This window comes from Pinus tabuliformis, chromosome J (assembly GCF_031772625.1).
Source record: "Pinus tabuliformis cultivar Carrire ecotype Pingquan chromosome J, CPIR1, whole genome shotgun sequence".
Classification (NCBI taxonomy): Eukaryota; Viridiplantae; Streptophyta; class Pinopsida; order Pinales; family Pinaceae; genus Pinus; species Pinus tabuliformis.
In genome coordinates, this window is record NC_142295.1 from 1,109,064,696 (window position 1) to 1,109,353,053 (window position 288,358).

Below are 288,358 nucleotides of genomic sequence, written 5' to 3' on the forward strand. Positions count from 1 at the left end.
GACTCCTCTACCTACCATGTGGACCATGTACACATTTAACATCCAAGTTAATTTGATACACCTTAAAGAAATAGAATATGGGATTGTGTTGGATAGAAATGCATTAGAGAGCATAGACAACATCAATAGCCCAGGCATTCCAACCAAAAATTCAATTTTGAATTCATATACGATATTCTGAGGGGAAAGCAATACATGTATTAATGGATATCTCAGTAACTTAATGATCAATAGCCAATTAGTGGCATAAATGGATACAATTGGCAATATCATACTAGATTAAAATGACACATTTTACAACTTTAATGGTTATGGCCCCTAAAATCAAAAGATTACTTGGTAAAATTTTAACTTAACAATTGAATAATGCAAGGAACTAAGGACTGCAAAATCAATTGCAAGAGAAAAATGTTGTATAATTGGTTACATAAGAAGGCATAATATAAGAGTTCACATCTTTGACTCATGATATACCCATTTTCATCTTCTAGTCAAAGCTCATAAATCAAGGCTTCACAAGGCATAAATGTTTCTATGTTACATTCATTTGGCACAACCATTCTCAGGACTTCTTTTCTCAACTTGCATTTTTCATCCCTTTTGGTACTCGTTTGAGTTGGTAAGGGAAGCTTCCATGAAGGAGTATAAGAGTTTCAGGGTGGTTGACAATTATGTCAGATACACTACCTATAAAATATTACCAATCGACTTTAAAAGGGGATCACATAGAAGGCATAAGCATAAGAGATGAAATGGGTCTGTGAAATACAACCTTGATACCTTCTAGAGAGACAATTTTGTGTCTCATATTCTCTTAACATTGTCTCCATGAAAAACTACAAATCCCTCATTCATGAGGGTTCCAAGAGCATTGTGAATCTAAAAGAAACCCCAAGAAAAACCAATTAAGCATGTGAGCATACCAATGCATCCAACCAATATAGACAGTCATTTCAACCACAACATAAAAGAAATCAATTAAGTCAATCAGTACATGTATTCATGCTTGAATTTTCAAATACACAGAGAGCATCCTTACATCATGAAGATGAACTTCCACTGATCCTTGCTTGTGCATCTCCTCCAAAAGTTGGTAGTTCATCCATATATCATAGGTTAGACTTTTAATACAAACAAAAATCAATACACTGCTAGCTTATCTAGAGCAGTCAAGAATATGTCACCTCTGATGTTCAAGTAAATGGTCCTCTAGCCTGCATCTTTTCCATGATAATATTTCTGATTGTTGTAACTAGATTAGCCCACCTTATTCTTTCACTGGAAAAAAACCCATTGTAATGAGATCTACATCTGCTAATTCTAGTTTTCGTTGAAACCTAACTTAGAAGTGGCATAACAAATAACAATGGATTTGGAAGTTTATAAGATAACAATGGAATTTTTATGATCAAAACTCATACCATTTTCTTCACCCTCTTTTCCATTTTTTTGACCATCTGTAGTAAATGATATTGTAGCATTGAAAACTTTATCTCCCTTTGTAGTTTGCAATATAATAGCCATAAGTTATTTTCTTGAATTAAAAAATTTACAGTACGTTTATAAATTTCAAGGTCAAAGCACAAATTGTTAAAATACTTATTAGGCTTCATAATAGAGCACTTCATCAGAAGAAATAGAGTAAGAAAAAAAATCAAATATTGCGGGAATGAAATTATAAGTATTTCCTTAAGTAATTTTAAATGGCATTGAAAGCCAATATTTTTCCTTGATGAAAGTTAAATTAAAAAAATTTCAAATAACAAAAATTGCAAGTGGCATACAACAACAAACCTTTTCAAGAATGACATAAATGATTCCTACGTTGCACCAAGTTTTGATGATGGGGAGCTGGGTTGAAAACTTTTGGACACAGCTAGAAGTTACCCCAAGTTTCCAAGGGCAAAGCGGGCTCTCTCTCTCTCTCTCTCTCTCTCTCTCTCTCTCTCTCTCTCTCTCTCTCTCTCTCTCTCTCTCTCTCTCTATATTAGTAATTTTCAATTGGGTCGAGATGTTATGAAACCAACTCACAAAAAGATGGAAAAGAAATATAAAATCCTTAGAATTCATCCTTTTTGATGGGGAAACCTCCTTTACATTACAAAAATGAATAGTTATTGGATGATACAAATGACAAGACCTCATTTTTATATATAGGAGTCTAAGGGGTCATAATATAATCAGAGCTGATGTTAAACACACATGGACAACACAAAAGATATGAAGGATAAATCATGCAATGCAATTTTTATTAACAATTGATTTACATTTATAGTACAATATCTGACTCTTGGGTTTCAGATCCCAAGGTCTCTTGGACTCCTTTTGTCCACTCGACTTCCACACTAACCCACTTAGGATTAGGTGTCCAACATTCCCCCCCTTAATCCGAAGGGTTATGTATGAGTCCAAGAAGAGAGCTGTAATATAAAATGTGCAAAAAAATGCATGGCAGCACTAGGCCGAATGTGCTCTATGAAATGTTGGTAAAAAGGGCGGTGGTTTAAGGATGACCACCAACACTGGAACGCTTAGTGCAGTTCCCGGAACTCTTCCAAAACTGGCAAGAAACTGAAGTTTTCTGCTAGAGGAAGTGATCCTATTGTTTTAAAGAGGGAAACCTTCAACCATGAAAGGGAGGTCTCACCCCGCATAAAAGGTAAAACTTCAACCTGAAAAGGGAAGTCTCAACCTGTGATGGTTTAAGGATGACCAACAACTCTGGAATGCTTAATGCAATTCCTGAACTCTTCCAAAACTGGCAAGAAGCTGGTGTTTTCTGCTAGAGGAAGTGTTCTCAATCTGTGATGGTTTAAGGATGACCAACAACTCTGTAATTCCTGGAACTCTTCCAAAACTGGCAAGAAGCTGGAGTCTTCTGCTAGAGGAAGTGTCCCAGATTGCCAACTGAAGGCATGTTCAGGCATCTTTGTCTCTGGTTACAACTCTGAAACTGGTGTGGCAGGTTGTGGCTCAGGCTCGCTTGATGTGACTTTGAAGCTTGTAGATGACCATCATTTCCCCCCCTGTCAGGTACAAGGTGAGAAGATGGAGAAAACTCAACTGCAAGACTGTTCAATACTCTGGAACAAGTTCTGACATGTGTTTGGAATATCTTCTTGGCTGTTGATGCCCATTGCCAAGAAGCGATCCATCCAAGATGAATCTTTGTTCTTGCAGGACGTTTATTTCTGAAGCATCTGTGTGAAGAATGGCTGGTTTTATGACAGTGCTCACATGGATGAAGATCAAAATAGTGATCTTTCAGATGGCCAACTCGGTCACAGTGTTGGAATTTCACGATCTGTTGTTTTTGTTGTTGTTGTTGTTGCTGTGGAAGAGTGGCAGAATCTGGAACAGCTGAAGCTGAACTGTCATGAGGAGCAGGTGAACTGTCATGAATGAATCCAGCACTTTGAAACTAAATGGGCTTGGCATAGTCTGGAATATGAAAGGACAAGTCCTTGTCATATCCAAGACCAGTTCTGTGCTTGTTGTGGACAAGCTGTTCCCAAAGTCTGATGATGGGCTTGGGAAGTGCAGATTGAGTTTCTGCATCTGCATGTACAATTGTTGCTTTATTTGAATGAACTGTAACATTATTAACATGCTGCTGATGGGTGGTTGTCTCAACGTTCTGAACAAAAACAGGTTCAGAATGATGTCTATGTAGCTCTTCTTGCTGTAGCTGTGATTCAAGCTGCAAAAAATCAATCTTTTCCTGGGCATTATATAAGCATGTCTGAATTTCTGAGAGAGATCCCTTGCTGATTTTTAATGTGTCATCAACAGTGGATTGTATAAGAGTTTTCATGAACTCTAATACTTCAGTAATTGTAGCCATTTTTCTCAATAGAAATGCACCACTAGAAACTTGTTTTGGAGTGAAAATGTACCCTAAATAATCACAATGCTTGCAATAAATAGCAAACAATCACCCCAACAATTAAAGCAATCTTCTCATTAGAATCTGTTGAGAAAAACAAATTTGTTTGTTGCACATAAATTTATGCCCAAACTGCACAATAGGAACAAGTAAATTGAACAAGCATCAACTTTAAATTGAATTGGATCTTTCAAATACTCCTTCACTTTCAAATCAGCATCAGCAACAGGTTCCCAGAATCCAGGTTCTTTAAAACGGACTAGTAACATGCATCTCAGCTTTTTACCCAAATCAAAAAAACTCAATAGCTGGCAATTTCACAACTGTACCATTGTCTTTTAATGCTTCCACATGTAGTAATAGTCTCCAAATAAACTTATATTATCCAGTAGCAAATTCAAAGATTAAATGCAACGACCATTAAGTGATAGCTACTACATAATGGACTGTTCTTATTCAAAAACTTAACTTAAAAAAAGAACAGATTGGAAGATAGAACTCGACAATTAAATGTCAGCGAATACAAATTAGCTCATTCAACTTCTGAGATAGCATACAGTCCCTTTAATGCAGCTACATCAATAACAGAAGGTGGAAACACGCAAAGAGATAAATATAGCCCAGAGACAATGAAATAGTCTGCACTTCCAGATTGTAGCAGCTTGTTCAACCAGCAATTAATAGAGGGTGCAATCAGCTTAAGGCAACTCAAATAAGGATCGTGGCTCTTCCAACATTACCAGCAACAACTCGAAACTTTATGCAGTCAACAGTAAACCCCAAATCAAGCCTCTTTGTGATGACAGGCAGCCCCAATGTACAGTTAACTACAGCAACTTGGCCCAGATTTTATTAGTGGCTCATTCAGCTATAAAAGACAGTGACCACGGTTCTGGAATGGTGTAAATGCTTCCCTCTTCACACTCAGAAAAATAACTTGACCATTATAAGCTTCCAGAATAACAACGATTTAAGGATGCGCCAGATGAGTTTGATGAAACAACAATGACTCGTAGTAGTTTCACTTCATGAATAGATACGAGGGTCGATCAATAAATGAAAAACTTGCCTTCGGTATTAAGCTCCATCTCATACCCCAACTTCCTAAATTGTCTACAGATGTCTGAATTTACGTAGTAGTTGAAACTGAACTTGCAAACAGCCAAGAATGAGTTTTATGGAGTGGAATGAATCTCACTTTGTGGTGGATGGCAACGAATTGTATGTTGATGGGTGGAATTCGTACTGGTTAATGGACCAAGGCGTGGACGATTTCAACAGGCACAGTGTGAAGAAAATACTCAGGAGAGGTGCGGAAATGGGTCTCACCGTGGTTCGAACATGGGCCTTTAATGATGGAGGATACAATGCTCTTCAACAGTTACCTGGAATTTTCGAGTCACCATGGATGGTAGAATGGTAGGGACATATTCTTGTGATTGGTCCATCCCTGGGACTAGATTTCGTTCCACATTTTTCTGATACTTATGATACTTTCATTCCGAAAATTCTGAACAACGGATCCTCGAGAACCCACCTCGCAAGAAGTAGACAACTCAAACACTATCAGGGGACAGCCATGGCAGTGCCCACAACCTGCAAATCCTATCGGACAAGGTATCTCTGCCGCAAATCCTATCCCCTGCTGCGAATTCAGGCAGATGCTCCAAATGCCATGAATTAGGGCGCTAGGTCAAGTACTGCACTTCGGCCAATGGCACTGTGAACTTTGAAGTGCGATGCAGCTCAATCTCGGGATCCGAGTGCTCATATTTCTCACCGCAAAATGGGATCCAAAACACACGGTTCCGAAGGAGGAGACTTACTCAAACGCTCTCAGGGGCCTGCACTGCATTTTGAGATGGAGCAGGAAGCGAGATTTGCGAAGAGGTTACAGCCAGAGACGTTGTTTGTACAGGATCACTAAGCTTCCACCCAACGATTCTATGCACTAGGCCAATGCAACGGACATACCAGCATTATGATTATAACGATCGGTGCTTGCATTGTTTAACACAACGATGAACGTAGGAGGAGGCGGTTTGGATAATGTCGACCGAGAGCGAATTTTACAATGCTAATAACCAAGAGCAGAATCAAATAGTGGCAATGTATCAAAAACGTGGTATGGCATATCCCAAATGTGCACCAGCGTACAACGTTTGGGTGTTATAGTATTTGGAGCGTTACAGAGCCATGAGCAACCGGTGGACTGGGAGCTGAGCAGTGTAACAAAGGCATGGATTGGGCAACGGATTGGATGGTGGTAGTGCCAGACTGGGGAGTGCAGTGGATTTTGCAGTGTGGAGTTTGAATAACGTAACTGTAACCAGAGCTAAAAACGCATGTATTAAAACATGGCAGGCCTTTGAATTATCAATGCACCAGAATTTCAAGGGTCAGTACTGTAAAGGACAGAGGGCGCAAGTAACGCAGAAGAGAGAGAGCGCAGGTATGATTTCAAGGGTCAGACAGAGAGTCTTAAAATAGCCAGAGTCAGGTGCAGCATATAGAGTGCCAGAGGTCAGACAGGAGAAGCAGCAGATTTCTGGCAAACAATGAATTAATGGAGCGTTACAGTTAATGGGCAGAACTGGAAGGTCTGCACAAATGACAAATACATAGAGACCACAAAACAAGTGGCTCAAATTGGGGCAGGAACAGCAATCGCCTGCTCTGATACCATGTTAAACACACATGGACAACACAAAAGATATGAAGGATAAATCATGCAATGCAATTTTTATTAACAATTGATTTACATTTATAGTACAATATCTGACTCTTGGGTTTCAGATCCCAAGGTCTCTTGGACTCCTTTTGTCCATTCGACTTCCACACTAACCCACTTAGGATTAGGTGTCCAACAGCTGACATAACAATAATAATGTAAAGGAAAAATAATAATAATAGTGGGCTTCTATGGGGAACAATAATAACAATATGGGAACTACATAGGCACAACAATATAATAAGGGGGTTGTACTAATAACAATAAGGGGTTACACTAGTAGTATAGGGACATAACACGCCCCTCTCCTTCAAAAAGTGTTGTCCTTAACGCTTGAGTAGTTATTGATACTTCTGTATAAAATTCTTGTCCACCCATGTGGAATATTCAGTGGGTAAGTTCTTCCACTTGATGAGATACTCTGAAATTGATCGATTTCGTAGCTGTCGGGTTCTTGTTTCTATGACTGCTCCAAGTTCCAATATTATTTTTCATTCCTTGTCAAGTTCTGGCAATATTGTTTGAACTGGGATCTTCTGCAAGTTCTGGCAATATTGTTTGAACTGGGTTTAGGCCAGTTCACAATGACTGCCACCTTAGAGGGATCTATCTTCAATTCACCACCCCTACTATATGACGCAAATAATTCAAAGATGTTTTGCCAAATTCACATTTTGAGAGTTTAACATAATGTTTTTCTCTTTTCAAAACATCTAGTGTCTGCTCAACATGCTTGAAGTGTTCTTCCTACGTTTTGTTAAATATCAGAATGTCATCCAGATACACAATAACAAAATCACCAAGAAAAGGTTTGAGTACATCTTTCATTAATCTCATGAAGGTGGTAGGAGCATTAATTAAGTAAAAAGGCATAACTAGCCACTCATACAATCCCTGCTTTGTTTTGAAAGCAGTCTTCCATGCATCTTGTTCTGCAACTCTGACCTGATGGTATCCACTATGAAAGTCTAACTTGGAAAAATAAACAACTTCATTCAATTGATCTAAAAGATCATAGATGCGAGGAAGGGGATAACGATTTTTTATTGTTATCTTATTCAGTGCACGATAGTCAATGCACATTCTCCACGAGCCAACTTTCTTTCTCACCAAAATGATTGGTGACCCACATGGTGATGTGTTAGGTCTGATGAACCCTTTCTCGAGCAACTCCTGTATCTTCTTCTTGATTTCTACGTTCTCTAAAGAGGAAAACCTGTAAATTCCAATGTTAGGCAATGGAGCATCTTGCTGCAAAATAATATCATGCACTATTTCCTTTTTGGGTGGCAGACCTTTAGGTTCTTGAAACAAGATATCATACTATGAAACAACCTTTTCTAAATCAGCTTGTTGTTTAGCATTACAACCCTCAAATACATTGGTTTTATCAGGTTTCTTTTCCTTTACAATCATCAATAAGAATTGTTTGCATGAATTTATCATTCTTTTCATTTGTCCTGAGTTTATGAGAGTATAATTATTCTTGAGCTTCTGAGCTCTTACAAAGTATTCGATTCCCACTTTAACAAGTAGATACTTGTTCTCGGCTCTATAGAAAATAGCTTTTCTGTCATACAAGTAAGGACTTCCTAAAACAATTCCACATATATCCAAAGGAATTATGTCTAACTCAACCTCATCTACAAATGTTGACCCAAAAGAAAACTTGAGTTTGCATTGTCCAGTCACTTGTAGTTGTTCTTTATCATTTAACCATCCTAATGGGTATGGTTTCTTGTGAGATGTAGTCACTAATCCCAACTTCTTTACAATTGCTTTAGAAATTAAATTTACTTGTGAGCCACTATCAAACAAAGTATCAATCTTTTGATGTTTTAAAATAACTCGAATATGGAAAATCTCATGTCTTTTTCTCTCATTTTCTTCATCAATAGTAGATTTTATAGAATTACTAGTAGATACTTCAGAATTCTTACCTCTTATACCTATGGCTGCAATAGTTGTTTCATCTCCTGAGTCTAACCCCAGCTCTTTCTAAATAGTTGCAACAGTCTTCTTCTTCTTTCCCTCGAACTTCTTAGGTCTCAGATCCAGATGCAGAATCCAATAGTGCTCATTATCATGCCCATCCTTTTTACAGTGAGTGCATGAAGCCTTGCTTTTCTATGCAGTGTTAGCCTTCATTGCTTTCCATTTCTACTTTCTTTTCTTCTTATTCTTGCTTGCAATGGGTTGGGATGATCCCCCAACTTCTGGACTTCCATTCTTTCCTCTAGCTTCTAGATGAGTAGCTTGAACAGATACCTCATCTATACTAGTGGGATTAAACATGAGGTTAGTGTGCCTCATGTATCTATGTAGACCACCAATGTGCTTCAACAAAGTCTCATGTGAGTCTAATGAGATTCCTAGAATCAATGCTCTCTTTCTAAATTCTTGGGTGTATCACTGTACACTTTTCCCTTTCAATTGTCGAAGCGTTTGCCAGCTCATCATGGCTTGGTACATGTAGGCCAATGGATAGAACTGCTTTTTTATTGCAGAAACAAATTCACTCCAGACAGAGATAGTCTTACCATGTCTCTTCAGGTCAGCTTGGGTCTTGGCTTCCCACCAAACCAAGGCAGTGCCTCCAAGGCGTAGGCTTGCTAGCTAAATCTTGCTCTTGTCTAAATTGATATTCTGCACTATGCAATAAACATAAATTTGTCTAATCTAATTGTCCAACTTATCTACATTCAAATCTCCATCATATATAGGTAAATCAAATTTAACATCCAGTTTAATCAAAGATGCCTTCTTTTTATGTTCAGGGCCATTAGGAGGTGTGAGAAAGCTTTCTTCTTTCCCCTTGCCTTTTGAGTGGTCATGGAAGCGAGACTCATCTTCTCCTTTATCTTGTTTGGAGCCTAATGAATATTCATCTTTGTGTTTTCTAAAGTCCCTATACATTTCCTCTACCATGGACTTTATTGCTAGGAAACTATCTATGAATTGAGGGTTTGTCCCCATAGAACCTTCCTCTGACATTATCTTCCAAGGATAGACTCTCCCAATTTCAGGATTAGTTTCGACCAACTCTCCTTCTCCTAATTTGAGCTTTGATCTAGTTAGCATTCAACATAAAAATCAAACATAAGCTTGTCTAACCTTAACAACCTTGGGATTTGATACCACTTGATCTAAAAATCACTCGTGAGTGATCTTAGTTAATTAATTAATGAATGAAGGTATCACAGACTCATGTGCTAGAATGTGTCTATGTTATCTTAGGCAACGGATTGATCAGATTGCAAAATACATAGACACTGGAAAACAGTAAGGGAAACACAATAAGCAAATACAAGAACACAACAAATTAACAAGGATTTCACCCAATCCTCCTGGGTTATGTCTCTGGTCTAGCTTTCAGTGGTGGCCTTTTAAATTATTGTGTCTTTGAAGTAGAGTTCTTACAATTAGGAGCTCAGTTTGAGTCTCCTGAAATAGATGATGCTTAGTAGGGTGGTTCTTGGATTCCCCAAGCCACTAGAGTGCACAAAATCTTCCTTACTAAGTCTCGACCTCAACTGGTCTTGAATGTGATGAGTCCAATTTGGTACTCAGTTCCTGACAGATATCCTCTCAGGGATTGCTCGAACCTCCCAAGCCCTCTGTCTACTCGATGCTACCTTACTTTGCAAGTTAGCCTAGCTCTTTGTTTTCTGCTTCTTGCTTATTTTCTGTTCTGTCTCTCTGTTTCACTATCTCCTTCTTCCTTACACTGCTCGCTTTGCTCTCGCTTCGCACTCTCTATTTTTTGTCTGTTCATGGCTTAAACCAATTTGTCTCATGACTATTCACTTCCTCTTCCGCCCCTTCGGATAGCCTGCTGTTGTTCGCTTAAAGTTCCCTGCCTCTGTGCCATCACCACTGTGTAACATCTCGCAGGGATGTGGCCACTTGTCCTCTCACGAATTGTGCCATCTCTTCCTCAAATGGTTCGGTATTTTGGTTACACCGTGTAATGATTCATTCGCCAACTCAGCAGTCAAATCATACTTCAGACTTTTATACGCCACAACTTAATTCTCCCTCTAGATTCGGTCATTCATTGGGTGCAATATTTGGCATCAGATCTGGAGCTCCCAGATCCTACAGTGTTCACTCTTATCGTGTGGTTGACTTGCTTAACCATTAGCCCATGATGAGAGGTGGTTTTCTCTTTCATCTGCTAGACACATGTCGTGCAATGTGTGGAATCGCTTGTTCTCCTACCAAATCCACTTACCGCCCAACATGCCTCCGATATTCAGCCAGTTTTGGAGCGCAGGGCCCACCTTTTGCTTTAGTGCTTTCCCTTCGGTTTCCCAGCTTCCCATGCGATTGAGCGCTCGGGGCTTTTCCTTCTCGAGGGGTTTTTCCCATCAATGCGCCATCGCGCATCAGAAACGGCCTCCGTTTTCCGATCTGGACTTCCTAACTGCTAGTTTGCATCCTGCATGGTCTCCATGGGCCTTGGTCAACGTGCTTTGACTAAGGTCCTCGTCATTCCTTGCTGGCTACAAACTGCCACTGCCCAGAGGTCTTCCAAATAGCTCTTTGTTCACAAGTTTTTGAAGTCTATCTTGATTTGATACAATCATAGCACTTTGATCATTTCCATGGATCCAATTCAAATCATTATGGAGAGAAAAATGGAAGGTCCAAGCACTAAAACTCTTCCTCCAAATCCGAAGAGCAGGTAGGAAGCCAAACCATTTTACCTTTTCTAGTGTTCTTAGGACATGTTCTAGCATAGAAGCTCTGGAATAGGGCAGTATCATCCATACTTGCATCATCAAAACTGGGTTTGAGTTAGATACATTTGTTGGAAGTGCCATTTTTAACATGTATTAAAAATTTGGGAGAATTGAGGATGTGTGGAGGATCTTTGAAAAAATTGTTAGGAGTGTTGTCTCCTAGAATACAATGATTACACGATATGCTCATCATGGACTTGGCAAACATGCACTCCAATTGTTTGAACATATGGAACTAGTAGGTACGAAACCAACCCACATAGGTGTCCTCTCTGCATGCAGTGATGTAGGCTTAGTAGATGAGGGTTGTCACTATTTTGATAGCATGAGTCAAGACTATGGAATTACACCGAGAGTGGAACATTATACATGTGTGGTTGATCTTCTCAGGCAAGAAGGTTTCCTTAATGAAGCTAAGAGCTTCATCAACAAAATGCCACTTGAGCCTGACATTGTGGTATGAAAAACATTTCTTGGTGCTTCCACGGTCCACAGGAATAAGGAAATAGGAAAACATGGAGAAGACTATTGTTCTAAGTTAGAACCAAATGATTCTGCAACATATGTGTTGTCTAACATTTATGCTTCTGCTGGCAGGTGAAATGACATAGAAAAGGTGAGAAGCATGATGAAAGACAAGGTTGTAAAGAAAGAACCAGGATGCAGCTGGATTGAAATGAAGAGAAAGGTACATAAATTTGTTGCACAAGATGGATCACACCCGCAAATGGAGGAGATTCATGCTATGTTGGAGATCCTGATTTGGCAGATGAAGATGGCAGGGTATGTGCTTGACACAAACTCTATATGATGTGCAACATGAGCATAACATTATCGTTGGCATCACAGTGGAAATTTAACAATTACTTTGGGCTTATCTGCACACCATTTTGCTACCTATTTGAATTCTCAATAACCTGAACATGTGCAGGGACTGTCACACAACTTCCAAATTCATATCCAAAATAGTGCAGTGAGAAATTTTTGTGGGGGATGCTGACCAATTCCATCATTTTATGCATGGTCACGGCTCTTGTGGGGAGCACTGGTCATGTTAAATGAATGGAGAAACAAATTAATTTCCCCCCATTGATCTTGTTTTAAGATACATGGTTGGCATTGTGCAAGGTTGTCTATTCTTGAAGCAAACTTCCCTCTGGTTGATGGAATCCAGTGACACAAGAAGTAGAGTTCCTTTCAATCAAAATATCTGATCAATTTTTGGATGATATAATTCAATTCAGAATTGGGAAACCCCTTACAACATTGTTCCACCATGCATGGAACTTGAACATGGATCATAGTGGAACAATGGTCGTGCTTGAAATTTCTTATAGATTCTTACCATATTTGTGGCTAAAAAAGAGGTCCTTTTCATAAAGATTAGCTTACTCTATGTTGTGCTAATAGATTTATGATATAATGTTTAATATTGTTCATTTCTCGAAAGTCCAAGTAGAAAGGTTATGTTCAACCTTATCAAAATTGTTTAGTTCCCACTGCTGGGCACGTAAAAATGAGAAAAATGCTGCTCAAATCTGATTTCACATGAAAAGTACAAAGATCTTTATTTAGTTTATGATTTCAGTTTACTTCAAGAAAATAATGAAAACAAATTAGAAAGTAAGTTTTGAGATAGTTATAGGAGTGGGTGTTGGGCATGACCCAATTTCTCTAGTTTTGGTCAAAGACTCCACATTTTGATGAGCGTGGTGTGCAGAGTCTTTGAAGTTCTATTTACCACGCATGTGTCTAGGGGCTTCAATGTGGGTTGAATCCCCTCATTTTGTAATGGGTATCGGGGTTTTATTTCAGTGTTTTGTTGAGCATGGAAAATATTAGGGGTTAATGTTCACCCAGTGGGCTAATTTTCCATGATTTTCCACAAAAAAGATTCACCAATTTCCAATTTTTATAAAAGATGATTCGGCCAAATTTTAGAATATATAATTATTTTACCATAAAAATCGCCAACATTATACAGAGACTATATATAAAAGCATTATAAATTAGAATAATTTTAAAAATATATCAATAAACATTTTATAGTTTGCATATTAGGGATTAGTGAGATTCGCCAATGTTTTTAAACTTCAAGAAAATTTTCCATCCTTAAAATTTTCCTTCTTGTTGATTCCGTGGTATGTGGACCATGGTTTTTGTACCAATGAAATATTCATAAGGACATGTAATGCTTTGTCAAAGATCATCCATAGAATCACTAGATCATATAATAGAAAGAGCATAAGTGATCGAGTCTTTTGTTCTATGTTTTGGGTCTAAGGAAAGGCTCCACAGTTGAGTGCACAGGGGCCTTGGAAGAGTCTACAGCTGAGTGCATAGGCCACCTATAGCTGGGTGTGCAAGTCAAGAAGTTGTATGTATTGAAAGATGTATCTTAATAAAGAAGAAAAAAATTTGGCGAAGACTTGTGTATCTGTATTTTTTAATTGTGTTCTATTTGTTTGTGTGAAGTAATTACAAGTAATTGATATGTTTGTGCATAAAGTCTGTAGTTAGAATACATTATGCAGTAATGTTATGAATATTAGAAGGATAATTAAGATACATAAAAATGAAGTTAAGAGCCACTTCGCGTAGTCCCTCAATGTTGCAAAAACTTGGTTCTACAATCATCCATACCCTGCTCGAGTGAGACTTCGACCTTCTTGCAGGTCATTGCTAAAGGGTCGGTGTCTGAGGGTTTTTTTTGTGTGAAGTACAAGCCGAACCTGGATCAAGCCCAACCGAGCCAGCAAAGAGGATTTAGGGAGCTCTTGGTGTGACAAACTTATCAAATATATCTGGATGCAATGAATAATGTTCTAAAGAATAATAAAAATTGAAGGACTCAGGAGGAGGAGGAGCACTTGTACTTAAATTAGATTGAACTTGAAAGAAAAATGATTTAGATTCATTGTCATCAATATAATGGTCAAATATATGCATACCAATATGACACTCAGATTAACTAGGATCTTCCAAAGATTCAAGAACCTGATAAGTAAACACTTTAGATTTATCATCCAAATATGTAAGGATTAAAGAAAATTTAGGATCATTTTGAATTAAAAGAGCATCCCAATTCACAAATGGAGATATTAAACTGTGGGAGACATATTACGAAATGATATTGTACAAATCCAAGCCCTCAAAAGAAGAGAAGATATCACCTGATATACTTGGATATTTACCACCATATGTGTTAATGTAAAAATGGATATCATGGTGATGGTTATCCAAACCCTCAACTTGGATGTGGGGTTCAGGGTCATATGACAAGTTATCCAGTTTAAATTATTGGAGATTAGCCAAGAAGGCAATATTATCATCTTGAAAGAGGGAGGAAAGATAAAACATATCTTCAACACTTTTCTCATCTTCATGTGAAATACTACCACATTCTCGACTACCTCTTGAAACAATAGATTAAACATCATCAAAATTTGAAGTAGGTGAAAGAGGTGGATCATAAATCAAAGAATCATGAAACATAGATGGTAGAGGTTTTACAATATCCCTAGAGACAATCGGGTTTTCACTTGGATCAGATTCAATATTGGACTGATGTACTTTATTATGACATTGAAAAATTGAGGGATCAACTTTCACTTCAAGCTCCATGCAATTACTGAAACATTCCAAATTTTCATTAGTAAGATGTGAATCATAAGAATTGGATGGAGGTTGAAGGGAGAGATCGATAGTTTGACTTTCAGATCTCTCAACTTTAACATCATCACAAAGGGGCACCTGAATTGGTATTGGAAAATGAGGGGGACAAGGAACAAAAGGAATAATAGGTTCCTCCTCAAAAGATTGAGATATCCCATGGTTAGTAAAAATTGGGGAGAGAGAATCATCAGGGGGTTTAGATTCAAAAGATCTCAAAACAAGTAGAATCAAATTCTGAATTTTTTCCATAATAAAATCTAAATCAATAACTCCATAGGGAAATTCATAGCAAAGGTAAAGAAACCGATTAAGAAATTCCTCTGCAGATTCACCAAGTTCGAATCTAAGCAAAACAATTCTTAACATATGACACCATTTCTTAACTTAAACATCAAATATGAGGGTGAAAAACCTGACCATGAAATATTTACACTGTATTCCATTATAGAGACAAAAATGCATAAATTGAAAGAAGTGTTTGAGGCCAATTAGTTCACTCTCACCATCAAACTTGAATTGAGACAAGTGATGAATGATTTCCATAGAGATGTCAAAATCAATATCCTTAGAAAAATATACTGAGATTATGATTACGGAAAGATCCATTTAAGATAAGAGATTCCAAACAGACTCAATGGGAACAACTTGTCATTTGGCCTTCCTTCTTGCACCAAAATATTGATGGTGTTGGATATCGCCAACATATAGGGGGTCTCCCTGATGTGAAGTCCCAATTAGAACTCACACTGCTTGGAGTAGGAGCCCCAACCAGAGTATTAGCCTGACCACCATAACACAAAGGTTTGTCTTCGTTTCAGTAGATAACATAAGAGAATATATACATAAACCTTAAATAAGCAAGTAAGTTGACATTGTGAAGCACAAATTGCAAGATATAAAAGGAAACCTTCACCAGGGGAGACAAGAAATGAGTCTCTAAAAGGAAAGTAACAGTACTATCCTAAAATAGGCACAAAAGAGAATAGAAATATTCATTAGTGAAATCATTCACACGATGATATTAAATCGAATACTACACACATTCAACAAGATGAGTACGAAGCAACCGAAATAGTTCAATTTCTCTAGTACATATGAACCAACATATACCATAACATCCCAAGAATAGCCCTAAAATATATGTGATACATGCATGAAAATGTGTTGGCTCATAGAGCTCCAATTATAAGGTGAAAGATCCAAGTACATCAATTACAGTGGTGAACACTACTTCCAATAATAGAAAATTAAGTCACTCCTTGCTTCTCCAAAGAACAGTTTTCTCTACCATGCCAAGACTAATTCTCCAAATCTTAAGCCTCCAAAATCCTCTTGCTTGAGTTATGAGGTTGAATTTATAATCAGAGGAATGACCTTTCATATCCCCACGACCCTTGAATTACCCCATGACTCTTGGACTTCTAATGTGTGCTTTGGACTTCCAAACAACTCTTGAAATTTCAATGTCTTTTGGACTTCTCTATATGACTTTCAGACTTCACTTAAAGACAATTTGTCCATATATGAGTAAGTAACTTTCCACATTTCACATATGACTCTTGGACTTCCACACATTAAATTTTGTCTTTTACAATGATTGCAATATTACATCATGACTTCCACATCATCATATGATGAGCTTGACATGCCACTATCTTTGATGAATGGGACTAATAGTGACTGATGACATGGGATTTCTCTAGTTGTGACATGGCTACCACTATGTCCATTTTTTATGATCATCTTCTCATGGTGCTTTCACCCTCCAAAGGGTCTTCAAACTTTAGAGTCTTCATGGTGCTTTGATCATCAGTTTTTAGGTGTGTTATTGGTTATTCTTGTGCTTCCTTCATTTATCCTCTTTTCCAGATCTTCGTTGTTTGTTCTTGACATAAGGTTCCTGGAGTACATGTTTCTATAATCAGTCATAACAAGAAACCATTAGTCTGAAAATATCCTACTCTACCATGTTTTATATATATATTATTGTTTATGTCCTTTAGATGTGCTTAAAATGGTAACTAGAGCTTTAGGGTGCGAGGGTGCAATTAGAAAGGTTTAAGGATGGAGGAGGAGGAGCTTTAGAGCTTCGGGATGTGCTCATACGCCCTAAGGAAGAAAGAAATCAAGGCAGGGCACATGTCACAAGTTGAAGGACAAAGGGGAAGGATTCAGGCTTCCCAAGTACATTGTGCACCCAAGGGATAGGTCGTAGAGTGCACTCTCAGATACTGAAGGTTGAGGCTTCGTGCCTTCAAGGTGTGCTCATGCACCTAGGAGGCCTCAATAAGGACACAAGATGCACTCTTGAAGGTTGAATTTTTGAGATTCGTGCCTGCAAGGTGTGACAATGTGCTCAAGTTAGGTCAAGAGGGTGTAGGGCCATCAGGGAATGCTAGACGGATGAGATTCTAGTGCTCAGGATGTGCCAATGTGCTCAAGGAGGGCACACTTCTTTGAGTCGAAGGAGTGTGCTCAAGGAATACTTAGTCTCTTTTTTAGTATGCAGTTCATAATATGGAAGGGGCTTTGTGCTTTTGGAGTGCACCCAATTCTGTAGGAGGGTACTGGGTGCAGTTATGAACAACAAAGGATCACCCATCAAGGCTTTGGAGTGCGCTCGTGTGCTCTTGACCTCAATGGACTCACTTGAAACAAAAATTTGTCTAAGTCTGGATGATTGATCAAGGGGTGGCCAAGATGAGTTCTAGACATAAAACTACCTATGAAACATACTAATTCATCGAGAAATCTTAGAAAAACTTAACAAAAAATTAATATTCATGAAAACACCACTTTATACATGTTCCCCAACTATAAAAAATAAAGTGTATGCGACTACAACCTAAAAGTGTAGTTTTACAACAAGAAAGGTGTTGTGACCATGAAAAGCACGTAAATATGTTCTAATTGATGCGATGACAATTGAGAAGGCTCAATAATACTTTAGACATATGAAGCAATACAAAATGATACTTGACGACAAAGGTGACACACAGTACGACCATGAAGTAGGCTCTAAAATTAGATTGTAGTGAAATTTTGGAGGGTGTTGTAGCAGAGACAATAGGTACATTTGGATTCAAATCAATAACATGTTGTATTCGCCCATTTGGTGGGTGTTTTCATGTGTGCAACATCCCTAGAAGACTATATTTTATACTTTTAAAGACAGAGATGTGTACACCATAAGTTTGTAGAGAAATTCTTTCCATCCACGGAGCTTGAGTTATTCATGCCTTGAAATGTCACTTGTTAAACAAATTATCATATGTTTTCATCTCGTATTCTAGATGCCATTAGTTCATGTGCATGTGTTGGATAATGAATGTTAACTTGACTTGGCTTAAGAAAGTATGCCCTTCCACCTTATTGCAGTAGTTATATAACGGGGTATAATTATGACATGTATTTAATGTCTAGGTGTATTTCTTCCCTACTTAAAGAATGGGCCATAAAGATAAGAATCGTAGCATATTAGCCATTTTCCTTACACCAATAACAACATTTATTCTAGAAAATTCATGAAAAAAATCTCCAACTCTTCCTTGGCCAAAAAGTATTGGGATTTAGTCCTCAACATTTTTTTTGTTTAGTTGCTTCCTTTCTAAAGGACCACAATAAGATAAGATAAAAAATTGGTTAGACCTCTAATACCAGCTTTTAGTGCTTAAGAACCTAAAATAATATAATTATTGCAACTCCGGAAATAAATAAGATATAAATAAATTTAATACAACCATTACATATTAATATTTTAATAAATTAATAAACTAATATCATTGTTTAATTATTATTATTTTTCAAGAACTAGTAATATTTGGTTTTAATAAATTATTTTAAATAATTTTTTTCAAAAAATAGCTGTTTAATATAGCCATTACCTATTAATGTTTTTAATAAATTAATGAAATAATATCATTATTTAAATATTTTTATCAAAAACTAGCCATTTAATATAGTCGTTACTTAATAACATTTGCTTTTAATATATTAATAAATTAATATTACAATTTAAACATTATTGTTCAAATATAGCCGTTACTTGAAATTATGTCTCTACATTGCTCTCTATTTAAGCCGTTGCCATGGTCCAACTCTTCATTTGGTCCTGATGATGAACCACACTTGTTGGTTCGAAACACGTTAGCCAAAAAATTCTCTCATGTGATTTCTACCGAAAGACTCGGTTTAAATATAATTAAAGATTAAGTACTGGAGTTAAGGAAAGAATGAAGTCATTTTCACTCAAGGGTATATTACACATACAAATTTGTGTAAATCAATAGGATGTCTCTATTAAATACAAAAAATGAGTTGGTTTTATTAATAATATGATAAAAGAGACAAATATGAGAGGGGGGAAACTTATATTATAAGAATAATTATACAATTTCTAATTGAATTTTGTCACTAACTCATCAGATATTCATTATATTAAAGAATTATTTTTACAAATATAACATATGAAATCATTCAAGTATACGCATATAAAAAATACTTATTAAAGATAGTGTGACTAGGTACATGGAACTATTGTTATATAGGTACTAATTTTTTCTCTTTCTCATGTATACTTATGGTTCTGTTTGGTTATAATGGTGGCCTCCCTTTTGGCTCACTAGGTTACATAGTGTCCTGTTCTACACTTCCACTACCCAAATTGTATTTTTTTGGTAATGCATTCTCATTTCAAGGTGGTTATTAGAGTTATCTAAAGTCCTAGAGAATTTGGGGATGGTTTCCCTCATTTAGGAAACATTGAACCTATGCCTTGTTGTTGGTTAGTCTTAGTCAAATGGTTTCCATCTCTATCCTACATTTTTTTATTTTCCATGACTGTATCACCTTTTTTGTTAATTTGGTTGTAAGTAGATTTTACCTTGTTAATTGGTACATCTAAGAAAAAAAATATTGTAATTCTATACTTTCCATGGATTGTTCAATTTTTACAATTGTATGGTCTCTAAAAATTTTATTCTCTATTTTATTTTCGACATTGATACTTACCACACTTATGATCCTATTAAACAAACTTAGAAAGTCTAATCTCAAAATTGTTCAAAAAAACTTACTCTATATCATCATTTAATAGTTTTCTTATGATTTTGATGAGGTATTAAGCCATCAACTAGAATTCTATCATCATTATAGTTTGTCCCACTAATTGGTATGCTAAAAATGGATGAGTGTGAATGCAAGTATTCAGAAAATTACCATTAAAAATACCATTCAAACCTAACACTTAACACTGAAGTTAAAGGAAGTAATGAATATATCATAATCATTGATCTCCACCCTAAGACTTGAGTCAAAGAAATTCCATGTTATACAATGCAATCCCCATCTTAAAAGCAGGTTTCACAAAGAATCTTCAAAAAAAAAATCAATAAAGAACCGTGATTTGTCAATGACGACAATCTCCAAGTTATTATTATCATCGAAGTTGATATTTAAGAAATTACATATATCAATATAAAAATTGTATATAAATCCTTATCTAAACATACAAATTATCAATAAATGTCCAAGTAAGAATAACAATAAAACATAATGTCCTTGAGAAAATGAATAATATTTTCTACAAAAATACTTATAATATATGTTACTTCTTTCTTCTTCTTTTAAATATTACATGATTTTTATTATGAAAATGGCATTATATAATAAACATATATATATTATGATAGCATGCAACTACCTATAAGGATAGTAAATCTATTAGTAGAATGAGATGATGGAGAAATAAGTATAAATAGATAATAATTTTAGGAAATGAAGTTTCTAAATTCAATTTAGCAACATTCATTTGATATATGGATGAAAGGGAAAAGGAGGAACTTGCACATTTTTTATTAATAGTAATTAATGGTAGCCTTGTAACCATAACCAACGTGGAAGGAGGAGGATAAATTAAACTCATAGTCACAATATAACCTTGAAAAAATTTTATTGGGGAGAAATATCGACAACTTATAATTTTTCTAGAAGGAGATGATATCACCATTTGATACAGTTTCTATAATATGTTTGGTGTTCATAAATCAAGGAGACACATGAATTATGTTGTGGGCATGCACTACTAAGTTCATGGGAAGAATAATGAGGAATTTATAAATTAAAAAAAATGACAATGAATATTAGTCTTCATAACAATGACCAACTTAGGCTGATGAGATGAATAAAAACTGCATTGGATAAATACTTAAGGGGGTTGAGTGGAAGCATCACAAAATGGTAAAAAATTGATAAGAAGGGAAAATCTATTTTAGAAGATGATGGAAGATTTTGGAATAGTTATAATTATAAAAGTACTCCTTAAATGAACAATCAGGTGGCAAATGGCTTTTGAACTATAGAATTATTTCCATATAAAAACATAAACTATATAGTGTGGATGAATTAATGATCACTATGATATGAAGTAATATGCAAACAATGAGATTTAAAGTTCAAATCTTATAGTTCAAGTAGATATAAAATAATATGTAAACAATAAAATTTAAGGTTAAATCTTGTGTTTCAATGAAAAAAATAATAATTATGCTAATGTGACCAAGGCCGAAGCAATTCAACCATATAAATCAAACTTCATACAAAACAGTCTTAAAAAAAACCTTAATTTTTCCCGAATTATTTTAATTTTTCTTTTCTTTAATGCTTTATTTTTGTTCTCATAATACGAACAACGAATTTCATTTTCGAACCATCAGTATAAAAATAAATTGAATCTCCTTTGACTTACATAAGAGGTTGAATCACGGCATCAATATATCATATTGTTATTTTCTCTCGACCGTATATACAGCTACAACGAATAAAATCATAACTAGAGTCCTTGGATTCTGGATTCTCCCCATATAGTAGTGTCTCACCATACGTTTAGATATACGTTTAGATAAAGAGTTTCAAAATGGATTCTTAAACATCTCTTTCGAGGACTTATACTCCTTTATTCTCTTAAAGCCAGGTAAATAGATGTCTTGGAAATTTAGTTACTATTTTTATAATATACTTCAAATTTAATTTAAGAAATAATAATAATAATTTAATAAATAAATAGATGCATATTTTTATTTCATTTATATATAAATATATATATATATAAAAGTGTATTTAACTCTGAAAACAAGGAAAATTATTTTTTAAATTAATTCTTTTAATTAAAATAAAAATCCAAATTAATCTCTATATAATTTTTTGATTATATATATATATATATATATGTATGGATCAATTTATAGTTGGTAATTTTTTTTTTATTCTTTTGTTTCAAGCTGTAAAATTAATTAATCATAAATGCATGGTATTTTTATGTTTTCATTTAATTAAATTCAAAAAATCATAATATTATGGAGAACATGATAATGACTTATAAGTCATATTTTTTGTAACTTAGTTCTGATATATCATATGTAACAAACCAAAATCAAAACATACAAACTATTTACATATTTATGCTTTTGAATATCAATACGAAATTTTTAACTTATAAACATATAATTTTTAAAAACATGTGAACATAAGACTTACCTATAATGCCACAATATACATTATTAGTGATTTTGGAGTTATAACACTACTTGGATCTTATTAACCCCAACAAAGTTTTAGGTATGACTCTCCACTCAAATGTAAGATTAGGTGCACATATTCCTTCTACAACTCACCATCCCCAAGCCCTCTATCAACTACTATAGTTAGTGAATCATTTTTATCCCAGCATTCTTCTCTAGGAAGAATGAATGTATCTCGTATTTTCATCTATTAAATGGAAAGGGGATTTATAAGGAATCCACATGCACACAATCTATGTTTCACCAAGCCAATTTTTATTTTCTTTGTCTTAAATTTTCCTTAAATCAACTTTTTTCTTAATTTAACTCTTTCTTAACCATATTTTTTTTAATTTAACTCTGGCTTATTTTATTTCATTTTACATTTCATTAACATTACTTATTCTTATTATTTTTATAATTTAATTTTGTATATTTATTCATAACTTTATTTTATTATATATCATTTTATTTATTTACTATTATTTTTTCTTTATCATTTATTGTTTTATCTATTTATATATAATATTATTCTTATTTATTGATTCATTAATATAAATTACGTGAGATCAAATTATACTTTAAGTTGCATTTTGTTTCATTACACTTTAAACATTTGATTATGACTAATGTGACATTTACATTAAATTACTTATGTGTACATCAAGAATTCCCTAATGATGTAGTATTTAATTCCGTAATGATGTAGAATTTAATGGTGAGTATTTAACAAATAATTTCAATAATTCATCAATTATTTAGAATAGTTTCAAGATAAATAATAAAGAATATTTATGCAAAAATATCAAGTCAAGTTGCCTTTTTTCTTTTTTTGAATTCTACTTTTCCGTTTATCTTGTTTCAAGTATTCCTAAAATATGATGGTAACTTTTCATACACCTTATTATTTTATAGAAGTGATCTTAGAAAATTCATGGCATACATTCTTACATACTATTTGTTGAGTTAAATCCTCTTGTAACATGTGAAATTTGTTATCATTTTTTTAATTGCTAGTATGGGACCTATTTAAGGAGTGCCCAAAAATGCATTTATTCATTGTGAATCCAAAGCCTCGCCATAATAAAATTGAAGATATTTTATGTGTTTATTATGTTTTTATTTTTCTCTCCTTTTTTATTAACAATTCTAAGGATCAAATTTCTTCTATGAACTAATTTTCTATGCTTTGTTTTTTATAACTATTTAATCAAATTCTATAGGATAAAAGTGTTTTACTCTAAAAATTGTCATTTCTTTTTAGAAAGAGTATAAAAACAGTAATTTGTACATCTAAAAATTGTCATTTCTTTTTAGAAAGAGTATAAAAACAGTAATTTGCACATTGGAACTTTCGTAAAGGTAGCGGAATCGACGAAAAGAGGGAAATATAATTCTTATGCAAGGATCTGTGTATACATGAATATATCAGAACCTTTACCAGAATCCATTGAGCTTGAATATCAGGATGAGGTATGGCAGCAGCCTATAGACTACGAACATATACCGTTCAGATGCCGACGATGTCATGTATATGGACATCTTGCACAGGATTGCCCACAAATTAGACCCGTGGAAGCAGATAGACCAGTGGAAGCAGATAAGGACAATACGGGAGAAATAAGGGTAGACAAAGGAAAAGGTATGGGAGGGGAAGGAAATGATTTCCAGGAAGTACAGCGGAGGAGGAAGTCGAATCCTGGCCCATCAAAGCCTACATCTAAGGAAACAAATTCCAAACTTGAGAGTCAAAACAAGTTTAAAATTCTTCAAGAGAACGAAGAAGAATCTGAGGGAGGGAAAAAGGAACAGGAGATTACTGGAACAGCCCCAATGGAAATCATCAAGGATGGAAAAAGAAAGAGCAGGAGTCCCAGTAGAGAACCTGAAGAGGAGGCGGAGGTAAGATTAGGTACTATTGAAGAACAATCAATGATAGGTATGGAAAATACAAAAGAAGCGGGTTCGGAGGAAGAGAAAATATTGAAGAAATTACTCAATGAGTGGAAGAAACTGGACGAGAGATTCATCCCAGAAAAAGAGAAACAGTTATATAAGGAAACCTTTCAACGATATAAGGAGAAGAAGGTAGGATTAATAGAAAATAGGTCAGATCAAACAGGAAATCAGGAATCCCAAAACCTGGAAGGGGAAGGACATGGCAAGGGTGGAAGGAAAAAAGGGAGAAGAACATTAAATGAGTCAATTCAAGCAGTGGGTGAGACTCTAGTGAATTCAGGAAGGGTAATACCTCTGTCTGAGGTATTCTTACAAACACCTAAAAAGTTATAAATGATTGTGTTAAGTTGGAATATTAGGGGATTAAATAGTAAAGGGAAACAGAGATATTTGCAGGAAAGAGTGAAGAAAGATAAACCAAGCATTTTGGTAATTCAGGAAACGAAAATGGAGAGCCAGCAGCTGGCAGCAACTATAAACAATTTGAAAATCGGCTATGAGGTCATGGCCCTGGATGCAGTAGCAACAGCAGGGGGTTTGGCTATCTTGTGGAACCCGGAAGAGGTAATTTTTGATCATTGGTTTAGTTTGCCTAGAATCCTTTCAGGAGTATTTCGATTAGTGGGGATGGGGGAAAGAATCCTGTTCACAGGTGTATATGGACCCCATAGTTATAGGGAAAGGAAAGATTTCTTGAAAAATATCCACACCATGAGAAGTTTCATCCCGCATACACCATGGATAATTGGAGGGGATTTTAACATGATAAGGAATTTAGGAGAAAAGCGAGGGGGATTAAGGAGGGAGGATCAGAATATGGAAGAGTTCAACGACATGATTAGGGACTTGAGATTGGTTGACATCCATACAACGAATGGGGTTCATACCTGGAACAATCGAAGAGGAGGACAGAATCAAATTGCTTCGAGACTCGATAGATTCTTGCTGTCAGAGCAAATTTTGAACCGGGATGTGTTTATTGAAGCTAAAATCCTTCCCTGCCTTGGGTCTGATCACTGGCCCATAAGATTGGATATTGATATTAAGCAGGTGAAAGGGAGGAAGCCCTTCCGATTTGAATCTTTTTGGCTTAGAGATCCACAATTCATAAAGAAAGTAGAGGATTGGTGGAATCAGAGCAATTTCAGGGGTAACGGGAAGATGCATACTATACAATTGAAGCTCAAGGAACTTAAAAAGAGAATAAAAGAATGGAATAGGAAAGATTTTGGGAATATTTTTGAGGCAAAGCTGAAATTAGAAGGAGAGATGGAGGAACTCCAACAAAAAATAATCACTGAAGGTAGGGATGAAGAAAAGAGTAGGGAGGAAGGAAGAATTATAAGCCAGCTGGAAGAGAGAAGGAAACAGGAGGAGATTTTGTGGAGGCAAAAATCACGGATAAGATGGTTAAGGGAAGGGGAAAGGAATACAAAATTCTTCCATCAGGCTATGGTTCAACGCAGACAGAGGAACATAATTTTTTCAATTAAAAATGCTGATGGGGAAAGAGTACTCGAACAGAAGGATATAGAGAAGACTTTGGTTGATTATTTTAAAGGGATACTATCAGAAAACCAAAGGGATAGAGGAGAAGCTATTAATACTATTTGTAGGGAGATACCACGAATAGTAACTGAGGAACAAAATAAGTCATTAATGAGGGCAGTAACCTTGGAAGAATTAAGTGAAGTAGTGATGAGCATGAGTACGAATAAGGCTCCAGGTCCGGATGGGTATACAGTGGAATTCTTCCAGGCTAGTTGGCATTTTATGGGAAATGAGATACTGGAGGCGGTGGAAGAATCACGATTGCGACAGCGAATATGGCCTGGAATAAACTCGACTTTTCTGACCTTGATTCCTAAAAGCAATACCTCGGAGGAACCACAGGGCTTTAGACCCATAGCATTGTGTAATGTTATTTATAAGATAATATCCACTCTCATAGTGAAGAGGCTGAAACCTCTATTACCCAATTTAATAGCACCTGAACAGACTGGCTTTGTGGAAGGCCGACAAATATTGGATGGTATCGTGGTATCTCAGGAGGTGATACATTCATTGAAGTTGAGAAAACAGAAAGGGATGTTAATGAAATTGGATTTGTCTAAGGCTTACGATCGGCTGAATTGGGAATATCTCAGAGCGGTTTTGGGAGCTTTTGGTTTTGAGAGCAGATGGATAGCTTGGATTGTCAGTATGATATCCACCCCGAATTTTTCAATTTTGGTTAATGGTATTCCTACAGATACTTTTAATGCCACCAGGGGTATTCGGCAGGGGGATCCAATTTCCCCGTTTTTATTCATCTTGGCTATGGAAGGATTAAGTCGAAAACTTAAAAAAGAAGTCAGTGAAGGGAGAATCAAAGGAATAAGGTTATGGGGGAATAATCTGATTATCACGCATCAACAGTTTGTTGATGATTTAATGCTCTTTGGAGAAGCGTCGTTGAAGGAGGTGAGAAGTTTCAAGAAGGTATTAGAAGTCTTCAGGAGCGCATCAGGTATGGAGATTAATAACGACAAATCTTGTACATTTATATTTAATTCACCTGAGGCTGTCAAAGCTCATTTAACTAGAGTTCTAGGTTTCAGACAGGGGGAATTACCCACCAAGTATCTGGGTATTCAATTAGATATAAACCCTAACCGCATAAAGAATTGGCAGAGTTTATTGGAAAAGCTCAGAAAACGATTAGCAAATTGGTCGTTCAGACTACTGAATATAGCAAGCAAAATTGTTCTTTTGAAATCGGTTTTATTATCTATCCCAATATACTCCTTATCACTTATGGCTGCTCCAAAAGGGATTTTTTCCAAAATGAGAGAAATAATGGGCAAATTTCTATGGGGGGGTCCTAAGCAGCAGAAGAAATGGACTCTGGTCTCATGGAAGAATGTAATAAAAAGGAAAGAGGAAGGGGGCCTTGGAGTAAGAGATCCTGAAATTGTAAATAAGGTTTTAGGGGCGAAATTATGGTGGCGATGGGTACAGGGGGGTACAGATGTATGGAAAAACATATGGAATCAGAAATATGGAATGCCTGATACAACTGAAGGGCGTTTACGAATTGAGGAAATTCCAAGGGGATCACAAATGTGGGAGTTAGCAAGTAGCAATAGGGATATAGTAAGGAATCTTGCCTTTTGGGAAATCCGTGATGGCAGATCAGCACGGTTTTGGGAGGAAGGGTGGCAACAGTGGGATAATATGAATCGAATCCAAACTCTTCATATAGTCCAACAAAGAGCGCAAAGAGCAGGAATGCAGTATGTACGGGATTATTGGAAGAGCGAAACAGTGAATGACATATGGAGAGTCTGGAAATGACCAGAGGAATTGGATGAAACTATAAGTCAAGAGGTTGGCTAGGTGTATAACAGGGAATTAGAATCGAGAAAAATTAAAATTAGAGACGGGAAGGATATCCTTAGATGGGGCAAAGCGATGAAGGGTCTGTTTACAGTCAAAGAAGCATATTACTGGGCAACGAGGGAGGAAAGAGAGGAGGATCCAGTGGAATGGAAAAAGATTTGGGAAGGTAAGTGGTGGCCAAAAGTAACATATTTTGTTTGGTTGGTGTGTAGAGGAAGGATCCTGACATGGGATAATATTCAGAAGAGAGGTATGTATGGACCGTCAAGATGCTATCTTTGTAGTAAGGAAATAGAAACTCAGGAGCATTTACTGAACAAGTGTCTATTTACTCGAAGTTTGTGGGAAGAGATCAGGATACTATTTGGTAAAACAAACAGGGATCCAGATAACCTCAGGAACACTTTGCTTCAATGGGGAAAGGGGAATTTTCAAAGCAAAGTTGTAAGAAGGATATGGACTCTGGCAGTGGGATTTATAATTTGGGAAACTTGGAAAGAGCGAAATCGAAGAATCTTTCAAGATAAAAGAAGTCATGAATCGAGAATTTGGGAGGTAATATGTAGATCGATCAAAGAAACGGTGTTGTCTGAAGTTTGGGATGAACAGGATTGGAAGCTGAATCCGGAGGAACAGCGAATTGTTTCGAAACTGAATATGGATGTAACAATGATTTACCCTAATACAAAGAAGAGACCCATACGCGGAGTGCAGAGCCCCAATCATTTTAGTTTGCCCGGAGAGCGAAGGATTAAATTAAGTTTCGATGGGGCCTCGAAGGGCAACCCCGGACAAGCAGGTCTGGGAGGCATATTTAGAGATAGCAGCGGTATTACACGATGGATATATGCTGAATTCGGAGGAGAAATGACGAATAACGAAGCGGAATTGTGGGCAGTATACCAGGGACTCCGAATAGCGGTTAGAAACGGTTATATGAATCTTGAAATTGAAGGAGACTCCCGGATCACGATAGATATGTTGAGAAAACTAAGGGATGGCAAGCGCTGGGATCATGTTGCGAAGAGTTGGCGGACAGCAGGGATAATACAGGACCTTGAAGGACTGCTGAGGAGGATCGACTATACGATTATTAATCATGTATTGAGAAATGGCAACCGGGCAGCTGACTTATTGGCTAATTGGGGAAGTGGAGGAGCGGACAGGAGAGTGGACGGTAGTTGGATGTCGGTAAAAGATGATCCGAGGTGGATCGAGTTAAACAATATATTAACCCAGGATTTGAATGAAGCGAACGCACAAGCAGGGAATGCATAGTCACCTCCTGATCATGGTAAGGAGGGATAATCGTACAATAAATCATGATGGCTTAGAGTGTCTGCAGGCTCGCGCATATGAATTAAATGTTCAGGAGGGTAGGATTAATCAACCCAAGGGCCGATTGCTCATTCCAAGAAGGAAAGGGGACAAGGTACCGAGGACGGGAGATAGTTTTGTCAGAGTGATGGTGATCGCTCCCAATTATGATAACACAAATGGAATGCGGATTAATGACGACGACGGGACGCAAGGAAGCTTCAAGAAGCTAAGGTGGTCGAGCAACAATACATTAAGCTATGCATGCAGTAGAATAAACCGAAGTAGGAAATTATTCGTGAACCAGAGCAAGGTGAGGGGAAGTGATAGGATTTTGGAGCAGACGGGGGTAGAAGAAATGGCAGAGGGTCAAGACAGAGATGTTGGAAGATGGACGAGAAGTAAGGAGGCTAGTCGAGAGCTAAAAGGTAAGCGCCAAGTCGAGGAGACCATGAAAAAGATTTTGCTGAATATCTCAGAAGATTCAGAGGATGAGTTTGATATACGGGATTATATTTTGGAGGAGGAACCCTGGCGAGTACAGGCAGGTAAAGATGGTAAGGGGAAGGAGCATGAGACTGAGGAAGAGGACCGGGAAGCAGATGATGAGTATAAGGAAGCGGGCAAACAAACAACGGGTGGCCGACGAGGGAGGAGAATTGGAACGCGAGGGCAGAAGAAGGAATGTGTTAACCAGCGAGGCAGAGGGGGATCGAGCGGACGAGGAGGACGAGTGAGTAGGAATGAAAGATCAGAGTTTGAAGAAGGAACTGTGAGTGAGGCAAGGGGAAGGAAAAGAGGTAAAAGAGATATGAGGAAGAAATTGCAGGAGGCAAAAGAGGCTTACTATCAGGACACCAACTCGAATATTCGAAGAATCATTGAGCAATTGGAAGATGAAGCTATGCAGGAGATCTCAGAGCCAGAAATGGAAGATTGGGAGCAGTATTTGCCTGACCCGGGGCATACAAGAGGGAGAATGTCATTGTATAAACAATCTTTACATGTTTATTGGGGAATGAAGAGATTATTAGCCAAAGCAATGGAGCAGGTAGCCATGGAAATGGTTGAATTGGTTCAAGGTATCCCTGTCTTGAAAAAGGAGCTGAAAAATATCCAAGTTACTTTACTGATGCAAGAGAGGAAGATGGACGAGATTATGAAGCTATTCCAAGCAAGCGGTGTGGGAGTCAAGACAGAGAAAGAGGCCAACCCGGAGACAAGGAATCAGTAGAAGATGGAGCTGCTGCAAGGAGGTTTTTTACTTTCAGTTTTGTTTTGATATACTAGTTACTAATGACTCAGATGAAACTTAGTTTGAATGTAGTAAGATTAGATGGATATTTAGCATGGACAGAAAGACTGGTTGTATACTTTTTTTGGATGGCTGTTAAAAATTTCAGGTGGTCAAGAAACCCGGTTTCCCTTAAGGGCGGGTTGAGACCTGCTCATGTATGTACTGTTCTTTTTTTCCAGTAATAGAAATATAGTATCTCGCCTCAGCTTACAAAATATATATATATATATATATATATATATATATATATATATATATATATATATATATTGTAAATAATTTTATTACTAGAATGTTATGAATTAGTAGAATTTGGAAAGATTTGTGTACTTTAAGATAAATATAAATCCTTAAGATACACCATATTTTTAAATAGCTATGGTGGGATGCTATGTTAGAAGAGTAAAAATCTATACTAAAGAATGATGCATAAGAGACTCTATGGAAACTAGTATGCAAATGAGTGATTAATTCTAGACTCTTGTTCAAGATTAAACATAAATACATTGAGAGGATTCTTCTTTTGATAAATAAATGACTAATGTGAAAACATAGCACATTCCATAGCCCAGTATGAGGGTTATATGTTATTCGATTCATGCTAAATGTGGAGTTGACACATACTTTTTAGAAATAAAAATAAAAATAAAACATTCATTAAATAAAAGAAATGTCAGCTGTAATGAAAAACTTAAATGAATATACATATGTGGTTAGTTGTAATTAAAAGTATTATAAAATATTAAAGATTTCACTTCTAAAAATATTTCATTCTCACTAAAAATAATATATATATATATATATATATATGTTAAGAAAACAAAAATAAAAAATATATTTTCATTTTGAATGTGAAGAAAATATAAACTATTATACTTTTTACAAATATTTCAATATAAAACTTGAATAAATTATTTGAATATTTATATTAGATAATTTATTTCAATATTAATGTTATATATAGAAAAAAAAAATATATTAATTATAATAAAATATTCCAATTGGAGAAAAAAAAATTACTTCTTAAAACATATAAAAATATAAAATTAACCCTGATTTAAAATATATAATAATTAAAAAACATAAACATGATAAATTCGATTTTTCTCAACCCTGGTTAATTCCTTGTTTAAAATAAATGTATACACTTCTATCCAAATCATCATATATTGAACATCTATTTTGGTTGGGATGTGTAATATCTTTTCTAAATACGAGTAATATGGAGTTTGGGTCTTAATCTTGTGGGTAAATAACGAATCTTTACAAGCAGTTCTGAAAAGCAAGAAGTCGGGAATTTGCCATAAGGATATTTTTTCAATACGGAGACATGGAAGACATTGTGGACTCAGATGTGACTTGGCAGGGCGAGCTGGTAAGCCACCGGCCCAATCCTTGCCAAGACCTGGAACGGTCCATAGTATTGGGGTGCCAATTTGGTTCACCTGCTCCACTGCAATGTGCTTCTCTTTGCTTGAATTCTGAAATACACATGATCGCCGACTTGGTATTCTTTAAACCTCCTTTTCCGGTCGGCAAAATTCTTTTGCCTATCCTGGGCGGCTTTTAAATTTGACCGTACCTTTTTTACCATTTCTTCCATTTCCCCAAGCATTTCTGGCCCCAACATTAATTTGTCTTCTGGTCCATTCCAGCTTGAGGGTGTGCGACACTTCCGTCCATACAGCACTTCGAATGGGCTCATTTGCAATGACGCATGATAGCCATTATTGTATGCGAATTCGACCAAGAGCAGGTAATCTTCGCACCTGGTCAGCTGCTGCATAACATATGCCCTCAACATGTCTTCCACCACCTAGTTCACCCGTTCTAATTTCCTGTCTGTCTGAGGGTGATATGCCGTACTAAAATTCAGTTGAGTTCCCAGTTCTACAAACAATGTTCTCCAAAAGACCGATGTGAATCTTACATCACGGTCGAAGATTATTGTTTTTGGTAGCCCATGCAACTTAAATATGTTTTGCATAAAAATATGAGCAATCTCAACAACTCTATAAGTAGATTGCACAGGGATAAAATGTGTTGATTTACTTAATTTGTCCACCACCACCATGATGGAGTCGTTATTTTTCCTTGTCTTGGGCAAACCTGTTATGAAGTCCATAGAAATGGTTTCCCACTTCCATTCTGGAATGGGTAACGGTTGCAATAGTCCCGTAGGGTGCTGGTGTTCTGCCTTGATTTGTTGACATTCTAAACAACGTGCCAGGTATTTCGCCACATCTCTCTTCATGCCTAGCCAAAAGTATTCTTTTCGGAGGGCAGTGATCATTTTCTCATAGCCTGGGTGTCCAACATAGTGGTTGATATGAAATTCATCTAAAATCAGATTTTTGATGCTATTCTGTTCGGGCTCATATAGCCTCTTCCTATAGTACAACATTCCAGCATCATCTACCCCATAATCTAGCTGATTTTCCTTACTGGTAGGCTGTTGTACTTGCTGTTTTATCTGCTGGTATACAACATCTTGCTCAGTTGCCTTTTTAATCATCTCCTCGAAGGGGATTTTCCATTCACTATAGGTAATTTCATATAAGCACTGTAACTTTCGACTTAATGCGTCTGCCACCCGATTCTCCTTCCCTTTCAAATGTTTGATTTCAAAGTCAAAACCACTTAGGAAATCCATCCACTATGCTTGCTTGGCATTTAAAGTGGGCTGGCTAAAATAGTTGGTCAGACTGTGGTGGTTTGTCAGCAATAAAAATTTTCTTCCCATAAGGTAATGTCGCCACATCTTCAAAGCGTGTATGACGGCTGCCAATTCTAAGTCATAAGCGGAATAATTCTGCTCATGTTCTTTCAGTTTCCTTGACTCGTAAGCGATTACCTTACCTTCTTACATCAACACGCCTCCGACTCCTTCCTTGCTTGCATCAGTGCACACCACATCATCCTTATTGGGGTCAGCTATGCTCAGAATGGGTGTAGTGGTGAGCAGCTGCTTAAGTTGCTCAAAACTTGCTTGGCATTCTGGCGTCCACCTAAAAGCTCTTCACTTTTTCTGCAAGTAAGTAATAGGGTACGCTACTCTTGAGAATCCTTCTACAAATCACCTATAATAACCGGCTAGTCCCATGAAGGATCGGATGTCTGCCACATCCCTTGGTACAGGCCATTCCATTATGGTCTTTATCTTTTCAAGGTCCACTGCGATCCCTTCTTTTGTGATTATATGCCCCAAATACTGTATTTCCTCCTTAAATAAGTCACATTTTCTGAACTTAGCATACAACTAGTGTTCTCGGAGGGTTTGTAGCACCAACCTAAGGTGCTCCTTATGTTCCTCCATGGTGCGAGAATATATAAATATATTGTCAATAAATATTAGCACAAATCGATCCAAATATTGATGAAATATGTTGTTCATTAAACACATAAAGGTTGCAGGGGCATTAGTTAACCCAGGTAGCACTACAAACTCATAATGCCCATACCTTGTTCTAAAAGCAGTCTTAGCTATATCCTCGTCCTTGATCCTGATTTGGTGATAACCCAATGGCAGATCGATCTTGGAAAATACTGTTGCTCCCTTTACTTGATCAAAAAGTTCATCGATCTGGGGTAAAGGGTACTTATTCTTGACGGCCAATTTATTCAACTGACGGTAGTTTATACACATACAAAGAGTCCTGTCCCTTTTCCTCACAAATAGTACCGGAGCTCCCGAGGGAGACACGCTAGGGCGAATGTAATTTTTGTCCAGCAGTTCCTGCAATTGCATCTTTAACTCTATCAACTCAGGTGTACTCATTCGGTAAGGTGCTCGGGATACCGGGGCTACCCCTTGTACCAATTCGATAGTAAAATCTATATCTCTTTTAGGGGGCAATCCGGAAATCTCTTCTAGAAACACATTTGCAAATTCTTGTATCACAGGGATGTTGTTTAATGCAGCTGATTTATCTTTTGAGTTAGCATAGCCTACTTGAATGGCATACATCTGACACCCTTTCCTAATACATCTTGCCAACTGAGAGGCAGTTATCGGCCGAATCTGCACAGGTCGCTTAATTCCCTGCATTTCCTACTATTTTCCAAATTCATCCCTGTAATAGATGGTCTTGGTTTTACAGTTGACAAGGGACCAGTGTTTTTCTAGCCAATCCATACCAATTAGAATGTCATATGATCCAAGGGGAAGCACATTTAAATCTGCTAACACTGGCTGTCCCGCTATCTTTAAAGGGCAGTCATTGACTTTTGCAAGCACTCGTCTCTTGGCCCCTGTATCCAGCTGTACTAGCCAAGGATTCTTGAATTTAACAAGTTGCAGTTTACAGCGCTCTACAACGTTAGGACTAATATAAATTAATGTGGCTCCAGGGTCAATTAAAATAGTTACAATAAGGTGTGAGATTTTACCTTCAAATTCCACCATAGTCGGCTGGTACTCCGCCTAACGATCTTCCAGGGTGGCATTAATCCTTGGCAGACTATGTCCCACGTCACCAACCATCAATGCTTCATGGAACTGGGAAATCTGTTCGGTTCCCTTCCGTTGCGGGCAGTTTTTGACATAATGAGGTCCACCACACCCCCAACACTGCATGGGGGGCCTTGCTGTCCCTTCATGGTCAAATTTTCCAAATGGCTCGCTGATCCTAGACTCACCCATGGGCTTTGACCTAAAGGGGCCATTCTGTAGATTTTTACTGTTTTTCCCTTTTGCCAAGCCCTTATTACCTCCACCCCGACTCCCTTTACTATTTCCAGCCAATCTGTTATTCCTCTTATCAGTCCATCTTTTACCTGGAACTTCTCCCTTCTGTTTACTTTGTTGGTAACAAATTATGGCTTTGCGTATTACTTTGCCCATTGTTTTCGGATTGTCAAACTCAATTCTTTCCCTCATATACGAGGGCAGGACGTTGATAAACCGTTATACTTTAGCCTTTTCCTCCCTAATATAAGGTACATAACGAAGTAATGATGTAAATCGAGTAATGAATTCATCCATGGTCTGTTGTCCTAGACGCAAATCATGGAATTCCCTTTCCTTCTCATCGTAGAAATGTTCTATCAGATACCTTTCCTTGAAATATCTTTGAAATTTATCCCAGGTAATATTTTGTTCACTTACTCCTTTCACGATCTTGACTTCCTCCCACCACAGGGTGGCCTTCCCTTGTAACTGGAAAATGGCTAATCGTGCTTTCACGTTGTGATCGTATTCGTACAATTGGAAATATTTGTTCATATTAATTAACCATGCCTCAACTGCTTCCTCTTGTTCTCCATCAAAGTGTGGCAGTTTCATCTTGCGGAACTCCCCTTGCAACTCTGTCCATTGTCTTTTTGATGTCTACTGTTCGGAAGCATTATCAGATCGTTCCTCCCTTTCTTCATTCCTTACTTCTGACCCCTCTGGTTCTGTGTGGTGATTTTGTTCCTCTGACACTCTCTATTGCTCAGCACTAGGATTCAACGGTTGTTGATTCTATTTATCTGATAGGCTCTTTAGAATTATTTCCTGCTCCATGGTTAATCTGGCGTTATCCTCTCGTAACCAAGCCATTTCATTCTTTAGTTCCTGGACTGTCTCTAATATTGCAAGGTTTTTATTACGAGTCTCCTCCCCAAACTGTACACATAGTTCTGGGTTATCCCGAAGGCTTGTTGCAGGTCCCTGGCCTGCTACAGACCTATGCGGAGCGCTACCTCCCCTTCGCATGCTTACTATCTTCTGTCACTTTGTTGTTTCCTTTGCCTTAGCCTCAAAATGGAACCAAAAGAGAAGTTAACATATTAACTATTTTTTGTAAATATAAATAAAATTGTGACTGCAAAATTTATAATGGTTTTACTTCGTTTATTTACAATTAGTTTTGTTTAATTGTTTCGGTGTTTATCCCAAAGGCCACAGTTTTTTAAACCTGGCTCTGATACCACTTGTAACATCTCCACTTTAAAAAAAAAAAAATTACCGCAACTATAATACATCCACCTCTTGGGATTTACGCAGTTGAAATTTCAAAGAACACGCCAACATATTAATGATCGCCTTTAACACTAAGGTTTGATTACCACCTAGTGGTCCAAGTGGCACATATTTGTTTACCAGTATTTCTTTACACTGCTGCCATCACGTGGCAGGCCATACTTACTGTAACTTTTATTAACTCCTCTGCTCCGTCCGGTACGTGGCCTGAGCAGAGCTGTCCGGTCTCATCTATCTATTTGGAAACCCCGCCCTAATCAACGGTGCACTATTCTCTCCGCAATCCAACGGCGGCAGTCTCCTCGGGGTTTACCTCTTCCGTGGATTGCTATGAGCGTGACCTCATTTGGAGGAAAACCTCTGGCAGAACCTGCTCCAGTCCTGCTCATTCTTCAGCAGCTCTGTTCTGTTGGTGCACAGAGCTTGGTCACGACCGGTGTTCCGCCTCAAACCCAGTATTTGATAGCTAATACGTCCTATAGGTAATCTCTGAGCTATTGTTTAGTTGTTACGTATATTTTACCTATGATGAAGTCGTTTACTACAGCGCTAATCAAGATTTTCCTCTTACAGTTTCATATGTCTCGTAGAATGAGGGGAAACTTACCCTTGGTTAATTCAGGAGGAGAGGAGCTCCTACAGCATCGGCTTGACATCCTTTTCGAGTAAGATCCACCGTGGTGGAAGTGCTCCCTAGCTGGAATTTTAGTTCTGAACAGTGTAATGACTTTGGCTCTTGCCAGTCCACACCTTAAGTTATTGTTTATATTTCATGCAGATTAAACGTTCAGAGGGTTTGGAGGGTAGTCACCCTGATGACTAGAATCACCCTTAGAATACTTTTAATGGTCTTCTCTGTATACTCCGGGGTTCATGGCTTTTCACCCACAGTGGTGTCGCCATCCCTGATTTGGACAGTTCTTTTTTTTTTAATTTAAAAGTGTATGAAGGGAATTTATCGGCTATAACCCTATTGTATACTTCCTGTTACAATTCACCATCTGGTGCGACTACTCTAGTGGATGCTTGGTTAACTTTCCTTTATGCATTTGAACGTTTATGAATGTATATATATGTGTAGGTCTCCGGATTTACTTCTCCTAATAATTGCTCCTATGTCTGTGTTCTAGTTATATGGTTTGTGCACAGAGGGTTATGTTTATTTCTGAAGTGTGGCCTCGAGCCCTTTTTTTTTATCGTTGTTGGTATCCCTATTCTTCCGGTAATATCACGTAAGAATTTCTCATTAAACCCCCACTCAGGGTTCTTCCTCGACCGCATCGTCCTAGCCAGTTTATCCTTGTTCCTACTAGGTCTGAAGCCTCGTCAACAGGGTTGGGTTTATTTGATTTACTCTTTCCTTTATCCGCTGGTCTCATTGTGAAATTATTCACACTGCTAAATTTTTCTGGAGCCTATATAGAGGGCTTCATCCCTGGAAGTTCTAATTTGGCGAGAGAGAATCCTTTTGTAAGACTCGACCCCAGAATTCCATTAGGACTCTCCAGGATTCAAGTCTCGGATGACCTGTATGAGGCCGTTTTTCTCAAATCTCTGGGATTGTGACCCTACACTCGCACAGTTATTCTTTTTCAGTGTTAACAGTTCTAGTATGCAATTCTCAGCTCTTCCGTATTAGTTTTTGTTTGCCTATATTTTCTCAGAAGTAAGAATTGTATACTTTGGCCCTCAAGACCTACTATTGGTTATCAATACGGTTTTAATGGAGTCTGTGTATTTTGTTTACTTCCAAGAATGGTGCAGTGTAATGTATCACTGTTATCTCCTTCCTATATACTAGAACTGTTACATGAACTTCTCTTTACAATTCTTCCGCGTTCAGATTGTCTTTTCTATAGTATGGTGTAGCAATAAATATATATATACTATTCTTCTTGTATGTGATGGCACTATACGTTAACTTTCACCATTCTTTCAGGATTTTCGATAATCTGTTTAAAGGAAAGAATGAAATAGAACTGCATGTTTTCACATTATTTCCTGTATATGGTAATTCGGTGGCGTTAACTCTTTCAATTCTTTCTCTGAATTTCAGATGGTCAATACTGAGTTTTTTCCCACCTCTAGTAAGAATTATATTCATGTTGAAAGGTATTTAGGAACACAAAAACAAATAAATGAGTCGAATGTACTGTCGTCCAAACCACAGCAAGATAGTTCCTCTACAGGCAGATTTGGTTTCCACAATCAATATTTTCTGTGCTTAAGAAATATTGATTTCTAAAATAAAAATATGCATCTGGGTTCCTTCAAAAGTATAATAATTATAGTATTCTATAGAAGAACCTTCTGCAAGCACCATCACATCCACAGAGTCATAATATCAACAATTCACTGTCATAATATCACAATTCACAGTCATAATATCACAATTCAAGAGAGAGTATTTCATACCTGGTTGCTTTAATTAAGTATCTTCATAGAAAGAGATCACCTCTAGATGTAGCTAGTCACACCACCCGACCGTGAGATTGTCTTTCGAGACCAAATCTCCCCCCTAGCTCTCTTGCAGGAACACCGTCCTCAGTAAGAACGATTGCACTTAGTGCTTGGCTATCTGGCCTTTACAAGATTTAGTCGTTTTTCTATTTTTTCCTCCTCTGCCTGTCCCTACAGCACATATTTTTCCTCTACCTTCCTCCTTTTCTCTGGAAGCCCTTCCAGTTAGGGGAGGTAGTTAGGGTTGCAACCACAGCAACCGCTTTTGCCCAACTTCCTCCTCAAGAAGTTGCCAGCACATGAAGAAAAAATTTCCTACTCTTTTGTTTTTTTTTTTAAATAATAATAAAAGGATTATTAAATTTCAAATGACTAATATATTGTCATATTCAGTTTGTCTCTTATCGCAATAAATTTAAATATTTACATTTTCTCGGGGCATCACATCTCCCCCTCCTAAGATTGGACACGTTCCGATGTCTTTTGACCATAAAAAACCGCAGGTAAGCTTGTTTCATAAGCTCTTCATCCTCCCAGGTGGACTCATTAGGCCCAAAGTGCTGCCACTGCACTTTAACTTGGGTAATAGCTCCCTTCCGCAACTGTACTTCTCTCCGGTCGAGAATGTTCAGCGGCTCGACCAAGATTTCTCCTTCCGGTTCGACCTACAACATGCAACATTTTAAGTTAGTTTCTTTTAAAGAAAAACTTTCAGACTGGTTACTGGAATGATTCTTACCTGTACATCCTGCCATCTGATTACATGTTTAGGGTCATAGACGTATTTTTTCAATACGGAGACATGGAAGACATTGTGGACTCGGATGTGACTTGGCAGGGTGAGCTGGTAAGCCAATGGCCCAATCCTTGCCAAGACCTGGAACGGTCCACAATATCGGGGTGCCAATTTGGTGCACTTGCTCCACTGCAATGTGCTCCTCTTTGCTTGAATTCTGACATACACATGATCGCTGACTTGGTATTCTTTAAACCTCCTTTTCCGGTCGGCAAAATTCTTTTGCCTATCCTGGGCGGCTTTTAAATTTGACCGTACCTTTTTGACCATTTCTTCCATTTCCCCAAGCATTTCTGGCCCCAACATTAATTTGTCTTCTGGTCCACTCTAGCTTGAGGGTGTGCGACACTTCCGTCCATACAGCACTTCGAATGGGCTCATTTGCAGTGACGCATGATAGCCATTATTGTATGCAAATTCGACCAAGTGCAGGTAATCTTCCCACCTGGTCAGTTGTTGCATAACATATGCCCTCAACATGTCTTCCACCACCTGGTTCACCCATTCTGTTTGCCCGTCTGTCTGAGGGTGATATGCCGTACTAAAATTCAGTTGAGTTCCTAGTTCTGCAAACAATGTTTTCCAAAAGACCGATGTGAATTTTACATCACGGTCGGAGATTATTGTTTTTGGTAACCCATGCAACTTAAATATGTTTTGCATAAAAATATGAGCAATCTGCACAGCTCTATAAGTAGATTGCACAGGGATAAAATGTGTTGATTTACTTAATTTGTCCACCACCACCATGATGGAGTCGTTATTTTTCCTTGTCTTGGACAAACCTGTTATGATGTCCATAGAAATGGTTTCCCACTTCCATTCTGGAATGGGTAATGGTTGCATTAGTCCCGCAGGGTGCTGGTGTTCTGCCTTGATTTGCTGACATTCTAAACAACATGCCAGGTATTCCGCCACATCTCTCTTCATACCTGGCCAGAAATATTCTTTTCGGAGGGCAATGATCATTTTCTGATAACCTGGGTGTCCAACATAGTGGCTGATATGAAATTCATCTAAAATCATATTTTTGATGCTGTTCTGTTCGGGCACATATAGCCTCTTCCTATAGTACAACATTCCAGCATCATCTACCCCATAATCTAGCTAATTTTCCTTACTGGTAGGCTGTTGTACTTGCTATTTTATCTGTTAGTATACAGCATCTTGCTCGGCTTCCTTTTTAATCATCTCTTCGAAGGGGCTTTTCCATTCACTAAAGGTAATTTCATATAAGCACTGTAACTCTCGAATTAACGCGTCTGCCACTCGATTCTCCTTCCCTTTCAAATGTTTGATTTCAAAGTCAAAATCACTTAGGAAATCCATCCACCGTGCTTGCCTGGCATTTAAAGTGGGCTGGCTAAAATAGTTGGTCAAACTATGGTGGTCTGTCAGCAATAAAATTTTCTTCCCATAAGGTAATGTCGGCACATCTTCAAAGCATGTATGGCAGCTGCCAATTCTAATTCATAAGAGGAATAATTCTGCTCATGTTCTTTCAGTTTCCTTGACTCGTAAGCGATTACCTTAGGTTCTTGCATCAACACACCTCCGACGCCTTCCTTTCTTGCATCAGTGCACACCACATAATCCTTATTAGGGTCATCTATGCTTAGAATGGGTGCGGTGGTGAGTAGATGCTTAAGTTGCTCAAAACTTGCTTGGCATTCTGGGGTCCACCTAAAAGCTCTTCCCTTTTTCTGCGAGGAAGTAATAGGGTACACTACTCTTGAGAATCCTTCTACAAATCGCCTGTAATTACCGGCTAGTCCCATGAAGGATCAGATGTCTGCCACATCCCTTGGTACAGGCCATTCCATTATGGTCTTTATCTTTTCAGGGTCTACTGCGATCCCTTCTTTTGTGATTATACGCCCCAAATACTGTATTTCCTCCTTAAATAAGTCGCATTTGATGAACTTAGCATACAGCTGGTGTTCTTGAAGGGTTTGTAGCACCAACCTAAGGTGCTCCTTAGGTTCCTCCATGGTTCGAGAATATATAAGTATATCGTCAATAAAGATTAGCACAAATCGATCCAAATATTGATGAAATATGTTGTTCATTAAACACATAAAGGTTGCAGGGGCATTAGTTAACCCAAAGGGTAGCACCACAAACTCATAATGCCCATACCTTGTTCTGAAAGCAATCTTAGCTATATCCTCGTCCTTGATCCTGATTTGGTGATAACCCGATCATAGATCGATCTTGGAAAATAATGTTGCTCCCTTTACTTGATCAAAAAGTTCATCCATCCGGGTAAAGGGTACTTATTCTTGACGGTCAATTTATTCAACTGACGGTAATCTATACACATACGAAGAGTCCCGTCCTTTTTCCTTAAAAAGAGTACTAGAGCTCCCCAGGGAGACATGCTAGGGCGAATGTCATTTTTGTCCACCAGTTCCTGCAATTGCATCTTTAACTCTGTCAACTCAGGTGTACTAATTCGGTAAGGTGCTCCGGATCCGGGGCTGCCCCTGGTACCAATTCGATAGTAAACTCTATATCTCTTTTAGGGGGCAATCCAGGAATCTCTTCTAGAAACACATCCGCAAATTCTTGTATCACATGGATGTTGTTTAATGCAACTGATTTGTCTTTTGAGTTAGCATACCCTACTTGAATGGCATACATTTGACACCCTTTCCTAGTACATCTTGCCAACTGAGAGGCAGTTATCGGCCGAATCTGCACAGGTCGCTTAATTCCCTGCATTTCCTACTATTTTCCAAATTCATCCCTGTAATAGATGGTCTTGGTTTTACAGTTGACAAGGGACCAATGTTTTTCTAGCCAATCCATACCGATTAGAATGTCATATGATCTAGGGGGAAGCACATTTAAATCTGCTAACGCTGGTTGTCCCGCTATCTTTAAAGGGCAATCATTGACTTTTGCAAGCACTCGTCTCTTGGTCCCTATAGCCAGTTGTACTAGCCAAGGATTCTTGAATTTAACAGGTTGTAGTTTATAGCTTTCTACAATGTTAGGACTAATACAACTTAATGTGGCTCTAGGTTCAATTAAAACAGTTACAATAAGGTCTGAGATTTTACCTTCAAATTCCACCATAGTCCACTGGTACTCCGCCTGACGATCTTCCAAGGTGGCATTAATCCTTGGCAGACTACATCCCACATCACCGACCGTTGATGCTTCATGGACCTGGGAAATTTGTTCGGTTCCCTTCCGTTGCGGGTAGTTTTTGACATAATGAGGTCCACCACACCCCCAACACTACACGGGGGGCCTTGTTGTCCCTTCATGGTCAAATTTTCCAGATGGCTTGCTGATCCTGGACTCACCCGTGGGCTTTGACCTGAGGGGGCCTTTCTGTAGATTTTTACTATTTTGCCCTTTTACCAAGCCCTTACTACCTCCACCCCAACTCCCTTTACTATTTCCTGCCAATCTGTTGTTCCTCTTATCATTCCATCTTTTACCTGGAACTTCTCCCTTCTATTTACTTTATTGCTAACAAATTCTGCCTTTGCGTATTGCTTCATCCATTGTTTTCGAATTGTCAAACTTAATTCTTTCCCTCATATACGAGGGCGGGCGGCTGATAAACCGTTGTACTTTAGCCTTTTCCTCCCTAATATAAGGTACATAACGAAGTAATGATGTAAACTGAGTAATGAATTCATCCATGGTCTGCTATCCCAGACACAAATCATGGAATTCCCTTGCCTTCTCATCGTAGAAACATTCTGTCAGGTACCTTTCCTTGAAATATCTTTGAAATTTATCCCAGGTAATATTCTGTTCACTTACTCCTTTCACGATCTTGACTTCCTCCCACCACAAGGTGGCCTTCCCTTGTAACTGGAAAATGGCTAATCATGCTTTCAGGTTGTGATCGTATTCGTACAACTGGACGTATTTTTTGATATTAATTAGCCACGCCTCAGCTGCTTCCACTTGTTCTTCGTCAAAGTGTGGCGGTTTGATCTTGCGGAACTCACCTTGCAACTCTATTCGTTGTCTTTTTTATGTCTGATGTTTGAAAGCATTATCAGATCGTTCCTCCCGTTCTTCATTCCTTCCTTCTGACCCCTATGGTTATGTGTGGTGATTTTGTTCCTCTGACACTCTTTGCTGCTCAGCATTGGGATTCAACAGTTGCTGATTCTGTTTATCTGATAGGCTCTTTAGAATTCTTTCCTGCTCCATGGTTAATTTGGCGTTATCCTCTCGTAACCGAGCCATTTCATTCTTCAGTTCCTGGACCGTCTCTAATATTGCAAGGTTTGTATTATGAGTCTCCTCCCCAAGCTGTACCCATAGTTCTGGGTCATCCCCAGGGCTTGTTACAGGTCCCTGGCCTGCTACAAACCTATGCGGAGTGCTGTCTCCCCTTCACATGCTTACTATCTTCTGTCTCTTTATTGTTTCCTTTGCCTTAGCCTAAAATTGGAACCAAAAGAGAAGTTAACATATTAACTATTTTTTGTAAATATAAGTAAAATTGCGACTACAAAATTTATAATGGTTTTACTTCGTTTATTTCCAATCAGTTTTGTTTAATTTGTTTCGGTGTTTATCCCAGAGGCCACAGTTTTTGAAATTTCAAAGAACACGCCAGCATATTAATGATCGCCTTTAACACTAAGGTTTGATTACCACCTGGTGGTCCACGCGGCACATATTTGTTTACCAGTATTTGTTTACCCTACTGCCATCACGTGGCAGGTAATACTTACTGTAACTTTTATTAACTCCTCTGCTCCGTTCGGTACGTGGCCTGAGCAGAGCTGTCCGGTCTCATCTATCTGTTTGGAAACCCCGCCCTAATCAACGGTGCACTATTCTCTCCGCAATCCAACGACGGCAGTCTCCTCGGGGTTTACCTCTTCTGTGGATTGCTATGAGCGTGACTTCATTTGGAGGAAAACCTCTGGCGAAACCTGCTCCAGTCCCGCTCATTCTTCAGCAGCTCTGTTCTGTTGGTGCACAGCGCTTGGTCACTACCGGTGTTCCGCCTCAAACCCAGTATTTGACAGCTAATACATCCTATAGGTAATCTTTGAGCTATTGTTTTGTCGTTGCGTATATTTTACCTATGATGAAGTCGTTTACTGCAGCTCTAATCAGGCTTTTCCTCTTACGGTTTCATATGTCTCGCAGAATGAGGGGCAACTTACCCTTGGTTAATTCAGGAGGAGAGGAGCCCCTACAACATCGGTTTGACATCCTTTCCGGGTAAGATCCACCGTGGTGGAAGTGATCCCTAGCTGGAATTTCAGTTCTGAATAGTGTAATGAATCTGGCTCTTGCCGGTCCACACCTTAAGTTATTGTTTATATTGCATGCGCGTTAAACGTTTAGAGGGTTTGGAGGGTAGTCACCCTGATGACTAGAATCGCCCTCAGAATACTTTTAATGGTCTTCTTTGTATACTCCGGGATTTCAGGGCTTTTCACCCACAGTGGTGTCACCATCCCTGATCTGGACAGTTCTTTTTTTTAATTTAAAAGTGTATGAAGGGAATTTATCGGCTGTAAGTCTGTTGTATACTTCCGATTATAATTCACCATCTGGTGCAATTGCTTTAGTGGATTCTTGGTTAACTTTCCTTTATGCATTTGAACGTTTATGAATGTATATATATGTGTAGGTCTCCGGATTTACTTCTCCTAATAATTAATCCTATGTCTGTGTTCTGGTTATATGGTTTGTGCACAGAGGGTTATGTTTATTTCTGAAGTGTGGCCTCGAGCCCTTTTTTTTATCATTGTTGGTATCCCTATTCTTTCGGTAATATCACGTAAGAATTTCTCATTAAACCCCCACTCAAGGTTCTTCCTCGACCGCATTGTCCTAGCCAGTTTATCCTTGTTCCTACTGGGTCTGAAGCCTCGTCAACAGGGTTGGGTTTATTTGATTTACTCTTTCCTTTATCCGCTGGTCTCATTGTGAAATTATTCGCACTGCTAAATTTTTCTGGAGCCTATATAGAGGGTTTCATCCCTGGAAGTTCTAATTTGGCAAGAGAGGATCCTTTTGTAAGACTTGACCTCGGAATTCCATTAGGACCCTCCAGGATTCAAGTCCCAGATGACCTGTACGAGGTCGTTTTTCTCAAATCTGTGGGATTGTGACCCTACACTCGCACAATTATTCTCTTTCAGTGTTAACAATTCTGGTATGCGATTCTCAGCTCTTTCGTATTAGTCTTTGTTTGTCTGTATTTTCTCAGAAGTAAGAATTGTATACTTTGGCCCTCAAGACCTACTATTGGTTATCAATACAGTTTTAATGGAGTCTGTGTATTTCGTTTACTTCCAAGAATGGTGCAGTGTGATGTATCACTGTTATCTCCTTCCTATATACTAGAACTGTTGCATGAACTTCTCTCTACAATTCTTCCGCATTCAGATTGTCTTTTCTATAGTATGGTGCAGCAATAAATATATATATACTATTCTTCTTGTATGTGATGGCACTATACGTTAACTTTCACCATTCCTTCAGGATTTCTGATAATCTGTTTAAAGGAAAGAATGAAACAGAACTGTATGTTTTCACATTATTTCCTGTATATGGTAATTCGGTGGCGTTAACTCTTTCAATTTTTTCTCAGAATTTCAAATGGTCAATACCGAGTTTTTTCCCACCTCTAGTAAGAATTATATTCATGATGAAAGGTATTTAGGAACACAAAAACAAATAAATGAGTCGAATGTACTGTAGTCCAAACCACATCAAGATAGTTCCTCTACAGGCAGATTTGGTTTCCACAGTCATTATTTTCCGTGCTTAAGAAATATCGATTTCTAAAATAAAAATACGCATCTGGGTTCCTTCAAAAGTATAATAATTATAGTATTCTACTAGAAGAACCTTCTGCAAGCACCATCACATCCACAGAGTCATAATATCAACAATTCACAGTCATAATATCACAATTCACAATCATAATATCACAATTCAACAGAGAGTATTTCATACTTGGTCGCTTTAATTAAGTATCTTCACAGAAAGAGATCACCTCTAGATGTAGCTAGTCACACCACCCGACTGTGAGATTGTCTTTCGAGACCAAATCTCCCCCCTAGCTCTCTTGCAGGACCACCGTCCTCAGCAAGAACGATTGCACTTAGTGCTTGGCTATCTGGTCTTTACCAGACTTAGCTGTTTTTCTTTTTTTTCCTCCTCTGCCTGTCCCTACAGCGCAGATTTTTCCTCTACCTTCCTCCTTTTCTCTGGAAGCCCTTCCAGTTAGGGGAGGTAGTTAGGGTTGCAACCACAGCAACCGTTTTTGCCCAACTTCCTCCTCAAGAAGTTGCCAGCACATCAAGAAAACATTTCCTACTCATTTGTTTTTTTTTATAATAATAATAAAAAGATTATTAAATTTCAAACGACTAATATTGTCATATTCAGTTTATCTCTTATCACAGTAAAATTAAATATTTACATTTTCTCGGGGCATTAGACAAATTTTTTTAGTAAATCCAAATTACTACTCTCAAACTTCCAGATTTTAGATGCCCAAATTTTTTTGATTAACATGATTCAAACATTACTATTGCAATTTTTTTTACCAAAATTTTAACTACTTTTCATTGTCGAAGCAAATCCTCCTCCCTAAATGATGATATTAATTAAATATTAACCTAATATCCATTGCATTACGTTATACCTGCCCGCGACAAGTTAATAGATTTGACGTATGAGTGCTTTGAACATCATTAGAAAACAGCCACGCATATCGACAAATTGCATGTGTGAACAATTGCATGTGTATACGTGTGCGCCAATTTAGTGGGAAGTGAAATAAACAAGAGGTTATGATCCAAAAACAAAGAACAAAACATGACATAAAAAACAAAAAGTAACCCAAAAAGTGTGGTATAATTATTCTAGGATTTGGAGATTTTTTTTTGTAATGTGATGAAATCATTAAAAGTATGGTGTAAGTGTGGTATAATTATCCTAGGATTTGGTGATTTTTTTTGTAATGTGATGAAATCATTAAAAGTATGGTGTAATTATTCCAGGATTAGGAGATTTTTTTGGAAATGTGATGAAATCATTTATAGCAGTGATTAAGGTTTTCTTTAATGTGTGGAAATGAATATAATAGATAGAAAAATGAGACATTTAAATTGTGTAAAATTCACAATTGAGTCTCTATGAAATTTGAAATAAATTTTAAAAAGAAAACCATCCACGCAAGAAATCAACTCGTTTTGCCTTCAATCTAGCTCTTCTCGAGAAGGCCGCCAGCACACTCGAACACTATAGACGTTCGCCATCGTAATATCGGTGGTTGAAGCCTTCGCATCTTATGCCGACGTGGTGTGCTGGCTAACCAACTGATGACGTGGCAGTCATCTTCCGTCGATTTCAGTCTCTCATTAATATGTGTTGGCTTTTTATAACAGAACTTTCTATTTTATGTATAAATTTTATTTATTTATTTTTATAAGTTGGGTAGAATTACATTTTTATCATGTTTAATTTTTTGATTTAGAGCAAGGATAACATAAGATTTGAACTTAAAATTTTTGGTTTGGTGAGATTTCATTTTTATAGCGATTGTCAATTGAGTCACCCTAACCAAATTTATATGTATAAATTTGAAATAATATATATATATATTGAGTCACCCTAACCAAATTTATATGTATAAATTTGAAATAATATATATATATATATATATATATATATAAATAAGTTATTATGAGCAATTATATTTATCATGTCAATTTCAAATTCTTAATTTACTTATTTATTATTTAGATATCTTTTGTTTTAGATTTTTTGTTGGTATATTCTTGGTCAAATTTGTTAGAAATTTAAATGCATTTTAAATAACATTGTAATGCTTCTAGTAAATCGATAATGTTTTAAGTAAGGCAGTAAAATTTAACTGTTGACTAAGGTTATGTTTGGTAAAATTAAAATAACTATGTTGCTACTGCTGTTAATTAATTATGTTAATTAATTGTTGCTACTACTGTTTAATTAAGTATGTTGATTAATTGTTGTTAGTAGCTATTGAGGTAGTTGGAAAAAGAAAACCTAACTACCTTCATGAGACGGTTGAGACCCCATAGGAAAAGGGGAAAAAGATTATGCCAAGTCTGGTAGAGATCAGATGGCAGAAAGGAAAAAAAAGAGAGTTGCTCTTTGGAAACAGAAAATGCTATGTCTGGTAAAGATCAGATGGCATGTGTTTGGAAGGCGGAAGCTTCCTGAACCGCTACGTCTGGTAAGGACCAGATAGCGTGACTCTGGTATAGCCAGAGAGTTGCAGACAGTGAGGATCAGATAGTGAAAGAGGGGCCAAAAGAAAAGCTAAGTCTGGTAAGGACCAGATAGCAGGGCTCAGAGAGCTGTATCTAGACAGCGAATGCTAAGTCTGGTTGTGACCAGATAGCGTATAACTGGGAAACAAAGAATTTCCTAGAGCTGCTATGTCTGGTAATGACCAGATAGCTCAGGTCTAGCAACGCTAGAAGTCTTGCAGGCAACAGAAGACTTGCAGGAGCGCTTGGGGGTGGAAGGTCGAGCAGGACCCTCCTAAGGACGGGAGGAGGACAAGCATAATAAGGTGATTTGCTTTCTGTCAGGTAAGCATTGATTAACGAATTAACAGTTCTGGATTTTACCAGTTTAAAAGCACAGAATTCTGTGATTGTGAAAAGAAAAGAGAATAGAGTTATGACTGTAAGCATTTACATGAAAGAATTATGAACTGAACAAGCAATGAATGATGGCATTTAATATAAGCGTAGGGTAATCAAGATTAAGAGCGCTAGGTAATCATTATAAAATTGAGAAAGGAATCAAGCCTGTTCTTCTATTTATAAATGTGATAAACTATTGTAATTAGCAGCAACCGAGTAAGCACAGAACAATTATGCTCGTTTACTGCTTACATATACATATAATAACTGCAAACCATAACCAAGACTGGGTTATACCTGTACACGAGAGCTTCCAGGGTTTGTAAGCAGAGTCATTACAATGAAATTAGCCTTATGCATATAAGAGTCCAAGCTAAAAAAAGAAACTTTCAAGAAAACACCGAAGCTTCTTCCTTCAAGAAATGGCCGGAACAACCATTAAGAACAGGACATCAAACCTTAGATTAACCATAGTCAGAAGAAAAACCACTGCTCAGTAAACAAGAGTGAGACAACATGCTCAAGCTACACAGGAAGTCGTGACAAGCTTGCCACAAAATGAGGGATGATATCCCGCTTGAAATGGTATCGAGCTTTAGGAACAGGAAACAAAACATTTATCCCCTGAAATCATTAGTTATCTATTGGGTAACCGCGTAACAACTTTAAAAAAATAACCCAGATACCAAATCCTGTGCATAGACTGCGATGGAAGGAAACAACCTTTCGCATCGCACAGAGTGCGTTATAATAAGCAAACCAAATAGAGCAGGGTTATAATAGCACAAAATATATTAAACAATTCCTTGTGGCGTAATGAAAATAATACACAAAACAAATCCAAAGAGTGCATATGAGAAAGCAGTCCTGCAATTACAGTAATATATTGATGGCAGTTTGGGGAAAAACTCAAGGGTTTGACCCTCGGCCCCATATGGAAAAATACATTAAGAGCAAAGTCAATAACCGGTGCTAGTGCCCAGCACTTAAAATTTGTAACTGTTCTGGAAACAAAATTTATATTTTACACGCACCGGAATGGGTCGGAGACCCTATCAAAAGAATAAAACAAACGGCGACACCGTAACCAGAAAGAGAACCCCCCGTGGGCTCGCCCAGAGAAAGGGGCAGCTCCACCACCCATCTGAAATCACTGTGTTTTCTTCCCTAAAAACAATGAAGATAACCGCTTCTTACCCGGAGGGCGAAGTCCACATGGAAGATTTGGTTTGGTCGCCAACCCGGAAGCAGGTCACGACGCCATAAACATGCACCTGCGATAACAAAGAGTTCCACCGTAAGAGTAAGGAAAAAGACGGGGAAAAAACTAATAACGTTTTCCACAAACGAAAGTAAACTAATTATCAGAGCAATAAACATGTCGACTTACCTTGATAAGTGGTAAACGACAAATCCAGGGTAGCCAGGGTGGTCTGGGTAGATGCCGAAGGGTGGAAAACTCAGATCGCCGAGGTTCTGTGGAAGCCGAGGCTTCTCCAAAAGATCAGCCGAGAAAGTTCGAATGACAGAGGAAACCTTTCCCAAAACCCTTTCTCTATCATCGGACCAAACGTGAACCGTAGATCTGGTAGAGCTCCTCCTCGCCGTTGATTTACGGTATAGCAAACCCCGAGGAAGGTTTTGGCGGTAGGCACTAGTACTGCACAGAAGTGAGCTGAGCACACCAACTCGGCTTGCAGGAACAAAGACCACATGGTGGCCATCAGGGAAAATTTTAAGAACCCCCCCTAAATTTATAAATATAATAAATGGGCGAATCTCCATGGTATATAGGAAAAATGGAAGGCGATTTTATCAATAATATAATATGTATATATAATTTTTTGGCGAATCTCTCACCAGGTATGGCGAATATTTTAATCAATTATAAAATCTTGTAAGATCTTGGCAAGTCTTTCACTAAATAATAAAACTTTGTAAAGTCCTAGTGAATCTTAGCATAGGCTACATGCTGGTTTAATTCCCCCATTTAAATAGGCTACATTTCAGGTGAATACCATGGGTCAATACCATGTGCCATTTTGGTGAATACCATGGGTCAATACCATGTGCCATTTTTATTTTTATTAATTATAATATTAGGGTTAATAATGGTTTTTTGCATGGTATTAATAACAATCTAGTCCATGGTATTTGTCCCATAGTATTTTGGCCATAGGTTTCACCTAAATATAACCCATTTTTTGAGTGTTTGTAAATATAAGGTGACTTATGGAGTAAATATAAAAAAATGTTTTATTTGTTTACCATACCTCTCGTTTATTTATATTTTTATTAATTTACCATACCTCTTTTACAAATATGGTATTTGGCCCATAGGATTCACTTAAATAAAACCTCTTTCTTGAGCCTTCATAAATAGAACGAGGGTTATGGACTAAATATAAAAAGAGGTTTTATTTATTTACGATACATCTAGTTTATTTATATTTTTATTTATTTACCATACCTTTTGAGTAAGTATAAAAAGACGTTTTATTTATTTACCATACCTCCACTTTACTTATATTTTTATTTGTTTACACCCTTACATGTATATAAGGTGACTTATGGAGTAAATATAAAAAATGTTTTATTTATTTACCATACCTCTCATTTATTTATATTTTTATTAATTTACCATACCTCTTTTATAAATATGGTATTTGGTCCATAGGATTCACTTAAATAAAACCTATTCTTGAAAATGGGCGAATGGATTCACTTAAATAAAACCTATTCTTGAAAATGGGCGAATGGAAGGTTGTAAGTCCTAATTTCAAGGGCTAAATTTACCTTTTTTACCCTCTCCCTTAAAATAAGGTGGGCTATTTGAGGTGATTTGTAAAAATGTACTATGATACAAAATATTCGCCCACTAAAAATTTAAAACCCCTTAATTTCGCCAAAGGGCGAACATTCGCCCCTAAAATTATCCTTGGTGGCCATGTGAAGACCCCGGCCGGACAACAGCTCCAAGTGCCAGGTGGAAACCAAATAAATACAAACCAAGTCATATAATCCCTGAGTTGACAGCCGGGAATGTAATGGCATGAGAACCCAGCCGGCGCCAACGGTAAAGCATGGTTCATATATCTCATGCAATGTGTATACTTAATAACAATAAGGACCTCGAACTTCGAGAGCCAAACCATAGTTATTGCCAAGAACTTTACGGTCATGATATCAAAAAGAAAATAATCAAAGTTATTTCTTATGTATGTGTGAATGTAAAAAAAAATATTAACGAGAGATATCACAAGTGGTATCAGAGCCCAGGTTACAACACTGTGACCTCGGGATTAACTATAGCAGTAAGATGAAATATGAATAACTAAAAAAAATAATTAAGGTCTCTCAGACAGGGATGTCACATATCTGTTGAAATGTACTAATCTGCTAAATGCAGGTGACAGCAAAATCATGAGGAGATCAAACAGTGCTCCACACAGAAATGAGGCCAGACCAGAGACCATCACTCAACCTCAGGGGAATCATGAAATTTGGGTGCAACTGGGGGAAGAGACTCGTAACACCAATTTGACCATATTGGAGACAGTCCAGGAGCTGAAGAACGAGATGGCCCGTCTGCGTGAGGATAACGCCAGATTAACTTTGGAACAGGAAAAGATCCTGAAAAGTTTGTCGGATAAACAAAACCAGCGTCAACCGAATCCCAGCCCAGAGCGAACGCATGTATCAGAGGAACAAGGCTATCACACTGAACAGGAAGAGACAGAAGGAAGGGAAGAGGTTCGGGGAGAGCGATCTGATAATGCTTCCGAACATCGAACTTCCAAAAGGCAGCGGATAGAGCTACAGGGTGAGTTCTGGAAAATCAAGCCACCACATTTTGATGGGGAATCGGAGGAATCAGCAGAAGCCTGGTTAATTAATATGAACAAGTATTTCCAAGTTTACGAATATGATCACAACCTTAAGGCGCGGCTCGCTATTTTCCAGTTGCAAGGAAAAGCCACTCTATGGTGGGAGGAAGTCAAGATAGTGCGGGGAATGAGTGAGCAAGATGTAACTTGGGAAACTTTTCAAAGATACTTCAAGGAGAAATACTTGACTGAACGTTTCTACGATGAAAAAGCACGGGAATTTCATGATCTGCGGCTTGGGCAGCAGACCATGGATGAATTCATTACTAAATTTACATCTTTGCTTCGCTATGTACTGTATATTCGGGAGGAAAAGGCAAAAGTGCAGCGGTTCGTTAGCAGCCTACCCCAGGCAATGCGGGAAAGGATCGAATTTGATAATCCGAAGACCATGGACGAAGTGATACGGAAAGCTAGAATATGTTATCAGCAGAATAAACAAAAAGGAGAAAATTCTGGGAAGCGCTGGGTAGATAAAAAAGGCAGCAGAATGACTGTGGGAGTTAAGGGAGCTCGCAGCAATTTCAACAAGGGATTCTCCAAAGGGGCCAGCAATAGAAACCAGTCCAGAAATCAGCTCAGATTAAAGCCACCTAATGAATCTAAATACAGTGAGCAGCCGGGTAGAGCTGATAATGAGGGATCAGCTAGGCCACCAGTGCAGTGCTGGGGTTGTGGCGGGCCACACTATATTAAAAATTGCCCTCACTGAAAGGAAAGTGATCAGGTGTCCCAGGTTTATGAATCCTCCACAGTGGGAGACGTGGCTCGGTCCATACCCAGAATAAATGCTGCCCTCGAGGATCGTCAAGCTGATTACCAGCCAACGATGATAGAATTTGAAGGTAAGATTTTTGATCGAACTGTTTCCATTTTAGTAGACCCAGGAGCTACCTTAAGCTATGTTAGTCCCAAAGTTGTGGAAAATTGTAGTTTGCAATCCATTAAGTTTAAGAATCCATGGTTAGTACAGCTTGCAACCGGGGCAAAAAGACGAGTGCTGGCTAAGGTCAGCAACTGCCCATTAAGGATAGCCGGTCAGACAGTGATGACAGAATTGAATGTACTCCCTCTCGGTTCGTATGATGTGCTGATTGGGATGGATTGGCTGGAAAAGCGGTGGTCTATAATAAACTGCAAGACAAAAACAATTTCTTATCGAGACGAACTGAGAAATGAAAAGGAAATTCAGGGTATCCTGAAACCAGTGCAGATCCAGCCAATTACTGCCTCACAGCTAGCTAAAAGCATCAGGAAAAAATGTCAAATATATGCAGTACAAGTAGGTTATGCCAAATCTGAAGATAAAATTGCTGCTATGGGAAGCATACCAGTAGTGCGAGAATTTACAGATGTATTTCCCGAAGAAGTACCAGGGCTGCCGCCCAAAAGAGATTTAGATTTTACCATAGAATTGATACCCGGTGCAGCCCCAGTGTCCCGAGCACCATACCGGATGAGTGTGCCGGAATTAACAGAATTAAAAATGCAGCTGCAAGAGCTGTTAGACAAGAAGTATATCCGTCCCAGCGTATCCCCTTGGGGAGCCCCTGTACTGTTTGTTAGAAAAAAGGACGGAACCCTCCGTATGTGCATAGATTATAGACAGCTGAATAAATTGACAGTTAAAAATAAATATCCACTACCCCGCATCGATGAACTATTTGATCAAGTGAAAGGGGCGACAATCTTTTCAAAGATCGATTTGAGGTCTGGTTATCATCAAATCAGAATTAAGGAGGAGGACATAGCCAAAACAGCCTTTCGAACCCGTTATGGGCATTACGAGTTTGTGGTACTGCCTTTCGGGTTGACCAATGCACCTGCGACATTTATGTGCCTGATGAATAGTGTATTTCATCAGTACTTGGACAAATTCGTATTAATTTTTATTGATGATATACTTATATACTCTCAGAATATTAAAGAGCATGAGGAGCACCTCAGACTCGTGTTACAGACACTACGGGAACATCAGCTATATGGTAAATTTAGCAAATGCGATTTTTATAAAGAACAGATCCAGTATTTGGGGCATATCATCACCAAGGAAGGCATTGCTGTGGACCCTGAAAAGATCAAAACCATAATGGAATGACCAACACCAAAGGATGTGGCAGATATCAGGTCTTTCATGGGGTTGGCTGGATATTATAGACGGTTCGTGGAAGGTTTCTTGTTAAGTTATGGTATGTTCTATGCTTATAACAATTTACTTCTTTTTCTTATTATATTCCACCGATTAGCAATCACGTGTACATAAAGTAAAGTGCAGATAAAACATTAAACGATCGACAGAAAACAAGCCAAGACAAGAGACACAAGATGTGGCAGCTAGCTAGGGACAAACCCCACAATGTGTGGGGAAACCCTTTGATCAAATCTTCTTTTATCTTCAATAATTCAGCAGAGAGAAATAGTACAATAAATCTGATTCATATCAGTAGTAGAAAACCCTAGATCAGTAGCATCAGCATTAGCGGCTTCATTATCAAACTAGGGCAAACCATATCTCACAAACCGACAGTCGGATTGACTTCATTCCACCACCAAAAGTTTCGGCTTCCAGAGTAGGTTCAGATGAACCTACAACGCAATTCAGATGAGGAAATATTCTAGGCCACGCAAGTCAATATTTACTTCTGCAGTTGCAGCTTTAGTTTCAACAGTTTCCAGCTTCAAACTAGGGCAGTCGATATCTTGCAAACCGTTCGTCGGATTGAGTTCATTCCACCACCAAAAGTTGCGGCTTTCAAAGGAGGTTCAGATGAACCTACAGCGCAGTTCCAAAGAGGAGATCTTCTAGTCCACGCAAGTCAATCCTTACTTCTGCAGTTGCAGCTTCAGATTCAACAGCTTCCGGCTTCACATGTGTGAGAGAGAGAGACCCATTTCAGCGCAGTAGAGAAGAAACTCATATCTGCGCAGTAGAGAGAGAGATGTGATGAGATGAGTGAGTCCAAATGAGGAAAAGTCCTCTTATATTTATATACAACGTTGGTGGGTGAATAGATGCGACTGTTGGGCTTCTGAGCCTACATGAGTTGTAGGTCGGCTTGATAATAATTCCATAATCAAAATAAATTCATATCTCCATGAATACTTATCGGAATTGGATGATCTTTATATCAATCCTACACCTCTCGACGAGAGGAATCTAATAAAAATATTATTAGCCATGAATAAGATGACCCACATGAAGTTTTGCCCTGGTTGCCAATTTTAACACTCCCTCTCAACCATGGAGAACTTCATCTGCAATCTGTCTATCGGTCGTTACTATTCATCCATCAAATGCACTTCCTTGTACAGCCTGACCCTTGCCCTGCTCTGCTCTATTTTGCCTGTTCTGCTTTGTCTTGTTCTGCCCCGCACTGATCTGTACTGTTTTTTTCTGTTCTACTTTGCTCTTGCATTGTTCTGTTCTACTCTGCTTTTGTCTGAATTATGAAGAAGAAGAAATGATCAAGGATGTATCATACTGACTCAAAGTCAGTCTCAGAGTATGTACCACTGGTCCCAGACCAGTCTCAACCAACCCAAAGTCAGCGTCATAGTGAGTACAACTCCAATGGTCCCAGACCAATATCATCCTCCACTGACTCAAAGTCAATCTCAGAGTATGTACCACTGATCCCAGACCAGTCTCAACCGACCTGAAGTCAGCGTCATAGTATGGTACAACTCCTACCACTAGTCCCAGACCAGTATCATTGATCCCAGATCAATGGAGATCATCCTAGCGTAGGGAGTACAGTAGTTACAACGATGCATCCATCGGTACTACTATGGTTCCTAACTTCATTTCCCTGCTCATTGATCAGATGAGAGGTACTTCCCATGAGTCCCAGACTGCATGGGTAGGATGCCTCGACAGGAGAACTAATCAATCCTATCCTCACAGGAGAACACATCAATCCTGCTACAATTGCCATGGAGAACACATCAATCCAGGCCTCACAGGAGAACACATCAATCCTGCTACAATTGCCATGGAGAACACATCAATCCAGGCTGCCATGGAGGACACATCAATCCAGACCTCACAGGAGAACTAATCATCCTGCTACACAAGAGAGCGAATCATCCTGTTCCACAAGAGAGCGAATCATCTTGTCCCACAAGAGAGCGAATCATCTTGTTCCAGTGTGCACCACTAGGGGAGGGTGAGTCACCCTGTGGTCATATGTTGCTCCAGTAGGAACCGCAAGCCCTCAGAGCTGCCAGAGCTCAATGTATGCAATATGCAGGACCCTTGTACAAGGGTTTCTTGCCGACTCCAAGTCGTTTGGGAAAATCACAAATTAGATCTTTCCTCGGGGCTTTGACAAGGTGTATCAACCTGTACATCATCTTAATGTGATGGAGCTTCTTTGCTCATTGACTTACCATATCCCAGATGATGTCTATGTGCTGGAGCAATTAACGAATACGGGATTCCTCAATAATCGAATCCCACCTCTGGTTGTTACAGAGAATCACAGTGGTATCCAATGTAAATCCAAACAGCTCACTCAAGAGCTTTCGCAACCAGACTGCCTCACACGAGGTTATGCTAGCAACAATATATCCTGCTTCGGCGGTGCTCAAAGTCACCGACTTCTGCTTCCTGCTCATCCAGGATATCGAAGTATATCCCAAGGTGAAACAGTAACCGGAAGTGCTCTTATGATCCACCACACTGCCTGCCCAATCAACATCAGTATATCCAAGTAGTCTCACATCTCCAGCAGTGTATCTTAATCCATGAGAGATTGTGTCCTGAAAACATCTCAGAAGATTCCTGGCATCAATCTAGTGAGGCTCAACCAAATATGAGCTCACAATGCTAACTGCAAAACATATGTTCGGACGGAGGTTCACCAAGAACATCAATGTGAATGAGTTTTTGAAACTCAAAGGCATTTCCCAAGTCTGGTCCGACATCACTACCATATAACTTCTAAAAGTTAAGATCCTTGAGGTAGTCACAGGCTTGCAGTCCATCATACCGAATCTTTCCAATATATTTACCACATATTTTCCTTGAGATAGGACAATTTCCCTTGGCTTCTGCCACAGTTCAAGTCCTTGGTCCTTCATTTCAAATTCAGAAGCCATCTCCCTCTTACATTTGTGAATGAGAGGTTTTGCACCTATTAGAAAGTGGTCATCCACGTACAACACCGATATGAGAGGCTTGTCATCTTCAACCTTAAAGTAAAGGTTAGGATCAACTTCACTCCTAGTGAATCCCAACTTCATCAAGTAGCTATCAATCCTCTCATACCATGCTCGGGGTGCTTGCTTCAGCCCATAGAGAGCCTTCTTCAACCTGCATACATGATTTTTTCAATCATAAATCTCAAATCCTTCAGGTTGCTCCGCATAGACCTCTTCTTTGATAGAACCATGTAAGAACGCGATCTGACATCCATCTGATGTAGGTTCCATCCTTGTGAAGCCACAAGGGCTATGATCAAGCGGATGGTCGTATATCTGGCAATAGGTGCAAATATCATAGTCTATACCTCCCTTCTGGGATAAACCACGAGCAACAAAATGAACCTTATACTTTTCCATACTTCCATTTGCTGCATGCTTTATCTTGTAAATCCATTTTGAAGTAACAATTGTCTTGTCCAGGGTTTGGGAACTACTTCCCAGACATCATTCTCCATAATAGACCCATATTCTATGGTCATAGCATCCTTCCATAGGTAATGCTTGATGACATCTGAGAATGATGAAGGTTCATTTTGTATGATCTTGCTCATGATGGTCAGGTATCCCTGATACCTGTTAAGTTTCTTACTTTGATGGAAGGTTCCTCAGGGTGCAACATGTCTTTCAGCATCATCAAGTATTCCCCTGAGCCATGAAGGCCTCTTCCTAGAAGAGGAAGGCTCATGTGGATGAGGATCAATCGGATCCATGGGTTCTTCTACATCAGGCATTGATTCATCATCCTTTTCTTTCGGTTCCCTGGTGTCGGCTTCTTGAGAGCTACTCAAAGTCAGCAGATTGTCCACCTTGCTGAGGGCCATATCTTTGTCAAAGGTGACATCACGACTAATCACGACTTCCCTTTGACCGATGGTGAACATTTCTTCAGGAGTTTAGGAACCCAATGCTTGATGAGGGCATTGATTTTGTACATATACAACGGCGATTGTAGTTTCAGCCCATAGAAACTTCGGAAGTCTTTGATCATGTAGCATGGCCCGGATAGCTTCCATCATCGTGCGGTTCTTCCTTCTCACCACAACATTCTGCTCAGGAGTATGTGGTGTAGTAGTCTCCCTCTTAATGCCAACCTCAGGTATGCCCGAGTGAACCAATTGTAATATATTGGAGGTCTTGCTTTGGCTTGAGGGGAGTGGTCCCCTTTTGAGCTTTCCTTCGGCACATCCTGGACATACACCTTCTTTCTCTACTCAGAATTCGGGCATCCCTGTCACCATATGTCTTACATCGGGTAGAGCTTTGTAATGAAGGTGGGCAAACCTCCGATGCCAAAGTTCGGACTAAATAGTTGTGTCACAAGACATGACACCTAGCGGACTTCCATCGACCTGATATAATGAATCAACACTAAACCCAAGAGCAAAGGCATCTTTAACATTATTTTTCCATATACATACCTTGCCATCGCTGAAGGTTACCTTGTAGCCTTTGTCTTCCATTGCCGAGATGGACACTAGGTTCTTTTTGAGGTCAGGTGCATTTAATACATCTTGGAATTTCTAGCCTTCTTGAATGCTTGTCCTCTTCCTTGATTCCCAACTCTCCTCTTACCTTTGCTATTGAATTTGTCATTCCTTTGATTACCATCAGAGGGATTTCGAGTTGCACCACTACATACTGTACCATGCTTCTCCAATCATGATTATCATCATGCTGCCCATGTCCATGATTTTATCCATCATAATGCTGCTCAAACTAGTGTGCATCATCATCATGCTATCCTATATGTCCATGATCTCATGTTGCCCTTTATGTCCATGATCTCATTCATCATGATGCTCATGATCTCATACATAGTGACTTGCTTTATCGCAAATGTAACATCGTCATTTTCTTCTAGCCTTAGGTCCAGCCTTTCCTTTTGATTTAGTCCCAGAATTATTTCTTTTCTTTGCATGAGAAGAAAAAGGCAGCAGGAGGACCTTTAGGCATGGGCATTTCTTGCACTTCTTCCCTTGTTTCTTCTTGAATTCATCTAGCCATTAATTCCTCGAAACCAGGAATTACATTATAGTTCAAAAGAGTAGTCCTGAACACATACCATTCAAATGGCAATCCTCCAAGAGTTGTGAGTGCCATTTCTCTGTCAGTAATAGTTTCCACAATAGATAGGAGATCGTTCTTGATCTCGGTGATTCTTAAGAAGTATGCTTGCATACTTTCATCTTTACCCTGCTTGATTTCCCTCAGCTTATTTCTAAGAAACAAAACTTGATTTGCATCATTAACTTGAAATAAACTCACCAGTCTATCGCAGATTTCCTTGGAGGTCTCCAGTTCAGAGATGAAGGCCACCAAGTGCTTGTCAATAGAGTCCCGTATGATCTTCTATTGTTTTGACTTCTCCATTTTTCATTTGTTCCAGGCAGCAGTGGATGCATTTGATGGAGGCTCAACAATATTGCCTCTCACATGATCCAACACTCCTTGATTCTCAAGGGTTAGATCGATAGACATCTTCCATCCGTGATAGTCAGCTTTCTCACAGAGCTTGTCTTCAGCAGGAAAGAGTGTTGAGGACCCCATAGTTCTTTTAGGATAGCCTTGCCAATATTCTCTTTGATGATTGCTCTTGCTCTTGCTCGGGCTTTGTCTTCACCTCAGCTCTGATACCATGTTAAGTTATGGTATGTTCTATGCTTATAACAGTTTACTTCTTTTTCTTATTATATTCCACCGATTAGCAATCACATGTACATAAAGTAAAGTGCAGATAGAACATTAAACGATCGACAGAAAACAAGCCAAGACAAGAGACACAAGATGTGGCGGCTAGCCAGCGGCAAACCCCACAATGTGTGGGGAAACCCTTTGATCAAATATTCTTTTATCTTCAATAATTCAGCAGAGAGAAATAGTACAATAAATCTGATTCATATCAGCAGTAGCAAAACCTAGATCAGTAGCATCAGCATTAGCGGCTTCATTATCAAACTAGGGCAGACCATATCTCACAAACCGACAGTCGGATTGACTTCATTCCACCACCAAAAGTTTCGGCTTCCAGAGGAGGTTCAGATGAACCTACAGCGCAGTTCAGATGAGGAGATATTCTAGGCCACGCAAGTCAATCTTTACTTCTGCAGTTGCAGCTTCAGTTTCAGCAGTTTCCGACTTCAAACTAGGGCAGTCGATATCTTGCAAACCGTTCGTCGGATTGACTTCATTCCACCACCAAAAGTTGCGGCTTTCAAAGGAGGTTCAGATGAACCTACAACGCAGTTCCAAAGAGGAGATCTTCTAGGCCACGCAAGTCAATCTTTACTTTTGCAGTTGCAGCTTCAGATTCAACAGCTTCTGGCTTCACATGTGAGAGAGAGAGAGACCCATTTCAGCGCAGTAGAGAAGAGACTCATATCTGCGCAGTAGAGAGAGAGAGAGATGTGATGAGATGAGTGAGTCCAAATGAGGAAAAGTCCTCTTATATTTATATACAATGTTGGTGGGTGAATAGATGCAACTGTTGGGCTTCTGAGCCTACATGAGTTGTAGGGCGGCTTGATAATAATTCCATAATCAAAATAAATTCATATCTCCATGAATACTTATCGGAATTGGATGATCTTTATATCAATCCTACACCTCTCGACGAGAGGAAGCTAATAAAAATATTATTAGCCATGAATAAGATGACCCACATGAAGTTTTGCCCTGGTTTCCAATTTTAACATTTCTCCAGGGTTGCATACCCTATCACCTCCTTGCAGAAGAAAGGAAAAATATTTAAGTGGACAGCGGAATGTCAACGGAGCTTTGAACAGCTCAAATACCTGCTCACCACTGCACCTATGCTGAGTATTGCAGACCCGGAAAAAGATTACGTAGTCTGCACAGATGCAAGCAAAGAGGGTGTAGGCGGGGTGCTGATGCAGGAAGGGAAAGTGATCGCGTACGAATCCAGGAAATTGAAAGAACATGAGCAAAAGTATTCTGCCTATGATCTGGAACTAACTGCTGTAGTACATGCACTAAAAATGTGGCGCCATTATTTGGTGGGAAGAAATTTTTTATTGATGACAGATCACCATAGCTTAACTAGCTACTTTAGTCAACCAACTTTAAACGCTAGGCAAGCTAGGTGGGTGGACTTTTTGGGCGGTTTTGATTTTGAAATCAAACACCTAAAAGGAAAATAAAATCGGGTGGCAGATGCACTGAGCCGAAAGGTGCATTGTCTTTATGAAATTGGCATTAGTGAAGGACAGTCTACCCTTGGCAAAGAAATTAAAGAGGTTGCTGAACAAGATCAAATCTACCAACAAAAGAAGCAATTAGTGCAGAACTTAAATATCCACATAATGCAACAAGGTTATGAATTGAATGCAACATGCATTTTATGCTACCAGAAAAGAATATATGTACCCAATCAGGGCGATATTAAGGAAAAGATTCTGGATGAATATCATAAAAGTCCTTATGCGGGACATCCGGGTTATCAAAAGTTAATCACTTCGCTTCGGAAGGAATATCACTGGCTAGGCATGAAAAGAGATGTAATAGAATATCTGGCACGATGCTTAGAATGTCAACAGGTTAAGGCTGAACATCAACACCCTGCGGGTTTGCTACAGCCATTACCTATACCAGAATGGAAGTGGGAGATTATCACCATGGACTTTATTACAGGGTTACCAAAGTCCAAGAGGAATAATGACTCTATTATGGTTGTAGTGGACAAACTCAGTAAGTCAGCCCACTTCATACCAGTTCAATCTACGTATCGTGCAACACAAATTGCAAATGTTTTTATGCAGAACATATTTAAACTCCATGGGCTGCCAAAAACTATAATATCTGATCGCGATGTTAAATTCACATTAGCCTTTTAGAAGACCTTGTTTGAAGGTCTGGGGACTCAATTGAATTTTAGTACCGCTTATCATCCACAGATTGACGGACAGACTGAGCGGGTGAATCAAGTGGTGGAGGACATGCTGAGGTCATATGTGATGCAACAACCCACTCGATGGGAAGAGTATTTATACCTTGTAGAGTTTGCCTATAACAATGGATATCATGCATCCTTGCGGATGAGTCCATTTGAAGTACTTTACGGCCGAAAATGCCGCACGCCATCCAGTTGGGGTGGACCAGAAGACAGACTCATGCTGGGTCCTGAAATGTTAAAAGAGATGGAAGCAATGGTTAAGAGAGTGCGGGCTAATTTAAAAATAGCTCAGGACAGACAAAAAAGTTTTGCAGATCGGAAAAGGACCTTTAGAGAGTACCAAGTGGGTGAACATGTATATGTCAGAATTCGGGCAAGGAGAAGTACTCTACAATGGAATGGTTGTGCCAAATTGGCACCCCGCTTTTGTGGGCCCTTCCAGATTTTAGCACGAGTGGGGCCGGTAGCTTATCAGCTAGCCCTACCTAGCCACATCCAGGTCCATAATGTTTTCCACGTATCCGTTTTAAAGAAATATGTTTATGACCCTAGACACATAATAAGTTGGCAGGACATTCAGGTAAGAAGATGTTGTAAGTTAAACATAAACCAAAGATGGATTGTTAAGAAACTGCTAATCTGAATATTATGTGTTTCAGGTGGAACCGGAAGGAGAATTCCTGGTCGAGCTAGTGAACATACTAGATCGGAGAAGGGTCGAGCTGCGGAAAAGAGTCATCACCCAGGTTAAAGTGCAATGGCAGCACTTTGGGCCGGATGAGGCCACCTGGGAAGATGAGCAGAGCATGAAAGAAGCCTATCCCGAATTGTTTCTGGGTGAACAACAACATCGGGACGATGTTGAACTTCAGGAGGGGGAGATGTAATGCCCCTAGTAAATCGATAATGTTTTAAGTAAGGCAGTAAAATTTAACTGTTGACTAAGGTTATGTTTGGTAAAATTAAAATAACTATGTTGCTACTGCTGTTAATTAATTGTTGCTACTACTGTTTAATTAAGTATGTTGATTAATTGTTGTTAGTAGCTATTGAGGTAGTTGGAAAAAGAAAACCTAACTACCTTCATGAGACGGTTGAGACCCCATAGGAAAAGGGGAAAAAGATTATGCCAAGTCTGGTAGAGATCAGATGGCAGAAAGGAAAAAAAAGAGAGTTGCTCTTTGGAAACAGAAAATGCTATGTCTGGTAAAGATCAGATGGCATGTGTTTGGAAGGCGGAAGCTTCCTGAACCGCTACGTCTGGTAAGGACCAGATAGTGTGACTCTGGTATAGCCAGAGAGTTGCAGACAGTGAGGATCAGATAGTGAAAGAGGGGCCAAAAGAAAAGCTAAGTCTGGTAAGGACCAGATAGCAGGGCTCAGAGAGCTGTATCTAGACAACGAACGCTAAGTCTGGTTGTGACCAGATAGCGTATAACTGGGAAACAGAGAATTTCCTAGAGCTGCTATGTCTGGTAATGACCAGATAGCTCAGGTCTAGCAACGCTAGAAGTCTTGTAGGCAACAGAAGACTTGCAGGAGCGCTTGGGGGTGGAAGGTCGAGCAGGAGGAGGACAAGCATAATAAGGTGATTTTCTTTCTGTCAGGTAAGCATTGATTAACGAATTAACAGTTTTGGATTTTACCAGTTTAAAAGCACAGAATTCTGTGATTGTGAAAAGAAAAGAGAATAGAGTTATGACTGTAAGCATTTACATGAAAGAATTATGAATTGAACAAGCAATGAATGATGGCATTTAATATAAGCGTAGGGTAATCAAGATTAAGAGCGCTAGGTAATCATTATAAAATTGAGAAAGGAATCAAGCATGTTCTTCTATTTATAAATGTGATAAACTATTGTAATTAGCAGCAACCGAGTAAGCACAGAACAATTATGCTCGTTTACTGCTTACATATACATATAATAACTGCAAACCATAACCAAGACTGGGTTATACCTGTACACGAGAGCTTCCAGGGTTTGTAAGCAGAGTCATTACAATGAAATTAGCCTTATGCATATAAGAGTCCAAGCTAAAAAAAGAAACTTTCAAGAAAACACCGAAGCTTCTTCCTTCAAGAAATGGTCGGAACAACCATTAAGAACAGGACATCAAACCTTAGATTAACCATAGTCAGAAGAAAAACCACTGCTCAGTAAACAAGAGCGAGACAACATGCTCAAGCTACACAGGAAGTCGTGACAAGCTTGCCACAAAATGAGGGATGATATCCGGCTTGAAATGGTACCGAGCTTTAGGAACAGAAAACAAAACATTTATCCCCTGAAATCGTTAGTTATCTGTTGGGTAACCGCGTAACAACTTTAAAAAAATAACCCAGATACCAAATCCTGTGCATAGACTGCGATGGAAGGAAACAACCTTTCGCATCGCACAGAGTGCGTTATAATAAGCAAACCAAATAGAGCAGGGTTATAATAGCACAAAATATATTAAACAATTCCTTGTGGCGTAATGAAAATAATACACAAAACAAATCCAAAGAGTGCATATGAGAAAGCAGTCCTGCAATTACAGTAATATATTGATGGCAGTTTGGGGAAAAACTCAAGGGTTTGACCCTCGGCCCCATATGGAAAAATACATTAAGAGCAAAGTCAATAACCGGTGCTAGTGCCCAGCACTTAAAATTTGTAACTGTTCTGGAAACAAAATTTATATTTTACACGCACCGGAATGGGCCGGAGACCCTATCAAAAGAATAAAACAAACGACGACACCGTAACCAGAAAGAGAACCCCCCGTGGGCTCGCCCAGAGAAAGGGGCAGCTCCACCACCCATCTGAAATCACTGTGTTTTCTTCCCTAAAAACAATGAAGATAACCGCTTCTTACCCGGAGGGCGAAGTCCACATGGAAGATTTGGTTTGGTCGCCAACCTGGAAGCAGGTCACGACGCCATAAACATGCACCTGCGATAACAAAGAGTTCCATCGTAAGAGTAAGGAAAAACTCAGATCGCCGAGGTTCTGTGGAAGCCGAGGCTTCTCCAAAAGATCAGCCGAGAAAGTTCGAATGACAGAGGAAACCTTTCCCAAAACCCTTTCTCTATCATCGGACCAAACGTGAACCGTAGATCTGGTAGAGCTCCTCCTCGTCGTTGATTTACGGTATAGCAAACCCCGAGGAAGGTTTTGGCGGTAGGCACTAGTACTGCACAGAAGTGAGCTGAGCACACCAACTCGGCTCGCGGGAACAAAGACCACATGGTGGCCATGTGAAGACCCCGGCCGGACAACAGCTCCAAGTGCCAGGTGGAAACCAAATAAATACAAACCAAGTCATATAATCCCTGAGTTGACAGCCGGGAATGTAATGGCGTGAGAACCCAGCCGGCGCCAACGGTAAAGCATGGTTCATATATCTCATGCAATGTGTATACTTAATAACAATAAGGACCTCGAACTTCGAGAGCCAAACCATAGTTATTGCCAAGAACTTTACGGTCATGATATCAAAAAGAAAATAATCAAAGTTATTTCTTATGTATGTGTGAATGTAAAAAAAAAAATTTAACGAGAGATATCACAAACATAAACTTAAAAAAAAGGTTGAAAAATTATTTCACAAATATTTTTGAGAAAAAAGTTTAAAACCTAAAATCAGAAAATATGCATTTAATAAACAAAACGTTGCAAGTAAGAAAAAAATTTAAAACCTAAATTATAGTTGTTTTTGGTGGTTTCAAAGTGTTTTCTAAATTGTTTTCTGTGGTTTTCTAAGTTGTTTTGAAAGTTTTTTTTATGGTTTGTTGTGGTTTTCTACATTGGTTTTGTATTTTTCTAAGTTGTTTTGAAGAGTTTTTTCTATGGTTATTTTTTTTTTTACTGTCTAGGATGGTTTTGTAGTTTTCTACGTTGAAGAGTTTTTTTGTGGTTTTTATGGTTTTTATATGGTAAGTTTTGTTTTGTTTTTTTCAAATTAATTTGTTTTATTTTACAAAAAAAATTAAATAAAAAAGACAAAAAAGATAGAATACTTACCTTTGTTTCAGCTTTTGTGATGTGCTCTAGGTAGTTCACAAGATTGATTTGAGCGCTCCATGCTCCAATTCCTTGATCGAGCTCCAATACTCTCGGTTGAACTACTTAAACACTCTTGGTCTAAGGCTAAAATGTCATGTTGTTGCCAATGCATGTGCAGAGACTAAAGGGAAATTTAATAGGAGAAAATGGCTCCATCTAGCCCTAAAGTTCAATTGAGGGGTTGTTTTTAACCCTCAATTTACCTATTTTCTTTTAGCACTGGAGCTCTAGCAAGCCATTTTTTTCCCACATAAATGTGCCTTCTTTTGCAAAAAAAATTAACTGGACTCCATACTATCACTTATTAGATAATTAATTTTAATATCGATATTATGAAAAAAAAAAAAATATTAACCATAACAAAATATTGAAATACATCAAATAATTGAAAAAATTAATAAAAAAAATCAATGTACAAAATTAAATAATATTTATATGTATTTAAAAATATAATATTTATATATATTTAAAAATATATAAGGTGATAATTAAATATTTCAAACCTCATTCAATTCGATATTTCTTACTTACCTCTCATTCAATTCGATCTTTCTCAACTTACCTCTTTAATTTGTAGTTAAAATGAATCTACACGATAAATTGAACCTATACTGATATATCTTTTGGTTAAGATGTATAATATGTTTTTTAAATACTATTAATTCATAGTTAAAATGAATCTATACAATATATTGAACCTATATAATGATATATTTTGGTTAAGATGTATAATATGTTTTTTAAATACTAATAATACTCCATAAGTGTGGGTTTTAATCATGTATGTGGATAATCAATGTTTAGAAACAATTATGGAAAGCAATAAGTTAGGAATTTGTGCACTACCTTTTAGGTTCAAGGTTCAGACTTTTGGAATGTAAATGCATAATATCAAGTGTATAATAGAAAATTTGAGGAGTTTTCTTGTCCTGTATTACAAATTCTTTGTGATTCGTATCATTCCAAATTTGAAATTGTAGGCTATATTTAATTCTAGCGAATATAAACTTATCTTTCCAAGGCACTAATTAATTCACTGATCTGCCTTACTGAATGGCAGACTTTGACGTATAAGTGCGTGCATTGAACGTCATTGGAAAACTGCCACACATATCGGCAAAGTGCATGTGTAAACGTGTGCTCCAATTTCTTGGGAAGCAAAAAAAGCCAGTGTATAATCCAAAAGGAAAACAAAGAACAAATCATGACATAAAAAAGTCGTGGAGATGTCGAGAATTTTGTTTAGTAGTGACTTTTTATTATAGAAAATGAACTTTTAAAATTTGAAAAATTAGAAATTTAAATGGTGTAGAATGTATAATTTAACTTTGTGATTTTAAAAAGGGTTTATTAAATTTCAATTATATTAATTTTTTTTACTAAATTTTTCTCAAGTTATAATTATTCAAGAAAAATTACTTTTTTATTATGAAAATGCCAAAAATATTTTTAAAATCTGATTATTATTTTTTAAATATTTTTAGTAAGAATGTTTGAGTCTTATTTTTATGACAGGAAATAAATTTAACAACATCAAAAATTTCTAAACACAAAACAAAATCTTAAAACTTACGAATTACAAACTAGATTTCCAATTTTATTTTTTCAGAACCCTGTAAAAAAAATTATTATTTTTAAAATAAAATCAATACCTCTTTAGACTAATCTTTAAAAAAAAATAAAACATAATCCTATTAAAAAATCATTACGTAAAGATATAGCAGTAATGATTGTTTCCCTACGTAGTGCAGGACTAATATTGTGCCCGTCACAAAGTGAATAGCAGACAGTAGACGAATTTCCGTTGCCTCAAACCAGGTCCGGAAACCCGTCGTGTCAATATTGTCATCAGTTACACCCGTCGTGTCAATATTGTCATCAGTTATAGACATGGCAGCGCCTAACGAGCCATATATCAAGTATTAAATGCACCCGGAGATGCACGCGACATAACTCGTTAACACGCAAAATGCAAAACTCGTCACTAAATAAAAAAAAGGCATTTTGCGTGTTAACGAGCTATGTCACGTGCATCTCCGGGTGCATTTAATATTTGATATATGGCTCGTTAGGCGCTGCCTATAGACATAGTTATCAAGTTTGAATTTGAACTTGATTTAAGAGGAAATTTGGGAGCATATGTTTTATAATTATTAAAAAAAAGTTTTATTAGCTTTAAATAAATGTCTCTCTTTTTAATATGCAACTTAAAACATGTGTTAATACTAATTAGACAAAATTAATATTTTTATATTTAATATAATATAACTCCACTTAAACCCAAACAAAAACATAAACTTGTATATTTTTTTGAGATAAATTAATAACCTCTTCCTCTTCCTCAAATCTATTTATTTTTCCCACACCCTGATTCTTTCCCATTAACAAATAAGATTTTCTCAAATTAACAAATGCACAGGTCAATTTTTTTAATATAAAATATTTTGATTTTTTTTAATAAATAATAAACTATCTCGACCATGAATAAAAATAATAATTACACCGTAAGGCGTTCCCCTTTAAAAATAACTCTCCTCACGTGATTCGTGGATCTTGTTTCGACCGTTAGATGACATGTTAGACGATTAAAATGTTATTGGCTGTTCGATATCACCATTTCCGCCGAACTATTATTTATTCAATTACCAAACTATTATTTATTCAGTTAGTTTGTTAGCCTTTCGATTTAGGGCCGAGGGGGAGCGGAAAGTCGACATTCCTGAGGGCACTGAACAGGCTCTGGGAACCGCCCTTCAATTCCGTCTTCATCGAGAACGACGACATCACCAGCCTCAACGTGCTCGCCCTCCTGTGCCATGTGAGCATGCTCTTCCAGACGGCACCCCTCTTCGAAGGTCGGTAATCAGTTTGATGCACATTTCTTGTTCATATTAATGACTTGCTTCGACCTAATTTCTTTGATTCACTGGAAGCATTCCGGATAAATTGCTCCGCGGGGAGAAATTGCCAGACAAGAAACTGGTAGAGTATTTGGGCTGGGCGGATTTGGACTCCTCGTTGGCTGCTCGATTCTCCTCATGTTCGTTTCCTCTAAAGAATCTCGTTTCGATAAACATTTTGTCGCCCGTCTCTAGGGGTTTCACTCGAAGGGTTTCAATCCTCTGAAGCTTGCAATCTGCTAGTCACTACGATGTGGTTGCTTCAATTGTGCTGAAATTGAAATGCATGGCAGGAAAACCGCTGAGTTCGAAGGCATCCAAAGCTGCTGCAGCTTTTCCCCTATTGAAATCCCTCAATGGAGGAGGACCAACAGGGCTTCGATTCTCCTTGTGTTCGTTTCCTCTAAAGAACCCCATTCTGATAAACCCTTTGTTGCTTGTCTCTCTAGGTTTCACTTGAAGGGTTTCAATCCTCTGAAGCCTACAATTTGCCAGTCAGTACGAGGTGGCTGCTGCAATTGTTCCGAAATTGAACAGCATAGCAGGTAGACAGTTGAATTCGAAGGTAGCCAAAGCCATTGTGGCTTTTTCCCTATCGAAATCCCTCAATGGAGGAGGTCCGACAGGGCTTTGATTCTCCTCTTGTTGGTTTCCTCTAAAGAATCCTGTTCTGATAACCCTTTGTCTCCGTTCTGATAAACCCTTTGTCCCCTGTCTCTCAGGGTTTGACTCGAAGTGTTTCAATCCTCTGAAGCCTACAATCTGCCAGTCAGTATGACATCATGAGAGTTAAAATCATCAATGGCGATATTAGCCAAGTGAGATACTTCCACTCTCCCAGTTGTTGGCGGAATATGGAATCGCAGAGGATGAGAGGCACGCATCTTGGGCGTCAGGAGGTCGAGACGCCTCGGACAAAATACGGTGACTATGATACAAAAAGTCGAAGCCAAAAGGAAAGTCGGCGGTGACGATGAAGGGTTGATGTTGCCAAGCTCGGAATGGATGAAGAGACTATTAATTCTCTCAATAAGCGCGATATTACTAGATTGTTCCCCATTCAAAAAGCAGTGTTGGAACCAATAATGCAAGGTTGTGACATGATTGGTCGCGCCAGGATAGGAATTGGAAAAAACTCTTGCCTTTGGAATCCCAATCTTGGAAAAATCATTCAGCACAACCGTAAGAATGGGCATGGATCATATCCCTTGGCACTCATCTTGGCTCCAACACGAGAACTTGCACGCCAAGGAATTCCAAGAATCTGCTCCAAGCCTAGATACTCTTTGATGTTATGGGGGTGTACCTATAATGAGCCAAATCTAGAAGGGGTTTAGATGTTGCTGGAACACCTAGTCGCATTATTGATCTAATCAATCGTGGTGCATTAGTCTTTTCATAAGTACTGTTTATTGTTTTGGATGAGGCTGACCAGATGCCGAATGTGGGCTTTGATGAAGATGTTGAGGTGATTATGGAAAGATGGCCGAAAAGGCGTCAGAGTATGCTTTTTTTCTGCTACAATGCATGTCTGGGTGCAAAGGCTTTCAAGGAAATATTTAAATGATCCTGTTGTTATCGATGGTGTTGGTGAATCATCTCAGAAGTAAGCAGAAGAAATCTCACTTTCTTATATTGTTGCATCCACCTATGGGAAATGTTCGATTCTCAACCCATTGATAACTGAATATGCCAAAGGAGGAAAATGTATTTTTTTCACTCAAACAAAGTCAGATGCGGATAGTTTGCTGGTGGCACTGGGTCGGGTACTTACATGCGAACCTCTTCATGGTGATATCTCACAGAATCAGCAGGAGAGGACTCTTGCTGGCTTTCGTGAGGGGTGTTTTAATGTGCTGATTGCTACTGATGTCACTGCATCTGGTCTTGATATTCCTAATGTGGATCTCATTATTTAATATGAGTCCCAACGACTTCAGATATTTTTGTGCATAGATCAGGGCGAACAGGGCATCTGGTCTTGATATTCCTAATGTGGATCTCGTTATTCAATATGAGCTCCCAACGACTTCAGATATTTTTGTGCATAGATCAGGGCGAACAGGGCATGCTGGTAGGCCCGATAATGCTATCCTTATCCATACCGACCAACAGATTAGGCAAGTTAAGATGATTGAAAATGATATAGGTTCCAAGTTTAAAGAGCTGACTCAGATGAAAGAGGAAATAGACAATGGAGTTGGTGGTTTCGGTGATTCAGGAGGCAGTCGTTTTAGAAGTTATGGCGGTTCAGGAGGGAGTCGTTTTGGAAGTTCTCGCAGTTTAGGGGGGAGCCGTTTTGTAAGCTACGGTGGTTCAGGAGGGGGGCGATCTGGTGGTTCAAGCTATGGTGGATCAGGAGGAGATTATGGGGGTTCAAATTATGGCAGATCAGGAGGAAGTTACAGTAGTGGATTGGGAAGTAGCTATAGTGGTGGGTCAGGAGGTAGTCTGGTGGTTCTAGATCCCGCTGTTTTAGTGACTGTGGGGAGTCTTCTAGCTCTCAGAGAGGTTCCAGTATGGGGGTTCAAGTTATGGCAAATCAGGAGGCAGTTATGGTAGTGGATCCGGAATTAGCTATAGTGGTGGGTCAAGAGGTGGCTATGGTGGTTCTAGATCCCGCCGTTTAAGCGCCGTTTTAGTGACTATGGGGAGTCTTCCAGCTCTCAGAGAGGTTCCAGTAGCAGGTTTGGAGACTATGGGGCCGCTTTTAGTACTAGATGAGACAATAAAATATTTGAGGGAGTTTGGTAGCAGGGATGCAAGAATTTTGAACTTGGTGTTAATTAGAAACCCAGGTTCAAGTGGCAACAATTTATATGAAATTGCAGAGTAGTAGCCTGAGAGCCTCTATTCTTTGGGAGCGAGCTTTGTCGCAATCAGTGCGAACATATGAACGAAATCGCTGGAATATGAAATTTGTGTAGCCACCAAGAAAGAGACAGATTTTTGGTTCCATAGGAGATTCACTATGGTTTTCTTAGTGAGAAATAGTAGTTGTGTATGGAATGTGTCATTTGAAAAGAAAATGCACATTGTATTTACCAGCAAGTGCAAATGAATTGTATCCTCTACAGCGTATTTTTGTGAAAATCATAGATATCTTAACTGCTATGACTTTCGTGTAGAACATACGCAATATATCACTATTGTTGACCTAGAAATATTCAATACACCTAGTATTGTAGAATGTATTGGTGATGGATCGATCGCTCTAGGATTCCACCTCATTTTTCTTTGCAAATGTAAAAAAAATTGGGGTTCTTTTGATTAGATTGGACAATTTTATTTACATAGGATTGTGCGCAACTAAGGCCACAGATATATAAGCGAATAAGGGAAAACGCTTTCTGTCCATGTCTTCAAAGGCATTTCCTTTTTGTCCCTCTAAAGAAGTACCAAGTTCTTTATTTGAGCAGAGCCAAGGCCAAGGATATATAAGAAAATAAGGGAAAACGCTTTTCCCCGATGTCTTCCAAAGGCATTTCCTTTTTTTTTTTGTAACCTCTAAACGAGTACCAAGTTTTCTTCTACTCTGTCCTGAATGTTCACAACACCATGGACCATGTATTCAGTTTTCCTACTTTTATAACACAATTTATTAATTTCTTTTCACAATGTTTGGGAAGGAGATACCTTACCTAGTCCCCAAAATCGTGATTCTCAGTTTCCTATAGTGAAAATTGGTATGGTTATGCTCGACAAAAAAACAGAATATGATTGTCAAATTTCAGGTGGTTCAAGCTATTATTATATGCCTGGAAATGCATGACCCAACAATTTCTCAGGTGATTTTTCTATAATGGTTTGTTACTCGAAGGTTTTGGATATGGTGAGAGTTTCCTATAGTGAAAATTGGTATGGTTATGCTCAACAAAAAAACAGAATATGATTGTCAAATTTCAGGTGGTTCAAGCTATTATTATATGCCTAAAAATGCATGACCCAACAATTTCTCAGGTGATTTTTCTATAATGGTTTGTTACCTGAAGGTTTTGGATATGGTGAGGATTATCAAATTTCAGTTGGGTCACAAGGACCTTCAAAAGTTTCTCCACTGCTAAATGCTGCTAAATGACTTTTCATTTCAGTGATATGGTGAGGATTATCAAATTTCAGTTGGGTCACAAGGATTTTCAAAAGTTTCTCCACTGTTAAATGTTGCTAAATGAATTTTCATTTCAGAGATATGCCACTGGTAATGGACAATTTCAAGGATTTAATAGCTCACATGAAACTGTTGTTTATGATTTAAGACTGCTGAATAACATTTTGTTTACTAATTTTTATCTTCAATGATTTTTTATGTTATGATGTTTCTCCAATTTATGCCTTACGACGTTCCTTTGCAACATTTGGTGCAATTCTTTCCCATTAACAAATAAGATTTTCTCAAATTAACAAATGCACGGGCTAATTTTTTTAATATAAAATATTTTGATTTTTTTTAATAAATAATAAACTATCTCGACCATGAATAAAAATAATAATATATTCATATCGATAAAATTATTTTAAAATTTTATATAAAAATTAAATTAAAAAAATAAAAATATACATTCCATCAGCGCGCATAAATTAACTATACATGTAAAGGTATCTGAAAACTCAACAAACTTTAAAAAATGAAACATCTAAAAGCGCAATAACAATAAGGAAAGGACGCTGTCAAACTACTATGAAATCGTGATTTGTGCAACGTGGACGATTACGACGTATCTGGCGATGGGATTGCAACATGCTGTAAACTGTTTTCGCACCTGTTATCTAGTTGTCTTCATCATCGTTAATACCAATTTGGTTATCAATTTTGTTGCCATTTGAAATATTCAACCTATTGCCATTTGAAATTTAATTTTTTGTATAAATTTCTGAGCTTAAAATCTTCTGTTAAAACGAACATAATTTAGGATTAGATGTATTTATATTTCCAAATTTATTAAACTAGTATTTGCATCAAATGTTGCAAAGGAAATGTCGTAAGTCGGTGGTGCATTTGGAAGAAGAGCATAGATGAAAAAAGATGTGATATGTAAGTTATGTGATCTAACTATAGCTGAATTTGAGTGAAAAAAAATCCTAATGTTAAATGTAATACAATCACTACTCAAAATAGAGGCATGTGCAACTTCCTTCCCAAGTGCTCAATCCAATAGCTTATTTTCATTAACAATTGCATCTCACACCAAACCTTTGTCTTTCGTTGCCTCATATGGTAATGGTTCCAGATCAAATTTCTCTCTTTGTCTTTCATTGCCTCATATGGTAATGGTTCCAGAACATATTCCCTATGGATTTGTTTTGCAGATGAATGTAGATGCTTGGAAGGTGTGTCCCTATGGATTTGTTTTGCAGATGAACGTAGATGCTTGGAAGGTGTGTCGAGATAAATGCGTGCTTGTTCCATATTTGATGCTTGGAAGGTGTGTCGAGATAAATGCGTGCTTGTTCCATATTTTTTTGACAGACAATCCCTTGATTTTTTTTGGGCACACAAAGTGTTCGAAAATGGAGATTTTTATATATGAATTAAAAAAATATGAGATCCAAAATCCGATATCATTGTTGGGTAGTTCCAAATAGTTATTTTTAGATCTTCACCACCAATATGATCTAACAATTTGGGTAGTTCCAAATAGTTATTTTTAGATTTTCAGCACCAATATGATCCAACAATTTTGATATATGAATTAAAAAAACACGAGATCCAAAATCCGATATCATTGTTGGGTAGTTCCAAATAGTTATTTTTAGATCTTCACCGCAAATATGATCCAACAATGCAAATTATTTTAATCATGTAACACACAAATGGACGATGCATAATGAGACATGATAGCAAACACCACCAATATGATCCAACAATGCAAATTATTTTAATCATCTAACACACAAATCAACAATGCACAATGAGACATGATTCTCAAAGTGGGGAGAGTTGTGTAAATATTAAAAAGTTTCAATTAATATCTTTCTTTCTTAAGGTCTAATAGACCTCATTGGTCTCACCTTAATAATCATCATCATCGGTAAGTTTTGGATATATTTATATGGGTAAACTTATTTTAATAATCATCTTTTTTTTGTTGAAGCAAGACAAGGACCTTCTTTTTCATTAATAATTTACAAAATTTACATCAACCTGAAAATGGACCCGAGGCAAAAGCCTCTGCCCTAAAAAACTTAGTCTTTCAAAATAATTGATCGAAACAAGAAAAAACCAAATGCGGAATCAACACAGTGGACCAAACAACAGTTTAGATCAAGGGGCCCCCCAACCCTTGGAAAATGGAGCGAACCGAGTCGAAAGGAAACCTGCCCACCTTAACAACTCCCATCCAAAAAGGGCAAACATGCTTCCCGCCAACTTACCAACCTGTCTCAATAATCTTCACCTCTAATCCTTCGAACCCTATCCAACGACAGAGGACCACTTCACGATGGAAAGAAGCCCAACACCTAACTAACCTGGCCACCAAACCGCTCAAACCATCCCAACCATCGCTTCGCTTCATATGATCGGACGGTCTTGGAACATATCACACCCCCCAAAAATGTAGAACAATAGTGTGTGATGAGGGAGGTATTCCAACCGGCTCCACCGCCACTTGAAATCCTCTAAATGGGATCGCTGCCAAAATGGGAAAACCTGTTTCCGCCTTCGAGGCCTGCGATCGCCAGAAAACCACTCCCAGGCCAGAAAGTAGATTCCGGACAAAAAACTCCCGGTGTTACGACCGCTGAGAGAGCCAGACGATGTGCCCATTCTTTCAGAATGAAAGACAGAGGAAACAACCGCCAAAGAGCCAGCCAGGGATGACTCTGAACCAGCTGACATGCAAACACTTGAAGTGATGTGGAAGTTTGAGATGCAACTTTCTGCGGTTAGGGAAACTCTGATGCCCATCACTGAGAATAATCCTGATCGTGGTCAACTTAATTGCTAACCTAGGCTTATCTTCCATCACGAACCTTTTTGTCCAACCTTGAGCCGCCCTATGACCTTTGGTCATTACTAGTTGGTTTCTATCATTTTGCTTCTATACTCTTCTTTGTCTTCCTCCGCCTGGTTATGACAGAGTTTTTTCAGGTTGCTCTGCGCCATTGTGTTCCACCTCCATAAGATTGCACTGTCCTTGTAGCTGACACCTTGGTTGGCAAGAATGTCTGCCAATTTGTTGGCCTTTCTTCTCACATGTATAAATATGAGAGTACGAAGTTCCTGTAGATGTACTTGAATTCTCTGTAGAACCCGAGTTAACCTCCAGTGTTTTGTGACCTTTTCCGACCCTATTCCATTATTGATTCTCCTAGCTGCGTTGATGACTAACTCTGAATCCGCCTCTATTATGACATTTTGGCAATTGTTCTGTATCAAAAATTCTAAGCATTGTTCCAAAGCCATTAGTTCTGCCATGTTGTTAGTGGCTTTTCCTAAGTGTCCATGGAAGAGGGTGATTATGCTACCTGTTTCATCCCTTAGAGCTCCCCCGAAGCCAACCTCCCCTGGGTTGCCTTTGGAAGCTCCATCAATGTTGTACTTTCAAAAACCTTCAGGGGGAGGATGCCAAAATTCCTCCACCTCATCTCTCACGCTTGCTTTCTTGTCTAAACCTTGAGGAACAAGCCCCTGCATGTCTAACAGCTGTAGGATTCTTAACTCTTCTACTGAGGCAGGATTTTTGGGGAGATTCCTAACAGTGGTACCAACTGTCTCCTTAAGTTGTTTTACAATCAGCTTCACCAGGCTAAGAGAGGCAGTCTTTACCTCTTTGAATATTCTTTTGTTCCTTTCTTTCCACACATTCCATATAATGAAACCCCACAAGAGATCCCAGGCCGAATTGAGAACTTCATTATCAGAAAAATTATTCCTCCAATTGTTTAGAGTGTTACCAATACTTTCTTTGTCTCTATCATACTGTTTGAAGATGTTGGTAAAGAAATCCCATATCATGTCTGTGAAAATACAGCTGTTAAGAAGATGCTCAATGGTCTCCTCTTGGGTCTCACAGAGATAACATCTGGAGGGTCCCAGCATGCCCCTTCTTTTAAGGTTGTCCCAGGTTAAAATTTTCCTATGGTGAACTAACCACATGAAGAGTTTGATTTTCATCCAACCTTTGTGCCTCCAAAGCTTCTGCCAAGTTTTATTTGGAGCTTGTGGTTCTAGATCAAGGAGAAGACCTTTAGCTTCCTTGATATTAATGTTGGAAATAATACTGAGAGGGGGGGGGGGGGGTGAATCAGTATTATCAGATTAATATAACTTTTTCTCTTTCCATATTAAGATTCATATGTGATGCAACAAGTATATATCCATTAAACATATGATTCAGTTAGTTGATCTCTAATGGGTGCATCAGAACATTATTAACCATATGAGCAGTAAACCAGAGCAGTAAAATAGAACAGATCATCACACACAAGAAGCACACATGAACACCATGATGTAAGGTGGAAACCCAATGTGGGTGAAAACCACCTGCTGCAAGTCGTCTCAATCTTCTTTAATAAGAAATACCTTTTACAATAGTTCTGTACTGGTGCAGACTTATACCAGTACACAGGCTTCTACCTGCAGAAGGCTACAACCTTCTCTCGTTCTCCAGACTCTCCTGGAAGGGAGCTACAACCCCCTTTGCGCAGGCTGCTACCTGCTGAGATGCTCCAACCTTTACTTGTTTTCCAGCTGCTACTAGAAGGGAGCTACCACCCCCTTGGCTCTTGTACTAGCTGATGTACTAGTACGTAGGTGCGGACCTACCGAAGGCTACAACCTTCTCTTTCTTCCTCCAGGTACCACGTTTCATCAATTTTCAGATTGGATACACTGAAGCACAACATCATAATCTGAAAGGCCACGTTTCATCCAATTTTCATACTGGACCCATTAATATCATTGAAGCTCATAATCAATCAATACTAGCATCATCAATCTCTGAATTACCCAATACTGAATCAATGCTTTCACCAAAGCCAACCCGCATACAGATCTACAAATATTTCCTTATAACTTTGCAGCTGTTCCATACATCAGACATACCCAGATCATACCATTCATAAAACATACGTCAATAATTTAGATCTAGTCTATCAAACCAGATAATGATAAACATTCCAATCCTTAAGATCCTGATCCATCAAGTATCAAATAGATCTGCAATCAACCAACTTCCTTGTGCATAAGCTGCGTATAGATCTATAAATTCATTCTTTCAAACATTCAGATATTAGTTAACCTAGCTTATCAGATTTATAGATCAAGCATGCACCACATATCACAGATCAAAATCATATAGAGATACCACTATTCCAGCCTTAAGATTTTGACCCATAAATAGAACTTATCCTTCTCCTTGCGCTCAGGTTCCTTCTTCATTCAGATCTAGATCTGCACCATAACCCAATCACCATATTCTAGATCTAGCACTTTATCAGATATTCAATCATTCAGAAGATACTTTGCCAAATGATCTCCTTCCTCTTTTATGGCCTTAGTCCTTTCTCAATACCACGGTCCAAAACCATAGGATCAAAAAAACTGTTGGACTAATACCATGAACCAACCATGAAAGTGCGTGAGATCAACACTTTTGAATGCAATACCACGGACTAATACCATGAACCAACCATGAAAGTGTGTGAACTTTTCTCTCGCATGAAAGTGCGTAAACTTTTCTCTGCATAAAAGTGCGTGAACATTTCTCTACATGAAATAAACTCTTCTCTACATAAAAGTGCTTGAACTTTTCTCTACATGAAATAAACGTTTCCCTGCATAAAAGTGCGTGAACTTTTCTCTACATGGAATAAACTTTTCTCTGCATAAAAGTGCGTGAACTTTTCTCTACATGAAATAAACTTTTCTCTACATGAAAGTGCGTGAACTTTTCTCTACATGAAAGAAACTTTTCTCTGCATGAAAGTGCGTGAACTTTTCTCTACATGAAAGAAACTTTTCTCTGCATGAAAGTGCGTGAACTTGAAAATAACTTTGCTGCACTATAATTTATCATCTGAGTGATTTGCCATCAAGGACAACACTTGTCTCATAATGCCAACAATCTCCCCCTTTGGACTTGATGGCAAAGCTAACTTGTCACACGTAGAACTATCATCTGATTCCTTTGAGCTGTCCTGCACCCCAGGCATTCAGTCACATCTGATATCTCTTCTTGAAGATTCATCTAGTTATAACTAAGTGAGATGTTCTTCTATGAGTGGGTTGCCATCAAGTACAACACATGCATCATAATGCCAACAATCTCCCCCTTTGGACTTGATGGCAACAACACCAAATCACTCTCCCCCTTTGACATCAAGGGCAAAGGGCGAACCAAGATATTCTCTTTCCTAGATAAACATTTCGTTGTCCATACTCCCCCTGAGAACCTGTTGAAATCTCTGAATGAGCTCCCCCTTTGTATATGCCAAGGTGTACCAATCTGTCCATGCTACATGCTGAAAGCTTTGCTCTTACTGAATTGTACTGTTCATGCTCCCCCTGTCTATAAGCAAGGTCTGCAAAAAGGTGTTTTACAAGAAGAACATGACTCTATCATAAATGACCTTCCTATCACCAAGGACTCATACATACATCCATTTCCCAACCAAGTGGGGATATACTAGAATTGACTCATCCACCCAACCAAGTGGGGATACACCAAAAGTTTACACATGATAAAAGAAGAACATTACATCTTCATCCCAGGCATAGTGGAGAAACCAATATAGGCCGTTACATGACCTTGACACCATAAAAGAGATACATGACATAGAGACGAAATATCTAGAGCAAGACTTATGAAAGTCACCAGTAACTGATAGCAGCAGCATCTGTCAAACACTTTTCAGATCAGCAACCATGATCTCCTTCTGTTCTCCTTCTGCACCTGTTCTAACCAAAACAGCTTGTGTACACGAACCAAGAGCTTCTAAGGTAATGCCAACAATGCATTATTAGAAGTTAATCTGCTCCCCCTGAATCTGTGTCAGATGGTCTCTGTCAGACCCATATCAGACTCTTCTCACCCAGAGTCTGGCCCACTGATTTTATTCAAACCAACATATACGCGACTGTATCCACAGAAACTTGCATATATACGCGGATACTCCTTATGAAACTCGCGTACAGAAACCTGTAAATGTCCTATGACAGGATATGTCTGCAGATAGATATCAACTCATCATCATAAAATCACTCACATTATATCCTATGTGTAAAATGCCATAGCCATCTTATCAACAAGATTATCCATGTATCATCTCTTGGGAATATATCATAACTGTATTATATGATCTTTATGCATATGACGATAGCAGCATATGAGTGACTCATCAAGTAATGAAGATGTGTATTCCAGCTTTGTACTTCTCTTTATCCTTATGAAGATCACCATGTAAGCACCATTAGAGAATCAACCACAAATCTGATCTAAATATCAACTATGTAACCCCAAGAATCATCTGAACAATTCATAACCATATCATAGCAAGATGAATCATTTATCCATATAAGCATCATCACCAAGGACTATTAACCATAATGCCAACAATGCATTAAAAGCATATGCTCCCCCTAAACCTGTGCCATCTTGGTTACTGTCAGATCTGATCATGCATATCAGCAAGAAGTATCAAGACATCTTCATTATCAAGTTAGAAACAAAACACTTCTAACCATCAAGTCATTTCCACACATCATCAGCAAATTGTAACCATTATCAAACAGCGCAAATAATAAACCGAATCATAACTAATCCTTTTCCTGAACCTGTCCCTACTGCCTTTCCTCAAAAAATCATATACACGACTATGTCATAACCAACTTGCGTATATACGTGACTTCTCTTTAAGAAACTTGCGTATGAGATTTAGGACACTGAAGTTTTACACTTCCAGCTCCCTCTGATTCTGTTATGTTTGTATGTTGTGTTGTGCCACCTCTTTCTGACTGTACTTCTTTCTTCTTCCACATCTTCAAGTGTGATGATGATGTTTTCTCCTTTTGGTATGGTGCCCATACTTTGTTCCTGCATTCCTTAGCTATATGTCCAAGCTTGTTACATGTGTAACATCTTACATGTCTCATATTTCTTCTATAGCAATCAACAGCTCTGTGACCAAACATATTGCAAGCAAAGCAATATCCATTAAAATACCTTGAATGTGATGATCTTTCTGCATGATGGTCTTGAAACCTTCTTCTTCTACATCTGGCTGCAACATGTCCAAGATTATGACATACATAACATTCAACATTATTCATAGGAGGAGTAAAAGATTTTCTTTGAAGAATTTCTTTCCTTGGTTGATGATGAGATTGACCTTTCATCTCCTTATTGAGCATTTCAGATTTTGCAGTCGAGTCCCTTGTCTTACTTTGTGAACTAGATTCACCTTCAATAGATTCATGAAAACCAAGACCAGTTTTGATAGCAGGAGACCTTTGACTATTAAGAATATCATCCAAGACTTTAGTACTATCTTGAAATCGTAACAGTTTATCCTTTTCTTCTAATTTATCTTTTAGAATATTTACCTCAACTTGATGTTGCTCTTCCTTTTCAAGATACTGCTTCTTCACATTTTCTTCAACATTTCTTTCTTCTTCCAACTGACGTATTAGTTCAAGAACTTCATTTTCATGAGCTTGGAGTAGTTCTTTATTCTGCTTCTTTGATTCTTCAAGATCTTCTTTTAGCGAGCGGATCGTGGCTTCAAGACTTTCATAGTAACTGGATCTATCTCTGAGTTTCTTGATGGTTGTGCTTCTTTCATTGACTTCATCCTGCAACTTTTGATATTTGTCCTTGAATAACTTCCTTACCTTGTTTCCTTCCTCTAGTTGAGCTTTTAGTTTGGCAACTTCTTCTTTGAAGTCACATTCCCTTTTGTTCAATAGATCTTGTTGATCTCTGATTTTGTCCGAAAGCCTTTTAAATTCTGCCTCTATTTGATATCTTTCTTGTTCACCCATAAGAGCATATTCAGTTGTTTCACTATCACTTTCATCTTTTCCAAATGGATAGATAGCTAGAACATCAGAGGATAGCAAATTCATACCTGATAGTTCATCTTCATTCTGAAATGATTCTGAATCTGAAGAGCTTCTTACACCTAATCCCCAATCGATTCTCCCACTGTCATAGTTCTTCTAAGATGTCTTCTTCTGCTTATGTGCTTTCTTCTTAAGCTTCTTTCCCATTGTTCCACGGATCTCCTTTAAGCGATCAAGCCTCTACCAAAGGACCTGCTCTGATACCAATTGTTGGAAATAATACTGAGAGGGGGGGGAGGGGTGAATCAGTATTATCAGATCAATATAACTTTTTCTCTTTCCATATTAAGATTCATATGTGATGCAACAAGTATATATCCATTAAACATATGATTCAGTTAGTTGATCTCTAATGAGTGCATCAGAACATTATTAACCATATGAGCAGTAAACCAGAGCAGTAAAATAGAACAGATCATCACACACAAGAAGCACACATGAACACCATGATGTAAGGTGGAAACCCAATGTGGGTAAAAACCACCTCTGCAAGTCGTCCCAATCTTCTTTAATAAGAAATACCTTTTACAATAGTTCTGTACTGGTGCAGACTTATACCAGTACACATGCTTCTACCTGCAGAAGGTTACAACCTTCTCTCGTTCTCCAGACTCTCCTGGAAGGGAGCTACAACCCTCTTTGCGCAGGCTGCTACCTGCTGAGATGCTCCAACCTTTACTTGTTTTCCAGCTGCTACTAGAAGGGAGCTACCACTCCCTTGACTCTTGTACTAGCTGATGTACTAGTACGTAGGTGCGGACCTACCGAAGGCTACAACCTTCTCTTTCTTCCTCCAGGTACCACATTTCATCAATTTTCAGACTAGATACACTGAAGCACAACATCATAATCTGAAAGGCCACGTTTCATCCAATTTTCATACTGGACCCATTAATATCATTGAAGCTCATAATCAATCAATACTAGCATCATCAATCTCTGAATTACCCAATACTGAATCAATGCTTTCACCAAAGCCAACCCGCATACAGATCTACAAATATTTCCTTATAACTTTGCAGTTGTTCCATACATCAGACATACCCAGATCATACCATTCATAAAACATACGTCAATAATTCAGATCTAGTCTATCAAACCAGATAATGATAAACATTCCAATCCTTAAGATCCCGATCCATCAAGTATCAAATAGATCTGCAATCAACCAACTTCCTTGTGCATAAGCTGCATATAGATCTATAAATTCATTCTTTCAAATATTCAGATATTAGTTAACCCAACTTATCAGATTTATAGATCAAGCATGCACCACATATCACAGATCAAAATCATATAGAGATACCACTATTCCAGCCTTAAGATTTTGACCCATCAATAGAACTTATCCTTCTCCTTGCGCTCAGGTTCCTTCTTCATTCAGATCCAGATCTGCACCATAACCCAATCACCATATTCCAGATCTAGCACTTATCAGATATTCAAACATTCAGAAGATACTTTGCCAAATGATCTCCTTCCTCTTTTATAGCCTTAGTCCTTTCTCAATGCCACGGTCCAAAACCATAGGATCAAAAAAACTGTTGGACTAATACCATGAACAAACCATGAAAGTGCGTGAGATCAACACTTTTGAATGCAATACCACGGACCAAAACCATAGGATCAAAAACTGTCGGACTAATACCATGAACCAACCATGAAAGTGTGTGAACTTTTCTCTCGCATGAAAGTGCGTAAACTTTTCTCTACATGAAATAAACTTTTCTCTGCATAAAAGTGCATGAACTTTTCTCTACATGAAATAAACTTTTCTCTGCATAAAAGTGCGTGAACTTTTCTCTACATGGAATAAACTTTTCTCTACATAAAAGTGCGTGAACTTTTCTCTACATGGAATAAACTTTTCTCTGCATGAAAGTGCGTGAACTTTTCTCTACATGAAAGAAACTTTTCTCTGCATGAAAGTGCGTGTACTTTTCGCTATATGAAAGAAACTTTTCTCTGCATGAAAGTGCGTGAACTTGAAAATAACTTTGCTGCACTATAATTTATCATTTGAGTGATTTGCCATCAAGGACAACACTTGTCTCATAATGCCAACAATCTCCCCCTTTGGACTTGATGCCAAAGCTAACTTGTCACACGTAGAACTATCATCTGATTCCTTTGAGCTGTCCTGCACCCCAGGCATTCAGTCACATCTGATGTCTCTTCTTGAAGATTCATCTAGTTATAACTAAATGAGATGTTCTTCTATGAGTGGGTTGCCATTAAGTACAACACATGCATCATAATGCCAACAATTAAAGTTTCCCTCTTTGTTGTTACCCCATCTCAGTTGATCCTGCCCTTTCGTTACTAGAATTATTCTCTGATGCAACATTCTCTTAAGGGACTCAGCTTTACTGTTGAGGGTCCTATCCTCTCTACTCTCTATTTTTTTCCAAATTCTCCACTTTCCTGCTTTATGTGGATTCTCCCAAAAGTCTTTCACCTTAACTAATCCTTGATTGTCAGCTTCTTGCTTGAGGCCTAAAAATTCTTCCCTTAGTAGATTAGGTTCTTGTTGCCATTTGTCCTCCTAGAAAAGTGCCAGATCTCCCTCTCTGATTTTCCAGAAACTATTCTTTTGTACCACTTCTCTGTTCTCCCATGCCTTGTTCCATATGGGGGAGCCTTTCACTGTTCCTGTCATATGTATGATTTCAGAAGTTGGCCAGGCATTGGCATATTTTTCCTTCCAGATGCTTTCCCATTGAGCTTTAGGATCCTTAACCCACCTCCACCAAAGTTTTTCTCCTAGAGCCTTGCCGAGAATCTCTAGATTGTCCAAACCCAGGCCTCCTCGGTTCTTGGGTTTGCAGATCTTTTCCCATGAGACTAAAGCCCATTTTTTCCTTGTTTCCTCTTTTCCCAAAGAAAATCTTGTTGAATATTCTGAAATTGCTGTAAGACTCCTATTGGAGCTTGGAGGGCTGATAGCATAAAGATTGGGATAGCTTGGAGAACTACTTTAGTAAGAACCAGTCTACCAGCTAAATTTAGAGATCTGTTTGTCCATTTCCTGACCTTGTCTTGCATTTTAGTTGCTAAAGGATCCCATATACTCTTGTGTCGGGGTTTAGCTGTAAGAGGAACTCCCAAATACTTAGAGGGAAGGGATTCTCTTTGAAAGCCTAAAATTCTGGAGACATTTCTCTAGATGGCAATATGAGTGTTAAAGAAAAAGACTTTTGATTTGGTAAGGTTTACTTCCATACCTATAGCCTTCACGAAGTCATTCAAAATTTGTTTGTAAGCCAATGCTTCTTTAACTGTGGGAATTCCCTGTAACATGGTATCATCTACAAACTGTTGATGAGTCAGAACTTGCCCATTCTCCGAAAGTTGGAGTCCTTGAATTCTTCCTATTGCTCTTGCATGCTTGATGGATCGCCCCAGCCCTTCCATCATGAGGATGAAGAGAAAAGGAGATAGCGGATCTCCCTGTCTAAGACCCCTGGAAGGGAGAAAAAGTTCAGAAGGAGAGCCATTCACTAAAATTGAAAAGTTGGAAGAAGTCACCAGGGCCATGACCCATCTAACCCAATTATGATCAAAACCAAATGCTGTGAGCACTTTTTTGATGTATATCCAATTCACTTTGTCATATGCTTTGGCTATGTCCAGTTGCATGATCATGCCCGCTCTCTTGTTGCATGTTAACGAGTGAACCACCTCGTGAGCTTGAATTATGTTGTCCAGAATTTGTCTTCCTTCTACATACCCTGTTTGTTCCCCGGAGATGAGCATGGGTAGTAGGGGTTTAAGTCTGTCAGCCACAACTTTGGAAATTATCTTGTAGACAACATTGCATAAGGCAATGGGCCTATATTTCTCTAGTGTTTGAGCATTATCCTGTTTTGGAATAAGGGCAATAAAGGAGGTATTGAGAGCTTTCAAAATGGTCTTGTTCCGCCTGGAGTCTTCCACAATCTCCACAATATCCCTTTTAACGATATTCCAACAGGCTTTGAAGAAATCCACATTAAATCCATCCGGCCCTGGTGCCTTGCCATTTTGCATTTCCTTGAGGACCTCACTGATCTCCTTTTCAGTTACAGGTCTGTTGAGATTACCATTATCCTCTCTGGATACCAGTTTAGGTATGTGTTTAATTAAGTTCTTAATGAAAGGTTCTCTTTCTGAAAAGTTTTCCTTGGAAATGTCCTGAAAATGCTTTACTAACACTGCATCTATCTCCTCATGGGATTGATGATTTTGGCCATTTTCATCCGTGATCGAAGAGATTCTGTTGTGAGTTCTGTTCACAATGGTAGATCTGTGAAAAAATTTGGTATTATGTTCTCCTTTTTTCAGCCATAGAACACTAGATTTTTGTTTCAAAAAAATTTCTTCTTGTTTGCATAGCATTTCCCATTCTTGTTGATATTTCTCTGCTTGATCATTTTTGTCTTTATCAAAGCCATTCCTGATCAAAGCTTGATTGAGCTCTAGGATTTTGTTTTCTACAATTTTTTTACTTGTGAAAATATTGCCAAATTCCTTTTGGTTCCATTCCTTTAGCTTCTGCTTGATGTGCTTTAATCTTTTATGTAGCAGGAACATAGATGATCCCTGAATTTGCAGGTCTTCAGCCCACCATTTTTCAATGTTGCTGTTGAAATTCAGGTGTGACAGCCATATATTTTCAAATCTAAACGGTTTGTTTCTTGGGGTGCCAATGCCCTTGATCTCCATTTGAATCAGCCAGTGATCTGAGCCTCCAAAAGGAAGAATATCTGCTATTATTTCCTTGTCTAGAAGCATGAGCTCTTCAGAGATCATGAATCTATCTAGCTTGGAAGCTACCTGGGAATCCCCTCCTCTTTTGTTGTTCCATATGCAAAGGCCATTGTTTGTCTCAATGTCCACCAGCTTCATGTTTTCTGAAAAACATTGGAAAGCTGAGGAATCTTTGTTTAGTGCTCTTGTACCCCCTTTTTTCTCTAAGAGATATCTTATCATGTTGAGATCTCCTCCTATAACCCACGGTAGCCCTGCAAATCTGTTTCGAAGGTCCACTAAGGAATCAATAAACCTGATTTTGTCATCTAACCTTTGAGGGCCATAAACATTTGTTACAAGATAAGTGTCCCTGTCACATACAGGCTGAATAACAACTGATAAATAATTCCTTGATGCCTCCGCATCAATAATACCTATTTTTTGGGGTTTCCAGAGGATAAGGATACACCCTGCTGTATTTTCTGCTTTGACTTCTATAAACTCATATCTGCTGAGCCATTTACTATGAATTTGTCTTATCTTTTGAACAGAGCATTTCATTTCTTGGACAAAAATAATATCCGGAGCTACCTGCTTCATTCTATTATCCAGTATTCTCTGCTTTCTTTTTCTTCCTAGACCTCTGATGTTCCAAGTTGTAAACTTCATAATTACAAATTGGTAATGGAGTAACTGGTTAGATCTTTCATCGTACCTGAGTCTATCATGAGCTTTCCACATTCCATTAATAGCTCATTCTGCTTTTTTCTGCCCCTTTTTTCCCCAGGTTTCTTGGAGCTAATCTTGGAGTTGATTTTACTACTTTCATTTCATGGTTTCCCCGTCTTTCCATGCTGTTATCTTCGCCCAAGCCCTTTGCCCGAGTTTTCCATAAGAATAACTGCTTTATTCAATTCCATTCTTCTTGTGGTAGATATTCTACCCCACCCGTTGTTCCCTTACTCAAGAACCCTTCTAGATCTAGGTTTTCTCTGTCAAGAATCTATTGCAACTCATTGTCTTCCATTTCCATCTTGCTCCGAGTCATTTCCTGATCCATATCCATCTCTGATTCACTCATCATGATCCATTTCTACTTTTCCTTTACATGTTCTAGATCTTGTTCTTCTTCCTTGTCCTGCTTATCATATCCATCCTTCATTACTTTATCAACTGTTGTATCTTCCTCCTCTTCAAGAACTTGGAACTGATTCGGCCTCACTTTTTGGTCTCCGCTTTGGTGTTGTTTTGGCCCTTTTTTGCCATTTCTACCTTTATGAGCTACTTTGTGAAAGCCATGTGTTTCTTTCATGTGTTAGGATTGCTTTTGTTCTCTGCCTTACTGAGAGGGTAGTCTCGAAGAAGGTGCTCGTGTTCATGACATTTTCTACATCTAAAAGGAATATGCTCGTAGTCAACGTCTGCACCCATTCCTCACCATAAACCTCCAATATGACCTCGTCCGGAAGTGCTCCAAATAGGTCCATCTCTACACAAATCCTAGCAAAGGAGGTATATTTTCCCCTTCTTATGGCTTCAAAAGTTTTGACATACCTCCCAAATTTATTGCCTATGGCTATTATTGATTTTATTTTCCAATAATCCAGAGGTAGCAAATAGAGTCTTACCCAAATTGGGACGAAGTTCATCATCCATGGCATGAAGTTCATCATCCGGCACAAAGTTCATCATCCACGGCCGCATATCGAGCCCTGCTGCTGCAAAGAAGTAGGGCCCACCTTCAAACACTCTATCTTTGTCCTCAATGTTTGCAAACACCACTGTAAAAAAACCCTTGGATCCTAGATGAAGATCAATGCTTCCTTTTGGCTTCCAGTGGTATCTGATCAATGTTTGTAAAGCCTTTTCGGTGGGCCATAGTCCCATGAATTTGCATATGATTGCATAAGTCTGCATGTGCTCCTTGTGGGCCTGCAGCTTTGGGTTATTTAAGATTACTCTGGGAGTTATTTTAGCTTTGGGCTTGCACGGTCCCTTTTGTTTCCTGTCTGCTGTTCCCTGTTCTTTGTCATTTTCCTCCTTGTCTTTTGTGCCATCATTTTTCTTCTCCTTGTTACTTACTTTTTCCTTATCCCTGTTTTCTCCTTCTTCCATCGAGTTACCTCTGATTCCGGAGGTGTCTTGCCCTTGTTAACCACTACCTCTCTAAAGGATGGAGTGGAGCTCCCTCCTCTGCGACCATCCATGGAGAAACTACCGCGCAGAAGCCCTCAACCTTGGTCTTCCGCAAATTCCCTCACTCCCGAATTTTCTCTCAAAAGTCCAACCTTATTTTAATAATCATCATCATCATTAAGTTTTGGATATATTTATATTTAGTTTTGGATATATTTATATGGGTAAACTTATTTTAATAATTGGATATATTTATATTTAGTTTTGGATATATTTATATAGGTAAACTTATTTTAATAAAATAATGGTAGTTTCAATTAATATCTTTCTTTTCTTAAGGTCTAATAGACCTCATCGGTCTCACCTTAATAATCATCATCATCGGTCTTCATCGGTAAGTTTTGGATAAATTTATATTTAGTTTTGGATATATTTATATGAGTAAACTTATTTTAATAATCATCAGCATCATTAAGTTTTAGATGTTTTGGATATATTTATATGGGTAAACTTATTTTAATAATCATCATCATCATTAAGTTTTGGATATATTTATATGGGTAAAGTTATTTTAATAATTGGATATAATTATATTTAGTGTTGGATATATTTGTATAGGTAAACTTATTTTAATAAAATAATGGTCATTTAGCTCTTTTTTCTTAGTTATAATCATTATTTTTTTCTCCTTATATTAATGATATAATTCTAATAGTGATGAATGTTTATGATCTTAATAAGCCAAGAAAAAAAGGTTCAAATAAAAATATGATTATTAATATTGACAAATAAATATAAATGATAATTTAATCCAAAAAAATTATGATAATAATAATTTGAAAGAACTAATATAATTAAATTAAATTGAAATATTGAAAAAAAAATAAATGAAAAATAAAAAAAATAATTATGAAATTAAATATATATATATATATATAAACATTTGGAAATGAATAAGGGAATTTTTTTTTTCATTATTTAAATATGAAAACATATAAAATTTATAATGCAATACACCCATACCTAATCTATAACCAATTAAACTACATGCAAACCCATTAAAAAAGAAGTCTTAAACTAATTCAAAGCTCCAACTAAAACTACCTTTGATTTAAGCGAGTTTGAAACCGGATTCTACTACTATGATGGTGGAGAATGGAGACCAAATTTGAGGGAGGATAGAATATGAATAAATAATTGAGAGAAACAAACATCATCATTTCAATCCACGTAAGTTTGGAAAGGTTGTCTTCATTATAAAAAAAACATTTATCATTAAAGATATTAGAATTATTAATTTTTCTAAACAGAAAAAGAAAGGAATATTCATCTTCGTGCCGCCACGTCTTGGAAGTATTTCTGATACGACTTACGTAAAACGAGACTCTTCTTGAAAAACAATGATATTAGACTTAGACTTCACTCAGACTCTCTCAGGAACAATAGGATAGGAATCAGGGGAATTACTACTTTATAGGCCTCGGAGGGAACCAAAACCCTTAAAACAAGAGATCACCAACCTTTCACTCTTCATATCCACCTAGTTACTTGAACCTCGACCTAGGGAACCAAAACCCTTAAAACAAGAGATCACCAACCTTTCACTCTTCATATCCACCTAGTTACTTGAACCTCGACCTAGGGAACTCGCATCTTTGGGGAACCGAACTCAAACGTATAAACTTTAAAGCTAAATTCTTTGAAAATACGTTGAAACATGACTAAACCTAATGTAACTGGTGTTTGGTTAAAACAAAGAAAAAACTAAAAACAAAAGCCTAAAGAGACTTCCAACCTTTAAGATTTAAAAAATATATTCATGAGCTGAGTTGATATAAGCCTAAAGAGACTTCGAGCGTTTGGATTCAAGAAATATATTAATGAGTTGAGTTGATATAGATGGGAATAAGAGAGATGGCACATTTCTTAATCCAAAAGTTCTTGTTCCGGTCCCATCTTGAATTGAAAGCCAACCGCCACTCACTCGAAAAATACTAAACGTGAAGGGTAAATCAGAGTGAACAAAACAAAAACTAAAATAATAGTTTAGACGCACACAACTACCCTACCAACAAACACAAATTAAAATAACCGTTTCGAAGGGGTAACGTAAATTAAAATAACTGTTTGGGTGCCATGTTTTGGAGTAACCCAGTGAATAAATTAAATTATAATAATAATTCAATTAATTTTTATGATTTTTAAATTTTAATAATAAAATGTTTTAAATATATAAAATCCAACTATATTAATTTATTTTTTTATCTGCGTAAAGAAAAGTAACATCAGCTATTCACATTGAACAAAGAAGGTAACGAAACAAAGTGAGACCAAAAAAACCATTGTAGTATGCGGTTATTTCTTTGTTACGTGCCATCTTTTTACATTTCAGATGAGGGGATTCGAACGCTGGAGGTCCTGTTCACCAGGTCTCCGTACGAAAGCTTCTACGCTTCAACGTGGCAAAGCACGTGGCGGGGAAGAGCTGGGGAACTAACAACAGGGAACAATTCCACGTCTAGCGGGGGCAAAGATTGTTACATTCTTGTAGGTGGCGATGTCGAACCCTGCAGCATTCGCGTGGCGGATAATGGCAGCCATCTCTGCCTATCCTAGGACGATGAGGGACTCGAACACTTGATCTGTGGATGGGGATTCCACGTGGTGGAGGGGGTTGTCCTCGTCCATTGCCATGGTAAGATTAAAGATGAGGATGATGAAATAGTATCAAGGCACCAGGTGCTTTCCTATCGCTGACCATATTCGGCCATTTTGATTTCCACTTCTTTCCATCGTAGGCGCCCGAAATTCAAATTCTCTCTTAACTTATAAATTCGAATTTTGTGTGAGATACGTGGAGGAGGATACTCAACATCCCACCTTTATAAATCTGTAACACAGATTCAACGAAAAGTTAAATGTTAACTCGGATTGAAGATAAGCCGATTAAAATTCTAGTACTTGAATTAAATGTATAAGGAATGAAGTTTTAAATTAATAAATGTTCTTGCAGGTCCGGATGTCGAACCCTGGAGCATCCGCGTGACAATGGCAGCCATTTCTGAGTATCCTGTGGCGAGGAGGGATTCGAACACGGGGTTGTCCTCGTCCATTGCCATGTCAAGACTAAAGATGAGGAAGAGGAAATCACTCGCCATCTTCCACCATTTTGATTTCCACTTCCTCGCCATCTTCCACCATTTTGATTTTCACTTCTTTCCATCGTGGGCTCCTGCTTCCTCGCCATCTTCCACCATTTTCATTTTCACTTCTTTCCATCGTGGGCTCCTGAAATTCAAATTCTCTGTTAACTAATAGATTCGAACTCTGTGTGAGATACTCGGAGGGGGAGACTCAACGTTCCACTTTTATAAATCTGTAGTTAACATTCGAACTCTGTGTGAGATACCCGGAGGGGGAGACTCAGCGTCCCACTTTTATAAATCTGTAATATAGATTCAAGAAACAGTTAAATCTTAAATCGGATTCAAGATAAAGGCGATTACAATTCTAATAATTGAATTAAATGTATAACGTATGAATTTTTTAAATTAATAACTTGTAACTGACCCAACCAGATCCAATGGTCCAAGTCATTTCAATCGTCTAACACCCAATTAATATCCAAATTAACGGTATATAAAGTTACAGGTGGCATGGGAGGGGAGTTTCTCCAGAGAGAACGCCTTACGGTGTAATAATAGAGGATGCTAAGTTTTTATATTTGACATATTTATCATTATATATTAACTTTAATTTTAAATTAATTAATTATTTATTAATTATGATATAATGTTTTTGATCTATATAATTTAAATTTATATATATATATATATATATATATATATATAGATAACATTTTAAAATAATATTTTTATGTTAAAATGAATGTAGATTTTTATGTGTATATTTAAAAAAAAATTATGAGATCTTTTTTTTACATGGAATATTTGGATAGAGAGTTGTTAAATTACCAATTAAGTGTTGTAAAACACCATAGTTTTTGCTATTGAAATTAAAGATTATACATATAAAACCTATGTTGTATGAGTCTCTGAAACGTGGGATCTTTGGGAACTTGAGTACGGGTGAGTTAGAGATTTCCCCAAAATTTACAGAAAACGACTAATGGAGAGTGGTAATATTATATATATATATATATATATATATATATATATAAAAAACAATCAAAATTAATATTGGAACCAAATATTTAGATATTAAAATCAATTAAAATATATAAATATATAATATATAATATCTCTTATATATAAATATATTCTTTGGGTGTCTCTCTCCTTGAGTCTCTCCCTTTTATATATATAAATATTAAAATGTTAAGTTCATTATGACACATGACGAGTCTGAAACAATCTAGCTTAAAATTACAAAGGAACAATTTGACATATCTTTTTCTAGTTATTCTTAAGAGAAAAAGTAAATAAACCTTAATGTTTAAGCATTGACTGCCACATACAATATACACACACAATCTTATGCCATATATATACATAAACAACAAAAGAAATAATCATCACAATGACATCCCTAATATCGCCCTTACATCGAGGTGCCACACACTTCTTAACCCATCAAGAGAGTGCTCCAGTTTCTCAATTAAGGATATTAGTGTTAAGGATGTCGTTGGCCTTTCTTACTGCGAAGGTTTCAAATTAGGCTTATGTTTTGTGGGCAATTTAGCATATTTATCTACATGCTTTGTATTCTGTAACCTACGGAACGTGGGAACTCCAAAAAAAACAGTCTTCAAAACTCCCCTAACTTTCCCAAGCTCCCATTATAGCTCCCGGTGAAAAAGGAACGTTCCCATATAATTCCAAAGCTCCTGGGAGCTCAGGAACCATTGGAACGGGGTGTAACAAAGTATAAAATATACTATGAAATATTTAAATTGATATTAGTATAATATAGAGAAGAGTAATATATATATTTTCATATATGTAAGTTAACAGAAAATGATTATTCCATACCATGAAATATTTAAATTGATATTAGTATAATATGGAGAAGAGTAATATATTTATTTTCATATATGTAAGTTAATAGAAAATGATTATTCTATGAAGTTGTTTTACATAAGCAACTGTTGGTAATCTTTTTTGTAGTTTGTTACCATAGGTAAAAGTTGACAATTAAAAGACGTAATTATATTAATTGTGGAAACACATATGATAAAAGTGAATGTTCTTATTTTTCTTCGGAATAAGAAAAATGATAAGAATACTTTTTACAAGAAAGGAACTCTCGAAGGAGCTCATGTTTGGCAAGAAAACCTACGACAATTATGAGTCTCGTCCTCATTTTGGAGAATAAAGTTCTCTGTGAATGAAAAATAGATTCTTCTTCAAATCTTGGGGAATCTAAAAGAGAAAGGAGAGATAACTAAGAGGAGACTCAAATGGGACAAGAAAGTAATATGAAGCTACTCTAGGTGTATAACTCTTGAGATGGTTTGAACCAATGGAGTTATTCATCCTACAGACAAGGTTTGGAGCTTTTAGATTGGACCCAGGTGGTCTTGACATCTCAATGTTCTACTCAAGGAAAAATTGTAACGGAACTATGCAAATCTAGGGGCTTGGGGGAGACTCTGATGTAATTTCTGGTCTTGTTCGTAGGGAGGAGAGCACACTCGAACAAAGTTCCTGTTATCTCCCCAAGAAACTCTCCTAGGTTGTATCTCGGAGATGCTCGAGAACATTACAAAACTCAACTTAATGTTGGAAATGGATGAATGGAAGGAATGATGCTTGTTCAAGCCAGATAACCACTTCTACCATGCTTAACTTCAGACATGGGTGAACACCCCCAGACTACAAGGCTTTAGACCACCAATTACTCACAGTTTGAGGATTAGGTGAGTATGGAGAATAATGACCACACCAGCAGCTGCACAGGACCCTATGATGACCGGTTGCAACGAGTAAAGAGGTCTGTAAATCTATTTCCTAATGCAAAGACAGGATGACAGCTCTCTGGCACTAAGTAAACAGAAACTTGCATAAAACATTCAATGATACATACTAGACTTCAACATAGAGGTGGGATGACAGCCCCTCTAATGCTAAATATCAAGAGCACATGAACAAATGCATAACAGGCATGACCTAGAATAGAATAGAAGTGGAAAGTGAGCAATTAACAGCAAAATAAGCTTGTATTAGCTGAAATTGAAGACCAGACGCTGCAAGTATCAAAGTAGTTACAGTCTCCAGAAGTTGAAGCTCACATCAGAATCACAACCATCAACCCTGATTACATCTCTTTTCTGGGTATATATAGAGGTTGATTACAAACATTTTCTGCTATTCTATGCGTGGAGGGGTCATAATTGACCACCAACCGCTTTAACAATCCAGTATGGGTCTCTGCTGCAATATGCTTGCTTTGGTGAATGGACTTGATCTTCTCTGATATTTTGTTGTTCTTCTTAAGCAGGTGGAATGTCGTATGAAAGAATGCTCCATAACTGCTGAATGAATTCAAGTGCTCGAGGCATGTCATTTTCGTTCTCGGCCACTCTGTTTCTTGAATGCGGTTGTTGGGGAGGAAATGCACCAGGTACTTGGTAGATGATCACTGTCATCCTTCAGGTGCATAGATCATTCAAAGGTGGTACACTGCACGGTGGGTAGAAGATATGGTCAGAAGAGCAGGATTGGTCGTCGGATGAAATAGGTGGACGATGGGTACAGTGTGGCGGGAGGTATCGGGAAGTTTAGAAGCGGAGCAGACGATGGCCGTTGGATTGCACAGATGGACGACAGAGATCTCTTGGCAAGAGACAATGGGAGGAAATGGGCAGAAACAGATCAATCAAACGCGAGCCATCAGATCTCAGGCGGACAGATCCGACGGCTATCGGATGGGAAAGGTACATGGAGAGTTAACGCGCGGGGATGGGCGAATGAGTGGTAAGCGGTATCGATCGCACCGCCTTTAGGAGTGAAGTGGTAAAGGTACGCTGGCGAGAGATCACAATTAGGTGATGATGCATGGCAGATGGGATAGGATCAATACCATTTTCCCCGCGAGTTAACGCACGGGTGGTTTGCGGAATCAGGAGGAGCGAACGTCGTGGGATCGTGTGACAAAAAATCAGACAGTGGGGGAAATAGACGGGGTTTAACATGCAGGGGGAAAAAGGTTTTGGTGGCGGGGATCGTTGGATCAAAACGATCAATGGCTGCGAAGGAAGGATGGTGATGGGTTACAAAAATACGGGGTCATGTGATCGTGGTTACATAATAGTTTAAACTCGGTGCCCAGACTGTTTAAAGGGAATATGGATTTATACAGGGTTACAGAGGAAAACAGAGATAGCGAGGGCTATGAGAGTATAGGTGGAGTGAAGGGGAAAAAATGGAGGCAGTGGGGTGAAAGGGAGTAGGTGACTGATGCGAGCTTTCTTTAAGCACAAACAACATGGCCAAGCTATCTTTGACCCAACAAATGCCGAATTATGTAGCAGAGCTAACACTGGCTCCTTCTGGGGATGAGATCCTCCCTGCGAGGTCTCAAGAACCGTAGACCAATGCCTTCATACAAAATAAGCTTAAAAACATTTTCCTAGTATTCCATTGGGCATGGAGTCTAATTAAGTCTACGCTAAAAAGAACACAATTACAACATTAAGGCTTGAAAACTTGAAACTTCAAAAACTGCCCATTGCTGGGCCACCAAAATTGTCTCCCCTTCTCCGGGTCAACATTCCTATTAGCCGGTTCATCAAAGAGTTGCAAAATTGGATTTATTTGATCATCTACCTCAAAAAGTTTAGGGCATTTGATCTCATCAGGTAGAGATGATCTATACTTTGTCCCCTTTCTGTATGCTCTCATCCTTGGATGTTCTTCATGGGAGCTTTTGTACACCTGCTGAATAACAATTATTTCTGTGTACTTGTCTATGTTATTTGTGGCCTGCACAATTACTATGAATGGTGAACCATGGTATTCTTGTGTGGAGGACACAAAGACTTCAACTGCTCCTGCATCTTTCTTAGAACAGTTCGCATCCAAGGAGGTGTCCCAAAACTGTGCACCCTCTTCCTCTGTGATCTGGAAAGCTGCCATTTTAAGCTATGTGGAGGCCACCTGGGCAGACATCAAAATATCAAGACTAAAATTATCAGTATTAGCCTCGTGCATTAAGCTATGGCCTGCCTCAGTGCCTAGGGGGAAACTATGAGGGATTGTCTCTTGAGTGGACAGAGAAGCACAAGATGATGGGGAACCTTCTTTTCCCTTTTTGATTAATGGACTGGGGATCAGAGCAGGTTGGTCAATTTGCAGATTTTCATAGCCATTAGAAGATGGGCTGGCTTTGGGCTCAGATTCTTCAAGGATGGTGGGATCTGCTACTGGTCGCCACTACTGATAAGCTTGTTGTTCTGCAGGTACAACAAACTCATGAGCAGTGCCTCTGGATAATGACTTTTCATATGCAGCTCTAGTTAAGAAAGGGACACAACCCTTGTCTTCTATCCCATGGACCTCATCCTCTTCTTCTAACTACTCTTCTTCCATGACTATATTCTGAAAAAGGGTTTTCACCCTTTTGTCTTCGTTTGCCTCCTTGGTTCTTTGCAAAATCTCGAACTGCTCCTGTGCTCCTCTATATGGATTTGGAGTTGGAATAGCAAAGGTACTAGGAGTTCCTGCTTCTTCAAAGTGCTACTCGGCCATCATTTTGGAAACTTTAGAGGCTAATAGCTCAATCATCCTGGCCAGTTTATCGATCTCAGGATCTGAGGATGATGAGGACTCACCCCTTGTCTTCTCCTTTCAGCATTTCTTTCGAGTCTTTCTGCAACCATGCTGTTTGATTCTACTTCAAAGGCCGCATCTTGCATATCAGCCAAAGAAGCACATCTTCTTTCTCTTAACAGCGAGCAGAATTGAGAATCGAAGGCATTGACATAAATAAGCATAGCATAAGTAGGGATAGGTTTCACTTCAGCTGGCATTTTGCTGTACATATGGTTGAATCTGATGTTGAAATCAGACAACATCTCACCACCTTCCCTCTACAAGTTCCCAAATTCAATATGATAATAGAGCAGATCTTTCTTATCCCCCCAATTCTTTAGGAACACATCATCTAAGGCCTCAATGTCTACTATAGTCCTAGGGGCTAATTCTCTGAACCATTTTCTAGCTTCTCCCTCTAGGCTTTAGACAAAGACCCTCATCCACACATCCTCTTCATAGATATCCAGGTTATCAGCATAACAATAAAAAGACTTTAGATGCTCTTCAGCTGTTACTCCTTCTGTACCAGTAAACTTAGGCATATATTCCTGATAATCTCCTGCAGGCATGGCATTTAAAGGAATAGGCAAGACCAAGGGTCCATACCTAGCAGCTACGATTCTTTCTATCTTTGTGAGGGCTTGTTGGCCTGCCATGACTGGAGTTAGGTGTAAGGCTACTGGTAAACTGAGTGGTATGAAGCAATGTAATGGATGACAAAAATAGAGGAATATGATGGACTGTATGGGAGGCTTTCTTTGGACTAAGATTCAAAGCGGAACTGAACAAACAAGGCGCTTTATGAATCTCTGAAGGTGATTTTTCACTAGAAACACTAGGCTCTTAGATCTTCAAACTGTATATTCTCAACTATAGCCTCATCTTGCAGAGATACATAAGATTTCTTAGGCTTACCTGATCCTGATGCTCCTTTTTGTGATGTTTTCTTCTGCTTAACTATATTCTCAGGGTCAGGCACTAGATTAGCTGGTGATTTTTGAGGATTTCTTCGAGTATGTCTCACAAACTAAGCCAGGACTATAATGTGGAGTCACCAAAGGTTGGTTTTACTCCAGTGGAGTCGCCAGATAGATGATTCCAAAAATGTGTCCAAACCTTGTCTATCATCAAAGTTTGGAACTGTGTCATCTCCCAGGGAAGCTGAGCTTCAATCTCCTCTCCCCGAAAACGGCGCCAATTAATGTTATCACCCCAAGAAACTCTCCTAGGTTGTATCTCGGAGATGCTCAGGAACATTACAAAACTTAACTTAATGTTGGAAATGGATGAATGGAAGGAATGATGCTTGTTCAAGCTAGATAACCACTCCTACTTTGCTTAACTCCAGACATGGGTGAACACCCCCAGACTACAAGGCTTTAGACCAGTAATTACTCACATTTTGAGGATTAGGTGAGTATGGAGAATACTGACCACACCAGCAGATGCACAGGACCCTGTGATGGCTAGCTGTAACTAGTAAAGAGGTTTGCAAATCTATTTCCTAATGCATAGATAGCATGACAGCTCTTTGGCACTAAGTAAATAGAAACCTGCATAACGCATTCAATGATACATACTAGACTTCAACACAGAGGTGGGATGACAGCCCCTCTAATGCTAAATATTAAGAGCACATGAACAAATGCATAAAAGGCACAACCTAGAATAGAATAGAAGTGGAAAGTGAGAAATTAACAGTAAAAGAAGCTTGTATTAGCTGAAAATGAAGACCAGACGTTGCAAGTATCAAAGTAGTTACAGTCTCCAAAATTTGAACCTCACATCAGAATCACAACCATCAACCCTGATTACATCTTTTTTCTGGGTATATATAGAGGTTGATTACAAAAATGTTCTGCGATTCTATGCATGGAGGGGTCATAATTGACCACCAACCACTTTAACTATCCAGTATGGGTCTCTGCTGCAATTTGCTTACTTTGGTGAACGGACTTGATCTTCTCTGATATTTTGTTGTCCTTCTTGAGCAGGTGGAATGTCGTATGAAAGAATGCTCCATAACTGCTGAATGAATTCAACTACTCGAGGCATGTCATTTTCGTTCTCAGCCACTCTGTTTCTTAAATGTGGTTGTTGGGGAGGAAATGCACCAGGTACTTGGTAGATGATCATTGTCGTCCTTCAGGTGCACAGATCAATCAAAGGTGGTACACTACATGGCGGGTAGAAGATATGGTCAGAAGAGCAGGATTGGCCGTCGAATGAAACAGATGGATGATGGGTACAACTTGGCGGGAGGTATCGGGAAGTTCGGAAGCAGAGCAGACGAGGGCCGTTGGATCGCACAGATGGACGACAGAGATCTCTTGGCAGGAGACAATGGGAGGAAACGGGAAGAAACAGATCAATCGAACGTGAACCATCAGATCTCGAGCGGACAGATCCGATGGCTATTAGATGGCAAAGGTGCACGAAGAGTTAATGCGCGGGGACAGGTGAACGAGTGGTAAGTGGTATCGATTGCACTACCTTTGGGAGTCAAGTGGTAAAGGTATGCTGGCGAGCGATCACAATCAGGTGGTGACGCATGGTAGATGGGATAGGATCAATACCGTTTTCCCCGCAAGTTAACACGCAGGTGGTCCGCGGAATCACGAGGAGCGAACATCGTGGGATCGCGTGATGGACGATCGGATGGCGAGGGAAATAGATGCGGTTTAATTCACAGGGGGAAAAAGGTTTTGGTAGCGAGGACTGTTGCTTCAGAACGATCAACAACTGTGAACGAAGGATGGTGACGAGTTACAGAAACATGAGGTCACATGATCGTGGTTACATAATAGTTTAAACTCAGTGCCCGAACTGTTTAAAGGGAATATGGATTTATACAGGGTTACAGAGGAAAATAGAGATAGCAAGGGCTATGAGAGTATAGGTGGAGTGAATGGGAAAAAACGGAGGCAGTGGGGTGAAAAGAAGTAGGCGACTAATGCGAGCTTTCTTTAAGCACAAACAACACGGCTAAGTTGTCTTTGACCCAAAAAATGCTGAAGTATGTAGTAGAGCTAACAGTTCCCTAACTGCATAAGCATCATTGAAGATAAGTATATACTAGTACTAGTGTTTTCTTTTAAATAAAATCTTATCTGTGTAAATTCTAAACTAATATGGTAAATTAGTTGCATTCTTTTGTAAGACATCAGTGAAGATAAGTATATACTAGTATTGGTGTTTTCTTTTAAATGAAATCTTAACTATGTAAATTCTAAACTAATATGGTAAATTAGTTGCATTCTTCTTTAAGAAAAGTTCTATGTTGCTATGTTTTTCCTCTGTAATTAATCAGTGTGAGATAAATTTATTTGCTATTGGGTAAACATAATAACCTCAAGATAAAAATAAAAAATAAAAAAAGAGGTAAATCTATCAAACAGAGCTAGGGTTAGTTCTCTCTACGAAAAACTAGAGTGGACAATCCTCTATCCAAATAATGATACCCTCGTGGGTTAGGGGGACAACCTACAACCCGAGGTATTAAACAGGGTAACCAAGAAAATATAAACTAAATAGAAATGACGTTTACCATATAAATGCGACAAAGACAAAATAAACCCTCTATAAGTTAACTGTATGTATCTGAATAGAGACATTAGTGAGCACCAGTATTGCAACAATAATGCTACAACTCCTGGTCTTCCTACCTTACTTTTATCAACATAGTAGTTCATAACAAACTTGGAAGCGATAGTGTTGTATGCACAAGTACTAGTTCTTACTGCAGGCTGTCACTTGGTCAGCTGGCGCAAGATCACTAGGAGCTCAAGCCAACTTATATGAATTCTAGAAGAAGCTTTATATGTAATTAAAGAAAGGAAAGCTTACTCTACATAGGCTACTGTACTTGCAGAAATGAAAAGGAAATTGAAATGTGAAGTAAACCTAGCAAACCCTAATTAACCAGCTAATCCTACTTTTGCAGAAAGAGAGATGAAAAACCATAAAATGAATGCCATTACCTACTTAGGAAGTAAACAACATCTACTCAAGCTATTTCTAGAAGGAAATGAGAAAAAAACATCTTTTTGGATTTTTATGTATTTTTAGGTGAAATTGTCATGCATGTAATTTATTTGTTTGTGAATGTGGCAGCAATTAGGTGGCGATGGAGGGCGAATTTGGAGTTTGCAGAGGTGTAGGAAGGTGTGGATGGGTCCTAGGAGGTCCCAGGTGGCCTTCTGGAGGCTTTTCCTACAATCGGACTTCAAAAAGACACCTACAGGAAAATCTATAAGAGGCTGCAAGGGATCTACAGGAGGTCTATAGGAGGATGCTGAGAGTAGTTTTGGAGGTTTTGAAGGTGGGAAAGCGGGTGGAAAGGGTAGATGAAGGCTAAGGTGATGTGTTAAGGTGTCTAGGTTTCATCAAGAAGGATCAAGAAAGAGAAATATGGTTGGACTTGTTCAAGGAAAGAGAAGAAAGTTCATGAGAAAAGTGTAGAAACTTAAGGAAGATTTGTAAGGGACTTTGGGTGACCTGTGGAACATAGATCAAAGAGAAATGGTGATGGTTGGTTGGATGACTTATTGTGAGAGGAGTATTGCTGCAAGAGAAATAAAACTCACATCATGAGATTAAGCAAGCAAGGAAACTAGCTACATAAAAAGCAGAACTTTGCATCAAGCTAGTCTAAATTCTGATCTAGGAAAGTAAATGCTGAAAAATGCTACATGGAAAGAAAGCATGGAAGGAAATTTATTGCAGAGACAGAAATGAACATGGTGAAATAGATCTACAACAAAAACATTAACCTTCTAACAAACTACAACACAAGAAATCCTATGGAAAAGGCAAATATGTGTTTTTTGTGGCAGCAAGAGTGTCTCGGCCTCAGTTCTTGGTCCCAAAGGGGAGAAAGGAGGCCAAGGCTCTATTGATGGCCTTTTTGTATCTTCTTCTATCACTGTTCAACGTGCTTCAACAAACTGAAATGGAAACAACCTTTTAAATCACCAAAAGCAACCTATTCTTAACTACGAAAGAAATCTATCTAACAATAACTCATTGATAAACTGAGACAAAGCATATAAATACAAAACAAGAGGAGCTTGGCTGCTTGGATTGGGCCCTAACCTAACAGCTTCAACCCTTTGAAGTAACTCAGTGCTAGCTCGAACAAGATCTCATCTTCATTATCAAAATAATAATAGGATTACATGAAACTGTCAACAAAAGTAAGCTTGAAGTTAAGCAGAGCAAAGCTGCAACAAAAATTCGAAAATTTGACTAACTTACAACAACCCAATGAGGCCCTAGGCCTCTATACTTATACAACTGAAGCTCCCAACAACTTCCTTAAAATCAGGTAGGCTTGGCTCCCAAAACTTGAGATAAACAGAAGTTATCCTCCACTTGCTCAGCTGCCTCTTTGGTGCATTGATGTGGCTGCTTCTGCTCTGAGCTGCCTGATGGAGAATTCAAAGTGGGGAGTCATAAATGAGGGGGATACCCTCCTTTAAATCCTCTCACTTATCTTGCCAAATGTCCATTAAATCTTTGACTTTGTCTCCAAAATTGACCAAAAATCTGCATCAAGCACACATTACACTCCATGGCATAATGACCAACCCAACTCAGTCTATTAGCATAAATATAATTGAAAACATGCAATAAACTAATGAGAATGGTGGATTAAGCTAAGCTAGGAGGTAAAATGAGCCCATACAATTACCCATTTATGGGGTTAATCATAACCCCCCTACTGAATGTGTTGCTCATCCTCTGAGCAACTAGTCCATCTCCTCATCTTTGATGGCCCTGATGGCCTCCCTGACATCCCATGCTTCTGATGTGAGGTCCTCTTCTTTGTCATGGAATCCTACCTTTCTGTCCACCTCTTCCCACTACTGTTGTTCTTCTTCCTCTTTTCTACCTTCCAGTAGGCCTAGCAGTAGTGGGGGACTCAATTTGAGGCCAATCCAATTGGCCTTCAAACTTTGCATAGAGCACTTGTATAGTGGCACTCTCCTTAATGCTTCTTTCATCCTTGTTGGGGAGTGATACTCCCTGATTTGCAGACTGTGTGGGAGAGTGTTCCACCTCCTCATACAAGCATGAATACAGTCTTCCCCAAGTAATCTTTCCATGTCCTCAAAATGTGCAATGGCCTGAGCCTGATCATTGATATACTTAGGGGCACTTTGAGGATTATTTTCAAGCAGCTGGTGTGTGTTGATGAGAGCCATGGGGTCTAATGGCTTAGCTCTGATCATTAAGGGTTCATTTTTCTCTTTTGCCATCAATTTTTTTATTTCTATTGCCCTTTTCTCCTCATGATTCATCCATGATGCCATGGCCATCAGCTGCAAGTCCCCTAGCCTAGCATTGGGGTCCCATAGGTTCATATCAGTGAGGGCCATGTTATGCAAATAGAACTCTGCTATCTTTGCCTTGTCTTCTGCTGAACTTTGGTCACATAGGTCCGTAAACTGTTTATAATCTTAGAAAGGCATGGTGCCTCTCTGTGCCAAAGTCTTGATCTGAAACTGCAGCCATTGGTCTTTGAGGTATACTCCATATGATTTTTCTGGTGTTCTGCACTGTAGTGCCTCCATAGATCAGTTGGCCATGCATGCCAATTATGTCTCCTTTTCTTGTAGTTGTCTTCTTAACAACTCATTTTATGCTTCCAAGTGAGTTCTTATGATTGCCTCTCTATGTCTTACAACACTTAACTCCCCGCCCATTTCTATAAGCTTGTTCTCCATGTGGCCAATATCCTATACCCCCTTGGATTTAGTGATTTGCATCCATCTATGGCTCCTTATCCTTTCTTTCTCTAGCTCAAAGAAAAGTGGGACTGCAAATTTCTGTGGAATGATTTCCCCCCCCCCCCCCCCCCCTCAAGAAGATTGTAGTAAGAGCCCAAACTAGGTTTGGGGTTAGGTTCTTGAGTCTCTGTTATTTCCTCCTTCCCCTTTGACTATTATTCGACCCTTTTCTCAAGTTTTTCGGTCTCCTGTAGCTTAGTTAAGGTCTCCTGTAGAACAATCTGTGCCTCCTGTAGAGCTGCTTTTGAGTCCTATAGTTGCACTCTTTCCTTCCAGGTGGATGATCTGGGACTTCCTCTTTCATATGTGATGGGGGTTTTAGAGGGAGATTCTTCCCCTTTGACAGTGGGTGAATCTTCAATTACAATAGGTACTATTGAAGATGGTTGTGATTTTCCTGTTTTTATCCTTGTGCTTTTCCAAGCCCTGAAATACATTGATGTTTGCCTCTTCATCTTTTGTTTGGGTTTAACTCGGGTGCTGAGGGTAGCAAGAGCAGCTGCTACCTCCCTTTCCAGGGTCTCAGGAGACACTTCTGTCTTTTCTGCCCCTTGTTCCTCTACTTTTTCTTCTCCGTCTTTGTTGGTTTTGTTTACTCTTGCTCTGTTTTGGTTTCTTCCTCCTCTGGTTTAGTTTCCTCCTTCTATATTTTGGTGTCTTCCTCCTCTGTTTGTTCTTCAGTTTCCTCCCCTTCTTCCCCTTGTTTCTCTTCCCCTCACTTTCAAAAGGACTGTGGTCATATGTGAGGGCCTTTATATCATCTTCTCCTATCATATTTCTGAAGATTTCCCATGCAATGGGGATTGTGAAGGTATGGAGGCCTTCTTCCACTAATAGTTTAATCAACCCATGGTGAATCAACTGATCTAGACCTCTTGCCTTCAACTTAATGCTGGAGTCTATAAGGGACTATAGGAGAAAATAGGGAATGTTGAGTTTCTGGGGTGTTGGAGTGTTCATACCATATCTCAGCTCATGGAGGAGTCTGAAATGGTAGCCATAAATTATGCTATACCTTCCTTCACAAGAAATATACTTGATAATTTGGTAACTGTCCCCATCCCAAGGGTAAGGTATGCTTGTTCTTCTAATGCCATTTTTGCCTTCTACACGATGTTCATTTGGTTGGAAGAAGTTTTTCTTGGCAGATTGCCCAATTGGCTTTTCATCTTTGCTCCAAGGTAATCCAAGGGGAAGGCTGGTAACCCTACTAATAAATTCTGGGGTGATTTCTATGGAGAGTGTTAGCGCTGCTATACAAAAGGATAAAAATGGATCCAAAAAAACTCCCTAAGTCTGCAAATCTGCTTAAAATCATGTCAAGGGATCCATGCATGCTGTTGAAATCTCCAATTTTGTCAAAGGTCATTCACCGATCGAAATAGTTGCAAGAGGAGAGCCCTTGGACGGTCGACAATGCACTATCGGGAGGCAGAAACGCTACAAAACCATGAAAAATCCCTTAGGTGCAAGCTTAAATGATGGTGGCACAGTAGTCGTTGGATCTGGCCAGTCAACGGTCCAGATCTAATCGGCGGATCGCAATCGCACATTTACCCCGCTGCCTCCTATCGACCCTTTTCTTTCGCCGCTGCGATTTTGTGATGCGATCTGATCGCTATTGCAAATCGCACCCATGTGTGTTAAGGCTCCGCCCTTTGTCTTCCGCTGATGCAATATCGTGCCCGCTCCTCCGTTGTCCGATCGGTCCCAACGATCCAGCGGTCCACATTTGTTTGCACCTGCTTCCAAAGTGCCGATGCGATGTTCATCGGCGATTGCAAGTCGTAGGGTCAGGGCTTGATGTTAATGTAGACCACTCCATTTCCGCCGATGCGATATCAGGGGCCGGACCTGATATGACTCACCATTCCTTTGTATAAACTCTCATGTCCACTTTTCTGCATCTGATACTGTATTTGCCTATACTCAGTCTTCCTGCCTTCATTCTCCCGCCGAGTCATATCCTCTGTCCATCTGCGCAATCCAATGGCAAATGTCTCTTCTCTGTCCTTGCTCATGCATCCGCCATACTGTCTGCGTCCATAGCCAGTCCCATGCATCCCAAGGAAGAAGGTGGCCAATATTCAGCACTCTGCACAATTAATCTTCAACCACCGTATTTAACAAGCAAGATGGCCGAGAAGGAAAAGGACATGCCTCAAGCCGGCCACAACATTTATTAATTATGGAGTTTGTTTCATATTTAACTCTACCAGCTCAAGAAGGACAACAGAACATCTGAGAAGGTCAAATTCATTTGCAGACACAGTCAGATTGCAGTAGAAGACCCATGTTAGATAGTTAAAGCGGTTGGTGATCCATTATGATCCCTCCACGCATAGCCTAGCAGAGATTTTTGTAAACTGATTCTATATATACTCAGAATGACGATGTAATCAGTTTGATGAGTGTGAGGTGAGTGTTAGTGTGTTGTGAGCTTCAACTTCTGGAGACCGCAACTACTTTGAGACCTGCAGCTTCTGGTCTTCATTTCCAACTAATACAAGCTTCTTTTGCCGTCAATTGCTCATTTTTCACTTCTTCTATGTTCCAGGCTATCCCTGTCATGCATTATTTCATGTGCTGTTGATTTTTAGCAGTAGAGGGGCTATCATCCCAACTCTGTGTTAGAATTTAGATCTTCATTGAAATTGCTTGTAGGTTTCTGTTGTTATAATACATAAAGAGCTGTCATCCTGTCTGTGTATTAGATAATAGTTTTACAGACCTCTTTACTGGTTGCAGCTGGCCATCACAGGGTCCTGTGTATCTGCTGGTGTAGTTAGTTTTCTCCATCATCACATTCTGTTTAAACTGTGAGTAGTTGGTGGTTAAAAGCCTTGTAGTGTTCACCCATGTCTGGGGTTAAGCATATTAGAAGTGGTTATCTAGCTTGAATATGCAGCATTTATTTCATTCATCCACCATTTATCCAACATTTTGTTGAGATTGTAATGTTCTCGAGTATCACTGAGATACAACCTAGGTGAGTTTCTTGGAGTGATAACATTAATTGGTGCTGTTGCAGGGGAGAGGAGAATCGAAGCTCAGCGTCCCTGGGAGAATGACATAGCTTCAATCATTGATGACAGACAAGGTTTGAACACAGTATTTCAGTTGTAATCATCTGTTTGACGACTCCATTAGAGGAAGACCATCCTTTGCGACTCCACATTGAAGTTCTGGTTCAGTTTATGAGACACACTTGACGAAATCCTCAGAAATCTCTTGCTGAACTAGTGCCTAAACCTGAGAGAACTTCTAAATCGAAGAAATCATCAAAGAAAGGGGCATCAGAATCAGGTAAGCCTAAGAAATCTAATTCATCTCTCAAAGATAAAGTTGTTGTTGAAGATTTGCAAGTCAGTACCATTAATAAAGAGAAACCTTCAGATATTAGTTCAGCCCCTTGTTCCATTAGTTCCCCTTTGAATCTCAGTCCAAAGAAAGCTTACCATTCACTGCAAAGCATCCCTTATTCTTTCCCATCCATCACATTACTTCCTACTCCTTCATCTGTTAGTATTCTTCCAAATTTTCTGACTATGGCAGGCCAGCAAGCACCTACGAGGATTGAGAGAATTGTAGCTGCCAGATATGGACCATTGGTGTTGCCTGTGCCTTTAAGTCCTATGCATGTGGGAGAATATCATAAATATATGCCTAAATTTACTGGTACAGAGGGAGTAATAGTAGAAGAACACTTAGAAGCTTTTTACAGTTATGTTGATAATCTAGATATAAGTGAAAACGATGTGTGGATGAGTTTTTGTCCAGAATCTTGATGGAGAGGCTAGGAAGTGGTTTAGAGAATTACCCCAATGATCTATTGCTGATATTGAAGCATTATATGGTGCACTTTTGAAGCAATGGGGAGATAAAAAAGACTTGATGTATTATCATACTGAGTTTGGTAATTTGAAGAGGGAAAATGGGGAATCAATTCCTGATTTTAATAAAAGATTCAATCGGATGTATAGTAAGATTCCAGCTGAGGTAAAGCCTACTTCTACCTCTGCCAAACTCACTTATGCCAATGCTTTTGACTCTGATTTCTGCCTGTTATTAAGAGAAAGGAGATGTGCAACACTTGCAGATATGCAGGATGCAACACTAGAGGTGGAGTCTAATATTATGGCTGCAGAGAAGTTAAAGAGTCAAGCTGACAGGAGAAGACAGAGAAGTCAGGCTTCTACTTCTTCTGCTTCATCGTCAGAGCCTAAATTGGACAAAATGGCTAAGATGATTGAGTCATTGACAGCTGAAATTTCTAAGCTAAAGGTTGAGCAGAATTCTGGAAAAACAAGGCAACAAAACACATTTGCTCCAAGAAATCAGAATCCATTCAGAAGAGCAAATGAGTAGCTAAAAATAATGCAGAGAGGTGAAGAATCAAAAGAAGATCATAAAGTAAAAGCTCCCTTCCAAAATGTGGTCATGGAGGAAGAACAATTTGAAGAAGATGAGGATGAAATTCACTGCATGGAAGATAAAGGTAGCACTGCATTTTTGACATTGGCTGCATATGAAGAGTCTTTGCTGCAAGAACAAAATAGTCAGGAGTGGGACAAAGAAGCTATTCTACAATCTGGTGAGCAGTAGCAGAGATAAAATCTGAGATCCAATTCAAAGAATGTCAAAGAAAACCTGCATAAAGAGCTGCTGTCCAAACAGAACCTCAAAATGTCAAGCAAAAGGGACCAGCGGCTGATCCAGTCATCATCAAAGTTCCAGTTCAAGAGGTAAGAAGTTCTGATAAGTCATCTTCTTCTTTCAACTTTGAGTCAGAAGTTCAGAAATTGAAAATATTTGTGCCTTTGGTTGAGTTGGTGAAGAGTGAAATATTTAGAAAGCCTATCCTTGAAGCCCTGGAGCTAGAAACCAGACAAACCTCCACTGACTCTATCAATTTGCAAGATGAAAAACCTGCCATTGTGCTCAGTCCTATGGTTAAACCTGCTGATAACAATTCTCCATCTTTTTATGTCTCATTGACCATTCATGACAAAATCCTCCACAATTGCCTCCTAGACACAGGGGCCAGCCACAATCTAATGGCTAAGGCTATAATGGAAGAGTTGGGCCTTGATATCACTGGACCCTATCATGATTTATTTTCTTTTGATTCAAGGAAGGTGAAAAGTCTTGGATTGATTAAAGATCTAGCTTTTACCCTAACTCAACTACCCATGAAGAGTATGATGATGGATATTGTGGTAGCAGATGTCTCTCCCAAGTTTGGTATGTTGTTGTCTAGAGGGTGGATTAAGAGACTAGGTGGGATATTACAAAATGATCTTTCTTATGCCACTGTCCTAGTGTTGGGAGGAGAAAGTAGGAGATTGTACAGAGAAGCACAGCTGGCATATATTATCAGTGACGAGAAGAATCCTACGAATCATCCTATATATGCAGTGGACACTGATTTTGGAGCATGCATTCTCCAAATAGAAGAATCTCATAAGGCCGAAATGTAGATCAGAAAACCAATTGTTCAGGCCAAAGAAAAGCAAGGAAGTCAGGTTTGGGAGATGTTCTTTGATGGAGCATGTTCCAGGGAGATTGCAGAAGCAGCGTTGGTGCTAGTGTCTCCAGAAAAAGAAAGCATTCAGCTGTCTTTTAAGCTGGTTTTTAATGTGACAAAAAATATAGTAGAATATGAAGCACTGCTGTTGGGGCTTCATGTAGCCAAAGATAGAGGAATCAGATGCATAAAGGTGTTTGGAGATGCTGATTTGATTATAAAGCAAGTAAATAAAACATTTCAGGCAAAGAACCCAAGGCTGAAAGCATACAGAGATGAGGTATGGAGAATCAAATATTCTTTTGATTATTTCTGTATTTCATACATTCCTAGAGCCCAAAATCAGCTTGCTGATTCCCTTGCTATGTCTGCTAGTCTATTTATCCCTCTAATGCCTCCCAGACTAGTGTATGAAGTCCAAATGAAATATAGACCATCCTTGCCTGATAATGTCCTACACTGGAAAGTTTTTGAAGATGATAATGAGTTGAATAGATTCCTTCAAGTCATTGATGAATTTTCAGAGATGCAAATTGACCAAGAGAATGAAGCCTTGTTAGAAAACCCCAAATCCCAGCTTAGAAATAAGGTTGGTAAAAACAATGTAGTCCAGCTTCCTAGTAATCATATTCCTAAGGGCCTAATTCCTCTTGAAAGACTGTTTGACCAGAATGATGTGCCTTACAAAGCTGCCCAAAAAGAAGATCAATCAGTAGTTTGTAAGCATAATATAGGAAGTCCAAGTCAGTCCAAATTTATAAATATGTCAACTCATCTATCAGCTGACCAAAGTGCTAAATACTGCAATTTAATGAGGCAATTTGCTGATGTGTTTTCCTAGGAATATAGTGATCTGAAAACATATGACAAAAATATAATTCAACATAAAATCCCTCTGGAAAAGGACATTGTTCCTTTCAAACAGAAGCTGAGACCAATTAATCCAATGCTTCTTCCACTTATTGAAAAAGAAATTAAAAAGTTGCTGGCTGCCAAGACCATTGTTCCTCTTAGATATTCCAAATGGGTAGCTAATTTGGTGGTGGCGAGGAAGAAGAGTGGTGAAATCAGACTATGTGTCGATTTCAGAAATTTGAGCAAGTGCTCGAAGAAAGATAATTATCCTCTACCAAAGATGGAGCATTTGTTGCAAAAGGTCTCAGGAGAAAAGGTGATGTCATTTTTAGATGGATTTTCAGGCTTCAATCAGATTGTTGTGCACCTAGATGACCAAGAAAAGACTGCATTTACCACTCCGTGGGGCACTTTTATGTATGCCAAAATGCCTTTTGGATTGATGAACGCTGGAGCTACCTTTCAGAGAGCTATGGATATAGAATTTGTGGGAGAGAAGGACAAATTTGTCCTTATCTACCTTGATGATATAACAGTTTACTCCAGCAACCATCAAAATCATTTGCAGCATTTGAAAAAAGTGTTCTTGAAGTGCAGGAGGTTTGGAATATCAGTCAATCCAAAAAAATCACAATTTTCTTTACATGAGGGCAAGCTGTTAGGACATATTGTGTCTGTTGCAGGTGTTCAAATTGACCTAGAAAGAGTCAAATAAATTCAGGCTTTGACTGTCCCCAGATCAAAGAAAGATATACAGTTTTTTTTGGGCAAAATTAATTTTGTCAGGAGGTTTATTCTGAATTTTGCAGAGCTGGTAAAGCACGTAACCTCCATGTTGGAAAAAGGAGCAGAGGTAAAATGGACTGAAACAACGAGAAAATCATTTGATTCCATCAAGAAGGCTATAATGGAAGCTCCCACATTAATAAGTCCTGATTACAGTAAGGAGTTTCACCTGTTTTCATTTGCCTCTGAGGATACTATTGCAGCTGTTTTGTTGCAGCAAGACAAAGAAGGTTCAGAGCATCCAGTGGAATTTTTCAGCAAGAATTTGAGGGATGCTGAATTGAGGTATGATATTATAGAGAAATAGGCATATGCTCTTATTAAATCTTTAAAGGCTTTTAGAGTTTATAACTTGCATTAAAAAATAATTGCATATGTGCCTTCTGCTGCAATAAAAGACGTCTTAACTCAACCTGATGCTGATGGAAGAAGGGCGAAGTGGATTGCTAAAATGATCGAATTTAACATAGAGCTAAAGCCCACCAAGCTGGTCAGAGGTCAGGGGCTTGCCAAATTATTGGCTGAAGAAAATTGCAGGTATTTAAATGTTAACTTCCTGTGCACAATTGCAGAAAATGGTCAAGCAGAAAAAGAGGAAAATGTGGCTGAAACAGTGAAAGAACAGTCAGTGGCCGAGAATCTAGCTTCATGTAATTGGTATGCTGAAATAATTAAATTCTTGTTGAAGCTAGAAATCCTTTTAGAATTTACTCAAAGCTAGGCCAGAACTTTAAAACTCAGGGCAGCAAAATATTGAATGAATAATAATCTTCTCTACTGGAGGGACCCATCTAGAATATTTTTAAGGTGTTTGGACAAAGAACAGTCAAGAGAAGTCATGCAGCAGTTTCATAACAGCATGTGTTTAGGGCACCATTATTGGAAAACCACGGCCCATAAAATTCTCAGGGCTGGGTACTATTGGCCCACTTTATTTTCTGATGTATTTTCATTTGTTAAATCTTGTGACAGGTGCCAAAGATTTGAAGGAAAGCAGCAGCTGAAATCCCTGTCCCTAAAACCAATAATTGCAAAAGGACCTTTTCAGCAGTGGGGTTTGGATTTCATTGGAGAAATAAATCCACATTCCAGTGGCCAGCATAGGTGGATATTAGTTGCCACTAATTGTTTCACTAAGTGGATTGGAGCAGTCCCGACAAGGAAGGCTGATCATAATGTGGTCATGAAGTTTTTGACAGAGAATATCTTCAGCAGATTTGGTTGTCCACGGAAATTAATAACAGATAATGCAACAGCCTTCAGGGTGAAAGAGCTGGTGAAAATGTTTGATTCAATGGGCATTAAAGTTGTTCATTCCACCTCATATTATCCTCAGGGAAATGGTCTAGCAGAATCTTCCAACAAGAGTCTAATAAGGATAATTAAAAAGCTGCTAGAGGACAATAAAAGGAATTGGGATTCAAAGCTCAAGTATGCACTGTGGGCTGACAGAGTGACCATAAAGAAATCCACAGGGAGTTCTCCATTCAAGATGGTGTATGGCACAGAGGCTGTATTCCCAATTCAATTAACTCTCCCTGTGGCAAAGTTCCTTCAAGAAGAGCAGGATGAGGAAGAAGACATGGCAAGAAGGATCACTGATTTGGCAGAGTTACATCAGATTAGAGAACAACTAGTTGAAAATGCTGTAGCACATTAGAAAAAAATAAAGGACGTTTTTGATAGGAAGACAAAAGCAAATAATTTTCAGGTTGGAGACTTGGTACTGAAATGGGATGCACTAAAGGAAAAGAAAGGCAATCATCGAAAGTTTGATGCTTTCTGGACAGGCCCTTTTACTATTTCATAGATTCAAGGGAATAACACATTCATACTGAAAAGTATGGGAGGAGAGTTAGTTTTTGATGGCCTAGTCAATGGGCGTTTTCTGAAAGTTTATGTTGTTTAAGATATTTTGGCCTTAAAAATTGTAAATATCTTGTTTTGTCAGTTGTAGTGTAGGATCAGTCAGACTCCATGCCCAATGGAACACTAGGGATTTTGCTAATTTGTTTCTCGTCAGGAAGGCATTGATCTACAGGTTCTTGAGACCTCACAGGGAGGATCTCATCCCCAGAAGGAGCCAGTGTTAGCACTGCTATATAAAAGGATAAAAATGGATCCAGAAACATTCCCAAAGTTTGCAAATCTGCTTAAAATCATGTCAAGGGATCCATGCATGCTGTTGAAATCTCCAATTTGGTCAAAGGTCTTTCACCGATCAAAATAGTTTCAAGAGGAGAGCCCTTGGAGGGTCGACAATGCACTATCGGGAGGCGGAAATGCTACAAAACCATGAAAAAGCCTTAGGCGAAGGCTTAAATGATGGTGGCACAGCAACCGTTGGATCTGGCCGGTCAACGGTCCAGATCTAATCGGCGGGTCGCAATTGCATATTTACCCTAGTGCCTCCTATCAGCCCTTTTCTTCTGCCGCTATGATTTTGCGATGCGATATGATCGCTATTGCAAATTGCACCCATGTGTGTTAAGGCTCCACCCTTTGTCTTCCGCCGATGCAATATCGCGACCGCTCCTTCGCCTTCCGATCAGTCTCGACGATCCAGTGGCCCACATTTGTTTGCGCCCGCTTCCGAAGTGTCGATGCAATGTTCATCGTGGATCACAAGTCGCAGGGTCAGGGCTTGATGTTAATGTAGACCACTCCATTTCCGCCGATGCGATATCAAGGGCCGGACCCGATATGACTCACCATTCCTTTGTATAAAGTCTCATGTCCGCTTTTCTACCTCTAATACTATATTTTCCTATACTCAGTCTTCCTGCCTTTGTTCCCCCGCCAAGTCATATCCTTCGTCCATCTACGCGATCCAACGGCAAATATCTTTTCCCCGTCCTTGCTCATGCCTCCGCCATATTGTCTGCGTCCATAGCCGGTCTCGTGCATCCCAAGGAAGAAGCTGGCCAGTATTTAGCACTCTGCGCAATTAATCTTCAACCACCGCATTTAACAAGCAGGATGGCCGAGAAGAAAAAGGACATGCCTCGAGCCGGCCACAACATTTATCAGTTATGGAGTTTCTTTCATATTTCACTCTACCGGCTCAAGAAGGACAGCAGAACATTCGAGAAGGTCAAATTCATTTGCAGACACAGTCAGATTGCAGCAGAAGACCCATGTTAGATAGTTAAAGTGGTTGGTGATCCATTATGACCCCTCCACACATAGCCTAGCAAAGATTTTTGTAAAGTGATTCTATATATACTCAGAAAGACAATGTAATCAGTTTGATGAGTGTGAGGTGAGTGTTAGTGTGTTGTGAGCTTCAACTTCTGGAGACTGTAACTACTTTGAGACCTGCAGCTTCTGGTCTTCATTTCCAACTAATACATGCTTCTTTTGCTGTCAATTGCTCATTTTTCACTTCTTCTATGTTCCAGGCTGTACCTGTCATGCATTATTTCATGTGTTGTTGATTTTTAGCAGTAGAGGGGTTGTCATCCCACCTCTGTGTTAGAATTTATCTCTTCATTGAAATTGCTTACAAGTTTCTATTGTTCTAATACATAGAGAGTTGTCATCCTGTCTGTGTATTAGATAATAGTTTTACAAACCTCTTTACTGGTTGCAGCTGGCCATCACAGGGTCCTGTGTTCTACTGGTGTAGTCAGTTTTCTCCATCATCACATTCTGTTTAAACTATGAGTAATTGGTGGTTAAAATCCTTGTAGTTTGGGAGTGTTCACCCATGTCTGGGGTTAAGCATAGTAGAAGTGGTTATCTGGCTTGAATATGCAGCATTTCTTTCATTCATCCACCATTTATCCAACATTTTGTTGAGATTGTAATGTTCCCGAGAATCACTGAGATACAACCTAGGTGCGTTTCTTGGGGTGATAACAGAGAGACCCCTCAAAGTAACAGTGGCATGGGTCTTTGAGTGAGGGACTAAAGAAAGGGCAAACTCCTGAGCCACTTCTTCGTCAAACCCTAGGAATTTTTCAAAGAATGGCATCCAATTTTCTCTGGTAAAAATGGCTACTACCCTGGGATGCCCATGGATCCTAGCTGAAGTTTTGGGCTCCTTCCTCATGAATCCCCTTGTCATTTTTCTTATACCCCCTTTGAACACCCAAAATGGAGATGGAGACAAGAATTTTAAGAAAACAGGGAAACAGAGAAAAACTGTGTTTTTTTAAGAAAACAAGCAGAAACGTTTTATGGAATTCCTCTTCTCCTACAAGCTCAATTCCTCCTTAAAAATGTATCATTCCTTGCACATATTAATAATTAAAGTGGGTATGCAAAGAACCTACCTCCTCAAGCCATAAATCGAGCAAAAATCCCGTGTTTTCTTCTTAAAAACTGCTTACTGCCCCTCTTATAGAACTGGCTGTAGGTGCTCATGAAGAACCTGCTACTGCTCCTGTAGAACGCCAATAGTAGAAGGATGACTGAAAATGATAGAGAATGATGGTTTCAAGGCTATGGAGGTGGTATAGAGCTTGCTGCAGCTAATTCGACAAGGATGAAATGGAAGAAAAGGTGGTGAAGGAGTTTCAAGGAGGAGTACTTATGTTTTCTTTGAGATATTTCCAGTGATGGGGTGAGTTGGAAAAAAGGTACGTTGCCATATTTGAACTGTTGGTCCCCACTGCCTTGTCATCATGACTCCTTCCCGCAATCACTTCCCATCATTGCATTGGAGTTCGTATACCATCCACTACCTGTCCTTTGGATTTTCTGTGAGTTGACTAAGCACACGTGTGGTGGCATCTCCAAATGAGCACAGTCAACTGGATGAGGGTGGCCAATTAACTAGCCACCTTTCCTCGTTCAACCCTAACCATCTCATTTTCTTATGCATATTTTTGAATTACAGAGATACAACAGAGAAGAGGGTTAGACACTTACCTACAAGTCGAATGTTCATGTTGTGGTGCATCTTGGTTCCTTTGCTGCTGCATGCTCGTATTTCAGTTGTTGCATGCTTGTATCTCCTCTGTTGTATGCTTTCTGCTCCCTAATGTGTAGCTTGTTTTCTTTTTGCAGGTACCATTTGGCTAGATCTAGCTTCAGACATCCTCTTTGATCCTATGGCTTCACCTATTTTGCTGCCGTGGCTTCATTTTAAGGGGATCAGCTGCTATAGGAAATCCTACAAGAGCTCCTGTAGTCGCTTCTCCCTTTAAAATTTTTAGCTGATTTTTGTGCTGGGAGCTATGAAGATGATACTGGAGATGCTGATGAGGACAAAGAGGTACTTGGTAAGCTGTAGGTGAGATTTGGAGATGTTGTTCCTTTTTTTGTATTTTTCTAAAAAAACTGATTTCTGTGTTTATTTTTTATAGGAAGGAAAGAAATCGATGATGGTGAGGTGGTGCAGGTGTGGGATGGATGGACAGGAGGGTGGATGGCTGTAGGAAGGCCTAGATGCTCTTCATGAAATCTCTCAACCCCTCAAACTGCTTTTCGAGACCATTTCTGGCTCTCTGTGATTTCTACAAGAGCCTCCTGTAGAACACATAGGGCCTCCTGTAGGATACACAATCTTTCGAAAAAACACAGTGAGGTGGAAGAAAGGTCAGAAATGATGGAGAAGAGCATGGAGAAGGTGAAATAGGATTTGTGGCATCTCCTCTTGCTTCCTGTGGTCCACCATTAACCTGCAATGCATATTAAAATTCAATTTCTCTTCCTTCTTTTCTCTATTTTTTTTTGGAAAGACAACTAGGGCGCCTCAAGGAGGTTTTCACCCTAACTCCCTGCCCTGGGCACCTCTAAGGGAGGTTTTCACCCATGGATCTTATTCTCTCTCTCTTTTGTTTTTTTCATCACTGGGCCGCCTCAAAAGAGGTTTTCAACTAAATGATGGGACTCAAGCACCTCATGGAGGTTTTCAATTGAGTCCTTATTATATCTTTTTTTTTTTAGCTTCTTTAGTGAGTGGGTGGAGTGGAGGCTAAGACCTGCTCCACTACAAACACTGTCTTATTCAGATCTTCAATGAACTCTCACTTGGAGAGGGGCTTCTTGTAAATTTTCAACCTATGTCCATTGACAGGCATGGAGATGGCTTCCTCATCAATGGTTCTGATCAGAATTGAACCATTGTCATTGCATTTTTCCACAGTGTAGGGTCCCAACCATCTTGTCCTCAGCTTTCCTTTGAAGTCTTTATACCTTGAGTCATAAAGCAGTGCCCAATCTCCCTCCTGGAATTGTTTCTCCTTGATATTTTTGTCATGCCATATTTTCCTTTGAAGCTGAGCTACTTTTGTGTGGAGAAGGGCCTGCAATCGTTGTTCATCCAATCCATTGAGCTGGAGTAGCCTTACCCTCTATGCATGGCTAAGGTCTAGGTCTAGCTAAGCTACCATCCTTAGTGTATTGTATTCAAATTCTATTGATAACAAAGCCTTCTTCCCATAGACCAGTTCATAGGGTGTGAACCCTGTGGTGGTCTTCCATGTTGTATTATAGGCCCAGGTGGCCTCAATTAGTCTATCCACCCAATCTTTTCTGCTGCTGCTCACTACCTTGGTCAGAATTCCTTACAAAGCTCTATTAGTGACTTCCACCTGCCAATTGGCTTGTGGATGGTAAGGGGTGGAAGTCCCGTGCTTGATTCTATGATGTGTGAGCAGGTCTTCAATCAAATTGGAAGTGAACTAACTGCCTTGATTTGTAACTAGTTCTCTTGGATACCCAAACTTATAGAATATGTTCTCTCTTAAAAACTCATCTACTTTTTCCTCTGTTGCTGCCTTGATTGCTTTTGTCTCTTCCCATTTTTTCAGATAATCAATGCACATAATGATGTATTGCCTCTGTTTTGAAGGAGGGTTGATAGGACCCATAAAGTCCATGCCCCACTTCTCAAATGGCTCAAAGGTCACTTTAGTTTGCATGGGCATCTCATCCTTTGGAGTAGCTTTCCCCATCCTTTGGCATCGATCACATTGGCTGGTATATCTCTTCACATCTTGATGAAGAGTGGGCCAATAGTAGCCTGCTTGAAAGATTTTGAAGGCAGTCCTCCTTGCTGCAAAATGGCCTCCACAAGGCCCATCATGACAAGTTAGGAGAATGTAAAAAAATTCCTCCTCCCTCACACATTGTCTCAAAATCTGATCTAGGTCAAGTTTGAAGAGATTTCCCCCAATCCAAGTGAAAGTGGCGCTTTTCCTCATAATCTTGCTCCTCTTTTGAGGACAGGTGTGGTGCGAATTGTACTGAAACCAAGTAATTTGCTATATCAGCAAACCATGGAGAGAGTACTGAGATAGAAAATAGGTGTTCATTTGGCATTTGATCATCCACCATTCCTTCTTCACCTACAAGCAAATTTACTCTAGAAAAAAAGTTAGCAACAACATTTTCTTTACCAAGCTTATCAACAATGGTTAAATTAAACTGTTGCAGTAAAAGCAACCATCTAATAATGTGAGCATTTACATCTGGTTTATTCATTAAATACCTATTTGCAGCATGATTAGTGTGTACAAAGGTTTGATAGTCTATGATGTAATGTCTGAATTTATTTAAGGAATACACTATAGTTAGGAGTTCCTTGTCGGTTACCGTGTAGTTTAACTTTGCCTTTGACAAATTTTTACTTATAAAGTATATGGCATAAGGTAACTTTTCATCAATTTGTCCCAAGGTTGCTCCTATTGCTTTGTTCGAGGCATCTGTGTGAATGTGGAAAGGTAGGGCCTAGTTTGGGCCTCTCAAAAGTGGGGCAGTCACAAGTTTGCTTTTCAAGGAATCTAGGGCTTCTTGAGAGGTTTCAGCCCTTATGAACTTGACATCTTTTCCCAAAAGACCAAATAATGGAGAGACTAACTTACTGAAATCTTTAATGAATCTTCTGTAATATCTCGCTAAGCCTAGGAAACTTCGGACATCTCTCACCTTTTGAGGAGGTGGGACCCTTTGGATGATGACAATTTTGTTGGGGTCCACTTGCAATCCTTGTTGAAATATTGCATGACCTAGCACGGTCCCTTCAGTCATAAAAAATTCACATTTTTCTGGACTGAGGGATAAGTTCATTTCAATACACTTGTCCAAAACTTTTCCTAGGTTAGATAAAGCTTCTTGAAAGTTAGAACCATAAGGAGTAAAATCATCCACATATATTTCCACTGCGTCATGAACCAGTTTAGAAAATATACTCAATACTGCTCTCTAGAAAGTGGTTGGAGCGTTGCACAAACCAAAAGGAAGGACCCGGTATGCAAAGGTATCCCAAGGACAAGTGAAAGTGGCCCTATCTTGGTCTTCTGGGCTGATTTGAATTTGATTTTACCCGCTAAACCCATCTAGGAAGGAGAAAAACTTTTTCCCTGCCAGACCATCTAACACTTCATCCATGAAAGGCAATGAAAAATGGTCCTTTTTTAGTGGCCTTGTTTAGTTCCCAATAATCGACACAGATTCTCCACTTACCATTTTTCTGTGGCACTAGGACCAAAGGAGAGACCCATTCGCTGTCAGAGATGGGCTAGATGAATCCTGCATCAAGTAATTTTTGCAATTCTTCCTTAACAATGTCTTTAAAAGCTGGATTTATCCTCCTTTGAGGCTACCTGACTGGTTTGCAGTCTTCCTTAATGTATATATTATGAGTACATACTAAAGGGTGCACTCCCTTCATCTCCTTATAACTCTAAGTGAAGGCATCTAAATGTTTTCTTAATAAGCTGCACAGTTCCTTCTCCTAGGAGGTGGATAGGGAGGAGTTGATTTTCAGGGTTCTTTCTAGGCCAAACTCTATATTCTTAACATGGATAGAGGTCGGGTCGGCCACACAGAGATCAGTTACGGGATTGTCTTGGGTTTCTTTCACTAGATCTTCTAATGGAAAAATACTGGGAGCTGGATTCTGAATTAAATTTCCAATGATATCATCCTTATTTTGTGGTTCCCCCCCCCTTGATAGTTTCTAATGCACATAGTGTTGCAGAATAGACTTCATCCTCATCCTCCTCCTCCAATCAAAGAGGTAGATCATGTACTAGCAAGGGTTGGGCAGGAGGGTATAGGATTAGCTGCTTGGACATATGCCCATTCTTGATTGTCATGTTCCTAACCCGACAACTGATGTAAGCATCGACAGTGGCCAACCAGGGTCTTCCCAAGATGAGAGGATACCCAGTTAGCTTTGCCTTCAAATGGAGAACTAAGAAATCAGCAGGGTACTCCTAAGAATCAATGGAGACCATCACATCCTCCACAATCCCTTCAAGGGTCACAGTGGAGCAGTCTGCTAGCTGTAGTACTATCATGGTCTTCCTCAAGGAGCCCTGGAGGTTGAGTTTGAGCATGGTGTCATTTGTCATCACATTAATGGCAGCTCCCAGATCAATCAAGGTATGTGGGATCATGGTGCCATTGATGTGGACATCAACTACTGGGCTTCCAGGGTCTAGATATTTCAGACAGATTACCTGCCCCAACATCAGGTCGGATAGTTGTCCTATGACATTGATGGTTGGGGCATCTCTCTTGCGCCTGCCCAGATGCCTAAAACACTTTTGTTTGATCATCTTATTGTATATAGGCACATCCTTTATGGCTTGGAGAAGTGGTATGTTTACACATAACTGTTTCAATTCTCCCAGAAGTTCAGTTTCTTCTGGGGTGGGCTGTGTTGTCCCAGATAGTCTCTCAGGAAAGGGTGGAATTACTTTCGGTTCACTTTCCTCGTTATCTTCCTCAACCTCATGAGGGGGAGGCTAGCTATCTGGGAGAATCTTCCCAAATCATAGGTTAATCTCCTGAATCTCCATAGCATAAGTTGGGCATGATGGTTCCCCACTATATACTTGCTGGGCCTATCTGTTGTTTAGGTTCGGGTTTGGTTGGGTAGGCGTTTGGGGTTGCCTTGGTGGAGCAGGAGGTAATGGTTGTGGTTGAGTAGGTGGTGGAGGCAAAAGAGTAGGAGGAGAGGTGTACTGGGGCGTCCACCCCTGATGAGATGAATTCCACTGAGGTTGTGGTTGGGCATAAGATTGAAATGCATGAGTAGTTGGTTGGGCATGATATTGAGATGGATAGGACCAAGGAGGAGGTGTGGACTAGGAAGGATGAGCAGGAGGGCCCCAAGAAGGTATGGAAGTAGGCTTGGTTGGGGTTGTAGTATGCCTAAGATGTCCCTTGCATCCCCTGTTGGTATGGTCTAGGTCCATGCAGTCTCCTTTGGTTCATGAAATAGCAGGGAAAATTTTAAGAACCCCCACTAAATTTATAAGTATAATAAATGGGCGAATCTCCATGGTATATAGGAAAAATGGAAGGCGATTTTATCAATAATATAATATGTATATATAATTTTTTGGCGAATCTCTCACCAGGCATGGCGAATATTTTACTTAATTATAAAATCTTGTAAGATCTTGGTATTACCATGGGTTATCATAAACCTGGAGCTTAAAAATTACTATTAGTAATTTATAAAAATTAATAAAATTAATAGTTGATTTTTATTTTATTTTTTATTTTAACCAAGCTAAAATGTTTAACATACATTAAATTACAACATGCAATTTTACTCTTGATCCACCAAGCCCCCAGAGGGATCAAATATTTTTTCACTCTATGCTAGTTTGCATATCACGATATTTGATACCTCTCGGGGGTTAGTAGATCCAGAGTAAAGATGGATCTATGCTAGTTTAATTCCCTCATTTAAATAGGCTACATTCCAGGTGAATACCATGGGTCAATACCATATGCCATTTTGGTGAATACCATGGGTCAATACCATGTGCCATTTTTATTTTTATTAATACTAATTAGGGTTAATAATGTTTTTTTGCATGGTATTAATAACAATCTAGTCCATGGTATTTGTCCCATAGTATTTTGCCCATAGGTTTCACCTAAATATAACACATTTTTTGAGTGTTCGTAAATATAAGGTGACTTATGGAGTAAATATAAAAAAATGTTTTATTTGATTACCATACCTCTCGTTTATTTATATTTTTATTAATTTACCATACCTCTTTTACAAATATGGTATTTGGCCTATGGGATTGACTTAAATAAAACCTCTTTCTTGAGCCTTCATAAATAGAACGAGGGTTATGGACTAAATATAAAAAGAGGTTTTATTTATTTACCATACGTCTAGTTTATTTATATTTTTATTTATTTACCATACCTTTTGAGTATGTATAAAAAGACGTTTTATTTATTTACCATACCTCCACTTTACTTATAATTTTATTTTTTTACACCCTTGCATGTATATAAGGTGACTTATGGAGTAAATATAAAAAATGTTTTATTTATTTACCATACTTCTCATTTATTTATATTTTTATTAATTTACCATACCTCTTTTATAAATATGGTATTTGGCCCATAGGATTCACTTAAATAAAACCTATTCTTGAAAATGGGCAAATGGATTCACTTAAATAAAACCTATTCTTGAAAATGGGCGAATGGAAGGTTGTAACTCCTAATTTCAAGGGCTAAATTTACCTTTTTTATCCTCTCCCTTAAAATAAGGTGGGCTATTTGAGGTGATTTGTAAAAATGTACTATGATACAAAATATTTTCCCACTAAAAATTTAAAACCCCTTAATTTCGCCAAAGGGCGAACATTCGCCCCTAAAATTTTCTATGTGAAATAGAGTGGTTCAGTGGCTCCTTCGGCCCCATGGTATACAACTTTAAGTCCGGGCAAGGAAGGGCACTTATCTGTAGAATGATTTTCTTCACAGATTAAACAAACCTCTATAGAGTTCAATGGACATTCATTCCTAGGATGCCTTTTGGTGCACCTAGGACAGAAAATGGCCAAAGCCCTCTCTGCTTCCTCTTGTTTCCTTTTGATATGTAAGGTATCCATTTGCATGGAAAGAGTCTGCAACATCTCACTCTTGAAATCTTCCAACATGTTTCTAAGTTCACCTTTGAGGGATGAACTAGATGAGGAGGTATTGGCTATGGGTTGACTCCCCCTACCTCTTTTTCTGGCTACCCTAGAATGGTTTTTAAGAACAGTCTTTATGTCTTCATAAGGTAGTTGGTAGATGTCTCCTCCAGCCAGTAGGTGGAGGGTGTCTAGAAGGTCTTATGGAATTCCCCTGAGCAGGACCAACTTCAGAGGTTCGGGGTCGAAGGAATCACTGAGATGGAACCTCTCTTCATAATCTTCCAAAGATTCATCACTTTCCATGGTCATTCAGAAGATTTTTTCCTTGGTGTCTTTTGGCCTACAGTAGTCTCGATATTTGTTATTAAAGGCATGTTGCATCTGAACCCAAGTTGTGATACTATTGCTAGGTAACCCCATGAACCAGTGCAACGTTGCATCCTTAAGAGTAGAAGGAAATAGTTTCAACTTTTTCTCATCTTCTGCATAGTCATAGGTTTGACAGATAACAACGAACTCAAACAAGAAGGTGTCAGGATCTTCTGTACTCAATCCATGGAAGTGAGGCAGGGCTGAAGGGCTTATGTTTTTCATTTTAGTGTCCTCATTGGTCTCTCGGATGGGAAAGGTACCCTCTACTCTTTCTCCATTCCCCCTAGCATTTCTGTTTTCAGCCATTGTCTCAGGAGGGATGTTTTCTTCTTCTTCCCCTATAGGTTCTTCAAATATCTTTGGTTGTTCACCTATAGGTTCTTCCTGATCACTGCCACCGAAGAAGAGAGCGGGGGTGGCTATGTGATGTGGTGGGGGTGTTGGGCAATAATTTTCCTGAATTATATCTGTTCCTACGAGGCATGAAAAGAAATCTTTTGGTTGATTTTTTATTTATTTTTTTTTTTTTTTTATTTTCTGCTTGTACCTGCAAAATTGAAATTGATGGAACAAACAAATTTCAACTAACTGAAATGAAATTGTAGAACTAAAAAGGAAAGCAAATGAGATGCAGAAAGGAAAGCAAGGAAATGACTAATCTACTTTTGCTGAAATGGAAATTGCAGAATTGAGAAAAAAGCAGGGAAATGACTAATCTACTTTTGTTGAAATGGAAATTGTGGAATTGAAAGGAAAGCAGGGAAATGATTAATCTATTTTTGTTGAAATGGAAATTGCAGAATTGAAAAGGAAATGTAGAAACTGAAAGGAACAACTACTCTACTTTTTCTGAAATAAACTACTTAGCATAATGTTGCAGTAGAAAATAGAAGAAAAGCAGTAATCACAAAATACTATGACGCTTCCCCGGAAATGACACCAAAAAGTTTTGAGCACCAGTATTGTAGCAATAGTGCTGCAAATCCTAGGCTTCCTACTTTACTTTTATCAACCTGATAGTTCATAACAAACTTGGAAGTGATGGTGCTGTATGCACAAGTACTAGTTTTTACTGCAGGCTGTCACTTGGTCAGCTGGCGCAAGATCACTAGGAGCTCAAACCAACTTCTATGAATTCCAGAAGAAGCTTTATATGTGATGAAAGAAAAGAAAGCTTACTCTACAGAGGCTACTCTACTTGCAAAGATGAAAAGGAGACTAAAATGTGAAGTAAACCTAGCAAACCCTAATTAACCAGCTAATCCTACTTTTGCAGAAAGAGAGATGAAAAACCATAAAATGAATGCCATTACCTACTTAGGAAGTAAACAACATCTACTCAAGCTATTTCTAGAAGGAAATGAGAAAAAAACATCTTTTTGGATTTTTATGTATTTTTAGGTGAAATTGTCATGCATGTAATTTATTTGTTTGTGAATGTGGTAGCGATTAGGTGGCGATGGAGGGCAACTTTGGAGTTTGCAGAGGTGTAGGAAGGTGTGGATGGGTCCTAGGAGGTCCCAAGTGGCCTTCTGGAGGCTTTTCCTGCAATCGGACTTCAAAAAGACACCTACAGGAAAATCTATAGGAGGCTGCAGGGGATCTACAAGAGGTCTACAGGAGGATGCTGAGAGCAGTTTTGGAGGTTTTGAAGGTGGGAAAGCGGGTGGAAAGGGTAGTTGAATGCAAGGGTGATGTGTTAAGGTGTCTATGGTTCATCAAGAAGGATCAAGAAAGAGAAAGATGGCTAGAATTTTTCAAGGAAAGAGAAGAAAGTTCATGAGAAAAGTGCAGAAACTTAAGGCAGATTTGTGAGGGACTTTAGGTGACCTGTGGAACATAGATCAAAGAGAAATGGTGATCATTGGTTGGCTGACTTATTGTGAGAGGAGAATTGCTGCAAGAGAACTGAAACTCACATCATGAGATTAAGCAAGCAAGGAAACTAGCTACATAAAAGACAGAACATTACATCAAGCTAGTCTAAATTACGATCTAGGAAAGTAAATGCTGAAAAATGTTACATGGAAAGAAAGCATAGAAGGAAATTTATTGCAAAGATAAAAATGAGCATGGTGAAATAGATCTACATCAAAAACATTAACCTTCTAACAAACTGCAACACAAGAAATCCTATGGAAAAGGCAAATATGTGTTTTTTGTGGCAGCAAGAGGGTCTTGGCCTCAGTTCATGGTCCCAAAGGGGAGAAAGGAGGCCAAGGCTCTGTTGATGGCCTTTTTGTATCTTCTTCTATCATTGTTCAACTCGCTACAGCAAACTGAAATGGAAACAACCTTTTAAATCACCAAAAGCAACATATTCTTAACTAAGAAAGAAATCTATCTGACAACAACTCATTCATAAACTGAGACAAAGCATATAAATACAAAACAAGAGGAGATTGGTTGCTTGGATTAGGCCCTAACCCAAGAGCTTCAACCCTTTGTGGTAACTCAGTGCTAGCTCAAACAAGATCTCATCTTCATTATCAAAATAATAATAGGATTACATGAATCTGTCAACAAAAGTAAGCTTGAAGTTGAGTAGAGCAAGGCTGCAACAAAAATTCAAAAATTTGACTAACTTCCAACAACCTGATGAAGCCCTAGGCCTCTCTACTTATACAACTAAAGCACCCAATAGCTTCCTTAAAATCAGGGAGGCTTGGCTCCCAAAACTTGAGATAAATAGAAGTTATCCTCCACTTGCTTGGCTGCCTCTTTGGTGCATTGATGTGGTTGCTTGTGCTCTGAGCTGCATGATGGAGAATTCGAAATGGGGAGTCATAAATGAGGGGGATACCCTCCTATAAATCCTCTCCCTTGTCTTCTTTGAATATTTGCTACCAAATTTCCATTAAATCTATGAATTTGTCTCCAAAATTGACCAAAAATCTGCATTAAGCACACATTAGACTCCATGGCATAATGACCAACCCAACTAGCATAAATATAATAGAAACATGCAATAAAATAATGAGAATGGTGGATTAAGCTAAGTTAGGAGGAAAAATGAGCCCATATAATTACCCATTTATGGGGCTCATCAGGCATCAATGTAGATAATATAGAGCTAGCGGTAAATAAGTGGGGTTTTGCAATAATATGGAATTAGAAACTAGAAATTCATTATGAGAGGGATATTAAAATAAATGTTGCAATTATTAACGGTAAAATGCAGAGACTAAAAACCACAGGAACTATAAGAGAGACTTATTACCATTTCTAGTAAAGAACATTGAATTCATAGATAACATTATATTGGGTTGACTGCCATTTAAAAAAAATAGGACATTAAATCCATACACATTATAAATTGCATGAGGCTTATGCCATTCAAAGAAGAGAAGAACATGGTCCATGAATATCAACATTTCCAGTCGTTGTAATAAAAAAAAGTATGAACCCCGCAGTATCATGATAACAGGCATAATATTGCTCATAAGTCGAACTGGAAAATAAATTATGAGGGAACCAATTGAGTTTAATATAAATACATTATTTTCTAAATAAGACTATCAAAACCAAGGCTCAGAAATCAAATTTAGACTGGACTGCTATTTTGAAGCCTTTGAGCCACAACAAAGGGAGTGTGGTAAACCAAACACTAAAACCCTACTCCAAATGTGGTTGAGACATCACCGGAATAGGGGTGGGAAACCACAGAGAAAAAACAAAATAAGGAGTTGCATATTTGCAATAACCTTCCTGAGGAATGGAAAAACCCGACCAAGAATGGAACAGTACCTGGAAATTAAAAGTGAAGGCTTCCTTGCAACCCAATGCATAGGGATATGACTGGAATAATTACCTAAAATATATAAAGATAAACCCCTGTCAGACTAAACGCTAATTTAACTGTATAAATTTAGTATTAAAGGGAGAGAAGCACTCACCTGCACGAAGGGTTCTAATGGAAGATAACCTAGCCAGGAGTTGCAATTGGATTTATTGTTAGTGGAAATAGTACACCAAACTCTTTAGCACTTTTAGCAAACAATGGTGATCGTTTATCTACCAGCCGGAAACAACGAATCGACATAAGTACTAAGAGTCATCAAAACCCTCCCTTCCAGGCATAACCCTTTGCAATTTAGTAGGATTTAGCTTTAGAAGTAAAGAAATAACCTAAGAGGGGTGGAAATTACAGTTCATAGGCATGCAAACCTTACCTGAGAAACATAGGAACAAAACCCTCATTTTGGCAGAGCTTTGTCACTGAGAGAAATGATAAAATGCCAAGGGGTTTTTGGCCCAAGGGAAACAGTTTTCATTTGCTGCGAGAATCCTTTTGAACCATTCGATCATTACCCTAAGCATCCAAGGGCCAGTTTGCCTCCATGTGTCACGATTGTGTAATGAATCCAAACTTTTTAATAGGAAGTATCCAAGGTAGTGTTTTCACTTAAATGTGACTCTGTAGACCTTACAAGTTATTAATGTGATTGAAATATTATAAACAATATTGTAGGCACGACTATAAATTTTTACAAGTGAATGAATTAATAATAATTGGTTTATAATTGGATGTTGTTGCGTAGTATGAATACCCGCCTTTGACTATTTATATAATATATGTAATCATTAGCTTGTGTAATTCTTGCATAGGATATATGTATATAGATTAAATGTTATTTTTTGTACTATTAATCTACCTATATCGTGACCAGTGTAGATGGTTGTTACAATTGGTATCAGAGCCCAATTACAAGCTGAGGCCTATATGGGCACATGAAAGAATAACAAAATAAAATTGTAGTATGATTCACAGAGAGAAAGGGACAATGAGCAAGTGAAATCTAGGTGCCATGAGAAGAGGAGTGGAAACTACCCCATATGGACAAACAAGAGATGAGTTCGGACACCAAATGGAAACCAACCCATAAATGTGGGTTCAGCTGGGGGAAAAATCTCGGAATACAAATGCATTACTACTAGAAATCATCCAACAATTTTTGGTAGAAATGACCAATGTTTGAGATGACAATGAAAGGTTAAGGTTATAACAAGAAAGGATGATAAGAAGTATGTCAGATCGGTAGAACCAAAGGAATCCAAACCCAAGTGCAGACAATGAAAATAGAGTATAAATGAATCCCCAAGGGGAAGGACATCCTTAAGTCAAAGGAAGTCAAATGAATAATGAAGAGGAATCTGAAAATGTGTCTGTTGGTAAAACTAAGAAACAAAAAATTGAACTACATGGGGAGTTTAAGAAAATTAAACCCCCAACATTTGATGGGGAGGTAGAGGAAGTTGTTGAAGCGTGGCTGATTAACATGAATACATATTTTCATATATATGAGTATGATGATAATTTGAAGGCTCGTCTAGAAATATAAAAAGTGATTCGACAGATTGATGAGCAAGATATAACATGGGACAAATTCCAAAAGAATTTTAAAGACAAATATTTGACATAATGCTTTTATGATGAAAAAGAAAAGGAATTCCACGACCTAAAGCTGGGTCAGCAGAACATGGATGAATTTCTCACTAAATTCACCTCGCTGTTGAGATGCATTCCCTATGTTCAGGAAGAGAAAGCTAAGGTACAACGTTTTATCAGTAGCCTACTAGTGTTCATGAAGGAGAGGTTGGAATTTGACAATTCAAAAAGAATGAATGAAGCTACTCAGAAATCCAGGATTTGTTATCAACAAATGAAGTTGAAAAATGAGAGAAACAAAGGATGGTTACATTAAAAAGGATAGAAAAGCATACAGAATATGAAAGGAACTAGTTATTGGCAACAGGAATTCTACAAAAAGTCCCTTTAATAGACCCCTAGAAAAGAATCAATAGAAAACTCGCACTCCTAATGAGACCCAACAAACATAAGCATCTAGTAATCCCAATCCAAATCAAGTTTAGAGACCCCCTCTACAGTGTTGGGGTTGTGTAGAACCTCATTATTATAAAATTATCCTCATCGGGGCAAACCAAAGTAAACTACGAATAATCAAGAAGCCCCTACAATTAGAGAGGTGGCGAGGATCATTCTATGAATTAATGTAGCATTGGAGGATCACCGAGCTGAATACCAACCAACAATGGTTGAATTTGAAGGTAAATTAGTTGACCATTACATTTTTTTTAATAGATCTTGATGCAAACTTAAGTTACATTAGTCCTAAGGTAGTTGAATCATGTCATTTATAAATTGATAAGTTTAATAACAGTTAGCTGGTACAGTTTTCTACCGGAACAAAATGAAGAGTGGCCTCTAAGGTGGAGGAATGTGTGATAGAGATCAGTGGCCAATAGATTAAGGCAACTTTAAATGTGTTTCCACTAGGATCTTATGACGTATTTATTGGCATGGATTGGTTGGAAAAACATTGGTCTGTGGTAAACTGTAGAGAGAATACCATCAATTCCTCACAAAAGGAGAAGTAGACAGGAAATCGAGGCAATTAAGAAAGGAATTAGACTATGTGTAATCATAGCTAATCAATTAAGTAAATGCATGAGGAAAGGTTTTCAGATTTACAATTTTCAAGTTGGATACACTAATTCTAAGGACAAGATTTCTTCTTTCGAAAACATACCAGTGGTACAGGAATTCAATGATGTATTCCTGGAAGAAATTATGGGGCTGCCACCGAAATGAGATATTGATTTTACAATCGAATTGGTTCTAAGAGCGACTCCTGTGTCAAAAACCCCTTACCTCATGAGTATTCCAGAACTGACCGAATTGAAGTGACAACTACAAGAGCTCCTTGACAAAGGATACATACGTCCCAGTGTCTCTCCATGGGGTGCCTAACTATTATTTGTGAGGAAGAAATACGATACATTATATTTATGTATTGACTATAAATAGCTAAATATATTAACCGTTAAAAACAAATACCCATTGCGCTAGATTGATAATCTATTCAATCAGATTTCATCGTGTTTAGAAAAATTTGTTTCCAGTGCACCGACTCATCCACTTCAAATGTATATTTTGGTACATGAAGATTTTTTAAAGGAAACATGGGGAACATTACTGCTACAATGCCCATTGACATTTCTGTTAAACCAAGAATTGTCAAAAACATCCATGTCAGGGTTTCTTGTTCTCTATATGAGATAAAGATTTATGCTGCCCTTTTCAAGGAGTTACGTGATGTCTTTGCTTGGTCATATGAAGAAATTCCTAGCATGTATCTGTGTATAGTTGTGGATGAAATACCTACTTATATAAATGTGAATCTTGTTCGTGAGTGTCTTCACCCAGTTCACCCTAGAAAGGTAACTTCTATAAAGGGAGAAGTTGAAAAACTTCTTAAGGTTGGTTTCATTTACCCTATTCCATTAATAGATTAGGTCTCGAATATTGTCCCTGTGACTAAAAAACAAGGGACTATTTGTTTTTGTGTTGATTATCATGATGTCAATCATGTGTGTCCGAAATATAATTATCCAAATCCTTTTATAGACCAGATCATTGATGAGTTTGTTGGAAGTGAGATTTTTTCTTTTATAGATGTTCTTTCTGGCTTCAACCAGATTAACATTCTTCCCGATAATCATCATTAAACTGCTTTTATCCATCCATGGGGAACCTTTACCTATAAAAAACTCCCTTTTGGTATGAAAAACACTAGTGCTACCTTCCAACGAGCAATGCCTTATGCTTTTCATGAAATTAAACACATCGTTCAACCATATCTTCACAGCTTACCAACACATTCTGCTAATCATCATGACCATCCTAACCGCCTTCGAGCAATTTTTCTTCACTGTAGACACTACAATATTCATTTAAATTCTCATAAGTGTGTCTTTTGCAATGAATCTGGTTGTCTCTTATGGTTTTTTTGTATCTAAAGAAGGCATATCGATTGACCCGCTCAAAGTAGAGGCCATTGTGAATTTACCCCCTCCATCATCTTTATACCAATTTTAGAGCTTGCAAGGGAAAGTTAATTTCCTTCGCCATTTTGTACCCAATTATGTTGAACATGCCAGGGATTTACTCGTTTTCTAAATAAATGGATCCCATTTATTTGGGATGAAATCGTTCAAATATCTTTTGATGCATTAAAGAACACCCTCATTAGTGCTCCTTTACTGCATCCCCCCAATTACCACCACGATTACTTCTTGTACTTGGCCGGATTCGACAATACTATTGCCATGGTACTAGTTCAAGATGATGATGATGGAAATGAACACATGATTTACTACTTAAGCCAAAATCTTATTGACACCAAAACTCAATATGCCCATGTCGAGAAACTAGCTTTAGCAGTTGTTCACGTTGTTCAATGCTTTCGACACTATATTCTTTTGTGGAAATTCACTGTCATTTATGATTGCAACCCCATGACATACATTCTGACTCCTCGTTTTCGGGGGGGAAAGTATTCTAAGTGGATTTTTATCCTTCAGGGATTTGATTTGAAATTTGTTACAACCAAATAAAAAAAATCATTGGTTTTCCCCAAGTTAATTTGTGACATTCCCTCTACAACCACATCTATGGCTTCTGGTGAGCTAATTCCTAACGGAACTCTATTTCTCATCAGCACTCTTGACCCATGGTACGGGGTTATCATTATTTATCTCCAAACTCAAACTTTTCGATCATATTTTCCCCATTCTGAACGTCGTCGCATTTGAAATTAGTCCCTACCCTATCAGATTATTGGCTATAATTTGTACTGTGTTGGTGTCCATTCTATCCTTCGTAGATGTTTGACACTTGAAGAAGCTAAGAGTGTCCTAAATGAATGTCACTCTGGGTCTTGTGGTGGTCATATGTCAGGATATGCTACTGCTTAGAAAATCCTTCACACAAGTTATTTTTAGCCTTCAATATTTAAAGATTGCATTTTAGCAGTCCAAAAATGCCATTCTTGCCAGATTTACAATCATAAACAATGTGCCCCACCTGCACCCTTACACTTAGTTTTTATCATTAGCTGCTTTGCTAAATGCGGTATTGATTTCATGACATGTAACCCTCACTTAGCTAGGGGGCATCATTATATCATCGTCACCATTTATTATTTCACTAAATGGGTTGAGGTGATGCCCACATATGTTGTTGATGGTAAAACTGCCACTCAATTTCTTTTCAACCATGTCATAGCTCGATTTGGTGTCTCTCAAGCCATCATCATTGATCATGGATCTCATTTATGACATTACATGATGGCAGAAATTATTGCTTAGTTGGGTTTGCGTCACGACAAATCAACTCCTTATTATCCACTGGCCAATGGCCAAGTTGAGGAAGTCAACAAAGTTTTGGTTACCATGCTTCGACGCACCATTGGGATGCATAAACGAAATTGGCTTCTTGTGCTATTTTAAGCTCTATGAGCTTACCAAACCACAACTATGACCGCCACTTGCTTCAAACCCTTCCACTTGGTGAATGATACAGAGGAAACTCTTATGATTGAGTGTGAAATTCCTTCACTGAAACTAGTCATGGAATTACTCCCTGATACCTCACCTAAGGAGGAACGTTTACTTTACCTCGAAAGGCTCGATGAAACTCACCGTATTTTTGCATTAGAAATTAAAGCCTAGAAGAAATGAGTTAAGGCTCAATATGATAAAACTGTTTCTCCCCTCATTTTTGTTGAGGGTGACTTGGTCTTGTTATATGATCAAGCCAATGACAAATTGGGAGATGGGAAATTCGAACCAATGTGGCATGGGCCTTACATTGTTAAACAAGTTTTACAAAAATGTGCCTATGAGTTAGTCGATTATGAAGGAAATTCTTTGGTTGAGCCCCGAAATAGGATTTACCTTAAGAAGTATTATGCATGATTTTTCGTGTAAATACTTTTGTAAATTAGTGTGTTTCATTAGTGTGTAGTGTGGTTTTGGTGTGTTAGTTTTCTTTTTCAAATGGGTTTTCCTCTGCTTACCTCATGCTCTACTTGGTTTGTACATGTCATCGAACCGTTAAATCGGTTCTGATGATGGTGCTTGTCATAGTACATGAAATCTTTCTTCCGCTACATGGGAAATCTATGACTCTAATGGTGAGTTAGTGAATTTACAAGGTATATGTTTAGGTCATATGACTAATAACATTGCCAAATATAGTGCAGTCATCAAACTTTTGTCAAAGTCTATTTCTCTTGGCATTAGAGAGTTAATCATGAATCTTCATTCACAGCTCATTATACTACAACTTATTAGACAATGATTAGTTAGAAACCCTAAAATTTTGAGAATGTATTTGTGAGGTCGTCTCTTGGAATGAAACTTTGATTTTATTACTTATCATGATATTTTGAGACACATGAACACATTAACATAGGAATTGTCTAACTATGTGTTAGATAGACATTTGTAAAACATGTAAAGCATAAAACATCACATAATAGACACGGTGAACAAAAAACAATGTATATATATATATATATATATATATATATATATATATATATATATATATATATATCTATATATATATATACAAAAAACAATGTATATATATATATACATATATATATATATATATATATATATCTCTATATCTATACATCTATATATATATATATATATATATATATATATACATATATATAGATATATATATATAGATATATATAGATATATATAGATATATATATGTATATATATATATATATATATATATATATATATATATATATATATATATATATATATATATATATATATATATATATATATATATATATATATATATATATATATATAGATATATATAGATATATATAGATATATATATATATATATATATATATATATATATATATCTATATATATGTATATATATGTATATATATGTATATATAACATTTTCAAAAGAGTTTTATACATCAAAATGAAAAAATTCGTGTTCCGAGACACATGGCTTCATAAGCCTACATGAGTGCAGAAATAAAACTAGAGTTGTCTATCTGCCCACATGATGCTCATGGTAGCATGAAATAGCCATGATAACTCGGCTAAAAAACTGACACAATTTGGCGGTAATCCCTACAATGTGTCTCTAGTACCACAATGGCACCTCATCTATCGAGGCATACTCTAGAATGCCCATGGTTAAGGCTTTTAGGTTACACTATACCTCGATAATAGGATATTATCCATCCTCATAAGGAGCCTCCTCAATTTGGCATGCCACTTGTCTGGCTATCAGAGAAACCCCTGGAGGTATCTCTGGTCCCACATCTGCAAATAATCTTAAGTTAAATCTCGGTACATATAAAAAAAAAATATAAAATTAAAAAACATAAAAAATAGTTTTTACTTGCATCAGTCCACTGTGCACTTGGTGGAAATGGAAGATCCGAATCTCCTTGGAAATTTGTGCTTGCATATGCCCAATCGTCAACCATGATTAGTTATTGATGCAACCATCCGAAGAATGCTGAATGGAATCACATATGTTGGCCGCCTCCCCATTGAGGCATCATCTCACCCCATCTAAGTAATCATGGATGTTTGGGCACTGGGGCATCCACCTTTATTCAATGATAACGAAACAATGGCACATGTTCCAAAACGAACGTCACAAAAATGGAATTGTACCCAAACTATTTCAGTTTTCCTATTTTTCACTTGGTCAATTGGTCTTTCATATTGACCAATAGACCCTCATACCAATTAAAAATTGTGAGGTTCAAATAGTCAATAGCATACTGGAAATTAGATTTCGTTGCCTCATGTAATGCTTGGGCTCCATCAATTCGAGCCATAGTATGTAAGATAGTTCTCAAAGGGAGATTTGTGATCATTTTTATATCGATCTTCCCACTTTTGGTCTTTCAGGAACCTGGGTAGTGCCTGGAAATCAATGTGTCTGTGCTCTCCCCAACAACACGAGAACCAGATAGTTGAATCCATTCTCCCCTCTTGGATAACCTAGTGATGAAGTATATGTCTGAGATATCTATCTCGAGCTCCTAATATCCAATAATGAACATTTGGAGGTTTACATCCCACCAACTGACTAGATGTTGTAACAACTCAAGCTGGGTCCTAATTCTAAGAATCATGAATAATCTCAGTAGCCCACAGTCTTAAAGAGCAGCAATGCAATTTGGATCTTGAGTTGCTTGATGGTATTTAGCTTCATGTTCTCGTTCCTTCCATTCAATCACCATTTTGGATTGATTATCATGTGGGAAATCAATAAAACAACATTTCATGAGCTTCCATGAAGACAAATTAAATAATTAAGCATAGAGGATTTCACCAAGAATTTTTTACCTCTGTTCTAGCATGACTATGTGTTATTTTTCATGCGTTGACACTATTGACACAGGGTGATCAATGTGGGTCTAATGGGTAAAACCTGCGCTAATCGCCCTCAACCTAATCTTTTTACCAGTCATCCTAGCAACCTAATCTATGGACAAAAATGCATGAAATATAAACCAAAATGAAGGGAAGAGACAGAGCTCTTAGCAGGAGACAACTCGACGAATGGTCTCTCGAGTTGATCATGTTATAGCTCCAAATCTCACTTTTGATGTTTGTGATGCTGCACTCATGGCCTAGGGGAACCCCTCCTTCCAGACCTGGTCCAAATACTTAAAAAACAATGTTTTACTCCCTATACGCGACTTTTCCCTGAGCTAAACATGTGTGTATGGGGTTCTGTGTATACCCAACCCGCGTATATGTCTTAAAACACTTAAAAAAATTAAATCTCCTTAATTTCGGGTGGAGATCACAGGTTTTACCTATTGATTACCTATTAGTGCCCATGGCCCAACTGTTCCCAACAAATTCCCAACTAAAAAACTACTTTGGGAGAAGTATAAAAAGGCTTCAATGGGAAGGCCTAAGGACGAGAGAAGAGAGAGAAAAATCACTCTGCTGAGATTATCCCTGATCAGGTTTGAAGATCCTTGTGCTTCCACCACTTCCCCCATTACAGGAAACCCTTGTTTCCTTGAGTTATGATGTCTTTTCATTAGTGAAGATATCCTTGAGTGAGTCATGCAAGGAGTTTGTTGAAGGCTTGAGATTGGACGAATCCGGAGGACGGTTCCACCTGGAGCCTGCGAAAGGAAGACTCAAGTGAAATCATTCCTTACTATATTTTCGTTATCTATAATAAAAGAAACACTTGTCTTATTCCTAATATTAATCTTCTTCATGCTTATGATATGAATGTTATGATTTACATATGAATGGTTGTTTCAATTGTATAACTAACTACATTTCAATATGCTATGAAGTTGATTTTCTTAAGATGCTTGGTCCATATACTGTTATGCTTCCTTGAATTGATTTCCTTGCAGGTTGAAGGATCGAAAGGAACTCCGAGAGGGCTTGGGCCTTGGCTGGATATACCCAAACGAAGGACCCCCAGGTGCACCTCTCTTCACATAGTTTTTTTATATTAGTATCATGGTTGTATGGAATGCTTGTTTTTCTTTGTAGATAACCCCCGCTCTGCTAGGGTATTGACCCAAGACCCTAGGGGACTTTGTCCCTCAACAAAATTGGTGACTCCACTGGGGACAATAATATTGTTGTTCCTAGTTTGGGTTTATTCAAGCCAATCAGGGCTCAGTTGTTTATCTACTTGCTGTGATTGAGTAGTTTGTTCCTGTAGGAACTTGAACTATAAATTTGATTAGTTTCTTCAGATTTTTTTTTGTTTTTTCTTGTGATCTGTTATATACACATCTTGGTCAGGTTATAGTCGCGTATGTATGCAAGTTTCACCATATGAGCCCGCATATAAGCAGGTCTCTGTGGACTGAATAGTGTATACATGCAACTGTGTATTGACACAGTCACGTATACCCTAAAATTTTCAAGATTTTTCAAATATTTTTGTTCCTGAAGATCTGTCTGTTTGTCTGAGTCTTTCTTGAACAATTACTTTTCTGTGTCAGTCTTTATTATTACAGCAAGTTCATGATTTCAAACTCTCTCTGGTTGTGGAAAGTGTTGTTCTTGTTTTGCTTTGTTGCAAGCGTCATCATTTTTATTTAAGCACACAAGATTTCTTTCTAGGAATCTTGGTTGTTATGGTCTTCCAGGACAGAAAGATTGGTGTCAATCTTTGTGACAAACCATGTTTTGGTGATATTTTTATTTGCGTGTCAAAACTACATCTTTGTGGCCATTTACTTTTCTTGCTTTTTGAAAGTTGTTGTGTGACAATTTTGAGAGTTGTCTTTCTTGATCTCTTGATCGTTGTCATCAAGCTCTTTTTGCTACTCTTTGATTGTTGAGAGCATCTTGAAACACCTATTTTGTTGAGTTTTCGCCCATTTTGAGTTGATAACTTGCAAAGTGTTTTGGTTGCTTATTCTACGGTCTCAAAGTTCTCAATGGTATTTGGAGCACTTTTGAAAAGTCATTTTTGTTTTTGCTTTTGAAGAAAACTTCTTGAAAACTTGGTTTTTGCTTTCTTTGGCCTTGTTTTGATTTAGTTTCCTTTTTGCAAGTGAAAGTGCATTTTTCTTTTTCTTGAAATTTGCTTTTAGTGTTTGGACGAAAATGAGCGTTAACAACTTATATTCTATCTAAACATCTTAAGTGGCTAATTAGAATTGATAAACAAGTTACTTTCATTTCTTTGATTTGAGTAGTCTTAAGTTTTGCATCAGCATGTGCTCATTGCACTAGGATAAATTTGTGCATATTTTAGGACATCCATAGTTTTGTTAATTTTTGTGAGTGTGAAGCTTCAGTAAAATAAAAGAAAAGAAAAATTTATTGCTTTCTTATAAGTTCCGCAGAACCTAGTGAAATTTCTTTCATCGAAGAACAAAATGAGTGAATTTGCATATAGTTTAGATTTTATTAATTTCTTTTGCATCAAAACACCACAAGTTTCATTTCCGCTTATCCCTTGACTTAAGAACAACCCATTTAAAAACAAGCACGAATTAAAATACACTAGAACTTTTTTATAATTGTCAATTTAGATACACCAACAAGTTTTAGGATATTTTAGGGCCTTGGATTAGGCGTGTGGAGAGAAAACTCTCCAAGGCCATTTAAACTATCAAACATAGGAGTCTAAATAGTGAGTGCAAATCCAATAGCGTTAGGAAGACTAGGAAAGCTTCGGATTTTGGAGTTAAGCACAAGGGCTTTTAGGATAAGGAAGAGAGATACCCCCTTTCCCACTTGTCAGATCTTACCTCAAGACTGTTCCGCCTGGCTTCTGACACGAGTTGGTAACCTTAGTTGCTTCTCCTAGGGATCTACATAGGTGGCTATGGAGGGAAATCTTGTGGCACCTGAGGTCGACGTTGTATCACTCTCAACGATACTACTGGAGGGCACCCTTGCAAAGCATGGGGGCTTACACCAGCGCAGGCTGTTGTTAGGAGGTTAGCGTAACTTCCTCTGATATCTTCGCTAGTAGGCCTAGGCCGTTATTATCCCAGACTATCCTTGAAAGGCTCCTACTTCACTTTCTTGTATTTTGGTGTCTGGTCCTAATCACCCGGAGCGGAAATACTTGGAAGTTGTTTGACTGGCTGATTTCCTTTAGGGAATTTATAGTTGAGTGCTTTTTGCTCTTTGTATAAAGTTGGCTTTAGGTATTTTTGTCTAGTCACTTGTTGGACTTTGTATCCTGAGTGACTAACTTGCCACTTCGCCGATCTTGAAAGATTTTTGGTCGTTCTTTCAGAAGTAGTGGAGTTGCCTCCTCAAGGGCAAAAGTTTTGATTGTGTATCTATCTTCCTTACAAAGTCATTTCTACATTCCTGTAAGGGAAGGGTCTGTGAATTAGTTAGATATGGCCAATATTCCTGTGGAAACCAACCAAGGTACCCTCCAAAAAGGGGATCCTTGTGCTTTTCCTTTCTTTGGAAACGTTGGTACTCCCTTGATGGCCGCTTTGAACATTCCCGGATTAAATGTTGGACTACTTGTTTGGCTGTGGTCCACTCCGAATATTCCAAATTCTCTTGAAGCTTCTCAGTTGAATAATTTATTTCAGGGGCATTGCATGGATGTTAATTGTTCATCTTCTTTCGAAGAGAAATCTGGGATTCCTTTTTCTCCTCCTTCTTGTAATAAGAAATCTAAAAAGAGGAGAAAGAGGAAGACAAAGAAGAAGAATAATTCTATCCATTCATCATCAACCTCTACAAGTCATGTTGAAGATGAGCCTTCAACCGCTGCGAGTCATGCTGGGGGCATGAGTCTAGTCATTACATCTCATACTAGCACTTCATCATCAACCTCTGCTAGTCATGTTGGAGATGAGCCTTCAGCCATTGTAAGTCATGCTGGGGACATAAGTCTAGTCACTGCAAGTCATACTAGCAAAGAGTCACCGACCTCTACAAGTCATGTTTAGGACTCTCCGCAAACCACTGCTAGTCATGTTAGCGGGATAGAGATTGATAAGAAACCTAGACATACAAGTTTTAAACCTAATTTCCCTTATAATATATGCAAGGGAGACCATCTTACTCATTTATGCCCTGGTATTCTAGAGGTACAAAGGATATGGTCTAAGTCTGAAAGTACTTCTACTCCTAGATCTGATATGGTTTCTCATCAATCCCATCAACCATTGGTTGGTAATGTGGTTGAGCCAGTGAAATCGTTGGCTGATTACATTCCTCTTTGGGGGGTTGAAGTGCCTAACAAAAGAGTCTATTTGATTTCTAGCACAGAGTCTTTTGGTATAGGGGGCATTCCGATTTCTTCGAATGTTCCCCCTCCAAGTTCTAGGAGTGCTTCCTTTGATTGGGATAGTCTTGTCGATCCTCGTCTTCCTTCCGCTGCACCTTTACAAATAAAGGTCAGAGTTAATTCCAAAAACATTTATCGATGTATGGTGGATGAAGGATCCTCTGCAAGTATTATATCCTCTTTGACTTGGAAAGATTTGGGTTCCCCAAAGTTGTTGATAGCTCAGAGTCAGTTGTTAGCCTATGATAGAAGACTTGGTGAATCTATGGGTGTTCTCCCTCAGTTTCCTATTACTTTAGGTGGGGAGACTGTCTTAATCGATATGATGGTGGTTGATAGCCCTTTAGACTTTAATATGCTACTTGGGCATGATTATGCCTATGCTATGAATGTTGTGGTGTCTTCACTCTTTCGAGTGATGTGTTTTCCTCATGAATGGAATATTGTCATTATTGATCAGCTTGCATTTGATAATTACCACCATAATTCGACCTTACTGCAGAATACCCCTTCGTTTGTTCCAAGTGTTCAGGTAGACTCTACCATACCACAAGTGAATTATGTGGCATTGAATCCTCAATGTTCAATCACTTCTAAGAAGGATTCTTTGACTTATTATTCTCCTTCTTGGGACTTGGTCCTGGCAGTTGACCGAGAGCAGGGAAAATTTTAAGAACCACCCCTAAATTTATAAATATAATAAATGGGCGAATCTCCATGGTATATAGGAAAAACGGAAGGCGATTTTATCAATAATATAATATGTATATATAATTTTTTGGCGAATCTCTCACTAGGCATGGCGAATATTTTACTCAATTATAAAATCTTGTAAGACCTTGGCGAGTCTTTCACTAAATAATAAAACTTTGTAAAGTCCTAGTGAATCTTAGCATAGGCTACATGCTGGTTTAATTCCCCCATTTAAATAGGCTACATTCCAGGTGAATACCATGGGTCAATACCATGTGCCATTTTGGTGAATACCATGGGTCAATACCATGTGCCATTTTTATTTTTATTAATTCTAATATTAGGGTTAATAATGGTTTTTTTCATGGTATTAATAACAATCTAGTCCATGGTATTTGTCCCATAGTATTTTGGCCATAGGTTTCACCTAAATATAACCCATTTTTTGAGTGTTCGTAAATATAAGGTGACTTATGGAGTAAATATAAAAAAATGTTTTATTTGTTTACCATACCTCTCGTTTATTTATATTTTTATTAATTTACCATACCTCTTTTACAAATATGGTATTTGGCCCATAGGATTCACTTAAATAAAACCTCTTTCTTGAGCCTTCATAAATAGAACGAAGGTTATGGACTAAATATAAAAAGACGTTTTATTTATTTACGATACGTCTAGTTTATTTATATTTTTATTTATTTACCATACCTTTTGAGTAAGTATAAAAAGACGTTCTATTTATTTACCATACCTCCACTTTACCTATATTTTTATTTGTTTACACCCTTAGATGTATATAAGGTGACTTATGGAGTAAATATAAAAAATGTTTTATTTATTTACCATACCTCTCATTTATTTATATTTTTATTAATTTACCATACCTCTTTTATAAATATGGTATTTGGCCCATATGATTCACTTAAATAAAACCTATTCTTGAAAATGGGCGAATGGATTCACTTAAATAAAACCTATTCTTGAAAATGGGCGAATGGAAGGTTGTAAGTCCTAATTTCAAGGGCTAAATTTACCTTTTCTACCCTCTCCCTTAAAATAAGGTGGGCTATTTGAGGTGATTTGTAAAAATGTACTATGATACAAAATATTCGCCCACTAAAAATTTAAAACCCCTTAATTTCGCCAAAGGGCGAACATTCGCCCCTAAAATTATCCTTGACCGAGAGATTCTTCCTATAGGGACATGGGATCCCTTAATTCCCTCTTTTGATCCTTGTAGTTCTCAGGATTTCTCAGAACTTGATTTGCCTTCACAGGAGGAACTCTTTGAAGCCATGAGTTTTGACTACCAAAGGAGTCCTTGGCTTGAGCCCTACAAGTGGTTTGTCCAGAAGAACTATTATGCGTAAGCCGCAAGGTTGCATGGTTCCCTGTACCATATTGTATATAAAGTATGCATTTTCAAGTTTTGAATTCTATAACACGAGATTTTATATGAAGTTTATATGTTGGATGTATTAACTTCTTGTCTAGTGTTCCTATTTATGTTTACAGAACTTGGAAGATTTCTCCTTTGGAAGTTTATGGTTGATCCATTCTGACAGGTATTGGTTATCGAAACTAGCATATAAGTTAGGTTTATCCACCTACATTATGCACTTATCAGTTTCCTTTCCCATTTTGGCCTTAGGATCAACCCCACTAAGTTATGGTGCAGAACCTTCTCATTGCTTAGAAGTATCATGACTTGTGTGGTAGAGCCTAACTTATCATGGGTGCCCTAGTTAGTATCTTCTTATCACTTGGCACTCATGCTGATTTTTTGTCCTTAGGATTGGGAGTCCTCTTTAGTCCTGCCATGACTTATGCGATCAAGGCTCATTCCTCTTTGCTTCTTCGCTTCGTTCTAGCCTTATACTCTAGAGGCTCCTTTGTGTTGAGTTGTACTACTGCATTGGATTTTGACCATTTGCACCTTTTGGCCTTGAGCCAGCTTCACTTGGACTCGTGTTTAAGCCAAATTTTGACCATGATGATTGCAAAATCAAACATGCATTCCCTTGAATTCTACAACTTAACGCACCTTGAGCTATGGAAGGAACACACATTTGAGTGTCTTTGACCAGTTTTCACCTCCTTGCATTGAGCATAGGATTGTTCCAATCCCAGGAACTAGATCATCTGTTTCACCAACACTCATTCTTTCCACTGTACTATAGCATTCTTTTATTCTTTTTCCAGCTTAAGGAAAAAGACAACAAAATTATATATTCCAAAGAGAGTGGGAACGGGACAATATTTCCACTTATTGTTGGTAGCTAGAGTCAATCATGTTGCCCTTGAACGAAGCACTCAAAACAAAGTCTCCTCCATTTGGGTGGGATTTAGTTTGACTTAGGTACACCTTAACCTTGTTACTGAGTCAGTTCTCCCCCGATTGGTTATCTCTTCCAATCATATGGAGGGTTCGTTCGTGCCTCCTGCATAACGAACTTATACAGAGTCATCATATGATGCCACATAATTGTATTGAGTCGTGATTTTGTTTAAGGGAAGTTAGCCTGAGTCGGCCTCTCTACGGTGTTTCTTGACTCATTTTTCAGTTGGCCATTCCTAGTTTTCAGTGTCTTGTCTATCATCACATCAGTTATATTGGTCCTTTACTCGTGTCGGTTTGAGAAGGTCTCCATTGACTTCTTGCTGGCAGGTCTTGTCCTTATTGACGACGACATCTTTCTCTGAGGACAAGCGTAGAGCCACACCCTGGCCCTATTTTCATTATTGATAGGTCACCTTATGCTCAACATTGATCAGTATCATGGGTCTTTGACTGAGTGGTTTCCCTTGTGTTCGACATCAGCTTACATTATCACACATTAGGATTTGTGCAGTACCTTGGTTTCCATTTGACCCTATTGGTGGATACCTCGCCTTGTGTCAGATTTCATTATTGGTTAGTTCAGAGGGTTTCTGTCGTGCGCTAGCCACATCTTGTGTATGCCAGAAACGTGCTTCGGTTGAGTTACTACATCTTTTTTGTCTGATTCCTTCCACATTATTGGCCTACAGGTTACATTCGATCTAGATTGATGAAGGATGCCTTAATGCCTTCTTTCTAGTAGATCTTTCCTTATCGACCATGAGTCATTGCTCTGGGGCAAATATCTAGAGTCCATTTGGTAGTACCTTGGGGTTTGCAGTCATTAGTGGCAGATCCTTTGCTATCAACAGTGGGAAACCATCATTGTCTCCTGATTGATAGATTCTTACAAGTGTTCGACTCTAGTTCATCTATTCACACTTGTTAGATTGTACTGGGTACCTTGACGCTCATTATCATTATTGATGAGTGGTCTCATGTTTGTTAATGGTATACATCAATGACCAGGAATCAAACGAGTTCTCACATGGTCGACTTCAGATCATTTATTCCAATAGTGTAGAAATGTACCAGGGCACCAGTGAAGACCTCAAGTTGCATCAACATTCATTGGTTCACTTGGCAGTTGCTCCTATTGGTGCTAGTTGATACTACTCCACCTTATATGTTGCAGTCATTCATGGCGACATTCTATATGTTGGCACCTGAGTTTGCAGTGTAGTACCATCTTACTCCATCATGTTCATTTGGTACTTTTGGGATCAGTCTTTGATATCGGTGATTGGCTTCATCCTTTAGCATCATTGACATTCTTATATGTGATATTCATACATGTACTTGTTCGATCATGATCAGATGATCCATTATGTATTTTCTAGTATTTTATACTTGTATACTTAGTGGATCCGCTTGTACTTAATATGTGGACATGCTTTACTTTCTTTGAGCATGGGTATGCCTGCCTCAGAGAGTGTTTCTTTCTGATCTTCTTTTGTGGCTTGGTAGGTTGAACTTTGGTGAAGTCCTTCTCAGTTTTTGACAGGTTTCCTTTCCATGCACTTACTTAATACATTTCAGCCATCATGTACCCCTTTTGACCTCATATATTAGGGGGCATCTGTTACAGCTCCAAATCTCACTTTTGATGTTTGTGATGTCGCACTCATGGCCTAGGGCAACCCCTCCTTCCAGACCTAGTCCAAATACTTTAAAAACAATGTTTTACTCCCTATATGCAACATTGCCCTGAGCAAAATGCGTGTGTATGCGGGTCTGTGTATACCCAACCCGTATGTCTGTGTATACCCAATAGAATTGACAAAGTACCCTAGGGTCTTGGGTCAATACCCTAGCAGAGCAGGGGTTATCTACAAAGAAAAACAAGCATTCCATACAACCATGATACTAATATAAACAAACTACGCGAAGAGAGGTGCACCTGGGGGTCCTTCGTTTGGGTAGATCCAGCTAGGGTCCAAACCCTCTCAGAGTTCCTTTCGATCCTTCAACCTACAAAGCAATCAATTCAAGGAAGCATAGTAGTATATGGACCAAGCATCATAAGGAAATCAACTTCATAGCATATTGAAAGGTAGTTAGTTATACAATTGAAACAACCATTCATATGTAAATCATAACATTGATATCATAAGCATGAAGAAGATTAATATCAGGAACAAGACAAGTGTTTCTTTTATTATAGATAACTAAAATACAGTAAGGAATGATTTCACCTGAGTCTTCCTTTCGCAGGCTCCAAGCGGAACCATCCTCTGGATTCATCCAATCTCAAGCCTTCAACAAACTCCTTCCATGACTCACTCAAGGATATCTCCACTAATGGAAAGACATCATAACTCAAGGAAACAAGGGTTTCCTATAATGTGAGAAGTGCTGGAAGCACAAGGATCTTTAGACCTGATCAAGAATAATTCAGCAGAGTGATTTTTCTCTCTCTTCTCTCCTCCTTAGGCCTTCCCCTTGAAGCCTTTTTATACTTCTCCCAAAGTATTTTTTTAGTTGGGAATTCATTGGGAACAGTTGGGCCATGGGCACTAATAGGTAATCAACAGGTAAAACCCATGATCTCCACCCGAAATTAAGGAGATTTAATATTTTAAAGTGTTTTAAGACATATACGTGGGTTGGGTATACACAGACCCATGTACACACACATTTAGCTCAGGGCAATGTTGCGTATAGGGAGTAAAACACTGTTTTTTAAGTATTTGGACTAGGTCGAGAAGGAGGGGTTGCCTAGGCCATGAGTGCAGCATCACAAACATCAAAAGTGAGATTTGGAGCTATAACAGATCCTACTCCTCACATGAATTTTGAGGTAAAATAGGGTAAATTTTCTCTCCAAGTTACAATTTGGTAAAATGGTAAAAATATTTTGTTTTTTCAAGTTTTTATAAGTCTCAAATGATATTTTTACCAAAATTAGGGCATTTTCACTTATTTTTAAATATTTTTCCTCAAAAATTGGTAATGTACATTCACTTGTGCAGCGACAGGTCATTATACTTTGTGACGGTAATTTATTTTGATTGATTCAACAAGTTTTATCTTATCGCTTTTTCGTACTCATCAACAGTAAAGGAAAAAACATCCTCATGGAGTCTTCTTTAAGCTCTTTTCTAACTCTTAAAAAATGAAAAGATTGTCGACTAATTTTCATTTCAAACTCATTAAAGTAATTGAAATGACGTCTACATAGTATAAGTTTAACCCTTTTTTGGACTGAGATAGACTATTGTACGGAAAAGTAATACCTTAGTTGAACATGGCTAAGAGGTTCTCTTGGATATTCTTTTCTACCTTTTCAGGTTCAAGAAACGAGTTACGAAAAGGGACCTTTGGAGTTTTCTTTTCTGTTTCTTTTTCAAACTCTCTAACATGAAAAAGATGCTAAGTTTCCCTCCATCAAACTCGTAAAACTTAAATGATGTATTACTTATCACCATGACAAGACTAATTTTTTCCTTCCTAGGGATCATAAAAATTACAAGGATGGATTCATCGGAAGGATGAACTTGCATGGTAAGCATATGCTATCCCCTTCAAGCTTGCAATAAAAAATAATGCAGTGCTCAATAGAAACGGCGGGGGAAAAAGTGAAAGAGATCATCTCTTGTATTTTGTAAAGGCAACATGTCACTCTTGAACATGACACTCATCCATTGCTCGTGTCAGGTTTGGGACATCCTCACTTAGTCACTTACCTTCCTGGGTTTGGCAAATCCATTTTTCCTCTCATATTATTATACCAGTTCATCATCAAGACCTCTAATCCTATGTTGAGTCAAATGTTGTTAAACTACAAAGTCGTGTCGCTGATATGTTCAAGAGATGTCCTATCTGTAGTTCTTTACTGCTTATACACTATCTGACTTTTTGCCACAGTTCTAGATCACACTTATCTACTCTACTACATCCTTTGTTTCATGTCGATGATGTGGGATCCATTATGGCCCTCCTTCGATGGATCACTTCCTATTGACTTCAGCTCATTATCCAGGAAGATGATCTATAAAATCCCTTCTAGTACCTTGGGGATTTCATGGCTCAATGAGAAGTTCTTCATATTCAACGACATGTTTACATCATTGACCTTCGATCGAATGATTCCATGGGTGTTTGACTTCAAATTCATTATTCACATTTGTGAATCGTGCTGATTCTATCTTGAGAGACATTTTCATTATTGGTGGTTTCTCTCGTGCCTATTAATGATTTATATCATTGACCGGTAACAAGGTGGTTTTCTATCATGTTCGACTTCGACACATCTATTTACATGTTATAATTCATACATTGATAGGGTCGAGATGGAGTGCAAGACCTTAGATTCTGTCTTATAATATCTAGGTTGTTTGGAGTTATGATTTATTCATGATTGTACACATGTTTTCCTCTGTATAGATGGTTGCGACCATACCAATGGTCTATATATATGATCTCCTTTATTCGGATGGTTGGGACCATACTGTGGATCTATACATATGATCACTTATATTCGGATGGTTGCGTCAATACCGTGGATTCATGTATCATTAAATGGCTATTCGTGTATCACTGAATTTTTATCAGAGATTTTAGATATGTATATGTATATGTATATTCTTGATTTCCAAGTCTCTTGAGAGTGTTGTTCTAGTCCTTTCCTTGGCTTTTAAAGCATCTCAACCATCACTCCCTATTATACCTTCATGCTTTATGGGCCATCTGTTACACAATACTTTGTCACACCTCTTGTTCACTTCCTATTCCATATCCTGAAGTGCCAAAATATTGACAACTGTGAAATATATCCATCATGATACACAAACAAAAACATCCCTAAAAACCCAAAGGAAAACTTCCCTAAGTCAATTCTGAAGAAGGTTAGCTAAAACCATAATATTTAGGGCCAACACTGTTTTCTCCACTTCTTGCCTATGCTAATGGCAGGTTGCATTGGTTTACCCTAGCGCTTCCAGTGTGGGTTTTGTTATGAAAGCCCACGATGAACCTCTTTTCGCATGTTTTCTCAAAATGGGGGAGAAGCTTCGTATGCTAGAAACTTCGAGAACAACGAGCTGGATATTGGTTGTTGTAGATATGGTTGATCTCTCCCACTTGGAGCTCTTGATCTTATCATTATGGGCCTTCCCCTTGATATGTGGACCTTCCTCCCTCTTTTGTGGATCCCTAACTCCCTCTCCCTTCCTATAAATCAAATCCCTTCATTCCCCAAATGGTTGGTCATTGATTGCATGCATTCCTATACTAATATTATGCCCAAATGCTACCCATTATAACTTGGATAAAGAGCGCTTGAAGGGTCTTTGCTTGGACTTGGACATCCACCAAAAGTAGGTCTTCAACATAAACGCATGGGTTGTATGCTTCCCTTTTTAGCTTATTAATATATACATCTGATGTTCACTTTCCATAATTATGTAAATGTTTATGCTTTTAGCTTAATACTCCTTGATCTATTAAGTAGTTTATGTTTGATGTATGTCATACATGTTGTTCTACCTTGTATTTCTCTTTCATATTTCTTGCAGGTACTCGGAAGTGAAGAACAAGTAAGGAGAGAGCCTTGAAGCGAAGGAATCAAAGTCATCTCCAAAGGATTGAGTGATTAGCATCAGAGCGAGTTAGGTCACTCTCTCCCTGCATTCGTTAAACATAAGCTAGGAAATTGTATGTTAGTTTGTTGCTAGACCCACTCATTGGGCTAAAGAGATCACCTTTATCCACAGAGGGGATTATTTTTCACAATAGATACTCTGGACATCAATTTGTACAATATCCAAAATGTTTGTAAAGACCATTATGTGAGAATTAGTTTTCAGTGGCTAAGTGAGACTTTTCATTGGCTGGAGGAGGAACCATGGAAGAATTGTTACAATGCCTCCAATTCTGACAAGATGACTAGTTTTGTAGGAACTTAATAGATTTCTCCAAAGCAAGAAGTCACCCCATAGGCAACATTAGTAGAAGTGTGTAACCGAGTGTGTAAGAAGAAAAAGAGGAAGGTTGTGTATAGTCTAGGGGGAGAGCGAGGCCACAAGATGAAAGAAAATCCTTTCATTATGAGAGCGGATATAACAATGGAAAATAACAGGAGACAAAGGGTACAGGAAGAATAATAGAAAAAGAGGGAAGAACAAGAGAAGAGGAGGAAATAAGAATAAGAAAAGAAGAAGCAAGAAGAAGAATAAAGGCAAAGAGTGGAAGTAATAACAGAAGAAACAACATGGAGACAAGCTGAAAAGCTAGCACAAAACTAAGTGTCAGAGGAGGAGAGAAGACAGATGCAGGACAAAGAGCTCGCTCAATATATAGAGGAGTTGATAAAAATTCAAGCTATGGAGGAATTGGAGCTATAGAACCAAGATGTTGATCTAATTTTAAGTACACAACAAGTCACCATTCAGTCTGCCCATCTTCTGATAGAGCAAGCCCCAAGCGTGGAAGAGGAAATTTTTCCTCTTGATGACGGTCCGATTATGGATACATACAATGTAACTTATGATGAGATTCATTACAATATTGTATAGGTGAGGAAGAAACATTTTCCATATGACCTCGCATCTCCTGCATTGATCAGAGAAAGGGTGATCGTGATAGACAAGAAAAGAAATCCAAGGGCCATCACTGCAGCTAACTTCTCCTTTTTAGGTGCTCCGAATTAAAACATGGGGTATTTAATGGCCAAGAAAAAACAACTGGAAAAGAACTTACATGTTTCTAGGAAAGAGGTTTAAAAACTCTGAGTGGAGTTACAAAACACAACTTTCGCACAGGACCATCTGGTAGAACTGAAGGCAACGATACTTGGTGAAGTATCGACACTAGGAGAGACAATGCAGAGTCTTTATGAGGAGCTTGTTACTATGCATAAGGAATTTTTTCAAATATAATGGCTTGCAATAGGAGTGTAAATATTTTGTTAAAACTCTCATGAATGTACAAGCTAAAATCACTATTGTGCATGAATGGTCAATGCAATACAAAGACGCACCGCTTGACTTGGGCAAGAAAACAAGGTGAGAGGCAGAGTTGGAAAAGGCAAATGTTTGGATGCTTATCTAGAATAAAAAACAACTCTCCTCATTCATTACCAACACTCAATCCTCATGTGCATGTTTGTACAACAAACTAGAGTTCTTGGTGAAATCACACGGGATCCCATTAGTCGACTCATTCACTGAGATCAAGCGTGGGAATCAGGTCAGGCACAAAATAGAAGAGTACTCTAAATAGTTGAGACATGTATCTGTCAAAAAAGATATTGAACTAAACAGATAAAACATGCACAAGTACATTGGTGGCCATGTCCAAATTAACATGATGTTGCTCCTTCTAAAGAAGGAAACGCAAAATGGTTCCAAGTTAGTGTACCCAAATTCCATGGAAGCTATATTTTTCTTCTAGCCTGACACCATCGCACACTTTGGGGATGTCATCACATAATACAAATCTTGGCATCATTACATAAAAGAGAAACATCAAGTGGAACTTGTTGAGTTGGCATTTCCCCAAACTCAAGCTTATTTGTTTTGTCTTATTACGTTTTCCAGTTAGCTCTAACCAATTTTGTCTTATATGGGTATGAGTGTATTATAATATTTTTTTTGTAATTAATTTGGAAGTGGAATTCCAAGCGTCAATATTGGAATGTGAAGAGTCATGATGTAATGAATGTAATGAGTCATTTTGTAAATAATTTTAAGAGTCATGAGGGAAGTCCAAGAGTCACAAGGGGAAGTGAATAGTCACCCCTTTTGTTATAAATATACCCTTATAACTCATGTAAATGGATTTTGGGGAGCCAAGCTTTTGGCTAGGATTAGGATTAGAATCTGGAGATTAGGATTTTGTGAGAGCTTTGGCTGCTTTGTAGCATAGAGGAAGCATCTTTCTTTGAAGGAGAAGGTGTTGACTTCATGTTCCACTATTGGGGTTAGTGGTCTATCAATGGTATATGTATGAGTGGAACTTTAACTTAAGAAAAGCTCAGAGATGACACATTTTCTTTCGTATGTTGTGAATATAGTAGGACTATTCTTGTTATGTTTGCAATGTATGTTATTTAACTTACACGTATGCTTATGAACTATTTCATCTGAATTGGTATGAATCTTGTTGAATGCATGTTGTTGTTTAATTCCATCACTATTAACTTGTGAACTATTTCACAAATTATCTTGTGATGTATTTATGCTCGTGTGTTCCTTTCAAGCTGCATATTATTACATATTTCTAAGGCACTCACTCATTCTCCCTTATTATGTTAGAACCTCCATGCATTGCATTTGAATTTCTACATAGTCACACACTTGTTCCCACTAAAGTCACCATACGCCACTCTATGCAGTATTGCCGGTTAGGAACATCATTAAAAGAAACTACATCAGCGCCCTGGCCATATTCTAGATGGGACTCCTACACCAAAAGGTGTCAGGTCTAATTGGGACTTCATTCCGGGGATATCCCATGAATGTTGGCGAGTCCAACACCGTCAACATTTCTAGCGCTATATGGAGGACCAGATGACAAGATGAGCCCATGAAGTCTATTTGAAATTTGCACATCTTTAATGGATTCTTCCCAAATATTACATTAGTGGAGTTTTGAGGTCTAAAATTGGCCTCCTAAGGAAATTATAAAATAATAGTGGAAAAAATAAAATAAGATTTGATTACATCATCAAATTTTAGAGGGAAAAAATAAAAACTATTTTTTCAACTTATCTCCCTACGGGTTTACTCCAATTTCGAGCAGAAACACTTATTGGATGAAGAATTTGAGTCCTCATCCAAGGAGTACCCATGTTGCATACTTTCGATGGACCCTACTACACAAAAAATAAAAATACATGAGAAACATTATTACAATCATGTTTTTTCATGTATTTCTCATTTTTCTTGTAGCAAGCTCCATCGAAAGTATGCAACATGGGTACTCCTTGGATGAGGAATTAAATTTTTCATCCAATGAGTACTCTCGCTCAAAATTTGAGTAAAACCTTAGGGAGATAAGTTTTATTATTTTTATTATAAAACCTTAGGGAGATAAGTTTTATTATTATATTATTTTCACTTTTTTACTCCAAAAATGGTGAATCATCCCCCATGGTTGACATCATCATCTTGAATCCTATTAGTTCTTATAAAGTTTATTTTGGTTGTACATTTTTCTTAGGAGGCCCATTTTAGACCTCAAAATTCCCCTAATGAACGCAACATGTTTTTCTAGAACCACATATTTGAAAGTGCCCGCTGGAATAATTAATGACTTGTCACATTTAAAATTTGATAGTGATGGTGAAACAATCATTCTCAAGCAAACCACTTGCTTTCATGAATTCTTCACTAAACACAATATTCATTACAAGGATGTTGCTTGAAGGTTTTTCATTCTCACATTCGAAGCGTGCATAAAAGAATGGTGTTACACATTGTTGGCCACTTCCATTCACTCTTTTGATCATCTTTCTAAGGATATTTTCCACACCTTTGACAGGTATGATTATAAATTTGTTTTCAAGAAAATCATGTGATTGCGAAAAGAACCTGATGAATCTCTTGATGATTTTCACGATCATTTCATTCATTTTTATTTTGAATTTTCTAAAGATGATATCGATTGGAATTTAATGAAAGATAAATTTGAATTTCTTGTTCATATTTTGATGAATCCACAAGAATATGAGTCTTTTGAAAGTCTCCCAACATACCTTGGTTACAATGCTTGAAAATATGAGACGAATAAAGTTGTTGTTCCAAGTGACTCTTCATCTTCCCCTCATCTAACAGCTCCATTTCCATAGGTTGAGGTGGGAGAAATTGAGAGTTCATCTATTGATTTACCACCATCTTCTCCCACCCCACATACTCAAAATTTTAGCACATGTTTGGAATATGAATATGATGTTTGTGATGATGTGTTATCTCCTCGTCCTCCACTCATTGATTCCTTTTGTCCTGATTGTGAGTTTTTTAGTACACATGTTTCAACTGTTTCTATTGATATTCAGGAGGATCAATTTTAGGATGGAGTTAGTGTTGAGCAGCAAACCTGCGATATCATTTACGATTTCTATGTATGGGAGTCTATCTTTGAACAATAATTTTCGATGAATGTTGATCTTTCTCCTTCCACACCTCTCACTCATTATCATAACATATTATGTGATTCTATCATTCGTGTTGAATCTTTCAAAGAATTAGTATGATGATGTCATTTCTAAGAACACTCAGAACTTGTGGGACGTCAATTTTTCAGTCGAGTGTGAAGAGGAAAAATATGCTCTTCTTGATATTCCCAATCCATCATCTGATCATTGTGAAGAATTAGAGGATGAAATTTCTTGTTTTCAAAATTCACCTCTTTACGATTCATCAGATCATGAGGACGACTCTATTTTTTATCTTGAACTTTTTGATCATGGTTTTCGTGATATCTTCATTGATTCATTTGGTCATGACTCTGCTCTTTCAATGGTTGATCTTTCTAAACCATCATTTCTTTATGATCTATCTGTTGATGTTTTGAAATTTCCCCGACCTGTTGAGGCACTTCAGCTTAAGCTTATGGTTCTTTCAGGTTCTCGTAGTCTTGAGTCCAGTTCCAATTTTGATCAGAATAGTGATGTATCTTTCAAGGCTCCTCATCACTCCTCTGAAAAAATTGAAAATCAGTCTGTATCTCAAATTTCGCATCCTCCACCTATTTTGAATGACCCCATCACTCAATCATTGGAGGAGTCATACCTGGAAAGGTCTGTTATGAAATCTAAGTTTTATTCGCTCTTTATGTTCTCTCAGTTTACGAGTTCAAAAGATTGTTCTTGCATGTAATATTTTCGTAGTGTGTTAGAACACCATAATGCTTCTGCAAAGTGTCTTATGTGCTTTTCTTTTGTATTTCTCTGCTTGGAATTTTAAACTTCAATTTTTATAGCATGCATCACTTTAAATTTCTTGATATGCATTTCCTCACCTATATAGGCTAGCTAATGCATTGCTGGTTACACTGGAAATTTCATTTTATGTAGTTTTGGCCTATTCTTGGTTAGTGTAGGAGTAGGGGTTGTTTTTTGTTTTGTTTTGTTTTATTTGTTTTGTTTGATTTACTTCCCCACTCTTTTCATTTATTTCAGTTGTATGATAGCTTCCGCATGAGATAGTGTTTGGTTTCTAAAGCAAGAATGGTGAAGTTCATGAGGAAGTTGTGCTACTACCAACGATTGGTTATCTATTTATTCCCTCTCTTTGTGTGAATCTTTTTATATTTTAGTCGATGATACCTTGATGGAAACTACGTTCTTTCTAGGAGAAAACCACAATGGAATCAAAATGCTTGAATGTATAACTAGTACCTCCTACTCTAATCAGTCTTTTATTATCGGTTCCTTTTCAACTAAGTGGACTAGAGTAAGGAGGAAGGGAAACTATAACAAGTATGTCAGAGGTATATAAATATCCTTCTATGAAGCGACAACCTCTTCTGCTCTCAATAAGTGAGAACCCCTCTTTCACCTCATTAAATTAATAAGTGCATATTCACAGTACTTTGAACAAAATGAAAAATGAAAAAACATAATAAAAGGTAAAGGAAGAGAAAGGCTTCCTAAATAGAGAGGTGAAGCAAGAAACTGTGCCAGGGTACTGTATAAGCTCACTAGTAGCTGACCATTGTTTGTGTCCCTCAAGTGACTCTGTCTAGATATTGTCTTGGCTTGCTGGTAGCAAAGCAACACTAGAGATGAAAACTAAGACTCTAAAAATTCTTTTCACTTGTGTATCTATATACTCCTCATCCCAATCGAAACAACTTAGTTTTACTTGGCTTGGTTAAGTGTGTCGTGGATGAAGAGAATGGTAGGGATTATATCTTTGACACAAGCTAAGTGAAGAGGCTACGATTGTCAATCAATTGAAAAATACTTCCTGAAGAGTTAGACTTGTTTTGCATAATACAAGACCCATATAAAGAGTTGGAGCTGTACTAGTGTTTCGCCAAGTGTTGTAGCTTCTACAACTACCCTCCAAAATTTTTCTCCTCCTTTAATTTTACAGCCTTCTTTCTGTCGGCATGAGCTTATATTTTACTGTGTCAAGTATTCATGCTATGATAAAAGACTTATCTTTTCAAGATTTTCTTATGATGTATTGATCCTGGCTTGATATATGTCAAACACAAGATAAATTCTAACTTAACCTTACAACATTGTTGGGCTTGCCTCCAGAAACTACACAATCTTGGAAGGCAGGCCATTCTTACATCTAGAAACTATGCAAGTCTTCTTGGCAGGCCATCCTTAAGCATGAAAACTATGCAATTATGGATGGAAACCCTACCTTTTTGATGGAAACTGAAATCATCCCTTGAGCTCAAAAATTTCACAATGCAATGAGTTAAGAAGTTACCTAGTACTCGAGAATTGCACAATCATTATTGGTAGTGTTCAAGCAAGATTCCCAACAAAAGAAAAAAATAAATATCATCCCTAGAAAATAGTGCTTCATTAATTAATTTCTCAAAGGTGGAACACTTACTATTTTGGAACTTTCTGCCAAGTGTTGTTTTTTCCTAGATTTTAGGCATGTGCGTCATAAACCCTAATCAGTCTAGATATATACAATGGACAACCCTAGTTTGTAAATCCGATCTTGGAGCTCTAGCATTCCCAAGGAGATCAAAGAGCCTTCGATAGAGATCATGGAACTTTTCCATGTGAGTTTTGGTTTAGTAGTATTTTGTCTGTTTTTTGTTGCTTTTTGTCATTTGGTTTCTGTGAGTGTTGTTTTGTTTGTTTCTTTCCATGGTTTTTGGCATTTTAATGTATATTTCTTGTACCATTTTTTCTTTGTCTTTTCATTCACCTTTCACAAGTGTCACATTAGTTTTCATGTTTTTTCCTATTAGTGGTCACCATTGTGGTGACTCTTCTTGTATGTTTGTTTCTCCTTCTTCATGTTAATTTTTCATACTTGTTTTTCACTGATCTATTCATACTTAGTCAAATATGCACTTTAAACTACACTATCATTCAAATATGTGTGTTTCCCATGCTCTTACCGAGCAAATATGTTCATCCCTTTTCCATGCATCACCATGTTTAGCTGGGAATTGCGCAACTTTGAGGCTCAAGCTCCCGATTGTCCTCTAATATTGCACAATGCGTAGTCATACGCTGACCTAGATGTGAATTTCATAGTTCCATGGCTCAATCCCTCACCCTTGGCCACTTAGAATTCGCAATGTGTTGTTTCCATCCTAGTCTTCCCTGGCAGAACTGTACATTATGCAGTCCCTAGCTTCAGGCTACATCACTATTTGTTGAGACTATGCAATGTGTAGTTCCTCTAGCTAGTCTCCCTCCCTTGAACTCAAGAATTTCACAATCCTCCTCATTGGTTCACTAGTTTGTTTCTTGATCTTACCTTGAAAGTTAAATGTTGTAGCTAACTTATGTCTGCCGTGAGTTCCTTTTCCTCCCACAGGTATTGTAGGTGTTGAGCATTCTCTTCATCAGTCACTATTATCATGACACCCAAGACACATTCTTTAAAGGATACCACATATAGGAGCATCAGGGAGGTAGTTGAGACTACATCAGTTTAGTTCCCATTTTACTCATACGGTCAATTGTTTGTAGAAAAGGAATTAGATATCACATGGAAAAAATTGATTGAAATTTTCTTAGCAATAACCTTCAAAGAAGATTTGGAAGACCAACAGGTGTATGTCAATGTCCAGAAGTCGGGGTTAAACAAGGTTTCATGCAAGTACCCTGCATTTCCATGTGTAAATGTTATTAGTTGCATAACTTCTCACATGGATACAAAGACTATGACTCTTAGCAGTACCAACACATGAAGACTTGCTTCTTTTTTGGCAGAAGAATATCATCTCATGTACCATTTTCCTGAGCCAAAATCGCTCATGGATTCGTACTTCTATGGAAAAACTAGTTACTTGAGAACCAATGAGATTGTTAAAGGTTGGGTGAAAGAACCAACAAAGTTTTGTCAGACACCCACCAACACCTACAAGAAAAGATCTCTTAGGAGGGCCTATCAGTTGTTGATAATCCTATGTTGTAGAATCTATGGTCAGTAAAGCATCGAGACCTTTCTTGAAGGGTGGGATTTCTTATTGGACCAGGTTATGAACGAAAGTAAACCATTCAAATGGTCATATTTTTTTCCTCAACAACTACATATCCATGTATCTAACACCCTTAGTCCTCCCAAGGGAAGGCAAGCTAGATTTTACTTGTTTGCATATCTACTGGATGAAATTTGCGCAGACAATGCATTCCCTGGCATGAATTGGACTTAGACACCATGGGAGCCTATCGTGTATCTTTATTTCAAGTTTCTTTCAGAGTGTATTGATAGAGGAGTAATGGAGAAGATAATTCATCACTTCCTCATTCCGTTGTATAAAACGAACTTTGAGGAAGAGCCACCTTGCAAGTCACATGGGGTAATGGAGTATCGAAGATAGCAGTTTTCTTTGCCTCACCAAATGGCACTTTCTTCAAGGTGTTCGATGGAAAAATGTCTCCACATATTTTACCAAGGTATGCCAGTGATAAGCTAGTCATCTAAGAAGTTACATATCATCTCTCTACAGTTTTGTCAGCAAATTTGCACAAGAAGAAGAAAGCACCTTGGCCTGTTCTTCCTATGAAAATCAGATTGTATGAGATTAATAACTTGGCGGTCATGGATATGAAAGGGAAGGTGATAGAAAAAATTTAATTCGGTAGTTTGGGCATCAATTCATAGGATCCCTAGAATCTTTGCAGAGACCGTTGCGCGAGGGTTCATTATCAGTGGATAAGTAGGAATTTTCACTGGCTAGAGGAGGAACCATGGAAGAATTCTTACAATGCCTTCATGTCAAGCAAGTCAATCACTTTTGCAGGACCTTCACAGGTTGCTCCACAACAAGAAGGCACTCCTAAGACAACATCTGTAGAAGTGCACAACTGAGTGTGTGAGAAGGGAAATAGGAAGGTTGTGCACACTCTGGGGGCAGTGCGAAGCCACAAGATGAAAGCAGATCCAATCATTATGAGAGTCACTATAGTAGCAGAAAAGAAGACAAAGCATAGGGTGAAGGAAGCGTAACAAAAGGAGGGAAGAACAGGAGCAGAGGAAGAAAGAAGAAGAAGAGAAGTTGAAGTAAGAAGAAGAATGGTGAGGAGCATATGTAACAACAAAAGAAACAATGTGAAGACAAGCTAAAGAGCTAGAACATAATCAAAAGTAAGAGGAGTAGAGAAAAAATATGCAGGACAAAGAGCTCGCTCAAGAGGCAGAGGAGTTGATAAAAATTCAATACATGGAGGAAACGAAGCTGCAGAACCAAGATGTCGACCTAATGCCAAGTACATAGGAGTTCGCCATTCAGTATCCCCATCCTTCAACATAGAAATCCCGAAGCGAGGAAGAGGAAAATGTTCATGTCGATGATGGTCTGGTTATGGATATGTACAATCTGACTTATGAGAAGCTTAAAAAAATTCGTACAAGCGAGGAAGAAACATTTTCTGGATGCGACCTCACATCTCTTGCACTCATCAGAGAAAGGGTGATCGTGACAGACACAAGATGAAATCCAGGTGCCATTTCCACAAGAAACTTGACCTTCATAGGTGCTTCAAAGTAAAAAATGGAGTATTTTATGGCTGTCAACAAAAAGATAGCAAAAGAACTTGCAGGGTTCTAGGCAAGGGTTGAATAGATATGAGAAGAGGTACATAACATAGCTTCTGCACAGGTCCATCTGGAAGAACTGAAGGCAGTGATACTTAGGGAAGGATTGACACTGGGAGAAACCATTGAGAGTCTTTATGAGGAGCTTGTTACCATGCATAAGGAATTTTTCCAGTTGCATGGCTTGCAGCACAAGCATAAAGATTTTTTTAAAACTCTTAGGAATGTACAAGTTGTCATCATTGTCATGCATGAATTGTCAATGTAATACAAAGGGGCACTTCTTGATTTGGGCAAGAAAAAAAGGCAAGAGGGAGAGTTGGAGAGAAGGAAATGGTTCAAATTCTTATCCATAATATCAATATCGCTTCGCTCATTAACAATGCTCAGGCCTCATATGCACATTTTTACAACAATCTATACTTCTTGGTGAAATCACACGGTGTTAAGGTCCAACCCTAACCCCTTCATTTATGTAATATGGTAGAGTCATAGTTATAGTTATTTAAAGAGTCAATAAAGCCCATATTAATAATTGTAAGTGGTTGACCCACATTTAATAAAGGGACCACAGTTAATCGCAATGGGCCATAATTAATAAATAAAGTAGTTTACCCATGTTATGCAAAGGACCACTAGTCGTTAGGTTGTTGAAGGTCCTTTAGCTATAAATAGTCATAGTTAGAAGGGAAAGATAATTGAGTCTTATTTTGTAATCGAACTCTGCTTTGCTAGAGGTTGCCCCCTCGAGGAGGCAAGTGAACATTTCTTTTATCTCTGAATAATAAAATACTTGCTATATTTCTTATTTTATTTTGTGTTCTAGGTTGTATTTCTTCGCATATTTCACATTATGGAATTTCTCACAGGTCAAGAGCATAAAAAGTGGTATCAGAGCACTTTCGAGGGCCTTCCCGAGACGCTTTGAAGAGACTTATCCCATAAGATTCAGGACGACGAGTTGAATGCGTTGGTGCCTTTCACTTGTCAAGTTCAATTTTTGGGGAGTCCCAAATTTTTTCAAAGTGACTTCAAGTGACTGAGATATGTGTATGTTAGAAACCAGAGCTTAAGTCATGGCCAACGAGAAGATCGAGCACCTTGAACAAAAGTTGGATTCTTTCCAGGAAGAGATGCAGAAATTCATGGCACAATTCAATAGGATTATGTCGGGGTTGCATCCGGAGGCACATGGTATTAATGAACACCTTGAAGGATAGTCTAGCCATCATATTCACTTCCATGGAAATCACCAACCTTCCCACCCTCAGCCACCCAAGCTGGACATGTATAAATTTGATGGATATAATATAACAGTATGGGTAGCACAAATGGAACAATATTTCATTTTGAATGATATCCATGATGATACAACTAAACTACGTATGGGAGCCCTTTACTTGGACCAAGAGAGATGGAAATGGTGGAAGTGGCATCAGAAATGTTATCCTGGGAACATAACTTGGTAGGTATTCTCAAAATATCTTTGTGACCGCTTTGACAGAGACTCTAATTTTTTGGGTTGTCTTACTAAGCTCCAACAGACAGGCACAATAAAAGATTACATTACAGCCTTTGATACATTGGCCATCTGAATAGAAGGTCTAGGAGATGAATTCTACTTGGAATGTTTTATAAGTGGTCTGAAATAATCCATCCAAGTAGATGTCCAGATGCACCACCCACCTACATGGATAGACCCTTGCACAAAGGTTGTCAAAGTGGAACGTGCTTTAGCTGCCCAGTCTCCTCATCTAAATTTCATAGCCAAGGGATGCCCCACCCAGGCTCAGGGCCCTACCCAAACACTTAAGTTTCAAAAGGTGTCTCCAGCAAAAATGGCTGAAATAAGAAAACAAGGATTGTGCTACTACTATGATGACAAATACTCCCCGGGGCATAAATGTAAGGAACCAAAATTCTTTAAAATCGATGTTACTGATCACAGCTCGTTTGAGGAAGTCCCACCCCTTGGGGGACTAGAGGATGAAGTTGACAGAAACCAACAGGGCAATGAGATCATAGCCACACCAGAGAAACAAGTTATCTCGCTACATGCTTTGGCGGGAATTTCGGCGCCCCAAACTCTCCAAATCAGAGGCTTTATTAAACATCGCCCTGTAGTAGTACTGATTGATAGTGGCAACAATCATAACTTTATCCATCGGTGATTCACCAAAGTTGTTTATTGTTTTGTAAGGGTAGTCTCTAATTTCCAGGTCCTGATTGCTGATGCAGGGACAATGAAATGTGAAGGCCACTGCGAAAATATTAAACTTCAGGTGGGAGACTGCCACCTAAAGACCCACATGTTTGCGATTAACATGGGTGGTGGTGACATTGTCTTGGGTGTTGAATGGCTTCGCATGCTAGGCCCAATCACAATGGATTTCCAGGAGTTATATATGAGCTTTAAGCAGAATGACCACATGCATACCCTCCGTGGACTCCAGGCAGGTGCTCCTTCTATCATCAGCACACATCGAATGGAAAAGTTGTTGAAAAAGGGCCATCATGGAGTTATCGCCCAGTTTAATGCCATCCGAGCCATAAAACCCACTACTCTTCATATTCATCTTGAGATGCAACAAGTCTTAAACCGCCACCAGTAGATATTTGACAAACCTAAGGAGCTTCAACCCTCTAGAGAGGAACATGATAATAGAATCACTTGTGTCCCAGGGGCGCAACCACTGAATGTGTGCCCATATCCATATCCTTTCACCCAAAATAACGAAATTGAAAAAATCATCAAGGAACTCCTTGAAGTTGGCGTTATTCATCCTAGCATGAGTCCTTATTTATCACTAATGGTCATGGTGCTCAAGAAATATGGGGAATGGCGCATGTGTCCAGACTTTCGGGCCCTCAACAAGCTCATTGTCAAAGACAAATTCCCTATTCCGGTTGTTGATGATCTGCTTGATGAACTACATGGTGCTCAATTCTTCACTAAGCTATATCTTCACTCTAGCTATCATCAAATATTCATGAAAGAAGTAGAAATTCCCAAGACTTCTTTCCAAACTCATGAAGGCCATTATGAATTCTTGGTCATGCCATTTGGTCTCTCTAATGCCCCATCCACTTTTCAAAGCATCATGAATCACCAGCTAAAACCATATCTTCGAAAATTTGTCCTCGTTTGCTTTGATGACATTCTCATCTACAGCCTAACTTGGGAAAAACATCTCAACATGTAGACCTGCTCTTACAACTGCACCGAAATCACAAATTATTTGTCAAATTGTCCAAGTGCTCTTTTGCCATGGAAGAAGTCGAGTACTTAGGACACATTGTGGATCGTCAAGGTGTTAGGGTGGATCCCAAAAAGATACAGGAAATGCAATATTGGCCCCAACCAAAAACCTTGAAGAGTTTGAGGGGATTCTTTGGTCTCACCAGCTACTATCGCAAATTTTTTCGTAATTATGGTCGCATTGCTAGACCCCTCACTAACCTTCTCAAGAAAAATTCATTCCTCCGGACTGATGCAGCACAACAGGTGTTTATGGATCTCAAACAGGCCATGTGTTCCACTACAGTATTGGCACTAGCCGACTTCACCAAATCTTTTGTGATTGAATGTGATGGTTCAGGTACTAGTATTGGTGTTGTGTTAATGCAGGAAGGTCGACCCTTGGCTTTCACTAACCAAAAACTGTGTGGGAAACATCTAGGACAATCTACCTATGAGAAAGAGATGATGGCCATCTTACATGATGTAGATACCCAGCGACCATACTTATCGGGGCGAGATTCCCAAATCCGCACAGACCATCAAAGCCTCAAATATTTTTTGGAGCAACGTATCTACTTGCCACACCAAAATAAATGGTTGGCCAAAATGTTGGGATATAATTATGAGATAATTTACAAGAAATGACACGAAAATGTAGTAGTAGATGCTTTATCATGCCAATTTGAGGATGAAAGAACCCTACTATCAATCTCTCTTCTCATACCAGATTGGATTGAAGAAGCCTAGAAGGAATGGTTTTCACACCCCTCTCTCCCAACTCATTAATAACTTGAGAGTAGATCCTAATTACTCAATTGGTTACTCTTGAAAGGATGAGATTCTTCGCTACAAGGATAGAGTAGTTATATTTCTGACATCCACCCTAAAAATGCGCATTTTGACGGAGTTACACTCATCTCCCACTGTAGGCCATGTAGGATTTTAGAAGACTTATGCTTGCACTTGTCGCTATTTCTTTTAGACAGGCATGAAAACTGACATTCTTACTTTTGTAGTTGAATGTGATGTGTGTTAATGCCACAAAGGAGAAACAATCAAGTTACCAGGCACCTTACAACCATTGCCAATCCCTGCCTCTGTCTAGATGGATGTTTCTATGGATTTCATTATTGGTCTCCTGAAGTCAAGCAACAAATCAATCATAATGGTGGTCGTTGAAAGACTTTCTAAATATGCTAATTTTTTTACTCTACCCCACAGTCCATTTACCCCCACTTTGGTGGCTCAAGCTTTCATGGACTAGATCTTGAAACTACATGGCATGCCCATTTCCATTGTGTTTGATCGTGACTTGACTTTCACCAGTAACTTTCAGAAAGAGCTTTTCAACCTACAAGGCACCCAAATCCAACTAAGTACTTCCTATCATTCCCAAAATGATCATCAAACTGAAGCAGTCAAAAAATGTTTGGAGACATACCTAAGGTGCTTCACTTCAGAAAAGCAGCATCAATGGGTGCAATGGCTACCTATAGTTGAATGGTGGTATAATACTAACTATCATGAAGCCACCAAGATGACTCCATATGAAGCAGTTTATGGAAAACTCCCACTTTCACCTATTTCTTATATCCCTGGATGCTCTAAAGTGTAAGTAGTTGACCAACTCCTACAAAACTGTGCAACCATGCTAGCTCGTCTCAAAGATAATCTCCATCAACCTCATAATCGAATGAAGAAACAAGCATACCAACATTGTTCAGAGTGCACATTTCAACAAGGGGATCAAGTATTCTCATGACTGCAACCATATAAGAAAACATCGCTCAAAGAAAAGGGCTGCAAAAAATTAGCTCCAAAATTATACGGACCTTATCAAATACTTCAGTACATTGGAGCAGTAGCCTACAAGCTCGCCTTGCCACCAACTTCAAAAATCCATCTAGTATTCCATGTATCATGTCTCAAGAAAGTGGTGGGGAACAAGTGAAAAATTCAAACCAGTCTACCTGAATTGGATGAAGAAGGTTCACTCTGGCTCCAACCTGAACAGGTCCTTCATATGCGAGAATGACATCTGCACTGTTGCACAATCAAGTAAGTCCTTGTCAAGTGGAAAGACAACTCTCCAGAAGATGCGACCTTGGAACCAGCCACTATTCTTCAGCAGTTTCCGCATCTTTAACCTTTAGGATAAGTCTTCTTTTCATGGGGGATGGCATGTTAGGGTCCAACCCTAACCCATTTATTTATGTAATAAGGCCGAGTCATAGTTATAGTTAGTTAAAGAGTCAATAAAGCTTGTATTAATAATTGTAAGTGGTTGACTCGCATTTAAGAAAGGGACCACAGTTAGTTGCAACAAGCCATAATTAATAAATAAAGTGGTTTACCCATGTTATGCAAAGCACCACTAGTTGTTAGGTTGTTGAAGGTCATTTAGCTATAAATAGTCTTATTTAGAAGGGAAAGGTCATCGATTCTTATTTTGTAATCGAGCTCTGCTCTACTGGAGTTTTCCCCTTGAAGAGGCAAGTGAACATTGCCTTTATCTCTGAATAATAAAATACTTGTTTTTTTTCTCATTTTATTCTGTGTTTTGGGTTGTATTTCTTCTCATATTTGGCATTCTGGAATTTCTCGCAGGTCAAGAGCATAACATAAGTAAAAAAAAAAGGATCTAAAATCCTTGTTGGACAATATTACACCAACAAGAAGGACTAGAGCCCCTAACTATTTTGGCCTCATCCCGTGGTTCATGAATATATCCTCTCTCATTATGGAACCATAATCCCCATCTTATGGTTCTAGTCCTTAGAAAGAAGATCTCTAACCCTCTCCTCTTGGCCTATAAATTTAGCACATACCATAGGGCAAGGGGTTACCTTTTAATGTAAACATATGCTTCCAATTTGAGGTTGGAAGCTTATCATTGAAGGGAGGATTTGAGGCTAAATGGAAGGAGGTTTGCAACATGAAGGCTAGGTTGTATCTTTCCTTTTAATGCAATTATAATGCAAAAGAGTGTTTTTGTGTCACTATATTGTCCATTGGATCTAAAGTATTTATATTTTACTTTCATTTTCCATTGGTTATGATATTAGGTATTAGTCTCCTTGATCACTAGTATAGGTCATATTGAATCATTTATATATCATGCTCCTTTTATCTTGTGTTTGTTTGTGTATTTACAGGTTTGGATTATGAATATTGGGAAGCCACGTCAAACCATAGCATGGATCTTCCTTAGTAATTTCATTTGAAAGGTATGGATTTCATATTCTAGTACTCTAGTTTATGATTCAATAAGAATGGACATAGGGAAATGTTTACTAGTTTGTTTTTTATTACTAGATTCAGTCATTGAGTCTAGGGAGACCTTGTCTTGTCTGCAAGACAAGATTTTGTACACCTAACAAGTTTATATTAATGTAAATATATCTTGGTTACATAAAGTGGCAGCACATCCTCTGTTTTTCCAATTTTTTGAGACAATAGATTCAATCCTCTATGATGCCGATGAAGTAAAAAAGGTTATTAAGAGACATGACATGAAAGTCCTAACTTCTTTAACTATTGTAGAAATTGTATAATAATATAAGCTTCCATAGCCTCAAGATGTTCTTAGTACGAAGTGGTTATATGAATTAAATTAGTTCACTAAGGATATAATGGAGAATTCGTGGTAAGATCGCAATAAGTTCAGATTCAGGGTAGATGGCATCTACAAGACAAAATCTCTCGGGAAGGTTTATGAGTTAATGATTTTTATGATGAGAAAATTATATGGGAAAGCAAGCATTGGTACCTTCCAAGGTACTTGGGTCCCTATTATGCACACAATAGCTACCAAAGGCACAATTTTCTACTAGGCTAACATACTTTCCAATGCCATCAAAAGAAAAGCACAGATAGTAAAGAACCAAGTTGAAGGTGAACAATCACAATTCTACCTAGCTTCATACCTTCTAGATGAACTTTGTACAAAATGTGATTTTGAAGTTTTAGGTTTGAAGTGGACCCAAAAAGAGAAAGAACTATAACACATATACTACAACAACTTGTGAAGCTTAGGATACAAGTGCTCATTCGAGAAGATCTTAGATTATTTCATTTCTCCACTTTGTAGTGAATTGTTTGGTGATAATCATCCATGAATGTCAAAGAGGTGTAATAATTCCCTTCACGATATTACATATTCATTTATAATAAGAGAAGCTACCTACATAATGGATTTTAGTTGTTTCAAGCCTCTCCATGCTATCCCTACCCTAGCCACATACAAAATTGTGTTGTAAGAAGTTGCATATCAATTAACTACTAGATTGTCTAATACCTTAGTTAAGAGTAAGAAAGGACCCTGACCTATTTTCCCAATACACATTGGAGCATACATGATCCATAATTTCAAACAAGCATAGGTAGAAGCTAAAGACCTACTAGAATTCCATTTTGTTGATTTAAGATTTCACAGATATGACCCAAGTGGTGTTGCACAAGCGTGTTGTAAAGCCATAGGCTTCAAGTCGGCTTATGTTCATTGCAAGGAAGATGAGGAAGAAGGAGTAAAAAACTTCTACAATTCTCACAGAGTAGAGGAGGCAATTATACAGAATGAAGAAGAGGCAGAACAATGAGAGAATGATACCCAAGATAAATTGAGCCTTGAAGCAAGCGAAACCTTAATCAAAAGGAAATAGGGACAAGAATCCAATAAGGAAAAGTGAAAGAAGCAGAAGGCTATTGGCAAGAGGCCCAACAAAATAAGCAAGAAGAGGAGGAAATGCTAAAGAAACAAGAAGAGGAGAAAAGGGGAAAAGAAGCCTTGACGAAGAAGAATTCAGAAATAGCTACGAAGAAGAATGAAGAGGAAACAAGAATGAAAAGGAAAGAGGCAGAAGAGGTCAAAATAAAAGAAAAATAAAAATAATTCATAAAATAATAAGAACAAGCAAAGGGCATGGAATAAGAGAGAAATAGAAAAGAAGAGGAAGAGAGAAAGAGTAAAGAAGAAGAGGAAGTCAAAAGGCGACAAGAGAGACTAGCCAAGAAAATTGAACTAGATATGCTTGAAGAACAAGAGATAAAATGAATGAAGGACCAGTAGTCAAAATATTTAGAGATGCAGTTAGATATGCCTCCTTTGGACATATTTCCATCTACTGCAATTATTGGTGGACATTTCCCACTACAGGAATTGGGCATCCCATGAGAAGAAGAACAAGAAGTTTTGGATCTTACGAGACTCACTTTTGATTAGGTTCAATGTAAAATCATGTAGTAGAGGTGAAAATTCTATGCCAAGAATACAACTAAGCCCATATCTATGGTCACGAAGGAGGAAAATGTCATGAATACCACCATGAACTCAAAGATGATAGCCTTAGATAGAGGAAATTTTGTGATTGTTACATAGTTTAACATCAACTTACTAATGAATAGGAATGCATAATTAGAGGTAAATATTGTTTCCTTTGAACAAAGGGTTGTATAAATACATCATGAGAACTAAGCCTTGCTCACTTCCCACTACTAGGGTAAAGGATTACAAGAAACCATATCATATGAATTACAGATATTATTAGATGCAATGGACTTGCTATATGATGAAATGATGACCCTACATCAAGTCATGGCCCCATTCCCTAACATGCACAAAGAATCAAAAGAAAGGGGAATGATGATCAAAGTAGCCACAAAAATAGTTGAACATATTTGTGAATAGTATGATAAATATCCTGATTCACCTAAAGAAATTCCAAGGAAATATTGGATCATAATAAAAAATGAAAAAGTGGTTGTTTGCATCAAGATGCAATCACATGTTGACTAGAGATATGAACAAAGTGGTACCATCATACTGACACTTAGCAAACCAAAGCTTCTTGTTAAAGTACACACAATTCCTTCTATTGGAACATTTGGAAAAACAAGAACAAAGGAGGAACTTAAATAAGAGATTCAAGTATTCTTATAGCCCATCAAACAAGCTACTACAAGGGATGACCTGGAAGTTACAACGGATACAGTCACCCAATATGCAGTTGAGCCTGTGAGGCTATACACTAAGATTTTGACCCTTTCAAACTAGATATAGGGCAAGAAGACCACCCTAGTAGGAGATGCACATAAGTGCCTACAAAGACATGGAGACAAGTTACAACACCAAATTCTAACTCTTGAAGGAGAGTACAAGTCATGGTATGCATATTTGGTTTGAGAATCATAACATAATGTTCTAGACCTTTCTATTACTAGATTAGTTGATTAACATTACTTATTTTCTTAATACTAATGTGTACTATATTTTGTTGAGAATTCTTTAGATTTGAGAATAGGAAAAGTCATGTGGAATATGAAATGTCATTAACGGTAGGTTAAAGGTTAGGGAAGGTGAGAGGTCAACTTATTTTCTATAAATATACCCACATTGCTCAATGTAAATGAATTTTAGTTTTGAACTGAATTGACACATATTGTTTGAGAGCTAATAGACCTTTGTGAATGCAAGTGGTAATTTTCCACTTACCCTTATGGGTTTCATTGACATTTCATATGATGATGTTATGAGTATTTTAGATTTTGAAGCTCTTTGAGCCTAAGTGTCTAATTCCTTGTGTCATTAATCATTGTAAGATTTCTCTTGTGGTGATCAGATGACATGTGTTGTTATTATATTATGTTTATGTCGGTAAACTTATTTATTGATTTAAGCATATATATTATGTATGGGATTGTGCACTTTTACATGCTTTCATGAGATTGTTGATTATGAACTTATTTATGATCAATGAACTAATTTCTATCAAATACATGGGTTTTATTTGAAGTTTTTCTAACACTTCTTCTCTTAGGATTCATGTTAATGCTACTTAGTCGTTGTTATATGCATAGCGTTCCACATGTTTAAAATCCATAAATCGATCATTTGTATTTGTTGAAGGTTTTATTTTGTCCAAAGCGAACTATTAGCAATATGATGGTTGTTGGGCCTATTGGGAAGGGGTCGCTCAGGTGAGTAAGTCAAGCTTTGGGTCAATTTTGTAACATCTTTTTGTAGTAAATGTAAATTCTCCGTGAAATGTGGAAGCGGAGTGCGAAGCTATTAGAAGTCAAATGGGATTTAGTCCCTTAGGTGGGTAGGTGATAGAGATTTTTTAGAACCGTCCATGGTTCACGGACTATGGTATTGTAAAGTGAATGCTATATATAGATGAATCATAGCGAGTCTAAAGGGATAAAGGGAGAATAAATAGGGAAGAATCCTTGTAAGGGCAAGGTGCTAAGGAAGGAAAGGTATGCTTCTTGTACTTAGGCGAAAGAGGAAGGCTAATGTAGCTGAGTGCACATCCGCACACTGAGTGTGTAGGCCCCTACACCTGAGTGCGCAGGGAAAGGAAGTCTGTAATTGAAATTTTATACATAATAAAGACTGTTTTGAGACCATTTTAATGCATCTATGCCTTATTATTTACTTTTGCTAAGTTTATGTATCTTCTCTTTGTGATATGCTTGATATGAATTAATGCTTTTCTATTGCGTAAAACTATTAGATCTGTAATATTTTTGCATGTTAAGAGTAGTGTTGATAGTGTTGGATCTGCCAACATTCAGGGGATCACCCCGGTATGAAGTCCCAACTAGACCTCACACCATTTGGTGTGGGAGTCCCATCCAGTATGATGGCCTGGTTGACACTATCTTAAATATTTTCCTCTACTCTTGCTTGTTAGCACAGGAGAGTGGTCTACTTTATCTTCGAGAAGTGAGGTTCGCGTGCCTAATGAGTGTAAGTGTTACTTGTGTAAATGTTTCTTTCACTGTAGATGGAGAGAGGGTGAGAGTGAACCCCAAGTCGGTTGGGATAAGTCACAAATCTGCTAGAAACACACAACACAATAGGACATGCATAGATTTTGGAAGAACAGTCCACATGTATGCAACAGTCACAACACACAAGGGAAGATAACATGTATAACACTCAATAGATTAGTCCACACAAGTGCAATGGTTGTTTACGACAAGTTTTATGTGAAAGGTATGTCTGATGTCCGAGAGAGTAGTCTACACAGGCAAGACAACGTTAATAGCTTATACAACATATTTCCATTAATAGAGTATGTATTACAACAAGTGAAATAGTTCAAATGTAGAAAACATGTTAAAGCGGCATGCATCACAAGTGTTAAAGATTAGTCTTACAAGAGTTACAAAACATGTGTGAAAATGTGCTGGCATGTTAGCAGGATTCTGAATTAAGCAAAAGTTCCAAGACACATCGTTACACCATACATCACTAACCCCATGTTAGGGGTGTTGGAGCCACTACTTACTCCTCAAATAAAAGATTACAGACTCTCTTGGCTATGTGGGAGGAGGTGAGGCGAAAATTCCCTTTGCATGTACAAATGAGGGGGTATTTATAGCCAAGGGTGAAACTGACCCTTGTGGCTATTTGACTACCCTCATGACTGTTTGAATTCCATGTTTTTTCAACTTTACATGAATTTGTGTACAACAAGTGGGTATCTTGGAAATCCACATTACATTACATTGATTCAAAACACAACCCATAGTAGAGATGTGGATGACATGACTCATGACTCGACTCGACATGACAGTGTTGGTACATTTGTGCTGTTGTCGGAGTGCATGTTAAACTGCAGTGCTATTGTGTGATCGATGTCTTCATGGTATGTCACAACTTCGCCTCCGCATGGCAAAGTGCACAGAGCCTTCGATGGTTGTTGGTTCACTTGATGTTGCTTTGGCACATTTCTCCTTTCTTGTACGTTGGAAGGCTTGACAGGCTTCATCTGTTCACGAAAGGTGCATGTTCATCCATTCATCCATCCATGAGCACATCTTCCATGTTTTCTCGTCTATTCAACTGTGAACACTTCTTTGCATGATCATCTGTTCATGAGCACACCTATTCACATGCATCGTTCGTTCGTCCGTTGGTGAACCTCTCCTTCTACATGTGCTCCCTTCGTTCATCCTTGTTGTTATCAAGCCATGTTTGTTGGTGTACCTATGCCTACACCCACTCATGATGAGATGATATCCATTCCAAAAAACTCCTAGTCTACCATGACACATGATAATTTCACATGCAAGTGACCGGGAGAGTCGGCAAGTTTGGTGAGGTAGGATGATGGCTCTAGGCACTACTGATGAAAACTATGCAAGATTCACTGGGTGATGAAGATAGGCAATCCGGTTGACAGTGACTGTCTATGAGGTCTAGCTCGGCTGGAAGGAAAAATTGCACAAATTTTTGGAGGAACAGTCCGGGCTGTGGGGAGGCGAGGAAGAAAAAATCTACACATTTTCCAGAATGAGAAGACAGCAGGGGCTTGACAAAATTTTTTTCTCAATTTCTCCGAGGAACTGGACAGGCTGCAGGGAGGACTAGAAGACAAGATTTGTGTAGTTTATTGGAGGAGCTAGCCAGGAGCCCGACAGCAAAAATTGTACAATTCACAAGAGGAACTAGCAGTCAGTTGGTCGGGTCACTGGCAGCAGAAACTGCACAATTCCCAAGGGGAACTAGCAGTCATCTGGCGGGGTCACTAGCAACAGAAACTACAAAATTCCCAAGGGGAGTTGGCAGTCAGTTGTCCGAGTCACTGGCAGCAGAAACTGCACAATTCCCACGGGGAACTGGTAGTCAGCTGGCCAGGTTTCTGGCAGCAGAAACTGTGCAATTACTGGAGGGAACTGGCAGTCTGATGCTGGGAGCTCCTAGCGAGAGAAAATACACTGAGGCTAGGAGGCCAGACTTCTAATCATCTCTGCATAATTTCTGAGCTGAGTGGACTTCTTGGCAATAGAAGGCCTGCTGATGAAGACTGCGCAATTTTCTAGATGAGTAGCCAGTCGACTATCGGGAGGACTGGCTGGAAAAACTGCATAATTTTCTGAGGAGGACACAAAAGGGAGCTAGGTGTCTGTCTCACCTCTCTACACAATTTTCCCAGCCAATGGAGTAGTCAAGGTCTACAACCTCTGTGAAAATTTTGAGGGGAATGAGTCACGGGTTGGCTGTTAGATCAAATACTCTGATTGACCAACTTGAAGGCTGATTGATATGCTTGCGGGAAGCACAGCTTGAAATGACTTGCTTGGTGCTTCTGCATTGTTCTGGGTGATAGTCAATGAATTCTATGGTGGGTTGATGGTCCAATTGTCAGAGGGGAGTTCGGTCATCAAAACTTTAGAAAAATGACTAAGTGTGTGAATGAGTGAAAGATGCACATGTGATCTTGTAAGAACATACCAATATGACTTGACAATGAGATGACCCAAACTATCCAGACACACATGCTCAACATGGCTGACCAACATTGAGAGCGACAAGCACTACACTTGTGATTGATCGTTGATCAACCATGAGAACGCTTGTGCAACAATGAGTGTGACTCCGTGTATGAGTGTGACGGATGCTTTTATAGCGAACAAAAAATGTACACATGAAGTGAATACCTTGAGCATGATCAAAACATGGTTGCAAGCATGACTTCGATATGAACATGCAAAAACTTGGATGAAATGAACAAGCAAGGAAAACGCAAAGACTCACAGGGGCTCACGGAGTGAACTCGATCATCCGCAGTCATCAATTGAAACTCTCAATGGAGGCTCCAAAATTGGCTGTAGGCCAAAATTTTAGATGGCGGTTGTAAACTCTATAACAAGTAGCTAGATACCTTGCGAATATCTGGAAGTTTTTTAGATAGATTTGCAGTAGTTATCTGTTCAGAAGGGTTAGAGTTGTGTAAAGGTAGATCTAAGCCATAAGGACTGAAGGAACACATCACACAAGCCTATGGATGTAGAAACCTGGTTCTAGCATCCCCCAATACTACTTCAAGTGAAACTGCAGCCTACGCTATGCAAGTTGTTGCGGAAAGGGTTAGTCGTTATGGTTTTGCTGGTTGGCATAGATAACACTAAAATTGGGGCAGGCCCCATCAAGCCAACAAATGGTTCTATTACTGGGACCAGGATCTATTTGAGGAATGTGTGATGTCGAATAAATGGTTCCCTATGCGTTTGCAGCTCAGGAGAATAGGAACCTGTAGTTATCCAAAGAACAGTGGTTGAATAGATACCTATACACAGATGAAACTGAAGCCTTTTTCTGTTTCCTCCCTTTTGAATTGCATGAGTGGTTGTCTATATTGGTGGACAGTCAAGGTACGTGGAGGCTTGAAAACCCTATTGTGTGGACTCTGGAGCTAGTAAGGTGCTTCAAAGCTTCAGAAAGTAACATTGTGTAGGTCTTTGATCACTGGATTGATCGCATATTAGGAGGATTTGTCACTGAACTTGCGATTGATACGACCATTAGCTATAGTGAAGCAGAACACATGCTCTTCAAGGGTCTGTGAGTTAAGTACTTAAAATCATTGAAAACCTGGATTATTATGTTTTTGTGTGAAAATAGGTTATGCCATGACCTTGATGTTTGGAACTATGCAAAGCGAAAAATGTTTAGAAGGAATGGAGAATCAGTCTTAGAATATATTCCACTATTAGGATTTTCTTCTAGCGATGATTAAGGGAATATTTTGAGTAAACTATGAATCATGCTACATGTAGTAAGCCAGGGTATCCCAAGGATACCTCATCCATCCTCTCCACCTCCACCCCCACCTCCGCAACAGACACCTACACCTTCACTCCACCTCCACCTCCGCACCAACCATTCAACATGGCGAGCACAATGAAGATTTTGTTCTTTAAAGGGGTAGAGGGTGAAGACCTCGAACAATTCTGGTTCGTTGCAGATTTTGTGTGGATAGCACAACATATTATTGATGATAATATAAACAAAGCACAACTAGTCACAACGTAGCAAGATAGGACATTGACCTAGTATATCAAGTTCTATCAGGATAGACCTGGCGTGTCGATGTCAGAGACTCAATAGGCATTGAACAGTGAGTTTAAGAAGCCTAAGCCTTAGGCACAGTCTGTAATGGATTTTAAAGAGATATGGAAAGAAATAATTGAGTCCATGTGGGACTTTGATCAAAGGTTGAAGTGCCTGATCTGGTAGGCTAACATGATGATCATAGATTTTCAGCATAGGGACTGGTACATCGCATCCCTCCTTCCCCTCCTTCCACATTTAAGGTTACCATTATCATAGCAAAAGATAGGAACGCAAGCAGAGGCTGACTATATCGCACTGAGGCTAGAGGCCTCACTAGTACAGGATATGAATGTGGGAGTACAATAGATTATGTCACAGCTAGAAATCCTACACATGGAGTCGCATAGTTTGAAGATAGGAAAGGATGCTCGGCCTAAGGTGCATGCTGAAGTTCGGTGTATAAAATGTAAAGAAAAGGGACATAACAAGAATCATTTCCCTGTTTATCAGAATTATTTGATCAGAGGAGGTCCAGATCCTTTGAAGCCTGAAAACATTACGGGACCAAGCACAGGAGTACCATTATGGTGCGCTATCTGCTAGATAACTCGAAAGCACGTGACTAATAATTGTCATCTCTTGCAAAAGTTTGTACAGACTCCGCAATAGTTTTTTGTACCTTTTGTAAAGAGGTTGGGCATGATGAGTGAAATTGCCAAAGTTATGAATTGATGATCGAACAAACCCCTACATATCCAATGTAGGCGGAAAATTAGCCTTAGGATCAAGGCGTGGGTGCAGCGTGCAGAGGATTTCAAGGTCGTGGAAGAGGAAGAGGAGGAGGGGCTGGCAGAGGTTGAGGAAAAATCATTTGTTACAACTATGGCGAAACAGGTCATTTCGTATGCAATTTCTAGAACCCAACACATCCATCTTGTCAATATTGTAGACAATTTGATCATGTGATAGAATATTGCCCGGTGTTGATAGCTAAGATGTAGGGGAAAAGGATGCAACAACCTATGCAAACTATACAAATGATGAGGGAAAAGCCTCATGAAGAAGATCACAGTATTAATAGTGCAACGAATAGTGGTATGTCCATAGGAGAGGATAAGGGAAAGCATTTAGAAGCCAAAGGATGGGTGCACAAGGCTGCCAAAAAGGAAGTTGGATTTGATCTCAACCAGGCTCAAGAAAAATTTATGGAGGCCAAGAAGCATTTTGTTGAAGCTTCTACGTTGGGGAGACAAGTTAAGTTGGTTGAAAATAGTGAAGTGCATGATGTGGATCCCTCTCTATTAGCCACTTTTCTGAAGAATTGTATGAAGTTGTTGAGATATAAGAAGGCAGTGGAAGGGCTCTAGGAGATCATCGACAATTTTACCAGAAAAAATAAGATTCCTTCATAACAGTGCGCTGTGAGAAAACTGGGTAAACTTAAGAAGCGGATGGGGCACGAGATGAGGCTGACCGCACAGATTGGAGAATATGAAATGAATCAAGTCATCTTAGATTTGGGATCTAATGCAAACACACTACCTAAGCAAACATGGGAGAGGATGAGGAGACCTGCGCTACAATGGTCTCCTATACAACTATGTGTGGCCAATCAACAAAAAATCATTCCTATTGGGTGCTTGTATGGGGTAATAATCAATATTGAAGGAGCAAATGCGTCGGTCGACTTTGAAGTAATTTAAATTGTGGATGACAAAAACTCTTACCCTATGCTGTTCAGAATTGATTGGGCCTTTGAAATGGATGCAATAATTAATCTAAAGAAGTGAAGGATGACATTTGAGAAGAAGGATCTTAGGGTCACTATACCATTGGATCTCACTGAATGAGTGCACTACACTTAACCAGTTCGCAACTATGTGGAGGAAGATGATTTGGATCAAATATACAATATCACTGCACCGTGATGAAGATAGTATCAATCCCACTGTAGATGGGAAAATCACGTGGGATAGAGATAGCTCTTGTACCTCAGATTCAGATGAAGAGCTCGAGCTTTGGCAGAATAGGTTGAACGAAGTTTCTATGCTACATTGTAATATGATGACAAAATCGTTGCTATGTGTCTCTACGGAGGTAAGAAATCTTCCACATTATGATGGCTTAAATGATGTTGATCTATTTTTCGATGAGTTTGAAAAGTAGGTGCTCGAGGAAGATTGATTCTAGGCACTTGATTTGGCACTGCATGTCACACCTGCCTGTTGGTGGGGTACGTAGAAGGATAACTTCGTTGACTTGAAGGAATACATGTGAATGATGAAGCTGAGGTTTAGATACGATAATACATGTATAGCTAAAAAATACAGTGGAAAGGATGATCCATACGAACACTTGGTGCAATGGACTAAAGCTTGGGGAGAAGAGTCTCAAACAAAATGAATACATATCTTTTGTCATACCCTATATATTATTCCAATGAATTGGTACTCGGAAACCGAACTATGTCATGGGATGATCGAGTGGGGTATCTTGAGGGAAAGATTTTTGTTAACTTTCAACTTTGAGGATGAATTTAAGTGCATTGATGAAGTGCTCCAAGAAATTAAGGTCGTTGTCTTTATAATGCCTGAAGAATCGGTAGAATGGGTTCAACTAGACTGGAGTACCAAGTTGTGCCATGTGCTGGAATGCTACAATGTGATTATAGAAGAAGAGGAAGATGATCCACAATAAATCAACATTCCAGATACTGAGAAGTAGAGTGAGGTTGAAGGCCCCAAATTAGTGAACCTTGATATAACAGAACCTCTGAAGACAAGGCAAGTAGACATTGGATCCAACGTGCAGCCTATGTTTGCAAAGATAGGTCATTATTGGGATGAAGATATAATTGATAAGGTTGTAGAGCTGCTATGCGAATACCGAGACTTGCTTCCTACCAAGTTCTCGAACCTGAAAGAAATAGTAGGGGATCTGGGAGTGATAAAAATCACCTTAAAGATTAATGCGAAGCCCATGAAACAGACACCCTACCACCTAAATCCAAAGTATAAGGAGAAGGGGCGCAAAGAGCTAGATAAAATGCTGGAAGATGGAATTATTGAGCCAATGGAAGAATTTTATTGGGTGAGCCCTATGGTTGTTCAAGAGAAGAAGCAGTGTTGGGCATGGAATCTCCCTAAAGCATTATTTGGGGCTCAAAGCCCAAGTTTTGACCTAATATTGTTGTAAAGACTCTATGAATTGTGGGCACGGAGCGCAAAATGTATGATAGAGTCACAGGGTTGTCCGCCCTAGTCTTGTAATGTAATGTCAGCCTAGCCATGGTCCGCGGACCATGGGATTGTATAAATAGAGTGAGGCTCTAAGTAGATAGGAGATAGATAATAGAGGATGAGCATGAAAAAGGTCTAAGTGACTAAGTCGAAGTGCAAAGTGTGTCTTGGATCGTAGAGTAGGAGAAGGCTCTGCAGCTGAGTGCACAGAGGCCTAGTAGTCCACAGTTGAGTGCGTGGACCCCTGTAGCTGAGTATGTAGGGTAGAGTCGAGTCTGTAACCAAAGTAGTAAAGAGAAGTTTTATCATAATTCTATGTATCTATTCTTGGGTTAATGAATGTTTGATATAATTTGCGAATATATTGTTTATTTACTCTGCGCACCTATATGAATGATTTATATTGCCAAGCATACTTCAACTCATACAAGTAGGCTAAGTTAATAAACTAATACCAGAATACTAGTAAAGGCATGGGTAATAGCAGTGTTCGGCCCCCAAGTAGGGCTGCACAAAGGCAACATCTCAAGCTATGAGGTACGGGTAAGTGCACATAGTGACAGGCGCGCAAGGTCGAATCGCGAAACACTTTAACTCATTAGACATCTCCAGGGTGCGGAAACCTAGTTCTAGCACCCTCCCATACTACTTCAGGTGAGACCTTAGTCCGCGCTCTGTGTACTGTTGCTGAAAGGGCCAATAGTACCAAGATTTGTTTGTCTAAATCACCTTTGAACCTAGGTCAGGCCCCATCAAGCCAACAAATGGTTCTGTTGCCAGGACTGGGATCTACATAAGAGATGTCTGATGTCGAGTCATTAGAATCTAACAAAGAAAGAAATTGAAGAGTGGTTGGATAGAAAAATTCATGAGTTCACGGCATAGGAAAACAGGAATCTATGAGTATCAAAGGAATGGTGGTTAGAGCACTACCTATATATGGAAATCCACGAAATTTTCTTTGCATCCTTAGCCTTTGAGTTGTACGAGTGGATCGTAGACAGTCAAGGAAGGTGTAGGCTCGACAAACTGATTATGTGGACTCAAGAGTTGGTGCCCAGACTAGAAACATCAAGAGAAAAGATCGTGTGCGCTATGGACCATTGGCTCAATCGAATTATAGGATGGTTTATCACTGAGTTCACGGTAGATACGTTAGTTAGCTATAGTGAGGCGGAATGGTGCTTCCTCAAACGACCACAAGGTAAGTACGTTAAAGCTTTGAACACTTGGATTAAAATGCTACTGTGTGAAAAGCGGGTTATGCAAATAAATTGATGTTTGGGGCTATGCGAAGTAGGAGGATCTATAGAAATTAAGGTAGCATAGAAATATAAACTATCCCCTTGTTTTTTCCTTAGCAAGAAGGCGAGGAAGAGCTGGTGAAAGTTTCACCAAGAAGTGCGATCAGTCTGATAAGACAACGAATTCTGCACATACCACCCCCACCCACACTACCACCAGTTTCACCATCTTCACCCCCATCTTCTCCCACACCACCTCCGCCACCACCACAGTTCAATATGGCGAATGCAATAAAGTTGTCGTTGTTCAAAGGAGCAGGGAATGAAGATCTAGACCAATTTTGGTTTGTGATAAAGGCTGTATGGGAAGCGAAAGGAGTCACAAACAACAATATAAAGAAAGCAACGCTAGTCAATGCCATTAGGGACCGTGCACTGACATGGTAAATTAAGCATTCCAACGATAATCCAAATGTAGGGATCGCAAATATTCAATCTACGCTAAACAGGGAATTTAGCAGGCCAAAATTGGAGACACAGTCAATTATTGAGTTTAAGGAAATCACGATGCTTGCAAGCCCGACCCCGTGGGAGCTGGACCAGAGACTAAAGGGTATGATTCACGAAGCCAACATGACCTTGACAGATGGGTAGCACCGTGCATGGTTTGTAGCGTCACTAACGCCGCATCTAAGGACTGCGCTGTCACAGTAGAAGTTATCCACCCAGGTCGAAGCCTTGGAGATTGCAATGAGACTGCACGAGACCCCAATATAAGATCCTAGTGTGGGAGTCCAACAGATCCATGTGCAGTTGAAAAACCTATGTCTGGAGATGTAGAGTTTGAAATAGGACAGGACAACTCACCTAGAGGTGCACAAGGAGGTATGGTGCATAAAGTGAAAAGGCCAGGGACATGACAAGGACCATTGTCCAATCTTCATGAACTACCCAGCAGGAGGAGGGCCAATGCCATTGAGACCAGAGGCACAAAAAAGACTTAGTGCAGCACCTACATTATGATGCACAATTTGTCAGATAGAAGGGAAGAATGCTACAGATAACTGCCACCTATTACGAAGTATACGCAGATGTCCCAACAGCTGTTTAGTAATTTCTGCAGGTTAGTAGGCTGCAATGAGCGTACCTATAGAGGTTATGAACTGATGATGGATCAGACTCCTACCTACACAATTCAAATTGAAATGCGAGACCTTGATCAAAATGCAGGGATGGCGTGCACTCGATTTCAGGGGCGCGGATGCAGTCGAGGTGGAATGGGAATAGGAAGGTGACGCAGACAGCTAATTTGTTACAATTACGGAGGGCCTGGGCATTATGCTTGCGATTGTACAAATACAACAAGAATCATGTTTATATTGTACCTAGTTTGATCATGAGATGGAGGACTGCCCCACACTGATATCGAAGTTGCGTGATAAAGGAACACTCCAGCCTCCCCTGACTCAAAACTTGCAAATGATGAGGTCTAAGCCACGCAATGTGGACCCAAATGTAAACATCGCGCTCCAAAGTAGTATCGCGATAGGAGATTGCAAGGGCAAGCAGCCCAAAGAGAGTTCCTAGGTTAGCAAGGCTCCAACAAAGGAACCAGAGTTCGATTTGGACCGCGTGAAGAAGACATTCATGGAAGCTAAGAAGAGCTTCATGGAGGCCTCCACTTCAGGTATTAAAGACAAACTAGAACCGGAGATGGACCCATCAATGTTCAATACCTTTCTAGAGACATGCATGAAGCTACTGTATGACAATAAGGTTGTGAAGGTACTGTAAGAACTCATCACTAGGCACATTGGGTCAAGAGAACTCCACATAATCTGGAAGCTCGGGAAGCACACAACGCAAACAAGAAGGGATATGAGATTGACTGAACAAATTTGGGAATATGAGATGGATCGAGTGATTTTGGATCCAGGATTGGATGCGAACGTCCTGCCAAGGTATACATCAGAGCACATGGGCAAGCCTGCATTGCAATGGTATCCTATTCAACTGCAAATGGCGATTCAGCAAAAGATCCTACTGATGGGAAGATTGTAGGGAATAACGATATATATCGAATGTGCGAGCGCGCTTGCAGATTTTGAAGTGATAGAGATTATCGATGACAAAAATCCCTATCCCATGCTACTAGGAATATACTGGGCCACTGACATGAAAGGAGTGATAAATCTAAAGAAGCGCAAAATGATTTTTGGGAAAAAGTCACTACACATAGCGGTACCTTTAGACCCTGCGGAAGGATCGCGCTACACAAAGCTGGTGTGTGACAGTGACAGTGACAACGATGTAGATTGTATCTACAAGATAACCGCTTGGGAATAGGATTTGGTGAATCCTATAGTGGATGGCAGGATTTCGTGGGAGCGTGAAAGCTCCTGCACATCACATTCGGATGAGGAAATAGAATGATGGCAGAACCAGTTACACGAGGTAACCACACTCAATTTCAACATGATGGTAAGATCACTGCATTGTGTGACAACAAAGGTAAGGAATCTACCTAGGTATGACGGGCTAAGTGAGGTGGATGATTTCCTGAAATAGTTTGAAAGAGAAGTACCGAAAAAACAACGTTTCGACGCTCTGAAATGGGCACTGTGTGCTACGCCCACATGATGGTGGGGTACACATCAAAGGAGTTTTGAGGACTGACAAGAATGCAGAAGGATGATGCTCATATGGTTTGGAAAGCCTCAGATGAGGATGAAAGCCAAGTATGATGGATGAAACAGCCTGCACACCCACCTCTCTAGATGGGTATAGGCATATAGTATGCAACCTACATGAACACACACCGTCCTCACGATAGGAAACCGGACCAACAAGTAGGAGCAGGCAAGGCGATGGCACAAACGACGAAGTATGATAAAACCAAGCACGCTGAAGATTATTTGCATGGAAGCCTTTGACAAAGTATGCGAAGTACTGAACACGGTCCACCATGTGAGACACACTGATTGGGACTTGTGCATACTAGTGGTTCTATGGGCTTATAGGACCGTGTGCAAAACTCTGACCACGCAGGCACTTCCGATGCTGAAGTATGAAGCAGATGTTGTAATCCCTATGGAGCAGGCAAAGCATAGTCCATGCATGACAACACCCATAGATACAATACTTCGCGAAGCCCAAAAAAAAGGAATCACATAGCCGCAGGAGATAGAACACATGAAACTTGAGGAAGAAATCCAACTGGGAAACCTTAGACTTTGCGAACTTGAGAAAGAAAGGGTACAGATAAGAGAGAAAAGCACTTTGATGGACGCGAAGGTCAAGAAGCTGGAGGACGAGATAAATGAAAAGTTTCTCTTCGAAAAAACTAGGATGGTAAGGCAAGGTGCATACGATCATACTGAAAAGTTTGAGAACTATCACCGTAAATTGGTTAGTCTGATGCCTTGGCTTGGACCGCATATTGTCAAGCATAGTGACCAGGGTAGCGCATTGCAAATGAGGAAGTGCGCAACCATAGAAGGTGGGGATTCTCTAAGAACTATGATGGAGGACAGGATGACGCTCCACACAAGTGGTGCGACTACCTAACTAGCCAAGGGAAGGATAGTCTTAGTGCTCCAGGTAGTTGGAAGGGAGCGCGAGACTATAAACTATCCTGCCTGGGAGCTGTGTGATGTTGGAGATGCACATAGAAGTAGAAAGTCACAAGGTCCGTGACCGCACCCGGGGGTCTGCGCTGCCACGTATATTGGCCAGAAAGTGACCATTGAAGTCACTATTATGATGGGATGATCAACTTGAGGCCAAATGGAGTGGGTGACTGACATTTAAGACACGATTTATAGGCAAGATTTGCGAAAATCTTCCACCAAGAAAGCATTGATCACCCGGAATTGGGGGGAACGGTAAAATTTTAATTCAAAAGGCGCTATAAAATGCAAGGGGCTACCCAGCAAACAACACTTGGTCATTTGAGAATTGAGTGACTGAGCAGAGCCCTAAGCATTGTGAGCTGAGAGTTGATTGATCCCTTGAATCTGTGAGTGACAGATAACAGTCCAGATGCGATGACAACAACTATGGATGGTCTGGAAATAGAAGAGGTAACCACCGGTGAGGCCGTGTAGACCCCAATTATGGAGGATGTTCCAAAAGGTGTCGGGGTTGTGGCAGAGATCCCAAAATCACTGCATACGCCAAGACCTGAGAAGGATAAACAAGCAATGGATCCAGTATGCATGTCCTTGAGGAACCCACTGTGCAACAAACTATCAATTGAAGAGAAGGGGAAAGTTGTCATGATAGAAACAAATGAGGAGGAAGAAGATTTGCAGGCCCTTATCATCACAGAGGAAGAAGACAAAGGCATGGAGGAGGATATTCAACCTACCTGCTTTGCAAAAAAACTGCCTGCATATGTCCATCTACGGAAAGGTAAGGCCAAAGTGCCCAAGGACCTGGATGAAACCAAGAGTTCACTCCACACCCCGCTCCTCCCAGACGACATTATGTTTGAAGGCACACACCTGGGTCATGTGCCAACCATGAAGTTTGAAGATTGGGACCTCGCTGATTGTGAGAAGGTTCCTCACTTGGAGACCAGGAGTCTCATGAAGTAGAACAATGCGGGGATGGTGACAACATTACAGCAACGGAAGTGGCTGCGCAGAGTGGAAAAGTTCAGGCTACTGAATCTACTATGGGTGTTGCATTTCCACCACCCCCCAATATCCATTTTCATCATCAGGCAGTTGCTCTACTTAGTGCATGATGGGTATCTATGGCTGGAGGAACCTATCCCCATCACGATAGACCTAATCCATCGCATTTTCCAGCTACTATACAAAGGAAAGGAACCTGCAACCTTATCGGAAGGGAAGGGTAGTGATTTGGCCCTCGCGGAGGCCATGAAGATGAAGTAAAAGCTGGAGAAGAAGAAGAGGGGATACACCATATCCAACATCAAGGGAAAAGCGATACACGTAGTAACACAAATCATGGCTGGCAAAGTTATGCGAAAGTGTCGCGCAGACAAGGTACCCGCACCGGTGATCGCACTGGCCGAGAAATGCATGGAGGGGATCCAGTTTAACTGGCCTAAAGTCCTCTACACAGAATTCTTAAAGAATTGACGCGAAGCCCAGGAGCAGGGTCAAACCTTCCACTATGCGTGGCTGTTGCTATCCATAGTGATCATAGTGGGGGAACTACCAGGGGACAGTCAATTCCCCACAATTGACAGAGATTTACCAGAGGCTGTGAAGTACACTTCACTCTAGGCCACAAGGGACCCGAAAAGGATACATGACAGCAAGATCTTCTGGGTGCTCATGGAGATGAACATCTAGATGTGGATCAATCGGAAGCCGCGCTTATCACCCACGGTGTACAATAGTCTACAGAGTTTTGTAGAATTCAAAGCCGACATGCATCATATATACATCACGGTGTGCAAGGAAACAATGAAGTAGTGGACAAAGCTACCTTTTATAGCCACTGACGACACCATTTTAACTATCTTGGAGGCATGGCCTTCAGAATGGTGTGCCCCAGATCTTGCAGAACTCGAGAGGGCAGAAGCACAGAAGAAGAAGGACAATGCCAAGCTATGTGTCACACAGTTGACCAAGAAAAGGTAGAAAGAAACAATAGCAGATGAGGTACGGCCAGCGCGGGAAGCAGCGCAGAAACCCACTAAGTAGAAAAAGTCTGTAGAAGCAACCACAACAAAAGAAGCAACCACGAAGGCGGGTGAGGGCCAAGAAACGCCATCACAGGGGCAGGAGGCAGAGGAAAAAGAAATAGTGGAAGGGAGCGTGGACCTACGGACTGCATCCACACAATTGAAGTGCCCACATATGGAAGAGAGAGAATGACCAAGGAAGAAGCTCAAGGCCTCGAAGTTAGCCATTTACTCGATCACCCTAACCGAGGGTGATCTCCATGACATTAGCGAGATAGTGTGCAATGTCACCGATGAGGTTCTTCAGGATTTTATACAGGAGCACCAGACTGTGTTGGGGGCCCTCACAGTGCAGTTTCAGGAGTTACAGGTGTGTCCCCATTAGGTGGGTACCCTTTCAACCCACCTCGCAGCAGGATCCTCAGCAGTAAAGTAGATGATGCACACACGGATGGTAAACACAATAGTGTTGCTAAAAGGGGCCCTAGTGATAGCGAATGAGGCCGATAGATTTTAGGTTAGCATGATGAAAGGCCTTGGCCTTAATTCGACTATCCTTCCGCGTGAGACACTATATCTATTACAAGATGGGATAACGGTAGAGCTGTGTGCTAGGGAGATTTGCACGATCCAATTCCTTAGCGAGAAAAAGATGAACATGGAACAACTCAGCTTGCAGCGTGACGAATTTGTGTCACAAAATTAGTAGTTGGTGCAGGTGGTAGGCGACGCTTGCTGCAGTGTCCCGAAGCTGGCTATCCCAGTAGATCTACCAATAGAGGTGTGGATCCATAGACTAGCAGTAGGAGTCGGCAAGGCCAGGGAAGAAATGAAAAAGGTTCAGCTGGAGCTGAATATTCAGATCACCGAGCTGCGGTTAAAGGTGCAACCATCCCTCCCCCAGAAATCAGAGAATAACGCGTTAGCGCTATGACAGTGGGACTGGAGGAAATCAGAGGTGCAGTGTGAGACTGTACCAGCATGTTGGAACAAGCACTTGAGGTCCTCACAACTATGCAGGAGGACCCCAACATCCAGCAGTTGGAGATAGAAGTGCGAGAACTCCAGCAGTAGTATGACAGTGTCCGAAGAACTGTGCAGACTGTAGTCCTCACCTAGAGGCTTGCAAGAATGCAGCAATTCAAAGCACTGAAGGAGCAGGTGGACGCAACACGACACAAGGAGGCAGTTCTCAAAGCGCGCATTTAGCCTTGGATCGACGAGGCTTTCACTATCATGACAAACATCGAACGAAAGATCACGAACATACAGGAGATGCACACATTGATGTAGAGAAGTACCCCAGATATAGAGGTCTTAGAACAGTGGATGCAGCAGATACAGCAAGCAGCAGCTCAGTGCACTACAAACCTTAGTACAGTTCGAGAATAGTTGGAGGGACTCCGCGCCAAGATCACCACGCTGACCGAGTGACTCAAGGGTGAGTCATGATGTTTGTGTTGGGGAACTGTTGGGCATGGAATCCCCGCAATGCATGTTTCGGGGCTGAAAGCCCAAGTTTTGACTTGATATTGTTGTAAAGAATCTGCGAATTGTGGGCGTGCAGCGCGAAATGTATGATAGAGTCACAGGGTTGTCTGCCCTAGTCTTGTAATGTAATTTCGGCCTACCCATCGTCCGCAGACCATGGGATTGTATAAATAAAGTGAGGCTCTAAGTAATTAGGAGATAGAGAATAGAGGTTGAGCATGGAAAAAGTATAAGTGATGGAGTCGAAGTGCGAAGTGTGTCTTGGATCATATAGTAGGAGAAGGCTCTATAGCTGAGTGCACAAAGGCCTAGTAGTCTGCAGCTAAGTGCGTGGACCCCTGTCGCTGAGTGTGTAGGGTGGATTGGAGTCTATAACCAAGGAAGAAAGTAATAAAGAGAAGTTTTATCATAATTTTGTGTATCTATTCTTGGGTTAATGCATGTTTGATATAATTTGTGAATATACTGTTTATTTACTTCATGCACTTGTATGAATGATTTCTATTGCCAAGTATACTTTAATGCATACAAGTAGGCTAAGTTAATCAATTAACAACAGAATACTAGTAAAGGCTTGGGTAATAATAGTGTTTGGCCCTCGAGTAGGGTTGCATGAAGGCAGCATCTCAGGCTGCAAGGTACGAGTAAGTGCGCGTAGCGATGGGCGTGCAGCGTTGAACCGCGAAACACTTTAACTCATCAGACATCTCTAGGGTGCAGAAACCTAGTGCTAGCACCCTCCCATACTACTTTGGGTGAGCCCTCAGTCCGCGCTACACAAACTATTGCCAAAAGGGCCAGTAGTACCGGGATCTATTTGGCTAAATCATCTCTGAACCTGGGTCAAGCCCTAACAAGCCAACAAGCAGCATGGTGAAATCAAGATATGCGTAGACCTAAGAAAGCTCAATGATGCATGCATTCATGACCAATTTCCAACACCATTTATAGATGAATTTTTGGAGAATGTTGGTGGGTAGGAAGCCTATTCGATCACTGATGGGTTCTCAGGGTACCATCAGATTAAGATCGCGTCAAAGGATCGCAGCAATACAACCTTCGCAATGAAGTGGGGATGCTTCTAGTACATAGTGATTCCATTTGGGCTGAAGAATGTGCCCACGATCTTCTCTAGGGTGGTAATTGCAACATTCAAAGAGTTCATCCATAAGATTTTAGAAGTGTATTTTGATGACTAGAATATGTTTGGATTGGTAAAGCACCATGTCACAAGTCTGCGCTTGATGTTGGATACTTTTCGCAGATAAAAAATTTCTCTAAACTTGAAAAAAGGTATCTTTTGTGTGCCTTATGGGATATTTGTAGGCCATGTCATATGTAAGAAGGGGTTAATGGTAGACTCCATAATGATAGTTGTGATTGTTAATTTAGAAGCTCCAAAGAATGTCAAGCAGCTACGCGCAACGTTGGGCCACATCGGCTACTATAGGAAGTTTATCAAGGCTTATAAACAGATATCTGTGCCAATGGAGAAATTACTAAAGAAGGATTCAACGTTCTACTAGGATGAAGAGTGTCAACGCAGTCTGGATGTATTAAAGGAAAGGATGGTGATTGTGTCCATTTTGGTGTTCCCGAACTGGAAGAAAGAATTTCATGTTCATGTGGATGCTTCTTGTATTACGTGGGATGTGGTATTGACCCAACCAAGCGAAGGCGAGATATATCACCCTATAGCCTTTGCAAGCAGGAAATTATCAAAGGCAGAGAAGAACTATTCTACTACAGAGTGCAAAGTATTGGCGATGGTCTACACGCTGCATAAATTTTGACATTACCTGTTAGGTACGCATTTCAAAATGTATACAAATCACTTTGGTCTCAAGTACCTAGTCAACAAGCCTATGTTGGGGGGGAAGATCTGTAGGTGGTTGTTGATGTTTTGGGAATATGATTTTAAGGTAATTGTGAAGCCTAGATGATTAAACGTGAGACCAAATCATCTATTCAGAATTGAGACAGATGAAGAACCAACTAATGCGGAAGAAGGATTTCTAAATGAAAATCTCTTTGTTGTACATGTCACAGATGATCATTTTGCTAATATAATCCAGTTTTTACTACTAAGACAACCTCAGAAGGATATTCTACTAAAAAAAAAAAGGAATTGGTGGCCTGCGTAGCGAATTTTTAGTGATTGCGGGACACTTGTATAAGATGGGCACTGATGAAATATTGAACCGATATGTTCCCAAATTTTAACAATCTAGCATCTTCACCGAAGCTCATGGAGGAATGGAAGGAGGACACTATGTAGGCAAAGCAACCGTGCAGAGGATTCTACAGGTAGGGTTATGATGGCCAATGGTGCATAAGGATTGTAAGGCATATTATAGGGCATCTGATGCATGTCAATAGACTAGAAAACCATCACGAAGCATCAAACTTCCCTTAAAACATGGGCGATCAACTTCGTAGGTCTAATACGCCCACTAGGGAAAAAGACAGACACATGGTACGTTATCACCGCGACTAAGTATGTGACATGGTGTGAGGAAGCACAACCAGTGAAAGACTGTAGCATTGCTACAACTACAAAGTTCCTATTTGAATATGTCTTGACAAGGTATGGGAGTCCTAACCTACTGATGAGGGATCGGGGTATGAACTTTCTAAATGAAATTATTGCGTGATGCTTGAAGAATTCCAAGTTTATCATCAAAAGAGTATGCCCTATCATCCTCAATCGAATGGTATAGTTGAAGCATTCAATAAAATCCTGGAGAATGCATTGACAAATATTTGCAACACACATAGGAATGATTGGGATGTACGCATACCAACGATCCTATGGTTATATAGGACGATACGTAAGAATTTGGCAGGACAAACCCCATTCAGGTTGGTCTATGGGATAGAAGTTGTGATGGCCATGGAGTATATTGTACAAAGTCTGTGGATTACAGCATTGACAGATATGGAAGATCTCGAGACCATGGAGAAATGCCTCGGCCAGTTACTGGAGCTATAAGAAGACCGATTCTTAGTAGGATTTCACCAACAGGTACAAAAGGAGCGCGAGAAGGCCTAGCACAATCAACATATTAAGGTATGAACCTTCATGGTGAATTATTTAGTGCTACTTTATGATAGAAAGTTCATGAAATTCCCTAGGAAGTTTCAAATTCACTGGTTAGGACCCTATGTAGTCAAGGAAACTATAGATGGTGGCGCAGTTCAGCTCGCGAAGCTGAATGCAGATTTGTTTCTAGGAAGAGTCAATGGAAGTCTACTAAAGTTGTATAAAGGGAATCCTTCCCTTGCGCAATGACTACATGATGGGAGGATAGTCTTAGTACTCTAGGCAGCTTCAATAATGTGCGGCAATATAAACTACATTGCCCGAAGAATGGAAAGCGAAGTAAGGGGGTTACACAATAGATGAAAGAAGTGTGCCAGGAGAAACTGTGCCATGGAGGATGGTGGCACGCAGTAGAGTTAAAAATAGTCGTTGGATGCACTGTAGCTGAATGGATGGTGAAAATCCTATTAGAAGGAGTGGGTATGTTGCATTTATAGTGTAAATATTTGGCAATCTATCGCCAAAGATGCATTTATGGTAAGAATTTGGAGGGAACTATCAGATTTGAATTTAAAATAGCCTATAAATCCGACATGATGGTATCTATTACAAAACTTTTCTTTCAGAGAATTTGCTGCAAAAGAGATTATTGTATGTCTATGAACTAAGAAGAATGGAAAGATATTTTTAACCATCTAGGGATAGCTAACCTGTTTGAAACCTTTTGAAAGTCCTTCGTGGAAAACATGATGACCAGTAACCCCATACAAGCCACAAGTTCTCAAGTCAGTGCCTCTAAAACCACAACCCTTGAAACTGCTTCAACCATGGAAGCCATGCTGTCTGTACCTACAGTTCCAAGGTCACCTAGCCCTAAGCCATTAGCCACTAAGGATAAACAAAAGAAAGCACAATTTGTTCCTCTGAGACAGTCACTGAGGAAGAACCCCCTTGAGATTCGACAAAAAAGGAAGATGGACAAGTCGAAACAACGACACAAACCCCTGGATCTTGATGAAGAGGAGCTTCACAAAGGGGTTGAGGAGTTGGATGCTAAGGAGGGAGAGCCTATCACTAGGCTCCCGAAGTATATCCCTCTGTAGAAAGGCAAAGAGAAGGTACCAAAACACCCATATACTGCTAAGTTCACAGTTTCTACACTTCTATTTCTGGAGATGGTGGTATTTGAAGGTGCACTCTTAGGGTGCATTCCTACACTAAAGATGGAAACTAGGATCTGGCCAACCATGAAAACTTCCCACATTTGGTGAAAAACAAGTATTTGGTGAAGATATACAATGAGGAGACCAGATTCATGTGATTGGAACCTATCAAGTGGGTTGTGAGGGTTGAAAAGGCTAGGTTGCTAAATATGCTATAGGTACCGCATTTTAGCAGAACCATTATCAACACGGTGTGTGTAGGCCAATTTCTTACACTGGTCCACGATGGGTGTCTTTGGTTGGGAGATCCCATCCCCATAACAGATATGTTGATCCACTATATTGTTGGTTTCCCTACTAAGGGGTGGATCCATCCGAGGAATTTGGAGGACAGAGTAAATAAAAACACTCGCGGACAGAATGATGAACGAGGTTGGCTTGGTGAAGAAGTCTATGGATACTCTAGCTGCCCCATCATAGACAAGGCAGTGTAGTTTTCACTCAGATTTTGGCCTGCAAGGTCATGAGAAAGTGTCCCGTAGATGAGGTTCCAATCACAGTTATCTCACTTGCTACCCAATGTGCAAAGGGGATGCAATTAAACTAGGCGCAATACCTCTGTAAAGAAATTTTGTTGAATTGTTGCGAAGCATAGGATGAGGCAAGGAATTCCATTCTACCTTACTGCTGTTGTTGATTTCCCTCGTCACGTGGAGGCTCTGAGAGGACAGTCAGTTCCCTCCACAGGATGCCGAGTTACTAGAGCCATGAAGTTCACTTCATTTTGGGCAACAAAGGACCCCGAAAGGGTCATGGAGACGAAGATATTTTTGGTGTTGTTTGAAATGGACCTCCGCACAGTGATCAACCAGAGGCCGAGGCTATGGCCAACCCTGTTCAAGCAATTGGAGGCATACTGGAAGTTCAAGTCAAGATTTCACAATGTTTCTATCCACGCGCGACGAGATCCCAAGAAGGTATGGTATTGATTGTCGTACTTGGTCACTCAAGCTAATGTACAAGAAGTCTTGGGGAAATGGTTAGGGGAGTGACTACACTACACATATCTCAGCACTAGAATAAGCAAGGGCAGAGAGAGTTCCTCTGTGCAAAAGACTATAGTGCAGAAGCATAAAGAGGTTGAGAAGGCAGCATCTTGAGAGAAAGCCGCATAGAAAAATAAGAAAGTCACTGCCAAGGCAACTGCTAAAAAGGATCAAAGCAAGATAGATGTGCCAAATGAATGACTCAAGGGTGAGTCGCCCAATTTGTGTTGGGGGCCTGTTGGGAAGGGGTCCCTGGGGTCAGTATGTCAAGTTTTGGGTCAATTTTGTAATATAATTTTGTAGTAAATGTAAAGTCTCCACAAAATGTGGAAGTAAAGTGCGAAGCTAATAGAAGTCAAAGGGGCTTTAGTCCCTTAGGTTGGTAGGTGATAGAGAGCTTTTGAGACCCGCCCATGGTTCATGGACCATGGTATTGTAAAGCAAATGCTATATATAGATGAGTCATAGTGAGTCTAAATGGAGAACAAATAGGGAAGAATCATTGTAAGGGCAAGGTGCTAAGGAAGGAAAGGTATGTTTCATGTACTTAGGCGAAAGGGTAATGCTCCTATAGCTAAATGCATGGGTCCCTGCGACTGAGTGTGCATGGAAATGAAGTCTGTAATTGAACGTTTATAGTTAATAAAGACTATTTTGAGACGATTTTGATGCATCTCTGACTTATTATTACTTCTGCTAAGTTTATGTATCTTCGCTCTGTGATATTTTTATATGAATTAATGTTTGTTTACTGTGTGAACCTAGTGGATATGTAATCTTTTTGCATGCTAAGAGTAGTTAGATAACTTCACGTATATATGGAAGTAATTTAGATAGATTTGCAGTAGTTATCTATGTTAGGCCCCTATAATACTAGTGATTCCCCCACTACTATTGTCATTGTATCCCTTATTGTTATTATTGTGCCCCTATTGTCCCCATATTGTTATTAGTATGCCCCATAGAAACCCACTATTGTTATTTTTGTGCCCTTATGTTATCACTGTTATGTCAACTTTATTATATTATGACCCCTTAGACTCCTATATATAGAAGGGAGGTTTAGTCATTTGAATCATCCAAGAATTGTTCATTTGTGTAATGTAAAGGAGGTTCCCCCTTGAAGAGGCTTATTTATAAGGCATTCATCTATATTTTCTATCTTTTTGTGAGCTAGTTTCATAACATATTGTATCACAACTGTGGATTCTAGGGTTTCACTACCCTAAATAGGTCATTGTGGAATTTTTTCTATAACTTTTTCGCTCCGTAGTTTAAAAAGCTACCAAAAAAAACCCATTTGAGAAGAAATCAGCCTGAACATCATGTCTGAATTTCATATCTTTTCATGCTATATTTGCGGAGATATGATCTAAGGAAGTTAGGGTTTTTGCAAGCTCCAGAATTTCATCTAAAACAAGTCATCGTGGTATTTTTGCTATAAATGTTTCGATACAAATTTTCAGAAGGTAAAAACAAAACCCATTTGAGATGAAATTGGTATAAACCTCGGCCCTTAATTGTAGATCATGTCTCACTATATTTTCGGAGATATAATCTGAGGAATTTAGTGTTCTTGCAGCCCCCCGAATTACATTCCAATAAGTCACCTTGGGAAAATCGTCATAACCTTCTGTCTGAGCATCGGATTAAATTTTCATAAGAAGTTACAGTAAGAGAACAGCCTATAGTTTTCTGTGTATCAGTTTCAGGTACTAAGGTTGAAACATTGACATGTGGCATGTCATACAAGTTCTCTCTACTGAACTAGTTTATAGTCAGGTCACCGTGGGAGATTTGGCATAACTATTCCTTGGAGAATCTAATCTTGATCAAACTTGCGGGGTTAGAAAGAGAACTGAGAGGGCTACTAGAGTATGAGATTTTAAATATTCGAGATCCACAATTACAAAGATATAATAGATTCAATATTGAGCTGTTACAAAGTGAAAAAAAAGGTGTGTAGTTTTTTTTTAATTTTGAATAAGATTGGGTTGAAAAATTAGTTTGAAGGAACTCAAAGGGAATAGTGAAGAATTTTATCATTAATAAATGCCTCGGAGAAAGAAAATGGAAGCACCTAGTAAGCAGCCTAAAAGCTCTAGCATGACTTGTGAAGAAGAGGAAGAACTGCAACATGATATATCAAAATTACAAGACCAAGTACAACAAATTTCATTCTCACTAAAGGTAAATGAAGCCAATATGAATGGCGTGGAAGCTAATATGAATGGCATGCACGTTAAGATGGAAGCTAAGATGGATGGCATGGAAGCTAAGATGAATGGCATGGATGCTAAGATGAATGGCATGGAAGATAAGATGGAAGAATTGAAGATAAATTTGAATAAGTTGCTACAAGAAATGGTCACTAATGGTGAAAGGGTAGTAAAGGAAACTCATGATGAGAACAAAAGAAATGTTAATCATGATTTTATAGACTCTAATGTTGGATTGAAGACCCACCACATTCCAAAAATTGATATGAGGAAGTTTGATGGCAAGGATCCCAGAACATGGATACTACAGATGGAGCAATTTTTCGATCTCCATAATGTGCAAAACACACAAAACGTATGTATTGCAACTTTATATTTGGAACCAAATCAGTTTGTATGGTATCAATGGCTTTGCTCTCGTAAACAAATTTTCACTTGGGAAATTTTACGGAAGAAATGATAGCGCATTATGAGGATACAAAAAGAAACACCCTTTTTAGCCAATTGATAAATCTCAAACAAAAGGGTTCAATGATGGAGCACATTGAGGACTTCCAAAAAATGAACATAAGGATAAAAGATATTCCAGAGGAGCATAGGATTGATGTGTTCATAGGGACATTAAATGTTAATATCCAACATGAGGTTCGTCTTTGGGAACCCGATTCATTAGAGAAGGCATTAAGGTTAGCAAGAAAAATGGAAAGAAAAATTATGGCAACCAGGAAGCCTACTACTCACAACTATAAAGATGGAAGTGTTGTTGCCCCTAGCCTTCCACAACCTACAAGTTTGACACCACAACAAATGGATGAAAAAAGAGAAAAAGGGCTTTGTTACAGTTGTGATAGCAAATACACTAAAGGTCATAAGTGTGCTGAGAAGAAATTATTCTACATAGATTGTGAAGAGGAGGAAGAAAAGGAACAAGAAATGTCAAAAGAAGAGGATATACTGCAGGAACAAACCCTAGATAAAGAAGAAATGAATCCAACCATATCTTGTAATTCATTGGCTAGAATTACCACTCCTCAAACTATCAAGATACAAGGACATATCAAGAAGAAAAAGGTAATAGTGTTGATTGATTCGGGAAGTACCCATAATTTTATTCATTGTAAGGTAACAAAGGAATTGAATTGCTTCCTATATACAACATCAGAGTGTCAAGTGATGGTTGCAAGTGGAGGAACCATAAATTGCTCTAGAAAGTGCCATAATATCAAGCTATCCATGCAAGAATATGTATTGAATAGCCCAATGATTTCCATTCCAATGGGTGGTGTTGATGTTGTACTAGGAGTCCAATGGGTACAATCCTTGGGTACAATAGCTTTTAATTTTCAAGAACATTCCATGAAATTTTGTGTGGAAGGAAAGGAGTTTAATTAAGGGGTATTACAGGGAAACCATTGAAGATAATCAACTCTAAAAGTATGACAAAGCTTCTAAAGAAGGAACAACGAGGTGTAATTGCACAATTATGTTCGCTAGAGATTCCCACATCAAAATCATCTATTTCTTCAGATCTCCAAAAAATCTTGGACAATCATTCCAAGGTATTTGAGACTCCCAAAGGTCTCCCACCTATTTGTAATCATGATCATGCTATTCATTTGATTCCAGGAAGTGTTCCTCTAAACATAAATTCGTACAGATATCCCTATGCCCAAAAGAGTGAAATTGAACATATGGTTGCAGAAATGCTAGAGGTTGGTATAATTCAACCTAGTCAAAGTTCTTTCTCTACTTCAGTAGTATTTGTGCACAAGAAGGATGGATCATGACGCATGTGTCTGGATTATAGGGAGATAAATAAGCTCACTATTATAGATAAATTTCCCATTCCTGTCATTGATGAATTATTGGATGAATTGCATGGGTCAATTTACTTCACCAAGTTGGATCTTTGTTCAGGATATCATCAAATCAGAATGAACTTGACTAAAGACATTCCAAAAACAACATTTAAAGATCATGAGGGTCACCATGAATTTTTAGACATGCCTCTTGGCCTTACCAATGCACCTTCTACATTTCAAGGTTTTATGAATTCCATTTTCAAACCCTTCCTTCGAAAATTTGTGTTAGTATTTTTTGATGATATACTAATCTACAACAAGTCTTGGAAGGATCATGTTGAACATTGTTGGCATTATGACATAGATTTAGCACTATGACACAAATTTTTTTCTTGATGGAAACTCTCATAGATGACAGATGATAGTTCAGGCTCATAGAATGAAGAAAGAGAGATATACGCAGGTTCCCATTAACCAAGTCACGTGTACACGTGGGTTCACAGAACAAAAGGCGCATATAGCATACACACACACTTTCATACAAAGAAAAGTGTGTACATGTTGGAAAACTTAGTTTTGGTCCATGGTATTTGGTCCATGGTATTTTGATCCACGGTATTGGTCCAAGGTATCCTATCCGAAGTGTTGACCCCAGGTATTTGGTCCAAGGTATTGCTTCTAAGTGGTTTTGGACCATGGTATTGATTAAGGCCTAAGACTATAAAAGGAGGATAAGATCATTAGGCAAGGGAACTCAAGCATTGAATATCTAATGAAGAGAAAGATCTAGAATACAAATCATTGGTTATGATGCACAGCTGGATCTGAATCAAGGATGAAACTGAGTGCTTGATGAAGGATAAGTTCTATTAATGGGTCAAGATCTTAAGGCTTGAAGTGAAGTAGCTTTGTGTGGTTTTGATCTTTTATCTGAATAATTGGTGCATGTCATAATCTGTAAACATGATGATCTGGGTATAACTGATGTCTGAATTGTTGTAAAGGTTAAATCATCATTTATAGATCTGTACACAGGTTCACTTGATCAAAGGCACGTATACACGCTAGTTCTGCATATCCAAACAGTGTATACGCAGTATCCCCTTGGGAAAACTGCGTATGTACGCAGGTTTGACATATTGAAGTGGAGTATACCTAATAAAATATGCTTTAGCTACTTTTGTTTGTTGTTGCAGTGTTCTGGGTTCTAGCTTGGGTTCTGGTTATTGTTACTATATTTTGGTTACAACATTCTGAGAAGTGATTGTTTGATTCATTTTTGGGCTGGTGCAAAGGAGATTGGTTAATGTAGATATATTTGATGTTTGATTGATGTTATTGATGGATCCAGTCTGAAAATTTATGAAATGTGGTCCCTAGAAGAAAAGATAAGGTTGTAGCCTTCTGTAGGTGAGCACCTACATAGTAGTACACCAGCTAGTACAAGAGCTATCGGGTTGTAGCTCCCTTCCACGAGAAGTTGGAGAACAAGAGAAGGTTGTATCCTTCTGCAGGTAGAAGCATGTGTACTGGGATAAGACTACACCAGTACAAAATATTGTAAAAAGAAGTTTCTTATTAAAAGGAAGATAGAGACGATTGTAGTAGGTGGTTTTCACCCACATTGGGTTTCCACCTTATATCTTGTATTCATGTGTGTGACTATCTGTTCTATTTTTGCTTCTCCTGGTGACTGTTTATATGGTTCTGATGCTTAGATTAAAGATCAAAATATGAAGAATTAACTAAATTATAAGTTTACAGGCTATACACTAGTTGCCTTATATACAGTTGTGTATACACGCAAGTTTCATTTACTAAAGTAGCGTATATGAATGAGAATATGGAAATGAAATATTATTGACTTGCTAATACTGATTCACCCTCCCTCTCAGCATTATTTCCAACAATTGGAATCAGAGCAGGTCCTTCAAAAGAAGCTTGATCGCTTGATGGAAGATCTATCATCATGAGTAACTACGAAAGAGAGGCATTCATTAGACCACCGATCTTTGATGGGAGCAACTTTGTTTATTGGAAGGTAAGAACCAAAACCTAACTTCAATCTCTTGGAACAGAGGTTTGGGAAATCGTGGAAGGAGGATATCCATTTCCATTAGCAATTCCTACAGATACGACAGGTAAAAGGCAATATGAAACCAATGCCAATGCGGTCAATACATTATTGGGGAGTCTGTCACAATCAAAATTTGTTAAGGTTATGCAGCTCAAAACCGCTAAGGAAATATGGGACAAGATTGTTCTAAGCTATGAAGGAGACGATAAGGTAAAACGTGCAAAACTACAATCTCTCAGAATTCAATATGAAACTCTCAAAATGCACAATGATGAAAGTATAGCTAATTACTTCCTACGTATAGATGAGATTGTTAATCGCATGAAAAAATTGGGTGAAGAGATAAAAGAAGTTACTATAGTTGAAAAGGTTTTAAGATCCTTGTCTACTAAGTTTGAATCAAAAGTTTCTGCCATAGAAGAAAAGCAGGATCTTCAAAGTCTTACTATGACACAGCTGCATGGAATCTTAATTGGTTTCAAAATTAGAAAAGGAGGTCCATCAAATATGAGACAAGCCACATTCAAAGCTTTAGGAAGAGAAGAACTCAATGAATCAGAACATATTTTAGAAGGAGAGGAAGAAGAAAACTTTGTCAAGAACCTTCAATGGGGTTCTGGAAGATTCATAGGTAAACTACCTTTCAAATGTTTTGCTTGTGGAAGAGTCGGTCATTATGCTGCCAAATGTCCTCACAAAGATAAGCTTGATAAAGGTAAGGAATTAGCAAAATGGAATCGAAAACAAAGTGTAAGTAAGAAGAGCTACTATACACATGAAGATAGTGATGGTTTATCAAATAGTGATGAAGATGAAAATAGTAATGATTATAGACTTCTGATGGATTTTGAAGATGATGACTTCTTGGATGCTTTAGATGAAGATGGTCTTTATGAAGAAATTTCCAAACTTAAAATTTGTTTAGAAGAAAATAATATGATTATAGATACTCTGACATTCAAACTTGCTGAAATGGAAAAACATAATGAAAAATTAGAATGTGAAATAGTGGGTCTAAGAAAGGATATTGAGAAAACAAAAGCTCTCAATCTTAGATTTGCTAAAGGATCAGAGACCCTAAATGCAATTATCAAAATGCAACGTTCTCCTCTGATAAAGACAGGTATGGGATATACTGAAGAAGCACAGAAACCATCCACCTCTAGTAAAAGCTATCTTGATGCAGTAAAGAGTAGTGAACAGTTTGACAATTGTCAACAAAGGCATAAAGTAGATCACCAAGTAAATCAAGGTCAATATAATTCAAGGATGAACAGATGCTACAACCAACCACAAGTAAATCATACTTAATCTACTTCAAGAATGAATGTCAATGGAAACTGCAATCACCAGGTCAGTAGGTTCGATAATTGCAGGAATTTCTTTGATGGCCAATGTTTTTCATGTCATAACTTTGGACACAAAGCTGCTCAATGTGTTGCTTACAAGACCATCATGACTAGAGAATCACGAAATCAAAATAATGTGACAGGGATCATGAAAAGTACCTACAATAACTTTTCGCTTCTTGAAAATGAAATAGAGTGCTCTATTTGTAACAACTTTGGTCATGAAGATTCTGAATGGAGGAGTAAATTTTGGCAAACTTCTTAGAAAGAGCAAACTTCATTGGGTCCCAAAACTTGGAGAAAGAAAGAAACACAACCAGAAAGATGTAGTATAGCTCTGTATGTAGAAGGACAAGAAAATTAGTGGTACATCGACAGTGGATGCTCGAAACACATGACAGGTGATAAAGAAAAAATTTAGTCATATAATGCCTTAGAAAAGGAAAAGAAGGTCTCATTTGGAAATGACACTCCTGCTGTCATAAAAGGTGAAGGTTCTGTTCTCTTAAAAGAAAAGGTTAAAGTTGGGAATGTTATGTATGTTGATGGTCTAAAGCATAATCTATTGAGTGTCAGTCAAATGTGTGATCAAGGAAATGAAGTAGTAATTCGATCAAATATTAAAAGTATGTAGGTTCCAGGTTGTTCGTGATCTTCTTGATATCAACATTCCTGAAAATACAATATGCAAATCATGCCAATTTGGTAAGCAAACTAGAGCTCATTTCCCTGAGAAGGAAGGATTACCTAGTAAGCCTCTTGAACTTGTTCATACGGATTTATGTGGTCCATCAAGGAAAAGGTCACCTCGTGGAGAAGAATACTTTATATTGTTCATTAACAACTTTTCCAGAATGTGTTGGATAGGACTTATAAAGCAAAAATATGAAGCATTTGAAAAGTTAAAAGCCTTCAAAGCATTGGTTGAAAATGAATCAGATCGCAAAATCAAATGCCTTAGATCTGATCGAGGAGGGGAATTTACATCAGATGAATTCTTCAAATTTTGTGAAGAACATGGAATAAAAGGGAATTCTCTACCGCAAGGACTCCTCAGCAAAATGGAGTGGTAGAAAGGATGAACAAAACTTTTCAGCAAATGCCTTGTGTCATGCTAGATGAGTCTGGAACTCCTGCAACCTTCTAGGGTGAAACTACATTTGCTGTCATCACTATTCTAAAAAAAACAAACATTCGGGTAAATAGAACTCAAACTCGACATGAACTTTAGTATGGTAAGACTCTGACTGTAAAATACTTCAAAATTTTTGGAAGCAAATGTTACATCAAAAGGACTGATGAAAAACTTGGCAAGTTTGAACCTAGAGTAGATGAAGGCATTCTCCATGGTTACTCTTCCCGAAGTAAAGGATATAAGTGTTATAATAAAAGACTAGGGAAAATTGTTGAAAGTATTGATGTTGTGGTTGATGAAGCAGGCAAAAATCCAAAGCAGGTAAAAAGTGAAGATTATGAGGATTATCCTTCCACATCAAATCAGACTAATTCTGAAGAAGAAACCAATGAAGCACCAGAAGAACATATAACGATAGAAGAAAAGACTCCATCCAGGTATGTTCAGAAAAATCATCCAGAGACTCAAATTTTGGGACAGAAAGAGGCAGGTGTGCAGACAAGAATAACTATTACAGAAGCTTCAAGCTATATAGCATTTTTGTCCAGAATCAAACCTCAAAATGTACATGAAGCATGCAAAGATGAATGTTGGGTCAAGGCCATGAATGAAGAGCTTAAGCAAAATGAAAAGAATAATACTTGGGAATTAGTCCCTAGACCTCATGATAAGAACATCATAGGAACCAAATGGATATTCAAAAACAAGCTGAATGAAAATGGAGAAGTTATTAGAAACAAGGCTAGACTTGTTTGTAAAGGATATGCTCAACTAGAAGGTATAGATTTTGAAGAAACTTTTGCACCTGTTGCTAGACTTGAAGCCATAAGAATGTTCCTTGCTCTTTCTAGCTTTCAGAACTTCAAAGTATACCAAATGGATGTAAAATATGCATTTCTTAATGGAGACTTCGAAGAAGAAGTATATATTGAGAAACCAGATGGATTCATCCTTGGAAATGATCCAAAACTTGTATTCAGACTCAGAAAAGCTCTCTGTGGTCTAAAACAAGCTCCAAGGTCTTGGTATTACCGTCTTGACAAATACCTCCATCAACAAGGTTTTTCAAAAGGATCAGCTGATAGCAATCTATATACAAATATTGACAATGATAAATTTCTAATACTTGTTGTGTATGTTGATGATATCATTTTTGGTAGCAACAAAGAAACCGTGAGCCAAAACTTTACTTTGGTAATGCAGAAAGAATTTGAAATGTCCCTGCTTGGTGAGCTCACATATTTTCTCGGCCTACCAGTTCAACAAAATAAAGATGGTATTTTTCTATCATAAACCAAGTATCTCAAGCAGATCTTGAAAAAATACGGCATGGAAGAATCCAAACTAGTATGTACCCCCATGGTAACAGGATGCAGTCTTAGCTCAAATGATGAATCAACAGCAGTACATCAACCCACCTATAGATCCATGATTGGTAGTTTGCTTTATCTAACAGGTACCCGACCAGACATCATGCATGCAGTGGGAATAGTTGGAAGATTCCAAGCAAATCCAAAGGAATCACACCTTCAAGCAGTCAAAAGGATCTTTAAATATCTTCAAGGAACTCAAAATTTTGGTTTATGGTATCCTAGGGATACAGATCTTACACTTCATCCATATACAGATGTTGATTGGGCAAGTAGTGTGGATGATAGAAAAAGCACTAGTGGTGGTGCATTCTATATGGGTTCCAAATTAGTGTCTTGGTTCAGCAAGAAACAAAGTTCAATTGCATTATCTATAGCTGAAACATAATATGTGGCTGCTGCATCTTGCTGCACACAACTCCTTTGGATGATGCAAACATTGCAAGACATTCAGATCACATGTACTCCACCCATCTCCATTCTATGTGATAATACAAGTGCAATCAGTATTTCAAAGAATCCAGTCATGCATTCCAAGATCAAGCACATACCCATCAAATATCACTTTCTACGTGAACAAGTGCTTGAACAAAAGGTCAAATTGGAGTATGTTCCCTCGAAAGAATAGGTTGTTGATATATTCACTAAACCACTACCCAGAGAGACATTTGAATATCTCACACAGAAGCTGGGAGTAGTTGATGCATCATCTTGTTGTTGAAACTTATCTGTTTTAGAGAAAAGTGATTGTAAGTGAGTTTTATGAAGCGTATCTGCGTACATATGCTGGTTGTTGTGAATACAATCGCGTATATGTTGGTTTGAAGAAATACAATGTCGATACTCAAGATGAAAGGGGTCTGATATGGGTATGACAAAGATCATCTGGCATAGGTTCGGGGGGAGCCTATACTTCTAATAATGCATTGTTGGCATTATCTTATAAGATCTTTGTACAAATTCATAGATTCAAGTGGAACAGGTGTAGAGGGAGATCATGGTTGTTGATTGACAGATGCTGCTGATGACAGTTGCTGATAACTATCATAGTCTTGTTTTAGATATTTTGTCTCTATGTCATGTATATCCTTTATTTTCAAGGTCATGAAACAACCTATTTTGTTTCCCCACTATGCATGGGATGGATGATGGAATGTTCTTGTTTTTTCATGTAAAAACATTTGGTATATCCCCACTTGGTTGGGTGGATGAGTCAATCTTGGTATATCCCCACCTGGTTGGGAGATGGATGTATGTATGAGTCTTTGGTGATAGGAAGGCCATTTATGATGTATAGAGTCATGTTCTTCTTGTAGAACATCTTTTTGCAGACCTTGCTTGCAGTCAGGGGGAGCATGGACAGCACGCTTCAACATATCGAAGAATTCAACATGTACTCAGGGGGAGCATAACCCTTTTCCCATGATGACAAAGGGGGAGAATGACTTGGGGTTTCCATCAAGTCCAAAGGGGGTGATTGTTGGAATTATGACACATATTTGGCACTATGAAACAGATGTTGTCCTTGATGGCAACTCTCACAGATGGCAGATCACATTTCAGGCTCACAGAATGAAGAAAGAGAGGTATACGCAGGTTTCCATTGACCAAGTTGCGTGTACACGTAGGTTCGTAGAACAAAAGGCACATACAACGTACACATGCACTTTCATGCAAAGAAAGGTGCGTACATGTTGGAAAACTTATTTTTGGTCCATGGTATTTTGATCCATGGTATTGGTCCAAGGTATCGTGTCCGAAGTGTTGACCCCTGGTATTTGGTCCAAGGTATTGCTTCTAAGTGGTTTTGGACCATGGTATTGACTAAGGCCTAAGACTATAAAAGGAGGAAAAGATCATTAGGCAAGGGCACTCATGCATTGAATATCTAATGAAGAGCAAGATCTAGAATACAGATCATTGGGTTAGATGCACAGCTGGATCTGAATCAAGGATGAACCTGAGCGCTTGATGATGGATAAGTTCTATTAATGGGTCAAGATCGTAAGGCTTGAAGTGAAGTATCTTTGTGTGGTTTTGAACTTTTATCTGAATAATTGGCACATGTCATAATCTGTAAACATGATGATCTAGGTATAACTGATGTCTGAATTGTTGTAAAGGTTAAATCATCATTTACAGATCTGTACGCAGGTTCACTTTATCAAAGGCACGTATACACGCTGGTTCTGCATATCCAAACAACATATACACAGTATCGCCTTGGGAAAATTGTGTATGTACGTAGGTTTGACATATTGAAGTAGCGCATACCTAATAAACTATGATTTAGCTACTTCTGTTTGTTGTGGTGTTCTATGTTCTAGCTTGGGTTCTGGTTACTATTATTGTCTTCCGGTTACAACATTCTGAGAAGTGATTGTTTGATTCAGTTTTGGGTTGGTGCAAATGAGATTGGTTAATGTAGATATATTTGATGTTTGATTGATGGTATTGATGGATCCAGTCTGAAAATTTATGAAATGTGATCCCTGGAAGAAAAGAGAAGCTTGTAGCCTTCTGTAGGTCATCACCTACGTACTAGTACACTAGCTAGTACAAGAACTAGGGGGTTGCAACTCCCTTCCAGGAGAAGCTGGAGAATGAGAGAAGGTTGTAGCCTTCTACAGGTAAAAGCCCGCGTACTGGTATAAGACTTCACCAGTACAAAATATTGTAAAAAGAAGTTTCTTATTAAAAGGAAGATAGAGACGATTGTAGTAGGTGGTTTTTACCCACATTGGGTTTCCACCTTATATCTTGTGTTCATGTGTGTGACTATCTGTTATGTTTTTACTACTCCTGGTTACTTTTTATATGGTTCTAATGCTCAGATTAAAGATCAACATATGAAGAATTAACTAAATTATAAGTTTACAGGTTATACGCTAGTTGCCTTATATACAGTTGCGTATACACACAAGTTTCATTTACTAAAGTAGCGTATATGAATGATAATATGGAAATGAAATATTATTGACTTTCTAATACTGATTCACCTGCCCTCTCAGTATTATTTCCAACAAACATGTTGACAGGGTGCTCAAACTATTGGAGGAGAAACAATTATATGCAAAAAGCTCCAAATGTTTCTTTGGAGTACAAGATGTGGAATATCTGGGTCATATTGTATTTCATGAAGGAGTTAAGGTAGACCCTAGCAAAATTAAAGCCATGAAGGAATGGAAAATCCCCACATCCATAAAGCATCTGTGAGGATTTCTCAGGTTGACAGGGTATTATCACAAGTTTGTTAAGAATTATGGGAGAATAGCAGCACCTCTAACAACATTATTGAAGAAAGATGCATTTTCATGGACTCAAAGAGAAACAAAGGTATCGAACATCTTAAAGAGGCAACGTGCCAAGCACCGGTCTTAGCTATGCCGAAATTCACAAAAACCTTTATTGTGGAATGTGATGCTTCAAGAAATGGAATTGGTGTGGTTTTAATGCAAGATGAAAGACCCATTGCTTTCGAAAGTCGTCCAATCAAGGGAAAGTATTTACACAAAGCTATTTATGAGAAGGAAATGTTTTCAATACTACATGCACTTAAGAAATGGCGACCCTCCCTGATGGGAAGACACTTCAAGGTAAAAACATATCATGATAGCCTTAAATACTTTTTAGAATAAAGATTATCCTCTGAAGAGCAACAAAAATGGGTCACAAAGATGTTGGGTTATGACTTTGAAATCATCTACAAAAAAGGGAAGAAAAATGTTGTGGCTAATGCACTCTCAAGAAAGGATGAGGATGTGGAAGCATTGTTGTGTGCCATTTCTATTATCCAACTAGATTTGGATAAACGAAGCAAGGGAGGAATGGAAGAATGATGAAGAACTGTGGGATCTCATTCAAAAGATACAACAAGATCCCAGTACATCTGATACATTTAGCTGGAAAAATGATTTGTTATGGTACAAAGATTGTTTATACCTATGTAAGAATTCCCAACTCAAACAAAAGATTCTTATGGAATTGCACACTTCTCCCTTAGGAGGGCACTCAGGATTTTTAAAAACTTACCACAGGGTTAAGAAGGAATTTTTTTGGGATGGCCTTAAATCAGATATTCAAAAGTTTGTGGCGGAATGTTTGGTTTGCCAACAAATAAATTTGAAACAATTAAGACCCCAAGTTTATTACAACCGTTATCCATTCCAAGCCAACATTGGGAGGAGGTTTCAATGGATTTTATCATAGGTTTACCCAAGTCCGAGGGAAAGAGTGTTATCATGGTGGTAGTTGATAGAATTACCAAGTATGCACACTTTTGTGCATTATCACATCCATTTAAATCCAGTACAGTTTCTACTACATTTATGGAAACAATTCAAAAGCTACATGGAAACCCAAAGATTATTGTAAGCGACAGAGATCCCATTGTCAATGGAAATTTTTGGATAGAATTATTTACTTGCCTCGGTACTCAGTTAGCTCATAGTTCATCTTATCATCCTCAATTTAATGGGAAAACTGAGATAGTAAACAAATGTTTGGAAGGATATCTTCATTGCTTTGTATCTGATAAACAGACACAATGGGTTAAATGGTTGCCTCTGGCTAAATGGTGGTATAACATTTCCTTCCATACTGCAAAAAAAATGACCCCATTTATGGCACTTTATGGATATCATCCACCATCCATCACATCATATTTAAGAGAAAATTATAAGGTTCAAGTAGTGGAACATCACATCGAGCATTAACAACAAGTTCTCCAACTCTTAAAGGATAACCTCACATTGGCGCAGAATAGAATGAAACAATAGGCAGATCAACATCATAGCGAAAGAAGTTTTGATGTAGGTGACTGGATATTCCTACGACTACAACCATATAAACAATTGTCCCTCAAGCAAGCTAAGAAGGATAATAAATTATCACCAAAGTATTATGGTCCATACAAGGTGTTACAAAAGATTGATACTATGGCATACAAATTGGAGCTTTCTGCATCTTCCCGAGTGCACCCAATTTCCATGTTTCATGTTTAAAGAAGGTTATAGTTGACAAGCTCCCAGTTCAAAAATATTGCCAGAACTTGACGAGGAAGGAAAAATCATATTGGAACTTGAGACAGTCACAGAAACAAGAACTCGACAACTATGAAATCGATCAATTTCGAAGTATCTCATCAAGTGGAAGAACTTATCTACTGAAGATTCGACATGGGAGGGTGAGAATTTTATATAGAAGCATCTAGAACTACTCAAGCATGGAGGACAACACTTTTCAAAAGGAGAGGGACATGTTAAGCCCCTATAATACTAGTGATTCCCCCATTACTATTGTCATTGTATCCCTTATTGTTATTATTGTGCCCCTATTGTCCCCATATTGTTATTAGTATGCCCCATAGAAATCGACTATTGTTATTTTTGTGCCCTTATGTTATTACTGTTATGTCGGCTTGATTATATTATGACCCCTTAGACTCCTATATATAGAAGGGAGGTTTAGTCATTTGAATCATCCAAGAATTGTTCGTTTGTGTAATGTAGAGGAGGTTGCCCCCTCAAAGAGGCTTATTTATAAGGCTTTCATCTATCTTTTCTATCTTTTTGTGAGTTGGTTTCATAACAATCTGTTCGGAAGGGTTAGAGCTATGTGAAGAGAGATCTAAGCCATAAGTACTAAAGAAACACATCACACATGCCTCTAGATGTAGAAACCTAGTTCTAGCATCCCCCAATACTTCTTTGGGTGAGATTGTAGCCTACGCTATGTAGGTTGTTATTGAAAGGGCCAACAGTTAGGGTTTTGTTGGTTGGGGCAGATAACACTGAACCTGGGTCAGGCCCCATCAAGACAGCAAGCCTACATACCATATGGGACTCATAAACCAAAAGTTGTAGATTATAGTTGAGATTCTACACCGGGGAGATCCCCATGTTGTTTGTGGTACATTCTAGACCGTCAGGACCACATTAACTATAAAAAACTTGTGTTAAAAGTTCATGTAATAAAGCTAATAAAGGAAAAATAAGATGAAGGTCATGGGACATGTATTCCAAGATGAATGTTGGGAAAATCATCCTAGTGGACATCATTTGTTGTGTTTTATGGATAAGGGGAAATTAGCAAAGGCAATGGAAAAGGATTTGAAAAGAAAAAAGAAAGAAAGAATTATTGGTATTTTATTTATGAAATTAAAGGAAAATAGGAGAAAAGTGAGGTGAAAGGTCACAGGTTGCATGTGAGGAAGAAATTGAAGAAAAATTGAGGAAAATGAAGAAATTAAAGCCATCAATAATAAAAGACATCAGGGCATTATTTTGGGGCCTTTTGTCAGTTTTGTTTTGGAATTATTCTCAAAGAGTAGAAGAGAATGAGAGGAGAAGGAAAGCAAGCAAGAAAAGGAAGGATGAGGAAAGAAAAGGAAGGACAAGAAAAGCAAAGGAAAGTAAGGATCAAGCGAGGAAAGGTTGGATCAAGAAACTTCAATGGGCATATTTCCAGGTAACAGGTTGCATGTATGATTTCCTATATGTTTTTATCATGCATGGTATGTGCATGTGTATTTGGTTCATTTTTGTCATTGACATGGGTTTTGTCGAGTTTCGACAATGGTTTTATCCTTTCCTTGTGATATCGAGATAGCCAGGGTGTGATGGGATTATTTCTTGGTTGAGATTTTGATTTCTAGAAGTTTTTGGATCTGGATGAGGTGGTCTCAGGAAAATGCCAAGAGTTAGGGGTGGAGATGGTTTTCGCAAGAAGCCCTCAATAGGAGGGTGGAGATAGGAAAGTTCCTCAAAGGATGGTGAAGGAATTATGAGGCATCCAATCTAGGTTTGGTTTTATGATATCAGAACCAGTTTAGGTGAGATTACGATATGATGAGGGTGGAGATGATTTAACCTTTGGATTCCCATGGTTGTTTATGGATTGGTTTATCCCATGAAATCCCACATTCTTTCTTGGAATATGGCACGAGGGTGATTGCCCGAAAGAAATATTTGGTTCAACCCAATATATGGTCGGGTGGTACATGGAAGTACATGACTTGGTTGGATTTTGCATGGTTAATAAGAGGTAAGTTTCTCTTGTCTTTTATGAGTAATTATACTTGTTATTATGTTGCTTTAATAGTTGTTCTATCATTATTATTTATCTAGTTATATGTTGGTTATAAGCATGGTTATATGAAAAAATTAAGTATGACTCTTATCACATTTTAATTAATCAATATATAGTTAATGAATGCATGACCTAATTGGCATTATGGAAGCTATTCTGAGAAGCCATTGGTCCTTCTTTTTAAACCTCAGATAAGTTTCATATCCCTATGTTCAGATATGCATTCATGACCTATAGGTTTCATGTTTACCATGTGTTTAACGTAATACATGTTCTAGTTAGGAGAGGTTAGGTCAAGTACTTGTTCAAGTTTTTTGTTTAGAAGATTTGTCTCTATTTTATTATCTTTTTTGTAAGTCTCATTGGGTTTTGGGCAGAGGCCTCAGTCCTAGCCCTAAAACAGTGGCTCAGAATTTAGAGTAACTAACATAGAAATGATTAGAAAAGTCCATAGTTGTTGGGAAGAAGGCCTATGAGAGAAACTAGAGGTTTATAGTTTCTTGGAGGCCTTGTCAAGGGAGAAACTAAGAGCCCTGGTAAGTGAAAAAGAGATTTATCTCGAGGGTTTGACACCTAGAGGGGTTGGGTAGCTCCTGGAGGTCATGTAACACCTGAGGGAAGTCAGTAAGATCTTAAGTTGTTGAGTTTGTTTCCTTAAGTTTATATAGGAGGTTGTGCCTTATCATTGTGACCCTCAACTCATGCTTACCCCTTGCAAATTGGTGAAAGTGGGTAAATGTCGGAGGAGGCAATTACATGGTGGTACCAGAGTGGGTTGCACTCTCTTTAGGTAAAACGTGATTCTGTAAAGGTTATGGTTGCCATGCATGGGGTCATGGTATGCAGTAGATATGGCCATGCATGATGTTGTTATATTGATATGATTATGATTATGTATGCTTCATGCTAATGTGGAATGATTTTTCAAATGAGATAAGACTCCCCTAAACGTGATTAAGGTATGGTTTTGATTTTGGTATCTATTTGGTTTATCTGACATGGCCTACTTACAGGAAAAACAGAATTAGAGATCACGAGAAAAATGGTAGACTATAGTTCCCATGACTCTACCTACAGATTAGTAGGGAAGGAAGGATATGAGTATTCTCCTGGTATAGCAGATAGATTGAGGAGTTTGAGGGAAGAGATCAGAAGTTGCAAAGTAGACAATGATAGGTTGGTTGAGGCTCGGGAAAGAGTTTCAAGGGATTAAGAAAAGGAGGCAGAAGTCAATGTAGTGATTCTTCAAATATTTTCATACTTGCAGAGATAGGTACAATTAAGGACTAGTCAAGAGTAGGAATAAAAAACTAAGGGAGACTATGGTAGCATTTCTTGGTCCAGATAAAGGTTGGATAAAGGGGATACAATAAAAGGTGATAGATCATTGGATACAAATGATAGGAGGTGTGGTATGTATGGGAATCATTCTATTTCCTCATCCAGGAGACATTATCACCATCATCACCCTCATCATCCTTATAAGAGGAGTGAGTACTTCCTTGATGAGTTCAAGAAAGTCAAATTTCCTACATTTGATGGAGAGATGAAGAAGTCAAAAGATGAAGAGGCAAGGTTGCTTGGGATGAAGAAATTATTTAGATTGCATAAATACTCATAGAAAACTAAATCCAAACTTTCCACCTTTAGTCTTAAAGGGAAATAAAAAATTTGGTGGGAATATGTGAAGAATGTCAAGGATATTCGATAAGAAGAGTTGATTTGGGATGAGTTTGAGAGACACTTCAAGAAGAAGTACCTATCAAAGATTTGTTATGATGACAAATATAAGAAGTTTTATGAGCTACAGATGGGTTCTATGATATGTGATGAGCATACTAGCAGGTTCCTGGAACTATTGAGGTGTGTGCCTTACCTCAAGGATGAGAAATCTAATATTCAAAGATTCATCAATGGCTTTCTAGTGACATATAGAGACAAGCTTGAGTTTGATGAGCCTAGATAATTGGAGGAGGTCATACGGAACTTGAGTCATTGTTAGGAAAAGCGTAAAGCTGAGCCTAATTTCTTTTTTCAATGGGAATGAGAAAGCTAAAGGGAAGTGGCCACTAAAGAAAGGAATACCTCAGGATGAAAGTGAGAAATAAAATGTTGATCCTTATAATAAGTTCAATGTAGTTTAGAAGGGACATGGGTCACAACCTTGATAGGAACATAACAAAGGTTATGGTAGGGGACCATTGCAATGTTGGATATGTGAAAAAGCTCATCTCAGTAATCATTATCCATTGTATCAGGGTGGAAGGCCTCATACATACAACACTGAGGAGGCACAGATAGTTGGGGATGTTGGTCATAACATTCCTGAGATTTATGTGAGTCTGGACAACAAGCAAGAAGATCACCAAGCATCCGTTATGGAGATGGAGGGTAAGTACTATGGTTGAGTTATTTCTATTTTGATTGATCATGGATCTAATTATTGTTATGTTAATCTTGACCTAGTGGATAAGTGTGGCTTGAGAAAATAAGTGCATGGAGAGTCTTGGTTGGTGCATTTGGCTACAGGTACTAAGAAGATATTTCATCACTAAGTAAGAGCTTGTGCATTTCAGCTTAATGGCATGCCTACAGTAGCACATATGAATGTACTTCCATTTGGATCATATAGTATTATTTTTGGCATGGATTGACTGTACCTTCATAGGACCAAAGTAGATTTTTATAACAAGGCCATTGAGTGCCTGGATGATAATGGGGAAAAGAGAATCTTGCAACAAAAGAAGAAGCCTACATCGTTTATGGTGGTTAGAGCTATGGAATTTAAGCATAATTGCATGAAAGAGTGTGTAATGTTTGAACTTCATATTTCAAGTGACAAGGGTAGGAATGTTGAGGATGAAAAAATCTTCAAGAGGTACCCTATATTACAACAGTTTCAGGATATGTTTCCAGAATATATTCTAGAGTTTCCTACCCACATGGAAGTGGACTATTCTATTGAGTTGGTATCAGGAGCATCACCAACATCAAAGGCGCCTTATAGAATGAGCACACTAGAGTTAGTCATTACGGGAAATTTCAATCTAAAAGTGCCCATGAAATTTTCATGTAATTTCCATGTCATAATATGTAAACCAAGCAAAATTATTTAAGTTTAAAAAGAGGTACATGTAACTATTTTGGAGGGAAAAGAAGAAAAACTACTTTTTTTAATTTTATTTTTGGTTTATCTCATAGGTTTACTAAAATTTCAATTGTATACACTCGTTGGATGTGGAATTAAATTTCATATCCAACGAGTAACCATTATGCATACTTTTGAGAAGACCCACATTGATAAAAATTGAAGATATGTTAAAAAAATGTGTTGAACATGTTTTTTTAATGTATCTTCAAATTTTATCAATATGGGTCTTCTCAAAAATATGCATAATGGGTACTCATTGGATGTGGAATTTAATTCTGCATCCAACGAGTATCTACATTTCAAATTTGAGTAAACCTATAAGGAGATAAGCCAAAAATACAATTAATATATATATATATATATATATATATATATATATATATATATATATATATATATATATATATATATATATATATATATAGATATATAGATATATATATATATATATTTCTTCTTTTCCCTCCAAAATTCATAACTTTTATTTTATTATTTTAACTATTATTTTTCTATTTTTCCTCAGGAGTCCACTTTTAGGGTGAAATTTCCTCTAATGAGAATTGAAGTTGCAACTGAAGGAAATGCTTGATAAGGGATATATTAGGCCAAGTGTATGGCCTTGGTGTCCACCAGTATTGTTCGTGAAGAAGGATGGTACTCTCAAGTTGTGTGTTTATTACAGGAAGCTAAAAAAGGCGACGATCAAGAACATGCACCCATTGTTGAGGATTGATGAATTGTTTGATCAGTTGAAGGGAGTGATAGTGTTCCCAATGATTGATTTGAGATCAGAATACCATCAAGTATGCATCAAACAAGAGGACATCTACAAGACAACTTTCAAAACCAACTATGGGCATAGTGAGTTTGTTGTGGATCCTTTTGGTTTGACTAAAGCCATAGCTAGATTTTTGTGTTTGATGAATATTGTATTTTATCATATTGATGGTGTTGGACCCACCAACATTTAGGGGATCTCCCTGATATGAAGTCCCAACTAGATCTCACACCGTTTAGAGTAGGTGTCTTAACAATGGGTTGTAATGTTATGCCTTGATTGCGAAAATGCACAGAGTGATGTACGATAACTTTCTGTGAGAGAAACTGTGTGACTATGCAGAGAGTCAAGTGTTATGCATGAAGGTTCCAACACATGAAGGGAAAATTAAGTGTGCCCCTTAGAATACTATAATAGTACGTAGCTTGAAAACACACTAGAAAAATGACATCACAAGCTAAGATGTAGAATAGTCCACAAGCTAAAGTGATGAGTTAATCCAACATCACACATTCAACAAGATTCATACAAATGCAAACAAAATAGTTTGTAAGCACAAGCATAAGTTAAATAACATACATTGCAAACACAACAAGAATAGTCCTACTATATTGACAACATATGCATGAAAGTGTGTTGGCTCTGATTTTATTATTATAAGTGAAAGTTTCATTCATACACATGCCATTGACAACCACTAGCCCCAAAAGTGGGACATTAAAGTCAATAACACCTCCTCCTCCAAATTGGTATACTTTCTCTACGCTACGGAGAAGCCAAGGCTCTTCCAAACACTCCCAAGCTCTCCCTAAGCCTAAGCCTAGCCAAAAGCTTGGTTCCCAAAAGCCTTTTACATGAGTTATAAGGTTCTATTTATAACAAGAAGGGGTGACTCTTAAACTCCCCTTAGTGAGATTTAGACTACCCTCATGACTCTTCAACATATTTAAAAAATGACACATTACATTACATGATGACTATTCATATTTCAATATTAGCCCTTGGAATTTCACTTACAACATAAGTACAAATAATAATACATTTTACACATGTACCCATATAAGACAAAATAAGGTAGAGACAACTTGACATCCCAAAAAGACCCAACACTATGATGTTGGAGTTTGGGAGAAGTCTAGCTCATCAACCTCCACTTACTAATTTTCGGTCACATATTGGTACCAAGCTTTATAATGTGTGATGATGTCCCCAGATTATGTAATGGTGTCCAGATGGAAGCGGACTCTGGCCTCCATGGAATTTGAGTACACTGTCTTGGAACCTATGTCCAATTCAATTTGAAGCATGAGCAGCATGGTTTTGACTTTAATAGGACTGCTAATAAAATTTTGCATGTTCTATATGTTCGACTCTAAGTCTTCTCTGGTGGTATTTTGTCTTAGCTGCTCGAAGTACTTTCTAATATCCTATCGGACTTGTTTCTTCAATTTGGCTTTGGTGAGGGAACCAACTGATGGGATCTGGTGTGTTCTCACCAATAAATCCAAACTAATAAACAACTATACATATGAGTCCTGAATGCTACCAATGAATGAGGAAAGATGCTTGTTGTTCTTAATCAACATTCAAACCTTTTCTTTCTCCATCTCTTCTTGTGGCTTCATTTTATTCACTAAGTCGAGCGGTGCCCCTTTGTACCGCATTGTCCACTCTTGCACATAGACAATGGTAACTTGTATGTTCTGGAGAGTTTTCATAAACTATTTTCTCTGCTGTTGTAATTCGTGCAAACATATAGCTAATTTATGTACCATGAAAAACTCCTCATAGAGATTCCACATGGTTTCCCCAAGTGTTGATACTTCAGCAAGTATCACTGCTCTCATCTCATCCAAGTAAACTTGTGTGGAAACTGCATTCTATGCTATTGCACAAAGATCTTCTGCATCTTTCCTGGTAGCCTACAAGTTCTGTGCCAATTGATCATTATCGGTTGTAAAATACTAGACATTTTATTGTTTTGCTCCTACATAGGCCAAGGTTACTTCAACAATGGAATTTGGATGCTCCAAGGTGTTTGACACTATCACCCTTTCGATAATGAATGTAGGTGACGCGTGATCATCTAGAAAGTGCTTTCTTCATGCTTGTAAAATACTCCTTTGGAACTCATCAAATGATAGATTGTACACATCCATTACCAGATCATCATCAAGGAGAACAACATCCCTTGGTTTGCTTGGGGCCAATTCTTCTGCTGGAGGTGGTGGAGACTAAGGGATGACCTGTGGTGGTCTTGAAATCAGATCAACATCTTCCTTCTGTGGCTTCTATTCCATCTCCATGTATTTCACTTCAATAAATTACTCAATCTGCTGTGAAAGCTCCTGATCCTACATCTGTTCACCTTCCTCTTCAGTTGTTGGTTATTCATGTTCCTTCTCTTCAACCTTTATCAATGTTTTTTCCTCTGTCATCATTCCTTTCCTTTGTTCTTCTTCCTTATTACGCTTCTCTTCTTGTTCTCTCGTCCTCAACTCACATTCTTCCTTCAGCTTCTGCTCTGTCTCTAGCAGCTTCAGTTATGCTTCCTCTAACCTCTACTTTTCTCTCTTCCTTCACTCTTCTCTCTGCATCCTTTAATTATTCTTCCCTTTTTATGCCAAATATTCTTTCATGAGAATAGGATATGCTTTCATCTAGCATCTTTGTTCTCCCTCTAGACTATAAACAATGTTCCTCTTTCCCTTGTCCTACATGGGATTGATGCCTTCTACTATTGTTTCTTCCAAAGTTGTTGTCATCTGTAAAGAAGCCTATGAAGTCCCTCTAAACTGACCGAATCATGGAGCCTGGAGGCATCGTAGTAGTACCTCCAAGGGTCCTCCTCTGGCCAATGAAATGCCCTGCTGACCCATGGAAAGTAAACTTCCACACAATGGTCCTTGCAAATACTACGACAATCATACAAATTAAACTCTCGAGTGTCAAATTCAAATCTCACTATATCCTTTTCCTCAGAAACCATGACTATCAAGTTCTTTATCTTGTATAATCCAACCAACAAAGGAAGAGTGGGCCATGGTGCTTTCTTCTTCTTATACAGCACCGCTGACAACCCTGTGGCGAGATGGTATGATACTTATTACATGATAAGTTTGTCAGTGGCATACGTTGGTAAGACATGCAGAGGATTCTCTATGCCAAACACTCTAATGAAGGTGCCACCTGGTCATGCATACCGATCTGCAATGTTATTTATTGCCTCCATTACTTCTCATGACATGAAAGTTGGATCTTGCTCAAAGATAAGCTTGTAAAGCAGGATGATGAAGCAGTTAGTTAGTCATGTCATCACTCCTTGATAACTTCATTCCAAAAGAAACTTACAATAGATGTGCATGGTAGTTTCTTGTACTGTTCATGTCCAATTCATGCCAACGACCTTTTATTGTGCACAAATTTCATCCACTAAGTATGCAGACATATAGAACCTTTCTCGCTCACCCTCGAGTGGATACTTAGCCTGTGCTACATGGACCTTCAATTATCGAGTCAACAGATCTAACCAATTGAAGGACCTCCCTTCATTTTCCACTTGGTCAAGTAAGACTTCCCACCCTTTAGGAAAGGTTTTCGTGCTCTCTTGATCATGGATTTTGCAAGCGAATATAACCAAGAGTTGGTAAGACTTCTTGATGGACTTTGTGTTGTACACATGGGTAGGTGTCTATAGAAACTTCGATGGCTCTTTCACCCAACGTTTGAAAATGTCTCTTGTGTCCACATATATGTGGGTGGCATAGAAGAGTGAGTACATGCACTCTATTATCTTAGAAGGTGGCAAGTTTCTTCTCTCTGGCACAACTTAATGTCATGGTATTCTCATTAATTTGTGAGACAATCCAGTTGATGACATCTGTACATAGGAAATATGGATACCTGCATGAAACCTTGTATAGCCTTGACTGTTAGATGCTAAGATAAACCTGTCGGTCCTCTAAGTTCACCTCAAAGTACTTTTCAAAAGAATCTTTAATCTGCTCCTATGTGAGTGATGACCCATTTTCTATAAATAGATGAGTATCTGCATACACTGGAAAATCAACCGATGTTTTCTCAACTACTTCCCCAATACTTCTCTTAGTGGTTTATTTTGAAGGATCTCTCTTAGGTTCCATGGTAACAGTGACACCTGGAGAGGTGCTCAACAACTGTTGTAATTATGTGACGGAAAGGACACTTATGGAAAGCAAATGTTAGTCTTAAGTAAATCTTCTTACAAGGAAATTTCAAGAAGCAAATCGGGCATCTGATGGGGAGGATTGCACAATTCTCATTGGAAAGAGGGACTAGCCTCCTATGGGAACTGCGCATTGTGTAGTCCTAGCAGCCAACGTCGAAGCTTATGGGTTGAAACTACGCAATGTGCAGTTCAACCTGGGTAGAGGCTGGGAGAGATTGTGTATTACACAGTATCAGTGACCAAGATGATAGGATGGATCTTGGAATTGCATAGTGTGCAATTGGATCCAGCTTGGACTGCAAACTACGTGATTCCAGAGGCCAAGCTTGTGGCTTGTGCCTTAGGATTGCGTAGTGCCAACTGGGAAAAGTGAAAAAAATCGAAGGTAAAAGAAGATTTGTTCAAGGGAAGTGTGGAAAATGAGGAGATATCAGAGATAGTATGAAGCTGAGTGCAGATCTGAATAAGTGTGAACAAATTCATGTGAATCAATTAATCAAATGGAAGGAAAATAAATTATGTGAGGAGAGTCGCCACAACAACGACCATAGGTGCAAGAAAGGAAAACTAATGTGACACTTGCAAACGGCAATATAAAACTTAAAACAACATTTCTACAAGTTAAAAAAAGTCAAAAGTCACCAATCATGAAGAGAAATAAGTGAAACAACACTCACCCAAGACAACCGACAAAAAGCGATGGAAAAAATGACAAAAGACGGAAAAAGAAAAACTCACCTGGAAAAGTGACGAAGATCACACCAAAGGTTCCTTGCTCTCCTTAGTAATGCTAGAGATCAAAGATTGAGTGTGAAAATGAGCTATAGAAGTGTCGATTAAATATATTTGGGTAAATTATGGTTTATGACACACAAGCCTAAAATTAAGTAAAACATGACACTTAGTGGAAGTTTCTAAAAATATCACAAGTGCCTCCTTTAGGATACTAAAATTAGCTCCATATTTTTTAGGGATGATTTTTTAATTTTAATTTTCTGCTTTTCATGGGGGAAACTTGCCATACACACTACTAGGAAAGAATGTGCAGTTCTGGGGAATTGGGAAACTTTCTGGCTCAGTGCATTGCATAGGTTCTAAGCTTGGATAGGGTTTCACCATTTTTGGGCTCAATGCTGGGATGCCTCCCATGACTACGTAGTTTCTAATGCGCAATTCCCATCATTAATTTTTCTTACCCTCAGAGATTACACAGTTTCTGGAGGCAAGCCTAGAACTACTCTGAGACTAATTTGGGAGATCTTCTTGTGACTTAGAAAAATAAACTATGTGAGAAAACACAAGAAAAAAATGAAAAAATAAGTCTCAGTCGAACAATAAATGCCTATATCAATGTGAGATGAACTGTCGTGGATAAGAAGGGAGGCTCCAAAATCAAAGAATAGGAAAAAATTTGGAGGGTGGTTGTATTCACTACAACACTAGTGACACACTGGTAGAACTCCAGCTCTCTTTATGGATCTTGTCTCATGCAAAGAAAGTCTAATTCTTATGGAAGTATTGTTCAGTTCTTTGATTATCATAACTTCTTCACTTAGCTTAAGTTAAATATGTATTCCCTACCATTCTCTTCATTGGTAACACATATATGAAGACAGGTAAGACTAATTTGTTTCAATTGGGGATGAGGAGTATATAGATGCACAAGTAAAAGAAATTGTCATAGACTTAGTTTTCATCTTTAGTGTTTCTCTGCTTCCAACAGGCTTGGAAAGTACCCTGACAGATTCACCTCAGGAACAAAAGAATTTCTCTGCTTCCATCAAGCCTGGACAGTGCCCAGGCAAAGTTACTTCACCTCTCTCCACATGAATCCTTTCTCTTATTTCTTCCTTTATTTCATCTGTCATTTTTTCAGTTTTCATTTGTTCAAAGAACTTTGCATAGACTCTTATTTATTCATGGGGAGGAAGAGGGATCTAGATTTATTGAGAGAAATAGAGGTTGTCCCTTCAAATAAGGGTATTTGTATATACCTCTAACATACTTCTTAAGGTTCCCCCCCACTCCTTACTCTACTCGACTTAGTTGATAAGGATTAACCGAAAATAAAAGACTGATTAGAGTAGGTGATACTAGTTAAAAGTGAAAGCATCGTGTTTTCACTATGACTCTCTCCAAAAGGAACATATTTTCCATCGGAGTATCATCGAAAAGAATAAATGAAAGATTCATATAAAGATAGGGAATAGACAGATAACCAAGCATTGATAGCAGTAAAAATTCCTCTTTGATTTCACTAATATTGCTTAGAAGCCAAACACAATCTCATGTGGAAGCTAACTTACAACTGAAAAGAAAACAAAATAAAGGAGAGAAGTGAAGCAAACAAAATGAAGAAAAGTGAAGAAAATCAAGGAAACAACAAAGAAAATCAACACTACTCCTACTCCTAACCTAAACAGAGCATAGGCCAGACGTACGTAAAGTGATACTTCCAATGCAGCCACCTGTGCATTGGTTGGCCTATGTAGGCAAGGGAATGCATGTCAAAAATGATATACAAACATGCAAACAAACAAGAAAGATAAGGGAATATAAACCAAAATGTTCAAAGTTTGAAAGAACCCATAGAAAAGTAAAAATGAAAAAGTGCATGAAAGGCACTCTGCGAATATACAATGGTGTTCAAGTACATTGTGAATGAAATATAAGTAGGCACACACTTTCAAACTTGAAAAATGAGAAAACATAAAGAAAGAAGAAAATTTCATTTTTGCAATAGTGCTTGCTACATACCACTCCTCCAATGAATGAGTGATAGGATTGTGCAATACAGATGGAGGCTACAGAGATTGTAAAATAGATTGATTTTCAATGTGTAAAATAGACTGATGAAGAGCCTAGAAAGATTCAACACATTTCTGATCGGAAGTGGAAATGACATCAAGGCTACAATAACTTGACACGACCATCATCTCAGGCTAAACTGCCTCAACAGATTGGGGAGGTTCCAATTCATCAGAAGATGAATCATCAAAGACCAATGGCTTAGAAAGATCAACAATGGAAGAATCAGAATCGTGATAATATGAATCAATGAAAAGATCACGACAGCCACAATTAGAGAGTTCAAGATCACGAATAGAGGCATCTGCATGATCTGAAGAATCATAAATATGAGATAATGGAGAATGAGAAATTTTGCCCTCTATGTTCTAAGAAAGATAATATGAGAGATTGGGAGGATTAGGCAGAAAATATTTGTCCTATCCACATTGAAATGAAACACTGGAATTCCACGTGTTCTACGAATGATTGGAAGTAGTAACATTAGAAACTAATTTTTCACAAGATTTAACAAGAATGTCAGAATCATGGAAAATGTCAAGGTAATGCAGGTGAGGTGTGGATAGAAGGAGGTCATCCTTCACTGCAGATTCTTGTTCAAAATCCCACACATAGTCATCAAAAATGATATCACAGTTTGGTTGTTCAACGCCAACTCCATCCAAAACTTGATCCTCATGAACATCACAAGAGAAATTTTAAATAGGTGAACAAAACACATCAAAATCCAGAGGATTAGAAGGAAGAAAGGATGGAGGACAAGGAGATAACACTTCATCAAAACCATCATAGTCACACTCCAAATCTGCACTGAAATTCTGAGTATGTGACGTAGGAGAACATGGTGGTATATCAACAAATGAATTCTCAAATTCTCCCACCTCAACCCTCAGAACTAGATTTGTTTGACTAGAAGGGGATGAAGGGTCACTTAGAACTACAACCTTGTCTCTCATTGATTTAGAAGATCTAACACTGAGATATGTTGGGAGAGGTTCAAAAGATTCTAACTCGTGTGGATTTTTTGAAATTTGAACAAGGTATATAAATTTGTCTACCAATAAAGACCATCCAAATTCATCTTTAGGAAATTCAAAGTAGTAATGGATGAAACGATTATGAAAGTTCTAAATGGATTCATCACGTTCTTTTCATAAATTCAAAATTTTCTTGGTAAGAGCTTTACGATCATAAAAATTGAAAGCATGACATGACTCTATGAAAAGATATTTGAAAGAGTGAATGAATTCATTAGGCAATATGTTACACCATTCTCGCACATGCCCTGTGAATGTGAAAATGAAAAACCTACAGCCAACATCCTCAAAGTTGATGTTGTGCTTTGTGAAGAAATCAAAAAATTCTGTGGTGTGTTTAAATAAGGTCGTTTCACCCTCACCATTGAATTTCAGAATGGACAAGTCATCAATGATTCTCGCCGACAATTTAATATTTGCATGTTTGGAAAATCATGTCGGGGTTATGATTTGGTGAGAAGTCACTAAATGTGTTCAGAAAATCATAACATACTTCAAGGGCTTAGCTTGTCATTTGGCCCTCCTTCTAGGGATAGAAATGTTGACGATTCTGGACCCATCAACATTTAGGGGATCTCCATCACATGGGAAATTTTAGGAACTAATATTCACAAGTGGGCTAATTTTACATGATTTTTCCACAAAAAATATTCACCAATTTCCATTTTCTATAAAAATTATTCGCTCAAATTTTACAATATAAAAATATTTTACCTTAAAAATCGCAAACATTATATAGGGACTATATATAAAATTATTATGATTTTGAATAATTTTACAGATATATCAATAAAAATTTTATTGTTTGCAAATTAGGGACTAGTGATATTCACCAATGTTTTTAAACTTCAAGATAATTTTCTATCCTTAAAATTTCCCTTACTCCCCGATGTGAAGTCCCAACTAGACCTCACATCATTTGGAGTAAGATTCCCAACAGTGGGTGGTAATGTTATGCCTTGACTATGAAAATGTGGAGAGTGAAGTAATGGTAACTTTGGGTGAGAGAAAGTTTGACCATGTGGAGAGTCAAGTGTTATCCATGAAGATCCCAACACACAAAATGAAAGGGAAGAACGCCCTTTGTAAGCCTGTAATAGTATGTAGCTTGAAAGGAACACGCGAGTGAAATGACATCACAAGCTAAGATTCAGAATAATCCACAAGTTAAAGTGATGAGTTAATCCAACAACGCGCATTCAACTATATTCATACAAATGCAAATTAAATAGTTCATAAGCATAACCGTAAGTTAAATAACATGCATTTCAAATACAACAAGAATAGTCCTACTATATTCACAACATATGCATGAAAGCTTGTTCTCTCTAATCTTATTATTACAAGTGAGAGTTCCATTTATACATACACCATTGACGACCACTAGCCCCAATAGTGGAACATTAAAGTCAAGAACACCTACTCCTCCAAAAACGTATACTCGCTCTACACTACGAAGAAGCCAAGGCTCTTCACAATACTCCCAAGCTATTCCTAATCCTAAGCCTAGCCAAAAGATTTGCTCCCAAAAGCCTTTTACATGAGTTATGAAGTTCTATTTATAATAGGAGGGGGTGACTATTAAACTCCCCTTCGTGACCTTTGAACTACCCTCATGAATCTTCAACTTCTTTACAAAATGACACATTACATTACATGATGACTCTTCATATTCCAATATTGGCACTTGGAATTTCACTTACAACATAATTACAAATAATATTACATTTTACACTTGTACCCATATAAGACAAAATAGGGTAGAGACAACTTGATAGCCTAACAAGACACAACACTATGATGCTTGAGTTTGGGAGAAGTCTAGCTCAACAACCTCCACTTGCTACTTCTCGGTCACATATTGGTGCCAAGCTTGATACTATGTGATGATGTCCCCAAATTGCGTAACTGTGTCTCTCTATAAGAAGACTCTAGCCCCCATGGAATCGTGGTACATTGTCTTGGAACCTATTTCCAATTCATTCTGAAGCATGAGAAACATGGTTATGACTTTGACAGGATCACCGATGACATTATGCATGTTCTGTATGTTTAGCTCGAAGTCTTCCCCAGTGATATTTTGTCTCAGCTAATCCAAGTAGTCTTCGATCTCCTGCCAGACTTGGGTCTTGGATTTGGCTTTTGTGAGGGAGATGAATGATGGCATCTGGTGTATTCCCATAAAGATATCCAAACTACTGAACAATCGTACATATGAGGCTTGAATGTTACTAATGAATGAGGTGAGCTTCTTGTTGTTCTGAATCAACATTTGAACCTTCACTCTCTCTAGCTCTGCCTATGGCTTCATTTTCTTCACTAAATTGAGTGATGCCCCTATGTACCACATTGTCCACTCTTGCACATAGGAAATGGCAACTTGTATATTCTTAAGAGTTTTAATAAACTCTTTTCTCTCCTGTTGTAAGCCATGAAAATGGAAAACTTCTTTATGTACAGTGACAAACCCCTCATAGAGCTTCCACATGGTTTCTCCAAGTGTTGATACTTCAACAAGTATCACTGCTCTCATCTCCTCCAAGTAAAACTACGCAGAAACTACATTGTGTGTTATTGTGAATAATTGTTTTTCCTCTTGCCTAAAAGCCTGCAATTTATGTGCCAATTACTCATTCTCAACCGTCAAATACTAGACATTTGATCTTGTTGCTCCTGCGTAGGCCGAGTTGGGTTTGGAAATGGAATTTGGATGCTTCCCGATGTTCGACACTATCACCCTTTTCCTAATGAATGCAGGTGATGTGTGATAATCCAGAAAGCTCTTTCTCCATGCTTGTACAATACTCCTTTGCAAATAATCGAATGATAGATTGTACACATCCATTACTAGATCATCATCAAGGAGAAAAACATCCCCTTGCTCGCTGAGGGTTGGATATGCTGCTAGATATGGTGGACACTGAGAGATGACCTGTGGTGCTTTCGGCATTAGATCAATATCTTCCTTCGTCGGCTCCTGTTCCATATCCATGTCTGTCACTTCAATCAATTTATCAATCTGCTGAGAAAGCTCTAGATATTTCACCAGTTCACCTTCCTCCTCAGTTGCTCGTAGTTCATGTTCTTTCTCTTCAACTTGTATCAGCGTTGTTTATTATGTCATCCTACCTTGCCTTTTTTCTTCTTCATCCTTTGGCATCTCTTCTCATTCTCTCCTCCTCAACTCCTTTTCTTCCTTCAACTTCTTCTCTGTCTCTTGCACCTTTAGTTCTAGTTCCTGCAACCTATGATTTTCTCTATTCCTCCGCTCTTCTCTCCTCCTCAACTCCTTTTCTTCCTTCAACTTCTTCTCTGTCTCTTGCACCTTTAGTTCTAGTTCCTGCAACCTATGATTTTCTCTATTCCTCCGCTCTTCTCTCTACATCCTTTGCTTCCTCTTCGCTTCTATTGCCAAAGCTTCTTTCATGAGAATATGATATGCTTTCATCTTGGGGATTTTCTCTCCCTCCGTACTATTAACAATCTTCTTCTTTCCCTTGTCATGCAAGGGATTGATGCTTTCTACTGATTTTTATTCTGAATTTGTTGTTGTCTATGGAGTAGCTTGTGAATCATCCGCTAAAATGACCGGCTCATGGACTCTGGAGGCATTGTAGTAGTACCTCCAAGGATCCTCCTCTAGCCAATGAAATGCCCTTTTGACCCACAGAAAGTACTCTCAAATAGTGGTCCTTGCAAATACTACTGGGATCATACACATTAAAGTACCGAGTGTCAAATTCAAATATCACTATCTCCTTTTCCACGAAATACGTGACTTTCAAGTTATTTATCTTGTATAATCCAACCTGCAAAGGAAGAGTGGGCCATGGTGCTTTCTTCTTCCTGTGTAATGGTACTAACAACCCTATGGTGAGATGGTATGATACTTCTTGCATGAAAATTTTGTCAGTGGCATACCTTAGTAAGACATGCAGAGGATTCCCTCTGCCAACCACTCTAATGAAGGTACCATCTAGTACGGCATACTAATATGCAATGTCTTCTATCACCTCCATTTCTTCTCATGACATGTAAGGTTTATTTTATTCAAATATAAGCTTGTAAAGTGGGATGATGAAGTGGTTAGTTAACTGTGCCATTACTCCTCGATAATTTAATTCCGAAAGAAACTTGCAATAGATGTCGTGGTGTCTGTTGTAGCTTATATTGTGTTTGAAGTTTATTTATCAGTTATATCACTATCGAGAGTTCAAACTCAATGAAACTCCTTTATATTCTTTACCCCTTGCAGAGTCTAAAAGAAATGAAGTATTTTGTTTATTATACATTGAAATCGCAAAAGAAAGAATTGTAAAGAATCGGCCCCGATGTAGCCAAGGTTGCTATACGAAAAAATCAAATCGCTATATAAATGGTTATATGGAGCTAGACCCAAGATATATATATATATATATATATATATATATATATATATATATATATATATATATATATATATATATATATATATATATATATATCTATATATATATATATATATATAGATATATATATATATGTATGTACGTATGTATGTATGTATGTATGTATGTATGTATTTATGTATGTATGTATTTTTTATTTATGTATGTATGTATGTATGTATGTATGTATATATGTATGTATTTATGTATGTATGTATTTTTTATTTATGTATGTATGTATGTATGTGATAGCTGCATATTGAAACAAGAAAGAAACAAAGTAATATATCAGATTCGCAAAAGAAATAACTGTTAAAGTGTTAAAGATCTAGACCTGAAATATATATATTGTGTTTTATAAATTTTGGTGAGTCCGCAATGTTATGCATGTTTGGTTCCGCTATCAGCGTCAATTGCGATTTGTGATTTCGGGCCGGACCCGAAATATTATAAAGTTGCATTTTATAAGTCTGGCGGGTCCCCGATATCGCATATTGATTTATGCATATGCATTGGGTTCTGCTGATTGCAATATGCGATGGCCAGACCCGAGAACATATATATTGCATTTTATAATGCCGACGGGTCTATAGAATGCCTTATGTATATGTGTTGGTTCATAGCGCCAATTGCGATTTGCGATTGGGATTCCAGACCCGATATTATATATGCCATGTTTTATATTTCTGGTGGGTCTGCCATATTACAGATTGTTAAGGTTTGGGTTAATACATCCATTTATAGCACTGATTGTGATTTGCGATGGGTTTCAGACCCAATATTACATATGTTATGTTTGATTCTCCCGTCGCGTCCATTATATCACATATCATTAAGTTTTGTATTGATATATCATTTGAAAGGGTCGATTACGATTTGCAATATGAAGCGGATCCAATGGATTTATGAAGAAGAATTAATTATTTTTTAGTTCCATAATAATCAAAGGTTGCGTTGATTTCACTGTGTAAGGGAAAGAATCAGTGTTAAAGTTGAATCCAAAGAAAAGGTAATTGGTCGAGTTTCTTGGTGTTTTATTGAAATGCACCCGATAAATGCGTAAGCCCAGATTTATGATCAAGTCAAAGTTAAACACTGCTTATTATGGTTAAAGTAGATCAATCATTGTTAAAGCATCTACAGAAGAAACTCAAGAGCCGATTAACAGAGCAAGCCAACAGTTATCGATCTTCTAAATTCAATTATTTTCCTGTCATTTTATGTTCTTTGAGGTGTCTTTTACCCTCTGTAAAATTCTGTAATAATTTTTACTTCAGATAGTTAGAGAAGCAGTTAAATAATTTGGGCAGTTTTAGAAATCAACAACTGTTCCACAGTGTATAAAAAGATGAAATTTTACAAAGAAGGAGTTGTTAGATTTTTGGAGAACCAGGAGACAAGGCTATTGTATTCATGATATGATTGTTGATTAATGAAGAATCAGAAGTTTCCATGCATTTGTTGTGTATGATTTTGTGAATTCTCTCTTATGTGCCATCTTATATTTTCTTCCTTCAAGTATGGTAATGAAGTTGCAGGTCTTTATTTGCTTAGGTAGATAAAGTTAATGTTCCTTAAAAGAGCGCTCCTGTACTTGAGATTTTCACCTTTCCTTCTAAGTTACAGATAGTAGTTTTTGTGAAAGGAAACATATTATCTTTAACTTCTTCACGAGTCATAGATAGTAGGTTCTATGTTAAACAACATATTGTTGTGATTCAGTTCTCACCTTCATAATTATTCTAAGTACAGATAGTAGTTTCTGCATAAGGCGGCATACTATTTTTAGCTTCTTCAATCTTTTGTTCATTTATCATTCATATTTAGCTAATCAAATGGCATTCTGATATTTCCTTGTCACCTAAGTATTGAGAGTAAAAAAACCAAGTCTCCAGGTCCTTCATTCGAGAACACAATATATATCTAGGTGATAGTACATAATATTTATTAAGTCTTAAGCACAATTTCTCTACAACCAGGAAATTGGTTTCTTAAGGTACAACATTAATTGGCACCGTTGCTGGGGAGAGAAGACAAGAACACTTTTCCTTCGGTTTTTCAATATTTTTCTCTAGTTGTTCAGTGAGGAGGAAATACTTGGCCATTTTGAATAAAAGCAATAAAAGGCGACTCCATTGTAACAAATACCACCACCTGTGAAGAAATAGAATAATAACACTTTTTCTTGGGTTCATTAAAAGCTAATTCTTGATAGTGACAAGTTTCAGTAGTTGGTTGTACATTCACACTTGTGATTTTCACTTACAATATTGATGGGAAACCCCATTGGGCTTTGAAGTTTTCTTTTCTAGGTTTTAATGGCTCTCCCTACATTCTTAATCCATAAATTTGATCCATTTGATTTTACTAGGATCACTGGCTATCCTCATGATATGCCTGCATTTTATGAGTGGAATGAGTATCTTCCAAAATTCAGTAGAATGGAATATGAAGATCTAGCTCAGCATCTCCAAGAGTTTCATGAATGCATGGAGCAGTAGGGCATCATTCATGAATATGTGAAGATGAAGTTTTTTTTGTTTTCTTTGGACCTAGAAGCTAGGGTTTGGTTCAGGTCTCTGCCTCGTTCAAGCATTTCATCTTTGAAAGATTTCCATTTAGTATTCAATTCTTCTTGTAGAATTTATTATCCACACAAGTTTCTTTTTGAAGGTTGTTGTGAATATTATGATTCTAAAGAAACTTTAAAAGCTCATCATAATCGTGTTGAAGAAACTAATGATCTTATTGATAATATATAAAGCATTCAGAGAGACTATAGCCAGATTAACTATGAGCAAGTCTCTGAAAGCGAGAAACTATCATTTTTCTAAAAATGATACGGAGAAGTTTATAAAGAATTCCTCTTCAATAATCTATCAAGTAGAGAATTGGTTGACTATGTTCCAAACAGATCAAGCATCATTTTCTCAAAATGATGTGGAGAAGTTTATAAAACATTTCTCTCCAATAGTCTCCCAAGTAGAGAATTGGTTGACTATGTTCCAAGCAAATCATGAGAGTATTCATATGGAGGAAAGTTCAAACATGCATCAAGAATCTCTGCTCAATAGTCAAGAAGAGGAAGAAATGATTAAGTTGCAAATAAATCCACAGAGTTCCTATTTTGTTAAATTTGATGATCCTCCTATCTATAATGAATTTTTTTTAAATGGGGAACAGGATGCAGTTCTTCAAGTTCATTAGTTGGGTGTTGAACATAGAGGAAGAAACGAACAAGTAGGATATGTTGTACAACAATATATTGAGCCATCTATCCTAGCAAAAGAGGATATCTTATGTAAAAAGAAAGTTGATAAAGAGATTGTATATCATTGCATTGAAGAACATAAAGATGCCCATGGATAAGAGGTAAACAATCTATTTGAAGTTGATCATATGTCGTATATTAATGTGATTTTTTTCTTTATTCCTGAGGTTAGAATTACAAATTATTTTCAATCAAACCTTAGAGATGAAAAATGGAGACATGAAAGTGACATAGATCATTTTCTTAAATATGTTGTTGATTGTTCTGTTGAACATATTATCCCAATAGAAGGTTTAATCGAGCAGGAACCTTCATACATAGAGAACTTATTTTTTGGAGCTGATCAAGAACATATTCTTTCTTTTGAAGATCCTGTGGCAGATTACATGGAAGAATTTATCAGCAGTCTACACATATCATTTTGTGGATATACTCCTAATTTTTGTTGTGAGCTGCTTTTATGCATAATTTATTTTTTGTTCAAGATGAATTGCATTTTCAAGATTCACTAGCAGAATGGTTCTATGTTAAACACCCAAATGCTAACCTGGTACCATTGGAAGATTGACTTCACCTGATGGAGATCAATCATGTGCATATGTATGAACTTGTACATAAATAAGCTCAGGTGTTGAGAATTTGGTTTCCAGTTGCAGTTCTTCAGTTTAATCATTAGTTGATGAATAAGGGTGACTTTCCCAGTTGGAAAATGGTTTGCAGAGGTGTCAGACTTCAATATTGTCAGGTTCCATTTTGTCAAATTTTAGGGTTTTCACAGTTTTTGACTCCATACCCAACTAAGGCTACTGATCTATGATCCTCAATATTTTGCTATCAAAGCACAAGCATCCTATCACTGCAGATATTGACGTGGGTTCACTGTACAAATTTTCACACAGTTAAGTTTGGCGATGCAATGTATGACTCCATGCTTGAGGACAAGGCACTAATCTGCGGTCCTTTGTGCTTCTATGACAAAAGAACTATCCCCAGTTGGAGCCAGATGTTGTAGCTTATATTGTGTTTGAAGTTTATTTATCAGTTATATCAATATCAGGAGTTCAAACTCAATGAAACTCCTTTATATTCTTTACCTTCCCACAGAGTCTAAAAGAAATGAAGTATTTTGTTTATTATACATTGAAATAGCAAAAGAAAGAATTGTAAAGAATCGGCCCGATGTAGCCAAGGTTGCTATATGAACAAATCAAATCGCTATATAAATGGTTATATGGAGCTAGACCCGATATATATATTTATATATGTGTGCATGTGTGCGTGTGTGTGTGTGTGTGTGTGTGTGTGTGTGTGTGTGTGATAGCTGCATATTGAAACAAGAAAGAAACAAAGTAATATATTTGATTCGCAAAAGAAACAAGTGTTAAAGTATTAAAGATCTGGACATGAAATATATATATATATATTGCGTTTTATAAAGTTCGACGGATCCGCAATGTTATGGATGATTGGTTCCACTGATAGCATCAATTACTCTTTACGATTGCGGGGCAGACCTGAAATACTATAAAGTTGCATTTTATAAGCCCTGTGGGTCTACAATATCGCATAATGCTTTATGCATATGCGTTGGGTTCTGCCGATTGCGATATGTGATGGCCAGACCCGAAAACATATATATTTCATTTTATAATGTCGGCAGGTCTGTAGAATGCCTTATGTATATGTGTTGGTTCATAGTGCCATTTGCGATTTGAGATTGGGATTCCGGACTCGATATTATATATGCCATGTTTTATATTTCCGACAGGTCTACCATATCACAGATTGTTAAGGTTTGGGTTAATACATCCATTGATAGTGTCGATCACGATTTGCGATGGGTTTCAGACTCAATATTACATATATTATGTTTAATTCTCCCATCTCGTCTGTTATATCACATATCATTAAGTTTTGTATTGATATATCATTTGAAAGGGCCGATTGCAATTTGCGATATGAAGCAGATCTGATGGATTTATGAAGCAAAATTCATTATTTTTGAGTTCCATAATAATCAAAGGTTGTGTTGATTTCGCTATGTAAGGGAAAGAATCAGTGTTAAAGCTGAATCTGAAGAAAAGACAATTGGTCAGGCTTCTTAGTGTTTTGGCCAATTGAAATGCATCTGATACATGCGTAAGCCCAGATTTATGATCAAGACAAAGTTAAACATTGTTTATTATGGTTAAAGCAGATAAATCATTGTTAAAGCATCAACAAAAGAAACTCAAGAGCTGATTAACAAAGCAAGCCAACAGTTATTGACCTTCTAAATTTAGTTATTTTCCTATTATTTTATGTTCTTTGAGGTGTCTTTTACCCTCTGTAAAATTCTGTAATAGTTTTTACTTCAGATAGTTAGAGAATCAGTTAAATAATTTGGGCAATTTCAGAAATCAACAACTGTTCCACAATGTATAAAAAGATGAAAATTTACAAAGGAGTTGTTCGAATTTTGGAGAACTAGGAGACAAGGCCATTGTATTCATGATATAATTGTTGATTAATGAAGAATCAGAAGTTTCCATGCATTTTTTGGGTATGATTTTGTGACTTCTCTGTTATGTACCATCTTATGTTTTCTTCCTTCAAGTATGGTAATGAAGTTGTAGGTCTTTATTTGCTTAGGTAGATAAAGTTAAAGTTCCTTAAAAGAGCGCTCCTGTACTTGAGATTTTCACCTTTCTTTATAAGTTATAGATAGTAGTTTCTGTGCAAGGCATCATATTATCTTTAACTTCTTCAAGAGTCATCGATAGTAGGTTCTATGTTAAATAGCATATTGTTCATGATTCAGTTCTCACCTTCATAATTCTTCTAAGTTACAAATAGTAGTTTCTGCATAAGGCAGCATACTATTTTTAACTTCTTCAAGATTTTCTTAATTTATCATTCATATTCATCTAATCAAATGGCATTTTGATATTTCCTTGTCACCTAAGTATTGAGAGTAAAAAATAGAAGTCTCCGGGTCCTTCATTCGAGAACACAATATATATCTAAGTGACAAATAAGTGACAATAAATAATATTTATTAATGTCTTAAGCACAATTTCTCTACAGCCAGGAAATTGGTTTCTTAAGGTACAACCGTTTCCATGTCAAATTCATGTCGGGGAACTTTTTTTGTGCACATATTGCATATTGTAAGTATCTAGACATATGAAACCTTTCTCGCTCGCCCTCAGGTGGATTCTGAGCTTGTCCTACATGGGCCTTCAATTTTCAAGCCAACATATATGACTAGTTGAATAGCCTCCCATAATTGAACACTTGGTATAATAAGATTTTCCACCCTTCAGGAATGGTTATCATGCTCTCTTGACCATAGATTCTACAAGCGAAGATAAACAAGAGTTGGTAAGCCTTCCTAAGGGACTTTATCTTATACACATGGATGGGTGTCTATCAAAACTTTGATGGCTCTTTCACACAATGTTTGATAATGTGTCTTGTGTTCACATAGTTATGGGTGGCATAGACGAGTGATTCCATGTGCTCTATGAGTTGATGAAAGTGATACATTTGTTGAAAGTCTTCTGCCTGGAAGGTGGCAAGCTTCTGCCCGCTCAAACTGATCAATGTCATGGTTTCTCATTAATGTGTGAGATAATTCAGCTCATGACATATGCACACGAGAAAGTTAGATACCTACATGAAACCTTGTATAGCCTTGATTATTGGATGTTGAGATAAACATGTCGGTCCTCTAAGTCTTCCTCAAAGTCCTTTATAAAATCATATTTGATCTGTTTCCATGTCAGTGATGATCCCTTTTCTATAAACAACTAAGTATATTCATACACTGGCAAATAAATTGATGTTTTCTCAACTTTTTCCCCATTACTTCTCTCACTATTTTCTTTTAAAGCAGCTCTCTTAGGTTCCATGGTAACAGTGACTATTGGAGAGGTTCTCAACAATTGTTGTACATGTGGGATAGAAATCACACTCTTGGAAAACAAATGGCAGTCTTAATAAAATAATCTTACAAGGCAATTTCAAGTCACAAAACAGGCATCTGATGGGGAGGATTTCACAATTCTCATTGGAGGAGGGTCTGGCTACGTGTGGGAACTACACACTATGCAATCTGAGTAGCCAAGGTTGAAGCTTGTGGGCTTAAAATGTGTAATGCATCGTTCAACCTGGACAGAGGCCTGGGAGAGACAGTGGCCAAGATGACAGGATGGATCCTAGAAAGGCATAGTACGTAGTTGGATACAACTTGGACTACACACTGCACAATTCCAAAGGCCAAGCTTGTGGCTTGAGCTTTAGAATTGCGCAATGCAAGCTGGTAAAAGTAAAAGCTAACCATGGTAAGAGAAGATCTTCCAAAGGGAAGTGTTGAAAACGAGAATATCTGAGAGATAGTTTAAAATAGAGTGTACATATGACTAAGTGTGAATAAATTCATGTGAATCAAATGCAACAATTAAGAAATGGAAGGAAACTAAAGTATGTGAGGAGAGTTGCCGCAACGATAACCATTGGTGCAAAAACAAGAAAACTAATGTGACACTTGGGAAAGGTAATCTTAAACTTAAAACAACACTTATAAAAGTTAAAACAAGTAAAAAAAACAGCAATAATGAAGAGAAACAAGTGAAACAACACTCACACAATACAAACAACAAAAAACAACGAAAGACGACAAAAGAAAATCTCACATGGAAAAGTGATGACAATCGCACCAAAGGTTCCCTGATCTCCTTAGGAATGCTAGAGATCCAAAATCAAGTGAGAAAATGATATGTAGAAGTGTCAATTAAATATATCTGGACAAATTAGGGTTTATGATGTGCATGTATAAAATCAAGGAAAAAGAAACACTTTGTAGAAGTTTCTAAAAATATCACAAGCTCCTCCTTCGGGATACTAAAAATAGATCCCTATTTTTATGGATTCATTTTTCTTTCTTCTTTTTTTCTTTTCCAAGAGGGAAACTTTCCATGCACACTACCGGGAAAGACATTGCAGTTCTAGGGATTTGGGAAACTTTCCAGCTCAGTGAATTGCATAGTTTCTTAGATTATTGAGGGTTGCACCATTTATGGACTCAGTGTCGGGCTTCCTCCCATGACTGCATAGTTCTTGAGCTCAAGGATAACAGGCAGTTAGGACTGCGCAATTCCCATCATCAAGGCTACTTTCCCTCAAGGATTGTGCACCAAATTGGGAGATCTTCTTGTGACTTAGAAAGATAAACTAAGTGAGAAAATACAAGAAAAACAAAAATATAAGTCTCAATCGAAGCATGAATACCTGGATCAGTGCGAGATGAGATACTATGGATAAGAAGGGAGGCTGCAAAATTGAAGCATAGGCAAAATTTTGGAGAGTGGTTGTAGTCACTACAACACGTCCTTATCTGGCCAAGTTTTTTATTGTATTCATTGATGATATATTGATATATTCTAAGAATTAGGAAGAACATGTCGAACATTTAGTATCAGTATTGATATTGCTAAGAGAGAATCATTTGTATGCCAATCTTAGCATGTGTAGCTTCTTTCAGATAAAGGTACATTACTTGGGACTTGTTGTCTCCATCGAAGTCATAGCACTGGATCCCGAAAAGATAAGGGCTATCATGGAGTGGGCAACTCCTAAGAATGTGGATGAGGTCACATCATTCATGTGGTTAGTAGGTTACTATAAGAGGTTCATAAAGAACTTCTCATGCATCACATAGCCTATCACATCAATGCAAAGAAAAGGTAAGAAATTTGAATGGGCAGAGGAATGTGCGACTGGTTTTGAGCAATTGAAGTAGTTGTTGACAAATGCTCTAGTTCTTAAGATTCAAGATCCATATAAAGAGTTTGTGGTATGTACATATGCTTGCAAAATAGGACTTGGTGGAGTCTTAATGTAGGAGGTACAGGTGGTGTGTTATGAGTCCATGAAACGGAATGAGAATGAGAAGAACTATGTGACTCATGATCTTGAGTTGGAAAATATTATTCATGATTTGAAGATGTGGAGGCATATCTTCTTGGAAGAAGGTTTGTATTGATAAGCGATCAAAGTGGGTTGAGATATATGTTTGACCAACTGAATATAAATGCTAGGTAGGCTAGTTGTTTGGCCATAATCAATGAGTTTGACCTCGAGATCAGATACATTAAGGGTAAGGAGGATAAGGTTGCATATGCTCTCAGTAGGAGAGTGTAGATGAACCACGTTGTAACTCCGAGTTCGTATGCGACAAATTTATAGGATCAAATCATACAAGCATGACAACAGGGTGAGAGGTACAAGGATATTAGGCACAAGTTACAAGAGGGTACAAGAGATCAGGATGTGGACTATCATATCATAGTAGATGATTTGGCGATATTCAAAGACATGATCTATGTCCAGATGACAGTGGGCGCAAGAAGAATGACATGATGGAGCTTCATGTCAAGGCATATTCAGGTCACTAAGGATATCAAAAGATGTTGAAAAAAATAAAGAAGTTTTACTATTGGTTGAATTTGAAGAAGGAAGTGGCAGAGTTTGTGGCTAGGTGTTTGGACTATCAGTAGGTGAAAGTAGAGTGTAGCCATCTAGGTGAGTTTCTTCAACCTCTTTTTATTCAAAAATGTAAATGGGAGGTCATTTCAATGGATTTGATTATAGGTCTTCCAAGGAAATTGAGGCAACATGATTCTATCATGGTTGTGATTGATAGGGTGAGCAAGGTAGCTCACTTCATTCCAGTGAAGGCTACTTATTCATCTAGTGAGATGGCACAAGTCTTCATAGGGGAGATCATGAGATCTCATGATGTTCTGAAGAAGATTATGTCAAACATGAATACTAAGTTCACTTCCATGTTCTGGCAAGAGCTGTTTGTAGGTTTAGGGATAGAGTTGGATTTCAATGTAGCTTATTATCCACAGACAGATGGACAGACAAAGAGGGTAAAAAAAATTCTGGAGGATATGATGAGGATGTACATCATGAACCAATAGAGGAGATGGGAGGAGTACCTTCTATTGGTCGAGTTTTCTTACAATAAATGGTTATCAGAAGGCACCAAAGATGAGTCTGTTTGAGGCTCCATATGGGCATATTTGTAATATTCCCATAAACTTAAGTGATCCAGTGAATAAGGTACTTATGTGATCGAATATGTTGGAAAAAATGGAACAGTAAATTCATGTTATAAACATGAATATCAAGGTATCACAGGACTTACATAATAGTTATGCACACCAACATATGGAATTTAAAGAGTTTCGGGCTGGGGGGCATGTGTATTTGCGCATCATGCCCAAGAAGAGATCCTTGAGGATTGGATCATGTTTGAAGTTGGCACCATGGCATTACGGGCCTTTCAAGATCCTTGAGAGGATTTGAATAGTGGCCTACAAACTTGCATTGCCTCCGATAGTGAAAGTCCATGATGTTTTACATGTTTCATTTCTTAAAAGATATGTAAAAGATGTTGGTCATGTTATTGATTCTTTTGTATCGCACGTGGAACCATAAGTAGAATTCCAGCGGGAACCTCAGTGCATATTTCAGCAGAAACAACTCATGCTCTGGAATAGAGAAATCAAGCAGGTTAAAGTGAATTGGAAGTGCTTTGGGCCCAATAAAGCTACATGATAGATGGATGATCATATGTGGGCTATGTATCCTTCATTGTTTGCTGGTGGAGGCAAATCAATTTTTGGTATTTGTACATATTTTTGTATGGTTTCTATTGTAAACACTGCAATGAATTGTGTTATAAATATCTAATAAGAGGTATGGTTGTCAATTTGTCATTTTTTTCATGATGGTTTTACTTTTGAGCAGGTTGTTCATTGTAAATACTGCAATGAGTTGGGTTATAGCTCTCCATGGGCAGTATGTTTTAGTTTTTAGTGGTTTTGTTGATCGCAGGTGTCATAAAACACCAAGGATAGTTTTCCCCTAAGGGGTAGGGGTCTGCAACAACCTCGAGTAAAATGCTCATGTAATAAAGTCAATAAATAAAAAATAAGACCAACATCACGGGACACATATTCCATGCTGGATGTTGGGAAAAACAACCTATTGGGAATAACTTGTTGTGTATTATGGCTAAGAAGAAATTGGCAAGGAAATGGAAAAGGATTTGAAAAGGAAAAAATAATTTATTGGTATTTTATTTATGGAAATAAAGGAAAATAGGAGAAAAGGGAGGTGAAAGGCCAAAAGTTGCATGTGAGGAGAAAATTGACGGAAAATAAAGGAAAATGAAGAAATTAGAGTCATCCTTAATAGAAAGGTATCAGAGCATCAATTTGGTGCCTTCTATTAGTTTTTTTTTGGAATTAGTATTAGAGAGGAGAAGAGCACAAGAAGAGAAGGAAAGCAAGCAAGAAAAGGAAGGACAAGGAAAACAAAGGAAAACAAGGATCAAACAAGGTTTGATCAAGAAGATTTAATGGGAATACTTGCAAGTAATAGGTTACATGTATGATTTCCTAGCTGGTTTTTGCATGCATGGTATGTGCAAGTGTATATTTGGTTCAGTTTCTCTCATTGGTGTGGGTTTTTTTCAGGTTTCGACATTGGTTTTAGACTTTTGTTTCCGATTCCAGATAGCCATGGTGTGATAAGATTCTTTCTTCGTTGAGCTTTGGATTGCCAGAAGGTTTTGGATCTCGGTGAGGTGGTCTTAGGAAAATCTCAAGGGTTGGGGGTGGAGACTGATTTCTTTGGGAAACACTCAACAAGCGGGTGGAGACAAGAAAATTCCTTAAGGGATGGTGAAGGAATTTTGAGGCATCCAAGCTCAATTTGGTTTTGTTATCTTGGGACCGGTTTAGGTGGAATCACGGTATAGTGAGGGTGGATTTGGCTTAATGTCTGGATTCCCTTGGTTGTTTATGGATTGGTTTATCCCATGAAATCCCACATTCTTGCTTGGAATATGGCACAGGGCAATTGGCTAAAAGAACGATTTATTTCAACCCAATCTATGGTAGGGAGGTATGTGGGAGTTCCTAACTTTGTTGTCTTTTGCATATGGTTAATAAGAGATAAGTTTCTCTTGTCTTTGATGAATAATTATACTTGTTATTATGTGGATTTAATGGTTGTTATATCATCATTATCTATCTATTTATATCATGGTTATAAGCATGGTTATATGACATATTTAAGTATGGGTCTTATCACATTTTAATTAATGAATGCATGACCTAATTGTCTTTTTTTTTTCAGCTATTGCGAGAAGGAATTGGTCCTTCTTATTAAACCTCAGAGAAGTTTTAGATCCCTATGTTTAGATATGCATTCATGACTTGTAGGTTGCATGTTTACCATGTGTTTGACGAAATGTATGTCCTGGTTGGGAGGGGTCAGGTCAAGTCCTTGTTCAAGCTTTTGGTTTAGAAGCTTTGTTTCTATGTTATTCATCATTTATGTAAGTTTCATTAGGTTTTGGGAAGAGGCATGAGTCCTAGACTCGAAAAAGTGGCTCATAATTCAATGTCGCTCGCATATAACTAATTGGAAAAGTCCATACTTGCTAGGAAGTAGGATTATGAGAGAGATTGGAGGCTTACCATTTCTTGAAGGCCTTATGAAGGGATTTTCTAAGACCCAGTTCAGTGAAAAGTAGAGTTAGCTTAGCAGTTGGATACCATGAGGGGTTGGGTATCTCCTAGAGGTCATATAAGACATGATGGAATTCAGTAAGGTCTTAAGTTGTCGACTCCATTTCCTTAAGGTCATATAGGAGGTTGATTCTTATCATAGTGACCCTCAACCATGTTTACCTCGGGAAAATTGGTGACAGTGGGTAAATGTGGGAGGAAGCAATTACATTAACTATGAATTTTAGAGATAAAGTATTAAAATTAGGATAAATTTGTTTATTTAACTATAATTTTAAATTAATCATAAAAAGCATATGTTAGAATATTAAATTTAAAATATTGTATATTATATTAATAATAAATAATAAATAATATTTTAGTGCATATAATTTTTAAATATTATATTATAAATGATTTATTATTTAATTATGTATTTGAAATATTGATTTAGTTTTCACATTTTTATACATAATTAAATACATTAAATTATGTTGCATACATTTTTTAATAGTTTAGAGCAAGTTTATTGCATGGAGAATCCCATTCTGTAGCTTAGTATAAGGGAGATGTGACACATGTTCCTTTTAAAATAAAATAAAATATTTTTTAAATAAAAAACAAGTTAGCTATAATAATAAACAAAAAACAATATAGATATTATTTGGCTAGTTTTAATTAAATGCATTATAAAACATGAAATATCCCACTCTCATTAAGCTCAATTCGTTGTTGTTAATGTGGTACAAATATTTTACTCACATTCAACCATAAATAAATTGTTTTGATATGCATGCTTAAAAAAGATAAAGGTGATAGTGTGTTTCGTGAAGGCATTCCATGGTGAAAAAGTCATTGGTTAGAAAAATTGTTCCATGCTAAGGGTTGTTGTGGCCCAAGCCAAGTACGATGGTAGAGTGACTTTGATGGTCCAGATGCACCTGGGTAACTACTATTCAAGCCACAACTTAGGCTTAGGCTTACATTCACTAGCAAAAAAAAAAAACAAAGAAAGGTAAGGTAACTAAAAGTTAAAAAAAGAAAAGGAAAAATAAATCTTACATTTTCGCTTTTAAGTATAAGTAAAGTGTATAATTTTTAGATTTAAAATAAAAAAAATCAATAATAAAATATTTCAATACACATAAGTGAAGCTAAAAAAATTCAGTTATTTCTTAATAAGAATAAGAAGAATAAGTTGTGTAATATAATATGTGGCATTTAAAAAATATTAATAATGATGAAAAGCATTTCAATATAAGTCATAAATAAAATATTTTAATATACAATATTAAGTAATATTAATTTCTATTGAAAAATATTAATAACAAAATAAATATTTTAATCTAGACAATATGCTTAATAAATAAAATATTTCAAACTAGTGTGCTACTTTTGTATAAGCATGAGCTTTCATATTATCCAATATGTCATGAACATACGTATTATCATTCAGATTCGGAAATTTTTTCAAAGAGTCATCCCAAATCATACTACAATTTCCATCCTTAACTTCCCAAAAACAATGTTGTTGGATATAGGAGACGCCTTTTGTTGGGCCAAGGACCAAATTGATAACTTGGGTATAGAGGGACATAAGTGGATTAGTGGTGTTTGGGTTTGATCTATTTGTAGAAACATTTAGAAAATTTCTTTTGTAGATATCCCTATTGTACTACAAATTACCAAAAAAAATTGTTTTGTCTTTATATGTCACATGTTTCTCCTCATCAAAGATTTAGTTTGGTGCTTATGGTCACAACTTTAGATTTAGTAATCTTGGAGTGAAAATAACTATTTAGTTTCTTTATGTACTTTCTATTCTTACATTCACTTTTATTGTGTGTTTATACAACCATGCCATAACTTAAAAAAAAAATGCATGTAGCAAATAGAAGATTGGGAAACCCCATTTCACTTGTTTCTCAACTTTCCCATAGTGATACAACTACCATATAAGCACAATAATGAATGAAACATAGGGTAGAATTATTTAGTGAAGTTCATCTAGGTACCAAGACCTATATATAACATTTCAGAGCGTGAAAAATAACTCATTTTAAAGTATCTTTTGTTAGCTCAAATAGACTTTTACCTAATTTTTTTTCCTAGCTCAAAATATATCATAATTAAAGTCACATATGTTTATAAAGCTACACGCCAACATGTATCTCAAGTTTCAAGAATAATTTTCTGACTCCATAAATCATTACAAGATAATTATTTTATATCAATAGAAAAGTATAATCAACAAATCAAATTAATCTTCGAAAAAAATTATTTCAACATCTGTGTCAGAATATATCAACAAAGTTACAACAAGAAGTCCATTTCCCAAAAAAATAAAAGAAATCACATTTATAGGGCATCCACAAACCCACGGTTATGAGTAAATGATAAAAAAAAAACATTATACAAGCTTGTCATTTCCAAATCAAATATGATTCATCCACAAACCCATGGTTATGAGTTAACCACATAAAAACTATTCCCTTTATTGGCTCATACCTCATAGCATAGTGCATTTATGGGGTCTCTCTTTTCTCTTTTAGCATGGGTGAAAAATGGGGGCCAACATTTTTTTATGGGTGAGGATTGATCCAAATATTAGGGGTCTAATAGTCTAATGGATGTATACGTCATAAATCGATATTTTTATTTAAAATAGAACTTGATACATACTACGGAAAAAAATTGTAATTAAAGTTGACTCCTTCAACAACACACCTTACAATAAGGAAATAGGAGGAGACTGAAACTTGAGAAGGAGAGGTCCCAAAATTTGTCTCATTGCATATAATGGTTCTTATGAAGGAATTCTTCTTCAACTCTCTCTCTCTCTCCCTTTTTATGTATTTAAGTTCTGGCATTTTTATTAATGTTATTGTGATTAGTTTCATGGTATATTTGTATGTTTTCTCTTCTCCTCTCTCGAAATTGAAAGCCCCTTTATCTTAGCCCTCATGATCCAGATCACAATATGTTCTAATCACAACATAAACATTATTGTCTAAGTTAATACAATATATAAGAGAGGGAAAAATATTAGTTATCTATATAAATGAATAGTACCAAAAGAACATTATACCTTAGTATTCAATTGTTCCTCTCGAATCCATTGATATTTCTCCTTCCTCCAATTACACACATAGACTAGGCCCATCTATGAGGCATGGAAGGATCCCCTAGTAGCGGTTTTTCAACATTAAAACACACTATACTCACTTTCTCCTCTTTTCCACCCTTGAGAGGAACTAATTATATCAGATCCTCCTAGATCTATGTGGATGTATATAAATGCTTTGGCACATGATAATATAGGCCTGATAGAATGTGAATTGGGTGTATATAGATCATTGATGGAGTTGGTGTCATGCGAACCAAGAAATTAAGAGTCATGGACAAGATTCATCCTCAATTTTGAGGTTTTCCCAACGCACTATGAACTTTAGTATCAATTTCGAGTTTTTCTCAATAGATTATTTGTTAATTCATCCTTATGGGGTCCAAAGTACCCAATCCACATTATGTTGATTTGACCACTCTTCTACATTCTTTCCCACAACATGTAACAAATAACAAAGAAATGAGTGACAGACGATCTCGTAGTGGGTAGGGTTCCCACATGAGAAACTTTGTCAAATCAACCCTCTCATCACCAACATTTTCTGCTATGAGTTCACAACATCTAGATTTTTTTTTTTGTGGGAGATTGCCCGATCACTTGATTCAATGAGAAAAAAGCTTGTTCAATTTGGCCTAACCATTTTTGACATTCCCATTACAAAGTTAACAATGAAAAAGTTTGTGGGAGTCAGAAGTGACTCAACTAAATGGTTCCACAGCTAATACATTTTCCAGATCAGCTAACTCCCTCTCGATGTTTCTTTTTCATAAGGTTTTCAAGGTACAATGTCCTTCTATGGAAGGTGGTACCCTAGTGCGAAAGGTTCCATCATGGGAAACATTATCATATCATCCAGTTAGTTTCCATTCCATCAATTCCTGTGGGTGATGGCACAAGGTGTTGGCAATAAGTGATAACGAATATCGCTAGCACAATGTTCTATAGTATGTTAAGTTAATACCACTCTACAAATCATGACAATCATCCTTGTCTATTTTTGTAGATCCAATACTATTTAGTTAACATAAGCAAGATCCAACTATCCACATCACGCTATGATTCCCTATAATCTTTCTCTATCACCATATTATAGGATGGTTAATGAAATAAGGGTATTCAATGAACCCAATAGTAGGGGATAACCTAGGTTTCCCAACTTCTTAAGAAGAATTATAGTTACAAATCCATAGCGTTATAAACATTATTATGAGATAATATGTAGGAACACATTACACATAGTCTAACATATTCATCATAATCAAAACCTAAATCACACTACCCATGCCTTATTCATTTCTTAGCATATAAGGAAATATAATGAGTTTGAGCGCAATAAAGGCTTGTGTCTCTGAGGAAGTCAACAACATTTCATGCATAATTCGTGGATCCATCCCAAACATGTGCATTCATAAAACATTTCAATCCATAACTCATCACAAGGCTCCATTAAGCTTATCTGAATATATTAATATGGTTGGCAACTAAAGGAGGGACTTTTTGAACCTTTAAATTATCCTCATTTAAAAAAACCTTTTTCCCTTTATTTCATCCATTTTGTGTTCATCTTTTCTTTTGTTATCACTCATATTTTTTCCTTAGAAGTTATCAAAGAAGGAATAGTCCGAGGTAACCACAAACCTAATATTTTAGACTTAGGTTCTAGCCAACCTAAGTCCAGAGAGGGCTCTCTCTTTATGATTCAACTTTGTTTAAATAAGATTTCATGCTAGTTCTTAGTGTTCAGGGTTGTTTTGTTTTGATTGGGTGGTGGAATTAAGGAAACAGATGAGCAAAGCAAATATTTAGGCCATTGGGCTATGGAGTCAATCAGGAAAGGGCTTAACTGGATTTGATTGATTACTGAGGTAAGAGTTCACTGGTTAGGCTAACACAACAAGAGCAAATTTGCAAGTTTCAATGGATGGAAAGTCCTAACCAGGGCCAAGGGCAATGAAGAATCCTTAACCGGGATTAAGATGAAGAAAGGAAGGATGGCCAGTAGAAAAGGGTAGTCAAGAATCCTGTAATATGGGCCAAAGAGAGGATAAACTATAGAAGTAAGGGGGCAATTAATAATCCCTAGACAAAGGAAGTTTAGTAGAAAACATAAAAGAAAGAAAACAGTTAAAATAGAGAGCACTTAAGCTAATTCTCATAATATCATTCCTTGTTTGCTTTTAAGATTTATAAGAAACAAATGTGAATATTTCATAACATAAAGAGAAAACGATATTTAAACATGAGAAAATGATACTTATTTTTTCGAACTGTGCACAAGAATCCAGTGAAATGTCCTTAGCTTTATTTCATTTCTAGCAAGACTAGTCCAGTCTCGAGTAAAATAGATCCTTGGCTCAAAAATAATATGTCTACAGAAATGTATTTTAATTCACCTAAAATAATTCAAATGAAGAAGTATTTGTACTAATTCTAAACTGAAATATCTTGAAGAAATATCAAGATTGGCTTTACAAATATCTCAAACTGTTTTACATTAATAGAACTTAAATAAAGGACATCCAAAACTAATGAATCTATTTGGAACTATTTTTATGGATTTATGGTGACAAAGAAGAGAAATTTGAATTTGATAGCAACTCGTAATTGATGATGAGGCATCCCAGTCACTAACTGCATCCTTCCTTTGTGCATTCTACCCCAGAAATTCTGCAAACATAGGGTCCAATGATATGCTTTTATATCTCAATCCGAGTTAGATATGTAAAAATTGAAAGAGGTTATTGTAGATAAGTATGTTATTGAAATACAACTCTCTCAGTTTCCCAAAATTTAGCTCCAGTTGTTCACAATAGTCCCTGCAAAGAAGATGTCAAAAATAGGACTTTGCACAAACTAAAAAATAGGCTTTGAAGACATGCACTTATCTCCCTTTTGGTAATACCTATGTAAGAAACGAGATATTTTTTTGTATATTAGCCTTTTAGGAACACAAACCTCCTCCAGTTTCTCAAAATACATCTTGGATTTGTCACAATAGGTTCTGCAAAACTATGACTTAAACAGGAAATTTCTGAAGAATGTACCTTTTCTGCTCTGATTTCATCTTTTAACCTTAAATTTCTTTTAACTATTTTTCACTTTTACCTTGGATAAACTTTGTTGTTGTTGGTGAAATTGTTTTCATCTCTGTTTAACCCTTCATGCCTCCATGTTTACTTTTACTGTTTATTGTTTACTATTTACTTTTACCGCTTTATTTTTTCATCTATCTTCACTTTGACATGAATCTATATGCTATGCTTTGTAACTGTCTTCCATGCTGTTTATCTTCATGCTAGCTGATTTACTTGACTTGGTCTTCAATCTGATACTCTTTAACCCTGATATGCTTTGACTATTATTTATTGTGTCCTTTTACCTTCACTGTATATTTTAGGTTTTTACTGTCTAGTTCAACAGTAAATCATTTAATTTCATGTTTCATTTTCTTGTCTTTTAACTGTATGTTTATTTTCCATATATTTTTGAATAGATTTGATAACAGTCTTGGAGTAAATAGGTCTTATGACTAGTATTAAGACTGTTTATCCAAGGTTGTGGTCTTCTGATTGCCTGTAAAATAAAATAAACTATTAGGAAAACATTGGGTTGACAAGGAGGGTCATTAATGGATTTATCGAGCTTTATAGGTCGATGGAGTGAGTTCAAAATTATTTTGGGAGGTAAACCATGCTTGAATTGTTTAGCAGAAGCTTCAGGTGGAGTAGAAGGGTTTCATAAGTTTACACAGTAGAATGGGCAAAGGGTGAAAAAACTTGGGTTCTTAGGGTTTGAACTTTAACGAGAAAACTTTTAAAATATGGCGCGAACTAAATAGTAGACACTTTTGTCATTTAGCAGGGTGAACAATGGTCGTTTTGGGATGTAGCGGGCTAGCGGTAAGTGGTTTGTTTCACACAGCTTTTCGGCGCTTGGCGGTATTGGGGGGATGCCACCCGATGCCATTCATCGGGCACCACGTAGTAGCAGGGTGAATAGTGAAACCACCAATATCAGGCAGGTAAAGGTCGGCCTTCAGAGGCCACCTGATATGAATGTCGACTGTTGGATCAAAAGGGGTCGGATCGCAAGGTGATCGGGGCGATGATTTGATATGAGGTTTAATGGAGGGACCCGACAGAGTTTTTAATGCGGTGGGATTTAATTAATGAAGGATTATGGGGGTTTAATGACATCGAGAGCAATTTCATTGGCAGATGGCTTGACTTGTAATTAATCATGGATTGATTAATTATGTCGGGTTTTATTCATAAAGTTTATATTTCAAACTTTCGGGGTGGGGTATTAATATAAGGGTTTTATTGATATATATATGGGAAGGGTTTATATTTCTTTTTGGGATATAATACATATATAAGTGTAGAAATTAATATGAAAATGGTGGATAATGTTTTAGCACTAAGTGTAAAATGAATTCCTTTGCAATTTGTTTTTGCTTTTCACATAGAAAACATAAAAACTTAGGCTAAGCATAATTTGTGGGTTTTTGATGTGGAAATGAGTTATGTGGGGGGGAACAAATACTTTTCCTAGGCAAAAGTAGTTTAACCTTAGGAAAAGGGTTTTATTAGGGAAAATGAATTTATTTGGGAATATGAGTGAATTATGGAGGAGGTGAATGCTTATGAGGGGACTTTTAGTACTTAGGACCTATAAGTTATTGGGCCGAGGGTCCGGTCCCTCCAGAAGTCAGAGAAATTCTCTGAGCCCCTTTAACTTAAGATTTTAGGTACTTTAAGACTTCTCCTTGGAAATTAGTTAGGTGAAAAATGTAGTGAGTGAGGGAAGTTAATCAATTGACTTAGTGTACTTTGGTAAATGCTCAATCTTCATCCATACTTAGAAATTTGATGATGAAAGTAAATGATATGATCTTATCTAATCAATCATCACAATTCTAAAACCATTCAACTACTTACCCACCTACTCATCCTACCATTTTTACTTCTCTTTATTAGGGTTCACTTAAGTTGGTTAAACCCTTTATCAAAACTTTTCTTTTCTTTTACAAGAGTCCTCTATCTAAGTCTAGCCTTATTACATCCAAGGGCTCAAATTAAACTGTTGAGCTCATTTCATTTACTCTACCTATCTACTTATCTCCCAAGATTAAACAGTTTGGTCATATTTTATTCTCTATCTCTAAACATAAAATTGAAAACATGAAATAGCCAAGTTTAAGCTTTTTGACCATCCATGGATTGTGGCAAAGGTAACAAGCTGCACACAATCTTTTATTCTGCATCAAAAGTAAAAAGTAGTGGCATTTTGACTTGCACACTTTCATGGTCGTTTTTCTTTCTTGGGGTTCATTTTTTTATTATCTTTTTTGACCTTTTTTATTCTTTTTGTCCTTTTATTTTTCTCTTAGGACATACCCTCCTTATATATATATCTATATATATATATATATATATATATATATATATATATATATATATATATATATTGAATATGGAAAACATTTGCAGAAAGCAAAGGTATGTACATATTACAGGTTTAATCTCAACCATTCAAAAATTATGACTCCTGTTGGTATAGGAACCTAACATCTTCATCCACGATTTATGAGGTCATCCAGGTCATGCATAACTACAATAAAAGGTATCATTCACTCACAGCTCATAGTTTATGATTTCTTTGTGAAATTGGTTAAAACATTACTATAGGTACCGAAAGGTGCATATTTCATAGCTAACTAGTGTTTTTGTAACGAAATCTAAGGTTAAACATGTTCCCATGAGTTTGAAGACAAGAAATACACATGGATAGATCCCAAATGTCAGCCACATGGGTATCCACCTATTGGGCTCAGCTGGAAGTTTACAAAATATGAGAACCTTGTTGGTCAAATAAAGAGTCAAACATGGCCATAAAATACTATTCTCGCACATAATTTCAAGGAATTAATCTTATTATCAAATGAGCATGGAGAAATTGCGTGAGCAATATTTGGAATTTAGAATTTCTATTTGATGATGTGTCAATCAAAATCCCTCTCATAATTTGCTCTTCCAGTAGTGAATCATGAGAGTAAACTTCCTATTTTGATTTTAGAACCTAGTTTTCGAATTAAGGTCTTACTTCTCGACATTTATCTCTTTAAGTTTTTAGACCTTGAACAATTATAAATTTCCTCAATATGGAAGCAAGAGGGGCAGTGATTGTAGTCTTGAATTATTTTATTCTTTGAAGAAGACTTTGTTTTAATTTAATGCAATTACTCTTTTCATGGTGCAATTATGAAATGTGTTGGTTACTTAATCTATTGATTTAAGTTCCTTTTTCCTGATGCTCACTATGAGGGCCCCCTATGGAGTTCTGAGATCATATCTAGTTGTTCTTTGATTTTATTTGTTTCTTCTTAACAATCATATTAGCATTCATTTTAATTCAATTTTCAGATGTTTTGATGCTCTATTTTCAAGCATAATTTGCTCATTTATTTTCTATTCATGGCAGGTTGAGTGCTCGATAGTAATACAAAAACTACAAAATATTCCTTTCATGTTTAATTTCATGCCTCATTTCATATTCATCTTTCATACTGAGATTGATTAGAATAACGGATACATACACTAATAATCTATAAAGGTTCTTTCATTTCACGTGTCATTTCCTTTATGATCTTTGATTCAACCCCTTATTCTACTTTCATTTTAGTTGTTGATAACTTGATTTTCTTTCTTGCTCTTAGATATAATTGATTTCAAGTTCATTACAATAGACTTATCTCTTTCTTGTCAATTAGATCAAATTTTCATATATTTTTCTATAGAAAAGAATCAAAATACAATTTATTTTAAAAGATTTCTAGGGTAACTATTCATTTTGAGTTAATTAAATTAGATTTATTTTCATTTTCTAATAGAATAGAGCTTCCATTTCTTGTCAACTAGAATATATTTCAATTGATGTTCAGATATAATAGTTTTCAATACTTTTTCATTAGAATAGTTTGTTTTGAAGTTGATTTAAATTCCTTATAGATAGAACATGTGCGTTCAATTAACAAGAAGATAGTAGCCTTATCTAGCCTCCTTCCTTCTCCTATTGTGCCATATTTGTAAATCCTTCAATCCTATCCCAAGTTGTTCTTAAGGGGGGATGTTAGGATATTCCGACACATAGGAAATAGTTAAGTATAACTTGGTCTAGTATAGAGTTAGGTAAAGTGTGTTTATTTACTATGTACATTTTGTAACTTACAATCCGGCAGTCACGATATGTAGTGATCCGACTGTTCATTCTCTCCTCGGTATTACTGACACTTGATCCGTGGCTTAACACCCGATTGGTCCATGATCTCTATTTAAATAGCATGGAAGGTCATTTGTAGGTTAACTGTTCATGAGAGAAGCTTATGTAAAATTTCATTCTTTTATTAATAAATTGCTTGAAGTGGCCACGTTGGCTCAGGTCGTGGACTGTTTCCCTCTTTGAGGGTTTTAACCACGTCAAAATACCAGTGTATTGATCTGTGATCTATGTGTGAGCGGTGTCCTTTGGTGTTCTGTCTGAGGAACTTACCTTGTAAATTCCTACATGGTATCAGAGCTATTTGAGGGCCGTGTCCGTTGGTGATCCAAATCTGAAGCCGGTAGAACTGCATCCGACTGTCATTTCCTAGATCTACTGTTTCTGACTACTTTCGGGCCGAGAGGACTGCTCTATTATGTTGGGAGCATTTGTTCCATTGAGGAACCCCTTTCGTTTCACGCGAAAAGGTTTCCGGTAGCCCTAGCTACGTCATTTTTAAGATCTAGAGGTATAGAGTGTTTATTTGCAGTTTATAGTTATTTTATCTCTGTTTATTTCGGTTTCGATTTATTTAGCTTTTTTTTTATTACCGGATCTGTACCTTTCATTTCTGCGTATGCTCTTTTCCCCGCGACTCTGTGTGATCTGGGCAAATCAGAAACAAATAGGAAGGATTTTTCTCATGCGTATGCTCTTTTCCGCTGCGCCTTAGTGTGATCTCAGAAAATCAGAAACATTGAGGAAAGCATTTAGTTTCCGGATAAAGCTAACTTCGAGCCATAAGGTTCATTTTTTTTGTATGTCCATGTTGGGTTTTTTGTTTTTTGTTTTGTAGGGAAAAAGAGCTTTCTCAAGCAAGCACGCAACCCAAAGCTTCAGTGACTAAAAAAAAAGAACCCCCCCCCCTCTCTCTCTCTCAAACTTTTAGTTTAGCTTACTTGGTCCAAAGCTAATTTATGAGAGTAGAGGTCTTGAGTTCAAGTGTCCTTTTTGTGGGGGCGGATTTTTCATTTCCGCACATTCCTGCACTTCGTCGGCATCTTCATCAACTTTTCTTCAAAAAGCCATAACTTCTTCATCTGGAAGCTGTTTTTAGAGCCATTTTTTTGAACCAGCCTAATTTTTCGAGATCTTTCCATTGGAACACTTAGTTTTAGCATCTATAGCTTCAGTTTCTCTTAAAATGGAAAATCCATGCCAAGTTATTCTTGACAGCACCAACTACTTCCAATGGTGGTCCTACATTGTGGATTTACTTAGAAGTAAAAGTCTCTACAGAATAGCCTCAGGCCAAGAAACCAAACTGAAAGATGAAGATAAGGTAGCTAAATGGGAAAATAGGCAAGATCAAGCACGTGGATTGATAGGGATGTCTATTTCTCCAGATCTTAGATTCCATATTGGAGAACTTGATACTCCTGAAGAAGCAATGAAACAGATCACTAAAGTTTTTGGAATTAAAAATGAACTTAAAGCCCATCAACTTGAAAATGAGTTGCTTACATTGGACCCCAATAATTTTTCTTGCATTGAAGATTTTTTGTCCAAGTTCAAGACCCTTAGACTTCTCTTGGAAGGTGTTAAGGTTAAGAAAGAAGATAGTAGCCTTATCTACTCCATTCTTACTAAGTTGGGACCAGCCTATTCTGCGTTTGTTTCCACCTTCCATTCTGCAAGAGAAGCCTTCATTTCTCAAGGACAAGCCTACAAGTCCCCTTCCTTTGATTCCTTTTGTGATTCTTTAATAAGAGAACAAGAAAAACTCTTACACCTTGGTCTTCTTCATCTTGGAAACTCTTCTAAGAAAGCGTTAGCCACCCAGCAGCAACCAAATTCAAAGAATCCTAAGAAGTTGTATCCTAAAAGGAATGGTCCTATACCAAACAAGGGTCCTAAGCAATTTCAGCCTCAAAATGAAAAATCATTTCAACAAAATGATAAGACAAATAAAAACAAAGGGAAGAAGATTGATAGACATTGCAACTTTTGTAATCGAGATGGCCACTTAGAATCCAAATGCTTTAAGAAGATGGAAGCCTTGGAAGCAGCAATGAAGAAGCATAATATCCATTTGGAGCACTCTTCAACTTCAACTTCATCTTCAGGAATGGCACTTTTGCATGTGGTTGTCAAGCATCTTGGTCTGGCTATGCACTAAATGTATCTTCTTCTTCTCATTCTCATGAGTGGCTCATTGATTCTGGAGCTTCTTATCACATGGCCAAAAACAAAGCCATGTTTTCTTCTTTAAATGATTGTAACACCAAAAATATATATGTTGGTGATGATAGATCTCTTAGTGTTGTAGGGACTGGAACTGTTCATATAGATAATGGTCAATTTAATGATGTATTATGTGTTCCAACCTTATCTTGCAACCTTCTATCTGTATATCAGATAACTCATTCAGGTGAAGGTAAAATCGTTGAATTTTCACCTCACGATGTTGTAATTAAGGACCTAAGAGATCCTAGACAGATTTTAGCTACTGGCATTGCTGATGATTCTACAAGGTTGTATAATTTTCACAACTTTGGGTCATCAAATCTTCCCTCAGTATTTGTTGCTTATAACGATGAAGTGAACAAACTTTGGCATGAGCGATTTGGTCACTTAAACTATCGCTCCCTTCAGAATCTAAGTAAAGAAAATATGGTGACAGGTCTTCCAATGGTATCTTACAGAGATGGCGTTTGTTCCAGATGTGTACTTGGAAAACACCATCGGGATAGTTTTGAAAAACGTGCCTCTTGGCACGCCTCAGCCCCTTTACAGCTCATGCATAGTGATTTATGTGGTCCACTTCCAGTTGTTTCATTCTCTGGCTACAAGTATTTCTTAACTTTCATTGATGATTTCTCCAGACGCACTTGGGTATACTTCTTAAAACTCAAGAGTGAAGTATTTAACATGTTCTTGGCCTTTAAGGCCTTTGTTGAAAAACAATTTGGACATAAAATTCTTAAGCTAAGATCTGACAATGGCAGAGAATATGTTAACAACAAATTCATCAACTTTTGCACTGAGAATGGAATTCAAATGCAACATACTGTTCCATATACTCCACAACAAAATGGTGTAGCTGAAAGGAAGAATCACACCTTAAAGGAAATGGCTAATTGTATGCTTCAATCTAAAGGACTTAGTCTTAATTATTGGGAAGAAGCAATTAACTATGCAAATTACATAATAAATCACACTCCTACTAAGGTTTTAAAGAATATCACTCCAGAAGAAGCATGGAGCTCAATTAAACCAGATGTAAGTCACTTTCGTGTTTTTGGAAGTGAAGCATGGGCCCATATTCCAGATGAGAAACATAAAGATTTAGAACCTAAGAGTGAAAAATGTGTTTTTGTTGGATATTCTGAAGATGTCAAAGGATATATACTTATTCCACTTAAGTCCAAAAATGTTATCATTAGAAGAGATGTAAAGTTTGCTGAAAATATATCAGCCTATGAGCCTAGTTCGGCGGATGTGCCACCTCTCCCTATCCCTTCTACTTTTGAATTTATTTCTTCTTCAGATGATGAAAGCGAGGATGAAAATCCTCCCCCACCTTCTCAAGATCCTCCTTCAGCTCCTCAGCTTCCAAAATGGGTCCGTGCTACTCGGGATGTAGCAGGTGATCTTTCCGGTGATCCTACATATCACCGACGTACAGGTTCTCAGTTTGATAGAGCCTCTTCTTTACTAGCTCAAGCTTCAGTGAATTATGATCCTGACACCTTTGCAGAAGCTTCAACCCATCCAGATTGGGAAGCAAATATGAATGAAGAATATCATTCATTATTGGCAAATGATACTTGGGATCTTGTTCCTATACCAAAGGGGAAAAAACTTGTTAGATGCAAATGGGTTTACAGAAACAAGTATGGACCAGATGGGAAAGTTGATAAACATAAATCTCGTCTTGTTGCTAAGGGTTTTTCACAAGTTGAAGGCATTGACTACACTGAAACCTTCTCCCCTTTTGCCAAAATGAACTCTATCCGCCTTGTTCTTTCCCTTGCTGCCTCTTTCAAATGGGAAGTCCATCAGATGGATGTTAAATCTATCTTCTTGCATGGGGACTGGCATGAAGAAATCTATGTGGAACAAACTATTGGCTTTATACAAACAAACTCCAGCCTTGTATGTCGGCTTAAGAAATCCCTTTATGGTCTCAAGCAAGCTCCTCGAGCTTGGTATGCCAAAATGGATAACTTTCTTTTCGAAAATGGCTTTTCTAGGTGTCATTCTGACAATACTATCTACACCAAGAAAGTGGGCAAGTCTCTTATCATTCTTGTTCTTTACGTTGATGATATTATCCTGACTGGTAGTGATCCCAACCTTATAAACCATGTGAAGTCTAGCCTTAAAAGGAAGTTTGAAATGATAGACTTAGGACACTTACATTATTTTCTTGGTCTTCAAGTCTTGCAATCCAAGGAAGGTATTTCCCTTTCCCAGTCCAAGTATGCCTGTGATATTCTACGCCATTTTCACATGGAAGACTGTAAGCCAACCCCTTCTCCCTTTCAGTCTGGAGTCAAACTTTCAGTCACTTGTACTTCTCCTGAAGTTGATGCTACCTTATACTGTCAACTTGTAGGGAAACTTTTATATCTAACCCATACTCGTCCTGACCTTTCCTTTTTTGTTGGCCTTGTTGCTCGGTTTATGCAAAACCCACATGAAAGTCATTGGAAAGCAGCTAAAAGAATACTTCGTTATGTTCGAGGTACAGTTCAGTTTGGGATTCATTACAGTGTCGAAGCAGCTCCTCTATTGGTTGGTTTCATTGATTCTGATTGGGCTGGTGACCCTGATGATCGGAAGTCTACTGCAGGTTATGTTTTCACTCTTGGTTTAGGACCTATTACATGGGCTTGCAAGAAACAAGGTGCCATTTCTCTTTCTTCAGCAGAAGCAGAGCATCGTGGTGCCATAGAAGCTAGTAAGGAAGCCTTGTGGCTTCGTCAGATCCTGTCAGAGTTTGGCTTTCAGCAGCAACCTCTGACTACACTTTGGTGTGATGATCAAAGTGCCATTCAACTATGCAAAGATCCAGTCCAACATCAGCGCAGCAAACACATTGAACTGCACATGCACTTCATCAGAAAGCTCATCCACGACCATGTTCTTGAAGTGCAATATTGTTCAACAGATGATCAAGTTGCAGACATCTTTACAAAGGCTCTCACAGAGGTGAAGTTCACTAAACTTCATTTTATGGTTGGAGTTCAGGAATTTGTCACTAAGGGGGGATAGGCTCTAGTGCATCCTTCCTTCTCCTATTGTGTCATATTTATAAATCCTTCAATCCTATCCCAAGTTGTTCTTAAGGGGGGATGTTAGGATATTCCGACACATAGGAAATAGTTAAGTATAACTTGGTCTAGTATAGAGTCAGGTAAAGTGTGTTTCTTTACTATGTACATTTTGTAACTTACAATCCGACGGTCACGATATGTAGTGATCCGACGGTTCATTCTCTCATCGGTATTACCAACACTTGATCAGTGGCTTAACACCCGATTGGTCCATGATCTCTATTTAAAGAGCATGGAGGGTCATTTGTAGGTTAACTGTTCATGAGAGAAGCTTATGTAAAATTTCATTCTTTTATTAATAAATTGCCTGAAGTGGCCGTGTTGGCTCAGGCCATGGACTGTTTCCCTCTTTGAGGGTTTTAACCACGTCAAAATACTGATGTATTGATCTGTGATCTGTGTGTGAGCGGTGTCCTTTGGTGTTCTGTCTGAGGAACTTACCTTGTAAATTCCTACATTATTCATAGATAGATTGAATTAAAATTTTGCATCCATTCTCTTTAATTGAAAATAGGTTACAAGAATATACGTTGCAAATACATTTCATAACTTCACAAATCCTGGTCAATAATTTAATTAAGTAATTTAACCAACAATTAAATTACCCAATAGGGCTTCAACTCTCCACCCATTTCTAAGATAGCTACAATACAACTTTGTTATAGCTAAGCATCCCATAGCTAGATCCAAAGTCTGAGGCAATGCCTTCTCAGGGAAAATACACACCAAATATTCCTAGATGCTCAAAATATGGAATCCATTTTTTAGGTGGTTTCACAACTCTCTTTTCATAGAAATCGCCATAGGGGTGTGCATTCCACTATCCTGATGGTTAACAACTCTCCAACGAGCACCACAGTGAATCATATTTCCTTGTCCAAGTAGTTGAAAACTATACAATAATCACCATAGTGACTCATTTCCTCCTCTGAGTTTAATTACAATGCTTCACCTAAGTTCCATATGTGGTATTACTCAATCTATGAGTTTGAATCCATTGTCTAGGTGGTCTCGCAGTTGTATGTTCATAGTAAGAACCATAGGGGCTTGTAATCCACTGTCAAGGCATATAATAACTCTCCATCAAGAATTGTGATGCAAATTTCCATATCTAAGTGGTTAACAACTATATAGAAATCACCACAATGATTCAACCAATCAAATATGATTATATAGAATTTTAATAAACTATTTGATTATCCACACACACAAACATATAATTTTAAGGTTGATCATAATAAAATATGTCAATGCCCAAGAGAAAGTAGTACTTGATAGTAAAATTCAGTTACTTTATAAAAATAGGGAGATGTATTCATTCATTCAATTATTGATATAAAATTGATATGTAGAATAATAATAATAATAATAATAATAATAATAATAATAATAATAATATTTCAATATGCAAGTTAAATTAATATTGAAGTGCATTTACAAATACATTAATAACAACAAAATATTTTAACTTAGACAATGTGGTTTATAAATAAAATATTTATATATCCGCATTCATTAAAAATTTTAAATTATTTCAATGTCAACTATGTGTATATTATAAAAGAATTAGAAATAATATTTTTTAATGGTTAAAATAGTTCAAGTGTTCTCATATTTTAAATATATTTTTAAGTTAATTTTGTTTGAAGGCCTGGAAACAATTGTTGGAATTACAGGTTTAAGCTATATAGTTTGCACAATTCAAGTGACCAAAGAGATTTTCAAGGCATTCAATTTATTTATGCATTTAAAAATGTAATTTAAATAACAAAAAATTATACATAATATACATACATACATATAAAATAGAACAATTTATATCCATCTTAACTATAAACCATAATAGATCCATATTAAACCCATATCTATCAAGCGTCGAGAGGAATCAAATCGCTTGAGGTGAAAACCTCTTTTTCGAGTGCAAAACTTGAGGAAAGGTTTGAACCTCAAGAGAAACTTTGGACGCTTGATAGATATGGAAATAACATGGATCTAGGTTGGATATATAACACTATATAATATATATATTTGTATCTATGCATCTCTTTCTTATTCCCTCTCTCTATATCACCCCCCAAACATATAAATTCTCTCTCTCTCTCTCTCTCTCTCTCTCTCTCTCTCTCTATTGTTTCCTATCTCTCTTCCTTCCTCTCTCCATCATTCTCTCCCACCTCTCTCTATCTCTCCCACTATCACTCTCTCCCTCTTCCCTCTTAACTCTATCACTATCCACCTCCCTCTCCCTTCCATCTCTGTTTCTCCCTCTCTTTACCCTTCTCTCCCTATCTCTCTCCTGTCTCCCTTAATACCTCCCCATATGTCCCTTGTCACTCCCTCTCTTTCTCCACCTCTACCTCTCTATGTATTTGTTTTTTCCTCAGTCTCTCTCCCCCTCCAACTCCATCTCTCTCTCTCTCTCTCTCCCCCCCTCTATGTCTTCCTTCCTCTCTCTGTCTCTCTCTCCCACCTCCCTTTAACTCCCCCCCCCCCCCCCCCCCCACATTACTCTCTCTCTCTTTCACTCTCTCTCTTTTCCCTCAAGCTTTGTCACTATCTCCCTCCCCCTCTCTCCCTCCCTCTCTCTCTCTTAAATTTGATTCCATGATATTGTGTTTAAGAAAGTATCTAAATTAAAAAACTCAATTGATTGTAAAATTTCTGAATTCATGCTTCTGTGATCCATAATGAATTAAGAAAAGTCTTTCAGAAGAAATCACATAAGAGAAATTTTTGGCCAATGTGTTTCAAACCAACAAGTGTGGTTCATCATCGGGACCAGATGAAGAGGTAGACCATGGAAAATGCTTAAATATAGAGCAATGTTGAGTCCATAATTTCAATTAACAACTATATTTGAACAATAACATTTAAATTATGATAATAACTTATTAATATATTAAAAAGAAATATTATTAAGTAACGACTATATTAAACGGCTAGTTTTGGAAAAATAATATCTAAACTATGATAAAAAAAAATTAATTTATTAAAAACAAATATTAATAAGTAACGACTATATTAAATGGCTAGTTTTTGAAAAATGATATTTAAATAAATTTATTAAAATAAAATATTATTAAAAATTATATTACTCAGAAATAATCTAAGGAAAAAAAATCAACTAACAAGAATATAAAAAAAATCAAAGTCAAACTCCAAACAAGGAGGGAACTCAAAAATTATAAAAATGAGTCAAGACCCTAATAGAGACAAGATCATTTAATAAATAAAAATAATTAATGGAAACAAAATAAAGCAAAACAAAAATATACACAAGTCAAAATATATATATATATGAAATCAATAAATAAAACAAGGTCAACAATAAAATATTGGGCTAAGACCCATTATATAAATAAATAAAATACTAAAAGGACTTAAGAAGGAATAGGATGATACCCGGATGCGGGTGATAGTACGGGTGGCAGGGAGGAGCCACATGCCAGCCATGTGGTGCCCCGAGTTCAATCTTAAATGTTATTGCGTCTCTCGCCGCCGAGGATTAAAAGCTCAGGTGTGGGTGAAGGGAATTCAATGCAGCGTCCGGTTAATTGGTGCGACTGCAATTTGCAGTTATGGAGAACAGGTCTCGAGGGAATGTTGAGGATATTAAGGTGGGTGATGGTATGGAGCAGGTTCACGCTCAGCGCTGTGGTTACGAGGTTCAGGCTCCTGCTTGTTGTTTTGTTCTACAGGCCACAACTCTTGCTGTTAAGGCCAGTTTTCAAGGTGGTGAGGGTTGTCTCCAGCCCGGAAACTCTGCTGGTTGCCGCCTCTGCTCTGTTGAGTGTTGTCCCAGGTCTGCTGGGAGCGGCTCTAATTCAGTTGGGGGCTGTCTCAAGCTGGGAAGGTCTTCAATTGCTATACTGCTTCAAGCCGCCGGTACTCCTGCAAAAATGGTTAGACCCCGGCAAAGACTGCTCAGTCGACGAGGTTCTGCTCGGGGAGGGTCTTCTCATCCTCCAGCTACAGAGCCCCATCTCCACTGTTGTCGTTGTAATTGCCACAGAAGGGCAGAGGCCAATCCCCTCCAGGCGAGCCAGTTCATGGACGTGAGCAGTCCAAGCTCGGAACCGGACCCTCTTCCTGCGTTTGGCTTCGCCATCTTCACTTTTGGCAGCTCGAAGAATAAACCCCGCATTAATGCTCACATTTCGGTCTTATTCATCGAGGAAACTCAGGATGGTGAAGGTGGTTCGCGCAGTAAGGAGGAGCTCCCAGATGAAAGCATGGAAAGCGATGAGGAGATACCAGCGGGGGCTCCCGTGCAAGCTCCCAATCGCCCTCAGGCTCAGCAGGTGTCGACCTCCAAGGAGAACACTGCTGAAGACTGGGACTCCTTCCCCACTGCAGAAGAACGAGAGAAGTATGGATGGTGCAGAATTGTCGAGGAGAAGCCGGAGGACTAACCTCCACTGGTTCAACCTTTCGTCTTCCACAATTGTGCAGGTCCTGTTCCGGTTTTATGTCTATGTCTATGTCTCTCTGGTTTATGTTTCTGTCTATGTCTGCTATGGCTATGTCTCTCTAGTTTACGTTTATGTCTATGTCTGCTCTGGCTATGTCTATAACTCTTTTGATGCCCCTGCGAGGGATGTACTTCTCTGCTCCGGTGCCCATGCGCGGGATGTTTTTTGTAAGGTATGGATTCACTGTCATATTATGATGTCCTGTGAAGATAGTTTTGTCTGGTCGCGCTGCCCCTGCGAGGGCGGGTCTAGTGCTGGGAAATCATGCTCCAAAGAGCCACAGTCGGCCTTGGGAAATCTGAATATATGCCTGTAATGTTTTTTCTGTACATAATAGAATAGAATAGATTTACCGAGAAAAAAAAAAGAAGGAATAGGATGACAAAATACTTAAGAAAACACGAAGGATCAATAATATAAATTCTAATGAAGAATAAACCAACAACAAATATTATTAAAATGACACCAATACCTACATAGATAAATCCCAAAAAGAAAACAAAAAAAACTAGGAGGACAGGATAAGGGCCTAACTTATACTAATAATCCAACCATCCTCTCTATTCAAATTATTAGATCTTTTTTTGATTTCTAGGGCCTCCTTCAATTTATGATGATGGAAATGATTAATGCTAGCAATGACTTGGGCCTCCTCAATGCTAATGTGATGCTTAGATTTATCTACCAAAGCAGAGCAGCAAGTCCTACCATGTTTGATGTCAACAACATGCTCATGAATCCCTTGATTAATCGAGCGACCAGTCTCACCAATATTAAACCTATATTTTGGATCAATCCTGTAAAAACAAATACAATAATGAAACTCTATTATTGTTAGTTAATTTTTTTGTTCTTATTGTTTGGATACTTAGTTAAGATGGATCTATGTTTGTTCTTAATAATATTATTTATATTACATATATTTCACATCTTTATATATTAAAGTATTCTCATTTTTAATTTTATTGAAAACTTGATTTAATTTATATCGGAATCATTTTAGTAGTTGTGAGGATAGAAAGTTTAAATATATCTCAAAAGTAATTTCTCACCATTAATGATAGATTTTTTCCTTTTAGATTTAATTAAAAAATGTTATAAAATTAAATTAAAATAAAATATTTTGAAATAAGCTCTTTTATATGCTTTTGGGCATGTGGTATTGATAAGGCATGGCATGGGCCCATGGTATTGTAACAAAGGCTATTTACATGTTAATACTATCCAGGGTCAAGTGTGGCTCAATATCCATGGATAAGAATCATGTCATATTGTTATAAAATATTTTGATTGTGAATTAAGTTATTTTTTTGGGCATGTGGTATTGATAAGCCATAGGGCCATGGTATTGTAACAAAGGCTATTTACATGTTAATACTATCCAGGTAAAGTGGGGGTGAATATCCATGGTCAAGAATCATGTCATATTGTTATAAAATATTTTGATTGTGAATTAAGTTATGTTTTTTGGGCGTGTGGTATTGATAAGCATAGTATTGGCCCAGAGTATGGTAACAAAGTCTATTCCCAAGTTAGTAATAAAATCAAAATATAACCAATTGACTTTAAATTTTTATTATTAATTGAGCAAACATTGGGCATGTGGTATTGATAAGCTATAGTATTGACCCACAATATGGTAACAAAGTCTATTCACAAATTAATAACAAAATCAAAATATAACCAATTGACTTTAACTTTTTATTATTAATTAAGCCAACATTAAAATGTTTAAATGTTTACAGGCGCATCAAACTTTATATTACTTTTTAACCTTTTTTTCTTTAACTTGTGTTGTTTTTTTAATTTAGCTAACATATAAATGATAAATATTTTTTATTAAATGTTAGACGTTTACCTCTACATATCTACCCCATAATGGGGTCTAAAACCTCTAAATGAATCAAATCTCATAAAGTAATAAACATTTTTTACAATTTAACATTTTAATAAAAATTTACACCTCAAAAAATTTAATCTTTCTACACATTTACTAAATTTACTAAATCTATTGCATTATGAATAAACATTTTTTAAATTTAACACTATAATAAAAATTTACAAATTAAAAAAAAAAATTGATGTTTCTAAATACTTAGTAAATCTCTAATTTCCAATTAAAATGGATTTGTATTTATAAGTGCCTATGATTATCTTATCGAACTGCTCTCTCTTTCATGTTGCATTACATCATTTATCGGGAATCTTGCGGACTCTTACAAAAAGCTATGGAAAAGCTATTACATGATTTCTGGGTAGTAGCGGGGATTCTTAATTAAGTCATCACATCATTAAAAAAACTATCGGGATAAATAAATAATTGCAATCAAAATAGATGTACGACGATTCGAGAGCCTCGTCGGTGGTTTCCTATTTTAATATATTGGAGCTAGGGCGAACAAGTCAAGGACAGAATCTACGCACTGCTCACGAAAATAATAATGTAAATTCAGGCATCCAATGGGCATGGCTGAGTTTTCTCCATGATTCTTGGATGACCAGTATCTATTACCTTAGGGGTAGTTTAAAAATTATGTTTTTTTAATGAAAGTTATGGAAATTTTAGTTATATTTAAAAAAAAATTAGTAGAGTTTTTTTGTAAATTTAAATAAAAGTTCTCAAATTTTTTTATTTTAAGTGTTTTAGATGTTTTTGATGGTGTTAAATATATTTTTAGAATAAAAAACATGATTCAAACACTGTAACTATAAAAAATTTTGAAATTATTTTACCCATATTAAAACCACTTTTAACAATCCAAACAATTCTTCGGCTTCTATAAACCACTCTTATTTAAATATGTAACCAACCAGCCTAAGTACGCGGAATGGAGACTTGACCCACTCTAATCGCATTCTTAAAATATACACAAAGTGAAGATGATGTGAAGGAGACAATGGCGCATATTCGATGATGAAATGTATTGTAAAGACTTGAAAAAAAAAAAACACTTCATTTGATAAAATTTAAGATAAATACTTAAACACTGCTTAATATTATTTTATTATTAATATTATTTTAACATTGCGTTGTATATTTTTCGGTCAACGAAAATTATATTAAATACACTGCACGTACGACATTAAATAAATTTAAATATAATATTAAGTAGACAGCATGTTCGAGATTTGATAAATTTGAATATAATATATCGATCACATCGTGAACTTAAAAGAAATGAGAATCATTACTATTTTAAAATTGCAGACTTTGACGAATTTACAAGATTGTTCTCCGAAAGTAAAATAATGATTTATGAAATATATTTTATGATAAAAAAGTGCCACATTTCTCTGCACGAAGTTTATAGCTGACGATGGACGTGCCAACGCATTTTGTAGTGTGTTCTGTAAATAGTATTTGATTGATTTGATATCAAATAGCTTAAATCTATATTTTGCCATAACATAGCTGGATTTCAGATCCAGCGTTCAGAGGATTCATATATTTTTAAGAGATATTTTGGGGAGCACATATTAATTTCGAATTTTTAGATTTTGAAAAGTATACACATTTTTTTATAGTTTATTTTTGATACTTTAACTTTTTTATGTATCAATTATGAATATTATTTTTAAAGTGTTAGTGATTTTCAGGGTGATTTAAAGTGTTAGTGATTTTCAGGGTGATTTTAAAAAATGTTGATGGAGCATCAACCACTTTTTTTAGAAGGCTTATTTTTGTCAATTTAAATTTTCTAATATCTTAAGTGTAGATAATTATATTTTAAATTTAACAAATTTTGAAGTAATTTTATTCTTTTTCTTTAGATATTTATTTTTAAGTATTTTGGTCAATATTTTAAAGTTACGATTTTCTATATATTTATGTATTAATTAATATTTCAATGCATATAAAATCATTGTCACTTAAAAAAACATTTGACAAAAAAATGCACATTTGATATTTTTTTTGGTTAAAAAGACATGTCAAATAAAGGATTTTTATGAGAAAGTTTTTAATAATAAAAGTTAAAAAAATAGCAACTTTTATGAATTTTATGTCAAAAAATAATAATAATTATATATATTTTTTTAAATAATGAATCAAATAAAATTTAAAGTGATAATACAAATATTAAACATATAATAGCAATAATTGAATAATTATTCTTCTCATAAAAGCTTAAAGTCAAAACATTACAAGTATAACTAATGAATAATTCTAGAAAATGTGCTTGATTTGCAAGCATAACTTAAATTTAATCAATAATATCATATAATCCATGTTCATCATCTTCTAGAGTTTTATTATTGTCTTCTTCCAAAAGATTTTGTGTTTTAGTTTGGTCATTTTTCTCTTTTGATGGATCTTCGATGTTTGCAAATCTCCCAAAGTGTCCATTTCCAATCATTATATCTAACAATGGTTGAAGTTTCTTTGTCTTTCTTGCCACACGTGATTCATTAAAATCCTCTTTCCTCAAATAAACTTCTTGCATTGCATTTGGAAGAAATTGAATATCATTAATTCTTTATTGAATAAAATTCCATTGTAGTGAGTCTTTTTCCATGACAATGGAATTTCTTTCTTTTTGTAGGCAACATTCTAGTGTTGTACTTAATCATCATCTACAAAAGAAATAATTAAGTAAATTAGTATAAGATAAAATGTGAACAGAATTGAAAAGAAAGAGTTGTAGCTCTCAGGTGTGGCCTGCACCTGGAGACTACACTCACAAAACTTGAGAGATCACTCTCGTCCACTCTATTCATTAATCAATGAAAGATTACATCAATAAATACAATACTAGGAAATAGAAAGTTGCACCCAAACCCCATAACTATAGGAACTAATCCTAAACTAGGGAGAAAGTTACAACAACGTAACCATTTTCTCCATTAATACAAAAATAATATTAATTATTTTTAACTCCCCCCCTTAATGGAGAAAGGGTTCTCCTGGACTCCTAGCATATTTCTAAACAATTCAAATTTCACTCGAGCAAGAGGCTTTGTAAAAATATCAGCCACATTGTCACAAGTTTTACAATATACAACAGCAATTTCTTTAGACTGTATTTTTTCTCTAACAAAGTGAAACTGGGTGTCTATGTGTTTGGTGTTTTTATGGAACACTGGATTGTATGCTAATTTGATAGTGCTCTGGTTGTCGCTTTTGATAGAAGTGGGTTGCTTCTGTTCTTCTCCTGCATCTTTAAGAAGCCTTCTCAACCAGATTGCTTCACACGTTCCTGCACACAATGCTTGATACTCAGCTTCACATGACGACAAAGCTACAGTACTCTGTTTCTTGCTGCTCCAAGCTATGACCCCGGAACCTATGTTGAATGCATAACCTGTGATGGACCTCCGATCATCCAGGTTACCTGCCCAGTCTGAGTCTGAAAAACCTGCTAGAGTAACATCAGATACATCAGTGTATAAAATACCAAAATGAACAGTACCACAAAGATACCTCAACACGCTTTTTGCTGCTATCCAGTGACTTTCAAGCGGTTTTGACATAAATTGGCTCAACACACTAACAGAGTATGCCAAGTCAGGTCTGGTTGTTGTAAGATATATCAGGCTGCCAACCAGCTGTCTGTACATTGTGGCATCTACCTCCTTAGTGCCATCATCACTGTTCAATTTCAGATTTTGCTGCAAAGGTGTCGCTGCGGTTCTACACTGATCCATGCCAAACTTTTCCAACAGATTTCTAGCATACTTCCCTTGGGTAAGAAAAGTTTGCCCAGTATCTCTAAATACTTCTAATCCCAGACAATAGTGAAGGCTTCCGAGATCCTTCATTTCAAAAACTTGTGCCATCAGCCTTTTGATTCCTTTGATTAAATCAACTGCATTTCCTGTTATAATCATGTCGTCCACATACAAAGAAATCAAAACAATCTGCCCCTGATCATTGTACTTGGTATACAAATTTGGGTCATTTAAACTTCTATGGAAACCATACTCTATAAAGAAAGAATCAACCTTTTCATACCAAGACCTGGGAGCTTGCTTTAAACCATATAAAGCCTTTTTCAATCTGCAAACTAGATGTTCCTGCCCCTGCTTTACATATCCTTCTGGCTGTACTAAGTAAATTTCTTCTTTTAAATCACCATTTAAAAATGCAGATTTAACATCAAGCTGGTGTAATTCCCAATTATATTTAGTAGCTAAAGCAATAAGCATTCTGATTGTATTTAGCTTTGCTACAGGTGCAAAAGTATCATCAAAATCTATACCTTCCTTCTGTGAATATCCTTTTGCAACCAACCTAGCTTTTAACTTATCTATACTTCCGTCTGCATTAATTTTGGGTTTAAACAACCACTTGCATCCTATGGGTGTTTTGTTTTTAGGCAGTTCAACTAAATCCCAAGTATCATTTCTAAGAATTGATTCCATTTCTTCATTCATTGCAGCTCTCCATTCCTTAAATTGACTAGCTTCTTTGTAATTAGAGGGTTCTACAATGTTCAAAACTTTTGACATCAAAGCATAGTTTCTCAACTTCAATGGTAATTGAGTCTTCCTACCTGACCTCCTTGGTAGGGGACTTACCTCAAATTTGTTTTCCTCTGCAATAACTGGGCCTGCTCTTTCACCTTCTTGTTGTTCTTCTTCATTTTCTTCTTTCTGCTCCTGTTCCTGCTCCCTTTCATCCTTGTTGCTTTCCTCTAACAGCAATGGAATGTGCCAATCATCTCCAACATCAGCTTTCCTTTCCTGTACCTGTTCATGAAAGACTACATCTCTACTTGCAAATGTCTTACGAGACTCAGGATTGAACAGTTTGTATGCTTTAAACTCTGTGCCATAACCAACAAAGATGCATTTGACTGCCTTAGGGTCTAGTTTCTTTCTATCAGCTTTGGGTACATGTGCAAATGCCTTTGACCCAAAGACTCTTAAGTGATTTACTGCTGGTTTAAATCCATGTAAGGCTTCAAAAGGAGTTTTGAAGCCAAGAAACCTAGTAGGACTTCTATTTTTCAAATATACAGCAGTATTTATCGCTTCTGCCCAAAAAGTATTAGATAGACCCTTACCTTGCAGCATGCTCCTTGCACATTCCACCAAGGTTCTGTTTTTACGCTTTGCAACTCCATTCTGCTGTGGTGTATGTGGCACTGTATACTGCTGAACAATCCCGTGAGCTTTGCAGTATTTCATGAATTCCTTTGATTTGTATTCTCCTCCTTGATCAGATCGGAGAATTTTAATACTTTTTCCAAACTGTTTTTCCACCAGGGTTTTGAAATCTATAAAACATTGGAAAGTCTGACTTTTCTTATTTAAAAAATAAACCCATGAGTACCTAGTGCAGTCATCAGTAAACAACAAAAAATAGTATGCTCCCCCTAGCGACCTTGTCTGCATGGGACCACATACATCAGTATGCACTAGTTCTAAGGTTTCTGTTTGCCTCCTCCTATCATGCACAGGAAACTGTTCTCTGTGCATCTTTCCTAAGGCACAACCATCACAGTTTAACTGAATGTTACGAAAGATGGGTAGACCTTCGACCATACCTTTCTTTTGTAACATCATGAGATCCTGCAGATTCAGATGACCAAACCTCTGATGCCAGAGTTGTTCAGCTGTCGACTCTCCTGCAACCATGGCTTGCTTTGATATACTTTTTGCATCCAACCTGTATAGGCTTCCAACTCGCATGCCTGTTGCAACAATTTCATTCCTGCAATCCTTTATCACACAGTGAGTCTTGAAGAATTCGACATGCATATCTTGATCAGCCATCATGGATACAGATATCAGGTTTTTCTTTATTCCAGGTACATATAAAACATTTGAAAGGTGACTAATTTTTCCATTTGGTAACTTAACTGAAATCACCCCATGACCTTTAATCTGATATCCATTATCATCTCCTAGATATATTTTTGATCCATTTATAATTTCTTCAAGACTGTCGAAAAATTCTTTATTACCTGTCATGTGAGAGGATGCTCCGGAATCGACATACCAGATGTCATCTTCATTTGATGCAGAAAGGGCACAGTCGACTGTAAACAGTCGAAATTCATGATTGAAGTCTTCTTCTTCAACAAAATATCCTCTGTGTTTTGGATTTACCTGTCTCCTCCTTGCCTCATCAGCCTGCTTCTTGTAATAACAATCTCTCTGTATATGGCCCTTCTTTCCACAATAAAAGCATTTCTTTTCAGAATAATTTGCAAGCATACCTTTATGAGAATGCAGATTCTTCTGTGATGTTCCTCCTTTCTGGGCTGATTGCTGTTGTGACTGCTTCCCTTTAGGTAGTCGTCGTTTTGCCACCAGCGCAAGATCGTCACTTTGATTCAGATTCAGGTTCTGCCGTCGCTCTTCCTCTTGCTGCAAGATCGCAGTGAGATCATCAAACGAGGGTGTTTTCTCCCTTGCCGAGATTCCAGTGATGAAGGTTTGGAAATCATCACGCATCCCATTCATTGTAATTGCAACAAGATCTTCATCAGCCACCGCCACTCCAATGGCCACCAATCCGTCTTTAACATCCTTAATTCGCGCGACAAATGTAGTAGCAAACTCCCTTTCATCCATCCTCATTGAAAATAGCTTGCTTTTCAGAGCCAAAACTCTGTTTGTATTCTGGGTCTCATACAGATTCTTGATTTTCGTCCAAATCTCTGCGGACGTTTTACAGTCTCTGATGTGTGCAATGACATTGTCTTTCACAAACATCTTTAACAGGACTTTGGCCTTGTTTTCTCGTTTTTCCCAGTCTTCCTTCTGCGTGCTCACAGTCGGCTTCTGCTCATCGCCTGTCCCTATAGTCCAAGCGTTCGCACCTTCGAGCAGGGTCTGGATCTTAAACTTCCAATTCGTGAACTTAGACCCGTTGAGTTTACCAGACTCGTTAAGGTAAGATTCCATCGTATTACTCATTGTGAATCTACTTAACAACAAAAACAATACCTGTCAGATCGATCTGTCACCTCTGCCACCGATCTGTAGTGTCTGGCACTCCCGCTCCAATGAGCAAATTCGTCGTTCCCAACACAGCCGAAACAATGATCTGATCACAATTGATCCGATCCACCTCTCCCGGATTGATCTGCCACTTCGCCGATCTTGCTCTCCCGTAGATCGCCAAACGAAGTCGAGGTTTCCTGCAGATCTCCTCTGGCGCTTTCCCGATCTGTCTCTCCTGGACGGATCTGCAACTCCGCTGATCTGCACCGCTTGCAAACCGCCAAACGAAGTTCCCTCTATTCGCAGATCCCTTGGCGCTACCCCGAGCGAAAAATCCGCGCTAACTGAAAATCGCTTAGAGTATTTCAATTGGCGCGACTTTCCCGGTAAAATCCCGCGCTAATCGGGCTTTTTGGCGCTCTGGCGCAGTTTATTCCTCAATAACCGCGCTAATTCCTCTATTGGCGCGACTGTCAGCGCAAAATCCGCGCCAATCCGTGAAAAATCCGCGCCAAAATTTTCGTGTCCGAGCCAGGTGTTCTGCAGTCCACCTGCTCAATCGAGCACACACCTCTCGTGTACACACAGCCACAAAGGCACGTCAAGCCACACAGGCTATTCCAGCCACACAGGCAAGCTAGCTACTACAGGCACTTCAGCCTCACAGGTGACAAAAGATCAGGCTCACTCACTCTGAGCTCTGATACCAAGATAAAATGTGAACAGAATTGAAAAGAAAGAGTTGTAGCTCTCAGGTGTGGCCTGCACCTGGAGACTACACTCACAAAACTTGAGAGATCACTCTCGTCCACTCTATTCATTAATCAATGAAAGATTACATCAATAAATACAATACTAGGAAATAGGAAGTTGCACCCAAACCCCATAACTATAGGAACTAATCCTAAACTAGGGAGAAAGTTACAACAACGTAACCATTTTCTCCATTAATACAAAAATAATATTAATTATTTTTAACTGTATAAGTACATAAAAATAAAAATATTAAAATTCAATTTTATATAATAAAACTTACATGAACCTAAGAATAAATTCAAAACCAAATCTCCTTGATTTGAACATAAATCTATAATATAGTTAATCAATGTCTATGTTTTTTTGATAAATGCTAATTATATCTCCTTTTGATTCTTTATTTTCATATGTTAGGTATTTTACAACAACATCATGAATGAGTGTTTGACTATGACTCTTTCCATCTACTCGATTCAAAAGCATAGACTCATAGCTATCATTTTTTGTCAAACATTTAATATGAATGAACTCACAATCACTTACAATTGCATGATCTCCACAATCAATAAGGTTTGAATTTTTCCTGTAAGATGAAATAGTAAAAGTTCAATTGACGTGTACATAAATAATTTTTTTTAACATTAATCAAACATAAAAATTCAATGTCTCACCTTGTAAGTTGCATCCTTGAGTTTGATTTTCTCTTAAATCATGTTAATAACATTCTAAATTGTGTGTCTAAATGAAATGTCAAAAATATTGAAAATGGTGATGTTGTGACTTGTTGAAATCCCATAACCACTTTAGTAAAATATTGATAAGTATAAGGCTCATTATCATATTCAATGTTTGAGAAATTGAAACCATACGCAATATTTTCAATAACTAGGGAATAATCCCTTTTAGGTGTGGATTTTGCAATGCCTTCACAATTACCTTGTATTATTTGATATTTGATAGTTTGGATCCCATTCCAAATGAAATGACTAAGATTAGGATCAAGTTCAACACTCTTAAGATGTTGATTTCTCATCCTTTCCAACTTAATTTTTTCAATAAAGGTCTTGAAACTATCTGGTACTCCATTTGTATCCTTATTCATCTTTAATGAAATAAACAAATATATGTATAAGTAATAAAAAAAATAATAATATACATATGAATAAAAATGAATGTAAATCAATATAGCTTTTTAAATGCAAGATAAAAATATTTTAATGTTAATGTAGAATTCGAATCTAGGTAGTTGCATACAACATCATCCCAGTTATCTTTATTCAATAATTTAACCATGTGTTTTTGTATTTTCATATGAACCTTATGAATAAATAAATAAAATAAAAAAAGAAAAAAATTAATATAGTGATACAAATAACAAATACTATTAACAACAATATGTTATATTTAAAATAAAATCATAATTCAAAAATAAGTAAAAATAATTTAATAAACTCACTTTTGAAATTTCTCGCACATTTTGTCCAATGATAATTCACCTAACTTCGCATAAGATAATATTGATTTCACAAGTTTTTGATTCTTCACTCATTGCATTATTCTCCAAGGTGTGATAGTCATATCATCTAGAAGATGCTTGATTTCAGGACCTAATTTACTCCTAGTACATTTTTAGAATTTTTAATGTTCTGGCTTTTTATGGAAATGTTCTCCCACATGTCAAAAATATCATTAATCAATCCCCATATCTCTTGAGTTCTAAATTACAACTGGAAAATGTTATCCATACCTCTGAATATATATGAATTTACTTTACCACATTTTGAGTTGATTTTTTCCTCAATTCAATAACAATTTCTATACAACATTCCTTCTGAAAGCTTAGACTAACCTTTGTCTATCCCCACCACGTTTTTCTTCAAATTTACTATGAATAAATATGACCCTTTGGATGAAATTCATACACATCCTATACTCATTATTTATATTATCATCGGTCCCAATAAATTTTCTTGTGTATCTATTAAACAAACATAAATGATATATTTCACTGTTTTAAAATGCAATTTATTGGGATATTCCTCTATCAATTGTCTTCTAGCCTTTCTAGAATGGTTCCCCCTAATTACATAATATTTGTATTTAATACATCTTGACTTATCAAATGACTCTTTGTTGGGAACATGAATTGGATCAACAAGAAGTACATAATCAAGCACATGTGCATATGGATCGTACCTAATCAATGATTTCAAGTTATGAACATGTAGGCAGTGTGACTTTCTAGTTTGATATTTAGATTGTCCTTCATTTGGCTTATATAATTGGCTCACATTAAGTTGAAATGTATGACTACCCCCAATTAATTTTTTCTCCATCAACTTATTTAAAATGGAATTTTGTTTTGTTTTGATAATTCTATGCTCTAAATCAACACTTGGTGTTCTGATTTCTTTATTGCCTTTTGATTTTTCTCTATGATATTCACTGTTTCCCATGATTTTTTCTGAATGATCAACTTTTTATATCTTCCTCCTATGGGTTACCATATTCTCTTCTATATTAGAAATCTCCTCATTATCAACTAGAAGATAGACATTATTGGGAATTTTGGTTATTGGTATTTTATGGCTTTTATCCTTTTCAACAATAGTTGTTATCTCATTGTCACTAATGAAAACAATTTCTTCTCTTCAACTTCCACATCTTCAAAAGTAACATGTCTAGGTTTACTAAATTGATCCGTGATAGGAATTCTTGGTTGATTCCCTGGATGTACTCTTGTAACTTAATGAAGTATTTTTTTTTACTTCTTTCTCCTATCTTCTTCTATCTTTTTGTCGAAACAATTGACCACATGCATAATATCTTGTTGTATATAATAAATTCTTCTCATCATAATTAACATACCCTCATTAAAATCCTACTAAACAAAATATAATATGTCAATAATAAATAAATTATAAAAAATATAATGATATTTACAATAATGCAAAAAACATTAATATAAATAAGCAAACTTATAGTGTTTCATGCAATGTGGTTTACGATTTGTTCACACATCTTTGTAGAATATTCATCTATGTCATACTTCGTCAATGCAAAATGATATCTAACCTTCTCATGTGACTTGGATGGTTTTGTAAGTACATAAACAAATTTTATATTCCACACCAAAAATATGTTGCGTACTCTTCCCAACACCTCATAAATTCCACCATTGTAAATCATTCCAACATATAGATATATGTGCACACTTTCATCATTTTCTCTATCTTTAACATGCCACATAAATTTTGTTTTATTTATTTCTTGTGTCGTCTGCGATTATGAAATAATATTCAATTCATGAGGGGAAAGTTGCTTTACTTTTACCACGTGGCTCAGTTAAGTTCGGTTCAACAATATTCATTGAGGGTCCAACTGCAACTTTAGATGATGTAATTGTTGTCCGTGTTCCAGAAACATGCATAGAGACTTTCTTTGATGTCATTATATATGTGTGTGTGTGGGTGTGTGTGTGTTAATTAAAAAAACTGATATCTTAAGTAAACAAACAAAAAAATATTTAAAATTAAATGAATTAATTATAATTTAATTAAAAAACATAAAATAAAAAAAATTCAAAATATAAACTCCAGCGGGCAAGGCACCCAAGGCATTGTGGTCCCTTGACAGGCTATAGGGTCGACTCCCATAATAACCCCCCACTTTCTAGGGGGCTGTAGTGCCACATGCATGGGAGATCAATCCCCTCGTCTAGCAGGGGGCGACAGGACGCAAGCGAGCCTAGCCAAGACGTAATTTTTTTATTTTTTATTTTTTGAAAAGAAATTTCTATGTATTTAATAAAAGTATATATATATATATATATATATATATATATATATATATATATATATATATATATATATATATATATATATATATATGAATTTTTCTCATAAAACAAGGTATTTTCTCCAAATTCCTTTTTTAAATTGTCAAAATAGAAGGGAAAGTAACCTCTGAAATTCGAAATCCTCCCGTTGAATGTCTTGTCGATGAAAATATATCTCCTTTGTAAAATTACTCCAAGATTTTTAATGAAAACTCCAAAAGACTTCATGTAATGTAAGGAATAGTAACAATGAAAATTATTATATAGCAAAGATTATGGGATTACTTTATCACTTCTTGATTGTGGAATTAAAATTAAGAAAATTTAATATATATGAAATATTATCGGTTTACACTAACTTTTGTTAAATGTGGGATAAAAAATAAAATATAAATTATAAAAATTAACTCTATTCTATACTTAATGTTAAATAATTTGAGTAAAAGATTTATTTTAATTTCAAATAAATGTGTTAAATGAAAATTTGAATAAAAAGCAGGGTCGAAATTTTTAAAACAAAGTTTTAGTAGAATGTTTTGAAATAAAATTTAGAAGGAAATTTTGGAGGGAAATATTTCAAACAAAATATTTGGAGGGAAATGTTTCAAACAAAATTTTTTGAGTGAAAATTTTCGGCAAAAATTTACGAGGGGAAATTTTGTAGGGAATTTTTCATTGTCTAAGTTATAAATTGTCATTAGGAGAGAGTGCGTTTGTATTATTCAATATCTACTATCTGAAAGTGAGGGGTTCTTTTGATAGTGAATTTTTTTATTTTTGGAGCATCAACATCTTCATCATGTAACAACTCTATTCATATTGAATAATATAATATGAATTCTGTCACTATGAATAGAAAGCCAAATGTTACACTTAGTCCTAGTCTTAAAGACTATGAGAGTAGGAATGAAAAAGGGCAAGATGAAGAATTTATTGTGAATAGAGAGCTAGAATTTCCACTTAGACCTAATCCTAAGAACTATGATAGAAACATTAATGAAGGGTGAATGAAGAATTTCTACTAAATAGAGGATAAAATTTTCCACTTAGTCATAATCCTAAGGAATATGAGAGCAACACTAATGAAGAGAAGGATGAATAATGTTGGGTAAATAGAGTGTCAAATTTTCCTCTTAGTCCTAATCTTGAGGACTATGAAAGAAGCACTAAAGAAGGGCATGATGAATAATTTCTAATAAATAGAGAGTCAAATTTTCCACATAGTCCTAATCTTGAGGACTATGAGATCAGCGCTGAAGAAGGGAAGTGTGAAGAATTTCTAGTAAATTGAGAGTCAAATTTTCCACTTAGTCCCAATCCTTGGGACTATGAGAGCAATAGTGACGAAAGGTTGGATGAAGAATTTCCAGTAAATAGAGAATTGAATTTTCCACTTAGTCCTAATCCTAAGGATTATGACAGGACCACTAATGAAGGGGAGGATGATGAATATCTAGTAAATAAAGAGTCACATTTTCCACTTAGTCATAATCCTAAGGATTATGAAAGAAACACCAACAAATGGGAGGATGAAGAATTTCTTACAAATGATAATTTTAAAGGCACATATGTGAATAAAGAATTTTCTCCGAGTCAAGATTTCAAAGGCAGTCATGGTGATGGTGAATTTGCTCCAAGTGAGGATTCCAAAAGATGAGATGAGGATGGTAAATAATTTCCTCCAAGAAATGATTTGAAAGGCAAAAACAATGATGATGACAATCCTCCAACTAAGGATTTCAAAAGAACTAATGAACAGGGTGAAGAATATCCTCCGAGTCAATATTTCAAAACCACATATCATGGTAACAAAGATTTTCATGCAGGGGAGGATGGTAATGAATATTTTCCAAGAAATGATTGTGATGAATTTCCTAAATATGCTGAAAATGATCATAGTGAGGATAATATTCTTCCTAATAATGATGAAAATTCTTATTGAGAGGATCATGAAATAATGGATACATTTCCAACAAATATTGTGTCTAGGAGTAGGAGTATACCTTTTGATATCAAGCCAAGATATTCCAGTTATACAAGGGGTAGGGAACAATATCTCATGAGAAGAAGTTCTATTAGTGATCTAATTTCAAGTGAATGTTGTCAAAAGGATTGCTTGAAACATATAGATTTCAAGTTTGCATTGGAGAAAAGGAAGTGATATTTGTCAAAGAATAAGAGCTTGCATGATTCATATTTAACAGGGTGCATGAAATCTACAATGGCGGATTATGATTATCATATTGGGATTTTATTCCTTTGCAGAAAGGATTTCAAAATGTCTCATTCAATTCGTAATTTTCGTCTATTAAGAATCCAAGAAAAATTGGGAAAGGATCCCACATTTTATTTAAAAGTATGTCATAGACAAGAGTTTGGGCCATTAGCAAACACTACAATGTCATGGATGTAAGAATTCTTTTGGAATCATGGACAGTGTATGCCAAATAAAGACACAATACATATTCCAGATAATTTTTCAAGATGAGAAGCCTACAACTTATACATAGAATATGCAAAAGGTGTTGAAGGAGATGGTAATTTAATTATATATCAATATTTTATGAAGATATGGAGGAAAGAATTCAGTAATGTCTGTATTCCTAAGAAGACAAGGATGAGGGTTTGTAGTACATGTGCTTCTCTCAAATCAAAAAGGGGTAAATGTTAAGGGGAAAAAGGGGGTTTGCATTCATAACATTATTTTAAAAATTTGTTTAGTTATCAACTATGAAAATGAATTTATTAATAGGTTTCCTTTATGTTATGTTAAGATTCCATTGTCAAAGCACTTCAAGAGCATCACAATAAACAAAGAGGTGAATGGAAAATGTTGTATAAACATCGAGAGAAGTGTTATGATATTCCAAATAAATATTTGGGTTTGATATTTGATGGTATGGACCAGAAGAAAACACTTCTACCACATTTTTTCACACACCAAAAAATTTACAGGAGGAAAATTCTATTCAGTTTCACTTGGTCGATTGTAATGTATTTAATGGGAAAATGTCCCCAAGGGTTTACTTCACAAGTCCAAATATTCATGATGATCCAAATATGACCATAAAAATAATTCATGATGTTCTTTCTCATTTGTCTGATAATATTCCTGATGTTTTGTATGTACAATTGGACAACACTTGTCGTGAAAAAAAAAATCAATTTTTTTTTGGATATTTAAACATGCTTGTTGAATTGAGAATTTTTCAAAAGGAAAAGGATTTTTTTCTTCTTGTTAGGCACACCCATGACCATATTGATCAGATGTTCAGTCATTTTTTGGTAACATTGAGGAGGAAGGATGTTGGGAGCTTGCCATCATTAATTGAATGTACTAAGAAATCATACATTCTAGAGCCTATTTTTCATGTTTTAGAAAAAACTATTGACATGAAAAGGTTTATTCTGGGATCGAATGGTGAGTTGAAATGCATTTACCAAATTAATGGCATTAGATTCCAACATCAATTTCGTATCAAAAAAATTGATGGGAAAACACTTATATGGGGAAATATGTATTCAACTACTGTAGAATGAGGACCGCCATCAGGTTTGGCATTTTTGAATTTCATTCCAGATCATCGAATATTTTCATCAAATATATTGTTATTACAATCAATTACTAAAATCCATAATGCATGAAGGCAAAAGAGAGATATAAATTATTTTGAATGCTTGGAAGAAATTAAAAAATATATTAGATATACATATGAGTAGTTTGACATTGTTGATTTTGTTTGGTGGGAGTATTTTTTCAATAATCAAAGTGATATCATTTCAAGATCAAGAAATGAAGATATGCTTTTGAAGACTCCATTTATTTGGCCATAAAATTTGTGAAGTGAACATGAGGAAATAAACATTGTTGAACAAAAACAAACTCAAGGTATTATTAATTCCTCATGGGTAGATGAAAGAGAAATGTATATTGGTTCTAGAATATCTCATGCACAATGTGAAGCCATGTAATACCTTTACAATGGTTTTGTATAAGATGTTAAGGAGGGTTGCATGATCATAGTGCTAGTAGATGGAGATCCACATGGTTATCCATTTTGGGTTTCCAAGGTTATAAAGGTAAATAAATAAAATGAAGGCGTTGCAGGTGTTGAAGTACATTGGTATGCCACAAAAAAACACCCATTCAATGGTGTTTACAAGCCATAAATAGTAGTAGACAAACATATTGGTAGAAAGAGAAAAAGAAAGGGTACAAATATAAATCATCTCCACAAAAACCTCTTAAAATTGGAGTATGTTGACATAATTGTTTATGACTTCAATTTAACAAAGAGAGGAACTCTTCGCTTCAGGATCGTAGAGATTCTGTAGAGTTTTCTACCAGAAGAAATAGTGTTAAGATGGGAGTGTACTGAACCAAGTCATATATCTAGAAGACTTTTGAAACTTGAAAAGGTGGGCATGCATGTTGACTCAGATGGGGCACTAGATGCTGAGAGAGAAGAATGTGGGTCATCTTCTCTACCGCCAATCATTCATCTGAAAATGTTGCAGGTTCTAATGGGTGTGCCTGAACATATGAGTGATTTTCAATAAGTTTCTAAATCATTTTATGTAAATGATGTTTGCATGGTAATTTGAAATAAATGTTTGAACTTCTATATGATATTACATGAAGTTATGAGTCATTTATATGTTTTTGGGTTATATGTTTTAATTATGATGAATCTATTTGTTTCGAATATCCACAACGCAACAATAACTTAGAGAAATCATTTATGTTTCGTTCACTCTACAAGTATTGATATTTTGAATAAAAGTTAAAAAAATATTAGAAATTAATGTTGAATTTTTAAATTATACAGTGATATTGTCATGATATCATTTATTGTTATCATTTGATATAACATAGTTAAAAAAATGCTACAATTTTAATGCCTCATTAAAAGGGGATACTTCATTTTTATGGTTTTGTTGCAATGGGTTAAGTTGTCTTAGGCTAAGAGTTGAAAAGAGCTACACTTTTAGCCTTTAAATTAAAAGTTACTCTTGGAATAATGACTCCTTCATTCAGGTGTTCATTTTCGAATTTTTTTATAGTCATACAATTTGTTCATAATGTCATAGTTGAAATATCTTGAAAACTTAAAGTTTTTTAATTTCATGGTTGAAATATTGTCAAAATTTTAAGGTTTTTCTGAGTTATGATATTTTATCTTTAATCCTATGGTTGAAAATAGTTAGAATTTTAGGGTTTTCTAGAGTCACCATATTTTATGTTTAACAACATAGATGAAAATTGTTGGAATTTTAAGGATTTTCAGAGATTTAACATTTTATCTTTAACATCATGCCCAAAAATTGTTGGAATTTGAAGATATTTTGGGTAATCCCCCCTGCCTCCCCTCCCCCCCCTCTCACCCATCCCCCGCCTGTCAGGGGGCCACAGTGCCACGAGAAAGGGAAATCGTCCCCCTTGTCTAGTGGAGGTCCAATAGGATGCGGGCGAGCCTAGCCGAGACGTCACTTTTTATTTTTTTTTTTGGATTTTTTTTTTGTCTTTTAATAAATGTCAATATATATATATATATATATATATATATATATATATATATATATATATATATATATATATATATATATATATATATATATCTATTTTTTTTGTAATCACTGAGGATCCTAGTAGCCCGCTTGACACTTAACTATTAGTAAACCTTTGGGGGTTTATGACCTGTCCTCCTTCACGTAAACCAGTCACCTCAAGGGGATTTGAACTCGGGTCTGTCTTGTTTCAAAGATTTCCTAAATTTTGAATTAATTGATTGGGCTGACCCGCAATACAAAATAATATTTAAAAAAAAAAAGATCTTTTAGCATAAAACAAGTTATTTTCCCCAAATTCCTCTTTAAATGGTCGAAATGGAAGGGAAACTAACCTTTGAAATTCGAAAACCTGCCATTGATTGTCTTATTAATGGCGATATAGCTCCTCTGCAAAATCTCTCCAAGATTTTTAACGAAAGCTCCAAAAGACTTGATGTGATGTAAGGAATAGTAATATTGAAAGTTATTATGTAGCGATATTATAGGATTACTTTATTGCTTCTTGAATTTGGGAGTAAAACTAAAACTAAGAAAAAATAATATATAGTAAATATTGTAAGTTTACACAAACTTTTGTTAAATGTGGGATAAAAAATAAAATATAAATGATAAAAACTAACTTGATTATACAGTAATGTTAACTAATTTAAGCAAAAGATTTATTTTAATTTCGAAGGAATGTATTAAACTAAAATTTGTGTGGAAAATTGGAATAGAAAGTAGGGTCAAAATTTTTATGACAAAGTTTTATTAGAATGTTTTCAAATAAATATTAGAATGAAATTTTCGAGGAAAATATTTCAAATCAATTTTTTGGAGGGAAGTATTTCAAACAAAACTTTTGGAGGGAAACGCTTCAGCGAATATATTTGGGGGGGAACTTTGGAGGTAAATTTTCATTGTCTAAGTCATAAATTATCATTGGGAGAGAGTGAATTTGTATCATTTAATATCTTTTGTTTGAAAGTCATAGGTTATTTTGATAGTGAATTTTTTCTTTCTTGAGCATCAACATCTTCATCACATAACAACCCTATTCATATTAATGAATATAATAGGAATTCTTTCAGTATGACTAGAGAGTCAAATTTTCCACTTAGTCCTAATCCTAAGGACTATGAGAGTAGCACTATTGAAGGACAGGATGAAGAATTTCTTGTAGATAGTGTTGCCTTCAATTTCTTTATCTTTTGCAATTGTCACTTTGTTACCATTTCAAGTTGTGATTGTTGTTCATGAGTCTTGTGCATTCCCTTAGCTTCCATAAATGGAATTCATGTGTGTGGTCCATGTTTTAGTTTTGATCAGATGCATTTCTCTCTTTTTCTCTATTGTTATCACACTTAGCCATTTTGGAGCCCTTTCTCAGTCCTATTGTTTTTTTCTATGTAAATTTAATCTATTAATATGAAACAAAATATGTTTACAATGAGGCACAGGCCTCAGCAGTACTGAACATCATCTATCCAAAAATAACTTGACTACCCCATCGATGGGGAAACCAGTCTGCATAGGCAAAAAATACCCACATGCGGGTTATCAGTCTTAAAAGTAGGAAATATCAAAACATGGTAATAAACCCAGAGAAGTTTCAACAAAATAATGTAACAGAAAAGAGCCAGTCAGCAGAGGAGACCCCAGCTAGCATAAGGGTGACACCTGGCTGCCACGTGTCATCACTTGAGGTTATCCAAGGCGGGCTCTTCTTCGATGAGGCACACATATTGATACCATTCATCCTCCTCCTTTGACATGCCAGTTTGTGGCCCATGAGCAGATTGAACACCACCAGTGCTGCCAGCAGCTGCATGCGGTCTTGACGCGTCAACCATTCTGCCACCAGGTGGTTGCGTGTCTCCAGATTTTCCTTCCGCAGCATGCTTACCACCACCCAGAGCCTTGCCATGCAGGGTGACCATCTCCTCGTCCATCGGTTTCTTTCCTAAATCACAATCACTCCTAAGCCTATGAGCATCCCATTGTTGTGCTCCAGTGCTCCCCAACGGGGCATCCTGCGAATTTTTTTCTTCAGAGAAAATGATGGTGATGGTGGTTGTAATGACAGGTCTGTTCAGGGTGTTGCGGAAGCAAAATTGGGTCAAGTGGGGAGCTAGGTGAGGGGGGAGAGGAAAATTGTCAGTGTGGACCACAGCGTTTCTTCGGCTAACACGTTGAAGTTGTGCATGTCCACAGCCACTGCGGATGTCAGGATGCCTGCCAGAGAAGGAGCCGTATGGGTTAGGAATGTCAAGGGAAGGGGAGGGGGATGCAGAGTTAAGGCTTGGCGTAGCAGGAGGGTGGACACAACCACCACAACTTCCTCCTCTTCGGCTTCGCATTCGATGATGAATGCATGCCATGGCAGAATGCCAAGCCGAGCTATCAGTGGGGGAGTTGGATGAAGAATTGAGAAGGGGATGAGCAAGGGAAGGCTGGGTGAATGTCAAATTGCAAAGCCTAGTTTGGGAGAAGTGATGCCCATTACCAAGGTCTACATAACTTACTAACTAACAACAGCTCCCGGTGACAGTGCAAGAATAGGGTTCAGCAGCCTGAGGTAGACAAATGAAATGGAGCAGGGGGGGAAGAGAAGCATTATGGCAAGAGGAGTCCATTTCTGTGCCCATAATGGGTAATTCTCAGCCTTAGTACCCATTAAATGAGGCTTGCAGGCCACCATGAATTCAGCTCAAGCTGGCATGGGAGGGAATGCATATGGCCATGTGGCTCGTCCTCTCACTGCCCATCAGTCTAATCATTATAAATGCCTGGATTGTCACCCGCATCCAAGTTTCTCAGTCCTATTATTGAGTGGAAGTTGTAAAGGAATTAGCCCTCTTACTAGGTAATAAGCGCAACTTATTCATGAGCCTCATTGACATATATTTCCTCCCATACTTGTGAAATAAGACTTTTCTAAGGTATCATCCCTCTCACAGTGCATTAGTATTTCCACGGATAAGTGATCTAGCCTTTTACTACCTCCCTTAGTGAAAAAGAACACTTCATAAAAGCAAGGACCTTATCTCTACTAAAAAGTGCACTCTGGACAGACAAGGGCCTTATTTCCTTCAAACTCATACTCTGAGAGAACTAGCACACTTCAAGACCATGAGCACACTCCTTGGGCTCAAATAATTGTGCCCTCCTTGAGCATATGACGCACTCACAAAGCATGAAGCCTCATTCTTCTCTTTGAGCGCATGGCGCACTCATGAACCATGAAGCGTTAGAGAGCATGGTGCAATCACGAAGCATGAAGCTTCATCCTTCCCTTTGAGTGCATGGCACACTCACGAAGCCTAAATATTTTGAGCACATGTCACACTCACAAAGCCTAAATATTTTGAGCACATGGCACACTCACTAAGCACAAGGTCTTAAGAAACATGGTGCACTCTTGAAGCATGAAGCCTTCATACTTGTATTAAAGAGTGCATGGGACAATCACAAATCTTGCAACCTTCATTTGAGCACACCCCTTCAACTCAAAGAATTGTCCCCTGTGTTATCACTCCAATATTTCTGTAAAGTTTATTAGAAAGAAATGATTAGAGGTAACCACAAACCTACTTTGGAGATTAGGATCTAGCCTTCCTAATGCTTAGAGAGGGCTCTCTCTTTATGTTTCAACTTTGTTTAGTTAATTGATTTTAGGCTAGTTGTGATTGTACTTGGGTTTTGATTTAGATTTGGTGGTGGGATCACTTACTTAGATGGATAGAGGGATGTCTTTTACCATTGGGCTATGGGGTCAAATGTCAAGCAAACATGACTAGATCAAATTTTAAAAATAGTGTCTATAAGGCAAGATAGCTAAGTTACTTCATATCTTAAGGCTGGATGGTGAAGTTGGTTTCAATCGGATCCAAAGAGAAATTAAGGGTTCCTTAGATCGGATTTTGAATGAAGTGAAAGAGGTCAACCAGGATGGGAGAGCAATCAATGATTCTCAGATTTGGATATCAGAAGAAAACATAAAAATGATCAAATGTTCAAGACAGAGTGTACTTAAACAAATTATGAAATAAATTCCCTGTTAATTGATTCACTTAGATAACATTTAAGTTTGTGAGATACATAAAAAAATAACCAAATTGACAAAGAAGATACTTCACTGTAATAGCTCAACACATGAATCTTGTAATGCAATCTCTTTATTACTGATCCAATCTACTGACTTGAAAAATTGGTACAATAACCCTTAGGTTTATGATCAAAAGAACTCTACAAATGTATAGAAATCCACACACATTACTTTGAATTATGAAGTATTTATAGAAAATAATTTACAAAATATCCCAAACTATCTTGGGAATTATTCTAGGACAAAGAAATATCTTCATGCAAGAAGATAGAGACAGATGTTCAACTGTTGTATGATGTCCCTGTTTATTAGGTTGTGTCATCTTTAAGCTTTGATATTTGGCCTTTTATTCCCTGCCTTGTTGTTGATTTTCATGCTGGATGTTCTTTTCACTATGATCTTTCAACTGATACACTTTCAACTCATACTTTTTTATCTGGTTGATCTATCATTATCTTTTTACTGTGCTGTTTTCACCCTTACTGTACATTTTTACATTTTGACTGTGTATTTCTATAGTAAGTCATTCAATTTCTCCCATGTTTCTGCATCTAGTAATCGAATATTTACCATCTTCTTGTATATTTCATATGCCTCAGTGTATTTGGCAAAAGTGGGTCTATTCACAAAAAGGTGTTTTACCTCATGCTGGAGGTAAAACAAGTTTTCAAAGGTTTGATATAGGACCTCACCAATAGGCATCTCCTTCATAGATGAAGTTTTTACCTGATCCCTTGCCACTTCTCTTATCCTTCTGTTGTAGTTATCTCATGGCATTAATTTATCATTTATTACTAAGGGATTTGGCAGACCTTTCTGCCTCAAAACATCAAACTTAACCATGAATCTTTCTATATCCAGCTGCATGGTTTGGCACTTATCTTCCAGGTTCATCATCAAATTCCTCTTGGTGAGGACCCTTTTACTTCTAGTATTGTGCCTATTTTGTTTGGTATCTCCAATTCCCACCATTCATATTTGTTTTTGGAGTTAAGGAAGTGAATGATCTTAGTGGCTTCCTCTGACATGTCTCCAGTTCTGTTTTAACTCTCTGTATGGCTTTTGTAGCCTCTTTTACTAAGTCAATTTGTTCAAAAATCACTTGAATGGATGGCCAAATATCATTGACAGAGTCAATGATCTTGCCCCATAAATGTTCCTTGGCTTGGCCAAGTGGCTCCTTCAAAGTCAATTCCTTCTCCAGGCTTTTTATTCTTTCATTCATTCTGGTTGCCTTTTGTACTTCTTCCTTGTGCATAATCTAGGCAAGCTTATAGTCAGTCTCTAGATTGATTATCTTTTCCTTTAGCTTGTTCATCTGTGTGGTCTGAATGGACATGTATTCCATTGCTTTGGCCAACTTACTTGCCTCATCACCTGGATGAGCTGCTGCTGTTGACCCTGTTGTTGATGTAGATGTTGTGGTAGTTGGCAGTGATGTAGCCATTGGAGCTGTTGGAGCTAATGATGCTTCCAAGGTGGATGGTACTGCAGTAGTAACTGTTGGGATAATAGTGGCAGGGTCAGTCTCAATACTAGCTTGTTTTAACTGTATTAAGTTTTCTAACTCTTCTTCCATTTCCTTTAGTTGATCATTCAATTGTAAAACGAGGTCCATCATTTCCTCCTAGTGTGTTTGGCTCTCAAGGGCCTGTTTTGTCTGTGGGTGCTCTGAATGAGGAAGTTTTAATTGTTTTTTGATAGCTGCAATGTCCTCATTCCTCTTCTTGATCAATTTCTCAGCAGCTTTGATGTCATTGGGATCATGTCCCAGCTCAATTACCAAGTCCTCCAATGACTTGAAACTGTTGTCTTTGGCCTGTGAGGAGGCCTTTTCCAATCTGTATTGTGCTATAATGTTATCCAATGAACTTTGCAACTTATGTGTAGCCATGGCTTTTCCTGTTAAGGTGTAGTAGATCATATCACATTTCTGCTTGTAGAATTCAATCTGGTTAATGGGATGAACATCCTTGGCCAAAACCCCAAAGTCTATTTTCCTATAGTCAGCAGATGTTTTTGGCTGTTGGATAGTAGGTTGCATGAAGGAAACCTACATTTTTCTTGTTTTGATGTCAAAATTTGACATCAACCTACTTTGATTTTCTGGTGTGTGCTTGAAGTATTGAGCATAGGTTTCAGCCTTCAACTTCTCATTTCTCAATTTGATTTCCTTGTATCTATCCTTGATATCCTTTTGTTTATTGGCTGGGCTGGTGAATGAAGAAACCTCAACACTGAGCTGTCTCTCAATAAGCTGAGTGTTTGATGTTGAGGGTTGTTGTGTTTCTCCTGAAGCTGTTGTGCCTTTGCTTCTTTCCACCATTGTATCAATGTCAGTGATTTCCACTAATTCAATGGTGTCCTCCTGTTCAGTTACAGGATTAAGCTTGGGCCTTTTCATGTAACTGATCTCAAACTGCCCATCTTTGTTTTCCATAGCTGAACTAGAACCCTCCTCCCCGTTTCTCTTTGGGTTTCTCTCCTGATTTTCAAGAGTCTATAGAACAGGACAAATATTCATTAGTTCTCCTAGTTCTAGAACCTGCGGGAAAGAACTTTCATCAATATGTATTTCTATAATTAATCAATGTGTTTTCTACATCCACTAAAGTATTTTCCATGCCAATTAGAGTGTTTTCCAGCCATTCTGATTGGTTGGAAAACCTCTCAATGTCTGGTTTGGGATGATGGATGAAAGGTCCCAATTTGACCTTGTACTGCCACATAAAACTGTTTTTGAACTTCATTTGCTACAAAATCTTATCAGCCTCTGGTCCAGCTTCACTAGTATTACAAATGAAGGGGCCCAATTGATTTTTCATTTTGAATTGGGTTTTCTTCCTAGCTGCTAGGAAGTTAACTTCATCAGAATTGATAATCTATCTAAAATATTCTAGTGTAAATATCCTCATTGGGAGGTATTTTGGCAGTTTGTAAGGAGAAAGTTGGAATCCATAAATTCTTATTTCTATGTCGTTCTGGTACAAATACCAGTCTCCCACCCTATTGTTTTTGGCCAACTGTAACACCCTCTTGATCTCTTGGCTAATTCTCGGCTAAGGGCTACTGGTTAGCATATTCATGACTGGATGGACAAATGAATCAGTGAAGTCCTTATAAGTGAATGTGGTGGAGTATTTTTGGATCAACGGTGTCCAATACATAACTAACCTTGGATTTCCTTTGGTATCCAACTTTTGGATGCTGACAGGGAATTTATCTGACTAGTAGTATAAAAACATGTGAAATAATATAGATGAGTACTTGAAGACTCTTTCAGTAGGTAATCTAGTGAATTTCTCATGCATCCTATCTGCTATGAATTGAGCATAATTGTAAATTACAGCAAGAGGCTTGCTTGGGCTAAAGATGGAAAGGAAGGCGAGAATAACCTCATCCACATGCTCATCTGTGGTGTAATCTAAAATGAAAGAGAGCATGGTAATAATATATATTCCTCTCTCAGAAAAAATGGTGGCAGCATAACGAGGGCTATCTGTGGGAGTATCTCTATGATGAAAGTTTGGAAAATTTGGGCTATTCTAGGAAAGTATAACTTGGTATAAAGGTCTAGCAATTCTCCAATAGACAGTGGTGTCTCATTAGGGCTTGGTTGGACCTACAGTGTTTGGTTAATGTATTTTGCAGTGATGGTAAACAAAAATTGTTGGTTAAGGATGATAATGGCTCTTTCAATGGGAATGTAGCAAGCATGACAGAAGTGGATGATGTTCGGGAATGGATGTACTTCTGGAAACAAATATTTGGGAAAATTAGACTCCCAAAGGTGAATAACATTGTTCTGGTTTAAGAATTTGTCCTTACTCCAGCAATGGAGCTTTAGAAGGTAGGCACGGGAAGTTGTGTCCTCTATTTGGAAGTCTCTGTCTGCTAATACAAGGTGGTTGATGTCCAAGTGAGGGGTTTGTAGAGGTCTCACCTCCAGAGAGGTTTTGGAAGTTGTTAGGCCTTGAAATTGTCATTCACTTCCATTACATTTTCACTTATATTTTCATATTGTCACCTTCACTTCACCTCTATTTCATTAGATTTACCTCCATTTCATTACATTTGACTTTTCATTATCATTATTGAGTCACATTTATGTTTTTCCAAAATTTATTAATTCCTAGCATTTTTAAGTGAATTTATGGTTAAAAATTAGAAAAACATATTGATATGCTTATACCTAACAAGTGGGATGAGATTGTTGACATTTGTAGGTCAAAAGGAAGCTTCTAAAAGACCCTTATGTGGCCTTCTAAGGCCAAATTCGAATTTGAATAGAGAAGATCATGGGATCATGAGGATATGTGTCTTATCATTTCCTATTTGTAATGAAACTCTAAGAAGGCGTGTCTTATCATTTCCTATTTTGATTGTAACTTTATAGATATAGGGAGAGATTCATGGACTCTCATTAATGAGATAGCTTTTCATCTTTTGTATAAATATGGAAAGTTTTCTCCTATCATTTTAGATGTCAAAGGTTGGGGAAATTCTCTTGTTTTGAATATAGAATTTGGATTTGGCACCATACTCATGAGTGATGTTCACTTTGATTTGGTTATGCTTGTATTTGGAGCCTTTGAACTTTCCATCCCTCATGCTTTTGGATTGGCCATCTATAATGTGTGAGAATTATTGTTTTTCATAGATTGAGATTTATTGTTTTTCATATATTAAGATTTATTTCTTTTATATCTTTTCCTATGTGAGAGGTTAAGAGTGATTGTTTTTATTTGTTTTCATATCTAAAGGTTAAGAATTATTGTTTTTTCTTTCATTTCATTTCATGTGACTTTGATTATTAATTTTATAGGTTCATGATTTGATAATGCACACATGATCCCTTAGAGTAGATTTCATTTCATGAAATTTCATTTTTGAAAGAGTGGTGTGCTTTTCAATTCCCGCAAGTGTGGTAGATTAAGACTTCAATTCCTATAAGTGTGGTAGATTAAGATTTCAATTCCTGCAAGTGTGATAGATTAAGATTTCAATTCCAAACAGTGTACTATAATTTCCTTTGAATTGATTGTTGAATTAGAATAGGTGAGTTTGGTTTGTCGTTATTTGGTTTAGTAGTTAGATTGATCTAATTTGAAAGTTAATTTCTAGCATATATAGTGCACGCATGCTTCACAAGTTTTACGAAAGCCCCAGGTTGACAATTAAATGATAGGTGATTAATTTGCCTCAACATTTTGGCATCATTGCTGAGGAAGTGTGCATAGGAACTAGCTCTCAGTTTAGAGTGTATTTTATTTGTTTTTGTTTTTACTAACCATTTATGGACAAAGGGTCTCGAATGCAGCCCAAAGACTACATTGAGGAATAGTATCAAAAAGCGGTTACGCCACAATATTCATCAATTCTTCAAGAGATTCTTGTGGCAAATCGAAAGTTCAAGTTGATTTCGCATATCCTTACAAACAATCAGGTACATCTTTCAAGTTTGGATATGAGCATTTCAAAAATTCTAATGCGTAAATGGCCTCATTGAAAGCATGAATATACTTGAAAAAAAAATTAGATAGATAGGAAAAATAAAATTAGTTTTTTATAGCTTTTGGGATAAATTTGATGTTTTGTGGTGCAGTAAGAACCACCCATCTACTAACCCTTGGTAGGAGAGATTTGCAATAAAACAAATGATTGAGAACAAGGAGCGCAAGCAAAGATTACGAACGATAATTTAAGGTATGAGATCAATCATTTTCATTTTATTTTTGCAAAATTTACAGAGGAGTCGATTGATAAAATCTTGATTGTGCTAACAAAATAAAAATAAATAAATAAATCTCTCAAGTATGCTCTCCTTCTACACTTCGTGTGACCTAGAGGATCAGAAAAAGAAATTTTTTTGTTAGTATATCATAAAAATTATTTCGCTACAGAATGCAATTCTACAACTAATTTCTGTTTTCATGATTTGATTTAATTCAATTTGATTTTTCAATAAACTTATAAAAATAAAAAATTAAAAAAAAATAATCCAAATGAATTTTCTTTATTAATAAATTGTTTTGTTTAAATGAAATACATATGTAAATATTTTTTTAAATTAAAAAAAA

The 288,358-nt window shown here is 37.6% G+C and overlaps 1 protein-coding gene and 1 pseudogene across 1 annotated transcript; one reads left to right on the forward strand and one right to left on the reverse strand.

The window, feature by feature from the left end:
* Nucleotides 1–35,453: 35,453 nt before the first annotated feature.
* Nucleotides 35,454–35,831, reverse strand: LOC149230941 (uncharacterized). Its single transcript, XM_089381480.1, has one exon. The coding sequence runs from the start codon at nucleotides 35,829–35,831 to the stop codon at nucleotides 35,454–35,456; it is 378 nt and encodes a 125-aa protein (XP_089237606.1).
* Nucleotides 35,832–70,125: 34,294 nt separating this feature from the next.
* On the forward strand, nucleotides 70,126–72,979 carry LOC149230942 (DEAD-box ATP-dependent RNA helicase 53, mitochondrial-like; annotated as a pseudogene).
* Nucleotides 72,980–288,358: the final 215,379 nt, after the last annotated feature.

Excerpts from the sequence above, each read along its gene's own strand:
- LOC149230941 (XM_089381480.1), bottom strand. The coding sequence starts at position 35,831 with ATGAAACTGCCACACTTTGATGGAGAACAAGAGGAAGCAGTTGAGGCA.